The following is a 288,358-nucleotide window of genomic DNA, read 5'->3' as shown; positions in this document are numbered from 1 at the left end:
TAAGTGAATGCTTATAATGCCTGCAAAGATTCCAAAAAAATAAAAAAATAAAAATGCTAACACATTAAAAACGATTAAAAGATAACATAAGAATGATATGTTCATAAGTTTGCCCTGTAAAAGTGTATTCTCAAACATAGATGAGTTTTCAGAATTGAAGTTAATTTGAACACTGGAAATTTCTCTACTACATAAACATTTTATTAAAATTGACATCTATAAATAAATGTAAGTTTGTTTTTCCATGACTTTTACTGCTTTTCCACTCTCATTTCACTTTTTATAGATAAAAGGGGGGAATATTCACGTTATTCAATTGTGAAGCATTTTTATCCTTTTTCTAAAAAAAAAAAAAAACTAATCCTTAGGCTGGACTACCAGTTGAAAAAAAAAAAAAAAAACTTCAAGTAGAAAGCTTCATTTTTCTACTAACAGGACCCCCTACTGATGGCATAAATTAAATCATCTGGTATCCTGGCCTTATACCAGGATAGGCATTAAATTACATCAGGGTTTCTCAATCCCGGCACTACTGACACTTACGGTCAGATAATTCTTTGCTGTGAGGTATTGTCCTGTGCATTGCAGGTTATTTGGCAACATTCTCGCTTCTATCCACAAGAGACAGACCAGCCCTGCCACCACTCTGAGCTCTGATCACCAGCGTCTCTAGACAGTAACAAATTATATCCTCCGGGGAACAAAATCTCTCCAGGTTTGAGAACCCCATTTTCATGATCTTTATAACCCCTGAAGTAGGTGCCATTATTAGCTTCATTTGCATATAAGACTAAGAGATGCAAACTTTACTGATTCCACAGCGTTTGATTCAAGTAAAGTGAGTGATTTCCAAACAAAGGTCTCAAGTCTAATTCGGTATTTCTAGATCTTTTGGTTGTATCTTTTCACTAACAGCGTTTTTCAAGCTCTTAATTCAACTTTGAGGTTTGAGAACACTTTCCCAAAAAAAGTTAAGAATTTGCTAGGACAGAACAAAACAGTTTAAAAGTCTGAACTTCAGAAACATTGTAAATTTAATTTCTTTTGTGGTTTATAAGTTGTTCAATAAACCATGCAGGTCTATGTAATACTTTACAACTACATACAACCCCTTTGTTACCCTATAGCTTATATAAGAGTGTCTGTCTGCCTTTTATTTATTTATTTATTTATTTATTTATCTTTGAGACAGAGTTTCACTCTTGTTACCCAGGCTGGAGTGCAATGGCGTGATCTCAGCTCACCGCAAACTTCACCTCCCAGGTTCAAGTGATTCTCCTGCCTCAGCCTCCCAAGTAGCTAGAATTACAGGCATGCGCCACCACACCCGACTAATTTTTTTGTACTTTTAGTAGAGATGGGCTTTCTCCATGTTGGTCAGGCTGATCTCGAACTCCTGACCTCAGGTGATCTGCCTGCCTCAGCCTCCCAAAGTCCTGGGATTACAAGTGTGAGCCACTGCGCCTGGCCTCTGTCTGCCTTTTAAACCCACTGCAATAAATTTGCAGAAATATTAACACATTAGTAAATACGTTTTTTAATTACACTTTAAGTTCTAGGGTACATGTGCACAACATGCAGGTTTGTGTAAATACCTTTTTTTAAGTTAAAAAAAAGTTGAACAAAATCAAATCAAATAATTCACTATTACACTGCAATGCACAAAATTCACCAGGAACTACTCTTAGGGTTAATAGTGCAAACATTTCTTTTTTCTTTTGAGACAGGGCCTCATTCTGTCACTCACACTGTAGTACAACAGGGCAAACACAACTCACTGCAGCCTCCTCATCCTGGTCTCAAACCATCCTCTTGTCTCAGCCTCCCGTGTAGCTACAACTACAGGTGCATGCCATGTGATTAGATTACCCCAACCCAGAGAAAAAACCACAGAAAAGGATAGGGTAAAACAATTCTCAAAGCCTTTAAGGGTTGTTTGTATTCTCATCAGCCACAGTTGAAAGACACCATAATAGAGGAAATAAAGTACTCAGAAAGGCACTGCCTCAATAATGGGAAGAAATTATCCTTAATCTAAAGGCTATTTTGGTTCTGCCTTTAAAAACTTCAAAAAGGGCCAGGCGCAGTGGCTCACCCTGTAATCCCAACACTTTGGGAGGCCAGGTGGGCAGATCACGAGGTCAGGAGATCGAGAACATCCTGGCCAAGGAAACCCCATCTCTACTAAAAATATAAACATCAGCTAGGCGTGGTGGTGTGCACCTGTAGTCCCAGCTACTCAGGAGGCTGAGACAGGAGAATTGCTTGAACCCAGGAGGCGGAGGTTGCAGTGAGCCGAGATCACGCCACTGCAATCCAGACTGGGGACAGAGCAAGACTATCTCAAAAAAAAAAAAAAAAAAAAAAGAAAAGAAAAAAAGAAAAAAAAGTTCAAAAAGAAGTCTTAAAAGGATCAAACTGTTCTGAAGGAACTGTGTTCAGAACAAAGCTTAAGGACATTTAAAGGAATGAAAAAATTCAGTACCCAACAAGGTGAAAATCACAATGACTGGCATCCAATAAAAAATGACAGGCTATCTAAGAAGGAAAATCTGACCCACAGTGAAGAGAAAAAGAAGAAACCAAGAAATAGGACCGATGACAGAACAAAGATAGAATAAATCTTAATCTTAAAAATTAAATCAGAACATCAGTGATATGGGGGAAAATGTTCAAATTTGATGAAAACTAGAGCCCTATAGATCCACAAGCAATTTAAACTCAGCACAAAACACACAAACTACACCATGCACATCAAAAACGAATTGCTTAAAACTAGTAATAAAAAGAAAATCTTGGCCAGGCGCGGTGGCTCAAGCCTGTAATCCCAGCACTTTGGGAGGCCGAGACGGGCGGATCACGAGGTCAGGAGATCGAGACCATCCTGGCTAACCCGGTGAAACCTCGTCTCCACTAAAAAAATACAAAAAACTAGCTGGGCGAGATGGCGGGCGCCTGTAGTCCCAGCTACTGGGGAGGCTGAGGCAGGAGAATGGCGTAAACCCGGGAGGCGGAGCTTGCAGTGAGCTGAGATCCGGCCACTGCACTCCAGCCTGGGCCACAGAGCCAGACTCCGTCTCAAAAAAAAAAAAGAAAATCTTAAAAAGTAGCCAACAGGCTAGGTACAGTAGCTAATGCCTATAATCCCACCACTTAGGGAGGCCAAGGTAGGAGGATTCCTTGAGCTCAAGAGTTAGAGACCAGCCTGGGCAACATAGTGAGACCTCGTCTCTACTAAAAATTTAAAAAAATCATCCAGGCATGGCGGCACGTGCCTATAGTCCCAGCTACCCATGAGGCTGAGGTGGGAGGATCACCTGAGCCCAGGAGATGGTGGCTACAGTGAGCTGTGATCACACCACCGCATTTCAGCCCAAGTGACACAGCAAGACCCTGTGTCAAAAACAAAAACAAATTTGGAATAAGTGCGATGTGGTGCTGTAAAGAATGTATATTCTGTTGATTTGGGGTGGAAAGTTCTGTAGATGTCTATTAGGTCCACTTGGTGCAGAGCTGAGTTCAAGTCCTGGATATCCTTGTAAACTTTCCGCTCGTTGATCTGTCTAATGTTGACAGTGGGGTGTTAAAGTCTCCAATTATTAGTGTGTGGGAGTCTAACTCTCTTTGGAGGTCTCTAAGGACTTGCTTTATGAATGTGGATGCTCCTGTATTGGCTGCACATATATATAGGATAGTTAGCTCTTCTTGTTGAATTGATCCCTTCAACATTATGTAATGACCATCTTTGTCCCTTTTGATCTTTGTTGGTTTAAAGTCTGTTTTATCAGAGACTAGGATTGCAACCCCTGCTTTTTCTTTTGTTTTCCGTTTGCTTGGTAGATATTCCTCCATCCCTTTATTTTGAGCCTATGTGTGTGTCTGCACATGAGATGGGACTCCTGAATACAGCACACTGATGGGTCTTAACTTCTTATCCAATTTGCCAGTCTTTTAACTGGGGCATTTAGCCCATTTATACTTAAGGTTAATATTATTATGTGTGAATCTGATCCTGTCATTATGCTGTTAGCTGGTTATTTTGTTCATTAGTTGATGCAGTTTCTTCCTAGCATCGATGGTTTTCACATTTTGGCATGTTACTGCAGTGGCTGGTACCAGTTGTTCCTTTCCATGTTTAGTGCTTCCTTCAGGAGCTCTTGTAAGCAAAATTGACCACATAGTTGGAAGTAAAGCACTCCTCAGCAAATGTAAAGGACAGAAATTATAACAAACTGTCTCTTAGACCACAGTGCAATCAAATTAGAACTCAGGATGAAGAAACTCACTCAAAACCACACAACTACATGGAAATTGAACGACTTGCTCCTGAATGACTACTGGGTAAATAACGAAATGAAGGCACAAATAAAGATGTTCTTTGAAACCAATGAGAACAAAGACATAACATACCAGAATCTCCGGGACACATTTAAGCAGTGTGCAGAGGGAAATTTATAGCACTAAATGTCCACAAGAGAAAGCAGAAAAGATCTAAAATTGACACCCTAACACCACAATTTAAAGAACAAGAGAAGAAACAGCAAACACAGTCAAAAGCTAGCAGAAGGCAAGAAATAACTAAGATCAGAGCAGAACTAAAGGAAATAGACACACAAAAAACCCTTCAAAAAATCAATGAATCCAGGAGCTGTTTTTTTGAAAAGATCAACAAAATTGATAGACTGCTAGCAAGACTAATAAACAAGAAAAGAGAGAAGAATCAAACAGACGCAATAAAAAACGATAAAGGGGATATTGCCACCGATCCACAGAAATACAAACTACCAGCAGAGAATACTATAAACACCTCTATGCAAATAAACTAGAAAATCTAGAAGAAATGGATAAACTCCTGGACACACACACTCTCCCAAGACTAAACCAGGAAGAAGTTGAATCCCTGATTAGACCAATAACAGGCTCTGAAATTGAGGCAATAATTAATAGCCTACCAACCAAAAATTGTCCAGGACCAGACAGATTCACAGCCGAATTCTACCAGAGGTACAAAGAGGAGCTGGTACCATTCCTTCTGAAATTATTCCAATTAATAGAAAAAGAGGGAACCCTCCCTAACTCACTTTATGAGGCCAACATCATTCTGATACCAAAGCCTGGTAGAAACACAACAAAAAAAGAGAATTTTAGACCCATATCCCTGATGAACATCAATGCAAAAAACCTCAATAAAATACTGGCAAACCGAATCCAGCAGCACATCAAAAAGCTTATCCACCATGATCAAGTGGGCTTCATCCCTGGGATGCAAGGCTGGTTCAACACATGCAAATCAATAAACATAATCTGTCACATAAACAGAACTAAAGACAAAAACCACGATTATCGCAATAGATGCAGAAAAGACCTTCGACAAAATTCCGCAGCCCTTCATGCTAAAAACGCTCAATAAATTCGGTATTGATGGGACATATCTCAAAATAATAAGAGCCATTTATGACAAACCCACAGTCAATATTATACTGAATGGGCAAAAACTGGAAGCATTCCTTTTGAAAACTGGCACAAGACAGGGATGCCCTCTCTCACCACTCCTATTCAACTCAGTATTGGAAGTTCTGGCCAGTGCAATCAGGCAGGAGAAAGAAATAAAGGGTATTCAATTATGAATTGAGGAAGCCAAATCGTCCCTGTTTACAGATGACATGACTGTATATTTAGAAAACCCCATCGTCTCAGCCCAAAATCTCCTTAAGCTGATAAGCAACTTCAGCAAAGTCTCAGGATACAAAATCAATGTGCAAAAATCACAAGCATAGGCCGGGCGCGGTGGCTCACGCCTGTAATCCCAGCACTTTGGGAGGCCGAGGCGGGCGGATCACAAGGTCAGGAGATCGAGACCACGGTGAAACCCCGTCTCTACTAAAAATACAAAAAATTAGCCGGGCGCGGTTGTGGGCGCCTGTAGTCCCAGCTACCCGGGAGGCTGAGGCAGGAGAATGGCGTGAACCCGGGAGGCGGAGCTTGCAGTGAGCCGAGATCGCACCACTGCACTCCAGCCTGGGCAACAGAGTGAGACTCCGTCTCAAAAAAAAAAAAAAAAAAAAAAAATCACAAGCATTCCTATACACCAATAACAGACAGAGAGCCAAATCATGAGTGAACTCCCATTCACAATTGCTTCAAAGAGAATAAAATGCCTAGGAATCCAACTTACAAGGGATGTGAAGGACCTCTTCATCAAGGAGAACTACAAACCACTGCTCAATGAAGTAAAAGAGGACACAAACAAATGGAAGAACATTCCATGCTCATGGATAGGAAGAATCAATATTGTGAAAATGGCCATACTACCCAAGGTGATTTATAGATTCAATGCCATCCCCATCAAGCTACCAATGACTTTCTTCACAGAATTGGAAAAAACTAAAGTTCATATGGAACCAAAAAAGAGCCTGCATTGCCAAGACAATCCTAAGAAAAAAGAGCAAAGCTAGAGGCATCATGCTGACTTCAAATTACACTACAAGGCTACAGTAACCAAAACAGAGATATAGACCAATGGAACAGAACAGAGTCCTCAGAAATAATACCACACATCTACAACCATCTGATCTTTGACAAACCTGACAAAAACAAGAAATGGGGAAAGGATTCCCTATTTAAAAAATGGTACTAGGAAAACTGGCTAGCCATATGTAGAAAGCTAAAACTGGATCCCTTCCTTACACCTTACACAAAAATTAATTCGGCCGGGTGCAGTGGCTCACGCCTGTAATCCCAGCACTTTGGGAGGCTGAGGCAGGGGGATGATGAGGTCAGGAGAACGAGATCATCCTGGCTAACACGGTGAAACCCCGTCTCTACTAAAAATACAAAAAATTAGCCGGGCACGGTGGCGGGTGCCTGTAGTCCCAGTTACTCAGGAGGCTGAGGCAGGAGAATGGCATGAACCCGGGAGGCGGAGTTTGCAGTGAGCCAAGATCACACCACTGCACTTCAGCCTGGGCGACTGGGCAACAGAGCGAGACTCCATCTCAAAAAAAAAAACAAAAAACAAAAAACAAAAAAAACAAAAAAAAAACAACAAAAAATTAATTCAAGATGGATTAAAGACTTAAATGTTAGATATAAAACCATAAAAACCATGGAAGAAAACCTAGGCAATACCATTCAGAACATAGGCATGGGCAAGGACTTCATGACTAAAACACCAAAAGTAACGGCAACAAAAGCCAAAATAGACAAATGGGATCTAATTAAAGAGCTTCTGCACAGCAAAAGAAACTACCATCAGAGTGAACAGGCAACCTACAGAATGGGAGAAAATTTTTGCAATCTACCTATCTGACAAAGGACTAATATCCAGAATCTACAAAGAACTTAAACAAATTTATAAGAAAAAAATCAAACAACCCCATCAAAAAGTGGACAAAGGATATGAACAGACACTTCTCAAAAGAAGACATTTATGGGCCAGGCGTGGTGGCTCACGCCTGTAATCCCAGCACTCTGGGAGGTCGAGGCGGGCGAATCACAAGGTCAGGAGATCGAGACCACCCTGGCTAACACGGTGAAATCCTGTCTCTACTAAAAATACAAAAAATTAGCCAGGCGTGGTGGCAGGCGCCTGTAGTCCCAGCTACTCGGGAGGCTGAGGCAGGAGAACGGTGTGAACCCGGGAGGCGGAGCTTGCAGTGAGCCGAGATCGCGCCACTGCACTCCAGTCTGAGAGACACAGCGAGACTCTGTCTCAAAAAAAAAAAAGAAGAAGACATTAATACAGCTAACAGACACATGAAAAAATGCTCATCATCATTAGTCGTCAGAGAAATGCAAATCATAACCACAATGAGATACCATCTCATACCAGTTAGAATAGTGATCATTAAAAAGTCAGGAAACAACAGGTGCTAGAGAAGATGTGGAGAAATAGGAATGTTTTTACACTGTTGGTGGGACTGTAAACTAGTTCAACCATTGTGGAAGACAGTGTGGTGATTCCTCACGAATATAGAACTAGAAATACCATTTGACCCAGCAATCCCATTACTGGATATATACCCAAAGGATTATACATCATGCTAAAGACACATGCACATATATGTTTATTGAAGCACTATTCACAATAGCAAAGACTTGGAATCAACCCAAATGTCCATCAATGATAGACTGTATTAAGAAAATGTAGCACATATACACCATGGAATACTATGCAGCCATAAAAAGGGATGAGTTCATGTCCTTCATAGGGACATGAATGAAGCTGGAAACCATCATTCTGAGCAAACTATCACAAGGACAGAAAAGAGAACACCGCATGTTCTCACTCACAGGTGCGAACTGAACAATGAGAACACTCGGGCACAGGGCAGGGAACATCACACACTGAGACCTGTCGTGGGGTTGGGGGGCAGGGGGAGGGATGGCATTAAGAGAAATACCTACTGTAAATGACAAGCTAATAGGTGCAGCACATCAACATGGCACAAACCTGCACGTTGTACACATGTACCCTAGAACTTAAAGTATAATTAAAAAATAATAATATAAAAAAAAACACAGCCAACAAAGACCCACAATATTCAGAGGAACAAAGAAGCACAGAGGGCTTCTCACTGGAGATAACACAAGCCAGAAAACACTAGGGCAACATCTTTAAAGTACCAAAAAAACCCCGTTAACGTAGAATACCATACGTGACAAACATCTTACAAAAAAGAAAAGAAAGACCTCTTTAGATATACAAAAGCGGAAAAAATTTATCACTAGCATACCTGCACTATAAAATCTGTACCTTTCAATATTTTTCTATGCTCACATAATCATACAAAAGCACAGACACAAGAAAAAAAAAAAAAGCACAGCCTTCTTCAGTCATCATTTCTTCAACAAGCATGTAATCATTTACTTTTCTGAATCCTTCTCTTACTCAGGGTGAGGGAGGATTTAATGAACAGCCCTCTATGTCATTTTCATGGATACACAGTACTTCATGACGCACGCACTGTGTAGATTATTCAATCAATTCTCCCCTTGATGGACATTCACTTTGTTTCCACATTCTGCCAATAAAAACATCCTTATAAGTCAGGCGTGGTGGCTCACACCAGTAATCCCAGCACTTTGGGAGGCCGAAGTGAGTGGATCACTTGAAGTCAGGAGTTCAAGACCAGCCTGGCCAACACGGTGAAACCTCGTCCCTAGTAAAAACACAAAAATTAGCCAGGCATGATGACACACTTGGAGGCTGAGGCAGAAGAATCACTTGAATCTGGGAGGCGGAGGTTGCAGTGAGTCGAAATGGCAACAGAGCAAGACACTTTCTCAAAACAAACAAACATCCTTATAGGGCAGGTACAGTGGCTCACACCTGTAATCCCAACACTTTGGGAGGCTGAGACGGGGATTATTTAAGCCCAACAGTTCGAGAACAACCGTGGTTAACAAAGAAGAACTCATCTCCACAAAAAAATTAAAAAATTAGCTAGGCATTGTGTGCATGCCTGTAGTGCTGGCTACGCGGGAGGCTGAGGCAGGATAATCCCTTTAGCCCAGGAGGTCAACGCTGCAGTTCATGCTACTGCATTTCAGCCTGGGTGACAGAGCAAGACCCTGTCTTCAAAAAAAAAAAAAAAAAAAAATCCTTATAAATATTATGAATATTACCTTACATGGGCTGGTTTTGAAAAATAGGTTTTGTAAGATTACTTTCCAAAGGGGCTATACCTGGTCAGGCACAGTGGCTCACACCTGTAATCCCAGCTTTAGGAGGCTGAGGCAGGCAGATCACTGGAGGTCAGGAGTTCGAGACCAGCCTGGCCAACACAGTGAAACACCGTTTTTACTACAAACACAGTGAAACCCCGTCTCTACTAAAAATACAAAAATTAGCCGGGCATAGTGGTACGCACCTGTAATCCCAGCTACTAGGCAAGCTGAGGCACAAGAATCGCTTAAACCTGGGAAGCACAAGTTGCAATGAGCCAAGATTGTGCCACTGCACTCCAGCCTGGGCAAAAGAGTAAGACTGTCTAAAAACAACAACAACAACAACAACAACAACAAAACAAAGGGCCTATACCAACTTGTATTTCATTAACAATGTAACGGAATACCATTTTCTGCACAGCAACACTATTCTTTATAAGTAAAAGGTATTGTTTTTTAATTCTGTCATTTGAAGGGCATGTTATAATATTTCACTAGTACTTTAATTTACGTTACCCTGACAACCATTAAGTTTGAATGTCTTTTCATAAATGTTACAGCCTTCTGGATTTGTTCTTTTATTAATTTTCTTTAAATCTTTTGCCCTTTTTACTATTGGGTCCATAACCTCTTCTTTTAAAATTAATTCTCTATCCTCTATATTGCAAAATATTTTTTCAAACTTACCTACCTACCTTTTTAATTGTGGTAAACACCATGCTGAAAAGATTGCCCTGTCCCCACTGAATGGTCTTGGCATCTCTGTCAAAAATCATTTGATTATATACAGTACATAAGGATTTATTTCTGGGCTTGCCTTTTTTTTTTTTTTTTTTTTTTTAAGAGAGAGTGTCTTGCTCTGTTACTCAGGCTGGAGTCCAGTGGCATGATCACAGCTCACTGCAACCTCCAACTCCCAGACTCAAACAATTCCGCTGCCGCAGCCTTCCAAGCAGCTAGAACTACAGGTGTGAGCCACGCCACCTGGCTAATTTTTTACTTTTTTTGTGGAGACAAAGTCTTGCTATGTTGACCAGGCTGGTCTCAAACTCCTAGCCTCAAGCAATCTTCCTAACCTTGGACTTCCAAAGCGCTGGGATTAGAGGCATGAGCCACTGCACCAAGCCTATTTCTAATCTATTCCATTGGCCAATATGTCTGTCTTAATGTCAATACTGTTACTAAATTTCTTATGGTATCCTTTACCATTAAAACGTTTTAATTTTTACAAAATTAAATATGCCTCTTATAATAGCTTCTGAGTTTCTTATCTTCACGTTTCCTTTATCCTAGTTTGTATAACTAAATCTGTAGAATATCCAAGATGTTTATCCTTGTATTTCTACAAGGCTTTGATCCATCTGGAATTTATCTTAAGACAGGAACTCAATTTTATTTTCTTCCAGATGGGCAGACAGTTGTACCAGCACCACTTATTAAGTAATCTCCCCATTTCCCACTGAACTGTAATACTACCTTTATCTTTTATTAAATCTGCACACATACTGGATTATTCACTTTTACTGTTTCAATGCATTTACCAGAACCTCTTAGGACAATACTGAATACAAATGTGATCATGGGCATCCCCACGTCCCCATCAAATTTCTAATTTTAATGCTCTTGACATTTAGGATATTTGCTGTAATTTCCCTCTATTTTTAATTTACTTATTTTATTAGAAATGGTCTTGATGGGCTGGGCATGGTGGCTCACATCTGTAAACCCAGCAATTTGGGAGGCTGAGGTGGGCGGATCACAAGATCAGGAGTTCGAGACCAGCCTGACCAATATGGTGGAACCCCATCTGTACTAAAAATACAAAAATTGGCCAGGCATGGTGATAGGTGCCTGTAGTCTCAGCTACTCAGGAGGCTGAGGCAGGAGAATCACTTGAACCCAGGAGGAAGAGGCTGCAGTGAGCCAAGACTGCGCTACTGCACTCCAGCCCGGGTGACAGAGTGAGACTCCATCTCAAAAAAAAAAAAAGAAAAAAAGAAAAAGAAATGGTCTTGATGAACTCTGGCTAATATTGTATTTAGAAATTTTGCATTTCTAGACGTAAGTGAGACTGTTCTTTTTGGCAGCATTCCTTTTTTTTTCCCCTCTGGTACTTGAATCAGGATTGGCAGCATTTTTATCAGAGATAAAATGTGTGCTTCACAGAATGCATTGACTAGTTTTGCATTCTTGATCGTGGAAAAGAGAGTTCCTTTTTATTATGATGATTTGTTGTTCTTCATAAATGAAACTCAGCTGTGAAACCATATGCTATGCTGTCTCTGTCAAGGACCAGTCTTCCATCATTTTTCCAAACCTTTCATGGGGATTGGGCAATTAACATTTTTACTTCTTGGGTCAATTTTACTCATTTACATTTTGCTATAACAACATCCATTTTCTCTTGAAATAACTTTACATTATAGCATTACATGTATATTCTCAAGAAAATTTGCAAAAGATTCCATTAATGTCTCCTGTATTTGAGGTCTATGGTGTTTACTCATTCCTAATCTTGTGTATTTTTATTCCATATTTTTTTCTTCTACAAGATGTTTATCTAGATCACTTGTATTTGCAAAGAACCAGTTTTGGGATTTATTTATCTTCTCCACTATTTTTGTTCTGATCTGTTTTCAATTCCATTAATATCCATATCCTACTTGTCTTTGGTTTTATTTACTTATTTATTGGACACGGAGTCTCGCTCTGCTGCCCAGGCTGGAGTGCAGTGGTGCAATCTTGGCTCACTGCAACCTCCACCTCCCAGGTTCATACGATTCTCGTCTCAGCCTCCCAAATAGCTGGGACTACAGGCATGTACCACCACGCCTGACTAATTTTTGTATTTTTAGTAGAGACAAGGTTTCACCATGTTGGACAGGCTAGTCTCAAACTCGTGACCTCAGGTGATCCACTCTCCTCAGCCTCCCAAAGTGCTGGAATTACAGGCATGAGCCACCACACCCAGCCTGGTTTTATTTTCTTAATCCCTAAAGATAAGTATTGAGTGCTTTAAGTATTTAAGTTATGTATTTTCCTCTAAAGTAAAAATTCTGCTGTTTGCCAATGAAATTGAGATGTTCTTTTTACTGCTTTTTAGGCAATACTATGTTGCCTCAGAGGAAAGAAATAGGATCAGAGGATTGAAAAGAAACTTCCAAGAAAAATATTTTTTCCTAAAATCTCAAGCAAAAAACAAGATTAAAATAAATTCTCTCTGCTGATAGCTCAGATGAAAAACAGAATAAAACATAAATTATCTCCATTCTGTTATTAATTTTGTACTATCTAAATAATTTAATAAGAATTGGCTGGGCAGGGCTGGGTGTGATGGCTCACGCCTGTAATTCCAGAATTTTGGGAGGCTGAAGTAGGTGGATCACCTGAGGTCAGGAGTCTGAGACCAGCCTGGCCAACATGGTGAAACCCCTTCTTCACTAAAAATACAAAAATTAGCTGTGCATAGTGGTAGGTGCCTGTAATCCCAGCTACTCTGGAGGCTGAAGCAGGAGAATCACTTGAATCCGGGAGGCAGAGGTTGCAGTAAGCTGTGATCACGCCATTGCACTCCAGCCTGGGCAACAGGGCAAGGCTCCATCTCAATTTAAAAAAAAAAAAAAAAAAAAAGAATTGGCTGGGCAGCCGGGCATGGTGGCTCAGGTCTGTAATGCCAGCACTTTGGGAGGCCAAGGTGGGAAGATCATTTGAGCTGATGAGTTCAAAACCAGCCTGGGCAACATGGTGAAACCCCATCTCTCTACAGAAAATACAAAAATCAGTCCAGCATGGTGGTGCACACCTGTAGTTCCGCTAAGGCAGGAGAATCCCTTGCGCCCAGGAGGCAAAGGTTGCAGTGAGCCACGATTGCGCCACTGCAGCCTGTGCAACACAGCAAGACTCTGATTTTAAAAAAAGAAAGAAAGAAAGAAAGAAAGAAAGAAAGAAAGAAAGAAAGAAAGAAAGAAAGAAAGAAAGAAAGAAAGAAAGAAAGAGAGAAAGAAAGAAAAAGGATTGGGAGGCCGAGATGGGCGGATCACGAGGTCAGGAGATCGAGACCAACCTGGCTAACACGGTGAAACCCTGTCTCTACTAAAAAAAAATACAAAAAATTAGCCGGGCGTGGTGGCGGGCGCCTGTAGTCCCAGTCACTTAGGAGGCTGAGGCAGGAGAATGGCGTAAACCCGGGAGGCGGAGCTTGCAGTGAGCTGAGATCCGGCCATTGCACTCCAGCCCGGGCAACAGAGCAAGACTCCGTCTCAAAAAAAAGAAAGAAAAAGGAAAAGAATTAGTGCATGTAAACAAAGGCTAACAATTTATCCCAAGGATATTTAGTATCTCATACAATTAAGTATAATGTTATCAAAATAGAAAACCCTTAGTATTCTTGTTACCTAGTTTTTACTCAGTTTATTTACTAGGGTAATAAAATTATTCTTTTATTCCTTTATTTGACAAAGATTTATTGAGCATAGGGTATTCAGATACAGCAGGGTAAGACAAGGGGAGTTCTTAGCTACTTCAATTTCTTCTCAAATCGTACACCAAAAGAAAGAAGGCATGTATGCTTCCATTCTTGTCTGATAATTTAGTCACAGGAGATGAGTATTAGACATTAGAAAAACCGGAAAATGGTTGCATATAGAAATGCTATTGTCCCATCCACAGAAGTAGATTTTGTAAAACAGACTCCTGTAGAAGCTTGTGACATACAAGTTGGAACTCACAAAAAGTGCACAAGATTTTATCAGTTTGTCCTTATCTTTGTAATCTTGTGTCTGGCAGCTTTTTCCTCTATCTGCCACACTAACTGGACTACTGTTAGTTTTCTCACCAATAATGATGGCAGTAACACCACTGAAAATTTTTCCAGATGAAAACGACTGCACTCATGCTCTATGATGTACAGCTGCAGTGGCTCAATTGCTGGTCTGCATTAAAGTAAATTCAGAACTGCTTCCGGGCTGGGCATGGTGGCTCACAACTGCAATCCCAGCACTTTAGGAGACTGAGGCGGGAGGACTGCTTGAGTCCACGAGTTCAAGACCAGCCTGGGCAACATGGCAAAACCCTGTCTCTACCCCCCAAAAAATACAAAAATTAGCCCGGCCTGGTGGCATGCGCCTGTAGTCCCAGCTACTCAGGAGGCTGAGGTGGGTGGGAGGATTACCTGAGCCCAGGAGGCAGAAGTTGCATGCAGTGAGCTGTGATCACACCACTGCGCTCCAGCCTGAGTGACAGAGCTAGGCCCTGTCTCAAAAACAAAACAGAACTGCTTCTGAATATATTACTTTTTTTTTTTTTTTTGGAGACAGAGTCTTGCTCTGTCACCCAGGCTTGAGTGCAGCGGTGTGATCTCGACTCACTGCAAGCTCCGCCTCCCGGGTTCACGCCATTCTCCTGCCTCAGCCTCCCGAGTAGCTGGGACTATAGGCGCCTGCCACCACACCCGGCTAATTTTTTTGTGTTTTTAGTAGAGACGGGGTTTCACCATGTTAGCCAGGATGGTCTCAATCTCCTGACCTCAAGATCCGCCCGTCTCGGCCTCCCAAAGTGCTGGGATTACAGGCTTGAGCCACCGCGCCGGGCCCAAAGATATTACTTTTAAGGGGGGAATATTTTAGTAGTACAATCTCCAAATTTCAGCTTGAAATTCTGACCCCTTATCCTAAGAGAAGATAATCAGCTATTCAAATTTTAATATTAGGAAAAGCACAGGGAACCACGTTATTAATATAATTTTTTTTTTAGACTCTGTCGCCCAGGCTGGAGTGCAGTGGCACAATCTCAGCTCACTTGCAACTTCTCCCTCCCAGGTTCAAGCAATTGTCATGCCTCAGCCACCTGAGTAGGTGGGATTACAGGCATGTGTCACCACATCCAGTTAAATTTTTGTATTTTCAGCAGAGATGGAGTTTCACCATGTTACCCATACTGGTCTCAAACTTCCGGCCTCAAGTGATCCACCCACCTTGGCCTCCCAAAGTGCTGGGATTACAGGAGTGAGCTACTGCGCCTGGCCTTAATATAATAATTACACATTAGGACATAGTTGGTAACCTGAGGAGGAGCTTTTAATATTGAGAAACTGCCTGAATTCCATTGCCTAGTCGATTCCAAAAAGTAAAGCTCTTCATAAAAAGTCAGATTCGCATTACAGAGAAAAAAATTTATGTCAGAAGGATTGGTAGCTATTTAATAGTTACATATAAGATTAATTTGAATGCAGGAGGTCTTCACTAGCAGGTGTCAGAACGGTTCAATATTTTTAACAATAACCTGGATAAAGCTACAGAAGGCAGGCTAGTAAAATATAAACTTAAAATTATAAAAATAAGCTTTTAAAGAAAAATTAAGCTATTTTTTAAAAATAAGCTAAAATTGGCCGGGTGCGGTGGCTCACACCTGTAATCCCAGCACTTTGCGAGGCCGGTGGATCACCTGAGGTGAAGAGTTCGAGATCAGCCTGGCCAACATGATGAAACCTCGTCTCTACTAAAAACACAAAAAATTAGCAGGGCGTGGTGGTACGCGTCTGTAGTCCCAGCTACCTGGGAAGCTGAGGCAGGGAAATCGCTTGAACCTGGGAGGAGGAGGTCACAGTGAGCCAAGATCATGCCACTGCACTCCAGTCTGGGTGACAAGAGCAAAATTCCGTCTCAAAAAATAAAAAAATAAGCTAAAATTAACAGGACGAAATTTAATAATGATGGATGTGATATTCGACATTAGGGTTCAAAGAATCTACCATATAAACTGAGAACAAAAAAAGGGGCAGGTATTTGGATTATAGACCCTTGAAGAAGTAGCAATTCCTACTCAATTAATCAACAGAACAATAGGTTTCATGGTTTCAGAATAAAAAGAGTAACCAGTCTTGCTGAGTACAGTGGCTCACACCTGTAATCCCAGGACTTTGGGAGGCAGGGGCATGAGGATCGCTTGAGGCCAAGAGTTCAAGACCAGCCTAGGCAACGGAGTGATACCCACTCCCCATCTTTACAAAAAATTCTAATTTTTTAATTGAATAGTGAAAAGGGAAAAGAAAAATAATTTTCTAAAAAAGAAGAGTAGCCACTCTTAATGTACTCATAAACTAAGCAGATTATATCTGGAATACAGTATTTTATTTAAGAAGAATACTAAAAGCTACAGAATAAAAGTGCCTCTCATAGAAAATCTTAAAAGAAATAAATTGAAAATTGTATCTTGTAAGATAGCACTGTGCTGAGAGTAAAGTTTCTGGAGCAAGACTCTCCTAGATTTGGGACCGGTGGTAAGTTTCTTCTCTTTGCCTTAGTTCCCTCATCTAAAAAACTGATCTAATTACAAATATCTACTTCATAGAGTTTTGGGGAAGATTAATATATAATACTTTAACCAATTATATAATTACACATGTTAATATATAATTACATATTATATATTAGTATACATAAAGTACTTAGAAGAGGGTGATATAGTTAAGTACTCAGTAAATGTCAATCATTATGAACTGAAAGCATGGATGTCTAAACAGCAGAAGGCAAAAGATTCCAGGACTTGACACACATGTTCCAATTGAACATGATGACCAAAGGGATCCTTTCCTTTCTATGCAACTTGAGAAAGTCAGAACAGCATATCCAATCGATGGTGAAGACTTTGGTTCAAATATAGATGAACTTTCATGGAAGGAGCATGTTCCCCATAACTGTTACGCAGAGGTCGGATAACTGTCAGAGGTGTTTCAAAGGACAGCAAGCACTTTGCACTAAAAACTCAGAATTAAGATTCTATGATTATTAAAAAAATTGATTTGTCTTTCAACAGTTTCAATCTAGACTATGGTTCCACCAGTACTAGTCCAGCAGTACCATATTAAATATTATACTTTAAAATTATTTAATAGCAAAAATACAATGAAGTAATACGCTTATGGCTTATCTTTCCATATTTATCATTGCTACCAACAAAAGCAAGCCAAAAAAGTTGATGAATGGAAGGAAGTTATCACTGAAGAGTGCAGCAACAAGCAGAAAAGTTTATTTTATTCTCAATCCATAGTAAGTGTTCAGGGAGACTTTTCACGAATGAAATCAGCTGACAAGCATTTTAAATAACTGTTTCTTGCCCTTTAAACAAATACTCTGAGAATAAAATCATTCAAACCTCTGTGAGGATTTGAAGATCTCACAAAGTCCTATAATACTTACCTAATTATTCTTCATTTTCATTCAAAACCACAACACAGAAAAAGAAATGTAGTGCTAATCTTTTTATTTCTCTTTTACTAGAAAATCTGTCTCATTGATCCTTAAGAGTCTAATTAATGAGAGCCTTAAGTCTATTAAGAGAAATATGCAGTCTCCTGATTTCTCTAGCTACAACCTATGTGTTCTAGAATCTATTAACATTACCACAATTAATAATACTAAAGTATAGCTTCAATCTGGCAATCTTCATTCCAAATAACATCCTCTAAATGAGATTTGTAAATATTAATTAGCATTTCCTACAAAGATTTTTTAAAATCTGTACAATAATGAATGGCAAAATATGGTCAATTCTAGCCTTATCTCACTGAAATAATTTTGAGAAATACTGGAACGAGAGAGGAAATAGAAATGAATTAATGAATATGACAGAGTTCTAATAGAGTCTCAAGCTGATGATAATTTTCACTCTAAGTCTCACTTTTGAGCAAGATGAAGAGTTAAATAACAATATACTGGCATTATGGAATAGTCATTAAAAATATTCATGTAGCCGGGCGCGGTGGCTCACGCCTGTAATCACAGCACTTTGGTAGGCCAAGGCAGGCGGATCACGAGGTCAGGAGATCGAGACCATCGTGGCTAACATGGTGAAACCCCGTCTCCACTAAAAATACAAAAAATTAGCCGGGCGTGGTGACAGGCACCTGTAGTCCCAGGTACTCGGGATGCTGAGGCAGGAGAATTGCTTAAACCTCGGAGGTGGAGATTGCAGTGAGCAATCTCCTCTGAGTTTATACAAAACTCTGAAGCAGTTACACAAAAATCTCCAAAGGCTTAAGCAGCCTCCAGTTGGCCTTCCATTATTGACCTTTTTTCCTCCTTCTCTGATTCTACCTGCTTCCTCACTTGTGCTTTATAGCATCTCACCTGCACCCATGTCATCTCAGGTCCGAGTTCAAGACGCACTTCAGAGAAACCATAAGGGCTACAAAAATAATGGTCACAATCTAGCTTAACATAAAGCCACCTCAGCAGTCTTCCAGTTTCAATCTTCTAACAATTACAGCTCATTCTCCTTTCATGTGGATCACACACCTCTTCTGATCAAACACCTTCAGTGAAGTCTTTCATAATTTGCCTTCTTTATCTCTTATTATTAACTTAGATAAACTATGAATATCAGCCAAATTGTTCTACTGATGTTTTCTCAAATATAAGTTGTACCCTTCAAGGAGCTCATTAATCTGTTCACATTATAAATATCCTCCAATATTTATCTTTCAAAGCTCACTCATCTCAACTACTATCTTCACCAAGCTCCAATCACAAGTTATGTCTACCTCATCTAAATTTCTAAAGAACTTTTAAAAAAACTCATAAGGCATTTGCTATTGTTGTGTAAAAAACTGCCTCACTTGACAACAAGCTCTTTGAAGGCAGAAACCACGTTCCTTTCTTTTTGTTTTCCAAAGGGCCTTGCCCTGGTAGACTCAAAATATTGACCGTTTAACTTAGCCTTCTGAACATTTGAGAGCACCATTTATTTTGATACACCTATTGCTTCTTAAAGCCTAGTTCTCAGTATACAATACAGCACAAAATTCATGTGCATTTTTATAGATAGTTAAAAGCAACTGTACTCATCTCACAGTCTTTAGAGTTTTCCCACTTACCAAAATGCTCCCGCAGACACATGTACACTTTTAAAGTTTAAAAACTACACTAAATAGAGCTGTTACTTATTCCCTTCCTTTTTAGAAATGGTTACATTTCACATTTCTCACCAAAAGTCTTTCAGCATTTTATGTACTTCATTTTCTTGTGAAGAGTCCTCAGTCTGTCATATGTTATAGTTCACAGTGCTCCCATCTTAATCTATCTGAATTCCCAATCTGTATCAAAAGCTGCTTTGGCAACATTATTTCAGGCTTTACGAAATTCTGATCCTTACACAATCTTGAAATGTTTCTGTCATGGGGAAAGACTTTATTTCTTGGCATTCCGGACTCAGAGGACTGGCATGAGGATCAAGTAAGACTGTGTAAGTGAAAGGTCACTGAAAATTCTAATAGTACTACATAAATGTAAGAATCATCATCTCCTTAATTCTGAATTTCAAATATTTAAAATCACCTATTTACTACAATCTAACGTCATTAAACTGCAGTTGTATAAAAAGATTTGCTTATTGTTAAGTTACAACAAGTTCAGAAAAGACAGAAAAAAAGTGAAAGCTGGCCATAAACCAGATCATAAATATGAAGCAATCTTAAGTAGACTATCCCTCTTGCACATATTAGGTCAAATATTTTATTCCAATCATATTATTCGTACTGTACTTTCTTTTTTTTCTTTCTTTTTTTTTTTTCTTGAGACGGAGTCTCGCTCTGTCGCCCAGGCTGGAGTGCAATGGCACGATCTCCGCTCACTGCAAGTTCCGCCTCCCAGGTTCACACCATTCTCCTGTCTCAGCCTCCCGAGTAGCTGGGACTACAGGCGCCCACCGCCACGCCCGACTAATTGTTTGTATTTTTAGTAGAGACAGGGTTTCACCATGTTAGCCAGGATGGTCTCGATCTCCTGACCTCGTGACCAGCCCGCCTCGGCCTCCCAGAGTGCTGGGATTACAGGCGTGAGTCCAGCCCTGACCTTTCTTTCAACCCTGCCAAAATAATGAAATAATACAAAGCTCCTAGCATTGTGTAACTATTTCTATTATTTTTTCTTAAAACTAGCATTCTTTCATTAAGATTCCTATTTTCTCCCTTATTTATAATAGCATGAATTCACCAACAATATTTGTATTATCTTCAAATCAAATAGCCTATGAAGATAACGTGACTTCGTCAGACCTTTCCAGATGAGACAGTAAGAGAAAGGGAACTAGGACGGCCTCGTACTTTTTGTAACGTTTTTCTTAAAGGAAAATAATCTGATTAAACTTAAAGATTCTCGAAATCCACATATTTGGTAAGCAAAAGGCCTAGAGATCGTTACAGTAAAATTCGCCCTCAATTTAAGTCTATGCTCCTGCCAATATTTCACCCTCTGGCTCAATTTTCCAGGCCTAATATTGATTCTATGAGAATGTAAACTCCAACTGTACTTGAGTGCAAAACACCCAGGAAAATCTCATCGTCCAACAGCTCCACGTAAAACCCTGTAAATACTCAAATGAAGAGCGTTTTGTATACGAGAAATGTAAGTAAAGATCTGGGAAACCACACACTATGGATCTTTCAACCAAACAAAGGCTGCAGATGGACAGAAGGTAAGGGGTAACCTCTCAATCAGGATCAAACATTGGTCGAAGAAAAATTCCAGGGACGATGACACCTCGGTTTTTCCGTTCACAACAACAAAAAACGGGGCCAGCCCCCTCAACAGCGCCGCAAAGCGAAACCAGAACCCAGGAGCCGGCGTGCTGCAGGGCTCTCAGTCGCCCACCGAGAGGGACTGGCAAGCCTGAGTGGGGAGACCGAGGAACGGAGCAGAGCCCCCCTCTCTCGGGCTCACCTGCCCCTCCCGCTTCCAGGAAAGAATCCCTGAGGACCCTTCCTCAAATCAACGACCGGTTCCCAGCCTCCACCGACCCCTGACAGGGCGACCACTAGATTATCTCCGCAACGCAGAGCACCGAGGGGCCGAGGCCTTCTTCCCGCCCGCGCACCCACTACCACCCAGGCCCAAGAAAAAGAGTCTGCTGCAGCGGCCGCAGCCCTGGCGCGCGGAACCGAGAACGGAGACCGGCCCCCGCAGGCGAGCGAAACGCCCTTCGGCCCCGCGCCCCTCCCAGCAGCGCCGCGCTCACCTCCACGGCCTGGCCTGTGGGACCCGCCAGCGCGACCAGCAGCGGCCTGCAGCCGCACCTCCGCAAGCTCCTCTTTTCCTTCTCAGCCCTCGTAGAGGGGGCAGTGTCGCCTCAGGAGGGCCGGAAAACGGCCCCGCAGCGCTGCCCTCGGGGTGTCCGCCTCCCGAACCGGCGACTTCCCGCAGCAGCCACGGCTCCTTCCGGTGTCTCCGGGGTCGCCGCAGGCGTCTCGGGCGTCAGGGGAGGTGGGGGCGGAGCCTCGAAAGGAGCCCGTCCCAGGGGCGGGGCCACGGGGCCAGGCCCAGGTGCGGGGACCCAGGGCGGCTCCCTGTTCTGACTGCAAACTCACTGTACAGGGTACTCACAGTATGTGCAGCAGTTTGAGGCTGTGAGCTTTTTTTTTTCGTTTTTTACATGTTTTCTCCTCCTCTTTCACAGTCACACACTACGACCATTATAAGGTCTTGTCTCGATGCATTACAAAAACTGCATTAAGACTGGCCACTGAAGGGCCTCAGGTTTCCAACCTTGTGCAAAGAAATACTAGACTTAACTTATCCCAATTCAACATTGTATTTCCTCCTCTCATCTGTCTTCCCCCAACTTCTTAGGACCTAGATTCTCTGAAAGCAATTATGTTTCCCTTTTCCATCTATGCAAAGAAGAAATTTATCTCACTATTTTCCCCTTAGGTCAAAATCAAGAGGATCAAAGCAAATATTTATTGAAACCTTAGTATCTGCTTAGTGCCTGGAGCATTGAAGGAGTCTTGCCTTCTCCTTCTCCTATGTAACTGTTAAAATGTACTCGATTGAAGTTTAAATCTATGAATAAAAAAGGTTAAATTAATTTTTAAAATTGTTAAAATTGCCAGTTTCAATCTGTCTCATGACATCTGACTTTTTGGTCTCCAAAATGGGAGCATGTACCCAAGTATCATGCAAGATGCTCAATCTCCATTGGAATAGGTAGAAAATATAAAAGCTTCTACTTATTTTTATGGTAAAAATGAAATAAATTAGCCATGATACAAAATTCTATGTAGGCATTGACACTCAGGCCTCAGTTTGCACCACAAATGATCGCCTATGCTGGGTTCACTGAGGAAAATAGAAATTTCACAGAATAGAAGTTTCACGGGCAGGCGCCATGGTTCATGCCTATAATCCCAGCACTTTGGGAGGCCCAGCCAAGCAGATCACCTGAGATCGGGAATTCGAGACTAGTGCCTAGATAATAGTAGGCAGGTACTTCTCAGGTGGACACCAAGTGAAGTCCTTGCAGTGGACAAGTTCTCACGAAACAAATGCACTCTGATAGAATACAATGTAATACCTCTCCCACTTTTAACTTCGGTGAATTCCTGCCTCTCACCCTTGGGTATTTATATTTATCCTTTTATCCCACAGTCCAGATTGCTTATCTTTTACTTTTCTTCAAACAGTATTTCCTGATGGCTTATAACAGCTTCTAAGGAAGAACACTATCATTAGGAAATAAATCAATCAACATCCCCTTGAGAGAATAGATTATACATTCCAAAGTGTGGACACCCTGCTGAGTCACTGATTCTGGAGTAGAATTCTAAAGGGTATGTGGACACCCAGCTGAGTCACACTGATTCTGGAACAGAATTCTAGAGGTGCCATTCATGGAGAATATAATGTAAATAGTACAACTTAGAGTTGTGCATCAGACCGGGTACTGAAGTCTCTTCTAATGAAAGGGAGAAAAAAGAAGAAATGAAGAGTAAGAAGAAAAAGAAGAAAAGAAAAGGAGAGATAGAAACAGGGAGGGAGGAAGACAATTGAATGGTCATATCAAAAACAAATACTTTCTCATTTTTGTAACTGAGTAATGGCAAATAAAAAATAGCATTGTAGAAAATATACATTTTGGTGCTTATGTACCTGATACTAAATAAAACTTTGTGAATGCTGTTTCCGTAGAGACAATTTTACAGATGCTCCCAACCTCTATCCTTCATTCACCTGGCTAACTCCTACCTAGATATTCTCTGTTTAACACAGCACTCTTCACCCCATTATTTCCCATTTCAGCATCCTGCTTGTTTCCTTTAGAGAATGTATTATAATTTGTAATTATCTTAAATTTTTTGGTGTACTTAATTTTTTGCCTGTCTCTCCTGAACTCCTCAATGGGAGCAGTGACTATTTATCTTATTCATAATATTCCCAGAGCCTAACATTGAAGGACTCAAAAACTTGTTGGCACTCAACTGGGGGTGGTTTTGTCCCCTGAGTGGATAGTTGGCAATATTTCTGAGGAAGATTGGTGGGAGAAAGAATTAGTCACATTCCTTTGCATTGATGTTACAAGAGAGTCCCAGGCATCATTTGTGCCACTATTGAGAAACCCTAATTTAAGCTGGGGCTTTCAAATATGTTTTTGGGCCAGGCACAGTGGCTCATGACTGTAATCCTAGCACTTTGGAAGGCCAAGGTGGGCGGATCACCTGAGGTCAGGAGTTCGAGACCAGCCTGGCCAACATGGTGAAACTCCATCTCTACCAAAAATACAAAAATTAGCTGAGTGTGGTGGCGGGCACCTATAATCCCAGCTACTCGGCAGGCTGAGGCAGGAAAATCACTTGAACCTGGGAGGCTGAGGTTGCAGTGAGCTGAGATGGCACCACTGCACTCCAGCCTGGGCAACAAGAGCAAAACTCCATCTCAAAATAAAATAAAATAAAATATGTTTTTGGGCTAGGCGCAGTAGCTCATGCCTGTAATCCCAACACTTTGGGAGGCTACGGCTGCTTGAGCCCAGAGTTCAAGACCAGCCTGGGCAACATGGCAAAACCCTGTCGCTACAAAAAAATGCAACAATTAGCTGGGCATGGTGGATCATGCCTATAGTCCCAGCTACTATGGAGGGTGAGGTGGGAGAATCTCTTGAGCCCAGGAAATTAGGACTACCATGAGCCATGATTGTGCCACCTCACCCCAGCCTGGAGAGTAGAGAAAAACCCTGTCTCTCAAAAAACAAAAACAAAAACAAAAAAGAAAGAAAAGAAAAAGAAAAAATTATATTTTAAAAGAAATCTTAGGCAATGCATTTTTGCTTTTCCACTCACTGTCACGTAATTAAAAAGTCCACCAGGCCAGGTGTGTTGGCTCATCTAAAAAAAAAAAAGAATAATGATGCTAGGTCAGGCACAGTGTCTCATGCCTGTAATCCCAGCACTTTGGGAAGCCTAGGCTGGAGGATCACTTGAGTCCAGGAGTTCAAGACCAGCCTGGCCAACATGGTGAAACCCACACTCTACTAAAAATACAAAAATTAGCTGGCATGATGGGGGGTGCCTCTAATCCCAGCTACTCGTGAGGTTGAGACGGGAGAATCACTTGGGCCTGGGAAACAGAGATTGCAGTGAGCCGAGATCGTGCCACCGCACTCCAGCCTGGGTGACAGAGTAAGACTATGTCTCAAAAAATAATAATAATAATAATAATGCTGCTATGCATATTCATGTACAAGTTTTGGTATGAATGTATGTTTCATTTCTCTTGGGCATTACCTAGGAGTAGAATTGCTGGACCATATGATAACTCTACACTTAACATTTTTGAGGAACTGAATCTGTAGTATTTGGATATGTACAGACCACTATACTCTGAATAGATGTTCTAAATTAGCATCTAAAACCATACTTTGAGTTCTAGATACCTTGGTTAGCTCAGTCATAGAAGGGTCCTGTAAAATAACTTGCAGTGGGTAATGAGACTAAAGCTATAATGACCAATATGTGACCTATAGCATTGTATACATTTGAAAGGAGGACCTGAGGTATTTCTGGGGACTGCCAAATTTTTGCAGTTAATAGAAAAATTAATTGGAGCTACAAATTGCCTAAAAGTGTTCATCTACTTAGGTGATATAATTGCTTTTACATCCTCAATGTGCTAGACGTCTTTCTTCAGGCTTAATGTCGTCGCTTGATAAATGTAGTTTCCACTAATCAATCATTCATGAAGTACATTGGTCACATATTGTTTCAGCTGGAATGAGCAGTGACCCTGACTATTCTAAATAAAATATCAGATATACCCAAACAGTGCAATTAAATCTGACTTTGGTGCTGGGCATAGTGGCTCACACCTGTAATCCCAACACTTTGGGAGACCGAGGTGGGCGGATCACTTGAGGTCAGGAGTTTGAGATCAGCCTGGCCAACACAGTGAAACCCTGTCTCTACTAAAAATGCAAAAATTAGGACCAGGCGCGGTGGCTCATGCCTGTAATCCCAGCACTTTGGGAGGCTAAGGCAGGCAGATCATGAGGTCAGGAGATCGAGACCATCCTGGCTAACATGGTGAAAACCTGTCTCTACTAAAAATACAAAAAATTAGCCAGGTATGGTGGCAGACGCCTGTAGTCCCAGCTACCTGGGAGGCCGAGGCAGGAGAATGGTGTGAACCCGGGAGGAGGTGTGTGCAGTGAGCCCGAGATCGTGCCACTGCACCCCAGCCTGGGTGACAGAGCGAGACTCCATCTCAAAAAAAAAAAAAGTAAAAAAAGAAAAATTAGCTGGACGTGGTGGCACAAGCCTGTAATCCCAGCTACTTGGAAGGCTGAGGCAGGAGAATCACTCAGACCCAGGGGGTAGAGGTTGCAGTGAGCCAAGATTGTGCCATTACACGCCAGCCTGGGTGACAGAGCGAGACTCTATCTAAAAAAATAGATAAAAATGGCCGGGCGCGGTGGCTCAAGCCTGTAATCCCAGCACTTTGGGAGGCCGAGATGGGCGGATCACGAGGTCAGGAGATCGAGACCATGCTGGCTAACACGGTGAAACCCCGTCTCTACTAAAAAATACAAAAAATTAGCCGGGCGAGGTGGCGGGCGCCTGTGGTCCCAGCTACTCGGGAGGCTGAGGCGGGAGAATGGCCTGAACCCAGGAGGCGGAGCTTGCAGTGAGCTGAGATCTGGCCACTGCACTCCAGCCCGGGCGACAGAGCGAGACTCCGTCTCAAAAAAAAAAAAAAAAAAAAAGATAAAAATAAGTCTGACTTTGGTACCTTCTGCATGTGGCTCACTCCTAAATGCTGGCTCTTTTCTTGTCCCTTTCGTGTGTTCCTCAATGACTGCATCCTTTGCTGGGGACCTCTTATTGTTTCATTCTCCAACCCTGGACAAAAAAAAAACCTGTGGCTGACCATTTAGATGGTCAATTTAGATGGTTTGAAGATACAACCTTCTAAGATAATTCAAGCCTGGCTACATTCTGTGACACTCATATGGTCCACAGGAAAATTTTTCTTGCAAAGTTGCAAGTACAGGCCCCTTCTGTTGTAGGCCCCTCTCTCTGTTCTGCCATCAAAGGCTTCTCTAGATAGTCTATTGCTTTTAGACTTTTCCAGGCGACATAAATTCCAGGGCACAGAGTCAACTCATCTGAATTTCTTAAAGTTCCTTTACTTGGCTTGCAGTGGAGAAAGTGTGGGATAAGCAGTCTCTTCTTCCCACTCTTGGGGGATGGGGAACAAAAATGCACAGCACTCCAGCACTCCAGAAAACTGTCTCCTAGGCTTTTTTTTTTTTTTGAGACAGGGTCTGGCTCTGTCACCCAGGCTGGAGTACAGTAGTATGATCTTGTATCACTGCAACCTCCATCTCCTGGGCTCAAGCCATCAGCCTCCCATGTCATCCTACCACCACAACCTCCCGAGTAGCTGACACTACAGGTGTGCCCCACCACACCCAGCTAGTTTTTGCATTTTTATAGAGACTGGTTTTCATCATGTTGCCCAAGCTGGTCTTGAACTCCTGGGCTCAAAGTGATCCACCCGCCTCAGCCTCCCAAAGTGATGGGATTACAGGCATGAGCCACCAAGCCTGGTCCTTCTAGGCATGTTTATTCTCCAATCTTCTTTCTTTTTTTTTTTTTTCTTTTTTCTTTTTATTTCCCCAATCTTCTTTCATCAATCCTGACATATCATTCCTGGGAGGTGTGTGAGAACTGAGGATTGCTAAATGAGCTTCACATTCTTCCAGCATGTCCTGTGGGGATGGTCTGGCATCCTCGTTTTTAGAATGTTCAGGGTACTTCACATTTATTTTTCTCAGCTTTGGAGCCTCTGTTAAAAGACCCACTGAGGAGTCTCATTTAATATGCCATATATCTTAGAAATATGTGCCATGATTATTCTATGTTCTTTTTTTTTTTTAAGGTGTGCACTTTTATTCAACTGGTCTCAGGTCAGTATACAGGTAAGCCCTGGCTGCCTCCACCCACTCCCAGGGAGACCAAAAGCCTTCAAACATCTCAAGTTGGGGGACAAAAAAGGGGGGCCAAGAAGACTGATCATTCAAAACAAAACAAAATAGAAAAGTATTAAGGCAAAGATTAAAAAAAATTTGCGGCGGGGCATGGTGGCTCACGCCTGTAATCCAAGCAGTTTGGGAGGCAGACGCGGGCAGATCACGAGGTCAGGAGATAAGAGATCATCCTGGCTAACATGGCATGGTGAAACGCCGTCTCTACGAAAAACACAAAAACAAAATTAGCCAGGCGTGGTGGCGGGCGTCTGCAGTCCCAGCCACTTGGGAGGCTGAGGCAGGAGAATGGCGTGAACCCAGGAGGTGGAGCTTGAACCCGGGAGGCGGAGCTTGAGTCCGGCAGGCGGAGCTTGTAGTGAGCCGAGATCGCGCCACTGCGCTCCAGTCTGTGCGACAGAGCGAGGCTCCGTCTCAAAAAAAGAAAAGAAAAGAAAAGAAAAAAACTTTTGCATTACGTAATTTACACAATAACAATGCTATTACCTCCCCTGTGTGGACTCAGGAGAGGACTGGGACATTCTCCTTAGAAAGAAGAGGGGTGGCTTTTAGGAGGGCAAGGGACTTCCTTGCATCTCACGATATTTGGAATGACTATTAACAATGCATCTCATGATATTTGGAATGACTATTAAAAAAAAGAACAATGTACAATCAAAGTCCTCAGCCACATTGTAGAACTTTGGGGGATGCTCGCTCCAACCAACTGCTCTCACCTTCACTGTTAGAGTTTTGAAATCCTGAATCAAGCCACCCCCCCGCCCCCCCCAAAACAAAGCCATGCCAATCTCTTCTTGTTTTCTGTGCAAGTTAGGTTTTGTCAAGAAAGGGTGTAACGCAACTAAGTAAAATTCCGCCTAGAAGCATTTGTGGTGGACAATGGAGGGGCCGGAGGGACTGGACAAATTGTATTCCTGCTTGCTGATCCACATCTGCTGGAAGGTGGACAGCGAGGCCAAGATGGAGCCACTCATCCACATGGAGTAATTTGCACTCGGGAGGAGCAATGATCTTGATCTCCATCGTGCTGGGCAACAGGGTGGTGATCTCCTTCTGCATCCTGTCAGCCATGCCAGGGTGCATGGTGGTGCCACCAGACAGCACTGTGTTGGCGTAGAGGTCTTTGAGGATGTCCACGTCACACTTCATGATGGAGTTGAAGGTAGTTTTGTGGATGCCACAGGATTCCATGCCCAGGAAGGAAGACTGGAAGAGCACCTTAGGGCAGTGGAACCGCTCCTTGCCAATGGTGATGACTTGGCTGTTGGGCAGCTTGTAGCTCTTCTCCAGGGAGGAGCTGGAGGCCGCTGTGTCCATCTCCTGATCCAAGTCCAGGGTGACATAGCCCAGCTTCTCTTTGATGCCATGCACAATTTCCCGCTCGGTGGTGGTGGTGAACCTGCAGTGGTGCTCCATGAGGATTTTCATGAGGTAATCAGTCAGGTCCCGTTTGGCCAGGTCCAGAAACAGGGTGGCCTGGAGGAGGGCCTACCCCTCATAGATGGGCACAGTGTGGGTGACTCCCTCGTTGGAGTCCATCACGATGTGCCAGAGGGGTACAAAGACAGCATGGCCTGGATGGCCATGTACATGGCTGGGATGTTGAAGGTCTCAAACATGATCTGGGTCATCTTCTCGTGATTGGCCTTGGAGTTCAGGGGGACCTTGGTCAGCACTAAAGGTGCTCCTTGGAGCCACACACAGCTCGTTGTAGAAGTTGTGGTGCCAGATCTTCTCCATGTCATCTCAGTTGGTGACGATGCTGTGCTCGATGCGATACTTCAGGGTCAGGATAACGCTCTTGCTCTGGGCCTCGTCACCCTCATAGGAGTCCTTTTGACCCATGCCCACCATCACACAGATGTGGACGGGCAGTGGAGCTCTGTGCTCGTGGGGTGGATGTGGTCTTAGCGGTTTGTTCGACTTTCTTAACCTTTTTTTAAAAATTTTTTTATGGACCTCTTGGCTTTCTGGTAGAGTCTGGGACCGCCTTTTCAAAGTAATGCTTCTATGTGCATAAAACAAATACATGGGATTACAAAGCAAACCAACTATATTGAAATAGATTTGCCTCTTTGGGTCCTGTGGAAGTCCAAGTACTGAAGTTAAAAATTTCCTTAAGAGCTGGGTGTGGTGGCTCACACCTGTAATCCTAGCACTTTGGGAGGCCAAGGCAGGCGGATTGCCTGAGTTCAGGAGTTCAAGAACAGCCTGGGCAACACAGTGAAACCCCATCTCTACTAAAATACAAAAAATTGGCTGGGCATGGCGATGTGCGCCTGTTGTCCCAGCTACTCGGGAGGCTGAGGCAGGAGAATTGCTTGAACTGAACCTGGGAGGCGGAGGTTGCAGTGAGCCAAGATTGCACCACTGCACTCCACCCTGGGTGACAGAACGAGGCTCCGTCTCCAAAAAAAAAAAAAAAAAAAAAAAATTTCCATAAGATTCTTAGTTCTTTATAAGCATTACTCTATTTGTCTTTCTTTTTCTTTTTATTTTTTGAGACAGAGTCTTGCTCTGTCGCCTAGGCTGGAGTGCAGTGGTGTGATCTCGGTTCACTGCAACTTCTGCCTCCTGGATTCAAGCGATTCTCCTACCTTAGCCTCCCAACTAGCTGGGATTACAGGCACACACCACAGCATTTGGCTAATTTTGTATTTTTAGTAGAGATGGGGTTTTACCATGTTGACCAGACTGGTCTCGAGCTCCTAACCTCAAATGATCTGCCCATCTCGGCCTCCAGGTGTGAGCCACAGTGCCAGGCCTATATTTGTCTTTCTAACACATCAGGAGGAAATTGAGACATGAAAAGGGTAAGTACCTTGCCTAAGACCACTGTGACATAAAAAATATATATTTGGGCCAGGCATGGTGTCTCATACCTATAATCCCACCATTTTGGGAGGCTGAGGTGGGAGGATCCCTTGAGCCCAGAAGTTTGAGAACAGGCCCCGGCAACATAGCGAGACATTGTTTCTACTAAAATTTAAAAAATTAACTGGGCATGGTGGCAAGTGCCTGTAGTGCTGGCTACTCAGAAGACTGACTGAAGTGGGAAGATCACTTGAGCCCAGGAGTTCTAGGCTGCAGTGAGCTATGATTGCACCACTGCAGTGCAGCCTGGGCAATAGGGTGAGATCCTGTATCAAAACAAAATAAAACAAAACAAAAAACAAGCAAAAGAAAGAAAGGAAGAAAGAAAGAAAGAAAAGAAAAGAAAAGAGAAGAGAAGAGAAGAGAAGAGGAGAGAAAGAGAAAGAAAGAAAGAGTATGTATTTGGTTTCTGTCACCAGTTCCTGATACAGAGCTCCTAAATCTCTTGGAATTTCCTAGTTGATAGGAGTGTCTTTTTTTCTGATATTCTTGTTGGGCTCCTGGATAGCTTCAGGATAGAGGCTGGTCACCAGCAAATTCAAGCTATGATTAGAAGCTTAAAAATTTTGGCCCAATACCCAGCCCATCCTCTTTGGAGGAGAGAGGAGTTGAAGATTGAGTTAATAATCAATTATGGTTACATTGTCAGAGGGTTTGAACCAGAGCGACTCCATTTTGAGTGAGGGCTAGGAAAATGAGATTGGGACTTGCTGGGCTACATTTCCAGAAAGTTAGGCATTTCCAGCTTCTAAACGTTTACAGTTAATGGAACAGATTGATAATGTTTACTAAACAGATCCAGACTTGGGAGTGTCCTGATGTCCCTGATACCTTGAGAGCAAAAGCATTCCTAATTTTGCTTTAAAGATAATAATATTAATTCTTGCAAAATATAATAATTAAGAAAATTAATCCTTTATCACAAACCCTTGGAGCAGAGCACATCTCCCCATGATCTGTTTTTAATCCTCGACAAATGAATATTGTACCTAGAGTGGATGCGTTCCTCTTCTTCCTTTCGGGAACGCCCTACTCAGTCTATACAGTAGGTGTACATTCACCGCTTTACTGTCTTAAATTTACTTTTGCTTTGGACTGTGGACTTGCTCTGAATTATTTCTTGCACGAAATCCAAGCACCCTCTCTTGGGGTCTGGATTGGGACCCCTTTCTGGTAACAACATTATGAAGCCTCCATAGAAATCCCTGAAGTACGGGGTTCTAAGAGCTTCTGAGTTGGTGAACACATTCATATCCCAAAACGGGATTCCGTGTGGACAGAAGTTCCTGCACTCAGGATCCTTCCAGATCTTGTTTTATGTACCTCTTCATCTGGTTGTTCATATGTATCCTTTGTAATATCTTCTGTTATAAATCAATAAACTGGTTTGGGATGGGAGGGGAAGGTTGTGGGAATCCCTGATTCATAGCTGGTTGGTCAGATGCACAGGTGACAACCTGGGATTTGCAATTGGCATCTGAAGTGGGGGCAGTCTTGTAGGACTGAGCCCTTAAGGGTTTGGTGCATAGTATTGAATTGAATTTAACTGTACAACACCCAGTTGGTAGATACTAAATTAAAGAGTGGAGTTTATAATAAGACATAATTGGAGACTTGTTTGGTGGGGAAAAGCCTCCACACATTTGGTGTCAGAAGTGTCGAAAGTACAGAAAAATAGCTTTGTGTTTCTTTTCCTTTAACAATGGCTCTAGTAAGTGGTCAAGAAAGGATTCAAACTCAGGCAGTTTAACTTGACAGTTTTGTTTTGATATTATGCAGATAGGATCCCCTAAATTCATTAATGGTTGCTGTAGCATGTATTGCAGTGCTCGTACAGAAGAAACAACTGGTCGTATTCCATGAACTCCATTCTCTGGTTCACTGAGCATTACACGATGGCTTGGTTATCTGGGGGAGGTACGGGCCTTCAGAATTAATCCAGGCTCCAATTTTTTTTCCTTGTCCCCAATATCAGAAGACATTGAGTCCCCTGTCCTTCTGGTTTAAGCCACTACTTGTTTGGTTTTCTTTTACTTGTAGCTAATATGTTAACTAATATATCCAATAATAGCTAAGATTGAGTGCAGTACTCTGCCAAACCAGAAGAAGGGAGGCTTAGAGCAAATTGCATTTGGTTTATATACATAAATTAAATGTGATATTTCTTTCTGTTTTATTTATTTTATTTTTTATTATTTTGTAGAAATGGGGGTCTTGCTATTGCCCAGGCTAATCTCGAACTTCTTACCTCAAGGGATCCTCCCTCATCGGCCCCCGAAAGTGTTGGGATTACAGATGCGAGCCACCTCATTTGGCCTAAATGTGACATATCTTATTCTCATGCTAAAGAATAAAATCTGTGCCGGGCGCGGTGGCTCAAGCCTGTAATCCCAGCACTTTGGGAGGCCGAGGCGGGTGGATCACAAGGTCAGGAGATCGAGACTATCCTGGCTAACATGGTGAAACCCCGTCTCTACTAAAAATACAAAAAACTAGCCGGGCGTGGTGGCGGGCGCCTGTAGTCTCAGCTACTTGGGAGGCTGAGGCAGGAGAATGGCGTGAACCCGGGAGGCGGAGCTTGCAGTGAGCCGAGATCACGCCACTGCACTCCAGCCTGGGAGACACAGCGAGACTCCGTCTCAAAAAAAAAAAAAAAAAAAAAAAGAATAAAATCTGTACCCACCACGTAATAATATTTCTCTCATAATGTTTATCGTGGAATTAAGGAGATAATGTGGCCTCAGGAAAATTGTGTTGAGTGGTAGTCATCATCAGTACTGCTCTTTCCATTAGGCTGAATGTTTGGAAGTTGTGGGAAATGGGAAAGAGGAAGAAATTGGGAAAATAAATGAAAATAGCCTTACAAATTTCAGGTTTTTCAAATCTGAAGAGCTCCATTTACCTTATGAGTGCCAAATATTTTCACATAAAACCCAGCCTGTGGATAGTTATTATTAATCTAATAATATGATAAATTGGTACTACTATTCTATTTTCCATTTGATTAAATGGGAATTTTGAAAACAATTATTTTGGCTTTTTACCACAAACAAGCTCAGTAACTAGAATTCTTAAATCTGCAGGGTTTTTTTGTTTTGTTTTTTTGCTTTGTTTTGAGACAGAGTCTCACTCTAGTCACCCAGGCTGGAGTGCAGTAGCACTCTCTGGGCTCACGCAACCTCCGCCTCCCGGGTTCAAGCGATTTTCCTGCCTCAGCCTCCTGAGTAGCTGGGATTACAGGCGGGCGCCTGGCTAATTTTTGTAGTTTTAGTAGGGATGGGGTTTCCCCATGTTGGCCAGGCTGGTCTTGAACTCCTGACCTCAAGTGATCCGCCTGCCTTGGCCTGCCAAAGTGCTGGGATTACAGGCGTGAGCCACCGTGCCCCGCCAAAATCTGCAGTTTTTTTTTTTTTTTTTTTTTTTTTTTTTTTTTTTTGAGACACAGTCTCACTCTGTCTCCCAGACTGGAGTGCAGTGGTATGATCTCGGCACACTGCAAGCTCCGCCTCCCGGGTTCACGCCATTCTCTCGCCTCAGCCTCCCGAGTAGCTGGGACTACAGGCGCCTGCCACCACGCCTGGCTAATTTTGTTTTTATATTTTTAGTAGAGACGGGGTTTCACCATGTTAGCCAGGATGGTCTCGATCTCCTGACCTCGTGATCCACCCACCTCGGCCTCCCAAAGTGCTGGGTTTACAGGCTTGAGTCACCGTGCCCCGCCTAAATCTGCAGTTCTGATGGAATGTTTTGACTGAAGACTGAACATAGAAACCGTACCTTGGGTTTTGTTGTTGTTACTTTTTCCTAACCTGGCCCCCTATTAGTTTACTATGTATTAGACAGAACCTGAGAGCGGTGACTACTCTGCCAATAAATTGCTACATTCAATATTCTTCGGTTGCCTAATTCAGTGGGAAACAGAAAAAAGGTAAAGAGGACATGAAATAAAAAATAAATGCATCTTCTATACAGGATTAGAATGCCTCTTAACACTCATTCGAGGGCTGAGGGCCTGTGGTAGAAGTTCTTAATCTTAGATCCATGGATTGTTTTCAGGGTTTTGAAAATGTGTAATTTTTTTTTTCCTTTAAAGTAATGAGCATGTGTATAGGAATTTTTTTTTCCAGGGGAAAAGCTCCATAGTTTTCACCAGATTGACAACTGTTTTAAATCCCCCGACAGGTTTCAAACTACAATACTAGTTTTTGACCGGTTTGTAAAAGGATGCAATTCTTCGAATCTAGTTTTTACATCCTTCTGACGAGGCAGGAGCCTCTACCCTAAACAAAAATGGCGGAAGCTGCTTCACACGTAGCCCCTCACGCAGAAAGCCCAGAAGGCCCCCTCCACTTTCTCTCCACCTTCCTACTCCTGACCCCGGAAGGACTCCGCCTTCCCTCCGTCTGGCTGCTGCTCAGCCCCAGGCTGCAGCTGGGAAGCAGGCGTGGGCAGGCCGGCTGTACCTGGCCTGGAGCTCCAGGTACAGGGCCAGGGGCGGGGTGGGGTAGATAGGCGGGTGGGAGGAAGCGGAGAGTTGGGCGGCCACGCAATTGGGGCAGAGGCCTCGGGGCACGGGTGGCACGGACTCCATCGCCGGCGTTAGCTCTCCGAGTGCCAGGTGGAGCGGCGGAAAGCCAGAGGGTCTACGGCCGTGCCACCCTGAACACCCCCGACCTCGTCTCATTTCAGAAGCTAAGCAGGGTCGGGCCTGGCTAGTATTTGCGTAAGAAAGTAGGAGGGTCCCCACGCCAGAGGGAGGCCTGCAAAGGAAGCGCGGAATTGGCATGGGCTCGCCATCGGTGTGAGCCCGAGGAAGGGTCTGGACGGCCGAGCTGAAGGTATCCCCTTTTCTGGTCCTCTTGGTAAAGAAAAAGGAAGACAGCAGAGGAGAGCTCCGCGAGGGGCTGCTGTGGGGTCGGGAGAGAGCGCGCTGGAGATGGGGCAGCTGGTGAGGTCTCAGGTTCGGCTTGGATGCGGGTGGTTTTGAGCAGGGAGTGGCTTTTGGTTGTGAAAGATTACCCCGCTTTACAGGTGCTTTCAGAGAAAAATTTAGATGGGAGTATTGTGGTGTCTGTTCCTTCTGTAAAGTTGTTAAATATCTGTTTTCCGGAGGAAAGACTCAGCTTGTTTTTGCACAGGACTTTGAGACTTTTATTATTGTTGTTGTTATTGCAGCTAAACATTTTTCTCTGTTCAGAGTGTCTTCTCAGAGTTAGGTTATATAGATTTGTGCTTCACATCAATTTTCTTTTTGGTATTTCAGACTTTCCTTCCTGTTGTATTATAAAGTCAAAGTTGTAGGATAGAATTTTAAGATGTGTAAGAAACAAATTGTTTATGACATTTATTTTTAATTACCCAGTAGTTGGAATGTAGAGGAACAAGTAATATCACAGAGGACAGTATTTTTGGTTATGTTTTATAGATTCCTTCTATAAATTTGAATAATCATGAAACTACCTTCATATTTATTTTTATTATACTTCTGGAAGCAACTGAAATGACTGGTTTTTTTGTTTGTTTGTTTGTTTTTAGTTTTTCAATGAATAATGATTAGGTTTGGAATCAAATTCCTCAGTAATTTTAAATGAAAAAGAATGAGGTAGTTAGAATGCAAAAATAGAGGTTTGTTGTAATCTTTTTTTTTTTTTGATATGCTATCTTGCTCTGTCACCCAGGCTGGAGTGCAATGGTGCAATCTCTGCTCATTGCAACCTTCGCCCTCACGGTTCTAGCAATTCTCCTACCTCAGCCTACCGAGTAGCTGGGATTACAGGCGCGGCACCATGCCTGGCTAATTTTTTTGTATTTGTGGTTGAGACGGGGTTTCGATATATTGGCCAGGCTGGTCTCGAACTCCTGGACCTCAACTGATGCGCCTCGGCCTCCCGAAATGCTGGGATTACAGGCGTGAGCCACCACGCCCGGCCTAGGTTTGTCACAATCTTTTAAGAATATCTCTGCAACCAATTAAAGTGTTTGCTTTATTATCTTTCTATTCTGCTTAAAAATTTGGAATGCTCTATTATAGGGAAAATTACTTTGGGTGAGTTACTCAATATATTTTTTTAATGCAGTAGCATAGATTGCTTAATGATCCAGACTCTAATTAGTAAAAATGTTTCTCAAAATAAAATGTATTAATATTTAGGGAGGGAGAAGAATAAATGAGCTTCCCCCCACTTCCTTTTTACTGTAGTAATATTTAAAAAGTAATACGTGTAGGCAGATTTTAAAAAATCAAGTATTACAGACAGACTTATAAGGAAAAGCAGCCATTCTTTGCCCGGCTTCTCTATACCCTTGTTTTATTCTCCAGAGGACCATTTTTCACTTTCTTAGCTGTTCGTGGTTTCCTCTGTACTTTTTAATCATATGTCTCTATCACAAGTTGTTGACTGAAATAAATGTATGTCAATTAAACTATACTGAGTCTAAAAGTTGTACTTAGAACACTGGTAGGGGGAATTAAATTTATACTGCTGTATCTCTAGTAAGGATTAAGGGACGCATCAGTAGTAGTAACCCACCCAAGAGGTATCGCTGTGTTTGATTTTAAAGGAAGCCACTACTTAATCAGTGGTTTTGACACTTGTCTGAAAACAGGTGGGTATTAACAGAAGGGGATAGTCTATTGGAGTACAGAAAAAGAGAACATAGAGATATATGCAGAAATGAAGGGCCTAAAAAAAGTATAGCAAATAATTTTTTTTTTTTTTGGTGTAGACAGGGTTTCACCATGTTTCCCAGGCTGGTCTTGAACTCCTGGGTTCATGAGCTCAAGCGATCCACCCACCTTGGCCTCCCAAATCACTCCTAAAGTAGCTCAGGCGTGAGCCACTCACTGTGCTCCGCCGCAAATTAACTTTTATAGAGGGATTGTTGGTAATTTTTATATTCTGTTATGTAATATACAACACTACCCAAATAAAATAAATAATGAATTTGGTAGACATCAACATTGTGGTTATTAGAGAAGCGCATTCTCTTGTGCATTGGAGATAGTGCTTAGGTGTTTTCTTGGCCTGAATGGAATATTCCTCAGGACTCTTGATTTTTGCACTCATCAGGCAACATTTTTGACTTATTAGTTCAGCTTCCTATAGTCTTTTATTTCAGGGATGGTATGTTTTGATAGAATATGTAAGTATTCAGGTCACTAGATAGTGTATTTCTTTATTATAAATAGATAAACTTGTAAACTGGTTTATACATCAATACCGTGTAAATTTGTTTAGTGTGTGTTCAACTGGGTACAGTGATAATAAAATTATTTCTGGCTCTGAAACCCAGATCCTGAACCACTTAATGTAATGTTAAAGTTAATGACTTCTCTTTGTGCGACAACTACTTCTCTGTACTCATCTGACTTTTCTTTTTTTGTTCAAGAGGAATAATATGCACTAAAACTATACCAAAATCATATAGCATGCATGTGGCATTTCTTTGAAGATCTTTAAAGACAACAGGAGAATAAATGCGTGAGTTCTGATGTTCAGTCAGTGAACTCGGAGGTTCACAGAACCCCAGGATTCTGTTCCGGATTCCATTCAGCAACCTGCCTGCCACCCGCTCTCACCCCCGCAGTTATACGAAGGAAACCAAATGAATGGGAAGCAGTATATTTTCAGTTACTCTCTAAAAGATGTTAAATTTTTATGTAACCAGAAAAGAGAGAATCTAGAACTTGCAGTTTCCTAAGGAAAATTTGCTACCTGGACTCAAAGTTTAAATCTAGGTTTTTGTTTTTTAACTTATTATTATTTTTTATGCTATCTCCTACAGGAAGGATAGCTTATTTTTTCTTTTACGCGTTTGGTGATTAATAAATATAATTTTACCTCAAGTGTAATGTCATCAATAATTGACTGCAAAAATAAGCTGATAGAATTAAAATTTCAGTTTGTACCTTTCATTGGTAAAGTAACCAGAAATCTTTGTGGCTAATATGTTTTTATGTTTCATTTAATGAAGATTAGAAGAGGAGCCATGTCAGAAGAAACAGTAAGTGAATCACAGTTTTCATTGAGGACAGCCGCCCTAAGAGTGTTTGATCTTCCTCTGACTTGGTACTATTCTCTCTCCCAGGTAAATAAAAGAAGCAAACATGAAGTTGAATATTAAGCTTATTGCTCAGAGCGTATTTTGTTTATATTATTTCAGTTTTATTTGAGGTTTCTATATAGTACAGTCAAAATATTTATTACAGTAATTATTTTACAGTATGAATTTACAGTATACATTTATTAAAACCTATTTGGTTATTTCATGGTTTTTTTTTATTTTTGGTTATCGTAACTCTTAAAAAGGGCTTAAAAATTTTTTTCTGTCTTAAGCAAACTTACATAGTCCATTATTATTACTTTCAGTGAATTATGTTATTCCAGTAGGCCTGTTCTCACTATTAACAATCCTTTTAATTTTATTGTGGTAAGGTAGAAATAACATAAAATTGACCATTTTGATCATTTTTAAGTGTATAGTTCATTAGCCTTAAGTACATTCACATTGTTGTACAAGCAATATCCAGAATTCTTTTCATCTTGCAAACTCAGACTCTACAACTGTTTATCAACATCTTACTATACCTCCTTCCCGTCGTTCCCCACCACCATTCTATTTTCTGTCTGTATGAATTTGACTAGGTAACTCACAAGTAGAATCCTACAGAATCTTCTTGTGACTAGCTTATTTTACTTAGCATAACGTCCTCAAGGTTCATCCATGTTGCAGCATGTCAGCATTGCCTTTCTTTTTAAGGTAGAATAATATTTCATTGTGTGGATATACCACATTTTACTTATGTGTGTGTTTGTTGATGGACATTGGATTACTTCCATGTTTTTGCTATTGTGAATAATGCTGCTATAAAGATGGATATACAAATATCTCTTTGAGATCCTGCTTTTTTTTTTTTTTTTTTTTTTGAGACAGAGTCTCGCTCTGTCGCTCTGTCGCTCAGGCTGGAGTGCAGTGGCACGATCTCGGCTCACTGCAAGCTCCGCCTCCCGGGTTCACGCCATTCTCCTGCCTCAGCCTCCCGAGTAGCTGGGACTACAGGCGCCCGCCACCTCGCCCGGCTAATTTTTTTTTGTATTTTTTTTTAGTAGAAACGTGGTTTCACTGTGTTAGCCAGGATGGTCTCCATCTCCTGACCTTGTGATCCGCCCGTCTCGGCCTCCCAAAGTGCTGGGATCACAGGCTTGAGCCACCACGCCCAGCCTGAGATTCTGCTTTTAATTCTTTTGAGTGAAGTGAAATTGCTGGATCATACAGTAATTCTACTTTTAATTACATTTTTTTTTCTTTTTTTTTTTTTTTGAGGCAGGGTCTTGCTTTAGAGTACAGTGGCAAGATCATAGTTCACTGCAGTCTCAAACTCCTGGGGTCAAGCAATCCTCCCACCTCAGCCTCTCAAGTAGCTGCGACTTCAGGCATGTGCCACCGTCTCTCCACCAATTTTTTAATTTTTTGAAGAGACAGAGCCTCAGCATGTTGACCAGGCTGGTCTTGAACTCCTGGCCTCAAATCATCCTCCCACTTTGACCTCCTAAAGTGCTGGGATTATAGGTGTGAGCTGGTTCCTCCAGCCCTATTTTTAATTTTTTGAGGAACTGCCATACTGTTTTTCACAGTGGCTATACCACTTTACGTTTCTACCAGTAGTGCACAGTTTTTCTACATCCTCATCAATGCTTGTTATTTTCTGTTTCATTGATAGTAGCCATCCTAATGGGTATGAGGTTATATTAGTCCATTTTCATGCTGCTGATAAAGACATACCTGAGACAATTTACAAAAGAAAGAAGTTTATTGGACTCACAGTTCCACATGGCTGGAGAGGTCTCACAATCATGGTGGAAGGTGAAAGTCACATCTCACATGGCAGCAGACAAGAGCTTGTGCAGAAAAACTCCTATTTTTTTTTTTTTTAATTATTAAAAACTCCCATTTTTAAAACTGTCAGATATTGTGACCCTTACTCATTATCATGAGAACAGCAAGGGAAGGACTTGTCCCCATGATTCAATTACCTCCCGCTGGGTCCCTCCCACAACATGTGGGAATTCAAGATGAGATTTGGGTGGGGACACAACCAAACCGTATCATTCTGCTCCTGGCCCCTCCCAAATCTCATGTCCTCACATTTCATCATCCCTTCCCAACAGTCCCTCAAAGTCTTGACTCATTTCAGCATTAACTCAAAAGTCCACAGTCCAAAGTCTCATCTGACACAAGGCAAGTCCCTTCCATTTTACAAGCCTGTAAAATCAAAAGCAGATTAGTTACTTCCTAATTTCGGGGTATGGGCATTGGGTAAATATGGCCATTCCGAATAGGAGAAATTGGCCAAAACAAGGAGCTACAGGCCCCATGCAAGTTTGAAATCCAGCAGGGCAGTCAAATATATATATATGTATTTGAGATGGAGTTTGGCTCTTGTTGCCCAGGCTGGAGTGCAATGGCATGATCTTGGCTCACCGCAACCTCCACCTCACAGGTTCAAGCGATTCTCCTCCCTCAGCCTCCTGAGTAGCTGGGATTACAGGCATGCGCCACAACGCCTGGCTGGTTTTGTATTTTTAGTAGAGATGGGGTTTCTCCATGTTGGTCAGTCTGGTCTCAAACTCCTGACCTCAGGTGATCCACCTGCCTCGGCCTCCCAAAGTGCTGGGATTACAGGCATGAGCTACCATGCCTGGCCAGGGCAGTCAAATATTAAAGCTCCAAAATGATCTCTTTTGACTCCATGTCTCACATTCAGGTCATGCTGATGCAAGAGGTGGGTTCCCATGGTCGTGGGCAGCTCTGCCCTTGTGACTTTGCAGGGTACAGCCTCCCTCCTGGCTGCTTTCATAGGCTGGCATTGAATGTCTGTGGCTTTTCCAGGTGCACGGTGCAAGCTGTTGGTGGATCTATCATTCTGGGGTCTGGAGGACGGTGGCCCTCTTCTCACAGCTCCACTAGGCAGTACCCCAGTAGGGACTCTGTGTGGGGGCTCCAACCCCATGTTTCCCTTCTGTACTGCCCTAGCAGAGGTTCTCCATGAGGGCCCACCCCTGCAGCAAACTTCTGCCTGGGCATCCAGGCATTTCCATACATCTTCTGAAATGTAGGCGGAGGTTCCCAAACTCCAGTTCTTGATTTCTGTGCACTGGCAGCCTCAAAACCATGTGGAAGCAGTTAAGGCTTGCGGCTTGCACCCTCTGAAGCCACAGCCCAAGCTCTATGTTGGCCCCTTTCAACCATGGCTAAAGTGGCTGGGATGCAGGGCACCAAGCCCCTAGGCTACACACAGCACAGGGACACTGGGCCTGGACCCTGAAATTACTTTTTCCTCCTAGGCCTTAGAAATGGAGCTTCACCATGTTGCCCAGGCTGGTCTCAAACTCCGGCTCAAGTTTGAGTGATCTCTCCACCTTGGCCTCCCAGAGGTGTGAGCCACCATGCCGGGCCTGGTATATTACTTTCTTTCTTTTTTTTTTTTTTTGAGACAGAATCTCACTCTGTCGCCCAGACTGGAGTGCAGTGGCACGATCTCCGCTTACTGCAACCTCTGCCTCCTGGGTTCAAGCGATTCTCCTGCCTCAGCCTCCTGAGTAGCTGGGATCACAGGTGTGCACCATCATGCCTGGCTAATTTTTTTTTGTATTTTTAGTAGAGACGGGGTTTCACCATGTTGGCCAGGCTGGTCTGGAACTCCTGACCTCAAGCTATCCACCCACCTCGGCCTCCCAAAGTGCTGGTCATATTGATACTTCTGACTTCAGTCCAACAACAGAGGTTTCATTTTAGCATTCCTAGTTGGATCAGTTATGACTTGAATTGGCACCCCAATACTCCTCTTTTTTTTTTTTTTTTTTGAGATCGAGTCTCACTCTGTCGCCCAGGCTGGAGTGTAGTGGCGCGATCTCGGCTCACTGCAAGCTCCGTCTTCTGCGTTCACGCCATTCTCCTGCCTCAGCCTCCTGAGTAGCTGGAACTACAGGTGGCTGCCACCATGCCCGGCTAATTTTTTTGTATTTTTAGTAAAGATGGGGTTTCACCGTGTTAGCCAGGATGGTCTCGATCTCCTGACCTAGTGATCCACCCGCCTCGGCCTCCCAAAGTGCTGGGATTACAGGCGTGAGCCACCGCGCCTGGCCTTAATTTTTTTTTTTTTTTTTTGAGACAGAGTCTCGCTCTGTCGCCTGGGATTGAGTGCTGTGGCCGGATCTCAGCTCACTGCAAGCTCCGCCTCCCGGGTTTATGCCATTCTCCTGCCTCAGCCTCCCGAGTAGCTGGGACTACAGACGCCCGCCACCTCGCCCGGCTAGTTTTTTGTATTTTTTAGTAGAAACGAGGTTTCACCGTGTTAGCCAGGATGGTCTTGATCTCCTGACCTCGTGATCCGCCCATCTCGGCCTCCCAAAGTGCTGGGATTACAGGCTAGAGCCACGGCGCCCGGCCTTTTTTTTTTTTTTTTAAGAGATGGAGTCTCGCTTTGTCACCCAGGCTGGAGTGCAGTGGTGAGACAGTAGCTCACTGCAACCTCCAACCCCTGGGCTCAAGTTATTCTCTTGCCTCAGCCTCCCAAATAGCTGAGACTACAGGTGAGTACCACTGCACTTGGCCCCAGTACTCTTTTGAGAAACAAATTTACCAATAGGTTACAATGTTTATGTCTAACTCTTTTTTTTTTTTTTTTGAGATGGAGTCTTGCTCATCGCCCAGGCTGAAGTGCAGTGGCACGATCTCGGCTCACTGCAAGCTCTGCCTCCTGGGTTCATGCCATTCTCCTGTCTCAGCCTCCCAAGTAGCTGGGACTACAGGCGCCCGCCACCACGCCCAGCTAATTTTTGTATTTTTAGCAGAGACGGGGTTTCACCGTGTTAACCAGGATGGTCTCGATCTCCTGACCTCGTGATCCGCCTGCCTCGGCCTCCCAAAGTGCTGGGATTATAGGCGTGAGCCACTGCGCCCGGCCAAACGAACCCCACGTTTAACTCTTTTTGTCAGTAGCCTTACAATATCCAGGCAAAACACTGTCACTTAGGTCAGCACCTTTCTTCCTCACGCCCTTCAATGTGCTTCATTTGGAACAAAGTTTGTTTTACTTTTCACAGCCTGCAGTTTATCTTGGGATCCATCTGTGATCCCATATCCTGGTTGATTTTTTTTTCAATTGACATGGAGCACAATTTATTCTTTGTTGTGTCCAGTTCTGTGTGTTTTTACAGCTGTGCAGTCATGTGTCCATCACCACAGCACCAAATAGAACAGTTCTTCATCCCCAGTTCCCCTGTGCTGCCCCTTTGTAGTCACCTCTGACCCCTAGCTGCCTTTGATGTTTTCTGTCCCTATAGTTTTATCTTTATCCACAGATGTCATATAAATGGAATTATACAATATATAATCTTTTGAAATTGGCTTTTTCCTTTTAGCGTAATGCATTTGAAATTCATCCACATTGTTGTTTGTCTGAATAGTTTGTTCTTTTTTGTTGATGAGTTACATTCCATTGTATGAGTGTACCACAGTTTATCTGTTCACCTATTGAAAGGCATCCAGGTTGTTTCTGATTTTAGGTGATTATGAGGTCAGACATATTTTCTCCTGTGTTTTCTTCTAGAAATTTCTTCTTTGAATGTTCTTTCTACCTTTGACAAAAATGGATTGACTATATGTTTGTGTGTGTTTCTTGCAGGCTGTCTATTCTATTGTATTAATCTATACATCCACACTGTATTGCCTGTTGCTTTATAGTTAAGTCTTGAATTCAGCTAGTGTGAGTACTACAACTTTGTTCTTTTTAAACTTGTTTTGGTTCTTTTAGTTCCTTTGCCTTTTCCTAATTTTTTAAAAATAGGCTTATCAGTATCTACAAAAAATTTTTCTGTGTTTTTTGTTTGGATTATGTTGTTTATATAGATCAAATTGGAGAGAAAAATTCCTATAATCCATGAATATGATGTCTCTCTCCTTTTATCTTCTTTGATATCTTCTGTGTTTCATTGTTATCTGGCACAGATTTTATTAGATTTAGCTCTAATATTTTCCTTTTCTTTTTCTTGATGCTATTATAAACAGCATTACTTTTTAAAATTCAAATTCCAGTTGCTTATTGCTGTTATGTAGGAATACAGTTGATAGTGTATATTGACTTTATATTCTGTTATCTTGTGAAACTTACCTACTAGTTATAGGAGCTTTTTTGTAGATTCTTTGGAACTTTCTATATAGACAGCTGTATCATCTGTGAATAGTTTTACTTCTTCCTTTCTAATATGTATTCCATTTATTCCTGTTTCTTAACTTTTTGTACTGGCTGGTACTTCTAATATGACATTGGTAAAATGACATCCTTGCCTTGTTCATGATCTTATGAAGAAAGCATTTAGTCTTTCACCATTAAGCATGATCTTAGCTAAAAGTTTTAAAAATAAATACCCTTTATCAGATGGAGGAATTTCCCTTTTGTGTTAGTACCCTAGAGTTACCATAACAAATTACTACAAACTTGGTGACTTAAAACAATAGAAATTTAATTTTTTAGTTATGGAGGATGAAATCACAGTGTAGCAGAGCCACACTTCCTCTGAAGGTTCTAGGGGAGAATCCTTCCTTGCCTTTTCCAGCTTCTGGTGACTCCAGACATTGTTGACTGTAGCAGCATGGATTAGTCTGTTCTCACTCTGCTGATAAACACATACCTGAGACTGGGTAATTCATAAAGAAAAAGAGGTTTAATGGACTCACAGTTCCACGTGGCTGGTTGAGGCCTCACAATTATGGTGGAAGGCAAAAGTCGAGTCTTACATGGTGTCAGACGAGAGAAGTGAGAGCCAAGTGAAAGGGTTTCCCTTATAAAAGGATCAGATCTTGTGAGACTTATTCTCTACCATGAGAACAGTATGGGGGAAACTGCCCCCATGATTCAGTTATCTCCCACTGGGGCCAACCCACAACATGTGGGAATTATGGGAGCTACAATTGAAGATGAGATTTGGGTGGGGACACAGCCAAACCATATCACAGCATAACTTCAGTCTCTTTACATGGCCTTTCCCTTTGTGTATTTATGGTTTACAAAGATACTGTCATTGGATTGAGGGCAATATGGTCTCATCTGAATTGTTACCTTAATTATATCAGCAAAGACCCTATTTTCAAATATGATCACATTCTGACATTCCAGGTGGACATGAATCATTCTGGGACACTATTCAACCTACTACACCTTCTATTCCTAATTTGCTGGGAGTTTTTAAGTAATCATAAATGGATGTTGAATATTTTAAAGTGTTCTTTTCATGTCTGTTGAGATAATATTATGACTTTTCTTTAGTTGATATTATGGTAAGTTACATTGATTTTTAAATGTTGAACCAGATTTGCATTCCTAGGATGAATACCACTTGGTTATTTATATACTTTTTAATATATTGATGAATTTTATTTGTTAATATTTTGTGAAAGTTTTTTGCATCTATCAGTGAGGGATTTTAACCTATAGTTTTATTTTTTGTGATGTCTTTGTCTGGCTTTGATATTAACTGTCCCCAACTTAACAATTTTTTGACTTTATGATGATGCACAACCATTGCAAATTTGACGTAATGTATGGTATTCAATAAATTACATGAGATATTTAAGACTTTATTATAAAAGAGGCTTTGTGTTACATGATTTTGCCCAACTGTAGCTGATGTGTTAATAAGTGTTCTGAGCATGTTTAAGATAGGCTAAGCCATGATGTTTGGTAGGTTGGGTTTATTAAATCCATTTTTGACTTACGTTTTCAACTTAGGATGGATTTATTGGGATATAACTCCATCAAAAGTCAAACAGCATCTGGACTAGATTGATAATATGATTGGGAAGTATCCTCATTGTGTGAAATTGATACTGTTTCTTCTTTAACTACTTGATATAATTTGGCCTTCAGTTTTCTTTGTTGGAAGATTTTTCACTACCTATTCAATTTCTTTAATAGATATTTAACTGCTCATGTTACCTTTTTTTTTTTTTCCCAAGTGAGTTTTCATTTTGTCTTTCAAAGAATTTGAATTTATGGACATAGAATTGTTTATAGAATCCTTTTTACAGACCTTTGTGAGGTCTGCAGTGATGACTCCTCCAATTTTTTTTCTGATTTTGGTAATTTGTGTCATTCTTGCTTTTTTTTCTTAATGAGACTGGCTAGAGGTTTTATTAGTTTTCCTTCCAAAAAAACCAGCTGTTGGTCTTATTGGTTTCTGCTTTAATCTTTATAATGCTTCCTATCTCCTGCTTGTTTTAGGTTGAATTTGTACTTCTTTTTTTCTTAAGTCGAAAGCTTAGATTACTGATTTTATATCTTTCCCTTTTTAATATAAGCATTTAATGGCATAAATTTCTCTCTAAAGTTAAAGATGCATCCACAGTTTAAGGCTTTTGTTCTTTAATGGGGATAGAGGAGAAAGGTTCTGGTGCTGGTTCATGCTCTCCACAGAAGCTACTGTTTCCCTCCCTCTGTACCATTAGGGAGACTTTCGTAGGACTCTTTCAGTATTTTCTATGAGTGCCTGGTGATTTTTGTTGATAAGATATGCAGAAAAGGTGTGGATTTCACCTATATTTGCAGCACCTCTCTCCCACCTCTCGACAGTATGTTCTTTCTCTACCAGTTTTGAAACCATGCTTGCTGACCTCTTCTTGCTAATGTTCTGCTGTGTTTTGTCCATGTAAGCCAATGCTAATGTCTTATCTCTCTGCAAATGCCTGTCTCATTAGTTTAGGGGGCAATTGGTTGCCCTCTGATCTCCGTATTCTGATGGAGTCAGAATACTTTATTTTGGTGTTAGAAGGTTGGAAGTGACATTCTTTCCAGCTCTCTACATTCCAAGCCTTAGCTTTATTTTAGAATTCCTTTGCTTTTAGTTATTTAATAGTATTTGTCTCCCAAGAGAAAGTTAATCACTTCTTGCTCTGATGTTGTACTTATATAACTTAGTACTTGTATAACTGTATTTATCACATTGTGCTGTAATTATTTGCCAACGTATCTGTCTCCACTATTAGCACACTGCTTGAGGGAAATAGACAAGCATATGCAGAATGCAAAATCTGTGACCTCCATATATCTAGTGCTTCCTGATTGGTTGTAGGCACTTATTATGTGCTCATAGAATAGAATTACAGTAAGATTTTAATTCATAACACAGTCCTGGTACTTTGAGATTCTGAAGAAATATTTGTTAAATAATTCGTGAATAAAATGGCTTATTTAGAAAGTATTTAGAAATTGATTTAGCTTCTATTTCCTCAGATTTCCAGATAGTTTTTTTAAAAGCTCAGTTTAATTTAATCATCCATGTAATTAAAAATCTTGCTGTGATTCAGACAGAAGATTCAGTTGTGTGAATTAATCCTTAATTGCTCAAAAATATTAATGGGGTTGAATTATTTTCTGCTCCAATTGACTTTGGAGTAATATTGTTTACCTGAAATCTTCAGAGTAGTGAGTAATAAATTACAACATTTTAAAATATTTTTAAAAAGTAAAATTGGGCTAGCTTGTCATTGAAAGAGTAAAATGATATTCTCTTGTTAGTAGTTAGAAATAGGTTGGATTAAGAGTGAGTTTAGTTATTATAATGGTCCTTCTTTTAACTGAACAAATTAAAGAGATGTTTTTCAATTTTAACTGCATCTTTTCCAGATCAAATTTTCTCCAGTGGCTAAAAAGTTGTTTGTGGTAACTGCAGTGAGTGCTATATCTGTAATTTTTCTGGCCCATCACTTTAAAAGAAAACGTGGAAAGAAGAAAGGAAAAATATTACCATGGGAACCAGAGCACCTCATACTTGAGTACACTAAAAGAGCAGCATCAGACAAAGGTATGTGGAAATAGTTGAATTAAGTGTACAAAAGGAATTTTATGTGTAAATCATAACTGCAATACAGTGATTTTGGTCTTTAAGTCTCCAGAATTTTCTTCCTAATATATTATTTAACTCAAAAGTAATACAGATTTATTTTAGAAAGATTAGAAAATGTAGATAAGCAAACAGAAAAAAATTAAAATTACTTAACATTCTGGTACCCAGAAATAACTACTGATAATACTTTCACGTATATCAGTCCACTTATATTTGCATTTAAATGTCATATTGAGACATAAAATGTTATATACAAGTAAATTATTTATGTATTTTAAGTAAAATTGTGATCAGACATTTTATAACCTGCTTTTAAGATATTTGACAGTGTGTAAGAATGTCTTTCCAGATCAATAAATATCCCTCTGTGCTATCATTTTTAATATATAACTAGTGTTAATTTGTACGAATGTACTCCAATTTAATCATTTCCCCATTGTTCCCTTTAGGATGTTTGTGTTTTTCTTATTTTGCATATCGTTGTCTATTTCCTTAGCGTGTAGAATTCAAGAAGTAAATTGCTGTCTTTTAAAGGATCTTTAAGTTTTGTTAAAGATATCGTATGAGGCCGGGCGCGGTGGCTCACGCCTGTAATCCCAGGACTCTGGGAGGCTGAGGCGGGTGGATCACGAGGTCAGGAGATCGAGACCATCCTGGCTAACACAGTGAAACCCCGTCTCTGCTAAAAAATACAAAAAATTAGCCAGGCATAGTGGCAGGCGCCTGTGGTCCCAGCTACTGGGGAGGCTGGGGCAGAAGAATGGCGTGAACCAGGGAGGCGGAGCTTGCAGTGAGCTGAGATCATGCCACTGCACTCCAGCACTCCAGCCTGGGCCACAGAGCAACACTCTGTCTCAAAAAAAAAAAAAAAAAAGATATCGTATGAATAAAAATAATTTCTTAAGCATGCTGAGTTTCTTAGTTTTTTATTATTTAGTGAGTGTGTGGTATGCTTTTGTGATTCAACTGTCCAGCATACAATTAATGAGTGACATTTTGTACCAAGTGCAGTGAACATTGCAACAGTAATGATTGCTGTCACTTGCTAAGATTTTATTAGGTCTCAGGTAAGTGCCGTATATTCAGTGCTTTATTTAACTTTACAGCAATCCTATGAATTAGGACTGTAGTCTTGTTATTGTTTCTATTTTCTACATAAAGAAAACTGAGATATGCAAAAGCTAAGTGACTTGCCCAAGGTCATATAATTTATAAGTGCCCGGGTTTAAATCCAGGAACGTCTTAACTGCTGCATTAAGAAAAACTAAGGGCCGGGTGCGGTAGCTCAAGCCTGTAATCCCAGCACTTTGGGAGGCCGAGACGGGCGGATCACGAGGTCAGGAGATTAAGACCATCCTGGCTAACACGGTGAAACCCCGTCTCTACTAAAAAATACAAAAAAACTAGCCGGGCGAGGTGGCGGGCGTCTGTAGTCCCAGCTAGCTACTCGGGAGGCTGAGGCAGGAGAGTGGCGTAAACCCGGGAGGCGGAGCTTGCAGTGAGCTGCGATCCGGCCACTGCAGTCCAGCCTGGGAGACAGAGCGAGACTCCGTCTCAAAAAAAAAAAAAAAAAAAAAGAAAGAAAGAAAAACTAAGGCCGGGCATGGTGGTTCATTACTGTAATCCCGGCACTTTGGGAGGCCAAAGCAGGAGGATGGCTTGAGCCCAGGAGTTTAAACCAGCCTGGGCAACATAGTGGGATTACATCTCTACAAAAGTAACAGTAAAAAAATTAGCTAGGTGTGGTGGCACATGTCTGTTGTAGTCCTAGCTACTCAGGAGGCTGAAGTGGATCACCTGACCCCGGAGGTCAGTGCTGCAGTGAGACGTGATTGCACCACTGCACTCCAGCCGGGGTGACAGAGTGAGATATTTTCTCAAAAAAAGAAAAAACAAAAGACTAAGATATAATGTCTGCCTTAGAAGAATTGATAGATGAGTAGAAAAGACAGAAGTATAACTAATCACAATGCAATGAGATACGGGTAAGGTTTTGATGTAATTCAGAAAAGGAAATGCCTGTATTTTGTTAAATTTACAGTTTAATAAAATTGTAAGTTTAACATAGTCACCAGTATTTTTATACTGATTACAATAGACCATTCAAATACCATCCTAATTTATTAGGTAAACATTCTATTCTTCATTTCAGAAGCGATTTTAGCAGTGTTAAAAAAAGATTATATAAAGATTTAGATTTTAATAATGGTGTACATTTAATAATTTACACAATTGAGTGATGTGTGTTTTAAAATTAGGAGCTTTCTGGATGAATATATTATAAACTCTGAAATTTTTACCTGAAATTTATCATTGGCATTATTGATACTTTTAATATCCGTATGTTTATGTGATAGGTTCAAGTTGTTCCAGTAGCAGACAGAATTTGACATTATCTTTAAGTTCTACCAAAGACAAAGGATCTCAAGCTTGTAACTATGCTAATGGAGGACTTTTCAGTAAATATTCGGGTTCTGCACAGAGTTTGGCCTCCGTAAGTACAGAAAAAATATTAATTTAAAAAATTTTTGTTTATATATCTTGGGATCTATTAGTTTAAGTGTCATATACTTATAGTTCTTAGTATGGAAATAATCTTAAGAAATCATCTGATTAAATCTGCTTTGTTTAGGCAAATAAAGTACCTTTTTGCTGACTATTCAGTCAATTTGGTTCTAGGTTTATTTGAATAAGTGATGTGGTCTCATGGGGTCCTGTGAAAATGGTGTTGATGTGGAAGTATTGCTTCAAAATTAGATGTTCTTGTTTTCACTTATTTGTGGGAGCTAAAAATTAAAACAATTGAACTCATGGAGATAGAGAGTAGAGTGATGGTTACCAGAGGCTGGGAAAGGTAATGGGGGGTGGAGGGGAAGTGGAATGGTTAATGGGTACAAAAATATAGGCAGATAGAATAAATAAGATCTAGTATTTGATAACACAACAGGGTGACTGCAGTCGACATAATTTATTATACATTAAAAAATAACGAAAAGAGTATAATTAGATTGTTTATAACACGAATAAGGGATAAATGCTTAAAGGTGATGGATACCCCATTTACCCTGATGTGATCACTACACGTTGTATATATCAAAATGTGTTATGTACCCCGTAAATATATACACCTACCATAGATCCACAAATATCAAAAATTAAAATTAAAAAGAGTCATTTAAAAAAATTAGCTGTTCTGCAAGAAGCTGGACAATGCAGCCAGACTTTGTGCTGGACCACAGTAATCACTTGATGAGCCTACTTAGATGAAAGTATTTGGTTTGCTGAAGCCAAGTGTGAGGTTCTTCACCTCTTTTTTTGGATCATTAATACGGTATTGAATGACAAGCAGGAGGCTGCCCATCTTTATTTGGAGCATTAATATTAATGCTGATTGACAAGTGACGAATGAAGTTAGTATTTGTTTAAATTGAATGTGATTTAAACATTAATTTAAAAAATGGGTAGAATATGTACCTGCTATTAAATATAGAACAGGCAAAAGAATATACAGTGAGAGCTGGGTGCTATGGTGGTACCTATAGTCTCAGCTATTCAGAAGATTGAGGCAACATCAGTTCAGTCCAGGAGTTCGAAGACAGCCTGGGCAATGTAGCGAAACCTTGTCTCAAATAAAATAAAGTAAAATAAAATAAAATAAAATAAAATAAAATAAAATAAAATAAAATAAAATAAAAATTAAATAAAATAAATAAAATAAAATAGTGTTCCTGATCCATTCACTTCCCCTCCATGGAGATAAACAACATTAACAATTTCTTTTTGTTTCTTTTGAGATGAAGTCTCGCTCTGTCGCCCAGGCTGGAGCTCAGTGGCATGATCTCAGCTCATTGCAACCTCCACCTCCTGGGTTCAAGCGATTCTCCTGCCTCAGCCTCCCAAGTAGCTGGGATTACAGGCATGTGCCACCACACCCCGGTAATTTTTGTATTTTTAATAGAGATGGGGTTTTACCATGTTGGCTAGGCTGGTCTTGGAACTCCTGACCTGGTGATCCACCCACCTCAGCCTCCCAAATTGCGAGGATTACAGGCATGAACCACCGTGCCTGGCCTGTATTCATTTTTTCTTCATAGTTTATAGAACACCATATTCTATTCTGTACCTTGCTTCCATATTTCATTGGAATCTATAGCTGTACTATTCTGTAATGCCTAAAAATGTACTAAAGTTTTAAAGGTTCTTCTAGGATAGGAACAGCTAGATCAAAGGCCTGCAGACTTTCAGTTCTTCTGTGAAACCAAGCAGCATAATGGAGAATATGCCTATTGTTTTTTCTTTTTCTTTTTGGCAGTGTATTGATGGAATATACCTATTCTTTTTTCTTTTTTTTTTTTCTTTTCTTTTCTTTTTTTTTGTTTCTTTTTTTTTGAGATGGAGTCTCACCCTATTGCCCAGGCTGGAGGGCAGTGGCGTGATCTTGGCTCACTGCAACCTCCACCTCCCAGGTTCAAGTGCTTCTCCTGCCTCAGCCTCCCGAGTAGCTGGGATTATAGGCATGCGCCACCACATCTGGCTAGTTTTTGTATTTACATGGTTTCACCATGTTGGCTAGGCTGGTCTCGAACTCCTGACCTCAAATGATCTGTCTGTTTCAGCCTCCAAAGTGCTGGGATTACAGGCGTGAGCCACTGCGCCTGGCCAGAATATGCCTGTTCTGTAATGTGGATTTCCTCAGTGTCTGCGAAGTGCCTCATCTGAATTTCCTCAATTGAAAGTTGAAGCCCTTGTTGACTAGAAGTAGATAAGGCGAATTTCAGGATAATAGTATAACAAGTCTTTAGAATCACTGTACTGTACTTGCCTAACTGAACACGTCATTCCTCTTTTGTTAAATCTTACAATTTAACAAAAACATAAATTTAGCATAGTTGCCAGTATTTTTATACTGGTTACAGTAGACCATTCAAATACCACTCTAATTAATTAGATGAATATTTTACTCTTCATTTCAGAAGCAGCATAATCTGTAGGCTGTATGTTGTAACTTGTTGCTCCTAGGCTGCAAATCTGTATCACATGCTACTGTACTGAATAATGTAGGCAGTTGGAACACAATGGTATTTGTGTATCTAAACATCTCTGAACATAGGAAAAGTACAGTAAAAATACAATTTTGTAATCTTACAATAGGGTTGACTGTTGTATATGCAGTCCATCATTGACCCAGATGTTGTTATGTCAAAAGTGTCAGATGCCAGCAGAAAAGCCAAATGGAGTCACCTAAAAGGCAAATGATAATGTGGGCTTAGATTTCTCAAAACTGAACTGGAATTAGGACAGAACTGGGATTAGGGATTTGAGAATCACCTGCATAGAGGTGATTGAAATGATTTGTTCAGTGGACCTTGCTAGTAAAGGGCATTTACAAAGATGATAGTGGCTTTTTTATTTTAGGTCTCATTTAGCAGAGAGTCAGCATTGTAAAACATTCTAAAAGAAAAATAAGCTAGCTAGCTTAAATCAAAGTATGTATAGATAAAATTTATAAGCGAATGCTTAAAACAATACATGATATAAACATAACTGCCTGATTTCTGATGGAAATAAGTGATTTACATTCAAAATATTATTCTACTTGTGTATTTTTGAGCAAACAGGCTTATAATAGAGTCGTGATTTCTAAGAGTCGTGATTTCTAAGTCTGATTGAATATCATCAGAATTATTTCTTCATGTGGAAATTACCTGGATTGTCTTACCACTAATAGGATTTATAAAAGTAATTTGTAAATATGAAAGATCACAACATATTATCATGAGAGAGATTTGAAGTAACTTCTGTCCATCTTAATTTCAGGTCCAGAGTGTCAATTCTTGTCATAGCTGTGCCTGTGGCAATTCTAATTCCTGGGACAAAGCAGATGAAGATGATATTAAACTTGTTAATATTCCTGTGACTACTCCAGAGAACTTATACTTAATGGGTAGGAATGAGATGATAACATTTTAAGATATTGTGCTCACATTTAATTTGTTTTGTTTTTGTTTTTTATTTATCGAGACAGACAGGGTCTTGCTCTGTCTCCCAGGCTGAAGTACAGTGGCCCAATTACTGCTCATTGCAGCCTCAACCTCCTGGGCTCAAGTGATCCTCCCACCTCAGCCTCCTGAGTAGCTGGGACCACAGGTGCATGCCACCATGCCCAGCTAAATTTTTAAAACATTTTTGTAGAGATGAGGTTTTGTCATGTTGCTGGGTTGGTCTTGAACTCCTGAGCTCAAGCAATCTGCCTGCCTCAGCCTCCCAAAGTACTGGGATTACAGGCATGAGCCACCGTCGTCAATGGTAAGTTGAAATTAAAGAGCAGTGAATTGTTCTAAGAGAAGCAACTATAATTTTAAATGTTCTTATATCCATTGTATCTGGTCTTCATAACATTATACATTGTATTAAACTAATACAACAAAATTAAAACAACAGAAATTTATTCACTCAGAGTTTTGGACGCTAGAAGTTCATTATCACTGGGCTGAAATCAAGAAGTCAGTAGAGCCATGCTCTCTCTGGAGGCAGGGGAGAATCTTTTCCTGACCTCTTCCAGCTTTTGGTGGCTTCCAACTTTGTTTGGCTCGTGGCCACATCATTCCAGTCTCTACCTTTGTCTCCGTGTCACATTCTCTTCTGTGTGTATCAAATCTCCCTATCTCTCTCTGTCTCTCCCTTTTTTTTTTTTAAGACAGAGTCTCACTCTGTTGCCCAGGCTGGAGTGCAGTGGTGCAACATTGGCTCGCTGCAACCTCCATCTCCCAGGTTCAAGTGATTCTCATGCCTCAGCCTCCCAAGTAGTTGGGCTTATAGGTGTGCACCACTACCCCTGGCTAATTTTTTGTATTTTTAGTAGAGACGGGGTTTCACCATGTTAGCCAGGCTGGTCTTGAACTCCTGAGCTCAGGTGATTTACCCGCCTCAGCCTCCTAAAGTGCTGGGATTTCAGGCATGAGCCACCTCACCCAGCCACCCTTCTCTTGTAAGGACACTTTTGATTAGATTTAGGGTCCACCAGATAAACTAGGATAATCTCCCTGTGTTGGGATTCTTAATTACATCTACAAAGATGTAAGATGTTACCTTTATTTATAAGGTAACATTTACTTATTCTAGGAATTAGGACCTGATCTTTGGGTGACCATTATTCAGCCTACTACACTATCTTCACCTAATCTGTTGACTGTTATGTAATGAATCTATCAGAATTCACTTTACTAAATATGTTTTACCTAGCTATCATTTGTATTGTTATATCCAGAAAACAATTTTAAATAGAAAGAGGCCTTCTGTGTTTCACATCTCAGTATTTCTTGACTTGACCATGAACATGTCTATGGAGCCTCACTGGAGCCTTGGAGAAGAACCAAATGAACTTGTTGTTGAATCAGAAGATTCAGATGCTTTTCCCTATTCTCTATTCTTTTTCAGGCTATCTTCCTTTTAATGGAAATGCATACTAAACAGAAAACAAAACCAGTAAACTTGATGTGGCCCTGGCCATTGAGCAGTAAAGGGTTGATGGCTCTGTGTAGAAGGACTGAGTGCCTCAGAATGCATTCCTGCTCTCTAGAATAGTTAGACTATATCATCTCCAGTGCCATCACTGCAGGTACTCCTGTGGGGAAAGAAGGTCTCCAGAGAGTTAAATTCACTATGTTTCTAGATTACCCTATGTCTAGAAAACTTACACTCACAGCTTCTGTTAATATTACAAGTTTATGGCTGGATATGGTGGCATGTACCTGTAGTCTTACCTACTTGGGAGGCTGAGGCAGGAGGACCACTTGAGCCTAGGAGTTCAAGGTTACAGTGAGCTAATTGTGCCACTGCACTATAGCCTGGGTGACAGAGAGAGCCCTTTTTCTTAAAACAACAACAATAACCCAGAATATTAAAAATTCAAATGGAAGAAATACAGAGTAAAACTAGAGACGCCACAGGGGGTCTTTGTGTTATAGGATTAAGATTGCTAGGACCCCTGTGGATCACCTGGTATCATCACCCATCTGTTTCAATTCTCTTTATAAAATTGATGACATTAAAAAAGATTGGTGACCTATATTTGACTTGCTGTTACAAAACTGATGATATTTGGTAGTCTGAGCTATGTTCTATAGTGAGGTATACATAGTACTTCTTGAGGAGACAAGTTTTATCTTTGTATTATACAACTCTGCTGTAAAATAATTCTTCCTGAAGCCAAGTGTGGTGGCACATGCTTGTAGTCCTAGCTACTTGAGAGGCTGAAGTAGGAGGATCACTTGAGCTCACAAGTACAAGACTAACCTGGGGGAACATTGTAAGACCCCATCTCTAAAAGAAGAGACCAAAAAAACTAAAAAAAAAAAAAAAAAAAAAAAAAAAATTCTTCCTGTGTTCGTATGTTCAACCCAAATAATAAATGTATAGAAGGGATAGTGTGAGAAAAGGATGAAGGAATTAGAGTTGCGTAACTTGGAGAAAGGAGACTAGATGGTGATATAATTGGTTTTTGTGTGCTTAAATGTTTTAGGAGGAAGATTCAAAAGCTATTTTTTGCTACAGAAAATCAAACAAGAAGGAAAGGCCTACATTTCATTTTAAGAAATTTTAGGCCAGGTGCGGTAGCTCACACCTGTAATCCCAGAACTTAGGGAGGCTGTGGTGGGAGGATTGCTTGAGCCCAGGAGTTTGAGATCAGCCTGGGTAACATAGTGAAACCTCATCTCTACAAATAAATAAATAAATACTTTAAAAAAATAAAAGAATCTGGGCGTGGTGGCTCACGCCTGTAATCCCAGCACTTTGGAAGGCTGAGGTGGGTGGATCACCTGAGGTCAGGAGTTTGAGACCAGTGTGGCCAACATGGTGAAACCCCATCTCTACTAAAAATACAAAAATTAGCTGGGCGTGGTGGTACATGCCTATAATCCCAGCTACTCGGGAGGCTGAGGCAGGAGGTTGCAGTGAGCCGATATGGCACCACGGCACTCCAGCCTGGGCAACAGAGTGAGACTCTGTCTCAAAATAATAAATAAATAAATATGAAATTTTATTCATTTAGGATTGTAGGTTCTATAGGTAATTGAAGAAATTACTTGAGAGGAGAGGTATTTTTTAGCTACCGTATCTTAAAAACATCGAGAGAATGACTTGCCCAGACTCTTAAACAGCTTTTAAAGATCTTTTTCTTTAATATTTAACATTTTAAAAATACTTTAAAAGTTGAAGTCTTAAACTATTTTTGTTTTGTTTGAAGTACATAATTATTTTTGTAAGCCTTGTTTTTTAATTTTGAGAAAATCACATGTTCCTCTTTTTTCCCACAAAGCTTTCTGTCAGCAAAGAAATGAAATTCCTGCTTGGACTATAACTAACTTTTGATGGGTTCATCCAGTATTTTGCAATTTTTAACTCTGGCCCACCAATTTATCCAAATCAGCCTGTTGGGATCATAGTGGTTCAAGACACCCTTTAGGGGACAAAAGGTGGAAAAGACTTATTTTAGATTTCTGTATTATTATCTTTTCTTCAGCTTTACTTTCTTTTTTTTTTTGAGATGGAGTGTTGCTCTGTAGCCTAGGCTGGAGTGCAGTGGCGCAATCTCGGCTCACTGCAACTTCTGCCTCCCAGGTTCAAGCCGATTCTCCTGCCTCAGCCTCCTGAGTAGCCATGATTACAGACACGTTTCACCACACCTGGCTGCTTTTTGTATTTTTAGTAGAGATGGGGTTTTACCATGTTGGCCAGACTGGTCTTGAACTCCTGACCTCAGGTGATCCACCCACCTTGGGCTTCCAAAGTGCTGGGATTACAGTCATAAGCCACCGTGCCCAGACATCTTCAGCTTTACTTTCTTCTGAGAACTTATAAACCAGGTAGCTTTTTGTAAACTGGTTTCTTCCCATTAGTTTTCCTTTTAATTTGCAGGAATATTTTGAAACATAGTTATGTGACTATAAAAAATAGCTATTACTGTGTAACTTTTGATGAACTCATGATATTCCTTTAGAAAAATTCTGAGCACCATATACATTTGTATTATAAAGAAATGAAAACATATTGGCCATTTTGTCTCTCTGATTTTTGGTTAACCAGAACCATAGGCTGAGAATATATTGGGAAATTAAGATTCTACCATGAAATGATGTATGATTCTTTAGTGTCAAAATTTGACTGTGCCATTGGTGATAATGTACGAAAACACTTCAGGCCCCAAATAATTTTATTTTGGCATTGGTTTTGTTCACTTAAAATTGTTCTGTTCTTAATTTTTAGGTATGGAATTGTTTGAAGAGGCATTGCGTCGATGGGAACAAGCTCTAACCTTTCGCAATAGACAGGCTGAAGATGAAGCCTGTGGTTCCATTAAACTGGGTGCAGGAGATGCCATTGCTGAAGAAAATGTAGATGTAAGGGTGATTTATTTGAGTGGTCTTCATAATATTAGAAAAATCAAACAAATCTTTTTTTTTTTTTTTTGGTAGAGGTAGGGTCTAACTATTGTTGCCCAGGCTGAGTCTTGAACTCCTGGGCTCAAGCGATCCTCCCACCTTGTCCTCTGAGTAGTTAGGACTATAGGGATGCACCACCATGCCTAGCTAATTTTACATTTTTTGTAAAGATGGTGTCCCACTATGTTGCTCAGGCTGGTCTTGAACTCCTGGCCTCAAGTGACCCTTTCACTTTGGCCTCCCAGAGTGCTGGGATTATAGGCATGAGCCAAGGTGCTGGCCCAAAATATTTTTTAATGTTGATTCAGTGTATTTGCTTTATGTTGTTGTATTTAATAGAACTGTTTTTTTCTTCTTCCTTGGGACTATGTGGGGTATTTCTTACTGGTCTTTTTCTATTCAGGTAGTTGTTACATGCCAGATTTACCGTTCATCAAGTTTATTGACTTTCCCAGGATATGCAAAATAAGCAGATTGATTTCTAAAGGATTTTTTTTTTTTTTTTTTTTTTTTAAGAAATGGGGTCTTGCTTTGCTGCCCAGGTTGGAGTACAGTGGTTGTTCATAGGAACAATCATAGTACACTATACCCCAGAACTCCTGGGCTCAATCAGTTTTTCTGCCTCAGTCTTCCAAGCAGTTGGGACTGCAGGCACGTTCTACCTTGTCTGGCTTGGAATTTTTTAAAGTTTGATTTGTACTTTGGGATTAATTAAGTGCCATTATGTTCATAAAAATCACATAAAGGTGTAGAGCTAGACTAGTCCTTATTGATTATTTAGTTAAGCTAGTGGTTCTCAAACTTGCTAATGCATAAGACTCACCTAGAGGACTTGTTAAAACCCAGATTTGGAGGCCCCACCCCATGAATTTCTCATTGACTAGGACTGGGGTGGATCCTAAGAATTTGTATTTCTACCAAGTTCTTGGGTGATAATGAAGCTGCTGGCTCAGAGACCTTACTTTGAGAACTCCCAATCTAGTCTAACTCCTTAATTTTATAGGTAAAGAAACGAAATCACTAAGAACTAAGGTAATTTTGCCACAGACACAGCTATAACCCAGGCCTCTTGACTTCTGCTGCTTACTCTTTCCACTGTCAGTAGTTTTTTATATTACTCATTTTCTTTGCCTTTTATTTAAAAGTGGGAAAAATATTTAGAATTTTAACATTAGAATTTAATTTGTTATGTGTACTTTTTCTCTCCTTGTAGGATATTATTAGTACTGAATTTATCCATAAACTCGAAGCTCTACTGCAAAGAGCCTATCGTCTCCAAGAGGAGTTCGAAGCTACCCTTGGGGCATCTGATCCTAATTCCCTTGCTGATGACATTGGTAAGATGGATATTTCATATGGCATTTATGAAATGTTTGCTTTTCTTTTATATCCTTGGAATCATTTGCGTGTCTGTCTTATGTATTAATAAGTTACTTACTTAAATAGCCAAGAGAAAAAAATTTTATCATATTTCTTTTTTCTTTCAGTTTTAATTTTCAAATGAACTAATGCCCTTAAGATATAAATTCAAGAATTTATCATAGGCAGGACTGTGACATTATTTTAAAATGTATTGTGGGGGAAAAAAATCTAGTTAAGAGTGTTGGAGGGAGAAAAGAATAAACAAAAATATACAGAGACTCACCACTTCGGAAATATGCATGTAATATTACCTAAAATACTTGAAAGAATTATATATGTTGAGGCCCACTTAATCGCAGGATAGCTGTTGATGTAAGTAGTCAATACTTCATTATGGGTCATTACCTTTGTTACTTTAAAGAGAACAGAGTTTTAAAGATACTTTTTTAAAAGTTTTTTATTTTTTATTTTTTTGAGACAGGATCTCTGTTGCCCAGGTGGGAGTGCAATGACACAATCACAGCTCACTGCGGCCTTAACCTATTGGGCTCAACTGATCCACCTGCCTCAGCCTCCCAAGTAGCTGGGACTAGAGGCACATGCCACCGTGTCTTGCTAATTGAAACTTTTTTGTGTGTGTGGAGACAAGGTTCTTTTTTTTTTTCTTTTTTTCTTTTTGAGACGGAGTGTCATTCACTCTGTCACCCAGGCTGTGGTGCAGTGGCATGATCTCGGCTTACTGCAACCTCTGCCTTCCAAGTTCATGCAATTCTCTTGCCTAAGCCTCCTGAGTAGCTGGGATTACAGGCATGTGCCACCATACCCAGCTAATATTTGTATTTTTAGTAGAGACGGGGTTTCACCATGTTGGCCAGGCTGGTCTCCACCTCCTGACCTCAAGTGATCCACCCACCTCAGCCTCCCAAAGGTGAGGTTCTTGAATGAAGTCTTGGAAGAAAGGAATGATTAAAGTTGCTTCTTCAACTTCTATAAATGCCCCCAAAGAAAGAAAGAAGACAAAATTATATGGTTTTTTTGGTCAAAAATTTCAGTCTTTTTAGTATGAAGAGGATTATTATTTTCCAATTAAAATAAACGCTAAGAAGTTTTAACGTTTTCCGCATTAGCGCTGAAAGCAGCTGAACTTTGAGATATTTACATCTATGCATTTTGAGTTCAGGTGAAAGATTTTGTTTCTATTAGAATTATGAATTACTGTGTGTATGGTCATAAGGTTATATGAAATCTCTTTGGTCTCTGCTTTGTTGTACTATTATTGTCACCAAACATTATTTATTAGACTTGAGTGTTTTTTAATAGCTTCTCTGCTATTAGCATAGGCATACTGTTTTGACATACCTAGGAGATTACAGTCTAGAAAAAAAGTAGGCAGTATTCATATCAACAAATACAATTTGTCAAAGCCTTATATTAATTTTTTCTACAGTTTCTTTTGTAACTTTAATTAGAATGTTATTTATGACAGTAAGTAGGAGAAAGAACAGAGAAAAGGAATTTTTTAAAACCTCAAATGTAGAATGAGAATGGAACAACCAGAAAAGTTAGAAAAGTGGTGAAATGGCAAGGAATGCCACAGAGAAAAGTAAGTAGGAAAAAATTATAAGGAGGAAAGAGGAAGAGGATCCTGGTACTTTTAATGTCTTACTCTAGGAATGGAAGCTTTGTCTATACTGTCTAATCTTTGGCAGTTTCTTTTAGTCTCATTATAAGGATCTTGTGGATGTGTAGTTCTTGTTCTTTTAGTCTTGTAATATGTATCGCAGATTTGGTTCTGTTTGGCATGCCTGGGCACATTTTTTCTATATCCTTCTGTAGCGGTTGGCTGAGTCTGTTATTTCTTATTTCTTCAGGTTGAAAAGATTCCTTGGGTGCAGTCTCAGAGGTCTGCTTTAGATTCTTGTTGCTTTTAGAGAAGAAGACCTCTGGGCATGTGGCTTAGTTTCTGGGGTCTTCAAGTTGTTTCCGAGGCAACTATTTTAATCCAGAACCCTAAATGGATAGGGTGGGACCCACAGTCAGTCTGCATTTAGTTAGCTTAGGTTTGGAATAAGTTTCTGACCCCGTGCATGTTTTAACCTGAGCTGTCACTGCCTACTAGACTGATGTGCTTTTCCCTGTAGCCTTCCAGTTCATTGGCCTCCTGCTGCCCTGGAGATTCCAGTTAACGTGAAGCTGTTATATTTTGTGCGTTTTGGGGAATTGTTTGGATATTGCAAGTTTGCATTTTTGAGCTTCTGGATCAAAAGAACTGAATTTATGGCCAAGACTCAGGGAGCAGCTTTGTTATAACTGTTACTTGACATTGATCAAAATTGCCTAGAAGTCAGTTAACTCTCCTCATTCTTTAAATCCAAAGTCATTGGATACATTTAACTTGAATTATTGAGAGGCAACTTAAAGTTAATAGTTATAAATTAAGATAGTCTAACAAATGCCTTCAGAGGCTTGGGGCGAATTTAAAGCAAGTATTGATCTGATGTCAGTGAATACTTCATTGTTTTGGAATCTGCTTTGTCTAATTTGATGAACTTCATTTTTTTTTTTTTTCTTGAGAATCTGGTAGGATTTCAAGGTTGGAAGAATTTTTTTTTTTTTTTTTTTTTTTTTTTTAGCAGTCTTGCTCTGTCACCCAGGCCGGAGTGCAGTGGTGTGATCTCAGCTCACTACAACCTCTGCCTCCTGGACTCAAGCCATCCTGTCACCTCACTCTCCTGAGTAGCTAGGACTACAGGTGCGTGCCACCACGCACTGCTAATTTTTTTTTTTTTTTTTTCTGAGATGGAGTTTTGCTCTTGTTGCCCAGGCTGGAGTGCAATGGCATGATCTCGGCTCACTGCAGCCTCTGCCTCCTGGGTTCGAGCGATTCTCCTGCCTCAGCCTCCTGAGTAGCTGAGATTACAGGCATGCACCACCACGCCTGGCTAATTTTGTATTTTTAGTAGAAATGGGGTTTCTCCATGTTGGTCAGGCTGATCTCGAACTCCCGAACTTAGGTGATCCACCCACCTCAGCCTCCCAAAGTGCTGGGATTACAGGCATGAGCCACCATGCCCAACCGACACCCTGCTAATTTTTAAAAAAGTTTTCTCTAGAGATGAGGTCTTGCTATACAAGGCTGGTCTCGAACTATCCAGGCTGGTCTTGAACTCTTGGGCTCAAGCAATCCTCCCACGTCAGTCTCCCAAAATGCTGGGTTTGCAGTCGTGAGCCACCATGTCGAGCCAGGAAAGACTTCTTAGCCATCATCTAATTTCATCTTTCTCCCTGTGTGTAATAGCTAAGGGGAGCTAGTTAATAGTAGCTATTAGTTATTAGTACATCCGTGTGTCTTCTCTGGGTCAGGTACTGTTATATTCTGAATGAAAATTATCTCAGCGGGACATGGTGGCTTACACCTGTAATCCCAGCACTTTGAGAGGCTGAGGCAGGTGGATCGCCTGAGGTCAGGAGTTCGAGACCAGCCTGACCAACATGGTGAAACCCTGTCTCTTCAAAAAATACAAAAATTAGCTGGGCGTGGTGGTGGGTGCCTGTAATCCCAGCTACTCGGGAGGATGAGGAAAGAGAGTCGCTTGAACCCAGGAGGCAGAGGTTGCAGCGAGCCGAGATGGTGCCACTGCACTCCAGCCTGGGCAACAAGAGCAAAACTCTGTCTGAAAAAAAAAAAAGAAAAAGAAAATTATCTCAATCCGTACAACAATTTTTAGGATATAAATATACCTATCATCCCTATTTTTCAGAAGGGGAAAGTGAGGTACAGAGGCATTAATAACTTCCCCAGGGTTACACAGCTGTTAAGTGGAGGAACCTGAATTTGGACCCAGTCAGGCTAGCTTTAGAGTCCTTCCTTTCCTTTTCTCTTCCCTTTTCCCTTCCCTTTTCATTTTTTCGTTTTCACTCTTGTCACCCAGGCTGGAGTGCAATGAAGTGATCTTGGCTCACTGCAGCCTCCACCTCCTAGGTTCAAGCAGTTCTCCTGCCTCAGCCTCCTGAGTAGCTGGTATTACAGGCATGTGCCACCATGCCCAGCTAGTTTTTGTATTTTTAGTAGAGATGGGGTTTCACCATGTTGGCCAGGCTGGTCATGAACGCCTGACCTCAGGTGATCCACCCGCCTTGGCCTCCCAAAGTGCTGGGATTACAGGCAGGAACCACTGCGCCTGGCCCATTCTTTATTTTTTTGAGAGAGAGGGTCTGACTGTGTTGCCCAGGCTGGAGTGCAGTGGCTCGATCTTGACTCTCACTACAACCTCCACCTCCCAGTCTCAAGCGATCCTTTCACCTTAGCCTCCCAAGTAGCTGGGACCACAGGCACTTGCCACCATACCTGGATAATTTTTATTTTGGGTTGAGATGAAGTTTTGCCGTATTGCCCAGGCTGGTCTCAAGCTCCTGGGCTCAAGTGATCTACCCAACTTGGCCTTCCATACTGCTAGGATTACAGGTAATGAGCCACTGTGCCCAGTCACAGAGTCCATTCTCTTAACCACCATGCTGTATTGTCTTACCACTTATAGGACAAACATCTTCTTTGAATGGGAGGATTAACTGTGAACTTTTTGTGGACAGAGTATGCCTATACCCAAAATTCCCTGTAGGAAAGGTCAGCTTAGAGCAGGCAGCCTGGAAATTCCACAGTTGACAGAGTAAGGAGACTTTTATTTCTGGTGGTAATATGCTTTTGTATAGGTCTTTTATTATTATTATTATTTTTCTTCCTCTATACTCATGTGGTGATCTGTAGTTAACTCATATGTCTTTCTTCCTTTCTCAGGCTTTCTAGGCAGATTTCATGCATTTTGTAGAAAGAAATTGTCAAGGTTTAATCCAAGAACAAAAGAGGCAAGCTATGTGAGATATAGGGCCTAACTGTGACCCTGAACTTAGTGTAGTGCTAATAAGTTACTCTGATGGTTTATCCTACATCTGTATAATAACTGAAAGTACGGACTGTGGATGCAGACTAACTGGGTTCAACTCCTGGCATTTCCATTTATCTGTGTGATTATAAAACCTAAGCCTTGACTTCCTCTTTTGAAAAATTAACATGTAGAGTACCAATTTTATAAACTGATTTTGAGGATTAAGTGAAAGTTCTAGGAACAGGGTAACAATGTTTATTGGCTCGGAATTTGGAACTTCTCTAGGACACTCTCAGGAAGACCATCATTTTACCTCTAGAATCTTAGGCTGTCGTTTTTGTTATTGTTGTTGTTCTTGTTCTACCTTTCTGATACAATATTTGCCAGTTTCAAGACGTTCTTTAAAATTTCTGGTCCACTGATGTCCTATTAATGTTTTCAGTGATGCTATACTTTACTCCATTGAACAAAATTTCTTCTGTCCTTTTTAATGGGCCTTTGGGAAGAAGGAGAAGTACCTTCTTGAACTAGAAGGTACTTTGCCTACCATGTTCAACTATAAATTCTGGACATTAGGACAGGCATGGTGGCTCATGCCTGTAATCCCAGCACTCTGGGAGGCCGAGGCGGGTAGATCATGTGAGGTCAGGATGGAGACCAGCCTGGCCAACCTGGTGAAACCTCGTCTCTACTAAAAATACAAAAATTAGCTGGGTGCGGTGGCGGGCGCCTGTAATCTCGGCTACTTGGGAGGCTGAGGCAGGAGAATCACTTGAAGCTGGGAGGTGGAGGTTGCAGTGAGCCAAGATTGCACCATTGCACTCTAGCCTGGGCAACAGAGTGAGACTCCGTCTAAAAAAAAAATAATAAAATAAAATAAATAAATTCTGGACATTATAATAATAGAGTCTAAGGTTTACATTAGCTTTTGTTGAACTTATGGTTAACAAAAGAACTTATGGTTAACTTTTGTTAACTTATGGTTAACTTAGGAAATTTCTAAGTTCTTTGTTATTATTAGTTTCTTACCATTAAGCCACACCTTCCCTCGTTTATTCCTGCACAGTTGTTCTTTTGGACCAAGGATATAGGTACTGTATTTCTTATTCTTACTAAATTGTTAATTCTGAGTCATCATTCTGAATTGTTAAATAGTTTTAGATTTTTTTTTTTTTTTTTTTTTTTGAGACGGAATTTTGCTCTTGTTGCCCAGGCTGGAGAACAATGGTACGATCTTGGCTCACCGCAGCCTCTGCCTTCTGGGTTCAAGCGATTCTCCTGCCTCAGCCTCCTGAGTAGTCGGGTTTATAGGCATGCACCACCATGCCTGGCTAATTTTATATTTTTAGTAGAAATGGGGTTTCTCCATGTTGGTCAGGTTGGTCTTGAGCTCCTACCTCAGGTCATCCGCCCACCTCGACCTCCCAAAGTGCTGGGATTACAGTTGTGAGCCACCGTGCCCAGCCAAATAGTTTTAGATTTTGATTTGACATCCAATGTGTTAATTATTCTTCTCAACTTTGTATCATTCTCTAGTTTGGTTAGTTTTGTATAGTTGGTAATCAGTGCTGTCATTGAAATCATTAGTAAAATTTGTTAAAATGGGTAGTGTCAGAGTCAGAGACCTGAGGCATGACACTGTCAAATTTCCTTAGGTCACAAATAATTATTAAGATACTTTGTAAGCTTCAGTTATTCAAGGTGAATAAATTCTGGAGATCTAATGTATAGCATGGTGACAGTAGTTAATAATACTGTGTTGCATATTTGAAGTTTGCTGAAAGGCTAGATCTTAAATCTTACGTTACACACCACACACACACACAAACACACAGTCACTATGTAGAGGTGGTAGATATGTTAATTAGCTTGATTATGGTGTCATTTCACGTTGTATACATATAACAAAACAATCATACACCTTATACATACACAGTTTTGTATGTCAGTGATATCTCATAAAGCTGTTAAAAAAAAACAAAACAAAACACTTCATTCAACCAGCTATGAATTCAGCTTATTCTGTTTTACACAGTTTTCATCTTGATTATAAAGAGACCATGGAGCCGGGCACAGTAGCTCACACCTGTAGTCCTAGTTCCTCAGAAGGCTGAGACAGGAGGTTCACTTGAGCTCAGAAGTTGGAGGCTAGAGTGAGCTATGATGGTGCCTCTGCACTCCAGCCTGGGTGACAGAGTGAGATCCTGTCTCTAGAGAAAAAAAGCGTGAGAGAGATCATGGGATACTTTTTTGTATATCATAACAAAATGTTAACTGGGAATTTAGGAAAATATAGAATTTTTTTGAAAAAGAGCCTAATATTAACATTATTTGGAAATATTGCTGAGGCTGAGTTTTTTGCAGCTAGGGATTTGCCATCAAATGTTCACAGCTGGTTTTATACTCACTTGCAAATCATTTTAGTATTGGAAAGCCGATGTGTCAGATTTTATTTACTTTAGAAGAACCTTAGCAAAATTTATTTTACTAATTTGGAATTCAAAATTTAAATAAGGACTCTACTTATTATACATTTGTACTATTTATAGAAGAGTAGTTTGCCAACTTAACATTATGGATGAGATTATAGGGGGACTGTTTAAATCCTTTCAGCATGTTTTTTTTTTTTTTTTTTTTTTTTTTTCTGAGACAGAGTCTTGATCTGTCACCCAGGCTGGAGTGCAGTGGCATAGTATCAGCTCACTGCAGCCTCCACCTCTTGGGTTCAAGCACTTCTCCTGCCTCAACCTCCCGAGTAGCTGGTATTACAGGCGCGTGCCACCAAGCCAGGCTAATTTTTGTGTTTTTAGTAGTGATGGGGTTTCACCATGTTGACCAGGCTGGTCTCGAACTTCTGAACTCGTGATCCTCTCGCCTCGGCCTCCCAAGCGTGAGCCACCATGCCCAGCCCAGCATGATTCTTCCAGCATTTTTCTTTTTTTTTTTTTTTTTTTTTTTTTTTTTTTTTTTGAGACGGAGTCTCACGCTGTTGCCCAGGCTGGAGTGCAGTGGCGCGATCTCGGCTCACTGCAAGCTCCGCCTCCCGGGTTCCCGCCATTCTCCTGCCTCAGCCTCCTGAGTAGCTGGGACTACAGGCGCCCGCCACCGCGCCCGGCTAATTTTTTGTATTTTTTAGTAGAGACGGGGTTTCACTGTGGTCTCGATCTCCTGACCTTGTGATCCGCCCGCCTCGGCCTCCCAAAGTGCTGGGATTACAGGCTTGAGCCACCGCGCCCGGCCCAGCATTTTTCTTTGTAGATAACAATGTATTTATTGAAAATAAATGTCTATTCTCCTTTTTTTTTTTTTTTTAATAGCAGATCCAAAAAACTTCTGAGTTATCAGTATTGTGAATTATTTGGGGTTACTTTTGGTAGATGAAGTTAATAACATATATTTTGAAAAACATATACTATGATTCTAACACTGGAATATGGTGACTGTTACACAGCTCTATACATTTAAAACTAAAACACACTGCACACTTAAAGGGGGATAATTTTGTGGTATGTAAATATACTTCAATAAAGATGTTAAAAATACACTATGGATGGTGTTAAGCTAAGCTTAAGTACATTTTTGTGAATTTGAAATAGTGCAAAATAGCATTTCATACTAAATTGAATGCAAATCCCAAATTTTCGTTTTGGGTTTTTTGGTTTTTAGAGACAGGGTCTTGCCTTGTCTCCTAGGCTTCAATGTATTGCCACGGTCATAGCTCACTGCAGCCTCAAACTCCTGGGCTCAAGCAATCCCTCTGCTTCAGCCTCCTGAGTAGCTAGAACTGCAAGTGCATGCCACTGTGCCTGGCTAATTTTTTAATTCTTTTGTAGAGACAGTGTCTCACTTTGTTGTCTAGACTGGGCACAATTTTTAAAAAGTTCTTTAAAAAATCACTTAGTTTCAAAGCTGGTGGGCCTGTTTAATTATAGACTCTGTTTCTCTGTTGCCACGTTGGTCGTGACACCTCAGCTGGTAACCAGAAATATTAACTGTCCTTGTGAATAGCCTGTGAACCATACTGTTGTTTATATGCATGGGAACTTCTGCAAGTGATTTGGATGTGGTGTTGTTTTTACTTTGGTTAAATTTTAAATCTATTTTCTATTCTGTAACATTGCCATCCAAGAAGCCATTAAATATGATAAATACTGAAAAGAAGATCTGCTGACATTTCTGTTAATTTGGCGGCAAGCATGCTGGAAATATTAGAACTAATGCTAAGAAAATAAAAGAACAGTATTAAAGTAGGAGTACTTTTATTTTTAAAATGAAAAACTTCTCACAATCTGGCTCTAAAATTGCAAACTTTCAAATGCATTCCTAAGTTGTGCTGTCATCTGTGTTAAAACAGAAAACAGGCTGGGTGTGGTAGCTCATGCCTGCCTGTAATCCCAGCACTTGGGAGGCTGAGGTAGGAGGGTTGCTTGAGGCCAGGAGTTCACGACCAGTCTGGACAACATAGCGAGATCCCCATCTCTATAAAAAAATTTAAGAATTAGCCAAGAGTAGTGGTGTGTGCATGTAGTTCTAGCTAGTCAGGAGGCTGAAGCAGGAGAATCCCTTGAACTTAGGCATTCAAGGCTGCAGTGAGTTACGATTGGGCCATTGTACTTCAGCCTGAGAAACAGTGAGACACTCTCTAAAAAAAAATTAAAATAAAATAGGAAATATTTTTGATATTTGGGAAGGAAGTGATACTGATACAAAATGGTTTACTAGTAATATTTTGTGTTTTAAAAGCATACTTAAACACAGATTTTATTATAATGTTGTTTAAAAGTATGCCTGCAAAAAGAAATATAGCACAGTAGATGTATTTCAAGCCATCTTTACAGTTTTTCCTATGATAAGAAAATAGCTTTGCATTAGGCAGGGTTTGAATTATGTTTTAAGGAATGAATTCCTCATGTAAAATATAACCCACTCCATATCTGTAATTTATTGTTTGCCATGTTCCATGCTGCATTTCCTTAACCATCCTGGATTAATGAATAATTATTGCATGTATTTCTGAGCACTAGTGCACCAAGAGTTTAATACAGGCTTAAACAATAGTTATTTGTTCTATTCCTTTTTTTTTTTGACACAGGGTGTTGCTCCGATGCCCAGGCTGGAGTGCAGTGGCACAATTGATCTTGGCTCACTGCAACCTGTGCCACCAGGGTTCAAGTGATTCTCTTGCTTCAGCCTCCCAAGTAGCTGAGACTACAGGTGCGCTGGGGACTAGAGTCGTGCACCACCACACCCAGCTAATTTCTGTATTTTTAGTTGAGGCGGGGTTTCACCATGTTGGCCAGGCTGGTCTCGAACTTCTGGCCTCAAGTGATCTGCCCGCCTCAGCCTCCCAAAGTGCTGGGATTACAGGCATGAGCCACCATGCCCGGCACTGTTCTGTTTCTCTTATAGGAATATAGAAGTTGTGCAATCACAAACAAATGAAATGAAAATTTGAGTTAGTTCTCTAAAACTGAAAAAAATGTTTTCCTTATTCACTTATAAGAACGTTTAGTGTTGAATGTGAGATGTTGAAATCAGTAGAGGGCAGCACGTTTTGTCTACATGTTGGATGCCTGGGACTCAGATGCCATTCTGTGTTGCTACTTGTAGCACTGGAGTTAAATATAAGTCAGCACTTGCTGGCAGGCTTTGTATACACCTGCTACTGTAACTCAGAATGAGAAAGAACATGGAAGTTATGCAGAGAAGACATGAAATAACATTAGTGTAAATTTCCATTAGTGTGCAAGTTCTAGCTAAAAGCATCTGGAAGTGTTATGTTTATGTTTATTTGTAGCTTCTATTTTCAGAGATCATTAAATTATAATTTTTAAACTGTATTTTTTTTGTAACTTTTGAAGGCTTAACCAAAACCTCCAATATGATTTCAATTATACATAGTATAACTTAGTAATTAAGAACATGGGCTTTGGAGTCAAGCAAGCATGGGTTCAAATCCTGGCTCTACCAAGACATTAAGCAAGACTTGACTGCTTAGACTTAGCTTCTTCATCTGTAATGTGTAGCACTATATTAGGATCAACTTTGAACTGTGAGGATTAAGTGAGATAACATAAATATTTAGCATAGGCACATGGTAAACACTTACCTATTCATTATTATAATTATAGTCTAGCAGTTTAAAGAGGCCTGTTCTAAGCTGGTTTAAAAATTTCATAGTTAGGAGGATGTCATATGTTCATAAGTTGTTTTACAATGATATTGTTAGTCAATTCTGCAGACAACATTCATTTTTTTCTGGGAATTAATTTGATTTTTCTCATAGTAATGTAAATTTGTATTTAATGAAACAAGGTAAGCCATGTTTAAAGTTATTTTTTGGGAAAGTATAAAAAGATGCTCTTTATAAATCTACCTTTTTTCTGGGTTAGAAATCGTCTGAAGGGTTTGCAAAAAATAATTATTCTAGATGTAGCTGAGATTACTGACTTTCCCTCATCTCTGACCTTGTCAAAAAATGATGATGGATATACTGCCTCTTGCTGGTATATCCTATTATTATTAATTATTATTATTATTTGAGACAGGGTCTTGCTCTGTTGCTTGGGCTAGAATTCAGTGGTGCGATCACGGCTCACCACAGCTTCAACTTCCTGGGTCCAAGTGATCCTCCCGTTTCGGCTTCCTGAGTACCTGGGACTATAGGCGTGCACTACCATGCCTAGCTAATTTTTAAATTTTTTATAGAGACAGGATCTCACTGTGTTGCAAGGCTGGTCTCGAACTCGTGGGCTCAGGCAATCCTTCTTCCTCGGCATCCCAAAGTGCTGGGATTATAGGCATGCGCCACCATGCCAGGTCAGGATTCTGGATAAATTGAGAACACAAAAAAGAGCCTTTTTTTTTGGAGGTGGAGTCTTGTTCTGTTGCCCAGCCTGGAGTGCAGTGGCGCCTTCTTGGCTCACTGCAACCTTTGCCTCCTGGGTTCAAGCAGTTCTCCTTCCTCAGCCTCCTGAGTAGCTGGGATTACAGGCACCTGCCACCACGCCCGGCTAATTTTTGTATTTTTAGTAGAGACAGGGTTTCACCATGTTGCTCAGGCTGGTCTTGAACTTCTGACCTCATGATCCTCCACCTCAGCTTCCCAAAGTGCTGGGATTACAGGTGTGTGCCACCGCACTCGGCCTTTTTTTTTTTTTTTCGAGATGGAGTTTTGCTCTTGTCACCCAGGCTGGAGTGCAGTGGCATGATCTCAGCGCACTGCAACCTCTGCCTCCTGGTTCAAGTGATTCTCTTGCCTCAGCCTCCCGAGTAACTGTGATTACAGGTGTGTGCCACCACACCCGACCTAAACTTTTTTTCTTAGTAGCTGGATTGGACACTGTGTTAAGGCTTCTTACAACTTCTTCCTTTCCCCTCAAAAAAGTTCTCTGGAAGCTGAGTGTGTTGGCTCACGCCTGTAGTCCCAGCTACTTGGGAGGCTGAGTGGGGAGGGTTGCTTGAGTCTTGGAGATCAAGGCTGCAGTGAGCTATGATCACACCACCACACTCCAGCTTGGGTGACAGAGTGAGACCCTGTCTCAAAAAAATAAAAATAAATAAATAAATAAATAAATAAAAAATAATAAAATAAAATGTCTGGAGAAGAGAATATAGAGCAAATTAACAACATACTTACCTAGCCAGCTGCTTAGAGATTCCCTGCCTGCCTTACAGTTTCTGCCAACACTTTGTCCAGCTCAGAAGGAGTGAGTTCTACAGCAAAAGTGATGGTGGGTTTGCAGACCCTGACCTTTCTCTAGAAAGTCTGAGGAGAGTGAACTAGTGTACACCAAGAACTAGTGAACATTAATTTTATCTTATTTTCCTCTCCCTGGTTAATTATATGCAGGTTCTCAGCATTAGCCAAGTTACTCTTCCCATGGGGAGGAGCAAATGAAGAGGTGAAGGGAGCAACTTAAAATGTAAAACCAGAATAGCTGTTTCATGGAGATTGGAGTGGAAGTCCTATATGAAGTATGAAGATGGGATACAAAAATTAGCTGGGCGTGGTGGTGTGCACCTGTGGTCCGAGCTACTTGGGAGGCTGAGATAGGAGTATAGCTTGAACCCAGGAGGAGGAAGCTGCAGTGAACCAAGATTGGGCCATTGCACTCCAGCCTGGGCAACTGAGCGAGACTCTGTCTCATAAATAAATTAATTAATTAATTAAAGGTGGGTGGGGAGGTTTAATGGTTTCCTTTGTGACATTGATTACTTTTCACAGTATATTATGATTATTTATGTACATATCCATTCTGTTTTGCTAAACCTTAAATTCCTTATGGACAGAAGACATACTTAATTCTATTCAGTGTCTGAAACTGGTTTGAATGTAGTATAGGTAGTAATAGGTCTGTGGGTCTTCTGTGATGTTTATCAGAGGTTTCATAGGTTTTGCTCTAGACCTACTGAAGTTGAAACTTTGGGGTTGGGACATGAAGCTGTGGGTTTGTAGTTCCTAGTTCAGCAGGTGATTCTCATGTGCATTTTCTGCTTACGAGGCTCTGCAGGTAGTAGTTGAATGATAGATATTTGGATGGATAGGCAAGATGGATAACGTTAAGGTTTTTTGCAATAAATTTAAGTAAATTAATGTAATAATTTCAGCTTATTAAATATAGAACTTTATTTTTAGTGAAGTAGAAATTTAAAACTAATTTTTAAAGTACATGAGGAAAATGTAATGTATGGTTCATGTGTATTTTATTTTAAGCCTCAAATATATAAAGTACTACTGCCAGTAAGTCTGCTTCTCTTTTTGTGTTTTCTTTTTAAAAATTTGAGACAGGGTCTCACTCTTGTCACCCAAGCTGGAGTGCAGTGGCGTGACCATAGCCTTGAACTACTGGGCTCAAGGGATCCTCCCACCTCAGCCTCCCAAGTAGTTGGGACTACAGACATGTGCCACTCCACCCAGCTAATTTTTTTGTATTTTTTGTAGACATGGGAGTCTCCCTGTATTTCACAGGCTGGACTCAAGTGATCTTCCTGTCTCACCCTCCCAAAGTGCTAGGATTATGGGCATGAGCCATTGCACCTGGTCCAAGATATTTAATTTTAATGTCACCACATTTTTCAGTCTTTCCTATATGGTTTGTGCTTTCTATGTATTGTTTAGAGGGGTAAAGATAGTTCTTTTATATTTTCCTTGGAAAGTGTTAAAGCTTTGTTTTCAAAGTTTTGTTTTTCATATTTAGGTCTTTATTCTTCTAGAAGTTGGTTAGGTGTAGTGGCTCATGCATGTAATCCCAGCACTTTGGGAGGCCAAGGTGGAAGGATTGCTTGAGGCCAAGAGTTTGAGACCAGCCTCGGCAACATAGACACTGTCTCTACAAAAAAATAAGTAGAAGAATTAATTTTATAAAAGTAATTAGCTGGGCGTGGTGGCATGCCTGTGGTCTCAGCTACTTGGGAGGCTGAGGTAGGAGGATCTTTTGAGCCTGGGAGTTCGAAGCTGTAGTGAGCTAGGATGGCACCACTACACTTCAGCCTGGGTGACAGAGTGAGACCCTGTCCCTTAAAAAATGTTCTAGAAGTTTTGTTTGTTTTGACAGAGTCTCGTTCTGTCACCTAGGCTGGAGTGCCGTGGCACGATCTCAGTTAACTGCAACCTTCACCTCCTAGGTTCAAGTGATTCTTGTGCCTCAGCCTTCCTAGTAGCTGGGAGTACAGGCACCTGCCACCATGCCCAGCTAATTTTTTTGTATTTTTAGTAGAGACAGGGTTTCACCATGTTGGCCAGGCTGGTCTTGAACTCCTGATCTCAAGTGATCCTCCTGTCTCAACCTCCCAAAGTGCTGAGATTATAGGCATGACCCACTGTGCCCAGCCATGGAAGTTTTTTTAAATTTATTTTGTTGTTTTGTTTTTAACGTTTGGATAGGTAGTTGCCTCAGCACCTCTCTTGGAATAATACATTCTTTTGTGACTGATTTGCAAAGCACCCCCCCACCCCCGGTCATATGTTAGGTCTTTTTGTGTGTCTTTTCTGGGCTCTCTATTTTATTCTGTTAGTCTGTTTGTTTCCTGCATTGGTTTCACAGTGTCTTAATTACTGTAGCTTTACATAGCTTTATAATAAATCTTGACACTTGGCAGGGTGAGTCCATTCACTATGGGGCTTTTTGAGACTTGTCATGACTATTCTTAGCCCTTTGCTTTTCCATGTGAAGTTTAGAACAGCTTGTCAAGTTTCATGAAAAACTCTCTTGGGATTTTGATTATTATATTGTATTTATCGGTCAGCTGTAGGCGAATTTACATTTTCATAATAATAACTTTTATATCTGTGAACATGGTATGGTTGTTTACTTAGGTCTTCATTTATATCTTTCATAATGTTTTATAATCTTCTTCATAAATGTCTTATATGTCTTTTTTCCTAAGTCCCTTATAGTTTCGTTGTCATTATAAGTGGTTATCTTTTTTAAATTTACATTTTCTAATTTGTCATTGCTGGGATCTTAAATGTTGGTTTCTGCATTTGAATATTAACAATTCTTGTGAACTCTTATTAGTTGTAATACCAGTAATTTGACATAGGTTCTTTTGGAGTTTTTATTTAAACCACCTATTATCTGGGAATGATAACATGTTTATTTTTATTTCATCTTTTCACCACTTATTCTTTCATCCCGATTCCCCACCCCCCTCCCCCCACCCCTGCCCTATCTCACCACTTTGGGTAGAGTGTTATAATCTTTTTATGTCTGAAGAGAGCTGTGTCAGAAAAAGGACCATAAGTCAGCTGGCCCACCATACAGAATCAAAGACTATATTTCCCTGTGGCTGTAGCCTCTCATTAAGGTAAAGGAGCATTAATGGCAGAGATACACGTGGAGACTTTAAGGCAGATATAGCTTAAAAATCAGTTTTTAAGTATTTATTTATTTTCTTTGTACCTTACACAGCAAACAAATACTTAAACACAACTCTGAAGCATGTGATGAAATTCAGATGAAATAAGGGTTAATGTGCCTATTTTCAGGTTGCTTGTAGTCTGATGGGGTAACTAACACACTTAATGGAGCAGTTAAAAAGCAATATAAGTTAGTATATTCTTCAATACTGAGCAGTTAGACTCAGAGCCTGACCTCCATCCACAAAGCAGAAGATCCTTCTGTAACTTTTCCTCTCCACTTCCATTTCTTCCCATACCTCACAATTGAAGTGCCCTCAGCCTGTTTAAGAGCCTAAGATAAGAACGTAAAAGTAAACAGATCTTGTTTGGGACATGTGGGTTAATTCTTTAGTTATCTGCAGCTGTTTTTTGCTGCAATATCTGAGTATCTATGAAATTCATAAGAAGATATGTGCAGTGTATTTCTGTGTGATGGTGTTATCTTTCCTTAATAAACAAGTAATTTTGTAAGCTTTGAAAAGTGGCTATAAATGGGTGGCAAATGCAAACATGTTTGTTTTAGTATTTTGAGTCCAGAAGCATGTCTATGCTATGTAGATAATTTTTATATATTTCAAATATCACACAATAAAGTGTATATTTATGTATTTTATAAGAAACAGAAATTTGTATTATCTGAATTATTATGGTAAAAATTAGGCTTTAGTTGGCCACAACAACTTGGGGATATTCTACCAATCTCTCATGAGGAAATTCTCATCTTCCACCAAAATGTGGGATTCTACCAATCTCTAACACCAGGAATAACTTATACTTTAGGAGACCTTCTGTTACTGTCATATCATGAAGAATGTGTGTCATTACATACTTTGGAAGTTTATTTTTGTAACAGTACATTCAGGAATTAACATTATTCTTCACCCACTTTAGTTAGGCTCTTTGGCCAGGAATAAATTGCTGGATTTGATGCCAGTTTAAAAGTAAACTGGGTGTGAGGTGGGAGGATTGCTTAAGCCCAGGAAGTTGAGGCTGCAAGACCTTGTCTCAAAACAAAACACCACAAAAAAGTGAACCCGATTAACAACAGATGTATCTTGCCCACAGTTTCTTGGGGACATTATATAGTTGGTATGGTTTAAATGAATAAAGTTCCAACTTACTAATCTCTAATTTCATTTCCTTCTAAAATTAATTGGGCTTAATATTTTGGGTAGTTACACTTCATGTGAAGAGTAGTATATATTTGCAGTAGTAGTATTAGCAGGCAACTCTGAAGCCTGTATGATAAATGTTATTTTTATGGCAGAAACAGAGGACTTTGAGATTCTTTTATATTGATGTGTAGGAACAGATTTAGTTCTTAAAAACAAACCAGGAATTTTTGTGGCTTTATTGAAAGCATTGCTTCACATATTTCAGATATGTGTTTAGGCATCTTCCTAATCTATGTTTTTGCAGAATGAGCTCACAGAATCTTGGGTCTGGAATATTTATTTAGCAAACATTTAATTTCCTAGTATATGTCAAACATGGTGTAAGACACTGGAAAAATAAAGATGAAGATTTCATCTCTGCTTTTAGGCAATGCTCAGTCTAGTTTTGGAAACAGGCATTAAAAAATAGACAGTGGAGTAAGTACATAATAACATGTTATAAAGTGCTATGGGAACACCAAAGAAAAGCTTGTGATTATTCATGGAGCGGGGCTCATGGAAATGTTTCACAGAAGGAGTGACACTTAAAGAAAAGTGGTCCGCTAGGGAGACAGTTGAGAAAAGAGCATTCCAAGTAGAGGGAAGAACATGGATCAAGGTGCAGAGTGGAGCCTGTTAGGGACAAGTTATTTGATATGTTTTGGGAACACAATATATGTGGGGAGTGGTGGGAGATGAACCTAGAAAGCTGGGCAGGACATAAATTATGAAGGTCCTTGCTTTGTACCTTTAGGCAAAAGGGAGCCATTGAGGATTATAAGAAGTCATAATCAAATTTATGAGTTTGAAGAAGTCTGGAAGTGTGGCTGGCACAGTTTAAATATTTCATCCATTTTTGTTGCTGCTGCTTTATAAGATTTTATTGAGTTAGTGAGACATCCTTTAAGGGAAAATTAGAGATTTTGCCAGCTTAGTACTGACTGCACAAATTCTCTGGCACAGCATAGGAAAAGCTGTCAAGTAGAACCTCTTGACCACTAGAGAGATGTTATTCTTCTTTTTTGGTAAGCAGCCAGATAGAACATTTAGAAATACTGAATGAACTTGGCAACAAGAGGAAATACCTCGGCCTGACATCTTACATCAAATGTCAGCCCCAAGTTGAAGCTCTAAGACCTTGTCGTCTCCCTTTCCTGCAGAATCATTGTGGTTGGAGGATAAACTCCCTGAGGGTTTATTTTTAGGGAATGATATGAATTGTCAGCTTAAGTTGTATACTCAGACATCTAAATATACAGAGTACACATTGTGCAACATATGAGAAATTTGGCTTAGTAATTTCCTCCCATGTGTTAAGGCTCATAATCTTATTTTTAAAGGGTTTAGTGATAACACAATATGAAACTTAGCTGGTATTATACAAGTTAAAGTAGGTTCAGAGAAGAAAACAATATAATGAAAATTGTTGGGGTCCCAGAAACATGAGAAATTTCTGCTGCTTTCCTTTGCCTGTTTTGTATTGAAGTTATGTCTTTAACAGCTTGGATTTCTATGTCCAGGACCATCACTGCCCATATAAGGCCTGTATGTGATTTAGACAAAGGGCCATCCATGTAAGCCCCTTGGGATGGGACCTTTGTGCCAAGAAGGTCTACTTTACTTCAGGAAGATGCAGGTCTAGTATTTGGGCTGGATTTCTGCCCCGACTTATTCCCTTGGCAGGGGTCCTTTGTGTAACATACAGAATGACCAGTTGTACCTCGTGGCCCTGCTCAAGTCTCTGTAACTGCAGACCTAATCTTAATGACTTTTTGCTCCACTTTGGGTTAATCTAGTCACTTCTTTCTTCTTTAAATAAAAGGGGGGAGGGTGTAGAAAGTGCTGTTACTCTTCTAAAGTGTTTGAATGATTCCCATTCCCTTTCCTTCTAATACTCAGTTTGCATTGGCAGCTGTACTTCCCAGTTAGGAATCACAGTTGTTGTGTTGGTCAGTCATAGCATATAAAAATTTTGATAAATAGGGAATGCCAGAGACAACTATTGTGGAAATCTTTTCAGTAGTATCAGGCTGTTTTGTACATACATAATTTCCCATAGGTGAAACTTTGTAAGTCATCACAAATCAAGAACTTTGACAAGTTCTCCTTCTTTCTTTCTCTTTTTTTATTATTCCCACCACCACCATATGTAACTTTTTCTTTTTTCTTTTTTAGAGGAACAGAGTCTCACTCTGTTGCCCAGGCTGGAGTGTAGTGGCATGATCCTAACTCACTGCAGCCTCAAACTCTTAGGCTCAAGTGACCCTCCTACCTCAGTCTCCTGAATAGCTGGGACTACATTGTGTGCACAACCACGCCTGGCTAATGTTTTTGTTTTATGTAGAGATGGGAATCTCAGTATGTTGCCTGGGCTGGTCTTGAACTCTTGGGGTCAAGTGGTCCTCCCGCCTCAGCCTCCCAAAGCACCAGAATTGCAGGCATGAGCCACTGCACCTGCCCCAAGTTCTCTTTTCTTTTGTTTCAGTGGATTTTATTGTATCTCTTTTCAATATTGAGGCACACTGAGGTTAAAAATCAAGAAAATATCATAACTCTGTTAGTTTTTCACTTTCTGAAATTATGTTTTTTCTGATTTTTATATTCAGCTTTGTTCTTTCTGTCAAATTATACTGTAGCATTTTTTAAAAAATCAGAAAATATTATCTATAGTATGTATGGGCAGATAGTCATACAGAATAAACAAAGAGCAGCAGTGGTTTCCTAGACTTGATTATTTAAACAAATTATAACAGACTGTGTTTGGAAAATAGCTTGTCTTGTCAACAGCAGAAGCTTTTCCATTTTTAATAAAAGCATAGAAAGGACAAGGTTCCAAGTCATGTTTAAATTGCTGAATATCACCTGCAGAAAAGTTGTTGACATAGAAGTCAAATGACATTGAGACAATTGGCAGGCTTCGTTGTCTTGCTTGCGTTATAAAATCTACAGTGGACAGCCTGGATTTTAAAAGAAGAGTGGCATCTTTGGAATCTCTACTAGAATCTGCTGAGGTTAAAATAGACCCAGTGTTTTCTGAGTGATAGAAAATAGAATGTGCCTAGTGATGGCAAAAGTGAAATGTAGAAAACCCACTTGGATGGGTCTAAGGAAATAGATCCAGACCTGAAATTCCAAGTTCCAGGACTTCTAGTTTTCTTTAAAACTTGTAAAGCAAATCCTGCTTTGGAAAAAACTCAAGTAATACGTGAATTATGGGATTGTGAAAGAAGGGGTAAGGCTTGAATCCAGTCAGATTTTTGGCCTAGAATATGTGACAGTTGAGTTAAGAGTAAACATTATGGTTTTAATGTACTTCCAAAGAATATCATTGCTTATATCTGTGTACAGTGAATGTTTGAAAAGTTCTGGGTGATTGAGACAATTTAAAATTTTTTTAAATTTTGGATTTACTTATTTTAAAATGTTACCAAAAATAAAAAAGAGCTACTTCACTGAGAGCCGGTGTGATAATTTACAGAGTATTTCAAATTTAATGTACAATCAACCAGTTTGTGGAAACTTTTTTTTTTTTTTTTTTTTTTTGAGATGGAGTCTCTCTGTGTCGCCCAGGCTGGAGTGCAGTGGCGTGATCTCGGCTCACTGCAAGCTCCACCTCCCGGGTTCACGCCATTCTCCCGCCTCAGCCTCCGAGTAGCTGGGACTACAGGCGCCCGCCACCATGCCCGGCTAGTTTTTTGTATTTTTAGTAGAGACGGGGTTTCACCATGTTAGCCAGGATGGTCTCGATCTCCTGACCTCATGATCCACCCGCCTTGGCCTCCCAAAGTGCTGGGATTACAGGCTTGAGCCACCGCGCCCGGCCCGTGGAAACTTTTTAAAATGCACTTCTGATGTTCATTATCATTCATTAAGGAGTGTAAGCTGCATACTTCAGGTTTACAAGATAGTATGGTAAGTTTAGTTAAGTTAGGGCTGGCTATTAGAAACATAAAAAGTAAGCCAGGTGCGGTGGCTCACACCTATAAACCCAGCACTTTGGGAGTTCAAGCTGGGTGGATCACTTGAGGTCAGGAGATCGAGACTAGCCTGGTCAATATGGTGAAACCCCATCTCTACTAAAAATATAGAAATTATCCAGGCGTGGTGACACACCTCTTAATTCCAGCTACTTGGGAGGCTTAGGCACAGGAATTGCTTCAACCTGGGAGGTGGAGGTTGCAGTGAACCAAGATCGCCCCACTGCACTCCAGCCTAGGCAAGAGAGCGAGAGTCTGTTTCAAAAAAAGAAAAAAAGAGAGCGAGAAAGAAAGGTAAAAAAATTAACAGGATTCTGAAAACAAGTTAAAGTCATAGGCAAAATGACCCAGAGTAAGTATACGATAGGCTCTCTAGAGATTTTCGTGTCCTGGGGACGGTCCATTTATTATAATAAATTTTAGTTTACATGAACAAATATTTTAGTGTTTATTGTGTGTTCATTAATCTCCTGAGGACTGTAGGAACCACCAGGAAAAACAAAAGGGAAAGGAAAGAAAGTAAAGTCCATCCACTCAAGTTATGTTACAGATGGGAATATTGAGGAACAGAGAAGATAAGAAACTTGCTCAAGGTTACGCAGCTAATAAGTAACAGAGTCAGTATCGGAATTCAAGCTCTAGAACCCATGGTGTTTAACACTTTTGCTATACTGCCTTACATAGGAGCAAAAAATTTGATAAATTTTGGAGGATGTTTACAGGGGATAATACTTGAGCTGAGTATTAAAAAAAATGTGCTTTTGGGTAGCACGGGGCAAGGGAGCAGGAGAGTAGGTTGTATGTAGAGAAGAAACAGGAGGAATCACAGGCTTGAATAAAGAATGTATTTGGCAATGATAGTAATAGCAAAAATTATTTTATACTCATGATGGACCAAGTACTGTGCCTCCACAAATCTCATATAACTTTTGCAACAACTCTAGGAAATTAGTATTGCTATCCTCAGTTTACCTAGGTGGGTAAGTAGCAAATCAGGATCAGGATCCAGATGCTGACTGGCTGAATCCAGAAACCACGCTTTTACCCACTGCACTACTGTATGGCAAGTGGGGATATGGTGAACATACCCTCAGATAAAGCAGAGAGTTGTGTTTTTTTAAGTAATTGATGGAAAAGAACATTGGATAGGTAGGGTAATCAGAGATAATGGAAAGCTTTGAAAACCAATAGAGGAGCCATCTGATTAGAAAATGGCTTTTTTTTCCCCAAGTTACAATGAAAAACTCAATATACATAATTAGGCTATTCTTCTCTAATAATTACATATGTCAAGTAAAATAGTCTGTGAAAGCACTTAGGAGAATACTTGGACACTTAATAGTCACTCAAAAAATATAAGCTGAATCTGAGTCTTCTAAAGAACTTGGAAGCTCTTTGCACTGTAGTTAAAATATGAACAACGAATGCTCTAACAGCACTGTCCAATAGAAATATAATGTGAGCCACAAATGTAATTTTAAAATTTCTAGTACCCACATTAAAGGCCCAAAAGAAACAGATAAAATTAATTTTAATATATTTTCTTAAGCCCAGTATGTATTAATGTTTTCTGGTTTTTGGTACTAAGTCTTCAGAATCTATTATGTATTTTACACTTGCAGCACATCTCATTTCATGTGTTTAATAGACACATTTAACTAGGAGCTACTGTATTGGACACCAGGGCTCCATAGTTTTATAGCATAGCATCTGGTATCAGATCACCTGAGTTTGAATCCTACTGTTCTCTTTCTTAGATATGTATATATGTAGCAGCTACTTAGCCTCTCTGTGCCTTAGATTCCTGGTACATAAAATGAGAAAACTAATAGTATCTACCTCATCAAAGGGTTATTGTGGGGATTAAAAATAAGATAATACATATAAAGCATATAACTTGGTATCTGGCAAGTATTGAGTGAAAAATAAATATGTATTTTGATTAATCGCATCACGCTTCTATTGTTATGATTAAATAGCAGACATTCCTTAGTTTCCATGTCTTCTCCTTCTTGAAAGTATTTGGTTATCCCCACTTAAACATTCCCACTTAAAATCCTAAACCAATCACTAAATAGCAAAGAAAGGTTGCAGAGCTAGAGAAAAACGGTTATGAGTGGTATATGCTTGGCATTATACATTACTACTGTTGTTGGTATTCACTACAGGGTACAAATAAATTATTTTCGATTTGTTGTTATATTTAACACTCATCAGGTCTTTTGACTTTTGAATCTAGCATCATTATAGATGCTTTCTCAATCAGGATATAAAATTCATGTCTGGTAATAATTTACAGCATCATTGGCAACACTGAAATATAGAAAGCATTCATTTTCTTACCCTGCTTCCTCCTGCCTTTGAAGCTCTGATTGAGCCTTTTCTGCTCTCAGCTATTTGGGACCAAGATATATAGTTGATACTGCTTTCTTTTCTTTCCTTCTATTTAAATCCTTAGAGGAAAGTACACAAAACAAAAAAGTACAATGATTTATCACACATTCTTATGTAATTATCATGTACAGCAAAACGTAAAACATTGACAGCTTTCCAGATGGATCTTCTTGTAATCCCTTCCAGTCACCTGCAGAATGAACCAGTGTCCTGATGCTCAGGCTAATTACCTTCTAGCTTGCTTGCTTATTTATTTATTTATTTATTTATTTATTTATTTATTTATTTATTTTGAGACAGAGTCTCATTCTGTCACCCAGGCTGGAGTGCAGCTGTCCTGATGCTCAGGCTAATTACCTTCCAGCTTATTTATTTATTTAGAGACAGAGTCTCACTCTGTCACCCAGACTGGAGTGCAGTGGTACGATCTTGGCTCACTGCAGCCTCCACCTCCTGGGTTCAGGCAATTCTCGTGCTTCAGAATTCTGAGTAGCTGGGATTACAGGTGCCTGCCAACATACCAGGCTAATTTTTGTATTTTTTGTAGAGGCATGGTTTCGCCATGTTGGCTGGGCTGGTCTCAAACTCCTGACCTCAGGTGATCCACCCACCTCAGCCTCCCAAAGTGCTGGGATTACAGGCATGAGCCACTGTGCCCAGTCACCTTCTAGCTTTTAAAAATAATTTTATCACTAAGCGTGTTTAGTTTTGTCTGTTTTTGAATTTTGCTTGAGTGAATTTAATAATAATTTTTCATTGTGAATGAATTCTGCATATAATCCTTCACTCAACATATTGTTAGATTTATCCATATTACTGCATGTAGCAGCAATTCATTTATTTTCATTGTTGTATAGTATTTCATTGTATGAATATACTATGGTTTGTTTGTTCTGTATTTGGACATTTGTTTTTTTTCCAGTTTGGGGCTATTATAAACAGTATTATTATGAACACTCATGCATATAAGCATGCATTTCTGTAAAACACACCCAAGGGTAGAATTGTTAGATCATAGAGAAAGCAATCTTGAACTTTCATAGGTAATGCCAAACTTTTCAAAGTGGTTCTACCAGTTGTTTCTACCAGTGGTGTGGGAGAGTTTCCACTGACCATACATACTCGACCAAAAAAAAAAAAAAGCCATTTTTCCCCAATTTTAGTGATTCTGGTAGGTGTGTAATGATATTTCACTGTGGTTTTAGGATTTTTTTTTTTTTTTTGGCTGAGAAAAATTCAGTAAGAAGTTTCTGAAAATATTGACTAAGATCAATGAAGCCTTAGGTTTTTTTCTTTTTTTAGAGACAGAGTGTCATTCTGTCACCCAGGCTGGAGTATAGTGGCACGATCATGGCTCACTGCAGCCTTGAACTTGTGGGCTCAAGCGATTCTCCTGCATCAGCCTCCCAAGAAGCTGGAACTTTAGGTGCGTGCCACCACACTCTGCTAACTTTTTAAATTTTTTGTAGAGCTGGAGTCTCTCTTCTGTTGCCCAGGCTGATCTCGAACTCCTCGGGCTCAAGTGATTCTCCCGCCTCAGCCTCCCAAAGTGTTGAGATTACAGACGTGAGCCATTGCACCCGGCTGCCTTTGGTTTTCAATTTTCCATGCTGTCACTGTCTTTCAATACCGCAGTCGAGTTGATAATACTTTTCATTTGTTTTGATTTGTTTTGAGACAGACCGTTGCTCTGTCATCCAGGCTGGAATACAGTGGTGCAGTCTTGGTTCACTGCAGCCTCTGCCTCCCAGGCTCAAGTGATCCTCCTGCTTAGCCTCCCAGGTAGCTGAGACTACAGGTGTGTGCCACTGCACCAGCTAATTTTTTGTAAAGACAGGGTTTTGCCATATTGCCCAGGCTGGTTTTGAACTCCTGGGCTTAAGAGATTCTCCTGCTTCAGCCTCCCAAAGTGCTGGAATTAAAGGCGTGAACCACTGTGCCTGGCCAAGAGTTGATGATACTTCTTTTTTTTTTTTTTTTTTTTTGAGATGGAGTCTTGCTCTGTCACCCAGGTTGGAGTGCAGTGGCGTGATCTTGGCTCAGTGCAACCTCCATCTCCTGGGTTCATGCAATTCTCCTGCCTCAGCCTGCTGAGTAGCTCGGATTACAGGCATGCACCACCATGCCTGGGTAATTTTTGTATTTTTAGTAGAGACAGGGTTTCACCATATTGGTCAGGCTGGTCTTGAACTCCTGACCTCAAGTGATCCACCCACCTCAGCCTCCCAGAGTGCTGGGATTACAGGCGTGAACCACCACACCCAGCCAATGATGATACTTTTAAGAAAGAGTATTTTAAGCTTTAATTGGATGCATGAAAGCAGTTGGTTTGGGATATTGGCCAAGATTCTTTCTTTATACTTTTGACTATCGTATCTAAAAAACAGATGTATTTTTTCTCTTTGTAATAATTTAGCTGCCATTCCAGGAATCATAGCAATTACTGAAATAAGAGGTATAGTCTATGGTTTATGGACTTGGATTTAATGAGTAAATCCTTCTAGTTCCTCTGGAATTGAGCCATTTTTCTTTGTTAGATGTTTTAAAAAATAAAGTACAAGTATGGTAACTGATCTGGATGACATTAAATAGCTAGTTACTGTTGACTAAAGTAAAACAGACTTTTGACATCTCATGGGTAATGTCTGAAAGGTAAAGTAACACTAGATAAATGTCTGTATTCTACTCTGAAAATAGCAAAAGCCATATGGAACCAAGAGTTAATTGACTTGTAAATTTAATCCCACTCTCAGCCGGGTGCAGTGGCTCTCACACCTGTAATCCCAGTACTTTGAGAGGCTGAGGCGGGTGAGTCACCTGAGTTTGGGAGTTCGAGACCAGCCTGGCCAACATGGTGAAACCCTGTCTCTACTAAAAATACAAAAAAATTAGCTGGGAGTGGTGGCACGTGCCTGTAGTCCCAGTTACTCGGGAGGCTGAGGCAGGATAATCACTGGAACCCGGGAGGCGGAGGTTGCGGTGAGCCAAGGTCACACCATTGCACTCCAGCCTAGGCAACAAGAGTAAAACTCTGTCTCAAAATAAATAAATAAAATAAAATAAAATTTAATCCCACTCTGATAATGCCGTGACATAATGAAAATTGTAAAACTGTGATTTCTTTTTGTGAAAGTAATACTGAGAATGGAAAATAATTAAGATAATGCTGTGAAGGTTGTACAGGAGGATTAAGTTTTGTATAAAAGCTCAGTGTGTGTGTATTTGTGTTTAAAAGGCCTTCATATGCACTGAAAAGAGAATTATGGGAGTTTTTCTGGATAATTGTGTCTCCAAAAATACCAGTTTGATAGCTATTTATAAGTGTGAAACAATTATATTGTTTTATTCTCCAGTTTAATAGAAAAATGTAAATTTCTAAAATGTTTTTATAATGGAATAATTTAACCTCAGATTTTGTCCCATTAATAGTCATTTAGTAGTAGAAAGATTTTTAAGATGAAAAGTTTTAGGTACTTTAAAAGGATTGATGTAAATGTCATCTGAAAACAATTATACTTTAAACTTGGAAGGTAAATACTTAAAACGTAAAGTCTGATTTCACCAAACATAAAGTAGGAAAAAAAATGTTACATGTATGATTATTTTTGGTACTTAATAGGAATGAACCTTGCACCACTTGTGGCTTATTCTCTCTTCTGCTTGTTGTAGAGCTTGGAATATAATTGGTTGTGTAACTTTTGATTTAAACATTTAATTGAAGCTAAATTGATGCTTTGAATTAAAAAAAAAAACATACTTCCTGGGTAGAGTCACAAGTTGTGTTTTCTGGTACTTAGGATTTTAAACAGAATTTGACAGATTTCTGGTAGAGGTAATAAATTTTAATTTTGGAAAAATTATGAAAATTTGGAGAATGAAAGCCAAGGAGACTTCTGGTTTCTCTCTCCCTCTCTCTCTCCTTTCTCTTTCTCTTTCTTTTCACAAGGTCTCACTCTGACATCCAGGCTGGAGTGCAGTGGTGCAGTCATAGCTCACTGCAGCCTCAAATTCCTGGAGTCAAGCAGTTTTCCTGCCTCAGCCTCCTGAGCATGTGCCACAACACCTGGCTTTTTTTTTTTTTTTCGAGGTCTCACTGTGTTTCCCAGGCTGGTCTCAAAACTCCTGGACTCAAGTGATCCTCCTGCGTCAGCCTCCCAAAGCACTGGGATGATTACAGGCATGAGCCACCTCAGCCAGCTGGTTTCATTTTAAAGAAGATAGTGTCTGACAAATTTAGCAGATTGAGAATCAAAATAAGAATATATATATTTTTTTCTTTGCTCTTTCATACTTGTGATACATTTTGAAGTTTATTACTTGTTTTCTCCATGTTAGTCACATACGTAAGCAGGAAAGTATTTGTTTGAAAATTTAATGTTAACAATTAAATTCCTGATAATAGTACATGAGGATATTCATACCCACATTCCGAATGACAAGTATTGCTAACAGCCTGTCTTGATAGGGTGAGATTAACCCTTTCCAAAGAATTTGAACTTTTTCAACCTTTTAAAATTTGGGAGGTATTTATATTTGACCCTCAGGTAAGCAGAGTAAACATCAAGGACCTAGGTCTGATTGTTTTTAACTGTTCAGTTTTTAAAGTAGGTCTCATTAAAGCCTGAAAAAGTCACAAATACCTTCTTGTTTTTGTTGTTGTTGTTGTTTGTTTTTTTTTTTTTTTTTGGTGGTGGTGTTTTTTTGAGATAGAGTCTTGATCTGTCCCCCTGGCTGGAGTGCAGTGGTGTGATCTTGGCTCACTGCAACCTCCACCTCCCAGGTTCAACCAATTCTTGTGCCTCAGCCTCCCAACTAGCTGGGACTACAGGCTAATATTTGTATTTTTTTAGTAGAGATGGGGTTTCGCCGTGTTGGCCAGGCTGGTCTCGAACTCCTGACCTCAGGTGATCCACCTGCCTCAGCCTCCCAGAGTGCTGGGATTACAGGTGTGAGCCACTGCACCCGGCTGTGAATTGTTTTAATTGATCAGCTTATCACAAGTGACAGGCCAGATATTTTATGTTAATAATATAGTTGATTTAAATGAACCTACAAGTTCTTGTAATTTGGGCAAGACCACTTGCAAATAAATTGCTCTGTTGCAAACTAGCTGTGATATATGCTGACTTTACCATGTATAGTAGATAATCCAACTCTGGTTATTATGCACTAAAAAGCCCTTTTAATAAAAAATTAAGCTTAATTCCTTCTTAAATTAAAAATGAATATTTGCTTTGTAACACTCTCTCCCCTACTTTGCAGAGTTTCAGATTCAGTTAAACATTGGATACTTACTGTTTTCCTTTTGACACTGGTAGTCTAAATAAAGATAGGGGAAAAAAATCAAAATCAAACTATGGAATGCAAAGTACCACAATGATGTGGAATATCACTTTCTGAACTTTTCACCTTTTACTTTTAAGATAAAGATACAGATATCACCATGAAGGGTAATGTGGATGACTTTGGCCTGCGAGACACCTTGAGCGTCGCATCCACGGATTCCTTTGCTTCAGCAGCAGAGGTAGGACATGTGTGTTCCTAATGAGGATTTCTATTTCTTTTTTAGTGGAAACAACAGTCTTGTCATTATACTGTAATTCAGTTTGGTCACTGTTTATTTAGCATCTACCATGTGGTAGGTACCAGGATACAAAAATGAATAAATCTAACATGAAAATAAGCTCCTACAGGAGCTTACACTCTCTTTAAGGAGATGGACCTGTAAACACGTGATTTGGATGGGCACTTTCATACACTGTAGATTATGGGGGAGGAATAGAAACTAGTAAGTTAATGGAAAGCAATTTTTCAGCTTATATCAAGAGTCTTAAAGATGTTCAGTTTCTTTAGTTCAGAAATCATACTTTTAGATTTTCGTTCTAAGAAGGTGATCAGATTCAAAGATTATATGTTAAAAACAATTCACTGTTGGCCAGGTGCAGTGGCTTACACCTGTAGTCCCAGTACTTCAGGAGGCTGAGGTGGAAAGATTGCTTGAGCTCTGGAGTTTGAGACCAGCCTGGGCAACATAGTGAGACCTTGTCCCTACAAAAAATTTTAAAAATTAACCAGATGTGATAGTGAGTAGCCTATAGTTCTGGTTACTCAGGAGGCTGAGGTGGGAGGATCCCTTAAGCCCAAGAGGTCAAGACTGCAGTGGGCCATGATTGTGGCACTACATTCCAGCCTGGGTTACAGAGCAAGACCCTGTTTCAAAAAAATAAAATAAAAAAAATATATATAGATAGATAAGATAGATAGATATGTATATACACACACACACACACACATTCACTGTGGCATTTTAATAACAATGAAAAATGGAAAACAATCTAATGCCAGATTATGGCACATCTGTAATTAAAAATGTTATAGAGCTATAAACATGTTTCCAATAATTTTAATGTCATGGGAACATATGTTAAGTGAAAAGATTAGTATGTAAAGTTTTATATAGATTGTATGATTATAATTTTGTAAAAAGGAAACAAAAACATGCATGATATATAAGTATATAGGCAGAGGAAAAAAGACTAGCTATAAACAGTAGTGATTACTGAATTATAAATCTGTGGGTAATTTATTTTTCACTGAGATTTAAATTTTTTACCAAAAGAGACTGCTTGCAAAGAGGTCATCTTTTTGTTTTTATTTTTGTACTTAAATCAGCTTTAAAAATTATATGTGACCAATTTTATATCAGAATATTTGCATTTTTACAGTAGATTTTGGATATTATAATTTTAGGTGATCTTTTTTCATAGAAATAGTATTATGCATCTGGCCAGGCACAGTGGCTTATTCCTCTTATCCCAGAACTTTGGGAGGCCAACGTGTGCAGATCACCTGAGGTCAGGAGGTTGAGACCAGCCTGGTCAACATGGTGAAACCCCATCCCTACTAAAAATTTAAAAATTAGCCGGGAATGATGGTGCATGTCTGTAATCATAGCTACTCAGGAGGCTGAGGCACAAGAATCGCTTGTACCTGGGAGGTGGAGGTTGCCGTGTGCCAAGATCGTACCACTGCATTCCAACCTGGGCAACAGAGTGAGACTGTCTCACACACACATGCACAAAAATAGTATTACACATCTATAACTGATATGTGAATTTTATCTCTAGTTTGGAAGCTTTAGATATTCCAATACCTGTACCTTTAACTTTGGATCTGCCTTTTTAAAAGCAGTACTGATTCATAATTTCTTTTGTCCTCTCAAGGTTTTTCTGTATGTGTATATTTCAGCCATCACTTACAGTATCATCTCCTAATTGTTTACATTAAAAAAAATTTTCCGCCGGGCGCGATGGCTCAAGCCTGTAATCCCAGCACTTTGGGAGGCCAAGATGGGCAGATCACAAGGTCAGGAGATCGAGACCATCCTGGCTAACACGGTGAAACCCCATCTCTACTAAAAAAATACAAAAAAAAAAACTAGGCAGGCGCTTGTAGTCCCAGCTACTTGGGAGGCTGAGGCAGCGTAAACCCGGGAGGCAGAGCTTGCAGTGAGCTGAGATCCGGCCACTGCACTCCAGCCCGGGTGACAGAGCGAGTCTCTGTCTCAAAAAAAAAAAAAAAAAAAAATTTTCCACTTATAAGTTTGCAATAGACAGAATATATTTACTTGTTCTATGGGAAAGCTGTTTCCTCTTCCTTTTACTGTTCATTACATACATGTTTATCTTTCTATTCTGTAGATGCTATGTCCTAGATGGTTTGTAAGGAGAAAAATTGCTCTTCACTTTGCACTTTTTTTCCATTGTGAGGAACAATATACCTAATTGCTCTAAAGTTTTTTTTTCTAATATGCAACTTTAAGAAATATTTTGCTAAGTGTTCATTGTACTTACTTTAAATTTATTGTTTAATAAGATTTAATAAAAATTATTAAATACTTGTGGAAAACGAAATGCATGAATATACACAAAAAGGACTTACTATTCAAGAAATATCCTAAGACTGCTTCCATGGTGTAAATGTATGGTCTCAGAATGTGAATGTTCCAAGATAAATTCTTTTATAAGAAATGTTTGTTAAATTATTTTTAACTATATGCCAAGCACTTAAGGTTAAATTAGGGAAAATTGTTTTAATGAAGAAAGTTAATAAGTTAATAGATTCAGAACCTTTTGGGAAGTTAAACAGTTTTTCATCATTCGAAAACGTTTTCAGGATTACCAGAAAGATTTCTTGCCTAGTTAGATTAAAACAATTTCTGGTATAGGTTTTTCTATAAACTAGATCAATCATTTGTGAAAGTGATTAAGAAGATTTTCCTCTATAAGCGTTGCCAAACATTGGTTTGGAACCATGGATGAAGAGTTTTTTGTTTTTTGTTTTTTTTAAATATAGTTTTCTTGATAGTAATTCATATGCCATAAAATTCAGCCTTTTAAACTATAGAGTTCAGTGGTTTTTAGTATGTTTATGTAGTTGTGCAGCCAGCAGTACTTTCTAATTTCAGAACATTTTTATTACCCTAAAACCCCTACCCAATAGCAGTCACTCTCCATCTCCCTTTACCCCCCAGCCCTTGGCACCCAATACCTTCTGACTCTATGAATTTGCCTTATTCTGAACATTTCTTGTAAGTGGAATCATACCATGTGATATGTTGTATTTGACTTTCTTTCACTTAGCATAATATGTTTTCTTTCAAGTTCTGAAAAGTCTTTTTGATATTAGGATACCTTCACATTTTACTCCTAATCCTTCCATCTGTTAAAGAGATTCTTATTTAATAGGTAGAAACTAATATTGCAGAGAGCAGTTTTTAGTTGTAGATTCCTTTTTTTTTTTTTTTTTTTTTTTGAGACGGAGTCTCGTTCTGTCACCCAGGCTGGATGGAGTGCAGTGGTGCGATCTCGGCTCACTGCATGCTCCGCCGCCTCCCGGGTTCACGCCAGTCTCCTACCTCAGCCTCCCGAGTACCTGGGACTACAGGCGCCCGCCACCACGCCTGGCTAATTTTTTTGTATTTTTAGTGGAGACGGGGTTTCACCGTGTTCGCCAGGATGGTCTCGATCTCCTGACCTCGTGATCCGCCCGCCTCAGCCTCCCAAAGTGCTGGGATTACAGGCGTGAGCCACCTCGCCCGGCTGATTCCATTTTTTAAAGAATTACCACTCTGCAATTGTGTATATGTGTTTAATAGAGAAATCATAGGCTTCTCTTAATTTTTTTAAATAGAGATGGGGTTTTGCCATATTGTCCAGGCTGCTCTCAAACTCCTGAGCTCAAGCAATCCTCCCACGTCGGCCTCCCAAAGTGCTGGGATTATAGGCTTGAGCCACTGTGTCTGGCTGAAAATTTTATTTTTTATAATTCAGATACCTCTGCCAGGCACGGTGGCTCACACCTGTAATCCCAGCTCTTTGGGAGGCCGAGGCAGGCAGATCACGAGGTCAGGAGATTGAGACCATCCTGGCTAACATGGTGAAACCCCGTCTCTGCTAAAAATACAAAAAATTAGCCTGGCGTGGCGGCGGTCACCTGTGGTCCCAGCTACTCAGGAGGCTGAGACAGGAGAATGGCATGAACCCGGGAGGCGGAGCTTGCAGTGAGCCGAGATCGCGCCACTGCACTCCAGCCTGGGCAACAGAGCGAGACTCTGTCTCAAAAAATAAAATTAAAGGCCGGGCGCAGTGGCTCGCGCCTGTAATCCCAGCACTTTGGGAGGCTGAGGCAGGCGGATCACGAGCTCAGGAGATCGAGACCATCCTGGCGAACACGGTGAAACCCCGTCTCTACTAAAAAAATACAAAAAGTTAGCCGGGCGCGGTGGCGGGCGCCTGTAGTCCCAGCTACTCGGGAGGCTGAGGCAGGAGAATGGCGTGAACCCGGAGGCAGAGCTTGCAGTGAGCCGAGATCGTGCCACTGCAATCCAGCCTGGGCGACAGAGCCAGACTCCGTCTCAAAAAAAAAAAAAATAAATAAAATAAAATAAAGTAAAATAAAATAAAATAAAATAAATTTTTTAGATACCTCTACTTGTACTCTAAATGGAACCTTGGAAAGCTTTTGCTATACACACCTCTCTGATTTGACAACACTTATTTATAGCAATCCAAAAACTACACCAATAATAGGGCCACTTTCAGCCATCACGGGAGCAAGATGGCGATTCTGGGCAGGCAGTATGGGCTTATTTTGCCAAAGAAAACACAGCAGTTGCATCCTATTTTGCAAAAATCATCAGTGTTTGGGAATGATTCTGATGATGATGATGAGACCTCCATGAGTGGAAGCCTTCAGAGGGAAGCTGCTGAGAATAGCAGGCTGTGAAACAGACCAAACTGGAATCCAGAAGGCCCTTGAAGAAGATGCTACTGTGTATGAATATGACAGTATTTATGATGAAATGCAGAAAAAACAGGAGGAAAACAATCCCAAATTGCTTTTGGGGAAAGACTGAAAGCCCAAGTATATTCACAACTTGCTAAAAGCAGTTGAGATCAGAAAAAAGGAACAGGAAAAAAGAATGGAAGAGAAAATACAGAGAGAACGAGAAATGGAAAAGGGAGAATTTGATGATAAAGAGGTATTTGTGACATCTGCATATAAGAAAAAACTGCGAGAGAGAGCTGAAGAAGAAGAAAGAGAAAAGGGGGCAGTTGCCCTGGAAGCATGTTTGGATGTAATCAAGCAGAAAGATCTCAGTGGATTTTATAGGCACTTATTAAATCAAGCAGTTGGTGAAGAGGAAGTACCTAAATGCAGCTTTTGTGAAGCCAGATCTGGTATAAAGGAAGAGAAATCAAGGGGCTACTCCGATGAAGTAAGTTCAAAAACCAGAGTACCACAAAAGAAATGCATTCTTCAAACTGATGTGAAAGTAGAGGAAAACTCAGATGCAGACAGTGACTTTGATGCTAAGAGCAGTGAGGATGATGAAATAGAAGAAACTAGAGTGAACTGCAGAAGGGAAAAGGTCGTAGAGACCCCTGAGAATGACCCCCAAGCACCACAGGAATCAAAACCACTCTCAGTCAGCTAGTGAAGAAAGAGGGCACAGTGCCAGACACCACATGAAAGGATCACGAACGTCGAGAGGACACGTGAAAAGGGAAGATCAGCACCAACAGAAGCAATCCAGAGACCAGGAGAACCATTACAGACTGATTACCAGAAAGGAAGGGATTCTCATAGGCACAGGAGGCCAGTCACAGAGATTCCCATTGGAAGAGGCATGAACAGGAAGATAAACCAAGGATGAGAGACCAAAGAGAAAGAAGTGACAGAGTGTGGAAAAGGGAGAAAGACAGGGAGAAATATTCCCAAAGAGAACAAGAAAGAGACAACAAAATGGTCAGAACCGACACAGTGAGAAAGGAGAGAAGGAAGAGAAAAGCAAAGCAAAGGAAGAGCATATGAAAGTAAGGAAGGAAAGATATGAAAATAATGGTAAATACAGAGATAGAGAAAAATGAGAAGTAAGTGTTCAGTCTTCGGAAAGAAATTGAGACAGAAAGGAAAGCAGCCCAAGTTCTAGGGCAAAGGATAAATTTCTTGACCAAGAAAGATCCAACAAAATGAGAAACATGGCAAAGGACAAAGAAGTAAACCAGGAGAAACCCGCTAATTCTTAATAATCACTGGGAGCAAAACAGAGACTCACAGAGGAAAGGCAAGAAGAGAAGGGTAAAGAACAAGAGAGACCACCTGAGGCAGTGAGCAAGTTTGCAAAGAGGAACAACGAAGAAACTGTAATGTCAGCTAGAGATAGGTACTTGGCCAGGCAGATGGCGCAGGTTAATGCAAAGAGCTATATTGAGAAAGAAGATGATTGATGGCTACCCCAAGAGAAAGATTTAAGGAAGCCCAGAAAACTGTAATTCCTGGAACCTGCTGTGTAAAACCATAAAGGAGTGTGTTGCCAGTAGTTTGGAGGGCATTTTAAAATTTATTTTCAAAATTTTAGGTTAAAACCAAAAGTCTTACATCTTGGATGCTTGGATGTGAATGTTTGGCTGAATTTATATATAGTGTGTACTTATCAATACCATATTCTTTGTTGTATTCAAGAACTGCAAGAGTGTACTAATTCCCTGTGGGTACATAATGAGGAAAATTGGCTTCACTACAACCATTAAAAAATAATTTTGGCCAGATGCGGTAGCTCATGCCTGTAATACAAACATTTTGGGAGGCGAGGCAGAAGGATCACTTGAGGCCAGACATACAAGACCAGCCTAGGCAGGATAATGAGACCTTGTCTCTATTTAAAAAACAAAAGGCCTGGCATGGTGGTTCATGCTTGTAGTCCCAGCTGCTTGAGAGGCTGAGGCAGGAAGATCATTTGAGCCTAGGAATTCGATGTTACAGTGAGCTATGATCATACCACTGCACTCCAACCTGGGCAACAGAGCAGGACTCTGTCTCTAAAAAAAATTGTTTTTAATAAATAATTGAACTCTTCTAATAATGTTGGTTTTGTTGCAGGAAATACTGTATTTCAGATAAAATATTATTTTATAAATATTGTATTTCAGATAAAATGGATTTGAACAATAGAAAATATACTTTATGTTCTGAAATTTGTATTAAAGTATAAAATGTGGATCATCTTGTCTAAATAGCTTACAGCATAGTTGGCTTAAATGAAAATAAAAAATAGTGATATGTTTTAAAAATACACCAATAATAATATACAAAGCAACAAAGATGAATATTTAGGATACTTATAACCTGAAAAGGCGGGGAGGGCTATATCTATCATTTAAAATTTTTCTTCTATGAAAGTATGAAGGCATGGCCGCCCATGGTGGCTCACGCCTGTAATCCCAGCACTTTGGGAGACTGAGATGGGCAGATCACCTGAGGTCAGGAGTTCTAGACCAGCCTGGCCAACATGGTGAAACCCAGTCTCTGCTAAAAATACAAAAATTAGCCAGTGTGGTGGCACGCGCCTGTAATCCCAACTACTTAGGAGGCTGAGGCAGGAGAATCGCTTGAACATGGGAGGCGGAGGTTGCAGTAAGCCGAGATTGTGCCACTGTACTCCAGCCTGGGCAACAGAGTGAGACTCTGTCTCTCTCAAAAATATATATATACACACATATATATATATATACACACACACACATATATATACATATATATATATATACGTATATATATATATATGAAGGCTTGACTGGGGCTGAAAGATCTGTTCCCAACATAGGAAAGTTGGTGCTATCCATTAACAGAAGACCTAAGTTTCTCACCACATTGACTTTTCTGTAGGACTATTTGAATATCTTTACAGCATGGCAGCTGGCTTCCCGCAGAGGGAGTAACCCAAGAGTGGGCAAGGTGGAAGTGATGACTGTTTTGACCTATCCTCAGAAATCTCATTCTGTCATATCCACAATGTGCTGTTGGTTACACAGGTTAGCCCTATTCAATGTGGGATGCGGTGTGAGTAACCAGGGTGAGAGAATCATTGAAGACCAGTTTGGAGGGCAGGTATTTTAAGTTCCTATTTTCTATTAAGGGATACAGATTGCTAACAACCTGCTTTCTTTAATTGTAAGTCTTATTTATAATTTTAAGTGATTGATTTCAAAGGAAAATGTAAACATGTATAAAATGGTCCACATTAAAATAGAACTTAGCCTATTTAATGTCCCTACTTGTAATAATCTTGAGACTTTAGACATTTTCATTCACGGTCAGAGGACCTGGTCTGGATTAAGGCTTTTAAAAAATATTACTTCAAATTTAACATAGTAATTACATGCCAAGGAGGATAAGGCTCAGTCCATCTTGTACCTCATGGGGCCCAAGAAAAGTAATTTAGGATGTTTGAAATCTGTAGCTAATCCCCAAGCACAGTTTTCACTGGTTGAGATGTAGGAGTTACCTATTTATCTGTTTTTATTGTTGGCTGTTGTTGTTGACTTGTTTGATTTCTTTTTTTCTTTCTTTCTTTTTTTTTTTTTTTTTTTGAGACGGAGTTTTGCTCTTGTCGCCCAGGCTGGAGTGCAATGGCACGGTCTTGGCTCACTGCAACCTCTACCTCCTGGGTTCAAGTGATTCTCCTGCCTCAGCCTCCCAAGTAGCTGGAATTATAGGCACCTGCCACCACACCCAGCTAATTTTTGTTATTTTTAGTAGAGACGGGGTTTTGCCATATTGGCCAGGCTGCTCTCGAACTCCTGACCCTCAGATGATCCACCCACCTCGGCCTCCCAAAGTGCTAGGATTACAGGCATGAGCCACTGTGCCCGGCCTTGTTTGATTTCTTTTATGGTCATATTTATGGTATATGACCATAATATTTGGGAAATATTGGGAAATATGGGAGATAACTAAAAAGGTAGGATGATGATTTAGTGTGAACAAATATAGTATTTTCTTTTTGAAAATATTAAAATTAGTTTTTAAAATGTAGCCTTTTGGGAGAAGAATAATTTCAAAATATATGGGAAATTTCATTTCAGCTAGTAAAAAAAAAGGACCCCCTTTTAATAGTAAATTGCATGTTCCATAGCTGCAATTAACTGCATTATTGACTGCTGCTTCTGAAATAACTTCTCAGCTCTATTTAAATGTTAATTTTTTTCTAAAACCTGTTAAAACATTTTTGGGAATTTTGTTGAAAAATTCTTCCTATATGATGTATTCTGAAATGAGAATTTCAACCAATGTTTTAATGAGTTTCTTTTTGCTTAAAAAAGTTTAATGATTTAAATAAATGTTTCTGAGCTGAAATTGTCTCTTAAGAGTTAATAATGGTATCTAGTATCAAATTTTCAACATGATATATTCTCACAGCTGCAGTCCTATTTTAGGAGGCTTCTTTAGACGATTATTTCAACCAAACCAACAAATAAGCAAGGTAGATCAATAATTCAAGACTCAACTCTGGAATCTCCCATTGTTGGATTGTCTTTTTATTATTATTAGAAATTATTTCATGTAGAGGGTTTAATTGGAGCCCAGTTTAGTTTTTTTTTTTTTTTTTTTTGAGACAGAGTCTTACTCTGTCACCCAGGTTGGAGTGTAGTGGTGTGATCTCAGCTCACTGCAACCTTGCAACCTCTACCTCCCAGGTTCAAGTGATTCTTCTGCCTCAGCCTCCCAAGTAGCTGGGATTACAGGCATGTGCCACCATACCCGGCTAATTTTTGTATTTTTAGTAGAGATAGGGTTTCGCCATGATAGCCAGACTGGTCTCGAACCTCAAGTGATCTGCCCACATCAGCCTCCGAAAGTGCTGGGATTACAGGTGTGAGCCACCTCACCTGGCCCCCAGTTTACTTCTTAGGAATTTTTTTGATTAGAGAATAGAGAATACTAATAGTAGGTATATGTGGGTCCTATTTGTTTTGACAGTGGTACAGACATTTAAAACGGTTTAATATCTAAAGAATTTTCATTCTAAGTTATTTTTAAAAAGCTGTTTAGTTTTTCTTAGCCTCAAGAAGACTTTGCCTTTTAGCATAACATATATTCCTTAAAATATGAGGGAAAATGTTACTTAGAGAATATATACCGTGAGATACTGTCATCTCTTCATACCTTTTTTTTTTGCATCTGGCCTAATGGACATATTTATACATTATAAATATTGCTGATGCTGAAACTTCTTATCTCTTGGCTCTTTGGATAAGGCTGAAAGGGTATAATTTGGTGCTTAATAATGTGCCTGGGTTTAAATTTTATCATTTAGTTGTGGGATTTGGGGTAAGTTCCTGCTAATTTAATCTCCGTTTCTTCGTCTGTAAAATGTGGATTATTTATTTCTTTGTTTGAGAGAGAGAATCTCACTGTCTCCTAAGCTGGAGTGCAGTGGTACGATCTTGACTCACTGCAATCTCCACTTCCTGGGTTAAAGTGATTCTTCTGCCTCAGCCTCCCAAGTAGCTGGGATTACAGGCATGCGTCACCACACCTGGCTGATTTTTATATTTTTAGTAGAGGTGGGGCTTCGCCACGCTGGCCAGGCTGGTCTCCAACTCCTGACCTCAAGTGATCCGCCTGCCTTGGCCTCCCAAAGTGCTGGGATGACAGGTGTGAGCCATTGCACCCGGCACAATTTGAATAATAGTACTTACTTTATGAGCTTTTGTAAGGATTAAATAAATCAAATGAAAGCATTAGCACAGCACTGGCTGCATGTGAAATACCAAAACCAAAGCCTTGAGAGTTACTTCTAGAATTATAGAGTAGACATTCAAAAGTCTCCTCCACAAAGCAAAAAATGTCAAAAACAAAATTTTCAGAATAGTGAAAATGCATGAAAGACTTGCAAAAATTCAGAGAACACTGAATCAAGTAAAATGGCTGAATCTCCATAAGAGCAGTGAGTTCTGTGGATTTTTAATTTGCTCTCTTTCTTTTTAATAAAAAAATATTTTGGGGTGTGAGAGCAGAGTACAAGCTGTAGTGTCAGGAGTCATGGCAGGACAAGCATTTGGAAGTTTCTTCCACCCTGACCAAGTATTGGTTGAAAGGTGTGCTGTAGAAACTACAACCAAAGGAGGCATTATGGTCAGGCACTGTGAAATGTAAAAATGGGCGGGAGGATCACTTGAGCCTGGGAAGTCAAGGCTGCAATGAACCATGATTGTGCCACTGCACTGCTGCCTGGGTGACCTGACAAAAACAGAAAAACCCACACACACACACACAACGACACAACGGAGGCATTATGCTTCCAGAAAAATCTCAAGGAAAAGTATTGCAAGCAGCAGTAATAGCGGTTGCTGTTGGATCAGGCTCTAAAGGAAAGACTGGAGAGATTCAACCAGTTAGTGTGAAAGTTGGGGATGAAGTTTTTTTCCTAGAATATGGAGGTGTCAGGATTATTTCTTATTTTGTTTTATTTTTCCATAAGTTATTGGGATACAGGTAGTATGTGGTTACATAAGTTCTTTAGTGGTGATTTGTGAGACTTTGGTGCACCTATCACCTGAGCAGTATATACTGCAGCACCATTACTGCACCATATTTGTAGTCTTTTATCCCTCACCCCCCTCCCACCATTCCCCAAAGTCCATTGTATCATTCTTTTGCCTTTGCGTCCTCATAGCTTAGCTCCCACGTATCAGTGAGAACATATGATGTTTGGTTTTCCATTCCTGAGTTACTTCACTTAGAATAATAGTCTCCAGTCTCATCCCGGTCACTGCAGATGCTGTTAATTCATTCCTTTTTATGGCTGCACAGTATTCCTTCATCTATACATACCACAGTTTCTTTATCCACTTGTCAATCGATGGGCATTTGGGTTGGTTCTACAATTTTGATTCACAATTTTGCAATTGTGAACTGTGTTGCTATAAACATGCATGTGCAAGTACCTTTTTTGAATAATGACTTCTTCTCCTCTAGGTAGATACCCAGTAATGGGATTGCTGGATCAAATGGTAGTTCTACTTTTAGTTCTTTAAGGAATCTCCACACTGTTTTCCATAGTGGCTGTACTAGTTTACATTCCCACCAGCAGTGTAGAAGTGTTCCCTGATCACCGCATCCACACCAACATCTACTGTTTTTTTATTTTTTGATTATGGCCATTCTTGCAGGAGTAAAGTAGGTATTGCACTGTGGTTTTGATTTGCATTTCCCTGATCATTAGTGATGTTGAGCATTTTTTTCATATGTTCATTGGCCATTTGTATATCTTCTTTTGAGAATTGTCTATTCATGTCCTTAGCCCACTTTTTGATGGAATTGTTTTTTTCTGATTTGAGTTCATTGTAGATTCTAGATATTAGTCCTTTGTCAGATGTAGAGATTGTGAAAATTTTCTCCCACTCTGTGGGTTGTCTGTTTACTTTGTCAACTGTTCCTTTTGCCATGCAAAAGCTCTTTTGTTTAATTAGGTCCTAGCTATTTCTTTGTTTTTATTGCATTTGCTTTTGGGTTCTTGGTCATGAAATCCTTGCCTAAGCCAATGTCTGGAAGGGTTTTTCCAATGTTATCTTCTAGAATTTTTGTAGTTTCAGGTCTTAGGTTTAAGTCCTTAATCCGTCTTGAGTTGATTTTTGTATAAGGTGAGAGATGAGGATCCAGTTTCATTCTCCTATATGTGGCTAGCCAATTATCCCAGCACTGTTTGTTGAAAAGGGTGTCCTTTCCCCATTTTGTGTTTTTGTTTGTTTTGTCAAAGATCAGTTGGCTGAACTGTTTGGGTTTATTTATGTGTTCTCTCTTTTCTGTTCCATTGGTCTATGTGCCTATTTTTATACCAGTACCACACTGTTTTGGTGACTGTGGCCTTATAGTATAGTTTGAAATCAGGTTGTGTGATGCCTCCAGTATTCTTTTTGCTTAGTCTTGCTTTGGCTGTGCAGGCTCTTTTTTGGTTTCATATGAATTTTAGAAGTGTTTTTTCTAATTCTGTGAAGAATGATGGTGGTATTCTGATGGGGATTGCATTGAATTTGTAGATTGCTTTTGGCAGTATGGTCATTTTCACAATATAGATTCTACCCATCCTTGAGCATGGGATGTGTTTCCATTTGTTTGGGTTGTCTGTGATTTCTTTCAGCAGTGTTTTGTAGTTTTCCTTGTAGAGGTCTTTCGACTCCTTGGTTAAGTATATTCCTAATTATTTTATTTTTGTTTTGTAGCTGTTGTAAAAGGGATTGAGTTCTTGATTTGATTCTCTGCTTGGTCACTTGTTGGTATATAGAAGAGCTACTGATTTGTGTACATTAATCTTGTATCTGGAAACTGCTGAATTCTTTTATCAGTTCTAGGAGCTTTCTAGAGTTGTCTTAGGGTTTTCAAGGTAAACAATCATATTGTCAGCAAACAGTGACAGTTTAACTTCGTCTTTACTGATTTGGATGCCCTTTATTTCTTTCTCTTGTCCGATTGCTCTGGCTAGAACTTCCAGTTCTGTGTTGAAGAGGAGTGGTGAGAGTGGGCATCCTTGTCTTGTTCCCATTCTCAGAGGGAATGCTTTCAACTTTTCCTCATTCTGTATTATGTTGGCTGTGGGTTTGTCATAGATGGCTTTCATTACATTAAGGTATGTCCCTTGTATGCCAATTTTGCTGAGAGTTCTAATCATAAAGGGATGCTGGATTTTGTCAAATGCTTTTTCTGCATCTATTGAGGTGATCATGTGATTTTTGTTTTTAATTCTGTTTATGTGGTGCATCACATTTATTGACTTCTGTATGTTAAGCCATCCCTGCATCCCTGGTATGAAACCCACTTGATCATAGTGGATTATCTTTTTGATATGTTGTTGGATTCAATTAGCTAGTATTTTGTTAAGGATTTTAGCATCTATGTTCATCAAGGATATCGGTCTGTAGTTTTGTTTTTTGGTTATGTCCTTTTCTGGTTTTGGTATTAGGGTGATGCTGAATTAGGGAGGGTTCCTTCTTTCTCTATCCTGGGGAGTAGTGTCAAAATGATTGGTACTGATTCTTCTTTGAATGTCTGGTAGAATTCTCCTGTGAATCCGTCTGGTCCTGCACTTTTTTTTATCAGTAATTTTTAAATTACCATTTCAGTCTTGCTGCTTGTTATTGGTCTGATCAAGGTATCTAATTCTTAAGATTTAAGATAGGAAGATTATATTTTTCCAGGAATTTATCATCTCTTCTGGGTTTTTTAGTTTATGTGCATAAAGGTGTTCATAGTAACCTTGAATGATCTTTTGTATTTCAGTGGTGTCAGTTGTAATATCTCCTGTTTCTTTTCTTAGTGAGGTTATTGGGGTTTTCTCTCTTCTTTTCTTGGTTAATCTTGCTAAAGGTCTATCAATTTTATTTGTGTTTTCAAAGGGCCAGCTTTTTGTTTCATTTATCTTTTGTATTGGTTTTTTGGTTTCAATTTTATTTATAAAATTGAAAATCGGTTTATTTTAATAACTGATCTTGGTTATTTCCTTTCTTCTTCTGGGTTTGGGTTTGGTTTGTTCTTGTTTCTCTAGTTGCTTGAGGTATGACCTTAGATTGTCTGTTTGTGCTTTCAGACTTTTTGATGTAGGTGTTTAGGCCTATGAACTTTCCTCTTAGCACCGCCTTAGCTGTATTCCGGAGGTTTTGATACTTTGTATCATTTTTGTCATTCAGTTTGAAGAATTTTTAAATTTCCATCATGATTTTGTTTTTGACCCAGTGCTCATTCAGAAGCAGGTTATTTGATTTCTATGTATTTGCATAGTTTTGAAGGTCCCTTTTGGAGTTGATTTCCAGTTTTATTCCACTGTGGTCTGAGAGAGTGCTTGATATAATTTCAGTTTTTAGTATTGAAATGTCAGGTACTATTACATTCATTGTGCTCTTTGTTGCCTGTGTACTTTGGTTTTTTTGTTTTTGCTTTGTAACTTGTGTTTGTTTATTTATTTATTTATTTAGTCTTGGAGTTTCACGCTTGTTGCCCAGGCTGGTCTTGAACTCCTGACCTCAGGTGATCCGCCTGCTCCAGCCTCCCAAAGTGCTGGAAAGTGCTGGGATTACGGGCATGAGTCACCGCACCTGGCCCCCTCTAATTTTTTTAATTAGAGGATGTGGTGGTGCGTACCTGTAGCCCAGCTACTTGGGAGGCAGAGGCAAGAGGATCACTTGAGCCCAGGAGTTTGAGGCTGCAGAGTTATGATAGTGCCACTGCACTACAGCTTGGGTGACAGAGCGAGATCCTGTCTCTTCCAAACAAAACGCTCTAGAAGTTTTCTGGGTTTTTTGTTTTTTTTTTTTTTTTTTTGCTTAGCTGGCTACCCTATAGTGTTTCCAATTGTTTTTTAATGAGCTTTCAGAAGATTGGAATTTCATTTGTAGAGTTCTGCTAGCCAAAAGCACGACTGTCTTTCAGTTATGCAAAAGTTAATCAAAGCTACATAAAAGGAAATATTTCTTAGAATAGCAACATTGAGCTTATTTTGTTGTTTTTGTACTAAGTTTTGCTTCATTATAATCATAGGTTATAATACTTGTAAGTACTCTGTGGATGATGAAATTCTCCTCTTTTTAAAAAATGCTTCCTCGGTTGTTCTTATTGGTGAACTATAAGATATAGTATTGCTGATCAGACACGGTGGCTCACGCCTGAATCCCAGCACTTTGGGAGGCTGAGGCAGGCGGATCGCTTGAGGCCAGTTCAAGACCAGCCTGGCCAACATGGCAAAACTCCATCTCTACTAAAATATAAAAATTAGATGGATGTGGTGGCGTGCACCTGTAATCCCAACTACTCTGGAGGCTGAGGCAGGATTGAACCTGGGAGGTGGAGGCTGCAGTGAGCCAAGATCCTGCCACTGTACTCCAGCCTGGGTGACAGAGTGAGACCCTGTCTCAAAAAAAAAAAAGAGATATAATTTTGCTTTTCTGTATGTTCTGTGGATTTAAGTAATTGGATTCAGAATGAACTAGCTTGTTAAAAGTTTTACTCTTTTTAACAACTGAATTTTGAAATAAAATGAATTCAGATTTTATTAGCTATAAAATCCTATTAAATGGTTTTTATGGTTTAATCAAATTTATTGTATTGATGTTAGCAAAATCCTATTTTCTTTCTTTTATAGTTTATCTTATATCAGTGTATTCTGCTTTTTGGTTTTCTGGGTTTTTGTTTTGTTTTGTTGTTTTTGAGACAGGGTCTGGCTTTGCCAACGGGTCTGGCTTTGCCAACGAGCCTGGAATACAGTGATACAATCACAGCTCACTGCAACTTCAACCTCCTGTACTCAAGTGATCCCCCCACCTCAACCTCCTGGATAGCTAGGACCACAGGTGCTTGTCTCCACACCTGACTACTTTTTAAAAATTTTTGTAGAGACAGGGTCTTACCATGTTACCCAGGCTGGTTTCAAACTCCTGGGTTCAAGTGATCCTCCCAAAAAGTATTGCAATTACAGGCATGAGCCACTACACCTAGCACCTGTATTCCGTTCTAACCCACTGTGCTCTTAGCTTGCAGAACACAGAGAAGTACGGCATACCTACAGCCTGGAGTCTCTTTGTCACTGCCCATTTTACGAGGAAGCCATGCATTTAGTTGAAGAAGGAAAAATTTACTCCAGAGTACTGAGGTACCATTTCAGTTTTGTTTATGTTTATGAAGGATATTAAGGTGTTTGTGTGGTACTTATTAAAAATGCTTATGAGAATAGGAGAAAATATGTTTTTAGGTCCAAGTAAAGAAAAAATTGTTTTTACATGTTCTGTCAGTATTGAAAAAACATGTTTTATATTAAGGTCCTGAGGTTAAGCCTTGTTTGAATCCAAATTTATAGTAGGCTTGATCTTGAATGTAGTTTAACAATTGTCTCCCCTGTTTATTACATAGAACTGAAATGTTGGAGTGCCTAGGAGACAGTGATTTTCTTGCCAAACTTCACTGTATTCGACAGGCTTTTCAGGTATTTTTTTAACATTAAGTGACTTCACCCAGCCACTCATCCCTACCCTCATGCTGTAGAGTCCAGTGCAAATAAACAGGACAGCTCTTTGCTCTTGATTATCCCTGTTCCTAATGACAAACATAAAGTCCACTAAACTTATTTTTCCTCCCCACTACTTGCCTTCATTTGTTTCCATATTTCATTATCCTCTCCCACGACTTCCCAGGCCCACCACACTTTGTCAAAACAGGATATTTTGATACTTCAGGAGTGTAAAAATAGCTGCTTAAAATAAAAACCCTCTTTCTTATTATTAATTAGTATGTATTTGAGATTTGAGTCCGTTATAAAATTGATTTTCTAAAAAGAAAGTAAAAATATATTTGTTTTCTTATGTTTTGGGGCTATAGGAAATTTATTTGAGACTTTGTAATATTATGTTGAACAGAATTTAAATTCAAATTTAACTCCCTTTAATCTTTTGGCTATAGATAGTTTCAATAGTTTTTTATTTTAGGAAATGAGGACTTTCTCTGTGAGCTGCCTGTTGAAATAGTACCACATGCGGTGCACTGTTTTAGGATGATTTGTGCTATTAAGTTGAATGTCCATTCACATTCATTATAGGTCTCTTTTTTCTTTGGGGATGAATATTTTTTCAGGTAATTCTTTCAGAGTCAGCCAACAGGATATTCCTCGCTGAGAGTGGAAGGAAAATTTTATCAGCTTTAATTGTGAAAGCACGAAAGGTAAACTTGTTCTTTTGGCAAGTTTTTACCATTTACAAAAGTTGTTTTTACCCTTTGAACTGAATGTTAAGATGTTACATTTTTGATAGAAGAAAAAGTTTTTGTGGATAGTTGCAAAGTTTCCCATTTTAGAAATAAATAACCCAAAGGGCATTAAGTTATGCTCGGGTTGAACTATCTATAAAGTCCACACTATTTCAACCAAGTTGTTTCTCATAAATTATTTCCAATTTGCCATAAAGTCTGTAAATGTCATGGTGAGAATTATCATTAGAGGTGCTGCGATAGCCATCACTATTGTTATTACTAATGCCTCCTCTTTTATTCCCTCAATCCTGTTCAGGAAGAGGGTTACAGGAAATAGTGTAGGTCTCAGTACAATATAAATTGAACTGCCTCATCTTCATGTAGTAGAATGAGGCAGAAGCAATGACAAGAACTTCATTCAGACTGTAAGGAACCACCTTACTTTATGCAAGGTTTGTCCAGATGATGAGAAAACAAAACAGGCCTTCCTTGAGCCATTTGCACACCTAGCTTTCAGACTCAATCCCTTTGAACTTGAATTCTTTCATTTATATAATAGAATTGCATTTATATTACTTCATTTCAGAGGGTTTTTAGGATGATTAAATAAATTATAAATGGGAAAGCAACTTAAAGAATAAAGTGTTAAGAAGCATAAAATGCTAAGTATATGTAAGATGATACTATTAATACGTGCGATTCCCAATGTAAGTCTTGTGTTGCTTTCTTGGCCTTCTCATGACAGATAAACTCAGTGATTTGAACTAGGGTTCCTCCAAAAGAAGCAGAACTGCAACAAAAGCCTCACATAATGTCTGCTATAACCAGATTTTCATTTTAAGGACAGACCAAAATAGGCATACATATTTGAGTAATAAATAGTTTGCTTGTGACATTTTACTGACATTCTTTATCTTGGCTTCTGCAAAATGTTGCAACAGCAAAGTAGTAAACCAGATAAATGTGGCATACCTTTAAAATGTATTTTAGTTCAGTTACCTAGTAGAATTAAGATCCATCAGACTTTCTTGAAGAGTAACTTTCTTTGTAGCTTGTTATAAAGTTGAGTTTAGGGTTAAAATGTGTTTTCTTCTTCAGAATCCAAAGAAGTTTGAAGATGTTTTTGATGAAATGATCTATTTTTTAGAGCAGACCGATCACTGGGGTAGTACTGAAATGGAACTTGCTGCTAGAGGGGTAAGTTCAAGTTTTTTGTGATATTTATTTTTCTTAGTTATTTGCATGTAATTTTACATGAGTTGAGACTACTGTTTCATTGTCCTTGTTAAATACAGTAAAGCCACTTGTATAGTTGTGGGACATCTTTTTTTCTGACAAAGTCATAAACCACACTCCTTATACATTGGGGCAGTAGTTGTAAATTGTTTTCTAACAAGCCGTTTTTTGCTGTTGTTGGCTCCTTGCTTCCTTCCCTCCTGTCCTCCTTCCCTTGTTCCCTCTCTCCCTTCTCTCCAAAAGTCACTGGCAGACCCCTAGCAGGGCAGGAATGGTGGCCTATGCAAGGACAGCTTTGGGTGGTACAACAGCAGCAGCTCAGTAGGGCTGGGGAATTGACTGTATACACAGGACTGAACAAATAAGTATACTGAGAAAAATCAGAGCCAGCTTTTCCCTGTGAGAGAAGGGAGGTATAAAAAGCTGGGATTGGAATTGGAGCTGTCAGTGTGAGTTCACAGTTTAGAATATATATGTAGATACAGATATAGAAATAAATATAGGTCCGGATGTGGTGGCTCATCCCTGTAATCCCAGCACTTTGGGAGGCTGAGGCGGGCGGATCACCTGAGGTCAGGAGTTCGAGACCAACCTAGCCAACATGGCAAAACCTCGTCTCTACTGAAAATACAAAAATTAACTGGGCGTAGTGGCTCACGCCTGTAATCCCAACTACTCGGGAGGCTAAGGAATGAGAATTGCTTGAACCTGGGAGGTGGAGGTGGCAGTGAGCCGAGATCATGCCTCTGTACTCCAGCCTGGGTGACAGAAGGAGACTCTGTCTCAAAAAAATATATAGATATAGATATCGGCCAGGCATGGTGGCTCACTCCTGTAATCCCAGCACTTTGGGAAGCTGAGGCGGGCGGATTGTGAAGTCAGGAGTTTAAGACTAGCCTGACCAACATGGTGAAACCTGTCTCTACTAAAAATACAAAAATTAGCCAGGCATTGGGTGCATGCCTATAATCCCAGCACTTTAGGAAGCCGAGGCAGGTAGATCACTTGAGGCCAGGAGTTTGAGATCAGCCAGGCCGACGTGGTGAAACCATGTCTCCACTAAAAATACAAAAATTAGCCAGGCATGGTGGTGCATACCTGTAATCCCAGCTACTCAGGAGGCTGAGGCAAGAGAATCACTTGAACCCAGGAGGTGGGAGCTGCAGTAAGCCAAGATCGTGCCAGTGCACTCCAGCCTGGGCGACGGAGCAAGACTCTGTCTCAGAAGCTAAAGAAAAAAAAAATGAGTTTACAAGGAGCTGAAAGGCCTTCTAGGCAGAGAAAACAGTGAGTACAGCAAATACATGAAGACTTAATCTTTCCTTTTCTAGTGTTCCTTTATTCAGGAAATGGAATCAGCATCCATTTACTTCTGCAGGCCAGCAACCTGAGACTCACCCTTCACCTCTCCCTGATCCTCACCCACTTTATCATATTCATCTCTAAGTTTGTCAGTTTTAACTCATAAATGTCTTTCAGTTTCTTCAACTTTCCTCTCTTCCTGTCACCCCTCTTGGCCTAAGTACCTGTTGTCTTTTCTCTAGGCTACGTCAGTAGTCTTTATATTTCCTGATTCCCTGCTCACTCTTTTCCTCCCTGCATTTATTCTTTCCCCTCTCTGTTTCATTCCCCACATTTCTGCCAGAATGATACAGCACAATATACTTTTTCCTTTATTGTGCTTCACACAGTTCATAATTGGATATTTGCAGGATTATTTTGTTGCTGTTTTCCCCATTATACTCTAGGCATCTAATTTGCTTACTCTAGAAGTCTGAGCACCTGGTACAGTATGCAGTATGCAGAGTGTGTATGAATGAATGAAAGAGCAAGATGTTCATGATCTGGTGGGGAAGACAGGCACATATACCAGTAACTAAATAACAAGGTAGAATGAGCATCCTGGATGTTATAATAGAAGCATGAACAAAGGACTCCTAGAATAGAGGGGAGGAGAGATTATTTTCACCTCAGATGTAGGAAGGAGCAGCGATAATGTGAATCGTAATTTTTAGTGGTGAGCTTTCATATTTGTCTCTCCTTATATTTTTTATTTTTGAATAAGCTGATTAAAAAAAACCCCTGCTGTTATAAAACCATAAAGCCCTGGCTCAGATTTTATTTCAGCTCTATGTAATAATAATTTTTGTTTCAACTCATAATTTAATACAGGTGAAAAATCTAAATTTTTATGATGTTGTTCTGGATTTTATATTAATGGATTCCTTTGAAGATTTGGAAAACCCACCCACATCCATACAGAATGTAGTAAATAATCGATGGCTAAACTCATCCTTCAAAGAAACAGTAAGTGGTGGTTTACTTTTCTCAGCCTTTTAAGTTTGATTAAAAAGTGTGGCACATATACACCTTGGAATACTATGCAGCCATAAAAAAGGATGTGTTCATGTCCTTTGTAGGGACATGGATGCAGCTGGAAACCATCATTCTCAGCAAATTATCTCAAGAACAGAAAACCAAACACCGCATGTTCTCACTCATAGATGGACATTGAACAATGAGATCACTTGGACACAGGAAGGGGAACATCACACACCAGGGCCTGTTGAGCGGTGGGGGAAGTGGGGAGGGATAGCATTAGGAGATATACCTAATGTAAATGATGAGTTAATGGGTGCAGCACACCAACATGGCACATATATACATATGTAACAAAGTTGCACGTTGTACACATGTGCCCTAGAACATAAAGTATAAAAAAAAAAAGGAAAAAAAAGTGGTCAGCCAGGCGTGGTGGCTCACGCCTATAATCTCAGCACTTTGGGAGGCTGAGGCAGGTGGATCATTTGAGCTCAGGAGTTTGAGACCAGCCTGGGCAACATGGTGACACCTCGTCTCTACAAAAAAAAATACAAAAATTTGCCAGGTGCAGTGGTGCATGCCTCTAGTTTCAGTTACTCAGGAGGCTGAGGTGGGAGGTTCACTTGAGCCTTGGAGGCAGAGGTTGCAGTGAACCAAGATCACTCCTTTGCACTTCAGCCTAGGTGATGGGAGTGAAACCCTGTCTCAAAAAAAAAAAAAAAGAAGAATACTTTATTATTACACACAGAATATTTATTTGTGCATGTGAATTCTATATACACATATTTTCACTTTTTTCCTTTAAGGAACAGAACTTTAAAACTCTGAAAATGGAATCTTCTTTGTTCCAGAGTACAGTCTTTTTCCTTTAGTGGCTTTGTGTTTAATTTTTTTAATATTATTTTACTTTTTTTTTTGCCCTTACAACATACAACTTTGCTAATGTTTTAAAATTTAAATAATGAAATACCTTTGCATTAATATTTTCAAACAATGTGAGGACCCTGACTAGTTTTTTGTGTTTGTTTGTTTGTTTGTTTTGAGACAGAAGTCTCGCTCTGTCGCCAGGCTAGAGTGCAGTGGCGTGATCTCTGCTTACTTCAACCTCCGTCTCCCGGGTTCAAGCAATTCTCCTGCCTCAGCCTCCCGAGTGTCTGGGTCTACAGGCGTGCGCTACCATGCCCAGCTAATTTTGTTTTGCATTTTTAGTAGAGATGGGGTTTCACCATCTTGGCCAGGATGGTCTCCATCTCTTGACCTCGTGATCCACCCGCCTCAGCCTCCCGAAGTGCTGGGATTACAGGTGTGAGCCACCGCGCCCGGCCGACTAGTTCTTATTAGTAATGAATGTATTGAACGTTTTAGACCCATAAACTTGGAACTTTTTTTTTTTTTTTGAGACGTAGTCTTGCTCTGTCGCCCAGGCTGGTGTGCAGTGGCGTGATCTTGGCTCACTGCAAGCCCCGCTTCCCGGGTTCATGCCATTCTTCTGCCTCAGCTTCCCGAGTAGCTGAGACTACAGGCGCCCTCCACCATGCCTGGCTAATTTTTTGTATTTTTAGTAGAGACGGGGTCTCACCATGCTAGCCAGGATGGTCTCCATCTCCTGACCTCGTGATCCACCTGCCTCAGCCTCCCAAAGTGCTGGGATTACAAGCGTGAGCCACCACACTAGGCTGAACTTCTAATAAAAATGGAAATGTTTATATTGCTGTATATGAATCTTTCTTTTCTCTGCATGTATTTAGGCTGTGGCTTCAAGTTGTTGGTCGGTGCTGAAACAGAAAAGACAACAGATGAAGGTAAAATTCATTAAGACCTGAATTCCTTTGTTAAATCATTTAAGGATTCTGTCAAAGAAGCTTCTGAGTCACTTCTCTGGTGGGAATTGGCAGCTGTAGGAGGGGTAGGAGGGACTGTCCCTCAGGCTAGATGAGTGACTTACTGGTGGTGGGTTGGCTTCTTTTTTGAAGGCCTTCTTTCTCATCCTTAATATTTGATGTAGTTTCATATAGCAGTTATTGAGGCGTGCGTGGTATTTCAGCTAACTGGGAGAGGGGTTTAAAGTTGGAAACAGCTCTGATAAGTTTTAGGTTTTTGTTTTTTCTCTTAATGATATTATTATTATTATTATTTATTTATTTTTTTTTTTAAGACAGTCTGTTTCTGTCACCCTGGCTGGAGTGCAGTGGTGTGATCCTGGCTTACTGCAACCTTCGCCTTTCAAGTGATTCTCCTGCCTCAGCCTCCCGAGTAGCTGGGACTATAGGCGCCCGCCACCCCACCCAGCTAATTTTTGTATTTTTAGTAGAGACCGGGTTTCACCATGTTGGCTAGGCTGGTCTCAAACTTCTGACCTCAAGTGATCTGCCTGCCTCAGCCTCCCAAAGTGCTGGGATTACAGGCGTGAGCCACTGCACCTGGCCAGTATTTTTTACAGTTCTTTAATATAGTGGATTCCACTTAATTTAATCCAATTAAGAAATAAAGATTTGGCCGGGCGCGGTGGCTCAAGCCTGTAATCCCAGCACTTTGGGAGGCCGAGACGGGCGGATCACGAGGTCAGGAGATCGAGACCATCCTGGCTAACACGGTGAAACCCCATCTCTACTAAAAAATATAAAAAACTAGCCGGGCGAGGTGGCGGGCGCCTGTAGTCCCAGCTACTCGGGAGACTGAGGCAGGAGAATGGCGTGAACCCGGGAGGCGGAGCTTACAGTGAGCTGAGATCCGGCCACTGCACTCCAGCCTGGGCGACAGAGCGAGACTCCGTCTCAAAAAAAAAAAAAAAAAAAAAAAAAAAAAAAGAAATAAAGATTTGATTCTAATAGCTGCTTTATTCAATTTGGAGCCCCTACAAATAAAAAGTCTTAGAGTTTATATCCTGCCTCCATGCCTCACACCCTGTAACCTGTCTTACCTGCTAAGCATTGTTTTTCTCATACACTCCTAGTAGTAAAGGGCAGGGACTCTCAAGTGAGACTGTTGGGTTCAAATGCCACATACTAGCTATGTGACCTTAGGCAAGTTGCTTACCCTCTCTATGCCTCAGTTTCCTCATCTCTAAGAATAGTAATAGTATCTACCTCATAGTGTTTTGTTTTGTTTTGTTTTAGAGATAGGGTCTTGCTCTGTCATTCAGGCTGGAGTGCAGTGGCATGATCATAGCTCACTGCAGCCTCTAACTCCTGGGCTTAAGCAATCTTCCTGCCTCATCCTCCCTGAGTTGCTACGACTACAGGTGCACAGCACCATGCCTGGCTGATTTTTTATTTTTTTTTTTACAGATGGGGTCTTGCTATGTTGCCCAGGCTGGCCTCTAACTCCTGGCCTCAAGTGATCTTCCAGTCTCGGCCTCCCAAAGTGTTGGGATTACAGGCGTGAGCCACTGTGCCTAGCCCTCATAGGGTTTTTGAAGATTCAATATGAAGTGCTTAGAACAGTGCTTGGCATAGTGCAGTAAACAAGTATTGACAATTACAACATTATTATTTGCCCAAGGATATACAGTATTTTATCACATCCATATTTTCCAATCTTATAACTTTGAGACAGTATTGCCAGTTGCAGTGATTTTAAAGTATGGTCCTCACAGCATCTTCAGAATGTGCTGTTAGAAATGATTCTGGAGCCCCTATATTTGGATAATTCTTATTTAAAATGATTCCAGAGACCCATATTTTAAGCAAGTTTCCTTAATGATGATGATGAACTCTAACGTTAGGACTAGGAACAGACTTGTAGATGTGGGTTTGATTCTCACACTAACTAGCATGATTACAGTAAGTTACTGACCATCAGCTGACCCTCAGTTTTCCCATGTGCAAAACGGTGTTAATGCCTACTTAATAGGACTGTGGTAAGGATGAAAGCAATATCAACCAGCTTAATTTAAACATTAAACATTTAAAGAGTTTAGTAAGTGGTAGTTATAATAATAATGATATTATTAACATGTCTAACTTTATTTTTCTACTTCTTAGAATAAATATTGTACTTTTTTTTCTTTTTGAGACAGAGTCACTCTGTCGCCCAGGCTGGAGTGCAATGGCACGATCTCAGCTCGCTACAACCTCCACCTTCCAGGTTCAAGCGATTCTTCTGCCTCAGCCTCTCAAGTAGCTGGGATTACAGGCGCCCGCCACCATGCCTGGTTAATTTGTATATTTTTGATAGAGACGGGGTTTCATCATGTTGGCCAGGCAAGTCTCAAACTCCCGACCTCAAGTCATCCACCTGCCTTGGCCTCCCAAAGTGCTGGGATTTCAGGCCTGAGCCAGTGTGCCCGACCTAAGTCTACTTTCTATATCCATAGATACCTATATGTCTCACCTCTTGGGAACTATCTTCTATACCTGAAATGCCAAATTCCCTCTGTACTAAAATAAATCTTACCCATCATTGAGCTCAGCTCACATAATTCCTTGCTAAAGTTTATCTAGTCTGCTTCAGCCCACACTAAGTTCCCACTTCTCTGACCTCATAATACACTTCAAGTCTGTATGGTATTTAGAACTTTACTATATGTAGAACATAACTTTTTGGCCCTCACTAACTAGCTGTGTGTGAATTAGGGCAGTTTATTTAACCCCTCTCCAATATCACTTTTCACATGTTTAAAATGATGTTAACATGACATACTTTTGAAGGAATGTTTTAGTAAATTAAATAGAAACTAGCACATTTTCTAGAATATAATGGGTACTCATTAAATGGTAACTGCTGCTATCTTATATTTTAAAAATGAGGTTTAGGCCCAGCACAGTGGCTCTTGCATGTAATCCTAGCACTTTGGGAGGCCAGAGTGGGTGGATCACCTGAAGTCAGAGTTCGAGACCAGCCTGGCCAACATGGCGAAACCCCGTCTCTACTAAAAATACAAAAATTAGCTGGGCATGGTGGTGCACGCTTGCAATCCCAGCTACTCAGGAGGCTGAGGCAGGAGAATTGCTTGAACCTAGGAGGCAGAGGTTGCAGTGAGCCAAGATGGTGCCACTGCACTCCAGCCTGGGTGACAGAGTGAGACTCCATCTCAGAAAAAAAAAAGAAAAGAAAATGAGGTTTAGAAGATTGTCTTGGAGACTGTAAAATAGAAAATAACCCCCCCAGGAGACAGAATCTTAAGGCGTAGTTTTCTCTCGTCAGTGCTGTATAACAAATCCCACAGTGTGTTACTTAACAAGGGAAATTCAAAAAGTTATAAATATAAACTTAGAGTTTCCTAAAACACAGCTATATGAAGTGATACTTCACAGGAAGAGGCAATTACACAATTAAATACTTAAATGATATAGGGTTCCTTAATTAAAAGTTAGGATTCTAGTAAGAGTAGCTTAATCATTTTACTAGTTGTTGTTGTTGTTGTTTTTTGTCAGTTAATATAATTAAGTGATTGAGTTGGGCTTTTAATAGCTAAAACTATGATAGTCTTATCATAAAACTTATACAACTAAGGAACACTGTAGCATTCTTGTTGTTGCCTGGTTGCAAAGCTGATATGATTGCCTTTTTTTTTTTTGAGACAGAGTCTTATTTTGTCACCCAGGCTGGAGTACAGTGGTATTATCTTGGCTCACTGCACCCTCCAACTCCTGGGCTCAAATGATCCTCCCACCTCAGCCTCCTAAGTAGCTGGGACTGTAGGTACACACCACCACGCACGCCTGGCTAACTTTTGTATTTTTTGCAAAGACGATTTCACCATGTTGTCCAGGCTGGTCTCGAACTCCTAGGGTCAAGTGATCCACTTGCCTTGGCCTCCCAAAAGTGTTGGGATTATAGGCATAAGCCACCATGCCTGGCTGGATAGCTTTTTTATGAAGCATTTTTATGAGGTAAAAACAACTTTTAAGGGCGGGATATGGCAGCTCATGCCTGTAATCCCAGCACTTTGGGAGGCCACGTAGGGAGGATTGCTTGAGCCCAGGAGTTCAAGACCAGCCTGAGCAACATAGTGAGACCTGTTTCTACTAAAAACAGAAAAAATTAGCCAGGAGGGGTGGCATGCATGTGTGGTTCCAGCTACCTGGGATTTTGAGGTGGGAGGATCGCTCAAGCTTGGGAAGGTGAGGCTGCAGTGAGCCATGACTGCACCAGTGCTCTTCACCCTGGGCTACAGAGTGAGACCCTGTCTCAAAAAAACAAACAACAAATAAAGAAATGTGTGTCAGCACATATTAAACTATTGACTAGGATATGAAAACTATAAACTAGTTTATATAAAACACTCTATGACTCTAAAGGTTTCTTGTAACCTTATTAACTTTCTTAATAGCATGGCTGATGATTGACTCTTGGTTTGCCCTCAAAAACAGTAGTCATGAGCCTTGCACTGTAGTGTGCACCTGTAGTCCCCACTGCTCAGGAAGCTAAAGCAGGGGGATTGCGTGAGGCCAGGAGTTTGGTGTTGCTAGACTCTGGTCTAAAAAGCAAATTTTCTTAAACTCCCACTGGTCATATAATGAATAGCAACTTCAGTTTCTGTACTAGAGAAAGCAAATAACAAGAAGGTAGAAATAACTTGATTCTCCTTTACTTCCCAACAGATCCCAGATGGATTTTTTGCCCATTTTTATGCCATTTGTGAACACATCAGTCCTGTCCTAGCCTGGGGCTTTTTGGGTCCTAGAAATTCTCTCTATGATTTATGTTGCTTTTTTAAGGTATGTTCAGTCATTGAGTAATTTCTCTTTTTTTTCTAAATCAAAGAGGAGATACGGTTTTATTCTGTTTTGTTTTGCTTTTGTAGAAGAACAGCTGTTATTTAAGAGTAAATTTATAAAAGTCACCTAAATTCAGCATTTAAATGCCAGTATTAACTATTTTTGGCATTTTATAATACCACTATTATTATAATGGACCAGTATTTTATAGATTTGTGCTTTATTGTGGAGTAGGCTCAGCATATCCATTCACCTTATCAATTCCCTAATGCAAGGGATACCCAAGCTTGAGCAACACAGTGAGACCTGTTTCTACTAAAAATAGAAAAAATTAGCCAGGAGGGGTGGCATGCATGTGTGGTTCCAGCTACCTGGGATTTTGAGGTGGGAGGATCGCTCAAGCTTGGGAAGGTGAGGCTGCAGTGAGCCATGACTGTATGAATTTGAAAGTCTGGATGTTTTATTGTACCATTCTTTTTTTTAAATTATGTTTATGTGCTATCAAGGTAATATTTTTATAAATGGTTTAGAAAATGTTTATTTTACTCTCATTCAGAACACATTGGTTTTTGTAGTTTACTTGACCACCCAAATGTAAGGTATGTGTTTTAGGGATTGGGAATTAAGTCTGTCATCAGTGAGCATTCTGACTTGGGGCAAATCATTCTTTGATGTTCCTTTTCTTTATCTATAAAATGAGGGGACCTAACAGGTTGATTGCTAATGACCCTTTCAGATATAAAATCTAGTGAATCAGCCGGGCGCGGTGGCTCACACCTGTAATCCCAGCACTTTGGGAGGCCGAGGCGGGCGGATCCCAAGGTCAGGAGATGGAGACCATCCTGGCTAACACAGTGAAACCCCGTCTCTACTAAAAATACAAAAAATTAGCGGGGCGTGGTGGCGGGCACCTGTAGTCCCAGCTACTCGGGAAGCTGAAGCAGGAGAATGGCGTGAACCCGGGAGGCGGAGCTTGCAGTGAGCCGAGATCGCTCCACCGCACTCCAGCCTGGGCGACAGAGCGAGACTCCGTCTCAAACAAACAAACAAACAAAAATCTAGTGAATCAGTGAAGTGTGTCTTCTTAGTACTTCTTAATAACGTTTGGAAGATACGTTATTAAGAAAGAAGACAAATTAAATATTCCTGGTTTTCACTCTTTGAAATTACTTTTTTTTCTATTATGGTGACATAACAGCTGAGACTTAATACTTAGTAGCAGGCAGTTTGCTTACAGTGAGTTTCAGTGTATATAATAACTTACTGAAATGAAATATCCTTCAGGATCTACCACTGATTTGAGACCTGAAATGTTCTTTGTTTTTCATGTGCCTTAAGGGTTTTTCTTGTACAAAAAAAGCACATTTAAAATTATAATGTATTATTTTATTATTATTTATTTAAAACTATTACTAGAATAGTTTATTTTTCTGTCTTAGAGTAGAGGCAATGCTCAAAGGTCACATTGAAGGAAAAGGACTATAACCCCTTACATTTAAACAGTGCTTTAGAGTTTACAGGCACTTCTTATAGATTATCTTTTTAAAATGTTTCCCCACCTCTTCATGGTATCACATAGGTTATCTTTTTTGATCATCATGTCATCCCTGAGTAGTAAGTAGGATGGGTGGTATTAGCCCTATTTCACAGAAAAAGACAATGAGCCCCAAAAAAGGAAAGGTTAAATCACTTGTGCAAGGCCCCTTTTCTAATGAGATATGAAACTAGCACTGGAAGTCAGGTCTTCTGATTCCTGATTCAATGCTCATTATAATATTAGAAGCTTTTTCAATGTAACATACCTTTGGTCTAATAAATGCCAATTTGTTTTGTGTTCATTTTCCAGAATCAAGTTCTTTTATTTCTCAAAGACATTTTTGACTTTGAGAAGGTGCGCTATTCAAGCACAGAGACGCTAGCTGAAGACCTCATGCAGTTACTCATTCGCCGCACTGAGCTTCTAATGGCCTATCTTGAAGCAGATGCCCTGAGGCATACGAGTAGTTGTCTAAGTAGTCATGGTCATGTTATGTCCACTGGGCTACTGGAAGCCAAAGTACAATAAGTACCGTAAGAATCCTGCAATTTGAGTGTGCTATGAAATATTTTAAGGTAACTATTGATTTTGTAACATATATTACAGAACCAACAGAATTGGTGCATGTGGATTCAGGAGGAAAAAAAAATCTAGTAAAAAATGAGCAACTGTACTGTATTTATACAGAAGTTCTGTCGTTGAATTCCTGTGTAGTGTAGTCATAGTGGCTTTTTGCACTTATTAGGTAATAATCAAAATTGTGAAATGTATCTTTTACAAAAATATTGCTTGAATTGAAGCCAATATTTGGGAGTTAATTGGTTTGTCTTCTTGAAGCTGTCATTCTCAAAAGCTCTGTTTTTATGTTTTGCACCTTTAAAATGTACACTTTAGCCAAGATCTTTGTGGCCCACACATGAAAGAATATATTACTCCTAGTGTCAGTATATTTAACTTTGCCTAGAAACATATTTTTAATTATAAAGTTATTTGTTTAATCAAGTTTAGGCAGTAACGATGTTTAACATGTACTGCATACATTATTACTTGTGCATTTGCTTATGTATTTGAATCAAAGAAATTGTAATCACTGAATATTGTTATAGACTATTTAAATGGGCCACTTGTAGTGGCTCATGCCTGTAATACTTCGGGGGGCTGAGGCAGGAGGGTAGTTTGAAGCTAGGAGGTTGAGACTAGCCTGGACAACATGAGGAGACACCTGTCTCTACAAAAAAATAAAAATAAATTAGCTGGTATCAAGCAGAGTTCCATGGAAATATTAAAATTTAAAAGTAAAAATAAAAATAGGCCGGGCTTGGTGGTTCATGCCTGTAATCCTAGCACTTTGGGAGGCCAAGGTGGGCGGATCACCTGAGGTCAGATGTTCGAGACCAGCCTCACCAATATGGTGAAACCCCGTCTCTACTAAAAATACAAAAATTAGCCAGGTGTGGTAGCGGGCGCCTGTAGTCCCAGCTACTAGGGAGGCTGAGACAGGAGTATTGCTTGAACCCAGGAAGTGGAGGTTGCAGTGAGCCGAGATCGCACTACTGCACTCCAGCCTGGGCAACAAAGTAAGACTCCATCTCAAAAAATAAATAATTTAATTAAATTAGTTGGGTGTAGTGGCATGTGTCTGTGGTCCCAGCTACTTGGGAGGCTGAGGTGGGAGGATCACTTGAGTCCAGAAGGTCAAGGCTGTCATGAGCCATGATTGCACCACTGCACTCCATCCTGGGTGACAGCAGTACCCTATCTCAAAAGTGAATAAATAAAACAAATAAAACATTTAAATGAATTGACACTGAGAAATTTACAATTTATAAATTTATATTAACTGTAGTTTCCAAAATATGTTACTGTTGGTCCTGTAAGTTACAAAGAGACTGAAGAACTTTCTTTTTATACATTAGAGCATTTTTCCCTGGAATGAATATTAATTAAAAAGATAGCATTTATTAATTAATAAAGGCAATTTAAAATTTAGTGTTATTTGAAGACTGTCAACATCTGAAGGTATGAAACTTGGTACAGTAAAATAATTTCTCCTTTCTCCTACAAAACTTCCTTTTAGTTATTCCCACAGAAAACTCAGCCCAGTGGGAATTTGTCATATTATGCCCATGTTTTTAAAATATTCATATTTTGAATCTTACTGACGTTTTAAAGAAGGGTTTTTTCCTCCCTTGAATGTAAAGCAAAACTATTTTTAATCATGTGGAAGTATATATTTCATGTTCATTATGATAAATCTACAAACGAATTGTTTTTATGGGTGGGGTTCTTCTATAAGAGTATATTAAATGCTTTCAGAGTTGTATTAATTTTGTTTCTAAATAATATACCACTTATTTGGAGTGGCTAACTCAGTATGTAAGTAGATTAGATTTATTGATTTTGCCCCTAAAACGGGCTTTATTCATTTTAGGAGTGAGTTGCACAAAAGGACCTAAAATGCTCTGGTTTTTTTCTTCTTTTAAGAGACGGGGTCTTGCCCTATTGCCCAGGCTGGAGTGCAGTGTGCTATCATACATAGCTCACTGCAGTCTCCAACTCCTCATACTAGATGCATGTGCCACCATGTCTTACTCCTAAAACGCATTTTTAAAAAGCGAATTTTTAGATGAAAGTGCCTAGTTTCTGATTAATAAATAGAAGATGAAAAGTCGGGGGGAAAAGCCTAATCTTTTAAGATTTGTAAATTTGTGTATGTGCCACATTTATGTAAATTAACTACAAAATATGGAATTCAGGATCATGCTGTTTTGCATGTACTTTCTAGGTTATATAGCATGAAACATACAAATTACCACCGTTCTTTAGTATATAGCTCCTTGACTTTTCTTACATAGATGCTTAATTTAACAATTACCTATTTATAATTCTTATTATTGATGGGAATATGATTAGAAGTACCAAAACTAAAAATTCCATTATATACTGTTTATTTTTTATTTCATATTACATGTTTTTACCTTGTTGTGGTATCTTTGGTCTTGAATGATACACACACATATGTGTGCATGCACATGCATTTCATTACCATGTAGACAAGACAGTTATTGCTTATATTAACTTACCCATTTGAGGGATAAGTGTTTTAAGTTGTGGTTTTATAAGCAAAGCTATAAGTAAATGTAATTTATTTTAGAAAGATATTATTTGACAGCAGTTTTGAAGAATTGCACTATTTGATAATGCTGCTACTACATGAGATAACTCTGGGGAATTAATTTTATGAGATAAGACGAATGGCTTTCTAGAAGGTGTTGCTTTTTATTTTGTTTTTTTTTCTTTTTTACATTTCATCTAAGAAAAAGTTGCTTATATTCAGCAGGATGGTTTGTCAAATTCAGTGTTTGAGTTTGTTTCTGGTCAGTTCAGTAGCTGCTACTTTAGCAAGATGTGGCCTTTCACAAAAGAGGTAAGAGTGACCAAATAGAATTTTAGGACAATAAGTATAGGAAAAACCTCTCTATTATAAGAGAAGAAACTTGAACTTTTTTTTTTTTTTTTTGAGACAGAGTTTCGCTCTGTCGCCCAGGCTGGAGTGCAGTGGCGCGATCTCGGCTCACTGCAAGCTCTGCCTCCCGAGTTCACGCCATTCTCCTGCCTCAGCCTCCTGAGAAGCTGGGACTACAGGCACCCACCACCACACCCGGCTAATTTTTTTGTATTTTTAGTAGAAACGGGGTTTCACCATGTTTGCCAGGGTGGTCTCGATCTCCTGACCTTGTGATCCGCCCACCTTGGCCTCCCAAAGTGCTGGGATTACAGGCGTGAGCCACCGCGCCCAGCGAAACTTGAACTTTTTAAAGGAAATGTCCTCTTGAACATTCTGACTGCATGGAGAAGGGTACTTAAGACATATATAACAGGCCGGACGCAGTGGCTCATGCCTGTAATCCCAGCACTTTGGGAGGCCCAGGTGGGCAGATCACCTGAGGTCGGGAGTTTGAGACCAGCCTGACCAACATGGTGAAACCCTGTCTCTACTAAAAATACAAAATTAACTGGGCATAGTGGCGCATGCCTGTAATCCCAGCTACTCGAGAGGCTGAGGCAGGAGAATCGCTTGAACCTGGGAGGCAGAGCTTGCAGAGAGCCGAGATCGTGCCATTGCACTCCAGCCTGGGCAACAAGAGCGAAACTCTGTCCCAAAAAAAAACAAAAGACATATATAACAGTTTCCATTTGCCTTAAAATTGGGTTAAATAGCAAAAGCAATGTTTTTAAAAATGATTAGTTCAGAGCCTTTTAGGGTAAACCCTGTTTAAACACTCATGGAATTGCCCTTGCCACCATGAGTTCTACCATCCACTTCCATATGTAAATTGTAAGAGGGACTTCAGTTAAGTCAGTCCTGAGAAAATAGCCTTTTTTCTGGAAGAAAGAAGATAAATTTTCAGGCAATTTACATTTGCTATTTCTTTTAATTTCCTTTTTTCTATTTTGATTTCTCTACATTTTTGTTCAACTAAAAGAGTACTTATTTCTCCTTGAAGGTTAACATTATGTTTATTAAGTATCAAAATGGACTTATCTTTTAAAAAAGAAGACAAGTTTTCCATACTGTCACAGCTCCAAAGAACTTTCTATCTTTCTCATACAGTAATATTCTTTATTTGCATCCATTTACTATGATTCCATTAATTTGTTAAATTAACTGCCTTTATAAAAATATTTACAAATGTTTTGTTGCCTTAAAATGTAACATTTTCTACTTTAATTTCCAAGAGAGTGATTATTTGCATTACAAAGGAATTCTTAATAATTCCTGTTAGCCTAGGAAATAGGAATGCCAAAGTAACATTTAATGTACTTCTCTGTAACTTTTCATAATCAGAAATTTTTAATTATGTTTATATAACCCATTTTCATTTTAATGTGAATATTCAGAAATTATTTGATGTAAATTTCAAAATGATTATAGAAATTAAGCTGAATTCTAATTTTTGCTTAGATTAAGAAATATGTATGTGAAATTTAAGAATTTATGTAATCTGTGATTAATGGAAATAACATCCCTACTTTGTTCCTAATGAATATATTATGTTATTGTTTTGTTTAGTTTGAGAACAACCATGTATTAGCTTTACTTGGCTGATATCAGTAAATGTTTCTATTTCCTAAATGTAAGGCCTGTACTCATTAATTTGTGTAAAAGTAAAACACTACAGTAGCAGAAAAAATTGCACTGGCTCTTTAGCCAAAATAAGCACTGTAATGTGGATGTATTACTATTACTGCCAAATAAAAAAGTGATGGTACGTCTTGTTGATGTATTGAATATTTTAAACAATGTTAATATATAATTATGAAGTCACATTTGTCTCATTAGATCCTATATGAGAACATTCAGTCTCCATAAGACCCATATATATGGCATAGAGAACAGGACAACTGCAGAAGCATTATAACCAAATACAAAACTTTATCATTAAAATAAAAAATAAAAGGCCAGGCGCGGTGGCTCACGTCTGTAATCCTAGCACTTTAGAAGGCCAAGGCGGGTGGATCACCTGAGGTCAGGAGTTCGAGACCAGCCTGGCCAACATGGTGAAACCCTGTCTCTACTAAAAATACAAAAATTATCTGGGCATGGTGGCAGGCACCTGTAATCCCAGCTACTCAGGAGGCTGAGGTAGGAGAATCGCTTGAACCTGGGAGGCAGAGGTTGCAGTGAGTCGAGGTCGTACCATTGCACTCCAGCCTGGGCAACAAGAGCAAAACTCCATCTCAAAAAAATAAACAAAATAAAAAATAAAGATTAAAAAATTTATTGTTTCTCCATCTACCGATGTGGGGAAAAAGACAGTTTTGTGATGAATAAAGTGAAAGTACTTGTGTTTTAATTAAAGTGTTTGGATGATAATGCCATCAAGCATAATATAAACTTATCATATTGATATATATGCATCATTACTATTCATATATGATCTGAACCTCCTGTCTCATCAGTTCTTCAAAAAGCTTCAGATATATGGCCAGGTGCAGTGGCTCATGCCTGTAATCCCCGCACTTTGGGAGGCTGAGCAAAGCAGATCACCTGAGGTCAGGAGTTTGAGACCAGCCTGGCCAACATGGCAAAACCCTGTCCCTACTAAAAATACAAAACTTAGGCCAGGTGTGGTGGCGCACACCTGTAATCCCAGGTTCTTGGAAGGCTGAGGCAAGAGAATTGCTTGAACCCAGGAAGTGGAGGGTGTAGTGAGCTGAGATCACGCCACTGCACTCTAGCTTGGGCAACAGAGTGAGACTCAGCCTCCAAACCAAAAAACAAAAGGGTTCAGATATATTTAGTCAAGGAGAGGGATGCCGCCTGGATACCACCATAGTAACCAGATGGAAGTCACCTGAATATGAAAACAGATTCTTAGTTTGGGACTTTTAACAAATAGGCTAATTTTAGGATAATTATATATGCTGTAGATATGTATGCTGTAGATAAATGTACATAGTTATATTTTTAGAATTATTAAACATATAAAGTGAAATATATTGATAAGAAAACCATATAAACATGAGTAGAATCTTTCCTTAGCTAGGATACAGGGTTGGAGTGCAGTGGGAAACTAGAGCAGCATCTCATTCTCATTTTCTGTTTTGTCATTATCTGCCATACTTTGTTGTCTAATGCATCTTCTTTGATCCCACTATCTGAACTTAATGTAATCTCTCTCTGAATTCTTGTGTATGTTTAAAATGCTTCTCTGCAAACATCTTAGTGCCCTATTGTTAGACTTTATAGGGCTTTGCTGGAAATCTTTATAAATAGCTTTGTTAATCTTTCCAAACTAACTGTTCTTATGCTGCTTCTGACTGCTGTTTTTTTCTGCAGTGTTTCTTCTTATGCCCTGTATTCTCTGATACTTTATCCTGCCACTTCTTCCCCCGATCTCTTTCTCTTCTTACGCTACTGACATCTTTGATGAGGCTACACAAGCTCTTCTGTCTGCTAAGCTTCTTTCTTTGGCTTTTTCTCTCTGAACAGTGAAAACCCTACGGTAACCTCAATCATCTGGGCAGGGAAGGACTGTATTCTACTACAGAGAAGAAAAGCAGCCTTCCTTCTATGACACTTTTTATTCTTTACTTAAAAGCCACAGCAAAGCAACTGGTACATCAAACATGTCTTTTATGTGTGTCACAGAAGCCTTTCACAAGGTACATTTATATTTAGGAAATTACAGAACTTTTATAATTTGCTATGATTGAAACGATACCATAGTACTTGAATATAGAGAAGCGCTTTGAATTAGAAAACACTTGAAATATATGACTTCCAGAACTTTGCTAATTCTTATTTAATAATAACTCTGTGTGATAATGGTCCCAGGGGCTGGGCACGGTGGCTCACACCTGTAATCCCAGCACTTTGTGAGGCCAAGGCAGGTGGACTGCCTGAGCTCAGGAGCTTGCGACCAGTCTGGGCAACATGGTGAAACCCCATCTCCACTAAAATAAAAAAAATGAGCTGGGTGTGGCAGCGTGCACCTGTAGTCCCAGTTACTCAGGAGGCTGAGGCAGGAGAACTGCTTGAACCTGGGAGGCGGAGGTTGCAGTGAGCTGAGATCACATCATTGCACTCCAGCCTGGGCAACAGAGCGAGAATCCATCTCAAAAAAAAAAAAGAAAGAAAGAAAGAAAGAAAGAACGAAAAAAGAGAATGGTCCCAGGAATTTTACAAAGGACCAGTAAAATAATGTGGTAGAAGATGAAGATGGATAATAAATATTAAAACAATTATATTCACAATCTGTTACAATACAACAAATCCCAAAATTTTAGCAGCTCAAAACAACAAACATGATCTTACACAGTTTCTGAAGGCTGGGAATTCAGGAATGGCTTAGTCTGGTGGTTCTCTCCTGAAGTTGCAGTCATCTGAAGGCCTGATTGGGGCTGGAAGACTCACTTCTAAGGTTTTCTCATTCACGTGTCTGTTGTCAGGAGTCCTCAGTCCCTTGCTAGCCATTGGCAAGAGACCTTAGTTCCTACCAACTAGACCTCTCAGCTGCCTGAGTGTCTTTTAAGACATGGCAGCTGGCCAGGCATGGTGGCTCATGCCTGTAATCCCGGCGCTTTGGGAGGCTGAGGCAGGAGGAATGTTTGAGCCCAGAGTGTGAGACCAGCCTGGGCAACATAATGAGACCCTATCTCTACAAAAAAAAAAAAAAAAGACATGGCAGCTGGCTTCCTCCCAGATGAATAATCCAAGAAATCGCAGCAAGGTAAAAGACACAATGTCTTTTATAACCTAGATGTTGAAGTGTTACCACTTCTGCCATTGGTAACACAGACCAGTGCTGACACAATGTGGGAGGGGATTACCCAGGATGTGAGTACCAATAGGTGGAACATGTGGGGTTGTGTTGGTGGCTGGATACTATGGCAGGGAATCATAATAAATTATACATAATGATATAGACAATTTTTTTTTTTTTTTTTTTAAGAGCGAGACAAGGTTTTTCTCTCTCTAACCCAGGCTGGAGTGCAGTGGTTCTCACTGCAACTTCTAACTCCTCGGCTCAAGTGATTCTCCTGCCTCAGCCTCCTGAGTAGCTGGGGCTACAGCCACATGCCACCACACCTGGCTTATTTTTACTGGTTAGTAGAGATGAGGTCTTGGTATGTTTCCCAGGCTGGTCTTGAATTCCTGTCCTCAAGTGATCCTCCCACCTCAGCCTCCCAAAGTTCTGGGATTACAGGCTTGAGCCACCGTGTCTCGTTGACATTTTAATTTTAATGAGTGAATGAATGTACATTCTTTGGTCAATCTTTTGATATACAAAGGCCTTTAGTTGGGAGTATGGATTCACTCTATATTTCAAGATATCTTTGTTACATAAACTAAACCGCTAAATCAGTGGTCCCCAAACTTTTTGGCACCAGGGGCCAGTTTTGGGGAAGACAATTTTTCCATGGACAGTGCGGGGGTGGGTGTGGTGGATAGTTTTGGGATGAAATTGGTCCACCACAGATCATCAGGGATTATATTCTCATAAAGAATGCACAACCTAGATTCCTTACATGCAAGTTCATAACAGGGTTTGCGCTCCTATGAGAATCTAATGCCATCGCTGATCTGACAGGCAGCAGAGCTCAGGTGGTAATGCTCACTCGCCGGCCCTCACCTCCTGCTGTGCAGCCTGGGGTTTGGGGACCCCTGCCCTAAATCATCATCTGGAATTTCGAGTTTTCCTTACTTTTTTTTTTTTTTTTGAGACGGAGTCTGGCTCTGTTGCCCAAGCTGGAGTGCAGTGGCCGGCTCCGCCTCCTGGGTTTACGCCATTCTCCTGCCTCAGCCTCCCGAGTAGCTGGGACTACAGGCGCCCGCCACCTTGCCCGGCTAGTTTTTTTGTATTTTTTAGTAGAGATGGGGTTTCACCATGTTACCCAGGATGGTCTCGATCTCCTGACCTCGTGATCCGCCCGTCTCGGCCTCCCAAAGTGCTGGGATTACAGGCTTGAGCCACCGTGCCCAGCCGAGTTTTCCTTACTTTTAAAGGAGAGAAAAGGTACATGAAAAGCATTGACTGCAGAATCTCCCTAGATTTGCACAATTTTGTACCCAATCTTTTACATTTATCTTCTCCACACCTAGCTTGGTGGTAATTTTTGTAAGCTATTTGCCTTTATCAAGTTTTTTCAAAGCATTCAGCTCAGCTTTTATAAAAAACTATAACTTTATTTTTGCTTTTATAATTTCTTTTCTTTTCTTTTTTTTTTTTTGGCACTATCTCGGCTCACTGCAGCTTCTGCCTCCTGGGTTCAAGTGATTCTCCTGCCTCAGCCTCCCAGGTAGCTGGGATTACAGGCATGCACCAGCACGCCCAGCTAATTTTTGTGTTTTTAGTAGAGACAGGGTTTTGCCATCATGGCCAGGCTGGTCTCGAACTCCTGACCTCAGGTGATCCGCCCACCTTGGCCTCCCACAGTGCTGGGCTTACAGGTGTGAGCCACCGTGCCTGGCCTATAATTTCATTTTTTAAATGTTTACTTTGTATAATTTCAAAGCCATGCAACTGACAGAACAAACTCAATCATTCGTGGTAAGTATACAAGTAATGCTTATACAAATTGGCAAATCTTGGATTTTTAGTAATCTCAAACTTAGCATGTCAAAACTGAGCTCCTTACCACCCCTGCCTAAACCTACTCTTCCCACAGTCTTCCCTATCTGAGTAAATTACAATTCCATTCTTCCAGATCAAAGGCCAAAAACCTCCTTTCCTCACACCTCACATTCAGTAACCAAAATCCTACCAGTTCTACCTAAAAAGGCAACAAGGAAAAAATATATATTACCAGGTGTTTCTCACTACCTTCACAACTATCACTTTGGCCCAATCCCCATGCCTCATTCTGATTATTGTGGAAGCCTCCTAATTAATTGATCTCCCTGCTTCTTCTCTTGCCTTATTTAGTGTATGTGCAGCACATAAGCTAGAGAGAGTAAACATGTCAGATCATGTCACTATGTTGTTCAAAACCTACCAAAGGCCACCCATGTTAGAGTAAAAACCAAAATCTTTACAATGCTGTACAAAAAGAGGCTGGGCACAGTGGCTCATGCCTATAATCCCTACTCTTTGGGAGGCCGAAGTGGGAGGATGCTTGAGCCCAGGAGTTTGAGACCAATCCAGGCAACATAATAAGACCCTATTTCTACAAAAACTAAAAAATCAGCCAGGTGTGTTGTTGCATGCCTGTAGTCCCAGCTACTCAGAGAAGCAGAGGCAGGAGGATTGCTTGAGCCCAGAAGTTAGAGGCTATGGTGAGCTGTGATTCCACCACTGCACTCCAGCCTGGGTCTCTTAAAAAAAAAAAAAAAAAAAAAAAGGCCAGGGGCGGTGGCTCACGCCTGTGATCCCAGCACTTTAGGAGGCTGAGGTGGGTGGATCACCTGAGGTCAGGAGTTTGAGACCAGCCTGGTCAATATGGTGAAACCCCATCTCTATTAAAAATACAAAAATTAGCCGGGTATGGTGGCAGGCACCTGTAATCCCAGCTATTCAGGAGTGTGAGGAAAGAGAATCGCTTGAACCCAGGAGGCGGAGGTTGCAGTGAGCAGAGATCATGCTACTGCACTCCAGCCTGGACGACAGAGTGAGACTTCTCAAACAAACAAACAAATCCTACATAGTCTGTCTTCTGCTGCTCCCCCACTGCACCTCCTATTACTTCACCCTTCACCTACTTAGCTTCACTCACACAAGCCTCCTGGTTCTTCCTAGAACATGTCAGATAGAATCCTTCTCTGGGCCTTTGTATCTATCCCTGAACCACTCTTCCTCCAAATATTTGCATCTCCAGATATTTACATAGCCTACTGCCTCATTCTCCTCAAGGCTTTTACTCATATGAGGCTTTCCTTAGCCACTCTATCTAAAATTACAACATCTACTCAGCCTGCTTCCAGCATTCTCTACTTCCCTGCTCTGGTTTTATCCATATTACCATATTATATGTCACTAAATACTACATAGTTCATTTATTTGCTTATTGTCTGCCTTCTTTCACTAGAATGTATGTTCCATAATGTCAGGGATTTTTCTTTTATCACTGTTGTATTCTTAGCATCTAGAACTGAATATGTGTTGAATGAATGAATGATGAATTGGTGGGAAAATAAGCAGGCCTTGCATGCTGAGTAGCTATCAGCGTTCGACAGAGAGAACGGAGAGCTTTGTTTAATCTGGTGAATCTGTTGGGTGGAATAAAAAAATAAAAAATTGGAAAGTTTCTACTTATTTATTTATTTATTATGTTTCGAGATAGAGTCTCACTCTGTCGCCCAGGCTGGAGTCCAGTGGCGTGATCTCTGCTCACTGCAACCTCTTCCTCCTGGGTTCAAGCAATTCTCCTGCCTCGGCTTCCCGAGTAGCTGGGACTACAGACGCCCGCTACCACACTCAGCTAATTTTTATATTTTTAGTAGAGACGGGGTTTCACCATGTTGGCCAGGCTGGTCTCAAACTCCTGACCTCAGTTGATCCACCTACTTCAGCCTCCCAAAGTGCTGGGATTACAGGTGTGAGCTGCCATGCCCAGCCAACTCACTTCTTTAAATCACAGAAATAAAAATGTAATTATAAATTGATATGTATGGGGCAGGGATAGGTATGTATAGGGAAGAGAAAGGTGAGATGAAAGGTGAGGTGCAAGGTGGGGAGAAAGGTGGGGTGCAAGGAAACCTTCTTCAAGGAAGCAGCATTTAAGAAGAGACCTGGAGGTTATGTTGAAGTTAGGTGAAGGGGAAAGTGGGAGAAAGGATTTCATGCAGGGAACAACTTATGCAAAGGCCCTGCAGCCAGAATGCCCACAGAAAGTTGCATGAACTGAAGGCCAATGTGATGGCATCAGAGAGAGCAAGAGCACAAGCAAGACTACCGAGACCACCTATCACCATCTGTAGTTTGGTACATTTAAATAATTGTAATTACCAATTTTGAACTTTTCTATCATTGAGGAATGAATGGCTGGCTTACCCTCCTTAAAAGAGTTTCCATCCTGAGTAAATAGTGTGGGGATGGGACTGGGGAACAGAGTTATGTTTAAGAGTAGAAGACCTCTTGTGTGTGTGTGTGTGTGAGAGAGAGAGACACATACACAGAGAGAGAGAGAGAGACAAAGAGAGAGAGAGAGGGAGTTTCACTCCTGTTGCTCAGGCTGGAGTGCAATGGCCGGATCTTGGCTCACTGCAACCTCAGCCTCCCAGGTTCAAGTGAAGTGGGTTCTTCTACTTCAGCCTCCCAGGTAGCTGGGATCACAGGCGCATGCCACACGCCCGGCTAATTTTTTGTATTTTTAGTAGAGACAGAGTTTCACCATGTTGGCCAGGTTGGTCACAAACTCCTGACCTCAGGTGATCCACCCACCTCGGCCTCCCAAAGTGCTGGGATTACAGGCATGAGCCACGGTGCCTGGCCTTTTGTTTTTTTTTTTTTTGGAGACGGAGTCTCACTTTGTCACCCAGACTGGAGTGCAGTGGCACGATCTCGGCTCACTGCAACCTTTGCCTCCTGGCTTCAAGTGATTCTCCTGCCTCAGCCTCCTGAGTAACTGAGATTACAGGCGTGTGCCACCACACTCGGCTAATTTTTTGTATTTTTAGTAAAGATGGTCTTTTGCCATGTTGGGCAGGCTGGTGTTGGATTCCCGACCTCAAGTGATCCACCCGCCTCCGTCTCCCAAAGTGCTGCCATTACAGGCATGAGCCACCGCGCCCAGCCCAGAAGGCCTTTTCAACATCCCTGAAATATAACCTGAGCACCGCTGTCTTGGGGCCTGAAGTTGGAAGTGGTTACTTTTATTCTTTGTTTATCTGGATGTCATTTCGATTTTGTTTTCAAGTGCAGTAAAGAATTAAAGATCTCGTCCACCAAAAATGCTCCCTCTGAGTGTGCACTTCGGGTTTTAATATGGGATTGTCTAATGGATTTGACAGGCTGGCGGTCCAAGTTGAAAAAGGTCTGTGGGTGCCTAATAGTCAAAGATGCCTTTATGAAGCTTTAGGAAGACCAGACATGGTTTGCCTTCAATTAACAAAAAGGTGGAATATAAATATATTTGTACTTATATAAATATATTCCTTTTTTTTCTTCTCCTCCTCCTCTGCCTTCAATTGACCTCCTCCTTCTCTTCTTTCTTCTTCCTTTTAACTCTCCTTTCAGAGTTAAAGACTGGAGCTAAGAAAAGGGGAGCAATAGACAGATGAAGTGTTTCCGGATCGCTGCCCCACGCTCTTTGTAATAAAGGAAAACGTGGCCAAAGGTCAATGCTTAGGGTAGTAGAAGATAATGTAGTGGCTTGGCTTCTTGACTGGAAACTAGGACGGGTAGAGTAGCTGAGAGAAGTGGGCCCCACAGCAAACGGGTTGCGGGTAGGGGGAGCCAGCTCCAGACCGGTAATGAAGCCCATTTCAGCCTCATTCCTTTCCCGTGGCGGAGGCAGCCTTCCTTCCCCAGGCCTGGCTGGAGGTGGAGGCAAGCCCAAGGTTAGGGGGTCAGCCCGCGCACCTAGGGCCGGGAGACAGACAAATTCTGGCGGAAAGTTGCAGCCACGCTCCCCGTCCCCTGCTTTTCTCCTCGACTCTCCACCCCCCTCCGGGTGATCCGGCGGAGGTGGGGGTTGGGGGAACTGGCCTTGTGTTTTGGAACAGCTGCAGCCGGCGCTGGGCCCGCCTGGAATGCGGGAACAGGCTGCGCACCAGGACTTTTATGGAAACTTGCTGCTGGAGACGGCGGCGGCGGCGGCGGCAGCGGCAGCCAGAGGACTCCCAGCGGCTGGAGCAGAAGTGTAACGGCCAGAGCTCCCAGACCCTTACCCACAGCTAGGCAGGACGCGCACAGTCCCTCCGCGCGAAAAGAAGGACCTTCGCGGGTCACCGGCTCCTGGAGGGTGAGAAGAGTTGGGGAACGTGGGCTAGGGGGAGTGGAGACTGAGGTGTAGGGTCCCCTGGCGGGGGCGGGGGCGGGGGCGGGGGCGGGAGCGGCGGCTGCAGCGGCTGCAGAGAGGCGCTCGGGGTCCGCGGCTTCTGGCGATGCTCCGCTGCAGCACCGGAGTGCGCCGGGCGCCATACAGCTGTGGCTCCGCACTGGCCCCGGCCCGGGCGAACCCGGCCTCCGAGCCGCGTCCTGCGGGCTAGGCGGGGTGCCGAACAGGGGCTGCCCCAGTGTCTGAAAGCCTCAGCCGACCTCGGGCTTCTAGTTGCGATGTCTTTGCCCTGCTCCCCTGCGCCTTGTCGGCTGAGTTTCAGGTGCGTTCCGTACTGTAGGGAGGGAGCCCTCTGTGAGCCGAGTGGGTGCCGGTCCCTCGGCTGAACTCTTGGGGTCCTTAGGGAAGTTCGGTGCCGTCCACCACGTGCCCCCGCCGCGGTCTCCGTCTCTGCCAGCAGTGCCAGTTAAGAAATTCTTTCTGATCGGTCCCTGTGGAAGATGGGAAGAAATACGATTTAACAGCCTATTACTCCCCCAACACCCCCGCATATCCCCCCACTCCTGTCTCCAACGCGTTGTTTTTTTTTTTCGTGATTCTCCCCGCGGTGGGATGCTGGGGGTTGGGCAACTAGGGCTGGAAGTTTACGAAGTTTACGTAGTTTACGTGAGTGAAGAGTGTAGTCACCTCTTGAGAATTCCCCTTGCTTATATGCTTTTGAAAAAGCCAAACCATTCCAGCTGTTTGTAAACTGTGAAACGTTCTACAAATGCATTAGCATTGGCATTTATAAAGAAAATGACGAAGTTGAGAGGTTATAGTTGGTTACTGCAATGACTTAGAGATACTCATTTTATAGTTATTAAAGCACAACGTGAACAAAGTTGGCAGAGAGATAACAAGGTAAAAATAGCATAAGGATAAGTCCTAACAAAATGTCCTTGGTAAAGACACAGGTAGAGAAAAGAAGCCATAATAAAGAAATCAGTTCCCTGACCAAAGCAACAGGAACATCATTCATCGTTAAATTTTATTAATGAATTCATGTAGCAGCGGCCCATTGGCCTGCGAGTCACAACATAACTATGTCTTAGGTAATGTGATTAAATAAACTTAAGTATTTATACCATCTTAGTCACATGTTATTGAGTGGACCACATAATTTCCCCTTCTAATATTATCCTTTTACAGGTTAAATTGATGCAGTAAGAAAACTGTCTCGAATTCTTTTGAGTTTGGGGTATTGTTAAGAAAAACTGCATAATTAATCAAATGAGAGAAAGGTTTTTTTGGGGGGAGGTATAATTTGTATAAGTAAACTTTGACTAACCAATGTAGCTGTTTAAATTTCTTCTTCCTTCCAGCAATTAACACCGTATTTTTGCAGATATTTTATATTTTGACTAATACTTCTGAGGGACAATTTAAAGAAAAATGCATGCAATTATGTAGTTTATCTGCAACAATTCCCTCAAAGAATTCTAAGCTAAAACCACAACAAAATTATTTTAAATCCAGTTTTCCTCATTATAGTTATAATGTAATCCAGTTTTAATAGAAGATTTATACTTTAAAATCCATTTTCGATTGAAATGTAATGAATAGCAATTTTTCCTGCTCATCTTAAAATGGAATTTGTGCTATTTTTGAAAATTTGACATGTAAGGCTGATCATTGTCAAAATGTATGTCATCTTGAGATGACTATATTTAGCATCAACAAAGGAATGCATTATCTAGGTTTTTGAACAGTATTTTTCCCCTGAAATTTCACTTGGAGTATTTAGGTTAGGGTTTCATTTTTGAGAAGAATGAAAACTAAATATGCATATTTGGAAGAGATTAATTGGGGATTCAGACTGCTTAGAATACGAGCGGCCTATAATGACATATTTCATTTATTAAAAAAAATACCTATTATCTTTGAAATGCCCTAAAAGACCAAAAAAAAAAGGGGGGGATTATTTAAATATGAGAGTTGTACACACCTAAAAGAAAGAAAATAATGCAGTGAATGTGGAAAAGTATGTAACAGGTAAAAGTCTAAATGTTTTTATAGAAGAGAGGACTTTTAGTATATTTTATAGTTTTATAGGCCACACACACACAGAACATCTTGGTAGTTTATAATATGGAGAGAAAATGATTTATAACATTCCTAACAATTTCACATATTTCTGTTCTTAATCAATCTGTGGTCCATATCACCTGTGTAGTTTCTTTCATGTTCTCTTTCTGGGTTTATAATTGCATAGTTACATATTATATACATTTGAAATGGCTACATTTTCCTTTTCTGTTTAAATATTCAGTGTATAGTTTGGCTTAATTTATAGTAGTTTACTTTCTATATTCTAGGGTGGGTGGATTTGTACCCATAAATCCACCTTAAATTTTAGTTTAATTTGTATTATAATGTTAATACACCATATTATATTTATGGTTAAAAATTATGGAGAATGGAAAAAGGGGCTCTTGTAATCTGACACCCTTACTGTTAGGATTTTGATGTATTTCCTTTTAGTCTTTTCCCCATGCATAGAATTCTTTCTTTTTGCATTGGCATATCTCAATAAAACAACATGTGAAAGCATCCCATGCAGTGTCTGCCATCCAGTAACTGCTCAACAGGTGATTCTTTTTCTTCCTCCTTTATTTCCTTCTTGACATCTCCTCCTTTTTACTCTTAGATTAGAAGACAAGCAGATTGGGGCTCCCTATGCGAGGTTTCGAGGTTGGTGAAATTCACTTCTCACCATCCATCCTGGGCCTCTTCCCTGTCTTTTCTTCCCCTTTGACTCTGCTTCACTCTTTCTGGCCAAAATAGGCCTCCCCTTTGACCCTTTCCATTTCTCAGTGTTGTCTGTTCATTTAGACTAAGGCTATGGCAGTCAAAAAGTCGACAGTCAAAAAGACACCTTTTACTTCCTGATTACCAAGTGTAGGAAAAAAGGTAAAAAAAAAAAAAATCAAAAACCAAAAAGACACTTTTGGGGCTGGGCATGGTGGCTCATGCCTGAATTCCCAGCACTTTGGGAGGCTGAGGCGAGAAGATCCCTTGAGCCCAGGAGTTCGGGGCCAGTCCTGGCAACATAGTGAGACCCACCCCCATCTCTACAAAAAATTTAAAAATTAGCCAGATGTGGTGGTGCATGCCTGTAGTCCCAGCTACCTGGGAGGCTGGGGCGGGAGGATCGCTTGAGCTCAGGAGGCTGAGGCTGCAGTGCACCATGCTTGTACCACTGCACTCCAGCCTAAGTGACAGAGTGAGGCTCTGTGTCAAAAAAAAAAAAAAAAAAAAGACACTTTTAGCCACAGGCATACTTAAAAATTGGTACAGTTTACATTAAAATATCGATTTACATCCTCTCTTGAAAAATTGGAAAATCTGGGCAAAATCTGGGTTCACTTTTTTAAAGAAATTATTTTTATTTCAATAGCTTTAGGGGTACCAAGTAGTTTTTGGTTACATGGATGAATTGTAAAATAGTGAAGTCTGTCTGGGTTTTTAGTGTACCTGTCAACCAAATAGTGTGTATTGTACCTAAAGGTTCACATTTTTGCATTGGAACAATACACTGGAACTTAATAGTGGCTGCCCCACAGACAGGCAGGTCACATGCTCTCCATTTGACATAGTCTCTGAGATTCCCTGTTGTTTTAAACAAGTCATACACTCATTTACATTACCTGCCAATTATATTACATAACATTACCTTACATTACATTTACATTACCTGACCCTAAATGCTTGAGTATGCAGTCCCCGATCTAAGTATTAGGGCAAGTATATCTAATGCATCATATGATGGAAAATCTGCTGCACTTAGCAATAGTAACTGGGACTTTAAACATTGTAGATATATTTTGGTTAGCAAGCCTCTTAAATAATGTGATCATAGGGGTGGGAGAAGCGGTTAGCATTCATTGACACTAATTATTAGTGTCAATTAGAGCTGGAAGGGACCATATATTGCTAATCAAAACAAATAAAATACTTTCCCTGGCGGGATTTTAGAAAGCATAGGGGATATATTTCTGCTAAAGAAATATTTCCTAGGATCTCATAAATAATTTTTTTTTTTTTTTTTTGAGACAGCGACTTGCTCTGTCACCCAGGTTGGAGTGCAGTGGCATGATCATGGCTCACTGCAACCTCTATCTCCTGGGCTCAAGTGATCCTCCTACCTCCGCCTCCTGGGTAGCTAGGACTACAGACATGCATCACCCTGCCTGGCTAATTTTTTTATTTTTTGTAGAGACAGAGCCTCACTATGTTGCCTAGGCTTGTCTCAAACTCATGGTCTCAAGCAATCCTCTTACCTTGGCCTCCCAAAGTGCTTGAATTACAGGTGTGAGCCACCATGCTAGACCTTCTTAAAATTCTACTCCCAGTCCATTTGAGAAGTGTTTAGGAGAGTTTTTGTGACTCCTACAACTTGGCTATAAAGAGGAGTTTACTATTTTTCTTTTGCCTCCCCATCCCACTGACATGTTTGGAGCCAGAAATCCAGGTCTTCCTGTTCCCAACTGTGTCCTTCAATGAAAGACCATCTTCCACTTGCAGAGATAGTGAGGAGGCCCAGACTCCAGTGATTACCACATCAATTTGCTTGGGAACAGAATTCCTGAAGCCTCAGGTTTCTGGTTGTTCATGGTATTTAGTTTAGCATAAACCCACCCCATTTTATTTTTTATTACTTTAGTTAGTGCATCTAGATCATCAGTCTTCCTTTTGTACATAAGAATCATGTATCTTATTTGGGATGATTTTGGATCAGACAGTTTTCCTGTTATCTCTTTGTCATTCATTCGCTACCTCAAATATGAATAGAGCTTGTACTATGTCCTAGGTGATGTGTGAGACACTAAAACTATAGAGAGGAATAGAGCAGTTCTTACCTTTCAGGGGCTCATAGTTTGGTGGATGTACTTCGAAAAGTATCACAACTATCATATAAGGGCAGAGTGTTATTTATACTTACTGCGGAAGGATATCAAGGCAGGTTGAAAGATTCAAAAGATTCTTAATTTTCTTTCTTTTTTTTTTTTTTTTAGACGGAATTTTGCTCTTGCCCAGGCTAGAGTGAAGTGGCACCATCTTGTCTCAGTGCCATCTCCGCCCCCGGGTTCAAGTGATTCTCTTGCCTCTCCCTCCTGAGTAGCTTGGATTATAGGCACTTGCCACCACGCCTGGCTAATTTTTATATTTTTAGTAGAGACAGGGTTTCACTATGCTGGCCAGACTGGTCTTGAACTCCTGACCTCGTGATCTGCCCACCTTGGCCTCCCAAAGTGCTAGGATTACAAGCATGTGCCACCACACCCAGCGTTTTTGTGCTTTTAGTACAGATGAGGTTTCACTATGTTGGCCAGGCTGGTCTCGAACTCCTGAACTCAGCTGATCCACCTGCCTTGGCCTCCCAAAGTGCTAGGATTACAGGTGTGAGCCACCGCACCTGGCGTAAGATGCTTGGTTTTCAGTGAGGAATTGTGTATTGGTAAGAGGGAAATAGATCACTACTTCATCTAGGTGAAATAGGATCTAATTTCTTTTTTTTTCCATAGGATCTAATTTCATATTTTTGAATTTCGATGAGGTTTATGACAGGTTTTATAGTATCATTTTTATTTCATTATTATTATTTTTTGGACGTTTTATAGTATCATTTTAATTTCATTATTATTATTTTTTGGACGTTTTATAGTATCATTTTTATTTCATTATTATTATTTTTTGGACGTTTTATAGTATCATTTTTATTTCATTATTATTATTTTTTGGAGACAGGGTCTCCATCTTTCACCCAGGCTGGAGTGGCATGATCAGGGTTCACTGCAGTCTCTACATCCCAGCTTCAAGCAGTCCTCCCACCTTAGCCTCCCGAGTAGCTGGGACTACATGTGTGCACCACCACACCGGCTAAGTTTTCTATTTTTTGTAGAGATGGGGTTTCGCCATGTTGCCCAGGCCTCACCCTCCTAAAGTGCTGGGATTACAGGCATGAGCCACTGCACCCAGCCTATAGTATAATTTTTTTTCTTTTTTTTAAGAGATGGAGTCTTGCTCCGTAACCCAGGCTGGAGTGCAGTGGCATGATCTCAGCTAACTGCAGCCTCCGCCTCCTGGGTTCTAGGAATTCTCCTGCCTCAGCCTCCCGAGTAGCTGGGACTACAGGCCCACACCACCACACCTGGCTAATTTTTTGTATTTTAGTAGAGATGGGGTTTCACCATGTTGCCCAGGCTGGTCTCGAACTCCTTAGCTCAGGCAGTCCACCCGCCTCGGCCTCCCAAAGTGCTAGAATTACAGGCGTGAGCCACCGCCTGTGGCCAGCCTATTGTGTGTGTGTGTGTGTGTGTGTGTGTGTGTGTATATATATATATATATTTTTTTTTGAGATGGAGTCTTGCTCTGTCGCCCAGGCTGGAGTGTGCAGTGGTGCGATCTTGGCTCACTGCAAGCTCCGCCTCCTGGGTTCATGCCATTCTCCTGTCTCAGCCTCCTGAGTAGCTGGGACTACAGGTGCCCACCACCACCCCTGGCTAATTGTTTTTGTATTTTTAGTAGAGATGGGGTTGCACCGTGTTAGCTAGGATGATCTTGATCTCCTGATCTCTTGATCCGCCTGCCCTGGCCTCACAAAGTGCTGGGATTACAGGCGTGAGCCACCGTGCCCAGCTGTCTATAGTATAATTTTTAAAGTATAAGGTTGCAACCTTCATTAATTAAATGTAACAAAGTTACATTATACCTAAGTTTATGTTTCCTGTACAAGTGAAAAATGATAAAAATTTAGGCTCATATTTTATGAAGCTCAAAACAATTTTGTTGCTTATTCCAAAGACTGTAAGAATTAGGTTTTAATGTTTACTTATAGCATATAGTTAAGTATTACATTTAAAATCTTCTTAAAAGTCGGCTGGGCACCATGGCTCATGCCTGTAATCCCAGCACTTTGGGGGTCCAAGGCAGGCAGATCTCTTGAGGCCAGGATTTCGAGATCAGCCTGGTCAACATGGCAAAACCCCATCTCTACTAAAAAATACAAAAATTAGCCGGGTGTGGTGGTGCACACCTGTAATCCCAGCTACTTAGGAGGCTGAGGCATGAGAATAACTTGAACCTGGGAAGTGGAGGTTGCAGTGAGCTGAGATAGTGCCATTGCACTCCAGCCTGGGTGACAGAGCAAGACTCCATCTCAAAAAAGAAATCTTAAAAGTTGACAGCCTGGTCGGGCACAGTGGCTCACATCTGTAATCCTAGCACTTTGGAAGGCTGAGGTAGGCAGATCACTTGAGGTCAGGAGCTCGAGACCAGCTTGGCCAACATGGTGAAACCCTGTCTGTACTAAAAAAAATTAGCCGGGTGTGGTGGCATGTGCCTGTAATCCCAGCTATTTGGGAGGCTGAGGCAGGAGAATTGCTTGAAACCAGGAGGCAGAGGTTGCAGTGAGCAGAAATCACGCCACTGCTCTCCAGCCTGGGTGACACAGTGAGACTTTGTCTCAATAAATAAATAAATAAATAAATAAATAAATAAATAAATAAGTTGTCGGCCAAGCACAGTGACTCAGAAACTGAGTTCATTTTCTGACTTAAACATGCCTTTTAATTTAATCTCCAGTTAATGGTAACCCTGTTGACCCATTTGAAACCTTGGGTTCATCCTTTTTTATTTATTTGTTTATTTCTCATCCTCTGACTCTTGCTTGGGTTCATTCTTGACAATATTCCTCTCCTCACCTCTACCCTTCCAAATCAAATTGGCCAAAGCTCTTGCAATAGTGCCCCACTACAGTGTAAGTTTCGTCAAGAAGGCCGGGCACGGTGGCTCACGCCTATAATCCCAGCACTTTGGGAGACAGAGGCAGGTGGAGCTCAAGAGTTCAAGACCAGCCTGGCAAAGATGGTGAAACCCCGTCCCTACTAAAAATACAAAAATTAGCTGGGCGTGGTGGCAGACACCTGTAATCCCAGCTACTCAGAAGGCTGAGGCACAGAATTGCTTGAACCTGGGAGGCAGAGGTTGCAGTGAGCTGAGATCGCATCGCTGCACTCCAGCCTAGGTGACAGAGCGAGACTCTAATTAAAAAAAAAAAAAGTTTAATCAAGACAGGGACTTTGACTTTTTGTTTACTTTCATCTTCCCAAGCTTAGGATAGCACCTGGCACAAAGTAGGAGCGTAATAATTATTTGTTAAATAAATAATGAGTCACCATGTCCTGTCAATTCCACTTCCAAAATGTCTCTTCCAGCTTTTCATTCCTAATGCCAATATCCTAATTCAGGCCTTTATCTTCTCTTACCAAGATCATTGTACTTGTCCTTTCCCCATTAAACTCCATTCTCTACATTGCTGTAAGAGTTTCTTTTTCTTTTCTTTCTAGAATATATCTTTAAGTCATGATCCTTTGCTGGCTCTCTGTTGCCTATGATATTATTAGACAGTATCTAAACTTTTTATTAATATGGTGCACAGTATTCATTCTAGTCTGTGCCCAGCCTGTCTTTCTAGTTTTGCCATAGATTGACTGGACAATTTTATAGCTCCCCAAATTTGCAATGGGTCATCAGGCATTGGTATTTTTATTCATTCTGGTTCTTTCTCCTGGATGCCTTTACTATCTTTTCCACTTGGTGAAATTCTACTTCTCTGTCAAGGTCTAACTCAAATGTCATCGTCTCCGTGAAACCTTCTTTAACCCAGCCTCTTCCTTAACCATACCGTAGTCTTTTCCATGTTTCTATAGCCTGGTTATAGTACTGCTATTATAGCATTTACTACATCATATAATAGTTAGGATATCTATTTCTTTCACCAAAGCTATTTGATTTACAAGGGCTAGCTCTTATTTGTTTCGTATCCCATTGCCAGGCATACCTTTTGGCATACAGATTCTCCTTCTCACAAAAATGTAAATACGGAACTAATCTGTCAAATTTGAAAAAAAAATGCAGCTTTTTGGATAAATTGCGTATAGGTTATAGTAATATTGCAATATTCCCTCTGAAACCTGTGATGGATACATAGTCGTCTTCATTTAACATGAATGCCTAATGTGTTAGAATGCCATTACTAAATCTCTTTATCATCTCAGCCTTCTCTATTATGACCAAACTCTTAGAACCACCTGTTCAATCTTATCTTTTGATCACTGTTTTCTTTCTAATAGTATTTTTGATAACGATTCAATTGACTTGCCTGGGATTTTAGATACATAGAAGGTGTAATGGGGCTGAATTGTTATGTTGCTGCTGCCCCTTTAAGGTGGCCAAGGACATTGCATCTGCCTACTCAAACAAGAAAAATCATTTAACACTAGAAGAAGAAAAGCCTGTTCAGATTCCAGATATAAAGTCTTTTGGCATTCAGGTCACTGAGTATAGGAATTAAGTTGTTAAGCCAATCTCCATTTAGCATTCTAAAATACAGTGGCATTCTAAAATACAGTAGCATTCTAAAATACATTTCTAGAATGAGAACTTGACATGACTCAATTAGGATGTTTTCCGTGTAACTCAGCAAATCTCAAAATGTGGTCTTAGAACCCCTGGGAGCCCTTAGTACCATTTAGGGGTCCATAAAGTCCTCCTTTTTCCAACTAGGTATTAATATAAGGACATGTTTTCTTAGAGACTTCAATCAAAACAACATCACCATAGTTTGAATGCAGAAGCAAATATGAGAATGTATTTTTCCTCTATTATGCCAGATACCAGATATTAGCAAAAATGTAAAATGATTGTCCTCTTCTTACTAATTATTTTTGTGTTTTTAAATAATGGTTTGTTATTGTTACTTTAAACGACTTTATAAGTATATATTAGAATATTTTAATTTCTAATATATTAAAGACCTATTGTTGTAATCCATATAAACAAAACCTCTATTATAACCAAACTCTTAGAACCACATGTTCAGCCTTATCTTTTGGTCACTGTTTTCTCTCTAATCTTACTCTTCATAGAATTCAATGGACCTGCCTGGGATCTTAGATACTTAGAAGGTGCAATGGAGCTGAATTGTTGTGCTGTGGCTGCCCCTTTTAGGTGGCCAAGAACCATCTTAGGATCCTTAATAATGGGCCCAGACTTTTAGGTCCTGAGCCCCAAAAGTTTGAGACCCACTTTTGTAATACATAGCCTTTGTTTTAGTGGGGGGATTTCCTTTAACATCACAGAGCTTATTTTTATTTTATTTAGAGATGGTGTCTCACTAATTTGCCCAAACTAGATTCAAACTCCTGGGATCAAACGATCTTTCTACCTCAGTCTTCCCTACCTAAGCTGGGACTACAGGAGTGTGCCCAGTTAAAGCTAATTTTTATGTGTGTTTACACATTTTCAGATGTTACCTAAACAAAGCCTTTTCTAATCTGAAAATGTAAGCCTTATTATATTTTTGATAGTTGTATTTGATCTCATCTAGACCATAAACTCCATAACAGATATTTTATCCTGTTTGCTATTATTTATGTAGTAGCCTATACTGTACCTAGCACATTATAGAAAAATGTTCAATAAATGTTTCTTGAACAAATATCAGTTTTCACTAATTTATCTTTTTCTGTTTATTCTTAGTTCTATCATACTCATCACTCTAAATTTATAAAGTATATGAAAACCACTTAGTTTATGGTACACAATAGGTATTCAGTTGTTAGTTTTCTCCTCCTTTGTTTAGAGGTTTCAGAACTTTCCTTTAATGTATTGTAGTTTTTAAAAAATCATTAAATTTTATTTGTACATGTAACTTTTCATTACTTTATTAATGACTTCATCAAATGAGAGTTTGCCAGTTTTCTTTGAGTGGTTACTTTAAAGTCTTCTCAAAAGAGAATAAGGCAAGAATTGTAGGTTTTGATTCTGTTCATAATTCTGAGAGGATAGGAGGACGTACTACATAGAGCCTAGGATATGGTGAGTACAGGTAGAATAGTATTTAAAACATCTATAAAAATGTGTTATGCTGAAATAGGTGTTGCACAAAATAAATGAAACAGACTTTGTATTGCCTAATACAGTGGAAAAAGCTGATAATTGTTGAAGCTTGGTATGGGTATATGGGGATTCATTATATTAGTCTCTTTCATTTTCTGTGCCTGAAATTTTCCATAATAAAAAAGTAAACAAAAAAGATAGGTTAGACTGATATGTCTGAGACGTTTACCAATATAAAAATGTTTAAACTTTATGCCAGATACACCTAGAAATCTAAGCATATTTAGAGGTCTTAGAGACTGAAGGAGGAAAAACAACATGTTTAAGGTGAAGTGGAGAAAAATCACCATTTCCATTATAATTAGTTTGGGAAAATACCTCCTTGGTAGAGAAGTGACTTAAGAAAGGTCTTGGAGGTAGAAAAAGGCTATTAAATAGATTTGTCTAGGTGGAAGGTTGAAAAAATGGGGAGAAGACAAAGGAAACTGAAGAGTCTGAGGGTCTGCAGAAGGCCTGTCAAGCCCAGGTGAGAATTATAGCTCTGATTCATGATGCACTGCACAGTCAGTATCCTCAGAGTTAGAAGATACACTAGAGCACAGAGAGGAGCACAGAGAGGTAGAGATTGCAGTAGTTGAGTAGAGAACCTAGTGGGCCTGGTTGAGGGCAGAAAGAATGGTGGGCTGTTATCCTATCACAAGAAATGAAAAAAAAAAAAGAGAAATCAAAACAATCATGGCTAGAAGTTATTCTGGAACTTTTAAAACCTATTTTTTTTTATTTTACCAATAATGTATACTTAAATTATTATTCTATTCTAATATAATATGTATCAGTTAAGAGTTTTGAAGAAACTACATTAAAGTAGCTGCCCTATAGCAATTGAAGTTAACTATGTCATTACACTTGGATTCCAGCACCTATTGAAAAGATTGAATAATTTGAAAATGTTTATCAGGATTCTGAAAAAAGAAAACCAGTAAAGTGAATACTTTGAATTTTACAGCTTCTCATTTTGTAAGTTTATCAGTGAAAATTATAGTGATACATATGAATACTAAATAGAAATAATTTCTGGCAAGCATAATTATTTGAAATCGAAGGAGCAGCTGGGGCCTTTTGCTAAATAAAGCAGCAAAATTAAGTTTAGAGACTGGTAACTGAAATGTTGGCTGTTAATATATATAAACACGAAACTGGGAAGACTGACAAGCCATGTGCAATATGATGAATCCCCGTCTCTACAAAAAATACAGAAATTAGCTGTGTGTGATGGTGTGTGCCTGTAGTGTCAGCTACTCAGGAGGCTGAAGTGGGAAGATTGCTTGAGCCCAGGAGGTCAAAGCTGCTATGAGCTCTGATTGCACCACTGCTCTTCAGCCTGGGCGACAGAGTGAGATCCTATCAAGAAAGAAAAGAAGTGGGAGGAGATGATAAAATAAGTCAAAGATTAAATTGATATTTGAAATTTTAATTTTTTATTTTTTTTGTGACAGAGTCTTGCTCTGTCACCCAAGCTGGAGTGCAGTGGTGCAATCCTGGCTCACTGCAACCTCTGCCTCCCAGGTTCAAGCGATTCTCCTGCCTCAGCCTTCCCAGTAGCTGACATAACAGGTATCTGGCATCACACCCAGCTAATTTTTGTATTTTTAGTAGGGATGGGGTTTCACCATGTTGGCCAGGCTGGTCTCCAACTCCTGACCTCAAGTGATCCACCTGCCTCAGCCTCCCAAAATGCTGGGATTACAGGCATGAGCTACCGTCCCTGGTGATATTTGGAATTTTTTAAAAAACCACCTTATTAAGGTATGATTGACATACCAAAAGCTGTATATATTTAATGTATGATATTTGGCATTTGAGAATATGTTTCTAAAAGGCTAATAATCTGCTATAAATGTTCAACAGAAGACTTCTTTAAAATATAGTATAGACAGTTTGTTAAGAGAATAAAAAGTTGAATCAGAGGAACAGAGAATCTTTCAGACTTGCTAGTTTTTGCGTGAATATTGAAAAGCTTTATGTGATAGCTTTGGGGGGTTATTTTAAATTACAATTTAATTGAACAAGGCACTGGAAAGCAACTGATTCCCTGCAATCTGGGAAGGGAGCATAGAGTCTACCATGTGTACAGAGGAAAATCAGTGAGTAAGAGAAGTGCAAAATGTGGACTGAGAATGGAAGTCATGGATCTTAGTCATCTAACTGGAAGTTGGGGTATAGTGTATACTGCCTTTCAATTCTGTAGTAGGTATGGTTGATGTTAGAACCTTACCTGTGTTTGCAGATAGCAAGTCAGACTAGACCACTTAAAAATTCGGTTCCAAGGCTTTTGTTGAGAGTTGTTGCAAAGAGACTGTTAATAGCATGAGAATAGAGACTGTGTCTGTATGTTCAGCATTATATTTCTCAGTGCCTAGTAGAGTGCCTGGCATAGTAGATGCTTAATAAATACTTATGGGGCAGGTGTGGTGGCTCACGCCTTTAATCCTAGCACTTTGGGAGGCTGAGGCGGGTGGAACACGAGGTCGAGAAATAGAGACCATCCTTGCCAACATGGTGAAACTCCGTCTCTACTAAAAATACAAAAATTAGCTGGGTGTGGTGGCACCTGCCTGTAGTCCCAGCTACTCAGGAGGCTGAGGCAGGAGAATCGCTTGAACCCGGGAGGCAGAGGTTGCAGTGAGCAGAGATCATACCATTGCCCAGCCTGGGCAATGGAGTGAGACTCAGTCTCAAAAAAAAAAAAAAAATTTTATGTAATAACTGACATGTAGTATTTATGCCATATCCCTGCATAATGATAATCACAATGATAGTCATACCTTATATCCAGATAAGCTTTATCTGTTCATAAAGTGATTCATGTTGAAGCTAGCAAGATTTACTTATTCAGGTTGGGCATGGTGGCTCATGCTTATAATCCCAGCACTTTGGGAGGCCAAAGTGGGAGGATCACTTGAGCCCAGAAGTTAAAGACCAGCCTGGGCAACATAGTGAGACCCTGTCTCAACAAGAAAATTCAAAACTTAGCTGGGTATGGTGGTGCAAGCCTGTAGTACCACTCAGGAGGCTGAGGCAGGAGGTGCTATGGATATAGTGGTGTACAAAACATAGTCACTACTCTCAAAGACCTCACCTTCTGGTAGAGGAGGTTTTCAGGAAGGTGGGTCATTACTGTACATTGTGCTAAGTGCTACAATTAGGGTAATCATGGGATGCTGTGTAAGCACACAGGAGAAGCACTTAACCTAGTCTTGTGGAATCAAGGAAGGCTTCCTGGAGAAAGTGACAATCCAAGAATTAAAGGATGAGTAGGAGTTAGCTGAGTGATAAGGGAATGAGAATAGCATAAAGCTGAGAGAGGCTGCTCTGCAAATGCTTGAGTTGTGCCAGTATTACAGTATGGGTGATAGAGTGGGAGGGAGGGGTAAAAAGAGATGAGGCTACAGAAGTAATTTAATCTACTGAAGTGTACTAAATCACAGAAGAAAAATTGGAGAGTGAGAAGAAAAGGGCAAAGATTGAAACCTGGAGGCAAACAACATCTAAGAGGTAGAGAGAGAGGTAGAAGCCCTCAAAGGACATAGAGAAAGAATGCTTAGAGACATGGAAAAACAGAGGGAGAATAGTGCTATGAAACCAAGCAAGGAGGATTTCAGGAAGAAAGGAGTGACTGAGAATATCAAATGTAGCAGTGAAGTTCAGAAAAAGGGAATTGTTCATTTTATTTGGCAATGTAATGAGAAAAGCATTATTAGGCCCATTCTACATATAAAACTGAAATTCACAGAAGTTAACTGGCTCATCCAAAATCATGTATCTACTAATTAACCTAAACAGAAACTCTAATCTAAGTTTTCTGGCTCTAACTCCAGTGCTTCTTCCACCATCAGTGTCTTCTTAATATGCATGAAAAAATCAACAGTTAACTAGATAATTATCATGAGGATATAACTGAATATTTTCTACAAAGGTTATTAAGCACCAAAAGTTCTAGTAGAATATTTTGGGAGATTTCAAATTATTTTTGTATTAATATCAAAATTTAAAATATATATAGGTTTGGAATTTTTATGAGGGGGTTTATGAAAAGTTGTAATAATGTTGAACCTGTAAATGTCATTTGTTCTAAAATTGTTTTTTGTTTGTTTGGTTTCTGTTTTGAGATAGGGTCTTACTCTGTTGCACAAGGTGTAATGCAGTGGTTCAATCATAGCTCACTGCCATCTTGAACTCATGGGCTCAAGTGATCCTCTTGCCTCAGCCTCCCAAGTAGCTGGGACTACAGGGACATGCCACCACACCCAGATTATTATTATTATTTTTAATTGTAGAGATGGGGTCTTGCTCTGTTGCCCAGGCTGATCTCCAACTCCTGGCCTCGAGTGATTCTTCTGCCTCAACTCAGCCTGGATTACAAGTTTGAGCCATAACACCTGGCCTGGAAATGATTTTGAGAGAAGATTTGATAATAGTATTTACCTTGAAGCCCTGTTGTAGGAAATAAATGACAATGCTTGTTAACTACTTGGCACATTACCAGGCAAACAGTAAAGACTCAGCAAATGTTAACTTGGATTATCTTCATCATTAATTTTATTCATGTTTTGTGACTAAAGGATGTATTAGTGAAATAATGGGTTTAGATAGGACAATACAATTAATGACTAGGGAACAGAGTTTTCCTGTGAAGTTAATAGGCCAGAGTCCAATTCATACCTTTGTCCTTGTGTTAACACAGATAGGCAAATGAGTTAGCAACTGAAATGCATAGTTGTTTCTACCAAGGCAGTGTCATACTTCCTTTTTAATTAACAATAAAGGAGTCTTATATGTATTTACAGTGTCTATGTAATTATGAAGTTTTTTTCTCTAGTATAAAAACATTTAAGAAATGTGAGTCCTATTGGTTTGTAATCTGTACCTTAAGTGCAATTCCATAACACAAAAAGGTCATGAACTTATTTTGCTACAACTTTTTATCCTCAAAAGGCAGAACAGAGCAAACTTTGAGTACAGGATCACTTGCTTATATTTTAACCAAAAAAGTTAAGGATAGTGCTGTTCCAATTTTCACTGAGTTTAAAAATGAGAGCTCAGAATACTGAGCTGACATTTTAAAAAACTATTTTAAGTGGTTTTATTCATAGTAAATTTTTAAAATCAATTTTATTTTATTCTAAATCTGTAAGTCAAGATATAATTTGAGGATTTTAAAAAAATCAAATGAAAAGGGCTAGCGGATTCATTTATTTTCTAGGACTATTCTTGACTAATTCTTCACTGTTAGCAAGCCACCCAATTTTCTTTCATTTCACCAAAATAAATAAATAAATAAGGCTTTTGAAGTCCTCTCTGGCCAATTAATTGACCTAAAATTATCAGTTCTTATGATCCCATGATTCCAAGTTTTCCTCATACCCTTTAGTATTACTCTAAAAAACTGCACAAGAGGCTCGGGTATGGTTGCTCATGCCTGTAATCCCAGAACTTTGGGAAGCTGAGGTGGGAGGATCACTTGAGGTCAGGAGTTCGAGACCAGCCTGGGCAACAGAGTGAGACCCCCCCGTCTCTATTTTTTTTTAAGATGGTCTCATGCTTTGTGGCCCAGGCTGAAGTGCAGTAGCATGATCATAGCTCACTGCAACTTTGAACTCCTGGGCTCAAGCGATCTTCCTGCTTCAGTGTCCCAAATAGCTGGGACTATAAGCATGTGCCACGACACTTGCAAATTTTTAAATTTTCAGTAGAGATGGGTCTCGCTATGTTGCCCAAGCTGGTCTGTAACTCTGGGCTCAAGCGATTCTCCCACCTCAGCCTCCCAAAGTGTGGGGATTACAGGTGTGAGCCACTGCACCCACCTCCACCCCTCCCCTGCCTCAATTTTTTTTTTTTTTGAGACAGAGTTTCACTCTTGTTGCCCAGGCTGGAGTGCAATGGTGCGATCTCAGCTTACAGCAACCTCTGCCTCCTGGGTTCAAGCAATTCTCCTGCCTCAGCCTCCTGAGTAGCTGGGATTACAGGCATGTGCCACCACTCCTGGCTAATTTTGTATTTTTAGTAGAGATGGGGTTTCTCCATGTTGGTCAGGCTGGTCTTGAACACCCAAACTCTGGTGATCTGCCCGCCTCGGCCTCCCAAAGTGCTGGGATTACAGGCATGAGCCACCACACCTGGCATCTATTTTTAAAAATAAAAAATTGTGTAAGTAATACATTATATATACTCACTGGCAGGGAAAGATAGGATTTTTCCTAAATAGAGTAAATTCTAGTAGGGGAGATGAATAGTAATAAAATTAATCAAAGTTATTGCTATCTACTAATGTTAGTTATTATTCCAGGGTTCTTCATATAATGCTATCTTATCTAATCCTGACTAAGCAGTTAACAGATCTGAAATTTGGATTTAGGTCTGATTACCAAATTTTGGTAATCCAAATGTGAGGTGATGAAGGTCTGTATTAGTATGGAGGCCATGGAAATATGAAGTGATATGTAAGAGAAGTTTGAAAGCAACATTCATAGATCTTGACAATCTATTAAAATCTAGAAGATATAGAAGAATGAATCAAAAATAACCACAAGGTTTGAGAAGCCATGAGAATGAAGGGTAGGTTTTGTTGGTTATATAAGAAGAAATATCAGGCCAGGCATGGTGGCTCATGCCTGTAATCCCAAAACTTTGGGAGGCAAAGGCGGGTGGATCACTTGAAGTTAGGAGTTCAAGACCAGCCTGGCCAACATGGTGAAACCCTGTCTCTACTAAAAATACAAAATTCGCCGGGCATGGTAGTGCATGCCTGTAATCCCAGCTACTTGGGAGGCTGAGGCAGAAGAATCGCTTGAACCCAGGAGACAGAAGTTGCAATGAGCCAAGATCACACCATTGCACTCCAGCCTGGGCAACAAGGTCAAAACTACATCTCAATAAATAAAATATTTAATAGGTAACTCTAGATATGATATAATGGCTCAAGTAAGACAACAGGACTAGTGCTATTTATTATTTTTATCTGAGGCACATAAAATTAGGTTACTCATAAACCTTAGTTCATGACCCACTCATGTATGTACAGATTCCTTTAATTTACTCCTTTATTTTTAATAATGTCATAAGCACTGACAGACCCACTAAAGAAGAAAAGTTAGGATCTTATTAATAATTATAGGGAATCATGTCCCATCCTCTCCCCCATTATATTGTCTCCTTCCCACCAAGAAAACTTCAGTCCCACATGGCTTCACTGGGGAGTTCTTGCAAATATTTAGGGAAAAAAATAATACTAAATCCTACATGAACTAAAGTTTTCCAGAAAACTAAAGAAATAATTCCCAACTCATTCTATGAAGGCAATATTACTCTGTTAGCAAAAGCAGACATCACAAGAAAAGATAACTTATACAACCAATAATTTCTCATAAACACAGATGCAAAACGTAACAAAATTTTATCAAATTGATTCCAGCAATATATTAAGAGGATAATGCATTATAACCGATTGAGAATTATCCTAGGAATGTAAGGTTGATTTAACACTTGAAAATCAGTTAATGTAACTCACCATATTAATAAATTAAAAATAAAAACCATATGATTAACTCAATAGACACAGAAAAAACATTAGATAAAATCCAACATCTGTTACTGATAATTACTCCAGCAAACTTAGTCTGATAAAGGGCATGTAAGAAAAGCCTACAGCTAACATCTCACTTAACAGTGAAAGACTGGACATATTTCTCCTAAGATCAGGAACAAGACAAAGATATCTGCTCTTACCACTTCTATTTAACATTGTACTGGAGGTTCTAGCTAGGACAGTCAAGCCAGAAAAAGAAATAAAAGGCATCCAGACTGGAAAGGAAAAAGTAGAACTGTGCTCACAGATGATGTGATCGTCTACGTATGTAGAAAATCTGATGGAATCTATGAAAAAGCCAATAGAACTAGTAAGTTATTAGGCTGGGCTCAGTGGCTCACGTCTGTAATCCCAGCACTTTGGGAGGCCAAGGCAGGCACATCACAAGGTCAGGAGTCCGAGACCAGCCTGGCCAACGTAGTGAAACCCCGTCTCTACTAAAAATGTAAAAATTAGCTGGGTGTTGTGAGTCACGCCTGTAGTCCCAGCTACTTGGGAGGCTGAGGCAGGTGAATTACTTGAACCTGAGAAGTGGAGGTTGCAGTGAGCTGAAACTGTGCCATTGCACTCCAGCCTGGGTGACAGAGTGAGACTGTTTCAAAAAAAAAAAAAAAAAGAAAAAAAAAAAACAACTAATAAGTTATTTTAGCAGGGTTGCAGGATATAAAACCAGAATGCAAAAATTGTATTTTTTAATTTTAATTTTTTTCTTTTAGAAATAAGGACTTGCTCTGTCACCTACCCTGGAGTACGGTGGTATGATCACAGCTTACTGTAACTTTGAGTTCCTGGGCTCAAGAGATCCTCCTGCCTGTTTCCCAAGTGGCCAAAACTATAGACACACACCACCAAGCCTGGCTAGTTTTTTAATTTTTTGTAGAGATGGGGTCTATTATGTTGCCCAGGTTGTTCTTGAATTCCTGGCCTCAAGCAACCCCCCTGCCTCAGCCTCCCAAATTGTTGGTTGGGATTAAAGGCACAAGCTACAGCACCTGGCCCCCAAATTATACTTCTATATACAGGTTGAACATCTGTAATCTGAGAATCTGAAATCCAAATGCTCCAAAATCTGAAACCTTTGGAGTACTGACATGACGCCACAAGTGGAAAATTCCACACTTGACCTCATGTGACAGATCACAGTCAAAACTTTGCTTTGGCTGGGCAAAATGGCTCACGCCTGTAATCCCAACACTTTCAGAGGCCAAGGCAGGTGGATCACCTGAGGTCAGGAGTTCAATACCAGCCTGGCCAACTCGTATTGGTAGTGAAACCCTGTCTCTACTAAAAATACAAAAGTTAGCCAAGCATGGTGAAGGACAACTGTAATCCCAGCTACTTGGGAGGCTGAGGTGGGAGAATTGCTTGAACCCGGGAGGCGGAGGTTGCAGTGAGCTGAGATCATGCCATTGCACTCCAGCCTGGGCGACAAGAGCAAGACTCCATCTCAAAAACAAAACAAAACAAAACAACAACAACAACAACAAAAACTTATGCAAAAGTTATTTAAAATATTCTATAAAACTACCTTCAGGCTATATGTATAAGGTGTATATGGAACATAAGTGAATTTCATTGTTAGACGTGGGTCCTATCCCCAAGATAACCTGATATATATATATATTCCAAAATCCAAAAAAAAATCTGATATCTGAGGCCAGGCACAGTGGCTCACGCCTGTAATCCCAGCACTTTGGGAGGCCAAGGCGGGCAGATCAGGAGGTCAGGAGTTCGAGACCAGCCTGACCAACATGGTGAAACCCCGTGTCTACTAAAAATACAAAAATTAGCTGGACGTGGTGGCACACACCTGTAGTCCCAGCTACTCAGGAGGCTGAGGCAGGAGAATTCCTTGAACCCGGGAGGCAGAGGTTCCCGTGAGCGGAGATCACACCATTGCACTCCAGCCTGGGCGACAGAGTGAGACTCTGTCTCAAAAAAGAAAAAAAAAAAAAAAAAAGGGAAATCTGAAACATTTGTAGTCCCAAGCATTTCAGATAAGGGATACTCAACATGTACTACCAACAATCATTAATTTAAATATTAAAAAACACCATTTACAAACATATAAACAAATATGAAATTATTTAGGGATAACTGACAAAAGATGTGGAAGATCTGCACATTGAAAACTACAAAACATTTCTGAGAAATTATAGAATATGTATATAATGGGAGGGACATACTGTGTTCATGGATCAGAAGACTTAACATTATTAAGATATTAATTCTCCCTAGATCCATCTACAGATTCAATGCAATCCCAATCAAAATCCCAGCACATTATTTTGTGGATATTGACAAACGGATTCTAAAGTTTTTTTTTTTTTTTTTTTGAGACGGAGTCTCGCTCTGCCGCCCAGGCTGGAGTGCAGTGGCCGGATCTCAGCTCACTGCAAGCTCCGCCTCCTGGGTTCACGCCATTCTCCTGCCTCAGCCTCCCGAGTAGCTGGGACTACAGGCGCCCGCCACCTCACCTGGCTAGTTTTTTTGTATTTTTTAGTAGAGACGGGGTTTCACCGTGTTAGCCAGGATGGTCTCGATCTCCTGACCTCATGATCCGCCCGTCTCGGCCTCCCAAAGTGCTGGGATTACAGGCTTGAGCCACCGCGCCCGGCCCTAAAGTTTATATGAAAGGGAAAAGACTTGGAATAGCCAACACAGTGTTGAAGGAGAAGAACAAAGCTGGAGGAGTAACACTACTCAACTTTAAGACATCCTATAAACCTACAGTAATTGATATAGTGCAGTGTTGGTGAAATAATAAAGAAAAAGATCAATGGAACCGAATAGAGAGCCCAGAAATAAACCCATATAAGTATAATCAACTGATCTTTGACAAAGGAGCAAAGGCAATAAAGTAAACATTATTTTCAACAAATGGTTCTGGAACAACTGGACATCTACTTGCAAAAAACCGAATCTAGAAACAGACCTTACATTCTTCACAAAAATTAACTCAAAGTGAATCACAGACTTACAGCATAGAACTATTAAAGTCCTAGAAGAAAACATAGGCAGAAATCTAGATGACCTCACATTTGGAATTGATTTTTTAGCTATGATACCAAAGTCACAATTCGTGAAAGAAAGAATTGATAAGATGGACTTCATTAAAATTAAAAATTCTGTTCTGCAAAAGACACCATGAAAAGAATTAAAAGATAAGCCATAGACTTGGAGAAAATATTTGCAAGAGACATAATCAGATAAAGGACTGTTATCCAAAATATACAAAGAACTCTTACAACTCTGTAATAATAATACAAACCACCCAATTAAAAAATGGACCAAAGGGCTGGGCACAGTGGCTCACGCCTGTAATCCCAGCACTTTGGGAGGCCGAGGTGGGCGGATCACGTGAGGTCAGGAGTTTGAGACCAGCCTGACCAATACAGTGAAACCCCATCTCTACTAAAAATACAAAAATTAGCCGGGCATGGTGGCAGGCGCCTGTAGTCCCAGCTATTAGGGAGGCTGAGACAGGAGAATTGCTTGAACCCAGGAGGTGGAGGTTGCAGTGAGCCAAGATCATATCACTGCACTCTAGCCTGGGCAACAGCACAAGATTCCATCTCAAAAAAAAAAATAATGAAAAAAAATGGACCAAAGATCTTAGGAGTCATCTCACTGAAGAAGATATACAGATGGCAAATAAGCATATGAAAAGGTGCTTTAATATATTATTTAATATAATTCTAATTTAATATTTATTCATTTAATATATATTCAAGGAAATGTAAATAAAAATGACAGGCCGGGCGCGGTGGTTCAAGCCTGTAATCCCAGCACTTTGGGAGGCCGAGACGGGCGGATCACGAGGTCAGGAGATCAAGACCATCCTGGCTAACCCGGTGAAACCCCGTCTCTACTAAAAAATACAAAAAAAAAAAACTAGCCGGGCAAGGTGGCGGGCGCCTGTAGTCCCAGCTACTCGGGAGGCTGAGGCAGGAGAATGGCGTGAACCCGGGAGGCGGAGCTTGCAGTGAGCTGAGATCCGGCCACTGCACTCCAGCCTGGGCGACAGAGCGAGACTCTGTCTCAAAAAAAATAAATAAATAAATAAAATAAAATAAAATAAAAATAAAAATGACAATGAAATACCACTCCACATCTATTAGAATGGCCAAACAAATTCAGAACACTGACAACATCAAATGCTGGTGAGGATGTGGAACAATATGAACTCTCATTCATTGCTGGTGGGAATGCAAAATGGTAAGCTACATGATGGTTTCTTGTAATACTAAACATTCTCTTACCATATACTCCAGTAATCATGGTCCACAAGAACCTGCATACAGATATTTATGTCAACTTTATTCATAAACACCAAAACTTGGAAACAACCAAGATGGCATTTGGTAGGTGAATGGATAAACTGTGGTACATGCAGGTAATAGAGTATTATTCAGTGCTAACAAGAAATGAGCTATCAAGCCCTGAAAAACAGAGGAAACTGAAATGCGCATAACTATGTGAAAAAAGTCAATATGAAAAGGTTACATACTGTGTGGTTCCAACTGTATGACATTCTGGAAAAGGCAAAACTATGGAGACAGTAAAAAGATCATGGTTACCAGGAATGATGGGGGAGAAAAGCATAAGCAAGTGGAGTAAAGAGGACTTTTAGGTCAGGGAAACTGCTCTGTACAATACTATAATGATGGACACATGTCATTGTACAGTTGCTCAAAACCCACAGAATGTACATTAAAAGTAAACTCTAATGTAAACTATGGACTCTGGGTGATAATGATGTGTCAGTATAGGTTCATCATTTATAACAAATGTACCACTCCAATGGGTGGTAATAATGGGGTTATCCAGTGTTGATAATGGGGGTGACTAAGCATGTGCAGGGACAGAAAATATACAGGAAATCTCTATCTTCTACTCAATTTTGCTGTGAACCTAAAATAAACTCTATTTAAAAAAAAAAGTTGGCTAGAAAATTCCAAAAGAAAAAAACAAAACAAGATAAAACAAACCTAAAATAAACATTTAAATGATAGGCCTAAACTCATTTATGTTAATAATTACATTAAATGTTAATGAACTAAATGCTGCAATTAAAAAAGCAGATTATAGGCCAGGCACAGTGGCTCACGCTTGTAATCCCAGCACTTTGGGAGGCCTAGGTGGGTGGATCACAAGGTCAGGAGTTTGAGACCAGCCTAGCCAACATGGTGAAACCCCATCTCTACTAAAAACACAAAAGTTAGCTGGGTGTGGTGGCGGGAGCCTGTAATCCCAGCTACTCAGGAGGCTGAGGCAGGAGAATTGCTTGAAACTGGAAAGCAGAGGTTGCAGTGAGCCGAGATCGTGCAACTGCACTCCAGCCTGGGCAACAAGAGCTAAACTACGTCTCAAAAAAAAAAAAAAAAAAAAAAAAAAAAAAAAAAGAAAGTGAAAAAGAAAACCCAGATTTTATCAGAATTGATTTTTGTAAAAAGCAAGGTCCAATCATATGCTGTGTCCAAGACATATACTTTACATATAAAAACATAGATAGAATCAAAGTAAATAGCTAGAAAATTATATACCATGCAAACTGTAAACCTAAGAAAATTGGGGGCCAGGTGCAGTGGCTCACGGATGCAATCCTAGCAATTTTGGAGGCCAAGGTGGGAGAGTCGCTTGAGCCCAGGGTTTCAAAACCAGTCTAAGCAACACAGTGAGACCCCATCTCTATAGGAGAAAAAAAAAAAAGAGCTGGGCATGGTGGTACATGCCTGTAGTCCCAGCTACTTGGGAGGCCGAGGAAGGAGGATCACTTGAGCCCAGGAGTTCAAGGGTGCAGTGAACTGTCATTGTGCCACGGTACTTCAGCCTGGGTGACACAGTGAGATGCTGTCTCTAAAAAATAAATGAATAAATAAGAAGAAAGTTGGTGGCCAGGCATGGTGGCTCACGCTTGTAATCCCAGAACTTTGGGAGGCTGAGGCGGGCGGATCATGAGGTCAGGAGATCAAGACCATCCTGGCTAACACGGTGAAACTCCATCTCTACTAAAAATACAAAAAATTAGCCGGGCATGGCGGCGTGCGCCTGTAGTCCTAACTACTCGGGAGGCTGAGGTGGGAGAATGGCGTGAACCCAGGTGGCAGAGCTTGCAGTGAGCCGAGATGGCACCACTGCACTCCAGCCTGGGCAACAGAGCGAGACTTCATCCCCCACCACCAAAAAAAAAAAAGTAAAGAAAAGAAAATAAAGTTGGTGTGACTATTTTAATATAAGTTTAAGACAATGAGGTAAGAAGAAAGAAATTTCTTACTAGTTGGCTGGGCACAGTGGTTCACACCTGTAATCCCAGCATTTTGGGAGGCCAAGGCAGGCGAATCACTTGAGGTCAGGAGTTCAAGACCAGCCTGGCCAACATGGGGAAACCCTGTCTCTACTAAAAACACACAAAAAATTAGCTGGGCGTGAGGATGTGCTGCTTGTAATCCCAACTATTTAGGAGGCTGAGGCAGGAGAATCGCTTAAACCTGGGAGGCGGAGATTGCAGTGAGCTGAGATTGTGCCACTGCACTTCACCCTGGGGCGATAGAGTGAGACTGTCTCCATAACAAAAAATATACTGCTGAAAGGGTCAATTAAAAAAGAAAATATAATCATAATGTGTGTGTGATTAAACCTGAAATTACATGAAACAAAAACAACAGAATTAAAGCGAGAAAAAAAAAATTCTGTCTGGGCGTGGTGGCTCACGCCTGTAATCCTAGCACTTTGCCGGGCGCGGTGGCTCAAGCCTGTAATCCCAGCACTTTGAGAGGCCGAGACGGGCGGATCACAAGGTCAGGAGATCGAGACCATCCTGGCTAACATGGTGAAACCCCGTCTCTACTAAAAATACAAAAATCTAGCCGGGCGAGGTGGCGGGTGCCTGTAGTCCCAGCTACTCGGGAGGCTGAGGCAGGAGAATGGCGTAAACCCGGGAGGCGGAGCTTGCAGTGAGCTGAGATCCGGCCACTGCACTCCAGCCTGGGCGACAGAGCGAGACTCCGTCTAAAAAAAAAAAAAAAAAAAAAAAAAATCCTAGCACTTTGGGAGGCCGAGTTGGGTGTATCATTTGAGGTCAGGAGTTCAAGACAAGCCTGGCCAACATGGTGAAACCCCGTCTCTACTAAAAATACAAAATTTAGCCAGGCATGGTGATGTGGACCTGTAATCCCAGCTACTTGGGAGGCTGAGGCAGGAGAATTGCTTGAACCTGGCATGCAGATGTTGCAGTGAGCTGAGAGTGCATCACTGCACTCCAGCCTGGGCAACAGAGTGAGACTCCATCTCAAAAAAAAAAAAAAAAATCTACATAGTTGAAAATTGATAGAACTAGCCAAAAATTAGTAAAAATACAGATCTAAAACATGATCTGCTACCTTCAGCTAGTTAATATTTATAGAGTAATACACTCAATAATTGCTGAATACACATTCTTTTCAAGTGAACTTAATATGTTCATCAAGCTATTCTGGATCAAAAACTTTCAGGGATCTTTTACCATCATGCACCTTATATTTTCTATACCATGAATCTTGGGAAAAAGAGCTAAAGGTTATCACAATTTATTATTACTTGCTTGGATTATGTCAGTATTTTTTGAGGGGCAATTAATTGCTATTTCTATTTATAAAAATACATAATATATTACAAATAAATTAAAATTTATTATACAACATAATATTTTTTCAGGTGCAAATATTTACAGAGCTTCATAATCAGCCCAAGACCACATAGAGCAAACATGAATGATATTTCCCAAAAGGCTGAGGTAAGTCTCAAAAGTAAAAAAATAAAAATAAAAGAGGGAAATGTAGAGTTGACTGTAGAATTGCTAAAAGGACAATCATTTGGTGGAAAGGTCATATTTAGGAGTTCATAATTAATAACATAATGGCAAGATGTAAAACAAGAAGAGATACAATTCACCAGCTGATCTTAGGCTAGTATTTTCATTTGGGTTCTAGGAAATTCTACAAAGCATGAGTACTAAATTTGTGAATGATAGTGAAGTGGATGTGATAGCTAGCGTTCTGAGTAGAATTTTAAATGTTTTGTTCTTGATAACTCTTAGAAAGTATTATTTTAGTATTAAAACAAAGTTTGACCTATACTCACAGGAGAAAGCATAATTCCCTCTTAGGTAAGGAATCTTTTTAGTGCCTTATGTATATTTTTTAATTTTTAGCTTTTTTCTGGTTCTTGACTGTAGATACTGAGAGCTGTCGTAAGAAGAGTTCAGTTGCTGACACCTCAGAATTATAAAATTAACCCTTAAATGACCAATGACACATAATAGATTACAAAATACAGGCTGGATGTGCCACAGATTAATTAAGCAATTGTCATTATCACTAGGAAAAAGGGTTTGGTGTTCTGAGGCACACATTTTATTTACTGAAATTTCATTTAGAAATCAGCTTAATTTTCAAAGTGGTGAAAATAATTTGCTTTCCTGGTTATAGAGTGGAGGAAATAATTTCTTCAGTCTTCTACCAGATTCCCGTTCTTTGTGAAGCTCTCTTGCCATATGGAATTGCTCTTACAGCCCACCCTATATAGAATGATATAGCCTTCTTACACATTTTTAATGTGGTTTAAGGAAGTTATAGATGGGAAGTAATAGTAACAATATAAATCACAGCTTGTGCCCACAGACCATGGTGTACCTCAGCCACAAATAAAGACTAAAGGACTGGCCTTCAGTTTTGCTTATATTAGATATAGAAACCAGGAAGGGTGTAAAATGTGCATTAGCCTCTAAACTTTAAAGCCTAAACTTTTGCTTTGTTTTCAACTTCACCAAATTTACTGAAATTAGTTTGGGTACCTTTTTAGCAAGTGACATCAAATCTGAATCTTTAATAATGGAGTTAGACAATAAAAGACAGTTTTTAATTAGAATTCAGAATTTGATTTTTATATTTTACTGGCTTTCAGCTTCGGTGGAATGCTACCCACAAAATGGGATTTCATTACTATATAACAGTGAAATTTCTACTCTCATATTTTCTGTAATGTCATTTTTCATAGGTTTTAGAAAGTATCTATTCAGGTTGTGATAGTCAAATAAAGCGTTCAAACACATTTCTATTTTATGTTTCAATATACATTTTTTATATTGCTTATTCTTATCTATCTTTACCTAATTTCTTCCTATCTTTTTTGTTAACTTTCTTTTCTTTATTTTCTTCTAATGAAGATTCTGCTTTCTTCATCTAAACCTGTCCCAAAAACCTATGTACCAAAACTTGGCAAGGGTGATGTAAAGGATAAGTTTGAAGCCATGCAGAGAGCCAGGGAAGAAAGAAATCAAAGGAGATCTAGAGACGAAAAGCAAAGAAGAAAAGAACAATATATTAGAGAGAGAGAATGGAACAGGAGAAAGCAGGAGGTTACTTTATTTTACTTTATTCTCGTGAAAATACTTGTTTTCATTTTTTTAATTTAAAATGTATTTATTCACATTAACCACATTTCATATTAACTATAACTAAAATACTTTTCTGTATTTGTAACCTAATTTAAACTCTGCATATAATATGATTTAGTCTAATTTTTGGACATGTGCTCACATTAATTTATTTAACCATCTAGATTAAAGAAATGCTTGCTTCTGATGATGAGGAAGACGTATCTTCTAAAGTAGAAAAGGCTTATGTTCCAAAATTAACAGGTAAGAAGCTTGAGGGGTAAATAGCAAATTAAATTGCAAAATAGAAACACAGCCAATTATTAAACATTTTTTTCATATATTCTTAGGAACTGTTAAGGGTAGATTTGCTGAAATGGAGAAACAAAGACAAGAGGAACAAAGGAAGAGAACGGAGGAGGAACGAAAACGCAGAATTGAGCAGGATATGTTAGAAAAGAGGAAAATACAGCGTGAATTAGCAAAAAGGGCTGAGCAGGTATCACTAAAGATTAAGTTCGTCTTTGTTTCTGAAACTAACTGTGCAAAGTAAAACTAATCAGTATGTTGCCTAATTAAAATATTTTAATATAACATAAACCTATTAAAAAGCATCTAACCGTCTGGGCATGGTGGCTCACATCTGTAATCTCAGCACTTTGGGAGGCCAAGGTGGGTGGATCGCTTCGGCAACATGGCAAAATCCCGTCTCTACAAAAAAATACAAAAATTAGCTGGGCATGGTGGCAAGTACCTGTAGTCCCAGCTATTCAGAAGGCTGAGGTAGGAGGTTCGCTTGAGCCTGAAAGGTGGAAGTTGCAGTGAGCCAAGATCATGCCACTGGACTCCAGCCTGGGTGACAGAGTATGATCCGTCTCAAAGAAAAAAAAAAAAGGCAGCTAACCTGAAAAGACCTGAAGGAAAAACATTTAACATCAGATGCCTAGAAGGATATGGGCAGAATATGCCTGTTTTAAGGTAGAATAGTGAGATGATATCTGTCATATACAATCTTACCATTCTATCCACATTCCTCACCCCGTCTACATTCCTTATTTTTCTTTACAGGTTAGAAGATTTTACAAAGATGTAAGGCAATGTTACATATAAACTATCCATGAGTACCTAACAAAATGCTAATCTTCTAATAACAATACTTTTAAATGCTGGTCTGTTTTCATGCTGCTGATAAAGACATACCCGAGACTGGAAAATAAAAGAGGTTTTATTGGACTTACAGTTCCACATGACTGGGGAGGCCTCAGAATCATGGAGGGAGGTGAAAGGTACTTCTTACATGGCAGTGGCAAGAGAAAATGAAGAAGATGCAAAAGCGGAAACCTCTGATAAAACCATCAGATCTCATGAGACTTATTCACTACCACAAGAACAGTATGGGGGAAACCACCCCCATCCCCATGATTCAAATTATCTCCCACCCGGTCCTGCCCACAACACGTGGGAATTATGGGAGTACAATTCAAGATGAGATTTGGATGGGGACACAGAGCCAAACCATATCAGCTGGTCTTTTAAAGCCATACATTAAGTGCTTTCAGTCTTTTTGCTATGCTCCCTTCAGTTTCCATTACCTTTCTGAAAAAGAAAAGTGACGATGAAAGCAAAGCATATGCCATACTTACTAAAGAAATGTATTTACCCTGGATTTGCAAAGGGGGTACAGGTATTGGGTAAATACAGCAGTTCCAAATGGGAGAAATTGTCCAAAACAAAGGGGTTATAGGGCCCATGCAAGTCTGAAATCCAGCAGGGTAGCCTTTTTTTTTTTTTTTTTTTTTTTTTGAGACAGTTTCGCTCTTGTCGCCCAGGCTGGAGTGCAGTGGTGTAATCTTGGCTCACTACAACCTCCACCTCCCAGCTTGAAGCAATTCTCCTGTCTCAGCCTCCTGAGTAGCAGGGGTTACAGGTGCCCACCACCACACCTGGCTAATTTTTGTATTTTTAGTGGAGACGGGGTTTCGCCATGTTGGCCAGGTTGGTCTTGAATTCCTGACCTCTGGTGATCTACCTGCCTCGGACTCCCAAAGTGCTGGGATTACAGGCGTGAGTCACTGCACTGGCCTTTTTTTTTTTTTTTTTTAAATTGAGGCAGAGTCTTGCTCTGTCACCCAGGCTGGAGTTCAGTGGCAAAATCTCGACTCACTGCAACCTCTGCCCCCCGGGTTCAAGTGATTATCCTGCCTCAGCCTCCCGAGTAGCTGGGACTACAGGCACATGCCACCACTCCCAGCTAATTTTTTTGTATTTTTAGTAGAGACAGGGTTTCACCATGTTGGCCAGGCTGGTCTTGAACTCCTGATCTCAGATGATCTGCCCACCTTAGCCTCCCAAAGTAATTATAGGCATGAGCCACTGTGCCCAGCCTAGTAATTTTATCTTGTAAATATGTAAAGTTTAATTTTCAAATCTAATTAAGTACATTTTCCACTCCACTCTAATATAATTTAATGTATCTTTGAATATAAGGAGTAGGCCGGGCGCGGTGGCTCAAGCCTGTAATCCCAGCACTTTGGGAGGCCGAGACAGGCGGATCACGAGGTCAGGAGATCGAGACCATCCTGGCTAACACGGTGAAACCCCGTCTCTACTACAAAATACAAAAAACTAGCCGGGCGAGGTGGCGGGTGCCTGTAGTCCCAGCTACTCGGGAGGCTGAGCCAGGAGAATGGCGTGAACCCGGGGGTGGAGCTTGCAGTGAGCTGAGATCTGGCCACTGCACTCCAGCCTGGGCAACAGAGCGAGACTCCGTCTCAAAAAAAAAAAAAAAAAAAAAAAAAAAGAATATAAGGAGTAAAGTATGGCATAGGTAGTCAAGAAGAGTTTGAATGTTTGTTTGTAAAATTTATTTGTATAAATCCATATGCAAGAATGCCATAAAAAGGATTCCTGAGTCAGGGGGTAGCTGAATGCCTTGGTGACCTACAAGATTTGGAGATTCTAGGATCTTACAATGAATTAAAAATGAGAGCTAGACATGGTGACTCATGCCTGTAATCCCAGCACCTTGGGAGGCTGAGGCAGGAGGACTGCTTGAGCCCAGGAGTTTGAGGATGCAGTGAGCTATGATCATTCCACTGCACTTCCACCCAGCAACAGAGAGACCTTGTCTCTTAAAAAAAAAAAAAAAAAGATGGTAGCGGGGTGGGTAGGGATTAATAGTAGATATAGTGGATGTTAGAATCAATTTGGGGAAGAAACTTGATTTGATATTATCTGTTCATCTTTGAGGATACCCTGATGAGCAAAGTTAAAGTCCATCAGCTTAGAAAAAAGAGAAGTTACTTTTGAGGGAAAAGAAGGAGATGTTGAAAAGAAGAAGAGAAGGAAGTTGATATGGGAAGAAGCAAAAGGAGTTTCATTTTTTATAAAGCAAAAGAAATAGGAAGCGGCTCTTCAATGTTGTCTTCTGAAAGTCAACACTGTGACTGAACTTCTGAATATCTTGTCTCTGTGAATATACTGACACCATGGCTACTTAGACAAATTTATCTTTTTCCTTGTTTGTTGGAAAAAAAAAAGTATGCTTCAATGTTTTCTCGTTTTGGTAATGGTTTAAAGTGAGCAAAGAAGAAAGCAAAAAAGATCTTCAAACACACTTTAACATACTTTATTATTTTACCATAAGCTAATAGAGATTGGGGAAGCAGGCTGGGTAACAATATAGTGAGACCTCAACTCTTAAAAACAGACAGACAAACAACTTAGCCAGGAGGTGGTGGTGGGTGCCTATAGTCCCAGCTACTTGGGAGGCTAAAGTGGGAGGATTGCTTGAACCCAGGAGGTTCATGATCAGGCCACTGCACCAAAAGCAAACAACAACAACAACAACAACAACACAAAAAACCTGGGTTTGGGAAGGTTGTAGCAGCAGCAGCAACAATAAAAGAAAGTTGAGTTAATAAATTTAGTATTTCTCTTTTCTATATTCTCAATGTCTGGCTTTTCACCGTATCTCCTGGATCTTTTCATTTTTATTATTTTTTTAAGACAGAGTCTTGCTCTGTTGCCCAGGCTGGAGTGCAGTGGTGCAATCACAGCTCATTGCATCCTCAACCTTCTGGGCTCAAGCAATTCTCCTACCTCAGCCTCCTAAGTAGCTGGGACTACAGATGCATGCCACCATGCTTGGCTAATTTTTAAAAAACTTCTTGGCCAGGTGTGGTGGCTCACACCTGTAATACCAGCACTTTGGGAGGCCGAAGCAGGTGGATTGCTTGAGCCCAGGAGCTCAAGGTCAGCCTGAGCAATATAGTAAAACCCTGTCACTACAAAAATTAAAAAAAAATAGTGAGCATGGTGGCGCATGTCTGCAGTCCCAGCTACTTGGGAGGCTGTGGTGGGAGGATGATCACTTCAGCTCAGGAGGCGAAGGTTGTAGTGAGCCAAGGTTGCACCACTGTACTCAAGCCTGGGCAACACAGCAAGACCCTGCTGTCTCTACAAAAAAAAAATCTACCAAAAAATTTTTTTTGTAGAGATGGGGTCTCACTTTGTTGCCCAGGCTCATCTCAAACTCCTGGGCTCAAGAGATCCTCCCACCTTGGCCTCTCAAAGTTAGGGGAATACAGGCATGAACCACCATGTCCAGCCTCCTGGAGCTTTTTATTGAGAGATTAACATGATTTATACAAGAGTTGTCAGTATTCTTTTAGGAAGAGAAGTCTTTCTTTTTTTTTTTTGAGCCATTGTGCCTGGCCGAGCTCTCACTTTTTAAATGAGGAGCTTTCCTACTTTGACCTAGTCAAAATATAGAGAAAAGATGACTATCAGAATTATTTTCCCTTCTAAACTATTCTATCCCAGCTGGGCACGCTGGCTCATGCCTGTAATCCCAGCACTTTGGGAGGCTGAGGTGGGCGGATCACTTGAGGTCAGGAGTTCGAGACCAGCCTGGCCAACATGGTGAAACCCTGTCTCTACTAAACATACAGAAATTAGCCAGGCGTCATGGTGTGCACCTGTAGTCCCAGCTACTCAGGAGGCTGAGGCCGGAGAATTGCTTGAACCCAGCATGCAGAAGTTGCAGTGACCTGAGACTATGCCACTACACTCCAGCCCGGGTGACAGCATGAGACTCTGTCTCAAAAAAAATAAACTAGCCTACATCTTTCACTGCACTGTTATTGTATCAGTTTTATTTTTGCCCTGTACTTATGTTGTAAAATATAATCATGACAAGTATTAGATTGCTAATGGATAGGTTTTCCTTTTGATGGGGCAGTGACAAAGAATGGAGAAGTGTTTCTATGTGTCTTGGTTTAAATTGCTAATTAAATTAATAATTGCTGCTTGTAAGCTCAACAGATTGGTCATAAGAGTTTGGTCTGTTATTCAGTTTCTGGGTTACAAAGGTAGGCTTTGTCTCAATTTTTTCTGTTTTTCTTTCTTTTTTCTCTTGAAACAGGGTCTCACTCTGTCACCCACACTGGAGTGCAGTGGCTTGAACATGGCTCACTGCAGCCTTAACCTCCTGGGCTCAAGTGATCCTCCTGCCTCAGCCTCCAGAGTAGCTGGGACCACAGGTGCATGCCACCATGCCCAGCTAATTTTTGTGCTTTTTGTAGAGAAGGGATCTCGCCATGTTGCCCAAGCTGGTCTTGAACTCTTGGGCTCAAGTGATCTGCCCACCTCGGCTTCCCAAAGTGCTGGGATTACAGGCATGAGCCACCTCGCCCAGCCTGATTGTTTTCTTAATATGTCGTTTTCTGGATATTGATATTGATATCAATATGCAACAACAAATATAAAGGACATATTTGGCTAATTTGAAACAACATAAACATATTTCAAAAATTATAAATTTGAAAATTTACTATAAGTCACAACTAAATTACTTTCCAGTTGTATGTTTAAAAGCAAAAAGTAGAAATCTGATGTAATGTAATGATATGAAATTCTCATTCAATAGATTGAGGACATAAACAATACGGGAACTGAATCAGCATCAGAGGTAAACAGACATTTCCTTTAATGAAACATTCACCTAAAATTATCTGATTCACAAATTATCTTTTAGTATAAGAAAAAATTAAAAGGGCTTTTATTATTTTTATTATAAATATAGAAATAACAAAAAAGTATGTTTTGCAAAGCAAGAGCATACTTTTGCACTTTCAAACACTATAGCTTAGTGTTTCAAAGAAAAGTATGTTTTGTTTTGCTTTCATAGTTAGGTTAGAAAGACAAACTTATTAGTCTCAGTTTGAGATACTCTGCCAAGACAATGTATTTTTTGAACTGTTACTAACAGCTGAGATTACTGAACGCTAACATTTATAAAAAGGCAATTTTATTTTCATCATTTGTCTTCTTTCCTTAGAGTTCCTGAGAGTTTATGTTTTGGTTTTTATATAATAGTGTAGAGTGCAGTATCTGTTACCATGAAGAAATGTTCAACAACCACAAAAATTTTAGTCATCCCTTTCATCTAACAGAATAAGTTAAAAATCTTTCAATTTGATGGTGTGCCTAAAACTACAGCCCATAAATTGGGAGCAATTTTATCTCAGGACCATGTGTTTCATTTCATAACTCTTCTTAGTTTTTAAAAAACTCAGAGGCAACAATAGATTATATGATTAAAATGAATTAAATAATAGCTTAATACAATCAAATACCAGAGAGTTTTATCTATAATATATATGTTTAATAAATCACTTGGAAAAACTGTGTTTTTTTTCTCACTAAATACTAGTTTCATTCAGTATTTAAAAGCTTAGAGATAAAAATCATATGAAGAAATTTTTTTTGTTTAAACTGAATCTGTCCACCATCAAATTGATTTACAGTACATTCACATGCACATTTTGTGGATTAGTGCACAAATAGCTTAATTCAGGCAATGCCACTGCAGTTTCGTTATCTTAACAGCTGTATTAACTCCATCTTCTAGGAAATAGAATGCTTCTTGAACCTCATCAGCAATGGATTTCACTAAGATTAACTCACAATGCACAAATAATTTAGAGTAGGAGATGTTTAATAATAATCTGTAAAAAGTAATTGTTTGTTCTTCATAATAACATTGATGACAATGTAATGGAATTCACTTTTTATGGAGGTAAAGTCCCATGAAACCCAATTTTGATTAAGAAGAAATATGCTAATTATTCATTTTATAAAATAGGAAGGAGATGATTCACTACTTATAACTGTGGTACCTGTTAAATCATATAAAACATCTGGAAAAATGAAAAAGAATTTTGAGGATCTAGAAAAAGAACGTGAAGAGAAAGAAAGGATCAAGTATGAGGAAGATAAAAGAGTAAGATATGATGAACAACGACGATCTCTCAAGGAAGCAAAGTGTCTTTCATTAGTTATGGTAAGTTTTTTTTGTTTGTTTTTTAAGAAACAAATCAAGGCAGTTTAAGTTAGCATTTTCCTTTATGAATAAAAGGTGGGTTTTCATAATGTTTTCTTAGGATGATGAACTAGAAAGTGAAGCAAAAAAAGAATCACTTTCTCCTGGAAAATTGAAACTAACTTTTGAAGAACTGGAGCGACAAAGACAAGAAAACCGAAAGAAGCAAGCTGAAGAGGAAGCAAGGAAACGTTTAGAAGAAGAGAAGCGTGCTTTTGAAGAAGCAAGGCGGCAAATGGTAAATCTACATATTTAAACCTTACAATTAATATTAATGAAGTTAGCTGGCTTTAGATAAGGTTCATTACTATAAATTCAAAGAGATTTTACATATAGAAGGGCTGATTTTCCAGTTGTATAGATATTCCATATATAAAATGTGTCTAGGCCAGGCATGGTGGCTCACGCCTGTAATTCCCAGCACTTTGGGAGGCCAAGGTGGGTAGATCACCTGAGGTTGGGGGTTTGAATCCAGCCTGGGCAACATTGTGAAATCCCATCTCTACTAAAAATACAAAAATTAGCTGACTGTGGTGGCGCACACCTGTAATCCCAGCTACTTGGGAGGCTAAGGCACAAGAATCACTTGAACCCAGGCAATGGAGGTTGCAGTGAGCCAAGATTGCACCATTGTACTCCAGCCTGGATAACAAAGTGAGACTGTCTCAAAAAAAAAATCCATACTGTTTTCCACTTTCCACTCTGGGGCATTTTACCCAATATGCTTTAAATTTTTATTTTTATAAATTGTTATTAATATATAAGTATGCAAAATAATTACTCAATGAACCTGGTTTCCTTCATCTGTTAGTTCAATCTGCAATGTACTTAGTGACATGGGTGCAGGACTGATTATAAGTGTAAACTTGTCCTCAGCAGTCCAGTTTTTCAAGTGTTTGAACATATCAGAATAATAGTTTACAGTGGAATATACAGTTTGCCCTATTAAGTGTATGTGTGTGTGTATTTGTGTGCATGCCTCTGCGTGTGTGTGTGTGTGTGTGTGTGTAGTGTGGTGGTTAAGAGCATGGATTGTAGAGCCGGATTGTCTAGATTCAGATATCAGTCATTTACTAACTGTGTAACCATGGACAACTGTTTTAATCTCTCGCTGTGTTAATTAATTAAATCTCTCTCTTAGTTTCTTGATTTTTAAAATTTTTTTATTTTTTTATTTTTATTATTATTATTATTTTTGAGACGGAGTCTCACTCTGTCGCCCAGGGTGGAGTGTAATGGCCGGATCTCAGCTCACTGCAAGCTCCGCCTCCCGGGTTTAGGCCATTCTCCTGCCTCAGCCTCCCGAGTAGCTGGGACTACAGGCGCCCACCACCTCGCCCGGCTAGTTTTTTGTATTTTTTTAGTAGAGACGGGGTTTCACCGTGTTAGCCAGGATGGTCTTGATTTCCTGACCTCGTGATCCGCCCGTCTCGGCCTCCCAAAGTGCTGGGATTACAGGCTTGAGCCACCGCGCCCGGCCAGTTTCTTGATTTTTAAAACGGTAAAAATGAAAGCGCTTTCTTCTTTTTTTTTAACTTCCACAATGACTTGGATTTTTTAAAATGCCTATTTCTTAAATGGTTAAATGAGTTAATATCTAGGAAGCACTTAAAATGGTGTTTGTTACATATACAGTAGTTCTTCGAAAATGTTAAGTATTATTATGGTATTAATAGATTTATCAATAAAAAGTAAAATTGAAATAAGAATACACTGATTCATTTTAAGATTTAAAAATGGGCCAGGCATGGTGGCTCATGCCTGTAATCTCAGCACTTTGGGAGGCCAAGGCAGGCAGATCCCTTGAGCCCAGGAGTTTGAGACCAGCCTGAGCAACATGTGGAAACCATGTTTCTACAAAAACAAATACAAAAATTAGTCAGGTGTGGTGGCACAGACCTGTAGTCCAAGCTCCCCAGGTGCTGAGGTGAGAAGATTGCTTGAGCCTGGGAAATCAAGGCTATGGTGAACTATGAATGAGCCACTGGATTCCAGCCTGGGTGACAGAGTGAGACCTTGTCTCAAAAAAAAAAAAAGGATCTAAAAATGGAATATTTGTAATTTTAAAGTTACAGAAATTTCTTGATCAGCTTGCTTGAATGATGTTCTAGTAATTATATATATAAAAATTTAATTTTCTAGACATTTATTTGAAAATGTTATTACTCTTGGGTATAGCTGCATAGTATCTACACATTTTAGATATTTCTGGTGGTCAACTTAATAAAGAAATAGTATTATTAAATAATGCATTTCAATGGATATTATAGTAAATTTAATAATAAATTAAAACTTTAATGATAAAATCATAAAGCTGGAATTTTATATAAAATAGTTCTAGATAATAATCTTTTATCTGGTTAGTATGAGGCACCATAGTTCACAGTAAAAAAAAAACTACAAAGATTACAAAATGAGAACCTTATTTTACTACCAAAGAGATACTGTGTAGATATACTTGAACCCCAATGATAGCACACACATACACATTTTATATTTGTTCTGGGAAAGTTAATACTCAACAGTAACCCCTCACTGAAGCCTCAACCTACTGGGCCCAAGGGATCCTCCCACCTCAGCTTCTCGAGTAGCTGGGACTACGGGCACACACCACCACAATGGCTATAATGTGTTTTTTGGTTTTTAGTAGAGACGAGGTCTTGCTCTGTTGCCCAGGCTGGTCTTGAACTCCTGGGCTCAAGCGATCCTCCTGCCTCCTAAAGTTCTGGAATTACAGGCGTGAGCCGCCACAACACCTGGCTAAAAATGTTTTAATATTCAAATTTATCTATAGAAATTTGACTTTCTTGAGAAGTTTTATTTAACCTGAGTACATCTTTATATGGAATTTCTCCAAACTTGAATATTTTATCATATAAGACATTAAAAAGGAAGAGGATTTTGGTCAAGTATATTAAGGGCATTCAAACAGTCCTATGTGAAGTGGCTAATTCTGTGCCTTTTGTTTGATAATTCATTCCTTTTTCTGATGAATCTCAATTCTTAGTAATGAACTGTTTATTTTGTTAGGTAAATGAAGAAGAGGAAAACCAAGACACAGCAAAAATTTTTAAAGGGTACCGCCCTGGTAAACTCAAACTCAGTTTTGAAGAAATAGAAAGGCAAAGAAGAGAAGATGAAAAAAGGAAAGCAGAAGAAGAAGCCAGAAGGAGAATAGAGGAAGAAAAGAAGGCATTTGCTGAAGCAAGGAGAAACATGGTAAGACAGAAGCTAACTGGAGAATGCTATTAGAATTCACCTTTGAGAATATATTAATAGAATCATTAGACTTTAGAGAATACCCTATTATTTCTGGAATCTGTGCCAAGAGTAGAAATGGCAAATGTATTTTGAAGTCTCCCAACTGGTGGAATAACACCAGTTGATTGAAGGTATTTGCTTCAGTTTAGTGTTCAGAAGATTCTGATTTAAATTGCCACACTTGGCACAAAGGATGGAATATTATGTCCCTTCTCTGGGAAAACATGTTTTCCAGAACTAAGTATCCAAGGAAGAAGAAGAAGTAGGGAGTTTCCTCCCCTAACTTTTCCTTTCTTCCTCTCCATTCTTTCCCCACCTCCTTCCCACACTCCCTTTTCCCCTCCTTCATTCCTTTATTTCCTTCCTTTCCTTCTTTATTTTCAGTTTTCATCCCACCCACTATATATTAAATGACCTGAGTCATTTAATCAGAATTATTTCTCTCTCCAAAATGCTCACTCATCACTCCTGGAAATTGATACCTAACTTAACTGTCACAAGGTTATGACTGTACTTCCTATACCAGTTTTATGTTTGTGCAATGTACAGTTATCTGACAAACAATTTTCAAGCAATTTGAGACTTGAGCCCTGCATCTCCTTCTTGATACATTATAATTGGCTTTGGTGATATCATAAGCTGGTTTTCTTCCTCAATATGGGTGAGCATCAGACACATATGTCCAAGTGTTTATTTGGCTTTATCGCCCACACAGATACTCAAATCAGAAACTTGGAAGCCTGAAACACTTCTATCTTCTTATTCATGCCTGACGTCCAACCAGTCACTAAGTCTCATTTATTCTGCCTCCTAAATCACTCTAAAATCTGTCAGTTTCCCCCCCATTTTCCACTGCCACTACTATAATCCAAGTTACTGTTACAATTTGCCTGGGACCAACTCCTAATTAACTTGTTATCTTACCTGTAACCTATTCTTTCCTGCAAAGCCAGGAGTGAGCTTTAAAAAGAAATTTTGATTGTGTTTTGTTACAGTTTTGCTTAATATTTTCACACTTTTCTTAAGTAAAAATCCAAAAACTTCTAAAACAAATTTCTTTATAGTCTTGCTCTTGTATATTGCTCCCGTTTCATTTCTTGATTCTTCCTTAATCTGCTCTTTGTTCCAAATATGCTAAATTTGTTTGTATTTCTTCAAAGTGAGACTCTCTCAGCCTTCACACTGTCTGAAAGATGTCCCTCACTCCTTTCCCTGTGCTCTGCTAATTCCAATTCATAACTTTCCATTTCCTCTGGAAAGCCTTTCCTGATAATAAACACCTTCTTCCATGAATTCTTACAGCATTTAGTACTCTTCTATCGTAGCGCTAATCCTGTATTGTTATCACTTATGGCTGTCTTTTCCACTCCATGAGGCCAAGACTGTTCATCAAACATGTGGCACAATGCCTAGCATAACAGACCTCCAGTAAATGTTGATGGAACAAGTGATATTGAAATCTTGCATGCAGTAGGTAATCCCTGATTCATAAATGGTTTCTACATAGAAATCCTACAGACGTTGTGAATGCACTTAATTGTTGGAGAATAAGCAGGTTTAGAAGCGGTAGAAGAGAAGTAACTGTGAAGATTACAAGACCTAGTCCTCGGGGCAGATTTGTAGGCCAAAACTGCCTTTTTATCATGATTCACTAGTGGAAAAAAATGCAGGGGAGAAAACTGCGTTAAAACAAAACCAAGTTTCCTAAACACATTTCTAAAGAGAAAGAAAAACTTCCTTTTACATTTATATTATTTTCTTATCCACAAATAAGTATTGTAATTTATCCAGGAGTAAGTATTGTGATTTCATACTATAGCTTAGTTCATGCATATATAAAATTTAAAAATTTCAGGCAGTCTTTGAATTGTAAACCACTTAAACATTGTTTCTGAGTTGAAATAGTTCTGTGGTAAAGCCTGGATTGCCTTGATAAAACTTGGAGCAAATGAATAATACCCCTTGTCTCATTCTCCTATGTCTATTTCAACCACAGGGTCACAGTTTAGGCCAGAGGGTTATGTTATACCATGCCTGGTCTATAAACTTTTTTTTTTTTTTTTTTTTTTTTGAGATGGAGTCTCGCTCTGTCACCCAGGCTGGAGTGCAATGGTGTGATCTCGGCTCACTGCACCTTCCACCTCCCAGGTTCAAGTGATTCTCCTGCCTTAGCCTCCCTAGTAGCTGGGATTACAGGCACCCACCACCACACCCGGCTAATTTTTGTATTTTTAGTAGAGACAGGGTTTCACCATGTTGGTCAGGCTGGTCTCGAACTCCTGACTTCATGATCCACCTGCCTTGGCCTTGCAAAGTGCTGGGATTACAGGCGTGAGCCACTGTGCCTGGCCTATAATCTTATTAGAAAGATTTTGAAGTTTGAATCCCAGCTTTGCCACATAGCATTTGTGTTGACTTTAGACAATTACTTTTCAGTGCCTCAGTTTCCTTGTCTGTAAAATGAGGATATTGGTAACTACTTCATAGGGTTATAGGATTAAATAAATTAATACATGTAAAGTGCTTATAACTGTACTTGGCAGCTCTCAGTATTATCTATTATTATTTCTTTAAAATTAGCCCAACAGCAAATAAACAATAAACTCATAGCACTAAGAATGATTTTTGCCTGATTATGAAGAGATCATGACTGGTTATCTAATTCATTCAGACAAAATCATGATTAACTTAAATGCTTTAATTACCAAAATGGAGAGCCATTTTAATCCAATTAAAAATGTTCTCAAATTAGGAAATCTTAATGTCTAATTCAAAGTACTCATGATATGAAAAAAGTATTTTTTGTCTTCATTGTGATAGAGAATAGATGGTTACCATTTCCTGGTAACCTGATAGTTACAAAATACCTCAGTCTTACATTTTCCAATAATTCTTCCCATTTATTTATTTATTTATTTTTGAACACTGTGTTGAGAATTCCTTGTTTGCTGTTAAGTCCCCTTGTTTTTTGTTCAGTGTGAAACCTGTTTAAGAAATCTGGCTGGGCATGGTGGCTCACGCCTGTAATCCCAGCACTTTTGGAGGCCAAGGCGGGCAGATCACCTCAGGTCAGGAGTTCAAGACCAGCCTGACCAACATGGAGAAACCCTGTCTCTACTAAAAATACAAAATTAGCCAGGCATGGTGGCGCATGCCTGTAATCCCAGCTACTCGGGAGGCTGAAGCAGGAGAACTGCTTGAATCTGGGAGGCAGAGGTTGCGGTGAGCTAAGATTGCACCATTGCACTCCAGCCTGGGCAATAAGATTGAAACTCTGTCTCAAAAAACAAAAACCAAAATTAAAATCAAACAGTAAAGAAATCCCAGTTTCTTCAAGAAATAGTCCCTTTTTAGTGTGTATAATTCTGGCCAGAGTGATAAAAGAATTATTTTAAATAGGTAGTAGATGATGACTCCCCAGAGATGTATAAGACAGTCTCTCAAGAATCTCTTACACCGGGAAAACTGGAAATTAATTTTGAAGAATTATTAAAACAAAAAATGGAAGAAGAAAAACGACGAACAGAGGAAGAACGGAAGCATAAGTTAGAAATGGAGAAACAAGAATTTGAACAACTGAGACAGGAAATGGGAGAGGTAAGATTTTAAGAAATATCTATTTATATTACCCATATTTATTAACTAAATATTTTACTTATATCACCTTATAATAACTTTGTATTATTATTCACCTTTACGATAGTCGGCATACTACTATGAGGTGCTTACATGGTATAGGTGTCTGCACAATTATGTGTACTTTCTAGTCTGCTTTAACTACTCCTTCCTTGCTAGTTTAATAAAAAAGTATCGAGGTTTGCAAGGGACTGAGCTATTACTATTTATTTATATAGTTCATAAATATGCATATTTATATTCAATACATATATGTAGACTATACAGTGCCAGCTTCATTGGCATGCACCTTGTGCACTCACAAGACTCCATGTTCAGAAGGCCCTGCATTTGGGGTTTAATGTTGAGGTTGCTGTCTTGAAATTCTTTTTTGTGGTGTGAACATGGCTCACTGCAGCATTGACCTCCCGTGCTCAAGTGATCCTCATGTCTCAGCCTTCTGTGTAGCTGGGACTTTAGGTGCACGCAGCACCATGTCTGGCTAATTTTTAATTGTTTTTTCTTTTTTTGAGATGGAGTCTTGCTCTGTCGACCAGGTTGGAGTGCAATGGCACAATCTCAGTTCATTGCAACCTCCACCTCCCAGGTTCAAGCAATTCTCCTGCCTCAGCCTCCCGAGTGGCTGGGATTACAGGCATGTGCCACGATGCCTGGCTAACTTTTGCATTTTTAGTAGAGACGGGTTTCACCATGTTGGCCAGGCTGATCTCGAACTCCTGACTTCAGGTGATCCGCCCACCTTGGCCTCCCAAAGTGCTGGGATTACAGGTGTGAGCCACTGTGCCCAGCACTTTTTTGTTTTTTTTTTTTTTTTTGAGACGGAGGCTCGCTCTGTCGCCCAGGCTGGAGTGTAGTGGCACGATCTTGGCTCACTGCAAGCTCCGCCTCCCGGGTTCACGCCATTCTCCTGCCTCAGCCTCTGGAGTAGCTGGGACTACAGGCGCCTGCCACCAGGCCCGGCTAATTTTTTGTAATTTTTGGTAGAGATGGTGTTTCACCGTGTTAGCCAGGATGGTCTCCATCTCCTGACCTCGTGATCCACCCGCCTCAGCTTCCCAAAGTGCTGGGATTACAGGCGTGAGCCACCGCGCCGGGCCTTTTTTTTTTTTTTTCTCTAAAGATGGGGTGATCGCACTTTGTTGCCCAGGCTGGTCTCCAACTCCTGGCAAGCGATCCTCCCACCTGAGCCTCCCACAGTTCTGGGATTACAGCCATTAGCCATCATGCCCAGCCACTGTCTTGAAATTCTTAATTTTACCTTTGAATTTGTGTGTTGTATATAAGTGAAAGCTGATTGGACAATGAAGCATGCCCTTTATAGCTTTTGCATACTAGGGCTTCACGCCGCCTTCCTGCCTCCCTGGAATGGGTTTTCATCAGCCCCCTTCCCAAGGCCCTGCCTAACCTTCTTCCCTCTTGGGACTCTGCTGCTATCCCTCTGGGTGGCCCGGGTTGCGTGGGCAGCAGAAGAGAAAGGTAGAATTGGGGCCTGTATTCAGCATCAGCCTTGGTCCCTGCCAGGGACCAGGACACACACATGAACAGGGTTGGGGTCTAACATGTAGCCTCATGACTTGGACTGGCAATGGTATGGCATGTTTGGCAGGCACCTTGGTGGGGTCCTCTCACCAACTTATGACCTAGGAACCGAGTGAGTTCCTACACAGAGGTTGCAATCTCTTGGAAGGTGCCCGTTTTTTATGGGTTGGGGCAGTGGGCACGTGGGAAGGGAAGTTTTACTTCTCTGCACCAGGTGTGGCTGGCAAATTATCTAGCGGACCCTGAGAATATAAATATAAATGTATAAATAAATACCAGGAATGTGCTGTAGGAAAATATTCCAAGGTCTAGGTTTCTTATGAGTCGTGTATTTTCACCCAACATAGTCTAAAAAGTGGAAATAGTATAAAGGAACGTTTTCTCTTACCCCTTGGTTAAGAAATTAAGCTTCATGTCATAACATCCCAGACTGTGACACCCTCTGCCTCTACCTTTTAAAACTCTGCCTAGAACTTTAGGTCTTCTACAGGAAAAGTATACCAGGAATACCTGTAGTATTTTACCATTCCATATGGTGGTATTAGGGTTTGATAAATATTACAAAGGACTAGTAATAATAAATTGTGAAAAGTCAGGGGAAAGAAATCTGAACAAAAGAACAAGATGGGCCGGGCATGGTGGCTCACGCCTGTAATCCCAGCACGTTGGGAGGCTGAGGTGGGTAGATCACGAGGTCAGGAGATCGAGACCATCCCGGCTAACATGGTAAAACCTCGTCTCAATTAAAAAAATACAAAAAATTAGCTGGGCCTGGTGGCAGACGCCTGTGGTCTCAGCTATTCGGGAGGCTGAGGCAGGAGAATGGTGTGAACCTGGGAGGCGGAACTTGCAGTAAGCCGAGATTGTGCCACTGCACTCCAGCCTCGGTCTCCCAAAGTGCTGGGATTACAGGCATGAGCCACTGCACCCGGCTTACTGTTCTTTCAATTATTTTTTTGGCTTCCCCTAACAAAGACCTTCCTGCAACTCCTAGGAAAAGCTAATTTTGTCATGAATATTTTAGTTTTAGCAGGTTATCAAGGGATGTCAGAGGATTTTAACCATATTCCCTGATGCGAATAGTATTTTAAGTAGAATGTTTTCAATAATGCCTTAAATTTGTAGCACCATTTTGAGTTAGTAAATTTGGACACTGCATTTAGAGAAGAGGTTAAGCTGTATTTTTGGTTTCAAATAAGAAATAGTACACATTTTTTTGGATGGTTTATTGTACAAACTAGTATGCTGATATTCAAAATTTTTTTTTTTTCTGGAGTCACGCATGGTGGCATGTGCCTGTAGTCCCAGCTCCTTGGGAAGCTGAGGCAGGAGGATTGCTTAAACACAGGAATTCAAGGCCAGCCTGGGCAACATGAGACTAAAACAGCAGCAAAAAACTTATTTTTTTTTTTTGAAGGAAGAGGAAGAAAATGAAACATTTGGATTGAGCAGAGAATATGAAGAACTGATCAAACTAAAAAGGAGTGGCTCTATTCAAGCTAAAAACCTAAAAAGCAAGTTTGAAAAAATTGGACAGTTGTCTGAAAAAGAAATACAGAAAAAAATAGAAGAAGAGCGAGCAAGAAGGAGAGCAATTGACCTTGAAATTAAAGCGCGAGAAGCAGAAAATTTTCATGAGGTATATTATCCTTATATTTAACATAGTTATGATACAGTAATAATAAATTTAACAGAAGTAACACTGGCTTTGAAATAAGTTTTAGTACTTAAAATTAATCATTGGTGTATACAGTAATCTGGGAAGTAAATAGCAAAAACACATGTAGATCTTAGACTTTGAAAGACTAGCATTGTTTCAAAATCACCTTTATCAGTGTTAAAACCTATAGTGAATGTCAAATGGTTCACGCTAGCAAAAATGTTCAGAAGTATTTTTTGGCTGGGCGTGGTGGCTCATGCCTACAATCCCAGCACTCTGGGAGGCCAAGAAGGGAGGATCACATGATCCAGGAGTTCTAGGCTAGCCTGGGCAACATAGTGAAACCCCATCTCTACAAAAAAATTATACAACTAAAAAAATGTTTTTTGGCATATGTTTTAGTTGAGTCAGTAGAACTAGTGTATATTCAAGTTAAACTCCATATTATTAATACTTTATTTTTTAGATGAAACCCATAAAGTCTAATACTTGCTCAAAGTTACAGCAGTAATTCAGTGTGGAAGAGCCTAAATGAGAATTCTGATGACATGAATTTGAATTACCTTCAAACATAAAATAAAGAGGCAATCACTGACCTGTAATAGCCCTTCTAGCTTAAGGACTATTTCTGTGATTATGAATACTGGTTTAAATGAGATCTAGAAATTTTTTTCCTGCCAGCATTCCTATAATGTTTAACAGAATTTAACCTATATTCTAGAAATATATTTTGATCATTTAGCTAGCAAAACAGATATGGGAATTTGGGAGCGCCTTCAGAGGAGACTGGATAAAAGGATAGAACGAAGAAACTGTGTGCCAATTATTGGGACTATAAGCAATTCATTATTATTGAGGCATGCACGAGTGCAAAGGACAGCAAAAGATAATGAAGATGCAAGCATAATTGAGATGATCATGGAGTCTTAGATGCCATGTGAAGGGATTCTTAAAACATGGATATTGGCAGGGCACAGTGGCTCACACTTGTAGTCCCAGCACTTTGGGAGGCCGAGGTGGGTGTGTCACTTGAGTCATTTGAAGGCCAGCCTGGGCAACATGGCAAAACCCTGTCTCTACAGAAATATAAAAATTAGCTGGGCATAATGATGGGTGCCTATCTGTACAAAAAACACAAAAAAATTATCCGAGCTTGGTGATGTATGCCTGTAGTTCCAGCTACTTGGGAGGCTGAGGTGGGAGGATTGATTGAGCCTGGGTGGTTGAGGCTGTAGTGAACTGTGATTACACCACTGCACTCCAGCCTGGGTGTCAGAGCAAGACCCTGTCTCTAAAACAACAAAGCATGGATATTGTCAGATATTGTCTATATAGCTAGATCATGCTGAAGCTATGTGGTCTTAGATACATACATTAAAAAATCATTCGAGGCCAGGCGTGGTAGCTCACGCCTGTAATTCCAAGCACTTTGGGAGGCCGAGGAGGGTGGATCACCTGAGGTCAAGAGTTCAAGACCAGCCTGGCCAACATGGTGAAACCCTGTCTCTACAGAAATACAAAAATTAGCTTGGCATAATGATGGGTGCCTATAATCCCAGCTACTAGGGAGGCTGAGGCAGGAGTATGGCTTGAACCCGGGAGGTGGAGACTGCAGTGAGCCGAGATTGCACCACTGCACACTCCAGCCTTGGCGACAGAGTGAGACTCTGTCTGAAATAAATAAATAATTTGAATGACTACTATGTTCCAGGGACTGCTTTGGACATAAGACATCAGTAACTAAACTTATAGTCCCTGTTCATATAGTGTTTAGAATCTAATACATGTGTTGGGGCTCGGGAGGGGTGGAAAACAATTATCAGGTGGTTAACAAATGAAAGCTATGAAGATTAATAAAGCAGAGTAAGAGAAATAAGAGTATGTGTTACTGTTTTGTAAAGAGTGGTCAGAGAAGGCCTGGGGATTTGAACTAGGGCTGGGATGGAAAGGACAAGTAAGTATGCAGGAGTCAAAACTGGCAGGACTTGGGGATGGTGATGGAGAGGAAGAAAGAGGAAGGAATAGTGAGAGTATATAGTAACAATATGGGAAACCAGACTAGTTTGGAAGAGGCTTCATAAGCTATTTGAGACAAATGGAGATGCTGTGAAACATCAACCAATTTGAAATGCACCTAAGTTTGTGTGACATACAAGCCTAAGGCCTAGGTTAGTTGTAGATAAACCTTTTCATCATTGCCAAAAGCAAACACCATTTCTATTTTTTAACATCTAAAAAATTTTGAACATTTTTAACATGTTGGATCTGTTGTTTTGGGGATATATACGTGGATATAACATACCTTGAAGTTGTTCAGTCTACGGCCGGGCGTGGTGGCTCACACCTGTAATCCCAGCACTTTGGGAGGCCGAGGCGGGTGGATCACCAGGTCAGGAGATTGAGACCATCCTGGCCAACATGGTGAAACCCCATCTCTATTAAAAATACAAAAATTAGCTGGGCGTGGTGGCACGGGTCTGTAGTCTCAGCTACTCAGAAGGCTGAGACTGCACTCTAGCCTGGCGATACAGCGAGACTCCGTCTCAAAAAAAAAAAAAAAAGTTCAGTCTAATGACGTATGACTGAAAAAAATTCTCATTATTGTAAGTACTATAATAGAAGTTATTACAGAATCAAACTGGGTGTAGTCAATATACCTAGGATATGTTTAACAGGGCCAAGGTGACATTTAAGGTGAGTGTGAAGGCTGAATACAAGTTACAAGTAAAGAGGAAAGGCATTCCAGATAGAGGAGAAGCCTTTCAATTAACTCAGAGGTTGTAAAAATGTATTTGGGGAATGGAAAACAGGTTCAAAGGACTACAAGGCAAGGTTCACAGAATAAGTGATAGGATACAAGGTTGTAAAAATAAGTTGTGGCTGGTTAATGAAGGTCTTTTTAAATCTTGCAGAAACTATGATCTGGGAAACAATGTTAATAATCAACTCTTTAGGTCAGAGTAATGAAATATTTAGGTTTATGCAAGAATTCTGGGACCATGGAGGATGAACTGGAAGACAGGCATGAAGTTGGGGCCAAGGGAGAAAAACAGACCTAATTAACAAAACTAGGTTAGGCTCTGGTATGGATAGAAGTTAAACAGACAAAAAAGGGTTATAGGTTGCTTTTTGGGCAGTTGGTTGCGGAGGGGGCTACCATTACTTCAGGATAACTAGATGATGCTATAGAGAAATCAGGTCTGGGGAGTTGGGGTGAATAGTTTTGGCATGTAAAGTTTGAGCGATATTTGGATAAGGTAAAGGCAGTCTAACAAAGGTCCTGAACTAAGGTGAGAGGGAAGCAGATTCTAACTTTTATGGATAGCAATGGAAAGTACGAGTAGATAAAGCTGCTTAGAAAGTTAATCGTTGAAAGTGAATTAAACCCTGGAGAACATCAACATTTAGTGGATGAATGGCCAAAGATCAGTATTTATAGGTGTAACATGGAAGGTAAAGAAAAGTACAATCAGCATGCACTTACTTCCTTTTGTTACTGGTAGTGAAACCTTAGCAGTCATACCTATACCTACAAAATATGTAGGTAAGAAAAACAAAAATAAGATAGGTGACTTCTTATTTTATTGCTGTTACTCTAGCATACATGGATATGATATTAGGACATGGCTGAACTTTTATACCCCATCAGAATATCTTGAATGGAGTTTCCTCTGGAGGACAATGAAGTCCCTCCTATCATACCTTTCTGGGTTAAAAGTGATTGAACTCGCATTTAAAAACTGGTTAACAGCTGAGCGTGGTGGCTTATGCCTGTAATTCCCAGCACTTTGGGAGGCTGAGGTGGGCGGATCACCTGAGGTCAGGAGTTCGAGACCAGCCTGGCCAACATGGCGAAACACTGTCTCTACTAAAAATACAAAAATTAGCTGGACGTGGTGGCAGACGCCTATGATCCCAGCTACACAGGAGGCTGAGACAGGAGAACAGCTTGAACCCGGGAGGCGGGGGTTGCAGTGAGCCAAGATCATGCCACTGCACTCCAGCCTGGGTGACAGAGCGAGAAATATCAATGTTCAGTGTGTCTTCAAAATGTTTATATTCTGTCAAGGCTCAACTCATTTATATAACCTTACCTAATCAGAGAATTCCATCTCAGCTCCTGTAGCACTTAAACATGCACCCCTCATTTGGTACTTAAATGCCTTATATAACGTTTGAATTTCTAGAGTTTCTAATAAAGTCTACTCCAAAATTATCTTATGCCCCATTGTATCTCAAGGAAAATACACTGCCTAACTGCTGACTTTAACATTCATGGGCTGAGAGCGCCAATGCCCTATAAAGAATGTACCTACAGAGTTCCATTTATATTACTCTCTTAGATTTCTTTCCCAGAAGTATGTTTTAACCTGGCTTTTTAGGAGCTCAAGAAAAGTTGACAATTGTACTTGATTGAAGGACTGCTCATAAATTTTCAGCTCAAGAGAAATTATTTTACTTACTCAAATTTATTTTCTAAATGCAGGTTTGAGGCAGCTAAATGAATAGTTATGAATTTGCACAAACAGGCTAAAATCTGAAAGGCAAGTTATTAACGGGGAGGGACTCAGAATAGCAATTTTTGTACCTGCTGAAATATTCCATCTTAAAGGTTCATTTGGTAAACAACAAAAAAAGTGTATACTGTGAACAAAGAGGTCCTTTTTAAATTTAAGTCTCAGAAGTCTGTTCAGATAAAACTACAGTAAGCAAATCATGGTTTAACATGTATTTTTCTTAGTCTTTCACGTATAATTTTTTTTTTAAAAGAAGCTATTCATTCATTCATTCATTAGCAACAACCAGTCAGGCATTATATTTATCAACTGAAGGTAAATGGCACAAAAAAGAATCGATGCATCAGGTAGCAGGCTGTCTGATGTCCCATGATTTCCCAACATCAAATAAAAAATATAATGCAAAGCCAGAAAAACCATCCAACTTTTTTAACCTCCTACTCCTTTCATCGGAAATGAGAGGTACGAGGTATGAGGTGTGAGGTGCAACACCTCAAACTGAAGTGAAACACCCGAACCAAGATTTTTCTTATATAGACAATTAAACTAGCACTTGTTTCAAATTTCCCTTTAGTTGGATGTGGCAACCTGGAGCAATTTCCTCATAGTACTATGAAATATAAATGGTGAGATTTCCAACTAGATCCACAAATGCCTAGTTAGAAACCAAGTCAACTACAACTGAAGTACTTTAGAAACCATTAATTAACTACCCACATTAACCCCACTCCACCAAAACTGCTCTAAAAGACCTTATCATTACCAAATTATTATTTTCCTAGACACAGTATTTGACAGTTGAGACTATGCTCTTAAATCACTCCCTTGATTATTACCATGGCTTCCAACTCACCCGTCAGATGACATAAACGTATTTTACTTAGTGATTTCCCCATGTTTCAGTCATTGCCTCTTTCAACAGTTGTCTCTGTTAGTTGTAAACACCCTTTCCCTGCCATTTCACCATTAATACATTATTTGGGTGGAATTCACAGGGACGTAGTTCTAAGAAGGGTAAAAAAGGAAAATCATTAAGTGAGAAAGAACAGATTTTCTCCTATTATGTAGTAGGGAATTATGGACTTACGGGAATCAAGGGAGTATTTTTAACAATTATTTAGAATGTATAGTATTCTGACCTTTTTCAATTAAGTGCTATCAAAACCAAGCAGAGTTGGTAGGACAGACGGGCTGGGATCCCAGTGATACTGTTGTCCCAATGTCCCAGTGACATTTGGAGAAAAAGACTATAACTAAGAGAATGCTTCATTAAATATACCTATCACTTTTCCTGAACTGGGGAGTCAGAAAAAATCTGAGTGCCTGCAGTGTAGCCAAAATATGCATTACAAACATGTTAATCATTTTGTGCTTCTAAGCAACAACTTTAGAAACTTTGTTTTTAGAAGGCAAGCAATTGTTAATCTTGGCCCACTTTCTTGCAGGAAGATGATGTTGATGTTAGGCCTGCAAGAAAAAGCGAGGCTCCATTTACTCACAAAGTGAATATGAAAGCTAGATTTGAACAAATGGCTAAGGCAAGAGAAGAAGAAGAACAAAGAAGAATTGAAGAACAAAAGTTACTACGCATGCAGTTTGAACAAAGGGAAATTGATGCAGCACTACAAAAGGTACCAGGCTTACATATCCTTTATTTTCCAAAGATGCCCTCTTAAAACCCATAGTTTTATTTATAATTAGGTGGGTTAAAAAAAATGTTTTAATAGCTTTCTTTCAAGTCACTGGAATGTACTGTTAAGTACACTTTGTAGTAGGCATACTTTTATGTTCTTTACTTAAAAAACAAATTTCACTTCAAAATTGTTACTAAATCGCTGCCCTGAAAATACTGTATTATAAATGCCAACCTGAATCCATTTATTTTAATATAGAAAAGTGAAGAGGAGGAGGAGGAAGAAGGTAGCATCATGAATGGCTCCACTACTGAAGACGAAGAGCAAACCAGATCAGGAGCTCCATGGTTCAAGAAGCCTCTTAAAAACACGTCAGTTGTAGACAGTGAGCCAGTCAGATTTACTGTTAAAGTAACAGGAGAACCCAAACCAGAAATTACATGGTGGTTTGAAGGAGAAATATTGCAGGATGGAGAAGACTATCAATATATTGAAAGGGGAGAAACTTACTGCCTTTACTTACCAGAAACTTTCCCAGAAGATGGAGGAGAGTATATGTGTAAAGCAGTCAACAATAAAGGATCTGCAGCTAGTACCTGTATTCTTACCATTGAAAGTAAGAATTAATCACTTTTTATCTTTTATTCTATTAATTTTTTTTTTCCTTAAAATCACTTTTCTTCTTCTCTTTTTTAGCTGATGACTACTAGCTCCCCTTCCCTCTCCTTGGAACTTACTTTCACTCCAGCTTTCTTACTACATCCATCTTTTCTGTGGTGGGGCCAAAAAAGGAAACCAGGAGTGCCACTATGTTGACTTCTTATTCCTTTTCGTAACAGTCTTCAAAACACAGCTCATCTAAAGAATGCCTTCTTCTTTTCCAAATAAGCATCAGATTTATCGCCTATTATGCAGTAACAGTCAATAAAATGTACTTACTGGGGGGGGGGATTAATTATTCTGTCAGAACCTATTATAAAGGCTGTGTATTTCCCATAGACGTTTACAGCAACTATGTTAAAAACACACACACACACCCCTAAGTAGAATACATTATTTTGCATGAAGGAATGGCATTTCTGAGCTTTTTACACCTAAAATTAGGCTGAAATAGCTGAGATAATTAATTTGGAACCTATCAATTTGAGTGGACTTTTTCTTTAGTAGTATACCATTTTGGTGGTTGTTTCAAAGTCTTTCTGAAGCAGATATATTGAAGCGGGGTGGGGAAAAGTGTCACTCCTTTTAGAGGAAAAGGGGAGGAGCATGGAGAAAAACAAAAATTAAGGGACTTTTAAGAAAGACTGCCTATACAGTGTTGAGTGTTGAGGATATTAAACATGTTATTTTTCGAACGTAATATATAATTAAATTTATAAAGCAAATTTATGTGATCTTGCCTGAGCAAATTATATTTTAATAAAAAAACTTTGTATTAATAGTTCACAGAAGAGAAAACACTTTCAACATAGCTGAAGGTTTCAAGATCTAAGTGTATCAGACTTAGGGAAAAAGTGGAACAACCTTCAATTTGAAATTCTAGTCTTTAAAATGAGTTTGTAAATAATTAGCTATTATGTTCTATTAAGTTGTTTTATATTTTAATTTTCTGGAAGACAATTTTATTTTACAATGTGAACCCAAATAAAGTAACTTCTGTATTTAAAAGTCTTTCTGTATTTTAATACTTGTGCAACCAGATGGTACCCCTTTATCATTAGAACTTTTAAAAAATCATCTTTTCTTACAGTAAGCATTAAAAAAAAACCCAGTCAAGTAGAAAATTTTACCAAGTAATATGTGTATAAAAAAACACAAAGCACTCCCTTATAATATTCATCAATGTACATTTATTTATTGAGGAAACCATAATGAATACAAAATTACAGCTATCATGTGACCTTTTACATACAATGTCATTAAAGCAAACTCTAAACCACAGTTTGTAAAGTATTCAATTTACCTCAAGTCCAAGCTGCATCTCCCTAAGACACTGTTCCCATCACAGTAGCCATTTTAAGCCAATCTTCTTTTTACACACGGGTAGTTTCTGTAGAGAACATTTTTCTCAGGACGAAAATGCATCGAGCATGCATAAGAAAAAATATATATATATGTGCAAATACATTTAAGAGGGGTATCACTGAAGAAAATAAAACCCTGGGATTTGCTTATTAAAAGCACCAATTTAAAAAAATCCCTCAAAAGCTTATATTGTGACAAGAAAAATGAAGTCACTAACTCAACAAAAAATAAGGTTATTTTCAGAACCAAAATTATTTTTAATTAGGTATTGTTAAAATGCATTTTAAAGTGAGGCAGAGTTTGCAGAAAATAAAAACAAGACATCCTCACTGATTAGTAAACTCTACATCATTATTCTACACAACAGATAACTTTCTAAGTAGAGCTGATTTTACTGGCAGAGTATTCAAACAAATAAAATGCTATCACTTCTGAATTACTCCCCTTTCCCTCTGAAGGTACTCTGCTATTCCTACCCAAAACCACCCTTATGAATTAACTACTAAGATAATTTGTTTAAAAGATATATTTTACAATGTTTATAAACAACTAGTATTAAATTACTAGTTTTAGTATTAAAACCATTTTTGATATTAAAAAATAAAACTATACTTCTCATTTCTAAAAGAAACATCAAACCATAGAATTCTAAGTATCACCACACTAAGCTGTCTTAAAAAAAAACCAAAAACATTGTCAAATTTTTGTTTAAGTGCTAAATAAAGTCAGTTCAATTTCAATCTAAACTATACATTGTTTCTAACACTAATATCCAATGCATTCAAATCAACTGGCTCACCTTTTCTGCTTTCCATTTATTTCAGATTTAAGACCAGCGTCATTTAAAATAATGCTTATATTATCAGTGAAGGCTTATGGTAATGAATAAAAGAATTCTCATGAGACAGAAACAGTGCCCCAATATCTATTATCATTCATCTATCTATATTTTTTTAATAAAAATGCAATCTACAACTAACCAAAACTCGACAGGCTCTCAAGTTTCAATGAGTCCCTTTATATTTACATACCTATCATTGACTATTAAAACATAACATACACATAAATGTGGTGTAATAACTATGTAACTTAAGAAATTTAACAGTTCATGGAACATTTAAGATCAAGTGAATAGCACTTTAAAATGAAAAGTGATCAAAAGCAGGTACATTACACCCTATACCATATTATGTATGGGAATACATTTCATATTTCTCAATTATGATTTGCCAATTTTACCTTCTACATTGAGCCCTTCTATGGTCCATGCTCATCGGCTCACCAATGGCATACACTCAAAGGATTCCTCTTTATGGGTAACTATCTCAGGACCTGATTTTATGAGCTATGATTTGGTGCTTGCAGCATCTTCAGCACTGTGTGTGAAAATGAAGGCAGTATTTTTGAATATTTTTCTTTGTTGCAGAGATAAGCAGGAGTTTTAAAAGGATCAGCACATTTTAGAAATTGAATAAACAAAACTGATAAGATGCTGCTTTCATACATTCATCTTAACTCAAAATATGTACCAGTTAAAATCATCTATAAAAACACACAAACATTTTAAACTGGCAAAAAAATTATATAAATGCAGCGTCAGTTATTAAAATATTATTAAATCAGAAAAATACTGATTGCTACAGATTATGAAAGGTTATTTGCTGTACAGTTAACATTTCACTGATGCACATGCCTTTTATCAAAACATACTGCCTTATAACTTTTTCCTTTTTCAGCATATAACTTTTGTCTCAGAAAAAAACATAATAAAATTGTAACCCATAATATCCTTACTGAATTATTATAGTTTAAGAAAAAAATAAAGAAATTATAGTTTTGGAGGGCAAAGAAATTTTCTGTCCATCATATAAAACAGATTGTGAAGGCTGTTGAAGTTTCTGAACAAGTGATTTCCTAAATCTTGAAAACTGTGTAATTGTCCTTTCTTAATCTTAACACTTCTATATTTGGGGAAAAAATACAAAAAGATTTGGATGTAGATCAATTACTGCAGCAATCTACTCATCATTTTCTTGTCTTAATAAAAAAAAAAAAAAGTAAAATAAAAAACATTACCCAGAAATGTAAACAGTTGCTTTAACAACTTACAGACTTTCCACTAAGATGGTAGCATAAAATAACAAAATACATTTTGGGGAAGCAGTAGCAGATTGCCTTTGAATACACAACCACAAAAACCTCACAGGGACAACATTAATGTACTGAAATATTTATTTATATATGTCCTTAGGTTGTGCTTACCTGGTGCTTTTTGCAGCAGAACCTAAGGTGGAAGGTCTGGGAAGGCACTGTGAAGTATAAATAATTGCACTGTTTGCAATTAATAAAGATTTTAAACCTTAAATGAATCAAAATCAACAGCCTCCAATTTGTGAGTTATGATACTGAATTCAACTGAACTACTTCTTCAGTTCAATTAATAAATGCACCACTTTCCTAAAAGGTCATCTATAAAACAGTATCATGCAAAATACTGCAATTGCTCACGTCAATACCCTACTCTTAAAGATAACAAATAGCTAACTCCTTAACTATTAAACTTCAAACTAGAACTATATATCCAGATCTAAATAAGGGTAAGGGAAGTCACTCTAGGTTATATAAAACAATCAAAAACATTTCAAAATATCTATAATGAACTGTACTGCTATTTCCATCCTGTAGGTAATCTCAACATTTATGTCCTTGTACCTCTTCCTTTAAAGTATATTCAAAACAACAAATGGTGCTCCCCACAAATGACAAAATATATATTTATGAAATGTGTTAAAATTGCTACATTGCTCATTATTTGCAAACTGAAATCCCCTTCTGATACATTTCAAGACTTTCATATTAAATATAGAATATATGCATATTTTACACTGAAAAACAATATTTCAGGAGCACCAGTGAATAATACTATTCAACTTTGTTAAGTATCAGTTTTCTTTAGCTATAGCTAAAGCATATAAAAAATACTTACCCATTAAGCTCACTTTAAAAAAAATACAGAACTATGTATTATTCTATGTTAAATTAAGAAGCAGTTATGGTTTTCCAAGATATCAGCACTGTATTCCAACATAATATTCACACAAAGTATGGCATTTGCATTATGTGGAACATTGACAAAAAGATACTGTTGCAGTTCATCAATTTGTCATTCTGATGTACTTACAGTGCAATGCTCCTTGAAGGAACACAATCAAGGATGATACACAGCACAGTCCTCCTCACCCCTACAGAGCTAGTTCTATACTGGCTGGATCAAACCTGCACTTCAACAGACAATGGCAAGACAGACTGTATTTGCATGTAGTCTAATATATTAATATGCAAAGAGCCAACAAATATGCAAAGAGTAAAACAATGGATTTCAACAAAATATCAGAACTTCAGCATGAGTGTTAAAGAGTAATAAAATGACTTCAAGTACATAAAAAAATTAAGTTGATTCAATGATTGGACTTGTGCATTTACAAAACAAAGCTTATCTATACTGCTTAAAGAAAAAAAAAAAGCTTGAACGTTTCCATACCCCATTTATGTTTCAATGGCAGATGCAATGTAGCTATACTTTTTGCACACTATTCACTTTTCTATCCTAAATTTAGAAAGAAACACACTATTATATACATTGAAAGAGTTGCTTTACATGGAAAAAAAACTGTTCTTATTAGACTACTCATATTCACTATCTGAAAACTGTTTAAAATTAGTTATGCCGAAACAGTCTTGGAAATCAAGTATTATCAAATTAAGAACAGAAAGGTTAACTGTTATAGCAGCAGTACAGGTCTGAAACAGTGGTCATGTATAAAAAGGAAATTTCACTGTTAATGCAATGGAAGTATGCCAGAAGATCATTGTACACACATGCAGTTTTTAATCAAACAGAAGGAAAAAAAATGAAGATACCAGGATTACTTGTGCTGAAAGAGCCAAATACAATAAATGGAAAAGATCCTCCAATCTACCACTATACTGCAAGGGGGGAAAAACATGCCAGTGTTTAAAAACTCAATATTTCATGGGGAAAGCTTATATATTTGTGTATATGTATCTTAATTTATCATTGCTAAGAAATATGAATCCTTTAAATACCCACATATCCAACTTACCGACACAGGAGGTTTCATATCATTTATTGTAAAGCACAAAACAGGCATTTTAAAAGTGAAAGTATACATTGAAAAAGTACATTTATATCACAAAGCATCAACCACATAATTGCAAATACATTTGCTGGAATGTGTACATCTACACTAAATACTAAAAACAAACCAATTTTCATTTCTACACAGAAATATTAACCTCCTATCAGTAGTGATAGATATTTTGTACATTTGCAAAAAAAAAAAAAACAAAAAAAAAAAAACAAAAAAAAACACTATTTTAAACCAAAAACAAAATTAAGATCTTCATCAAGTCGTCTGCATCCATATATTTAACAAAGGTTTTTTTCCCCCACACAATGAAGCAAATACTGTATTGTCCACTTCTTATTATTGGCCCTGTGCAGAAGAGATACATAAGAAATACACAAAAAGTTAAAGAAAATCCTTGAAATGGAGCTAATTCAGGAGTGAATCCTTTAAGAAAGAAAAACTGGTTAATATAAATGGTGGTAGCTTCTTGCATGATTTGCAAATCCCTGGGGGAAGAAAATTTATTTTTAAAATCAAAGGCATTGCAGAAATATTCAGCACTCAGATGCCGGAAAACATTATAAAAAACAAACAAAAAAACCCAAACAATACACCGTAGTACTTCATTTAAATAGTTATACTTTGCCAGATAAAAATTTAAAAGGCAAACACTCCCAAACAGACAAACAGTAAACATGCAGAAAACAGACTGGAGTAGAAATCAACAAATTAGCAATTACATTATACCTGAGGTGCTGGAGGATGCTGTGGCATTCCCTGGGGACTTGTCTGGGCATAATAGGCTGCTTGTTGTCTATAATACTCAGCCCAGGCTGCACTATAATCTGGCTGACCACCTGGAGGAGCCCCAGTCGGAGCAGGAACTGCTTGACCTTTGAAAAAAAAAAAAAAAAAAAGAATTTTGTTGCTGTAACCACAATTAAAAGTCCAACACCTCATTTCCAGTAAAAACAATACCTTGCTTCTTGTAATATTCCTCCCAAGCCTTTGAATAATCTTGTGTCTGCCCTTGTTGACCTAAAGAAAACCCCCTAAATTTTAATATTAAATTACAATCATAAGACAAAAGCACAGAGGGTCAGAATTACTCCTGTTTTATTTAAAATATTCATTAGTAGTGTCAGGAAACTACTCTAAAATAAAAAAAAAAAACGCTCTTTATTTTCTTTTTGCCTTATAATTAATCATAATGTTTAGTTCTAGAGCGTCATTATTAGTAAAAAAACAAAATCAACCCCAAATCCACACTGCTTTAGCTAAGGAAGGTAAAGATTTAGGCATAATCTTGATTGGATTCCAGAATTAAAAACAAAAAAACCCACTTAATTGCAATGATTTAAAGATTTTATTATTTTAAGACCTAGCCAAGACTTTTTCCTGATTAGTAACCTATAAAGTGTATGTACATGTACATGTACACACACACAGAGATTAGTAGTAAGATGTTAAAAGTATCAATAATTTATTCCAATTACAACACAATGGTATTAAAAGTAACGTGACAAGGAATAAAGAACAAGATCAATGAAACACATAACTCAGCTTTCACGATCAGGTCTTTTTCCAAATGAGATGACTTTGCTGAATTAAGAGACTAAAGAAATATAACAATGAAATGCAATGCACGAATCTTTGAATGCACTCTGAATTTAACAAAACACACAGACGACGAAAGACATATTCCTGACAACTATGGAAATTTAAATATAGTCTGTATTTTTGTGATACTATTGAGGGTATTTATTTTCAGACAGGGTCTCACTATGCCACCCAGGCTGGAGTGCAGCGGTGCATTCATGGCTCGCTGCAGCCTCGACCTCCCACGGCTCAGATGATCCTCCCACTTCTGCCTCTAGAGTAGCTGGGACTACAAGCCCACCATGCCTAGCTGACATTTTTCTCTTTTTTTGCAGAGATGGGGTTTTGCCGCGTTGTCCAGGCTGGTCTTTAACTCCTGGGCTAAAGTGATCCACCTGCCTTGGTCTCCCAAAAGTCCTGGGATTACAGGCGTGAATCACTGTGTCCAGACATTGAGTTTCTTTAGAGCCAACTGTCTTGTCTGCAACTTACATTGAAATGGTTCATACAGAAAAACGTACATATAAAGCACATACAGCAAACTTTAAAAAAATGATGAATGAAGCTGAGTGGTACCTAATTTCCCCAATTTCTGAAGGTATATAATTTTCTAAATAAAAAATTGAGAAGAGAGATGTGTTTTCCTATTCAGATGCTTTACTTAAGCACTATTTTATTTCGTTTGTAACTCACTTGGCTTTGTGAAACAATTACCACAGACAAAAGTACTGGAGCATGGACGTATAGGAAGCTGTTTTTATGTTTGTATGATGTTGCCAACAAGGCCAATTTCCTAGTTTCAGAAACCTGTCCATCACCATTGTAAAATAGGTGACAGAATCAAAGCAACTGAGTGAAAGAATTTAAGATTTATGATTCTTTAAAAATGCATGAAACAAACCCTCTTTTCTTGGGTAACAGAGAACTCTCATAGACTATTAAAAATTCTCATATTTTCCTGTCTTCTATAAAGAACTGTTAATCAAACAGGAACATTTGCCTCTTACAAGACACAATTCAAGCAAATCTGAAACAGGTTTCAATATTTAAAAAACTGCCAAATACTCTGGTGTAACAACAGCAATAAAACCACACGTTTTCTCTTACAAGCTGCACACTTGAAACCAAACCTGATCAAGGTAGCAATCAATATTCTTCAGGTTTTAAACCCACTGTGAGAGTTACTCATTTTAGATGTAAGATGGTAGAAACAGGCATATTCATCAAGAAAATTCCATCAATGTTCCCTTAAAAAACTACAACCTCTGCAAACTCCTATATCCCTGTGGAAAGCTAATAGTAAACACTTTAGACTTTAAAGAACTCTTTCCTTGCCCTTTCAGACATGTACTGCCTTACCTTGCTCCCCTTATTATTCTCTTTAGTTATTGGATTTTGTTTTGAGACAGGGTCTTGCTCTGTCACCTAGGCTGGAACACAGTGGTAGTGGTGTGATCATGGCTTAGTTACTGTTTGATTCAAGACAGTTGAGTTTACACTTCAGTAGAACATTATCTAATATTTATTATAGTTTTATAATTATAATCTATAAAGTTTAGCCTTACATTTCTTTCATCCAAAAGATAAAAGACTTGCTCTACAGTTAGCCTGTAAGATTTTATTATAGCCTAAGAGTCAGCCTTGCTTGAATAGATTTTCACACTCAGTTGTCTTCCTATATACTTGTACCTTTCCTACAAGTCTCACTCTACCCTCCTTTAGGCTTAAGGTACCAGATTCTTAAGGGTTCAGAGTCTACTACATCAGTCCTTATTGTAAGGGCCTTCCTTAAGTCAAACTTTTCTCAAATGTCTTCACTTCTCCAAAAAAGAATTACTCCTTTCTACTTTGAAACCCTGCTTGTTCTCTTAAGAGTCTCTTATAAAAAATCCTTCTATTCTAGCTTTAAAAATACCCATCTTTAGATTGCTGCCATTCCTTATAACTCTCTGAAATCTCATCAAGATTTTCTCTACTTGGGAGGCTGAGGCAGAAGAATTGCTTGAACCTGAGAGGTGGATGCTGCAGTGAGCCGAGATTGTGCCACTGCACTCCAGCCTGGGCGACAGGCAGAGGTTCCATGTCAAAAAAAAAAAAAAAAAAAAAAAAAAAAAAAATCTTAGTTTGGTGTTATCCTGGGGAATTTAGAATTGTTTTAAAATATAAAGCTAATTTTGGAAAACTTAACCTACATCTGTTTTCAACTAATCTATTTTGCTCATAAAATTAACAGGTGAGGCTAGGTGTGGTGGCTCACGCCTGTAATCCCAACACTTTGGCAGGCTGAGGCAGGTGGATCACCTGAAGTCAGGAGTTTGAGACCAGCCTGGCCAACATGATGAAACCCTGTATCTACTAAAAATACAAAAAAATTAGCCAGACGTGGTAGCGGGCGCCTGTAAGCCCAGCTACTCGGGAGGCTGAGGCAGGAGAATTGCTTGAACCTGGGAGGCGGAGGTTGCAGTGAGCTGAGATCATGCCACTGCACTCCAGCCTAGGCGAGAGTGAGACTCCCTCTCAAATAAATAAATAAAATTAACAGGTGATTATTGTGGTACTACAGAAAAATGATAGAAAAGGTGGGGTAAGGAGGTTCTTTAGTCATGCAGTATTATTATTTAATTATTTCTATGCCATGTTTTCCTACAGAGGATTTAAGACAGTATAGCATAGTATCTCTAACTGGCAGGGAAATGGTGAAAAAAAAAATTAAAGACAATAAAGACAATTTCTTCCCTTAACAATGAAAATTAGAATTTCTTCCCTTAACAATAAAAATCAGAATTCAACCCACCCACTCATTTTGAGTAAAACATAAAAAAGTAAAACATAAAAGACTAAACAGTAAATGTATTAACGGCCATATTACAAATAATCAATAAGGTAAAATAAAGCACAGAAGTCAAACTCATTCCTCAGTAATTAGCTAAATCCATTAACAAGCCTTTATTTTTATCTACTTAATAACTTAATAACTAGGGACCATATCTAGGGAACATTACCCATTGAGAAAATAGAAGTTGAAGATTTTTAACCCAAACATGTGATCAGGTCTCACTGTGATGCCAAGGCTGGCCTCAATCCCCTGTGTTCAAGGGATCCTTCTACCTTAGCCTCTCTAGCAGCTGGGACTACAGTGTGTGCTACTGCATGTGGCTCATGCTCAAGTCTTTTAAAATGGTGACGCTATTTCACTGAAGTTAAGTTGATTACAGGTCCTGACCACAATGTTGTCAGGACATGATTATTTTTTTTTTGAGACGGAGTCTCGCTGTGTCCCCCAGGCTGGAGTGCAATGGCGCGATCTCGGCTCACTGCAAGCTCCGCCTCCTGGGATCCCGCCATTCTCCTGCCTCAGCCTCCTGAATAGCTGGGACTACAGGCGCCCGCCATCGCGCCCGGTTAATTTTTTTGTATTTTTAGTAGAGACGGGGTTTCACCGTGTTAGCCAGGATGGTCTCCATCTCCTGACCTTGTGATCCGCCCGCCTCGGCCTCCCAAAGTGCTGGGATTACAGGCGTGAGCCACCGCGCCCGGCAGGACATGATTATTAATAGCATCCCTATTCATTCTAAAAAAGATCCCTGTTCAGAAAATATATTATGTAACCAACCTTAATCAGAGTATGCTGTTTTTAAGTTAAAAGTTTCTTTTTGCGGAATTTCAGCTACTGTAGATCTGCCTAAGCTACGTCACAAAAACATATATTAATCTGTTATAGTCTCAGAAATAGATGGAATATGACTCTCCTAGGAAGCCACTCTATGAGGAAAAACAATTTTTTTCTTTCTTTAAAAAGAAACCAGTTGTGCAGAACATCTTTATCATCAAGTATATATAATTTTACACCTAGAAGATTAAAATCATCACCCTTCTGGAAATTTTTCTTTCTGCGGAGAATGAGAAACATTCTTTGGCAAAGAAAACATTGAAACTTACACTGAGAATCCCAAGTAGACCGATCTCTTATGACAAAACTACCACCTATAGATTCTTTTTCTGCTAGTGAAAGATAACCAAGCTTACCAATTTAGTTTTCGTTTGTGACATCTAGCTGTGGTATGTAATAATTTTTAAAGAGCAAAAGCAGTTGAAACATAGTGATTTGTCCAGAAGTATAGTACCAGGTTCCAAATGGTCCCTAAAGAGACAAATTTGGGAGACAAGCTTGGGACTCAGACCCTCTTGGAAGCCAGATTCTGGTTCCATCACTTAGTTACTTTCCCTCACTACAGATTACTTCTTACCTGCTTATCTTGCAGCAAAAATAATGGTATCACACACAATCCATTTTCACCTGACACATTAAAATTTAACCTTATGTCACTCAGACTAATATATATAACTGTCATTGTCAAAAGTATAGTAATGTTAATACTGTATGTGCCAGTGAGGAAATTTCTAGTTTCAATTAATAACTGGTTGACAAATGCAATTAGAAAGAAAAATATTTCCTTGCTATATAACCACAAATTTAAAAACTATAATTTGCAACTGTCTTGGTATGTTTACGAGTCCAGTGATTTTATTCAATTATTCTCTTTCTGAAGAGAATACCTTGTGTTTCAATTTAATTAAGTATGTATTTTCAAGAAATGTATAAAACATACCCATTTTCTTGTAGTACTCTTCCCAAGCCTTGGTATAATCAACCTGTCCAGCTGGGGCTGGATTCTGCTGATCTCCTTGATCAAGCAAAACAAAACAAAACAAAACAGAAAAACAGAATTAAAGTTTTTAAAAGGCAATTTTAGCTGTTTCCTTGGGTGCAGGAGCTGGCAGGGGCCTGCAATGTGACAGTGAGGGGTAGGAGGAAGGTACTATGTGGTGGTGGCATCCCTACTGGTGCCAAAGATAGAAGGTACTGGGGGTACAGAGGTGGTGGACAGAAAAGAAAACCAACCTGTTTGGAAGACTGGTTATGTCGAACATATAAGTAAATGTATGTAAAATAAGGAGATACACTGAGGATACCAGGTTTCTCACCATTTGTAAACAAGTACAGAAAAGGAAAAGGCTTGAAAACCCCAAAATGCTGAAATGAATGTCGTAATATGAACATAGTTTTAAAAAATATATACACATATCAATGTTTATGTGTTTTTTGGCATGTGTATGTAGGTATGCATGTATGTAAATATATTTCCTAGTTCTGTCTGCTGAAAGAAGTTAGAAGCAATTACACCTCAGTAGCAACAAGCATAGTCAAGCCTCGTTTCTAACTACCATACTCTACTAAAAGGAATCAGAGCTCCTTGAAGAAATAGCTGACTTAAGGGTTGGAGCCCATAAAACACAAAATAACAATCTCACTGTGCCAGACAGTATGGAAGTGCTTAAAATAACGACAGATATTTCAAAAGGATATAGGCACCACCCTGAATATACTCCCTGACTGGCCAAATCTAGGATAATCTGATTATCAAAATTATAAAAATATTCAAAAAATATAACCCACTGCAAAAATCAGAAATCCATAATGATATAAAGAGCTTAATATATTAATGTTGACTTACTGATTTGGAGGGCTGTATGATGGTTATATATTTTTGAAGAAGTACCCAACAGGACATTGTGTCTATAGTTTAGTCTTAAATGATTTCTTTCAGAACTAATTATACTGGATATAATTAGTTTCCTTCAGAACTAATTATAATGGATATTTAAAATAAATACACACCCATACACTTGTATGATATAGACGGTATTAGAGTAAACAAGGGATAAAACATTAACAGCTGGTTATATGGGTGGCTCCTGGTATTCTTATAACTTTTATGAAAGTTTGAAACTATTTCCAGGTAACAATTTAAAAAAGGAAAAGTCTGCTCAAATTATAATTAAATAATGTTAGAAATTTTAGGTATTATACAGTGATGTACTTCATATATAATTCCAAGCACAAGTTTTGACTTTCACATACAAGTTCTTTAGTTACCTTGTCCATTAGTTTGAGTTGTAGTTGGTGCACCTGCAGGGGCTGCTGGTGGTGGCTGTGCTTGCTGTTGATAATAGTGAGCATAATAAGCAGCCCAAGCTGCTGAATTTGGATCCGTTCCTGCCTTAGCTAGAATAAATGAAAGTTCAAGGTTTGCATGTTGAAGTCTGTAATTCTCACACGAGCGCGCGCGCGCACACACACACACACCCCCAGCTCTCTGGCAAATATACAGCTCCCAAAATTAACTAGAACATTAAAAAAAAGTACATGAAAACTTTTATATTTTCTATTATTTTTGTTGTTACCATCAGCTTTTATTAAAGAAAACCAAGGCTCAGAGACCAAGTGACTTTCCCAGGTTAAAAACTACTGAGTTGCATAACTGGGATATGAATAAAGGTCTTTTGGCTCCAAATCCAATGCTCTGTCTCAAACCATCCTGTGCCCTTGTTTTTTTCTAAATTGGTTTCGCCTCAAGCACAAACAGCTCTATCTGGAAGATGACTTAAGAAAAACATTTCTAGGGGCTAACCTGCATAAGAAAGAAACAATTATTTTAGAACAATGAACTTTGTCCTTATTTTCAATGAAGAGAAAATATAAAAATCTTAAAAAAAAGATTAGCCACATTTCATCCTATTTCACATTGAATGTTATAAACTTGATGTCATCCTACTTGAAATTCTTCATTCTCTAGAATCTTCAGGATGGTCAAAGCTTAAGTACAGCCTATCATTCAACATCTTTAACAGTCTGAATCCCCTAGCTTATCCTTTCCATTTCAGCCTCACCTCTCCCTTCATTTGTATCTCTTTAACACCCAAGCTCCAGCCACAACACAGTGCTTGTACTTTTCAGAAATCACTATGCCCATGTCTCAGCTTTTAGCTATGTTATGTTTCCTCTACACTTGACTGACCCTCACTCATCTCCCACATCAACTGAAGTGCAAACAGTTTGAGACCTCTCAATCTTCTAGAAACCACAAAAAAACTTGATTCTGTCCTTTATACTAGGAATATCATACAATTAAAACTTTTAAATTTTCTATTATGCTTTCATTCTGAACAGTAGCAATTCTCAGCTGCTTAACAAAGGTTAGTCAAGTTTGAGAAAAAGGAGTGAGAATTTGTAGAAAAAGAAAACTACAAGGTAATATAATTGTAAGGTGTTATTAGGACACCCTCCAAGCTTTTCTCAATTGCCCAATGTACTGCTTTTGTATCCTGGATGTTTACATATCTCAATAGTGTCATTATCGGTATTTATTATTTTTTTTTGAGATGAAGTGTCTCACTCTGTTGCCCAGGCTGGAATGCAGTGGAGCGATTCTCAAGCAATTCTCCTGTCTTAGCCTCCCAAGTAGCTGGCATTACAGGCACCCGCCACCACACCCAGCTAATTTTTGTATTTTTAGTAGAGACAGGTTTTCGCCATGTTGGCTAGGCTGGTCTCCAACTCCTGACCTCAAGTGAACCGCCCGCCTCAGTCTCCCAAAGTACTAGGATTACAGGTGTTAGCCATGGCGCCCGGCTATTATCTGTATATTAATCAAGAAATCTAGGTATTTCACTTTACACTATGCCTGGACAGAGAATTTGAGATAAAACAGACTTTAGGAAGTGTTATTTCTACACCCAAACGTGTAAACCATACTGAAGTACCAGTCTCACAAATAACTAGTATGTACTAAGAATTTACTAAATATTCACTCAACCCAAGATTCATTCATTGATCAATTTATAGATAAGAAAACAGGCTTAGAGGAGTTCAAAAACTTGCCTGACATCTCACCATTAGTAAACTGTAGGACTAGGACTGATCTAGGTCTATTTGACTCTGAAGTCTAAATTCTTGACCACTACATAAATCCGTAACAGACCACTCTTTTTTTAAAGAAATATTTTAGTTCATACATTAAAACGTTACGTCATTCTAAGTCTAATATAAGCAATATCCACCCCAGAGACCCAGTAACCCTTTGATAAATCTGAGTGGGGCCAACCAGCTGGTTTTAAATGGGTTACTTCTTGCCCAAAGGCCATGCTGCAACCACATTCACTGACCAGCTTTTATAGTAGTGACTTCACTACTACTCCAAGTGGGAAACTCAACATGTGATACAAAGACCACTTCCACTTCTTATTCCCATCATTTTTTCTCAATCATGCTAACCACCCAGTAGTGCTCAAAAATACAATCCTGGCAGATCCAAGTTACCCAGTATGAATCTGTCTCTTAACCTACTCAAACTCTTCAATCTCATTACTTAATTATACCATCCCAATTAGCCAACAAGAGGAAAAGCAAAGCCCTTTCATTCTCCAAAAATTCGTGTTTACAGTATTACATTCTGTACCTTGTGAGCCCTTCTATCAGTGTTGGTATGCTGGGAGTGCATTCTTTTGCTATAGAATACAACCCCAACTTTGCATACCTATATCCTAGCACAACTCAAGTCATTCCTTGAATTAATGGAAGTTGTGATTATTTGGTAACTATCATGCTGTGTCATCATATTCCAAACAGCACACTTCCTATGAAATTAACCAAGTAATTTCATTTACATAAATTACTTCAAGTTTTTTTGGGATAAATATATTATGTGTAGAAAGTAATCCATAATTGAGTATATTTTCCTTGAAACTACTCTGGTGAAAGAGGCCTAAAAGGTAGGTAGCAGGTGAAAAAAAAGGATCATAAATAAATGTTAACTGGTTTCAAAGAATGACTCTTTGACCAAGATGGAAAGCAAACTACAGGGTATGGAAAGACGCCAGAATAGTACAGGATATAATAGATACATATCGAAAATCCAGATCTGAATATAGAAAATAATTAAATGTATTTGGGTTTTAGCATGCAGTTATTAAATACAGGCCTGATTTTTACTCACATGAAGTTGTCATTATGAGGAGTACTAGAACCGGTATCTTATTTGACAATTTGGGAGTTTAATGCCCAAATACTTAACACTCTGTAAGACTGTTTTATATATACATATATATATATTTTTTAAGAGATGGGGTCCCATTCTGTTACCCAGGGGAGTGCAGTGGTGCGCCCACAGCTCAATACAATCTAGAACTTCTAGCCTCAAGCAATCCCCCCGCCCCCCCTCAGCCTTCTGCGCAGCTAGAAATACAGACACATACCACCCTGGCTGGCTAATTTAAAACAAATTTTTTTAGAGATGGGTCTTGCCACGTTGCCTAGGCTGGTCTCAAGCCTCAGCCTCGACTTCTGAACAGGTGGGATTACAGACGTGAGCCTCAGTGCCCGGCCCCATCCCATAATTTTCTAAATAAGTAAAAACTATTTTTTCATAGATAATGTCACAATTAACACACTACATATTTGATAGCACTGGTCCAAAATAGTCCATAGATCCAAAATCTATGACACTGTGCTCTTTCCTGCAGCTTTTAGTTTTTATCATTCTGCTATATCGACTCATAAGAAAGCCAAATGCAAGCTGAAAGGAATTTCATAAAAGCAGAGATCATATTCATGTCAGTTCTATATACACTGGGGTAGAGGCAGTGCCTAACGCTGTTGAAAGAGTAGAGTGAGTGAAGGTGAGGCATACAAATGTAGAATCAACACTAGAAAATTTAATAATGTAACACGAGTGAAAAACAATACAGCTAACACACAAATGATAAGCATCTTTTTACCTGGATCAGGAGGAGCCTGCTGCTGCCAGTGTGGATATGCATTTCCCCATCCCTGGGGAGCGTATGGGGCTGGAGGACCACTGAGAAGAAAATTCAGTATAAAAATGTAGTCCAAAAACTAGAATCTTTGGGGGAAAGCCCAGAACTAAACCCAATACTTACTGAGGAGCTGGGCCTGGTGGTCCAGGATTATAAGGTGCAGGGTTATATGGTCCCATTGGAGTTCCAGGCCCTGGAGGCCCAGGAGGTCCATGGGGGCCTGGGACGCCATGGGGCCCATGGGGTACAGGTGGCCCTAAAGGATTTACTGGGCCCTACAAAAAAAAAAAAAGGAAGACATAGAAAAATCAGCAAACCAACTCTATGGACAAATAATCTTCCATTTCTACCCTCTTATAGTCACAAACAACAAATTTTAGGTTTTCCTTCCTTTCCTCATTCATTTTGCAAAAACGATTTTATCTGCCATAATGACGAGACATGTGAAATTTACTAAAATCAATAGCGGTAGCAATTAAATGCAATTTAAATTAAATTAAAATTAGCAATTAAATTTTCTTTAGCTTGTCTGCGACAGCAGTAGATCCCTTTCCTTTTATAATTCTTTCTTTTACTATCTTTTTTCATCTTAATCACAGAAATCAGGTCTTTATCTTCAGCTCTTCTCTCTACATCTACTTGCCTAACATAAGACAACCATCTTGACAATATATTCCCAAACTGCTTGGGTCCTATATCATCAATTGTCTTCTGAACACTTCATTGATAATGTTAACAGCTAGTTGGTTCACTATTAAACCAAACTCCACCTCGCAACCTATTTCTGTCACTGAAACCCCATTCAGATCAATAATTTATATCCTTTTTGGCCTTTCATGTATCATAATTCTAAACAGCACAAACATTCCCTTTTTAAGTCCTTCAATAAATCAGGATATTTTATATCCTTATCATGCATGCATGCCACATCATAATTAATAATGCTTAACTGATTTCTGTTTTGTTAAGCCAACAAAGACATTACACTTAACTGTCCTAAAATGCTCCTTCTGAGTAGTTAACACAACCAGGCGACATGCTGGACAAAATGGTAACACTATATTTTGTTGTAAATTTCTCACTGCAAAATAGGGAAACTAAACTTCATGACCTTTAAAGTTATTTTTATTAACTTGTCTCTTTAAGTCTCCAATTGCTGTCATCTCTCACTTATTATCCATTATCTATTCTTTCCAAATAGTAAAAATAATACTGAAAAAGTAGCAACATTTTTTAGGGCTATGTGCCAGGCATTCTTTTAAGTGACACACAGGTGAACGTTCATTTAATCCCTACAACTCTATGAAATAGATACAATTATCCTCATTTTATAGGAGGAAACCAAGGCACAGAAAAGCCTGAGCAACTTCTCCAAGGTCACAGACCCAGTAAATGATTCAGAGAAAAGAGTCCGTGCTCTTAATCACCACACCAAATTGCTTCTCTAAAACAATCTATCTTGTTTTACCATGAATCCAACAGAAATCCTGATCCATGCATGTAAGGCTAATACTGTAAAATCAAAAACCAAGATGTGCTATTCATTTTTTTTTGCTATGGCATCAACCTCCTATCATTACTCCACAAACATCTTCATTTTTTGAACAATTAAACTATCCATACAACAGAACTTACAATGTTTGTGTACATTTTATAAGATGTTCCTTAAGCATCTTTAGTACATCTATTTTTGTCTTCCCAAGTACACAGAAAACAGTGTCAACCTTGTTTTGCATGCACTCCATTCACAGCATGGCAAACACCAAAACTAATTTTTCCTAGGAAATTCTGATTAATAATTTAAGATGCTCCCTGCACACTTTGTGTTAAAAACTCCAGTAAGACACCATCTGCCTCATTTACAAAAAAGCAGTCAAAGCTTTTTATACTTTTTGTTCTAACAGAAAACTTTTCTGGAGAAAAAAACCCAAACATCTGTGTAAAATCAGATGCTGGGCCCTATCCCAGACATTTTGAGTCAGGTCTGTCTCTGTATATTATGTGTAGGAGTTGGAAGCACCCAAATAGTCTACATTTTAAAACCCCCAGATGATTTGTGAGCCAGTCCAAAAGCTAGGATTTACGAATTTCTACTGCAGAGCGGAAGATGCATCTGATTTATCTTGTTTGCCTTGCTGGGGTTCAGTATAGTAAAATCTTAATAAATAATGAATTCCCATTAACTGTGTCCTTCAAGTATGTTCCACAATCCTACAATAACACTAATATGATGCCTGCACCCTCCTATCTATCCACACTCAAACGTAAGGTTGTTCTCAAAACCTGTAACTGCACATTTAATTAGGTTATTTTCATTGCTGGAAAATCTTCACATTGTATCTATTATAGGTATCATGAAATCTATAAATACAGACTAGTAATTATATGTTTTCCTTTGATGTATTTGAATAAACGTCTTAATTTAACTACAATCTAAGGGTCTACACTATAAATTAAAAGTTTAAAGTATACTCACACCAATCTTTTCTTCTATGAGTTGCCGAGCATAATCTATCTGTTGTGGAGTGCCACGAATTGTAAATAACTTCATATTAGGATCTGCATTTGGTGGAGGATTTCTCTGAAGCTCTATTCTTGCACCAGACTGTTGGCTTATGCTTTTTATGGTTTCACCTCCTAAAATAAAAGACAGTAATTTCTCTAAAGGTTTCAAGGGTATACTAGAAGTTATTTAGAAGAAAATGGTCACAATTAAATGGGCCATTAAAAACATGGTTTGGTCAGTCAGTATTCTACTTGACAGTATTGTATTAAGATTTTTCATTTAATATTCTACACTTTAAATCAAATTTTAGGAAGCATTTCATGCTTCTCTTAAAATACATTTACATTTACTTAGTATGTTTAAACTTAACCTTAATGTGATTATAATAAAATATTTGAATAAACTGCTTTTAAAAGCAGTATAAATATAAACTAATACACTTATAAATATTCAAATTTTTAAAATATGAGTCGGGAAAAACCAAAATGCACAAACAAAAACACTCAAACAACTTTTTGGGTCAAAAGACCTTTCTTATGCTAATAATTATCTTAGTTCACTTTCTCTAGAAGCTAGTAAGATTAAAATCCTGCTCTTTTTATAAATATACATTAGATCCTTCATTTATGTTTTACTTGTTACGTATTAACATAAGAATGCTTTTCTACTAAAACACAGCCAGAGAAAAAGCATTGCCACTTGTTTACAACAGCAACAGAAATAGTGTCCAGAAAAATGAATAATGTGTTAAACATTAAGAGTTTAAAATACATTGCCTTTTCCTATTATTAATCCAGTTTTCCCAGTTGGCACAATAAAATTAAATTCCTGTAGTCCACCAGGTGGTCCCATGTTCCAGTTGCCTTGACCTCTACCTCTTCCTCGACCACCAGGTCCAGGTCCACCAGGATTACCAGCCTATAGAGAGGAATAGACAAGAAGGAAAAAAATCAGCACAGAAATACTTTTTTTCATAATAAAATTATTATGTCTATTTTTCCCAGCTCTCAAATACCTGAACCATAAATGTAGAGATGAACTGGCCCAAATAATCATAAGTAATAACATTTTTTTAAATTAAAGAGTAAATAAGGTAGCACTTAAGGTAGTAGTTCTTCCTGCTCCAAGATCTTTACCTTAAAACAATTTAAACTTTCTCCATTAATAAAGCATCATCAAGCAGACTCTGATATAGAGGAAACTTCAGATTTCATGAAGGAAAATATTTTTCCATAAAAACAAAAAATGAAAATGTTAACTTTCTATCAAACCTGAACACTTCGAAGAAGGTCTGTAATAATTTCTGCAGCATGTTGACATCGGTCTGGAGGTCCTGTTATTTGTGCTATCCTCTCAGGTGTTGTCCCATCATCTTCAAAACAAAGAAACAAAATTAATTAAACAATAAATGGGTGTGGCACCCAAGATGACCGAATAGGAACAGCTCCAGCCTCCAGCTCCCAGCATGAGCGACACAGAAGGGTGATTTCTGGATTTTCTTTTTTTTTTTTTTTTTTTTTTTTTGAGACGGAGTCTGGCTCTGTCGCCCAGGCTGGAGTACAGTGGCCGGATCTCGGCTCACTGCAAGCTCCGCCTCCCGGGTTCACGCCATTCTCCTGCCTCAGCCTCCCGCGTAGCTGGGACTACAGGCGCCCGCCACCACGCCCGGCTAATTTTTTTTTTGTATTTTTTAGTAGAGACGGGGTTTCACTGGGTTATCCAGGATGGTCTCGATCTCCTGACCTCATGATCCGCCCGTCTCGGCCTCCCAAAGTGCTGGGATTACAGGCTTGAGCCACCGCGCCCGGCGATTTCTGGATTTTCAACTGAGGTACCAAGTTCATCTCACTGGGGTGTGTTGGACAGTTGATGCTGGTCCGCGGGTGCAGCCCGACCAGCGAGAGCTGAAGCAGGGCGAGGCATCGCCTCACCTGGGAAGCAAAAGGGGGAAGGGAATTCCTTTTCCTAGCCAAGGGAAATTGAGACACACAACACCTGGAAAATCGGGTAACTCCCACCCTAATACTGCGCTTTACCAAGGGTCTTAGCAAACCGTACACCAGGAGATTATATCCCAGAGATCAAACTTCCCAGAGCTAAAGGAGGAACTACGTAACCAGCGCAAAGAAACTAAAAACTTTGAAAAAAGAATGGATGAATGGATAACTAGAATAATCAATGCAGAGAAGACCTTAAAAGAACTGATAAGAGATGAAAACCATGACACGAGAACTACGTGACAAATGCATAAGCTTCACTAACCGACTCGATTAACTGGAAGAAAGATTATCAGGGACTGAAGATCAAATGAATGAAATGAAGTGAGAAGAGAAATGTAGAGAAAAAAGAGTGAAAAGAAATGAAGAAAGCCTCCAAGAAATATGGTATTATGTGAAAAGACCAAATCTACATCTGACTGGTGTGCCTGAAAGTGAGGGGGAAAATGGAACCAAGTTGGAAAACACTCTTCAGGATATCCATCCAGGAGAACTTCCCCAACCTAGTAAGGCAGGCCAACATTCAAATTCAGGAAATACAGAGAACGCCACAAAGATACTCCTCAAGAAGAGCAACTCCAAGACACATAATTGTCAGATTCACCAAAGTTGAAATGAAGGAAAAAATGTTTAGGGTAGCCAGAGAGAAAGGTCGGGTAACCCACAAAGGGAAGCCCATCAGACTAACAGCGGATCTCTCGGCAGAAACTCTACAAGCCAGAAGAGAGTGGGGGCCAATATTCAACATTCTTTTTTTTTGAGACGGAGTCTCGCTCTGTCGCCCAGGCTGGAGTGCAGTGCCTGGATCTCAGCTCACTGCAAGCTCTGCCTCCCAGGTTTACACCATTCTCCTGCCTCAGCCTCCCGAGTAGCTGGGACTACAGGCGCCCACCACCTCGCCCGGCTAGTTTTTTGTATTTTTAGTAGAGACGAGGTTTCACCATGTTAGCCAGGATGGTCTCGATCTCTTGACCTTGTGATCCGCCCGTCTCGGCTTCCCAAAGTGCTGGGATTACAGGCTTGAGCCACCGCGCCCGGCCCCAACATTCTTAAAGAAAAGAATTTTCAACCCAGAATTTCATATCCAGCCAAACTAAGTTTCATAAGTGATGGAGAAATAAAATCCTTTACAGACAAGCAAATGCTTAGAGATTTTGTCACCACCAGACCTCCCCTACAAAAGATCCTGAAGGAAGCACTAAACATGGAAAGGAACAACCGGTACCAGCCATTGCAAATATATGCCAAAATGTAAAGACCATTGAGGCTAGGAAGAAACTGCATCAACTAACGAGCAAAATAACCAGCTAATATCATAATGACAGGATCAAGTTCACACATAACAATAGTAACCTTAAATGTAAATGGACTAAATGCTCCAATTAAAAGACACAGACTGGCAAATTGGATAAAGAGTCAAGACCCATCAGTTTGCTGTATTCAGGAGATCCATCTCACAAGCAGAGATACACATAGGCTCAAAATAAAGGGATAGAGGAAGATCTACCAAGCAAATGGAAAACGGAAAAAAGAAGTGGTTGCAATCCTAGTCTCTGATAAAACAGACTTTAAACCATCAAAGATCAAAAGAGACAAAGATGGTCATTACATAATCGTAAAGGGATCAATTCATCAGGAAGAGCTAACTATCCTAAATATATACGCACCCAATACTGGAGCACCCAGATTCATAAAGCAAGTCCTTAGAGACTATCAAAGAGACTTGGACTCCAATACAATAATAACAGGAGACTTTAACACCCCGCTGTCAACATTAGACAGATCAACGAGACAGAAAGTTAACAAGGATATCCAGGAATTGAACTCAACTCTGCACCAAGGGGACCTAATAGACATCTACAGAACTCTCCACCCCAAATCAACAGAATATACATTTTTCTCAGCACCACATTGCACTTATTCCAAAACTGACCACGTAGTTAGACGTAAAGCACTCCTCAGCAAATGTAAAATAACAGAAATTATAACAAACTGTCTCTCAGAGCACAGTGCAACCAAACTAGAACTCAGGACTAAGAAACTCAATCAAAACCGCTCAACTACATGGAAACTGAACAACCTGCTCCTGAATGACTACTGGGTACATAACAAAATGAAGGCAGAAATAAAGATGTTCTTTGAAACCAATGAGAACAAAGACACAACATACCAGAATCTCTGGGACACATTTAAAGCCGTGTGTAGAGGGAAATTTATAGCACTAAATGCCCACAAGAGAAAGCAGGAAAGATCTAAAATCGACACCCTAACATCACAATTAAAAGAACTAGAGAAGCAAGAGCAAACACATTCAAAAGCTGGCAGAATGTAACAAATAACTAAGATCAGAGCAGAACTGAAGGAGATAGAGACACAAAAAACCCTCCAAAATATCAATGAATCCAGGAGTTGGTTTTTTGGAAAAGAGCAACGAAACTGACATATCGCTAGCAAGACTAATAAAGAAGAAAAGAGAGAAGAATCAAATCGACGCAATAAAAAATGATAAAGGGGATATCACCACCGACCCCACAGAAATACAAACTACCATCAGAGAATACTATAAACACCTCTACGCAAATAAACTAGAAAACTTAGAAGAAATGGATAATTTCCTGGACACTTACACTCTCCCAAGACTAAACCAGGAAAAAGTTGAATCCCTGAATAGATCAATAGCAGGCTCTGAAATTGAGGCAATATTTAATAGCCTACCAACCAAAAAAAGTCCAAGACCAGACGGATTCACAGCCGAATTCTACCAGAGGTACAAGGAGGAGCTGGTACCATTCCTTCTGAAACTATTCCAACCAAGAGAAAAAGACAGAATCCTCCCTAACTCATTTTATGAGGACATCATCATCCTGATACCAAAGCCTGGCAGAGACACAACAAAAAAAGGGAATTTTAGACCAATATCCCTGATGAACATCGATGCAAAAATCCTCAATAAAATACTGGCAAACCGGATCCAGCAACACATCAAAAAGCTTATCCACCATGATCAAGTGGGCTTCATCCCTGGGATGCAAGGCTGGTTCAACATATGCAAATCAATGAACGTAATCCAGCATATAAACAGAACCAAAGACAAGAACCACGATTATCTCAACAGATGAAGAAAAGGCGTTTGATAAAATTCAGCAGCCCTTCATGCTAAAAACTCAATAAATTCGGCATTGATGGAATGTATCTCAAAATAGTAAGAGCTATTTATGACAAACCCAAGCCAATATCATACTGAATGTGCAAAAACTGGAAGCATTCCCTTTGAAAACTAGCACAAGACAGGGATGCCCTCTCTCATCACTCCTATTCAACATAGGGTTGGAAGTTCTGGCTAGGGCAATTAGGCAAGAGAAAGAAATCAAGGGTATTCAGTTAGGAAAAGAAGAAGTCAAATTGTCCCTGTTTGCAGATGACACGACTGTATATTTAGAAAACCCCATCGTCTCAGCCCAAAATCTCCTTAAGCTGATAAGCAACTTCAGCAAAGTCTCAGGACACAAAATCAATGTGCAAAAATCACAAGCATTCTTATACACCAGTAAAAGACAAACAGCCAGCCAAATCATGAATGAACTCCCTTTCGCAATAGCTTCAAAGAGAATAAAATACCTAGGAATCCAACTTACAAGGGATGTAAAGGACCTCTTCAAGGAGAACTACAAACCACTGCTCAGTGAAATAAAAGAGGACAGAAACAAATGGAACAACACACCGTGCTCATGGATAGGAAGAATCAATATTGTGAAAATGGCCATACTGCTAATTTATAGATTCAATGCCATCCCCATCAAGCTACCAATGACTTTCTTCACAGAATTGGAAAAAACTGCTTTAAAGTTCACATGGAACCAAAAAAGACCCTGCATTACCAAGACAATCCTAAGCCAAAAGAACAAAGCTGGAAGCATCACGCTACCTGACTTCAAACTATACTACAAGGCTACAGTAACCAAAACAGCATGGTACTGGTATCAACACAGAGATACAGACCAATGGAACAGAACAGAGCCCTCAGAAATAATACTACACATCTACAGCCATCTGATCTTTGACAAATCTGACAAAACAAGAAATGGGGAAAGGATTCCCTATTTAATAAATGGTGCTGGGAAAATTGGCTAGCCATAAGTAGAAAGCTGAAACTGGATCCTTTCCTTACTCCTTAAACGAAAATTAATTCAAGATTGATTAGAGACTTAAATGTTAAGACCTAAAACCATAAAAACTCTAGAAGAAAACCTAGGTAATACCATTCAGGACATAGGCATGGGCAAGGACTTCATGTCTAAAACACCAAAAGCAACGGCAACAAAAGCCAAAATTGACAAATGGCATCTAACTAAACTAAAGAGTTTCTGCACAGCAAAAGAAACTACCATCAGAGTGAACAGGCAACCTACAGAATGGGAGAAAATTTTTGCAATCTACTCATCTGACAAAGGGCTAATATCCGGAACCTACAAAGAACTCAAACAAATTTACAAAGAAAAAAGCAAACAATCCCATCAAAAAGTGGGCAAAGGATATGAACAGACGCTTCTCAAAAGAAGACATTCATACAGTCAACAGACACATGAAAAAATGCTCATCATCACTCGCCATCAGAGAAATGCAAATCAAAATCACAATGAGATACCATCTCTCACCAGCTAGAATGGCAATCATTAAAAAATCAGGAAACAACAGGTGCTGGAGAGGATGTGGAGAAATAGGAACACTTTTACACTGTTGGTGGGACTGTAAACTAGTTCAACCATTGTGGAAAACAGTGCGGCGATTCCTCAAGGATCTAGAACTAGAAATACCATTTGACCCAGCCATCCCATTACTGGGTATATACCCAAAGGATTATAAATCATGCTGCTATAAAGACACATGCACACGTATGTTTATTACAGCACTATTCACAATAGCAAAGACTTGGAATCAACCCAAATGTCCATCAGTGACAGACTCGATTAAGAAAATGTGGCACATATACACCATGGAATACTATGCAGCCATAAAAAAGGATGAGTTCGTGTCCTTTGCAGGGACATGGATGCAGCTGGAAACCATGATTCTCAGCAAACTATCGCAAGAACAGAAAACCAAACACCACATGTTCTCACTCATAGGTGGACACTGAACAATGAGATCACTTGGACACAGGAAGGAGAACATCACACACTGGGGCCTATTGTGAGGAGGGGACAGTGGAGAGGAATAGCATTAGGATATATATTTAATGTAAATGACGAGTTAATGGGTGCAGCACACCAACATGGCACATGTATACATATGTAACAAACCTGCACGTTGTGCACATGTACCCTAGAACTTAAATTAAAAAAAAAAAAACAATAATAAATGTATGTCAAAACTCATTGCTGCCAACACTTACAAGATTATTATATGCACTCACCTGGCTTAAACTGAATTCGAACACCAGCATCATTTTGTATTTTTTTGATCATCTCTCCGTTTCTTCCTATTACAATGCCAACAGCAAATCTTGGAATGGGGACCTTATGTAAAAAAGACTGAGTATTAAGAAAACTAGCTTCTCAGGGTTTAAAGTAAAAAAAAGTATTTAAAAAAAAGCACCATTTCCTGAAAATCTGCCTCAAATCATAATAGTACATATAATTTTATATTTATAGCAAATAGGGTGACAAGATATAAAATACTTAATTCTGTATTCTAAAGTATAAAGGTGAAATAAAAGGATAACAATGTTAGAGCTATTTAACACAAAACAGAAAACACTACTATATTTACGAATTAGCATACAACCATTTCTGAATGGGTATTTTTACTTACATCTATCCCTTCATTTCCTCCTATTCTTGACCCATACTCATTCCGAACTTCTCTGAAACCACCTTGATCACGAATTAACTCTAACACCATCTCCTTGGCTTGCTAAAGTAGAAAAAGTTAGCTAATTTAGAAAGCACGTCTCAAAACATTTTAATTATTCATGCATATTTTGCCCAACCCCATTCAGCCCAAACTCTTTCTTTATAAAGTATAAAGTTAAGTTTACTTGAACTTTATATGGGTCTCCTGTAATCCTAAGAGGTTTGTCAGCACCAGTGTTTTGCGGCCCGTCTTGAATCATAACCATTTTAACTCCCGCCCGTTCCTGTTATAATCATAGAAATAATACATATTAACAAAAGGGAGCGGACAAAAATGGGCATCAAAACAGACCAAAAGTAGCCATTTCACAAACATAACAATACCTGAAGCTGTTTAATAGTTTCTCCCCCCTTTCCAATGACTAATCCTGCCTTGCTAGCAGGAATCATGATTTCTTGAACTGCATTTCCCGGTCCATCGCCATGATGGAAGCCAGGAGCTGGTCTTCCTTTTTCAACAATCTGGTCCAGTAACCGTTTTGCTGACCTGTTAACAAATTAATATTTAAATAGTAAGTTGTAGCATACCCAAGTTTATTCAAATAGAGAAATACAAAACAATGTAACCAAGTACTCCTCCTACCCCAATTCAGGATTAGGTGCCTTAATGCTAACTTTAACAATGTTTTTACTTTTAACTGAAAGAAAATGCCATCAAGGGACAAAGATTGAGAGATTAGGCAATAAATTTTCTAGATATACAATTTTTATTTTTAAGAATAGTCCAAAATTTCCAAGAACTCTAATGCTAAAGTTATCTCAGAATTAAACTGATTCTTCCAAGAACTAAAAGATTTATTTATTTACATTTTTAAACTACCATTTTACTTACTCATATGCTACAATTATTCATTCAACAAATACTTAAATATCAACCATGTGCAAGTGCCATTTTAGGTAATGGGGTGGTAACACTCAAAGAGACAGGGTTCCTGCTGGAGTGGCTTCGTTTCATTAAAATAAGTAAAAATAACATGTCAAATGAATAACGTATTATTTGGAAAGTGCTACAAAGAAAATCAGGCTGGGGGCAGTGGCTCACGCCTATAATCCCAGGACTTGGGGAGGCCGAGGCGGGTGGATAACGAGGTCAAGACATTGACACCATCCTGGCCAACATGGTGAAACCCTGTCTCTACTAAAAAAATACAAAAATTAGCTGGGTGTGGTGGCATGCACCTGCAGTCCCAGCTACTTGGGAGGCTGAGGCAGGAGAATCCTTTGAACTCGGGAGGCGGAGGTTGCAGTGAGCCAAGATTGTGCCCCGGCACTCCAGCCTGGCAACAGAGTGAGACTTCATCTCAAAAAATAGAAAAGAAAAAATCTAGTAAAGGGGGGTAACTAATAACGCAGAAGAAAGTACAACTGCAGGCTGAACCTTCAATAGGAAGAAAGGGCTGGCTTTAGGCACATGAACACAAAGGAAAGCAATTACTTGAGTACTATGTGAACAGAGAAAAAAAATGAAGGCTGGTAGGTTTAGCGGTAGGGGAAAAGAAAAGCTTCTTATCATTCGTTTCCATTTTCTCCGTAAATAAGCTTAAGAAGGAGAGAGGTGGGGTTAGATGCTGAAGATTTGGAGATGGGGAAATATAGTATTAAAGAGCCTTGGAGAGGAATGGAAAAGTGAATGGAACTAGGGAAATGCAGACAACACAACAGTCCACTTGAGCTTAATGTCTGAGTTTTAGGTGTCACCAGTCAACATTACTGCGCATTCTCCTCCAGGCTACACTTCGCTTTGCAAGTAGAGACTGGAGTAGATATGAAGTTGTTTTAACCATTTTCTGTGTTTAATGATAAACCCTAATTGAGAAAGGCATGAGGCATAAACTTCAAAGGAGTCAGAGGACTTGGGAGGGAAGGAGGCAACGAAAGAGTAGTGTAAAATAAAGCAGTAACAAAGAGCAGAGAGAAAATTCAAAGAGTTCTCCCGTTGTTACTTTAAGTCCATTTTAAAGATTTTCAAACTTACTGGACAGATTCAGGTGTTCCAGTTAACATACAGGACCTTTCTGGAAGGCCACCACTGTCTACAATTTAAAACAAAAATAGAACTTCAGGTCAAAAGATTAAAGGCAGCATTATTAGTACTAGAAACCTAAAAGAAAAAAAAAAAAGCTACTTTTCTAGTCACTCTGAAAATACCAAGAGAATGTAACATTACCAGGAGCTATCTGTATTTTGCATCCAGATTCCTGTTGTATGCGTGAGATCTGTTCACCTCCTCTGCCAATTACTAGTTAGAAAAAAAAAAGTTTTTTTGGTTGAAAGATTCTAAAGTATGTTTTGATCATGTTTTCAAAACTTTAAAAATCAAGTTACTTACTAAATCCAACCATTCCATCTGGAACTTTGTATTCTTCTGTCATTACAGATCTGCTAAAAAGTAACAGAAAGTACCATTTTTCCTTCAGTGAAAGATACTTTGTTTACAAATAAAAGATAATCTATTAATAAAAATGGAAGTCTAATGTCTCCCAATGGCTTAAACTAAGGTTCTATGCTCAGACTCATGTCAAAAAATATGGTCTTATTACTTGAGTAGTTAAATTAAGAATTTTAAGATGATACATCAAGTGAAGAAGGGATGATCAATGGAACAGTCTGAAGGCATGAACTGTAAAGGAGTTGGAGTGGAGTTTAGAGAATGTCATCTTAACAGTTACTCTAATTCACCCCTGTTCTTCTAAACTGTGGCTAATTCCCTCTCTCTCTCCAAATCACAAATTTTTCTCACTCAAAAGAAAAATCATCACTTTATGGTACCTTCCCAAGGGGAGTGATATGAACTAGGTACACCAAAAAATACAGACACATATTCAATATATACCAATGTGGTTGTGTTTTTACATGCAGCTCAACCAAAACTTGCAGAGTACTTTTTGAAAAGTTTGTGACTATACCTTTGCTGCTGATGCATCGGTGGTAACTGTGTTCCAAAAGCTATCAAAAAATTAAATAAAAATAAAACGAAAATTCAAAATTTAAAGTTACTTATGTATTTAACAACAAAATCACATCAAACATTCAAAAATCTTTCCCTAATGCACAGACAACACCTTGAAGAGAGTCAAATTTTATACAGAATATTTATATTGGCACTGACAGGGGTAAGAGAGCCAATGAAAGGGAAGACATTATATTAGCAATGGCACAGAACAATATAATTTCCTTTTTCAAGTTGTACAAGCATAGATCAAGAATTGGAGTTGTTAAATATGTAAAATAATTCGGCAACCAATCCTTACATATACCTGGCCACAATTAATGGGACAGATTGTAAAATAGGAGAAAAAGGTACATATTTACAAAGAAGTTCAGGCTAGCTGATCCAAAATACTCATAAACCAACTAACTTCAAAGATACCCGATAATATGAACAAAATCTTAATATAGCTTTTGACCCAGTTTAAAAGGAATACTTACAGTCATTTTGAGGAGCAACTTTCTTAGCATCTGGTTGATCTGCAAAATTAAGTGTCTTTTAATTTTTTTCCAATTAAGTACAAAGCTTCTCCCCTCCCAAACAAGAATAAATATAAACATTTATTGAAATATCTGAAGGTATGGTTTATCATTTGAACCAAAACTGCCAAAATTCAACACAAACTCAGTAATCTAAAAAAGAAACTATACTTCATTCTCTTCACATTCAAAAGATGCACAGACATTAAAATAGTTATCTGATTCTTAACAAATCACTGACCTTAATGTATGTTATGCACATTAGAATGATACAAGACAAAGTACTTTAGGTCCATTACTAGCAAAATATCACATGCTAAAGGCTAATGATGCTTCCACCTCAGGAACTGAAGACTGGGGGGAAAAAAGCGTATCAAACTACAAAAATCTGACATATTAAAAGTTGAGTATATCGGACAGTGACCACAAAGCTATGCCCCAAAAAATTAAAAAAAAAAACAAACCCCACAACATTACAAGGCAATCTCAACTTAAACTGTTCTATTATTTATAAACAAACATTTCACTGTATAAAACTTTAGCAAAAAAAACACAAAAAACAAAAAAACTCAAGGCAACTACATGACTACCTTCATCTAAATCCATTACACAGATGAATACAATGCATACCTTGGAACAGACAACCTATAGCTCAAAGTACTACATTCTCCTCCCCCCTTCAAACTTAAATGATTAACCATCAGAATGTTGTGCAGCAAAAATTCAGACACACAATCCAAGAAATATTTGTGTCCATTTAAGAATCCACTGGTTTATTTCACGTTTACATACTGAACACAGGTAATAAATAAAAATTCCTGCCTTTAAAAGGAGAGGGCATTCCCTCCCAGTGTGTTGTACTGCTCGGACTTGTCCAAGAGCCATCTACACATAAAATAAAAAGAATACATTACATACAACATCTGAAGCATCATTAGCTCATTTTTTTTTTTATATTAAAAACCTCACTATAAATATGAAAGACACTTAAATAAAGGAAACAAAGTTCTCCTGGTCAAAAGCTACAAATACATTCTATAGCCTCAGTGAGAATCCTTCCTTTAAAAAAAAGGGTAAAAAGAAAATGTATCAAAACTCATACATCAAACCTAAAACAAAAAATACATGCAGACTTCTAAGTTCAGAAGCTTCAATGATTATGATTTTTAAAACTACAAAGCACTGTGAACCCACTGTTTTAATCTATAGGTTTACAGCTAAACGTGAAACACAAAAGTACTAAAAGCAAAGAACATTAAAAAAAACGGTATAACCTGCAACACACTAGAGTAGCAAACAATACGAATTTCGACCTTTAAAGTGTAATTGCAAATAGAAAAATGACGAAAACACAGCATATTAAAATCCATTCATGTATGAGTAAAACCAGTGAAGTGTCTTCTAAGCAATTTATATTTTTGTTTTTTTAATATTATTAACAAGACGTCTGTGCAAACTTTCAATCTGGCACAATTCTAAAAGAGGGAAAATAAACTGTTTTCTAGTAAGACAAAACTTTCTGGTTGACTGAAATTTTACTTACCTTCTCTAGGTCTCTTCCCCCCCTTTAGGCCAATATACACCTTACAGTTTTAACAATCTTATAATAAAAGTAATGTCTCAATAGAATAACAAAAAAATACTGAGAACCACTTCAACTAAACACTCTGAAAAACAATTTAAAATACGTATGAGTATAACTTACCTCCATCTTCTAAAGGTCTTTTTTGTCCCCCGTAACCATAGTCATTTGAATTCAGTGATGTCCCAGCATCACCTCCAATTTTTGCTGCAATCTAAAAAAAAAAAACAGAAAAATATAATCACAAACTACTATATACTATTCATTACTAAACTCCCATTTACTTCTAATACATGTATATATGAAATACTTAGTATCACATAAGAAAATTTACTTGAAAAATTAAAATTATAGTTCAATTTGTTGCTAAAATTAATACTTCAGGCAGTTAACATAATAATCATGAGTTTATTAAGCTTCTGATACATCCCTATAAGAAGCAACAAAGAAATAATCAACTAGGAATCCGTAAGACAGACCAAACAGATATAAAGAAAATCTGGACCCTATCTGGCTCTCTCTCATGACACTTCAAAAGATGTGTGTAAACAGAGAATGTGAACACTTTGTGGGACCCAAAGGCTATGCTATCTAGCAAGGTAGCCACTAGCCCATATGTGGTTACTGAGTACTCAAAATGTGACTAGTCTGAAATGACACTTGCTCTAAGTGTAAAATTACTCACTGAATATTGAAAACCTGGAATAGAAATCATCTTAATTTTTTATATTAAGCACATGCAAAAGGGGTAATATTTTGGATATGCTGGGTTAAACAAAACGTGGCTTACATTGTACTTCTACTGGACAATGTTGTTCTAAGGATATATGCAGGAGCCCCAGGAGCTCAAGTCTTAAAAAACCCCAGCTGCGAAACCATAATTCTCTTAGAATATTTTTAACTTTCAGAGTAGGGCAAATAATTTCTTGCACCTGACTGAACAAATTTAAGAAATACCCAGCTTTGCTGGCATGGTGGCTCATGCCTGTAATCTTAGTACTTTGGGAGGTGGAGGTGGGTAGACCGCTTGAGCTCAGGAGTTCGAGAGCAGCCTGGGCAACATGATGAAGCTCTATCTCTACTATATACAAAAATTAGCTAGGTATTGTAGTGCACGCCCATAGTCCCAGCTACTCGGGAGGCTGAGGCAAGAGAATCACTTGAACCCAGGAGCTGGAGGTTGCAGTGCACTGATATCATGCCATTGCACTGTAGCTTGGGTGACAGAGCAAGACTGTAAAAAAAAAAAAAAAAAAAAAAAGAAAAACAACAACAACCTGGCTTCAAGTCACAAGTAGGGCACAATCAGTAGATATTTATTGAATTTTTCTGTAAAAAGAGAACTGAAGTAGCTCCCATTTCCATGGGGAACCATGGAGTGGTTCTGCCACATTGATGAGTGGTCAGCAATAGGCCAAGCTCCACACTGCAATGCTGTACATTCATTATTGAAGATGTGTGATGGGCTCATGAGAATTTATTACATAATTCTTTCAATTTTGAGTATATTTGAAAACTTCCATGAAAAAATATTAAAGAAAACCTAACTTTTGGTGACTGGGATTCCCCAAAGAGATCCCAATATGGATAACTGCTTCAAGTTTTGATTATCATCAGACAACTGGAGAGGGTAAATTTATAGTTAAGTGCTTAAGTCACAAATTCAACATGGATTGCTTAAGTCTAATTACGTATCAGTTCCCATATACCAACTGTATTTCCTAGGACTCCTAGATTTCCCTTTCCTCATCTAAAAATGCAAACACCCACCACAAAGAATATTAGGATCAAGAACTAGATTGCTCGATTAAAAAAAGGTACACTCTCAGGTGGACACAGTGGCTCACGCCTGTAATCCCAGCATTTTGGGAGGCCAAGGCAGGCAGATCGCCTGAGGTCAAGAGTTCGAGACCAGCCTGACCAACATGGAGAAACTCAGTCTCTACTAAAAACACACAAAAAATGGCTGAGCATGGTGACACATGCCTCGCAGCTACTCAGGAGGCTCAGGTGGGAGAACTGTTTGAACCCAGGAAGTGGAGGTTGCAGCTAGCCGAGATCACGCCACTGCACTCCAGCCTCAGCAACGGCATGAGACACTGTCTCAAAAAAAAAAAAAAAAAAAAGAAAAAAGAAAACTCTAGCTTTGGTCAATCTAACCTTCTTTAACCATCTTTCACTTTACCAATTACAAACCTGTTTTTGTTTCTGGGTGTCTAATTAAAATCTTATTTTCCTAATAATGCCTGAAAACACTGCTTTTCCACCCTTAGGTCTTAAAGCACTTAGCATTTGAATTGTTCCTCAGGAAAGTAAATACACTGCTGGGCACTGACAGACACTAATAGTAGAGGGAAAGTATTTCAGGCCAGAGAAAATGGTGCTACCAAGAATAGGAAACGGTTTAGCCTATGAACACCTTCTGCAGTTAGCTTTTATAAATACTCTATGAGTTTGCAAAGTAGCACTCCTTGAACTCCAAGAAACTTCTATACAGAGAAAAGACATTTATACAACCTTACCCACTGAATAGTTCAAAAACTAACCAAATGAAAATGAAAGTTGAGGCTGGGCGCTGTTGCTCATGCCTGTAATCCCAGCACTTTGGGAGGCTGAGGTGGGTGGATCACCTGACGTCTGGAGTTCGAGACCAGCCTGACCAACATGGTGAAACCCCCATCTCTACAAAAAATACAAAAAAAAAAAAAAAAAAGTAGCTGGGCACGGTGTCACGTGCCCGTTAATTCCAGCTACTCTGGAGGCTGAGGCAGGAGAATCACTTGAACCTGGGAGGCGGAGGTCACAGTGAGCCGAGATCCCACCACTACACTCCAGCCTGGGTGACAGAGCGAGATTCCGTCTCAAAAAAGAAAGAAAAAAAAAAAAAGAAAATGAAAGTTGACAGTTTACTCTAAAGAATGAGTAACACCATTTCAAAAATTGAGAACTGTTACAAAGACATTAGAGAAAAGCTTTTAATAAAAATACCAATAAAGGAGCCTGGCTCAGTGGCACCTGCAATCCCAGTTACTTCAGAAGCTGAGGTGGGAGACCTGGTTGAGGCCAGGAGTTCAACATTAATACAGTAAGACCCCATCTCTTTAAAAAAAAATTGAAAAAACAAAATGAACTATAGATTTGATCAATTTTCTAAGATCAACAGAAAATATACAATTCCTAGGTGACTACAAGGATAATTAATTTAAGAAAAATAATTCCTAAAAACCAACCTCCAACTATATTCAACTCCTTTTTCAGAGTCCTAGAACATATTCAATTTTTATTAGACATTTATCAAGTATGGGAAACTTTTTACTTTACTTACTATTATATTTTTTGAGTCTCACAATGTTGCCCAGGCTGGAGTGCAGTGGCGTGATCTGGGCTCACTGCAATGTCCACACCCCAGGTTCAAGCGATTCTCCCACCTCAGCCTCCCAAGTAGCCGGGACTACAGGTGCCCGCCACCATGCCTGACTAATTTTTGTATTTTTAGTAGAGACAGGGTTTCACCTTGTTGGCCAGGCTGGTCTTGAATTCCTGACCTCAAGTGATCCACCCGCCTCAGCCTCCCAAAGTGCTGAGATTACAGGCGTGAGCCACGGTGCCTGGCTACTTTAGTTTAGTTTTACAAAAATAATTCAAATTTTCCATCTGGACCATAATCGACTTCTTGAATGAGTAAGTTATTTTTCCTGTTTTCACTGTTTTAGCATTTCTCACCTCTACTGAGGAAGCCAAGACGTGAGAAATCCAAGAATTTGGGAGTTGAAAAGAAACTTAAGACACAGTATCTTCAGTTTTTGCTCTCCACGGTTGCAGTCACCTACGGTATAGTACAATCAGATATTCTGGGGTAGGGGAGGATCCCCTTATTCATATAACTTATTACAGCATATTGGTTTTTTAAAAATTTGCCCTTCTTGTCAGTAATACAGTGTATTGTTGTAATTGTTCTATTTCATTTTTTAAATTAAATTAAAATTTTGAGACAGGGTCAGGCTGTTGCCCAAGGCTGTAGTGCAGTGGCATGATCAGGGCTCACTTACGCAACTACGTAAAGGACCCAACATTGTCAACATTGTAAACTTGACCTCCCAAGTTCAAGCACTCCTCCCACCTCAGCCTCCTGGGTAGCTGGTACTACAGGCATGCACCACCAGGTCTGGCTAATTTTTTGGTATTTTTTTATAGAAACAAGGTTTCACCATGTTGCCTAGGGTGGTCTCGGATTCCTGGGTTCAAACAAACTTCCTGACTGAGCTTCTCAAAACACTAGGATTACAGACATGAGCCACCTTGGCTGGCTGATTTCTTTTTCAAGACAACGTCATAGTTAAAAGTTAAGTGTTAAGATTATAGGCGTGAACCACTATGCCCAGTCTTTTTCTAATTTATTATTATTGTTAATACTATGTCTAATTTAGAATTTAAACTTTATAGATACACATGTATAGGAAAAAATATTACCGTGTATATATCGGATTCAATACTATATGTGGTTTCAGATATTCACTGAGGTTCTTGGAATGTATCCTCCGAGGTTAAGAACAGACTACTGTAGTTTACTTAATTAACTTCTGAGGATCAGAAAATCTCTAAAATCAGGTGGTATGACCAACTATAGTCCCTCAGTGTCCCTGAGGGATTGGTTCCAGGAACCATACAAATACCAAAATCCACAGATGCTCAAGTTCCTTACACAAAATGGTACAGTATCTGCATACAACCTATGCAAATCCTTTGGTATACTTAAAACATCTCTAAATTACTTATAATACCTGATACAATGTACATAGTTGTATTGTTTTCATTCGTATTACTTGTATTGTTGGACTGTCATTCCATTTTTCTAATATTTTTGATCCACAGTTGGCTGAATTTGCAGATGCAGAGCCCACAGACACAGAGGTCTGACTTGTACTTTAATTCATCAAAAATGTTTATTGATTTAATTCAGTAAATGCTGAGTACCTACTATAGGCAAAGTCCTGATGGAGTTAGAGTTCCCATATACCAGACATGTGAAGAAACGTGCACACTAGAAATATTACCATACCATAATTTGCTTATCAGTCAAGCCCTGCTAAACTGTCACAAAATGATTTTTAAAAAGAATCATGCTTAAATGTTAGTTTTCACTGAACAGACTGATGGTAATAAAAAAAAAAACAAACCAAAAACAGCTCTAGTCTGTATTTTCATTTCATTCAAACAACATTATGCAGCCTGAATCACTTTTATAATTGTCAGAGAAGAGACTGCAAGAAGGATCGAATACATACTGACTAATTTCATAGTTGTCTAGAGGGGAAGGGATGAGGGTTAACAGTTTTGCTTAGCTAATCATCTAGTCTGATTCATTTCTACCTTCATATAACCTCAAGGGAAAAAACGGTAGATAAATACATTTTAATTTTCCAATGTTCTAGAGACAGAAGTTGCTATTAGTATCACTGCTAAGGACCCAATCAAACAATCCCAATCTCTGGAGTTACAGCTTGAAATACATAAAAATAAATTTCTTAAGTGCACAGGCTGGAAACCATGAACAAAAGCAGCAACCTGGTGTCCCTGTGTTGAATTGAGCTCAGAATACTATAAAAATCTAAGACTTTCACATAAAAATAAGCTAGAAAAAAAAAAAAAAAGGATTGGCAACTAAATGACCAGATGTCAACAACCAGCTAGAGTTAACATTACTGACATTACCAAGTACGGACCAGGAATCAAAATTACTTGTCCTGCTTTTCTGAATAACAACTATCCAGCTAAATATACCAATGGCATCCCCACTGGTACAGCCTTTGAAGCTCCTTGAGAGCAGCAAACTGTTCTTATATCTCTTCCTTCCAAAAACAAAAACAGCATAGTATTCTAGACAAAGAAAATAAACTTAGAGTTAGTTGAGGATTCTAGAAACCTAACTCAATATTCTCTTAAATACACAAGGAGGAAGTAGTTCAGATGTTAACCTAACTTCTGTCTAAATACCCTTCTGTATATTCCACACATATTATCAGACTAATAGCTACAACTGACATTTAAAGACATCATCAAATGTAATGGGTAATTCTAGTTAAAAGCCAAAGTTAGGAATCTCAGATTTAAGATCATTTTCATAAAGAAATCATTACAGTAAAGACAGAACAACTGACCTATTAGCATATAAGACAATAAATTTCAGTTTGATGGCAATTTCTGTATTTTAAAAAGTAGAAAGAAATTATGGCTTAGCCTAATAATAAAACCTTTTTTTTTTTTTTTTTTTTTTTTGAGACAGGGTCTCGCTCTATGCCCAGGCTGGAGTGCAGCAGCATGATCTCCACTCACTGCTACCTCCACTTTCCAGGTTCAGGCAATTCTTGTGCCTCAGCCTCCCAAGTAGCTGGAACTACAGGCACAGGCCACCAAGCCCGGCTACCTTTTGTATTTTTTGTAGAGATGGGGTTTCACCATGTTGGCCAGGCTGGTCTTAAACCCCGACTTCAAGTGATCTGTCTGCCTCAGCCTCCCAAAGTGCTGGGATTACAGGCATGAGCCACCGAACCCGGCCCGAAATCCAATTTTTCATTAAAGCATTGCAACACAAAGTCTTCCAGTATCTGGATCCGCTTGTACCTTTCCTTGCCTTGTTTCACGTCCTCCCACCACCATCTTCTAGTGACTTCAATTCTGGGTTCTTGTCATTCCCCCACGTCCCATACCTCTGCGCATGCTGCTTCTTTTCCCTACTGGCCAAACTCTCATTTATTCTATAATGCCTTGCTCAAATATCACTCCTTTACTTAGGAAGCTGGGTATCCCCTCCCAACTTGTGTCCCGTACAAGGTGCCTGCCTCATAGTAGAAACTCTATAAACACTTATAAAATGAGCAGATGAATTAAATACCCGTATTTTGTCTGCTCTCGTTAATCAATTTATCAGATAATCCTGTTCATCTGCATTTGGTCAAGGAACTATATCATAGCTTCTTAGTAGGAAACAATTCATGCATTTAAACAACAACAAAAAAAAAGGCCGGGCTCACTGCTGTAATCGCAGCACTTTGGGAGGCCAAGGCGGGCGGATCACGAGGTCAGGAGTTCGAGACCAGCCTGGCCAGCATGGTGAAACCCTGTCTCTACTCAAAAAACAAAAACAAAAAATTAGCCGGGCACGGTGGCGGGCGCCTGTAATTCCAGCCACTCGGGAGGCTGAGGCAGGAGAATTGCTTGAAGCCGGAGGCGGAGGTTGCAGTGGGACGAGATCGCACCACGCTACTCCAATCCAGCCTGGGCGACAGAGGGAGACTCCGTCTCAAACAAAACAAAACAAAACTCCAGTATCTACCTACAGTGTTTGATACTAAGTAATCCAATGTGCTGGTTCTGGTAAAATAAAATAGTTGGTTCCAATAAATACAATAGTTAAGTTTTACAAATCAATCTAATAAAACGCGCTAACAGTGTTTGTCATAGTTATACAAATGCTTGCTGCTAAACATGTTCAGAATTTCTTAAATTATGTGAAAAAACCGCAGAACTAATATTAATGATAACCTTTTGTTGACTACCTCTAATATCTCTGGTTATAAACAAGTACAGGTACATGTTGATAATGTGTTCACATTAGGTATGTTACAACGGATTTTATGAATTCTGATTTTGACTCAATGTTCCTTTAACTGTACCGGTAAAAGTTAAGTGAACTCCTAATGCAATGAAAACACAGCACAACACTGGTTTCTAACTACCATTAGCTTAACACTAGTAAAAAATGTCCAGCACCTAGTACAATATGCATAGTGTCATAGAGAATAGAATTCTTTTGCTTACATGCAAATCCATACCAACACCATACATTTTGAAATTTTAAATATATTAGGGGACTATCTAAAAATGTAAAGTTCAAATTAAGAAATCTTCTATTTTCCTGGAATACTCGCACTATTTTAACAGCTTTCGTCTGGGAAAGTGGTGTCTTCAGGGCAAATGTACGCACTACGTAATACAAAGAGGTCTGGTCAGTTTACGACTCTTAACAGAGAGGCAGATTCAAATTGAAACCTCTGGTATAATGGGCCTGAGGCCATTTTGAGAAATAAGGGGGACTGACTGTTAGAACAGACTGACGCGTAAATCCCGCCCAGAAAAAGACGGCTTTCAAGTCCCTTCCTTGTAGAGGTGAGAAGGTGAAAGGTACCGAAAGCGGTTTTAATTGCGAGAGGGAACGGAAATGAGCTGTAAAGGCTACTTTAACGACAAATCCCTTCCCTTGCTATGGCTCCAGGAGACCGACCCTAGTTCTTTCCCAAACTGATTACCAGAACCTTCCATTAAATTGTGTGAAACTACCTGCGCTTTATCCCCTGGAAGAGGATCTTCATCTCGAGGAAAAGGGGAGGCTAAGCTAGCTCGCTGGCGACACACGAGTGCCGCAGAAGCGGGAGAAAGACTTCAGGCCTTTGCGTAGCACGCGTCGGGGTTCTAAGTGGATTACACACCAAGAACACAAAACTGAGTTCTGGTCTCTAATCTTTATTACCAACAAGGGGAAACGTGTCTCCTCACATTTCAGCCCGGAAGGACACCTCTTTCCTCTTCCTCATGCGCTAAAGGGTAGCGGCCTACTCAGTCAGCGGCCAATTACCGTGAGCTTTCGGGATTCCGCCGCGCGGTCCACACTTACCTGCCGGGCTCTCTGCAGTGCATCTTTGAAAGCGTCGTTAACTCCTCCACCACCACCGCCACCACCGCCGCCACCAGCTGAGCCAGAAGACGGTGGAGGCACTGTTGAATAGTCTGCCATGGTTACACTACGCTAGCCGCTGCCGCCCGTTCAGAGACTTCCTCTCAGCTAACAGCTAAGAAAGAAAGAAAATGGCGGCCGTCGAAGCTGTATCACATTCTTGCGCGACCATCGTGCCGTAAAGGGGTGGAGACTGAAGGAACGAAATCTCGCGATGTTTCCGGGCAACGCGCTAGTGTGGGGCTAAGGCTGAGAAAGAACGACAGAAACAGAGACGTCGCGAGAATTAGGTTTAAGATTTCGCGAGAATAGGGTTTCTTTTGGCGCCTCCTCTCCGCGCGTTCTTGCGGTGAGGCTGGGTAATTGTTCCTGCAGGGTGGTGGGTGACAGTAGCCAGTTGACAGCGAGTGGGATTGGGTGGTGGGAATCCTGAAGAAAGGGTTGTTTCTTACCGGTCGCTGCCTCAGGGAGGTAGTGCGGTAGAATTTTCCGCCATGGGTCATTCTCGGTGTCCGCGGGGAAGGGCGTGACAGCGACGGGCGTGACGGCGACGCAACAGTGTCTCGAGAGCGCTGCCGCCCGGAGGGCGCCTGGAGAGAAGCGCTTGCGAGACGCCGCGCGGTGATGCTCCCGAAAACGTCTACCCGGCCTAGCGGGAACCCAGCATGATTTTCAGGGTAGTAAAGTGTCCCTGTATTTTACTTCCAGGCTGTCAGATTTTTGAGTTTTATCACGAGGGGGGTGTTGAATTCAGGCTGGAAGCCTGTTAGTTCTCGACCATATTTTAAGTTTTTGTTTAAAATAATGTAGATGAGGCTCTAAAAATATGGCTGCCCTTTTCTTTATCCAAAAACGTGATTGTTCTTAAAGTTCAGTGTTAGCCAAATTTAGTAACCTAGTATTTGTACGTGTCCATGGCCATTTTTGTTAAGGTTGTTTGTTTGTTTGTTTGTTTGTTTTGAGACAGAGTCTCGCTCTGTTACCTCGGCTGGAGTGCAGTGGCGCGGACTCGGCTCACTGCAGCCTCTGCCTCCTGGGTTCAAGCGATTTTCCTACTTAAGCCTCCCGAGTACCTGGGACTACAGGCGCCCGCCACCACGTCCGGCTAATTTTTTGTATTTTTAGTAGAGACGGGGTTTCACCGTGTTAGTCAGGATGGTCTCGATCTCCTGACCTCGTGATCCACCCGCCTCAGCCTCCCAAAGTGCTGGGATTACAGGCGTGAGCCACTGCGCCCGGACTATTAAGGTCTTTTAAGAACAGCATTGTTTCTTGGCCAAAATAGATTTTGTAGCTTCTTAGGCGTAGTTTCTCCCACCCCAGCTTGTGGGTATTCAAATGTAAGGTAAACTTCTGAATTGTCATCACAGGACTAGGTATATGTGTGTGTGTGTGTAAATTGGTATTTTATCTTATGTACTTAAGTTACCAAGTAATTTCAGACATTTCTTCAGACTTTCTCCAACATATCGTGGCAGTTTACTGTGTTAATAGTAGTAAGTTCCAGGAATCGTTACGATACTTACTATTGAGTATATCACAGTGACTATTTTTCAAAATTATTTCTATTTAAATAACAAAGAATGAGGTAAAATGAACTTTCTCAACTTTGTGGCGTTTGTGGCATTATTTGGTTAGGTCTAAAAAAAATTCTTTTTCAGCAGCTCTTAAGAGTAATTGTGAGAAATACATGCTGCATTCTTTCTGAAAACCTAAAAGTAATGTGTTCATTTGCTCAAGCACCAAAATAGCAGTTAATATGCTTGTAGATACAGGTGAGCCATCATTTCCCTTTAATCAGCTTTTAATGCAGTCGTATTCATTTATATCTGTGATGATCTCTTTCAGTGTTCATGGCCGTTCCTATAAATTTTGGTGGGATTTCCTTCTGAAAAATCAGTGCACGTATGGGACTACAGATCTAATCATAATATATAGAAAAACAGTAAAAGCAGTGTTGGGTGTATAGCTAAGTAGAAATTTTCCAGTTGTATTTTGAGAATGTCTTGATTTTTTCATATTTTATTAATTAGGCAATACAATCAGACCTTTGGATCAATGTAATTTACCACAGTGCTGTAATTTACCCTCAAAACAAATTTATGTATATCGCAATTTATTTTAGTTATCATTGAATATTGAAAAATATGTAAGGACCTCAATTTTTTTTTTTTTTTAATGCTCCCTCCGTGGCCCAGGCTGGAGTGCAGTGGCGCGATCTTGGCTCACTGAAACCTCGGCCCCCCCAGGTTCAAGAGATTCTCGCACCTCAGCCTCTGGAGTAGCTGGGATTACAGGTGTGCACCACCATGCCCGACTTATTTTTTTATGAGACAGAGTCTCGCCCTGTTGCCCAAACTGGAGTGCAGTGGCATGATCTCGGCTCACTGTAACCTCCACCTCCTGGCTTCAAGCAGTTCTTCTGTGTCAGCCTCCCGAGTAGCTGGGATGACAGGCACCCACCACTACGCCCAGCTAATTTTTGTATTTTTAGTAGAGACAGTGTTTCACCGTGTTGGCCAGGCTGGTCTCGAACTCTTGACCTTGTGATCCATCTTCGGCCTCCCAAAGTGCTGGGATTACAGGTATGAGCCACCGCACCCGGCCAGAATGAAATTCTTGATAGGTTAATCTTTTGGAAAAATTAATGCTTGAGATAAAGGTTCTTTGTGAAAACATAAATAAATTCTGCTTTTTAGGACCTCTTCAGTGAAGCTGGGAGGAATATTTGGGGGGTTGCTAAGGTGTCATTCCAAACTTTTTCAGTGTTCTTCAAATCTAATAAAAGAACAAACATCTTTACTGTATTATACAAAAGGCCTTTTTGAATATTAATGGAGTATTTGTTTGGTTATTCCACACATTCATTGCCAGGATCTGTCCTTTGACTATGATCATGGCAGACATAACAGGGCATCATAGGATATATAGAAAATAGATTATTAATTTTTAGAGAGAAATTTAGAGCTCTTCACCTCTTCTTTTAAGACGTAACACTCCCAGCTTCCTATTACTTTAATAATGTTAGATTGAAAGTTTGGGACTCCTGAAAGCATCTAAATTAAATAACTGGCCTTATCATCCAGTTCTTAATTGAGTTTAGCTTATTCCATAGCATACATTATAATAATTTATAATAAAGCTGCCATATACAAATATGCACTAATATACTTGTAATTTCCTGTAAATTGATCCTATACTTATTTCCCAGATGTTTCCAAATCTGTGTCTGCACAACTACCTACAAAACTTTGGTTTTGCATGTTGCCTCAAAAACAAAATGTCTAAAATTCACGTAGGTACTGTTCTTATTCTCCCTTTTTTTGTGGTCAAAACATTTATTGTTTCTTTTCCTATTGGATCAGATATTTAGATAATCAGTTCTTCTATTACATTTATCTTTTTCATTAACCTTTAGCTAAATAAAAAAATCCCGATTAAAAATAGTCTTTTTTTATGAAACTTAACCTGACTAACCAATTGCAGTGACCTTTTATTTATTCAGTGGTTACCCACATCGGCTACAGGGAGCTTTTAAAAAATATGAAAGGTGGGCCGGGTGTGGTGCCTCATGCCTGTAATCCTAGCACTTTGGGAAGCCGAGGCGGGTGGATCACCTGAGGTCAGGAGTTCAAGACCAGCCTGGCCAACATGGTAAAACCCCGGCTCTACTAAAAATACATTAGTCGGGCATGGTGGCTGGTGCCTGCAATCCCAGCTACTCGGGAGGCTGAGGCAGGAGAATTGCCTGAACCCGGGAGGCCGAGCTTGTAGTGAGCGGAGATCGCACCACTGCACTCCATCCTAGGTGACAGACCAAGATTCTGTCTCAAAAAAAAGAAAGAAAGAAAGGTTAGCCCTAACTCCTGCTCCCAGAAACTGATTTAATTGGTCTATATTTGAATCCGTAAAAGCTTCCTGGGTTAATTAATCCTAAAGTGCAGACACATTTGAGAACCGCTGAAATGCACAAGTGTACAAGCTCTGGCTGACTTTTGCTTATTTTTAATGGGTTGCGGTTTGTTTCTAGTTAGGGGTATATAGTCTTGAGATGAATTCGGAGTCTAGAAACATCTTTTTTTAAGCTTTTAAAATAATTAAATGGGAAGTGATTAGACTGAGGTACCTCCAGTGCCCTGTCTTCCTACATAAGCAAACCAAAACCTAACTCAATGTAAACTGTCTTAACCAATCAGAAACTGCCCATTAATCTTTAACTAGAGACTTTTCACTGGATCAGTCCAAATCAGACTATTGCTCCACTTTAATCAAATGTTTTGCCTTGTTTCTGCATTCATCCTATGAAAGTCCTTCCTATCCCTTCAGCCCTAAGCCGTTGAACTACTTTTAATTGGGACATGTCCTATTCACGAATCAATTGAAAGTTTTTCTTTTAACTGGACTAACTCAAACTTTTTGTTAGCTAGACTAAGGCAGAGTTTCTTAACAAAAAGGTCACCAGCATCATCAAGAGTGCTTTTTAGAAATGCAGATACCTTAGCCCTACCTGGACCTACTGAATCATGTTTTGGAGAATCTATATTTCTTTCTTTTTTTTTTTTTTAGAAAGTAAGCATCATAGTCGATTCTACTCATCAAGATTTGAAAACTACCCTTTTACACAAAACATATTTAATATTTGAGGAATTAAAGTGAATTAAATTTTGTTTCCCTGGCTAGATTGTAGTAAATGTTATGAATACAGAAATTTTGTCCTCTCCCTTTTCCCCTCTGTGTAAAAGAGGGCTGGTCAAGGACCGGGTCTTATTCTTTGGTTTGCCCAGTATGCTTTTATGTTGGTAAAAGTTAAATAAATATCAAGTTGAATTACTTATTCCACTTAACATTTTCCTATAAAGCTACATATGATTATGAATGTGGAGGGCCTTTAAGGCCAGATGGCACTGAAGGGTAGCTTCACACAAATTTTCTTAGAATATCAGTCTTAGAAAGACCTTGAAGGTAATCTCGCCCATTTGTTTCATTTCATGTTAGAGGAAACTAACACAGATTGCTGAGTGCCTTCTACAAAGTGCCAAGATTAATTGCAGAGCCAAGACTAGATTCCTAATCCAGTGCTCTTTTATTTTGTGAAATATCTTCTATATGAAGCATCGGTGTTTGGGTTGGAGGTTTTCTGCTTCTTAGGTACAAGAGGAAGAAGAATCTGTACAGAACCAAAAACGTCTTAATTTTTATAATCAGGATGTCTACCTTTACTGACAGCGTTTCCTTCTGAAAATAGGTTATTGAAAGATAAGGATCTTTGCCAGTGAAATCCTTAACTGGAAGTGGGTGGGTTCGAGATACAAGACTCACTTGGTATAACAATTTTGTTGTTTTTTAGTGGAACTTTGCTTCTCTGTTCTGACATTTCCATGTCTCTATTTATAGCAGTGATCTCTTTGGAATTTGCCTTCTGATTCCATTTGTTCTTTTATGTTGCTTCATATTAACTGATATTTTCACTTCATTTAAAAAAAATTTGAAGGGACGTGTACTTAAGAAAAAGGAATTAATTTTTTTTAGAAGAAACATCTGGAGGTACTGGTTTTCTGTGATTTATCATAATCATTGTATGCCAGGTTATCTAATTGTAGCAATAATACAAATACTAATTTTTCAAGCAAGAATGGTAATTTTAAAAAATTTAAGTGCTTGTTAAGCTTTAAACTCCTTTTATCCAGGACAGATATTACCTTTAGATTCTTAGCAGCCTTGCTCCTTAACTATGCACTTTGATATAAATGAAGATTGAGAGGTTTTACTTAGAGCCTTTAAGTGGTAGTAAACTATCAAGGGCAGGAGCTATCTTATTTACCTTTGAGATGAAAATAATGCTTGGCATCTAGTAAGTCCTAATTAATCTATTCATTTATTCAATTCAACAAGAATTCTGGGCATTGTTCTAAGTGCTAGAGCTACAGTAGTAAACAAAATAGACATATATCTCACCGTCTTGTCTTGAGCATGCTAGTGAGTGAAGGTGGAATGAAACCATGGATCACTTTGCAGAGACTCCCTATTGTTTTCAGACAATTGTTTGTATCAGTCTCACCAATAATAGCCTGTAGCTTATTAAGCAATGGTTTGAAGAGTCAGAATGGGAGAAGCTGATCAGATAGATTATTCATTCATCAAATATTTAATTTCCTAGTGTGTGTTAAATTATTTGAAACAAGCTCATGAATGTGAGCCATTGTCATCCTTATTGTCAGCCTGATTCTTTTGCTCTGTTTATATCTTGGGGTAAAGACTTCAAGCCTTTGGCCAGGTTACAGCTCGGGAACTTCATCTCAGATCACATACCACTGAATCCCAAGTGCATAAAATAATGTGTGCCATGTAGTAAATATTACTGCATTAATCCTTAACTACTCAGAATGCAATTTCCTCACTACTTATGGCCACAGCCTGCATCTAGTCTTCATCCAGACAACTCAAACAATAAAAATCTTCAAGTCTGATATTCTGCTCAAGATGACCTCGTCAGTTTGTTTCCTAATGTACTTCTTCCATTCCTCTAGTCTTTTGACACTTCTCTTTTCTTTCCATCTCTTACTTGCTAGCTTTCCTTCTTTGCCAGTCACTTCAGTAATTCTCAACTCCCACTCCCCTTTGCCTTTTAGTAGTATCCATTCTTTAAATCAACAACTCTTAATCAGTTCAAATAGACTTTGGAGTCAGATGAACTTCAAATCACCATTTGCTACTTCCGTGATCTTGCTAAATTCTTTAACCTTTTTTGAGTTTGTTTACTCTTTGGCACCCTAAGCATTGTTTTGAAAATTAAATGAGATTATTGTATCCAGATACTTTTGACCACAAGTAATGAAAACCCTTTTTAAGTGGCTTAAATAATAACAAAAAATCCAGGGGTAGAGTGGCTCTAAGGCTGGTTGATTAGCAGCTTAACAATTGATGAGGTACCCATGTTTTTTTCATCTTTGCCCTCTACCATCCTCAGCTTCTTGACTTAACTTCCCTAATGATTGCATAATGGTTGCCACAGTTCCAGGTATCATGCAGTCATGATTGTTAAATGGAAGGGGAAAGTTTCTGCTACCAACCCTACCCTCCACCCCTGCCCACAACTGCCAATCTTATAGCCTTGTCTTGACCAGAGCTGAGTCACAGGCTTAGTCTATATAAAGTGTCATGCTGGCTTAGAATAATTAGGATCATCTCAGGGGTGAGGGAGAGGCCCCACTTTCCTAGTAATAGTTATTACTACTGCATTTGTGAATGCTAGGACTCAATCCTTGTGCCCTTTTACCCTATCATTGATTCTAGTAATTTCCTCTAGACTCATGGTTTTAAATATCACCTACACTCTTCCCAAATTTTTGTCTTTTGTCTGGACTGCTGTGAATGCCAGACTCACATATCCAACTGCCTACTGGAATTTCCATGCATCTTATTTGTTTATTATTTTCTTAAGAGACAGGATCTCTGTCCCTCAAACTGAAGTGCAGTGGTGCAATTATAGCTCACCGCAGCCTTGAGCTCCTGGGCTCAAGTGATCCCCCTGCCTCAGCCTCCTGAGTAGTAGGACTACAGGCATGCATCAGCATACCTGGCTAATTTTTAAATTTTTTGTAGAGATGGGGTCTCACTATGTTGCCTAGACTGGTCTCAAACTCCTGGCCTCAAGCAATCCTCCTGCCTTGGCCTCCCAAAGTGCTGAGATTACCAGATTGAGCCACTGCGCCTGGCCCCATGCATCTTTATTTTATATGTCCAATATTGAACTCCCCAGTTTCTCCCTTCTCCCCTCTCTATTTTAGTAAGTAGCAAGTCTGTTCTCTGTTTGCTGAAGTTGAAAAACCTTGGTGTCATTATTGGTTTTTCCTCACATCCCCTGTCTGATTCACCAGGAAATCTGTTGGCTTTACCTTTAAAATATATCCAGAAGTTCACCACTTCTCATCACCTCCACTGCTACATCATGGGCCAAACCACCTGAATGTGTGTGTGTGTGTGTGTGTGTGTGTGTGTGTGTATATACAAATAATTTTTTTTCCAGAGACAGTGTCTCACTTTGTCACTCAGGCTTGAGTGCAGTGGTATAATCAGAGCTCACTGTAACCTCAAACTCCTGTGCTCAAGCAATCCTGCCTTGGCCTTCTGAGTAGCTAGAGTTACAGGCACGTGCCCACCATATCTGGCTGACATTTTTTATCTTTTGTAGAGGTGGAGTATCGTTATATTGCCCAGGCTAGTCTGAAACTCCTGGCCTCAAGCTATCTTCCTGCCTCAGCATCCCAAAGTGCTGAGATTACAGGTCTGAGCCACTGTGCCCATCAGTTCTTATTGGTCTTCCACCCTTGCCCACCATCTTTCCCACGCTCTTAAGAATCAAAGTGACCTATCAGTCTGCATAAAACTCTCCAATGGCATTGTATCTTCCCTCAGAATGTAAGTCAAAGTCCTTAGTGGCCTACAAGGCTCTGTATTGCAACTGTTATTTCTTTTTTTTTTTTTTTTTTTTGAGACGGAGTCTTGCTCTGTGCCCCAGGCTGGAGTGCAGTGGCGCGATCTCGGCTCACTGCAAGCTCCGCCCCCCCGGGTTCACGCCATTCTCCTGCCTCAGCCTCCCGAGTAGCTGGGACTACAGGCGCCTGCCACCTCGCCCGGCTAATTTTCTTGTATTTTTAGTAGAGACGGGGTTTCACCGTGTTAGCCAGGATGGTCTCGATCTCCTGACCTCGTGATCCGCCCGTCTCGGCCTCCCAAAGTGCTAGAATTACAGGCTTGAGCCACCGCGCCCGGCCGCAACTGTTATTTCTCTGATCATCTTTCAACCCCTTCACCATCTCTATCATTCTGACTCAGCCACCTTGCAGTTCCTCAAAGATGCCTTGCATTCCTTCACTTCTAGGCTTTGGTGTTTGATATTTCCCTCTATCCGATAAGTTCTAGCATAACGGATGCATAGCTTTCCTCCTTTCCTTTCAGATAGTGGTGCGAATATCATTTGATCTGAAATCATTTCTGGCCCCCCATCTAAATTTTTAATACCCTTATTTACGTTTTCTGCTTTATTTTTCTTATCTTCTACCACTATCTAACACAACTCACAGTATTTAAAAATTTTTATCTCTCCCCCCACTAGAATGTACAGAGAATGAGGCAGGGATTTTTGTTCATACTGTATCCCTAGCACCTAGAAAGGTGCCTTGGCATATGAAAGGTCCGTAATAAAAATTTGTAAATAAATGAATGTTCATTCATGATGGTTTCTGGTTTCAGCTGGGTCCTTAGTGGGATTTAGTAATTGTTTCTGATCAGCTGCTTCCCTATTTTCCATAACTGACATACTGAAATACCACCATTCTTATCAAACACCCTACTTTACTCTGAATCCTTAGCAGTGGATGTCCCCTGATCCCAACAGAGTATTGATACTGTATATGAATTTCTTTGTCTTCCTAGTCCTTTTACTTTCAAATTTATAAATTGTCGTCTATTTCCTTTTGATCTCAGAGCCCACCTCTAATTTTATTCAAGTCTCATCTACTGGTACTCTTGGTATCAAATCACATCAAATCTTATCTTTGAGATGTCATTTAAGCAATTCTTTTATTAGATGTCTTATATGTTTTTAAATATCCTCCTCTATATTGTTTTCTTCTCTGGACTATCTTAAAACCTCCCTTATCCTTTCTTTGTTACACCACTATGTCCGTTACTTCAGACAGCTTTTTAGAAATATTTAAATTTACTATTTCATTTTCATTTCCCTCTTAATGGTCAATTTACTGCATTCTGGCTTCTACTTTTATTGGTCACAATTCTGTCTACCTCATAGAATTCTGAGAGACAATGAGGATACATGTGTTTTTAGAATAATGCTTGCACATTGTTAATTTTTTTTTGAGTGCTTACCAGGATTAACTATTACTACTGAAACCAAAATTGTTCTCACTCTTACAGGTACTTTTCTATCATCTTTCTTTACTTTTCTGTATCCTTCATGAAATAGTTTCTATCTTTTGGTTTTTGGACACTAGTGGTGTTAGGATGCCTTCAGCTTTAAGTAAGAGAATCGCTTAAGTCCAATGATAGGTAGTTCCAAGATTGATTTAGAGATGCAACACTATCATTGTGCTGGTTTTTGGAGAGTCAAAAATTAAATAAAATTTACCTTATATTGTCTTACATTTTAATGAGGTAGTTAGCCAGAGAAATAAGTAACTAGGAATGCAGTCTTAGGCAGCAAAACTTATCAACTATTGAAGTAGCGTAGATGAAGGGGTTATTAATAAGGTTACAGGAATGTTCACAGTAGAGCTTGTCTTTCCACTTCAAAAGTACTCTTCTTATATTCTAGACTTTCATTAGTAGCACAACTGTGCACACCTTTGTCAATCCAGAAATGAGCAGTCTGAAATCCTTCCTCTTCCCTATATCCAGCTGTTGGGCAAATTATACAGATGCTATTTCTTACTACTTAATCCTACCTGTTGGTCTGTTTATATCATAGTCATCCTACTTTAGGTTTTTGTTATTACTCATCTCTTTGTGATTCATTCATTCAGTAAAAGTTTATTGAACAGCAATGTATTGTAAACACCTTGTTCTAGAAATAAAATAAAACAAGACCCCACTGGTTACAATCCAGTGGAAGGGCATTAAACACACAGATGGTTATGTAAGGTGATGTGTAATACAGTGGAGATATGGGGGGAACTGTAGGAGCTCAAGTTCCGGGGAATCTAACCCAAATTTGGGCTTCACAGAAGCCCAACTACAGGGTGAGTCTCAAAGCAGGAGTAAGCTAGGTGAAGGGCTCCTGGAGTAGGGAAGAGGGAAATACACCTACACACATAACCTACTTGCTTTATATATAACAAATAATCACTTCAAAGGTATTAACTTTGGTGCCTGTGTACTTGTTAATGTTACTGTTCAAAAACAATTTTTTTAACTGATTATGGTTAATGCAGAAAATTCTCAGTAATGATATTATTATACAGTTGTTTCTCATTATTTGTCAATTCTGTGTTTATGAATTTGCCTGCTCACCTAAATGTATTTGTAACCCCAAAATGAATACTCAAAATGCTTTCAAGGTCATTTTTAGACATATGCATGTTCAGAGTGGCAAAAAATTTAAGAACTAGCTGAGCTTTGCACAGAGGCTCACATCTGTAATCCCACCACCTTGGGAGGCTGAGGCAGAAGGATTGCTTGAGGCCAGGAGTTCAAGACCAGCCTGGGCAACATAGTGCCACCCCTCCCACCATCTCTGCACAGAAAAAATGAACTAGCTGAGGTTGAACAAGTCAGTGCTCTGCCCTCATGTTTCAGCTCTCATACTTCTAAACCTCCTTTTCATGGTCCATTTAGTGCCACATTTTTGTATTTTTGTGCTATTTTTTTTTTATTGGTGACTTTACTATTTAAAATGGCCTCTAAGCATAGTGCTAAAGTGCTGTCTAGTGTTGCTGAGCACAAGAAGGCTGTGATGTGCCTTACAGAGAAAATTCGTGTTAGGTAAGCTTTATCAGGCATGAGTCATAGTTCTGTTGGCTATGAGTTCAGTGTCAGTGAATCAACAATATATATTATTAAGGTGTCTTTAACAGAAATACACATAGAAGAGGTTATGTATTGATCAGTGATGAAATGTGACCAGAGCCTGGCAGGAACCTAACCTGTATTTCCCTTAGGGGCGATGATTCAGTATTCTCTAATTTAGCATTTGGGATGACTTTATAGAACATAACCATGGCAAATGTTTTATAGAACATAACTATGGATTTTATAGAACATAACCATGGCAAATGTTTTATAGAACATAACTATGGGTTTTATAGAACATAACAAGAATCAACTACTTCAGGGTAAATTTTGTTTTTGGGAAATAACCAAAATCATTTATGACTAGAACCGATGAATTAGATGGGAATGGTCAAGGGGAACAATACAGAGGTATGATTATTAAAACAGTCTTTCTCTGCCTTTTAAAACATATGCCACCCTTTTTGATAAGCATTTCACCTCACACTTTAAATATTCTAATATATTCCCTTTAGCATTTATGTCCAGGTTGAGAATCAGCATGTAAGTTTCATTTTACCGTCGGACAAGCAAAAGCATGTTGACCTTTATTATTTTTTTTTGAGACAGAGTCTCTGTTGCCCAGGCTGGAGTGCAATGGTGCAATCTCAGCTCACTACAACCTCTGTCTCCCAGGTGCAGGGATTATCCTGCCTCAGCCTCCTGAGTAGCTGGAATTACAGGCATGTGCTACCACACCTGGCTAATTTTTGTATTTTTAGTAGAGACAGGGTTTCACCATGTTGGCCAGGCTGGTCTCAAACTCCTGACCTCAGGTCATCTGTCCGCCTCAGCCTCCCGAAGTGCTAGGATTGCAGGCTTGAGCCACTGCGCCTGGCGTATTTCTGAGTGTTTATTGTAAAAACTATAGTTTTTAAAGTTTGCTAGATGCAATAAAATTTTATCATGTTTAGTGCTTTATTTAGACTTTCCTCTCCCTCCAGTGAAGAATAATTTGTATAAAGCAGAAGTTGGCAAACATTTCCTGGTAAGGGCCAGACGGTAACTATTTTAGGCCTTGTGGGCCATACAGTCTCTACTGCAACTACTCAGCTCTACCACTGTCTGGCAAAAGCAACAATAGACAGTACGTATTACTTTATGTAGTTACAGTATAAACTCCTTTTTCTTTTTTTTCTCTTTTTTGAGACGGAGTCTCACTCTGTTACCCAGGCTGGAGTGCAGGGGAACAATCTTGGCTCACTGCAACCTCCATCTCCTGGGTTTAAGCAATTCTCCTGCCTCAGCCTCCCAAGTAGCTGGGACTACAAGTGTGTGCCACCACATCTGGCTAATTTTTTTGTATTTTTAGTAGAGATGGGGTTTCACCATGCTGGCCAGGCTGGTCTTGAACTCCTGACTTCAATTGATCCGCCCTCCTTGGGCTTCTAAGGTGCTGGGATACAGGCTTGAGCCACCGTGCCTGGCCTAGTTATAGTATAAACTCCTTAACGGTAGGGACTATGTATTATACTGTTGTATCCTTCATGTTACATGTAATAGTATAGCACAGCGGGGTCTCAGTAATGGTTGGCTTGGTATGCTGATTTGACCTAGATAATAAAAAGGTTATATTTTTGAAATGTTAATAACTTGAACATTAAAACCCATCCATTTACAGTTAAATTATTTTAGAGATCCTATTTTTTTTCTCTTACTATAAATATCCTTCTTTAGACAGTTACAATAGTTCAAGCTCATGCATTTGGGATTAGGTAATCAATGGCCGAATTTTATGGTAGTTGGTAAATGCTATAGGACATGTTGGCTTATTTATATAAATGTTCTAATACTTGTATTTGTTAGCCATTATTAAAGTCTTTGAATCATAGTTAAGTCTCCATGGTAGCAGTGGTTTGATGATTATGTCTTAATGGATGCAATATACTATAAAGATAATTCATAGTTAAAGTCTGGTACTGATTTAAATTAAATCATTTGAGAGGCCAGGCACAATGGCTCATACCTGTAATCCTAGCACTTTGGGAGGCTGAGGTGGGAAGATAGCTTCAGCCCAGGAGTTCAAGACTAGCCTGAGCAAAATAGGGAGACCCTGTATCTACAAAAGAAAAAAAAAAAAAAAAAAGCTAGCCATGGTGGCACATGCCTGTAGTCCCAGCTATTTGGAAGGCTGAGTTGGGAGGATTGCTTGAGCCCCAGAGGCTGAAACTCCAGTGAACCATAATCAAACCACTGCACTCTAGCCTGGGTGACAGAGCAAGACTGTCTCAAAAAAAAAAAGAAAAAAATTATTTGAGAATTGTAAACAATTAGCTGAACAAACTTGCTAAATAATCTGTTGCAGTCTTGACTAAGAGCCTAATAGTTCAGTGAAACAGCTGCATATCCTCCTGCCTTATCTCTTGGACTACAGACATTTTTTTTCTCTGTACTCCTTAAACTCTCTCTCTCTCTCTCTTTTTTTTAAACTACTCTCCTTTTTCTCATGAGCCAGTTAAGGTAACATCTCAGGCCACATATAAGAAAAGAGTATGAGAAGAGACATTTTAGAAAACATAAAAGTGAAAATCACATAGATTCCTCATTTCCGGCCGGGCGCGGTGGCTCAAGCCTGTAATCCCAGCACTTTGGGAGGCCGAGACGGGCGGATCACGAGGTCAGGAGTTCGAGACCATCCTGGCTAACACGGTGAAACCCCGTCTCTACTAAAAAATACAAAAAATTAGCCGGGCGAGGTGGCGGGCGCCTGTAGTCCCGGCTACTCAGGAGGCTGAGGCAGGAGAATGGCGTAAAAACCCGGGAGGCAGAGCTTGCAGTGAGCTGAGATCCAGCCACTGCACTCCAGCCTGGGCGACACAGCGAGACTCCGTCTCAAAAAAAAAAAAAAAAAAAAGATTCCTCATTTCCTAGTGTCGCTTTTACAGTTAAACATTGTGAAAGTATATGTCAACTAAGTATGTGTAAATCCATTCCTACTACTTTAAGTGTAAAGTATTATTTTGGAAAAAATGCTCACATCTTTTATATAGATGAACGATGTAATACTATTTTATAAGTAAAAATGAACATCTTTTTAGAGTTCACCTGTTAAGACTTTATTTACCCTAAGTGTGCATGTGAGAGGTATGTATATGTGGTATACTTGGGCTGAGGTTCACAGGCTGAGGTTTCTGAAAAACTGGATTATAACACTACTGACTAGAAGGAACCGCTAGATCTGCACTGTCCAACACAGTAGCCACTAGCCACATGAGGCTGTTAAGCTACTGAAATGTACCTATCTGAATTGAGGTCAAAGTGTAAAATATGTACTGTATTTCAAATATTTAGTACAAAAAATAAAGAATGTAAAGTATTTCATTGATAATTTGTATTTTGATTAAATGCTGCAATTATAATATTTTGGATTTACTAGGTTAAATAAAATACATTATTAAAATTAATTTCACGTTTCTTTTTACTTTTAAAATATAGTTTCTAGAAATGTGGCTTGCGTTTGTAGCTTGCTTTATATTTCTGTTGGACAGCACTGGTCTAAATAGTGTGATCTTTCAACACAGGAAAAGTGTTATAATGAAATATTAGTTTATAAAGACCCATTTGAAATGATCTAGAAACTCTGTAGCTCTTTTTTAACTTTTTGGCTAATACGGTGTTTTTGGTTTTGTTTTTTCGTTTTTTTTTTGTTTTTTTTTTTTTTTTTTTCGTTTTGAGACAGTCTTGCTCTGTTGCCCAGACTTGAAGTGCAGTGACGTCGTGATCATGGCTCATTGCAGCCTCAACTCCCTGGGCTCAAGTGATCCTCCTGCCTCAGCTGCCCAAGTAGCTAGGACTATAGGTGCATGCCACCACACCTGGCTAATTTGTTTTATTTTTTGTAGATACGAGGTCTCACTATGTCGCTCAGCTGGTCTTGAACTACTAGACTCAAGTGATCCTTTTGCCTTGGCCTCCTAAAGTACTGGGATTATAGGTGTGAGCTATCATCCTGGGCCTAACTCAGTGTTTAAAATCAGTGTAAAGAACACTTCGTTTTAAATTAGCCAGGTGTTGTGGTGCATGCCTGTAGTCCCCGCTACTTGGGAGGCTGAAATAGGAGAATCACTTGAACTCGGGAGGTGGAGGTTACAGTGAGCCCAGACTGTGCCATTGCACTCCAGCCTGGGCAACAGAGAGAGTCTGTCTCAAAAAACAAAAAAAAACTCTTTATTTTAAATTATTTCAGAATGCCAGAAAAGTATATTAGCTCACTGTACATTCACTAGTCATTAGCAAGCTTTTAAGGACTTCTTGTAAAAGAGGGTAAGAAAGAACGGCTAGTTGTTGCTTGAATATTTTATTCATCCCAGTTAGAATAAGTTAGTTCTATATGCCCCCAAAAAGGAAAGTATATGTGTATATATATATATATATATATTTTTTTTTTGGATACAGGGTCTTACTCTGTCACTCAGGTTTGAATACAGTGGCATGATCATGGCCCATATGCAGCCTTGACCTCCTGGACTCAAGCCATCCTCCTGCCTCAGCAGCCTCCTGAGTACCTGGGACTACAGGCACATGCCACCATGCCTGGCTAATTTGTAAATTTTTTTTGTAGGGATGGAGTTCTCACTTTGTTGCCCAGGCTAGTCTCAAACTCCTGGGCCCAAGTGATCCTCTCACCTCGTGCTTCTAAAATACTGGGATTACAGGTGTGAGCTACTGCACCTGGCTGGTTTATTTTTTTAAGTATAAAATATGTCTGATCCCTAGGTGTCTCCAAATCTAGTAATTTTTATACATTTAAAGCAAGTTTATTTTCTTATTTTTTCAAAGGCGTATACTTTTTAATTATTTAAACTTAGTTTAAAATATTGTTTTAAAGACCACTAGACAAAAAATTTAAATGTGTATATTATAGTGCTTCGTTCAGGGAAAGTATTATAAAACCAAGCCATGACACAGTGTCAAAATTTGAAAACCTGGGGAATTAGTAACATTACTATAGTGATAAAATGGAAATTTTGATGATACAGACAATAGTCCACAGAGAATTATGACTAAAACTTTTTTTTCCTACTAACCATTTCAAGTTAGTTTGCCATCTTATGTTGGTGCTCTTGGAGGCTTACAAATTATTATTATTTGAGCCAGAATCTCTGTCTGTCACCCGGGTGGACTGCGATCGCGGCTCACTGCAATCTTAATCTCCTGGGCTCAAGTGATCCTCCTGCCTCAGCCTCTAGAGTAGCTAGAACCACAGGTGTGAGCCACAGCACCTGGCCAGGAAGCTTACAAATTATTAATGAAACTTTGTTAAGAACCCTTTACCTTACTGACAACCAGAGAAGTAATTTCATTGGTTTGGAAATAAATGGACACTTAAGAAATGAAGCAACCTCTTCAGGTAATTTTTTTTCAAAGACCAAACTATTGAATTAGTGCTTTTTGAAGAGCATGAAAGAGCAGTCATCAAGTGTGACATTAAAAACTTTCAGCTGGGTGCAGTTGCTCATGCCTGTAATCCCAACACTGGGAGGTTGAGACAGGAGGATTGCTTAAGCCCAGGGGTTCGAGACCAGCCTGGGAAACATAGTGAGAACCTGTCTTTACAAAATATGTATGTATATATATTAGCCAGATGTAGTGGTGACGTTAGCCTGTAATCCCAGTTACTTGGGAGGCTGAGCCCAGGAGATCATGCCTGCAGTGATCTGTGACAATGCCACTGCTCTCCAGCCTGGGTGACAGTAAAACCCTGTCCCAATAAAAAATAAAAACTTCGAACAATCTGACCATAACTTATTTTCTGCCAGCTTCCTAGGGCAAGCCTTCCTAACTTGCATGCATTAATCTCAACCAGTATTTTTGCTGTATCAAATACATTTTATGCTCTTTTGCTTCTTGACTTTGTGTTCCTGATCCAAATTGCAAATTCTCCCTTTCTCTTTCAAAATCTATCAGTCTTTAATGACTTTGCTCACATTTTTCTGTTCTGAAGTCTTTCTTATCCCCACCACTCCAGCCCAAGTTGAGGATAATAATTAACTTTTTTTTTTCTTCTTTTTGAGACAGAGTCTCCCTCTGTCACCCAGTTTGGAGTATAGTGGCGTGATCTTGGCCCACTGCAACCTCCACCTCCCAGGCCCAAATGATCCTTTCACCTCAGCCTCCTGAGTAGCTGGGGATCACAGGTGCGCACCACCATGCCCAGCTAATTTTTGTATTTTCTGTAGAGATGGGGTTTTGCCATGGTGGCCAGGCTGGTCTTGAACTTCTGGCCTCAAGTGATTTGCGGTCCTTAGCTTCCCAAAGTACTGGGATTACAGGTGTGAGCCACCGCACCGGCTTCTGTTTTACTATCTTTAAAGCTCTTAAAACGATCTCATTTCATTATTAACTTTTTATTGTTTGTCTTCCCCCTCTAGAATGTGAGTTGAATGAGAGCAAGGATAATGTCTATCTAGTTAACAGCACCTAAAATAGTGTGTGACACAAAATAAGCACTCCATAAGTATTTGCTGAGTGATTGAAATACTTTATTCATAGGAAATGTGCACTATGATAACCAACTTTTAAAACAGTTTGTGTATCCATCAAAACTATAAAATGGACAGTCAGATACTATTGACAAATTCCAAATATGAATCCAAACTACTGCCATTTTCTAAGAAAGGACATTTATAGGTAAGGGGCATGGGGGAGTAGGATTTCTAGAACAATTTAAGCTTAAATGGATAGGATTTAATGTCTTAAAGACACTTGCCTTAAGTTTACATCTTTCAGCTTGTAAAATAGATAAGGTAATAAGTGAATCTCTTTAAAATTTCTCAGCTGAGCGCGGTGGCTCACGCCTGTAATCTCAGCACTTTGGGAGGCCAAGGTGGGTGGATCGCTTGAGGCCAGGAGTTCTAGACCAGCCTGGTCAACATGGTGAAACCCCATCTGTACTAAAAATAGAAAAATTAGCCAGGCACAGTGGCGCATGCCTGTGGTCCCAGCTACTCTGGGGGCTGAGGTGGGCAAATCACTTGAGCTCAGGAGGTCGAGGCTGCAGTGAGCTGAGATCGTGCCACTGCACCTCAGCCTGGGCGACAGAGTGAGACCCTGTCTCTAAATAAATAAATAAGTAGATTTTATGGGTCTGTATCTTGGCAACACACACACAATAAATAAATAAAAATTTCCCTATTTTTCCCCTAAAGACAAAGTTGCATTTGCAGCCATCACAAAATTGATAGGTATTTTAACTATTATGCTCTGGAACCTTTTCACAGGAATGAGAATTGGGGGTCTGAGTTCCAGACTTACATCAAGCATTTGCTCTACAGCAATCTATGGTAATGATGCCTCTTAGTGCTTACCGGCTTTTTAGGAAACTATAATATGTAGAGGTAAGATATAGTCCATTATTAAATGGCCAATAATTTGATTTTATATAACTATTTAGATATCTTAAAAACAGGTGAAACATTAGGATAGACAGCCTAGTACCCTCTAGTTTTATGTTAATATTGGAACAGTGTATGTTTAACTATTGTCAAGAATATCTTAGCTCATTATTAGACTGTAGTTATAGAAAAGCTCTTTGAAATCTTATCACTTGAGTATCAGATGTATGTGCAGATTACATGTGAGAAAGCATATGCAAGTATATTATAAACTGTAAAGTGTTATATAAATGTTATTATGGGGAAGGCATAGAACAGGTTTTTTTTTTTTTTTTTTAAACACTGTGTGAGAAGATAGTAAAATTCAGAGATAATGGTCTGATAAGGGAACTTGGCAAGAGGCATGATCTTGGGTGATGCCAGACTCCTTTGGGGGTGAATCTGGTAGTTATTGTAATGCTTTATGCCAAGTAAAACTTCCTGAGTCAAAGGAGACTATTTGTCAATAAACATCCAAGTGGTAGCAAAATAGTTTGTGTAGCTTAAAATACTGAAAATAATTTATATGTAGATGTCATATAAATTGTAGTGCTGTCACATGTATTATCTGACTCTTACAATAATCTTTGTGAGTTAGGTATTCAGATAATTTAAATGATTTATCTAAGTTACTCACCTGTTAAGTGGGATAACTGAGATTGGAAACCAAGTATTCAGATACTTAAGTCTTTATTCTTTTATGCTAGCCCTTTAAGAGGAATTGATAAATAATGGTTTCCCCTAGGTAATTTTCAAGTAATTTAGTACAAGTGAGATATGTGAGGCATCAACAGATATTAAGACTGGACAGATCTTCTGACTCCAAAATCAAAGATATATACTTTAAGAATATAAACACTGGAATTGAAATATAATGAATGCTACCTATGGGAAGTTTTAATGATTTTAAATTTTAACAAAATCAACATGAATGAGTAGCAAATATTAACTGGAATATTTAGAAATACCAGTTGGACAGCTGTGTATGTGTGAGTGTGTGTGCATGTATGCTTGTAAATAAGAACATTTTGTTATACATATGGTGTAGTAATTTTTCTGGAAAAAAAATTCAAGTTCATATGAGATTATCATCATCATAAGAGCAGCTAACACTTTGGTAGTCCTCACTATGTGCCAATCACATTTAAGTATATCACACATTGATCCCATTTAATCCTCACAACAGTCCTAAATTGGTATTAATGTTACCAGCTTAACAGTTAACAGAGTTAACTCTGTTTGACAGATGAGGAAGGTGAGGTCAGAGAGATTTAAGTTCAAGGTCTTACAGCTGTAAGTAGTGTTACCAGGATTCTAACCCAGGCACTCCGGCTCCAAAATCTGTGCTTTAACCACTATATTAATATTCCCTGGGTTTCACCTTGGCAAATATTATAATCACTTTTATATACTCTGAGGTGATATATTCAAATATCTAAAAGCACTATTAACAGAGTATAAAAGAGCCTCAGTTTATTTGCTTATTCTTGGACAGGAAGTATTGGGAAATGGAGGTCATAATTTTCTAATATGAATCACTGTATAAGAAATGTCATGGCCGGGCGTGGTGGCTCATGCCTGTAATCCCAGCACTTTGGGAGGCTGAGGTGGGTGGATCGAGGTCAGGAGTTCAAGACCAGCCTGGCCAAGACGGCGAAACCTCGTCTCTACTAAATATACAAAAAAATTAGCTGGGCGTAGTGGCACGCACCTGTAATCCCAGCTATTTGGGAGGCCGAGGCAGAGATTTCTTAAAACCCAGGAGGCAGAGGTTGCAGTAAACCAAGATTGTGCCACTACACTCCAGTCTGGTCCAGCCTGGGCAACAGAGCGAGACCCTGTCTCAAAAAAAAAAAAAAAAAAAAAGAAAATAAAAGAAAAGTAAAGAACGAAATTTCATGGGCCAAGCACCCTGGTTTATGCCTGTAATCCCAGGATCTTGGGAGGTCAAGGGAGGAAGATTGTTTGAGCTCAGGAGTTGGAGACTAGCCTGGGCAACATAGTGAGACCTGGTCTCTATAAAAAATTAAAATAAGCCAGATGTTGTCACATTGGCCTGTAGTCCCAGCTATTTGAGAGGCTGAGGCAGCAGGATCACTTGAGCCCAGGAGTTCAAGGGTTCAGTGAGCTGTGATTGTGCCACTGCACTGCAGCCTGGGTGACAGAGCAAGCCCCATCTCAAGAAAAAAAGAAAAGAAAAGAAATTAAAAGAATTTTTAGGACTAAATGTGATCCATTTAAGAATTAAATATTGCCAAGAAAAGTTTTTCACAGGTGCGTTGGTAAAATATGAGAAGTCATTTGTCCTCAAGCGTTTAAGTGATGATCTGAATTTTGATGTAATTTCTTCTGAGACTCATGGCATTTTATCTTTTTCTGTACTATTTTATTTTAAACTGAGAAATGATTTGTGAGTTGGAAAAAGAAAACTTGTTTTCTATTATATATGAATAAAGTCAAAGTAGAAGATGAGGATGACATCAATTGAATGACAAATTATACTTTTAGTTTTTTGTGGTTAAATACTATATTAATTTCCATTTTTTAAAAAAATTAGTTTTTAGTAGAGATAAGGTCTCAATATGTTGCCCAGGCTGGTCTTGAACTCCTGAGCTCAAGTGATCCTTCTGCCTTGGCCTCCCAAAGTGCTGTGATTACAGGCATGAGCCACCTCACCTGACTGTAGTTTTCTTTTAATAAAGGGAAGAGAATTATGTCTTCATGGAATAATCTTACCAATGTTTGAGTAGTAAAGTAAAAATTTTAAAATGCAAGTGCTAATTTTTATATCCCTGTTAAAAACACAGCATTCTTTAGTTTTAAGGGAAAAAATGTATGTCAATTACTAACTCAAGCTGGTTTTTGTTCTCTTCAAACTTAACGTCACACGTTCATATAACCTATAACATCAAATAAGCAGGCATTTATGTGATTTCTAAATATTTCAGATAGACTATTTCTATGTATTTTTTTGGTTTTATTTTACCTTTAAAACAAATAATTTTAAAAAAAAAATTTATTAAATAAGCTTTGATCACAGCTCTTCTCTGTTCCATTTCCCCTACAGGCTACCACTACTCTCCCTCTTACATACTCTTCCTGTTTTTGTCATAATGATTTGCAGGAATGACAGTCCCACCCCATGCCCCCCCAAAAAAATTGCTGCACTCATATCATACAAACTTGGATGACCAAGATTTAATGTAAAGTGATCGTATTGTATAATGGATTTCAACTCCTAAGTAGTAGAGAAGACATCTCAGTCTGAAAAAGTGAATATAAGAGTAAAAGATCTCCAAAGTACTATATACTTTTAATGATGATCATCTTGATGCTTTACCCTATTTCATCTATTTGCAATCGGTATATTTGTAAATATAATTATTGTCTTTAAATTATTTTCTAAGGATAAATTTCCAGGTGTGGTATTTATAGAGCTATTAAAATAATATTTAGTGGCTTTTACAATTGCCAGATGTTTGAATTATTTACAAAGCTACAAGTGTGCAAGTATCTGCTCATTTTACCAAAAGCTAGCCAGATTGTTGTATTAATAGCCATAAATCACAGTTGTATTTGCTTTCTTACTAACTTGAAATGTCAATGTTGAGGTGAATTCTTGCTTTTCAACTTTACTACTACTATGATTCTTGTGTGTGTGTGTGATATTTGAAGACGTGAAAATCCCTTTTCACCCTTTTCGGTATCTAGGGAGCCAGATTTCTTTCTGTCTGTTAAGATATAATATAATTTCTCACAAATGTGAAAGACCCAGTCTTCAGGTTCTCTAAAATAATTTACTGTGTCAAGTTTTGATAATATTTCTAGCTCTCTGAAAATGATTGAATCAAATAAGTATTTTTTTTTCTACAAACACTACCCACCAGAACAATTTCCGGTTGTTAAATAGTAAAGTCACCATTCCTTTGGTAATGAATATTTAAAGGAACTCCCTTGGAAATGAATTTTGTAATAGGTGATTTTTTATTATGTTTTTACTCTGTGCAATACTGATCCTTGCACTGGATTTCAGTTTGGCAATATGCTTTTTAAAACTGGGAGTCTTAAGGTGACTTTGGGTATTAGCATTTTTCACTAAGTGTTTTGGATTTGAAAGTACCTTTTGACATTGAGTATTTCTTGGTGATGCTAAAAAAATTGATAAATAGCTGACAAACCTCTGTAACCTACAGGTAGGCTAGATCAATGTTATACATTTCTAATGTCAAGATGTCTTTAAAGTAGAGAATTTTAAAGAGTAGAAAATCATAGCTGTCAAAATGCATAAAGATGAACATTCAGAAAGAATTGCTGAATCATCATTGCTTGGCATATAGAGTAGGCGTTCTCATTTCTTTAAAGGTTAACACATTATTACCCTTTATTATATTCTAAACATATATGTACGTTTTCTTTTCCTCATAAAGGTTTTTTTAATGTTTACAGACTCAAGGTATTTGGACTGTGTGCAATTCTTTTGACATTTTCTTATTAATCTATCTCTCTAATAGAAATGAGAACATTTTTGAAAAGATGAGAAAACCATACAGCAGATAAAAGATGAGTTATATACATTGAAAATGTCTCATAAATACCCAAAATATGTTATATTTTCAAAAGCAGGCATCAAAAGGGTATATAAATGCTATGTTCTAACTTTGTTAACAAAAAATTATAGAACTACAGCAAATAATCATGAATATTCATAGAAAACAGGATTAGAAGTAAATGCAGCAATATTTAACAGGGATTACTTAAAATGGTATTGTAGGGAGAGTTTTAAAAACTTTTTTTCTGTGTTTTCCAAAATCTCCAACAATGCATATATATTTATAATTAGGGAAATGTGTTTTTGAAAGAAAAAAATATTTCTCATACTACTGCCCCTTAAGTGGCATATCCAAATTTTACATTGATCCAGTTGCAGTTAAGCCTTGTAAGGAACATGAGTATGTACTGTCTGTAACCTGATACTTTGTTCTAGCTTTCCTGCAGCACCAAAATTCTTTAAATAGGGACCCTGTGGGGTGGCTGCAGGGGACAGGGGTTAAGGGGTAGCAGGGACCTCATTCAGTTTTAGTTTAGTTGAAGTAACTAAATCCAGATACTAAAATTTCAAAAATAAATATTTATTTGCCAGAACTATGAACTCATGTATACTAGAAATAGTTAGCTAAAATCGTGTTTAAGTCCTTTACTTATTTTAAAATAATGCATTTGAATTTTATTATAGATAATATTTTAACAATGTGAAACTAGTACACAAAGTTTCTGGCATTTCTGATTGATACACGTCAGGAATTTTGAAGATGATGTAAATTATTTAAAAATCCTAATTTAAATAACCCATATTTTAATATTATATACTTAAAAAATAGCTTAAAATTAAATAATGCCTAAAGCAGGTTTGTCTTTCCTTTTATCTGTATATTAACTTTAACTTCTTTTAACATATGGTGTTTAATGACTGTAATGATTTTTCACCTAGTATGGAATACATAAATACATAGTTGTGACATTCTGTGTTGAAATATTGGCATGTTGACCCATTTGGCCTGTTTAATTAGGAAATAAAGATGGTAGAGCCAGTCGGAAAATGAATAGTTAATCGTGGAGGAGGAGAAAACATAGCTCAGTACTTTGACTAGAGGCAGCTGGGAAAGTGACGTCCTGTAGCATTTGCTGTTCTAGAAAGTACAGAGACACGTAGTGAAAATGGGAGGATCTAGAAGGAGGCTGTCTCCCGTGTAGTGTATATTTATCTGTAAGTGAGCCGTTGGGGAAGGATTGAATACAGAGACGCTGTCTGCTTGCTGCCTTAAGACAGCTAGCTGAATTGCTGATTAACTTTTAAAATACCCAGCTTGGTTTATTTTTCTTAGAATCTGTCTATTGCTAAGACTGGGGACACTGTTTTCTTTTACAAAGGGAAATCTAAGTTAATTTCAAGGCATTCGAAATGGGGAAAGACTATTATTGCATTTTGGGAATTGAGAAAGGAGCTTCAGATGAAGATATTAAAAAGGCTTACCGAAAACAAGCCCTCAAATTTCATCCGGACAAGAACAAATCTCCTCAGGCAGAGGAAAAATTTAAAGAGGTCGCAGAAGCTTATGAAGTATTGAGTGATCCTAAAAAGAGAGAAATATATGATCAGTTTGGGGAGGAAGGTAAGTATTCTCTGCATATCTTTCTGTCTCTTCGACTCTGTCTCTTTTTCTCTCTCTCTCCCAGCCTTTTTTCCCCTCTCTCTCAGCTTGTGGTTATCCTTAAATTTGATTCTCAGTCATATCAAAAGTAGAAGGACAAATAATGGATAATAACAAGATTTCATCTCTGGTCATATGAATGAGTATTGCAGAGCTATGAATGAAATGTCCTTGTTTGCCTTTTTTATTTTAGCATTTTGTATTATACATATTTTTCATTAGACTTACAATGTTAACATTGTATATTTTAAAAGAAACCTTGAATTCCCATACCTATTAGTAAATTGTGTCAAAAGTCTTATGCAACCTGTTTCGTTTTCTAATGAATTTTCTGCCAGAACCAATAGAGTCTTTAGTCATTTAAAACCTTAAGATTGGCGTTTCAGGTTCTGAGTAGTTTATACTGTATTCACAAAAACAAAAAGTAGTTTTTTGCCTTTCTTATAGCAAGGCTAGTTTAGACTGAACAAGACAGAGTTGTGACTCTCAGAAGCAGAAGGCGCAGGCATTTAGCTTCTAGTTGTTTTTGGCATTCTGCCTGGAGAGGAAAGAATTTTCCTGATGTCATAAAATACCAGAACAAGTTTTTAGCTTAATTGTAAACAATAATTGTGTGCCAAGAAAATGAGATCTCAGAAATACAATTTTTGACCTAAAATGGCCACCTAGTTAGAATAATTATTGATTTACTTTTAGGTGACATTATTTCTTTTGAAATTTTACTATCTAGGTATAGAGAAAAACAAGACAACTTCCCTTTCCTCTCCCTGCCATACCTTTGTTTTTTGCATTGTGAGATCAAAAACTAGTGAGCACAGTAAAAGAGAATAATTTCAGATTATCCTTTTTTCATTCTTCATTTTAAATCAGGTTTGTCCATCACTTCCATATAAATGGGGCTATGAAGTAAGACTATTTCAAATTGCTAATTGATAACACAAAAAACTTTGACTTGTACTGGTTTGGGGATTTTCAACTTTTAACATCAGGACTAAGTTATTAGTTTTTCCCCCAAAATACTGGCTTTCAAATCATTGTAGCTATGAAAACTTTTTTGTTATCCCTTTGATTCCTTTATTATATTTAACATCCAATTTTCCTAGAAATATATTCTTAAAATTATAGTGAAGCAGTGACTGCTTATTTTGAATGAAACAAATCAAATGTAGATAAGCAGGGTGATTGTATATAGAGGGTTTTTTTCCTTCTTGTTTTGTTTAACTTTTCTGATCTATGAGTTGCCCAAAATTGAAGTTTATGTTGCTGGTTTTGGTGTGGTGAGGACCTACAGTGTCAGGTTCTTACAAAGTAAATATTGAAAAAGGCAAATACTGGGCAGTTCAATCCTGCATGATACCCATGGCCATACATATTACCCAATATATCATGACTTGGTTTATCTCAAAAGCTAAGCAGGATTCTGAGATACTACCAATAATGTACTACTATTTCTGAAGGAGTTATTTTGTAATTTTGTAAAGAAATTCACAAACATGGAATAACACTGTGAATTCCTATGAAAAAGCAGATATCCACTGCTTTATATTTAAAATATTTTGCAGCAATTCACTGATAGCTCAAGTTTGTGGCTAAGCCATTAGATTCAGGGTTTAGTAAGGATATTTGTCTTCAGAATTTTCAAGTCACCAAATGATACATTTTTCTTGATTTAACATTACCTCTTAATAGTGCTTTCCTAGAGTGATTTTTCTTATTTAATTTTTATTGGGCATTACACAGTGAGTGAATTTTTTTAAAAATTAAATCACCCTGAATCTGTATACCCTGGATTTTTTTTTTTAACTTACATAATTGATATTAGTGATAGGAGGAGTGAGGAGAGAATACATTTTTTAAAACATAGAAATATATTATGCAGAAATACCATTCTCTAGTTATAGGTTACTTGAAAATACAATTGAATGGGCCAGGCGCGGTGGCTCACGCCTGTAATTCCAGCACTTTGGGAGGCTGAGACAGGTGATCACCTGAGGTTAGGAGTTCAAGACCAGCCTGGCCAACATGGTGAAACCCTGTCTCCACTAAAAATACAAAAATTAGCTGGGTGTGGTGGCGGGCGCCTGTAATCCCAGCTCCTTGGGAGGGTGAGGCAGGAGAATCGCCTGAACCCAAGAGGCGGAGGTTGCAGTGAGCCGAGATCGAGCCACTGAACTTAAGCCTAGGCGACAGAGCGAGACCCCGTCTCAAAAAAAAAAAAAAAGAAAAAAAAGGAAATACAATTGAATGAAAGTTATTTGAATTATTTTTTAGAATTATTCTTTCTTCACAGGAAAGTATTATATTTATTTGCCGTTTATTCAGAATGTCTCATTTATTCTATTAAAAATTCCATTTAGATACACTGTGAAAGTAGGGGAAAACATTTTTTCTCTTTGCCTTTTATTTATATCCAGACGTGGTTCCGTAGGTTTCTCCAGTAGTAACAAAACACTGAACTTTAGGGCTATGGAAACACTATTAATTTACCTGGTATCCTTCTTCCCGCTCCCCCTCAGTTATTACAGTCTTGGGACTTAGAGCTGGGATGGTGGGAATGAGGAACCATGAACTGAAAAGTATATGTTGCTATGCTAAATTTATATATTTAGGCATGAAAGAACCAGTAATCCACTTTGTGTTCTGAATATTCACAATTCAAAACGTTTTGTTTTAAAAACGGTTGGCTACTGGGTGAGGTGGCATATGCCTGTAGTCTCAGCTAATAGGGAGGCTGAGGCTGAAGGACTGCTTGAGCCCAAGAGTTTGAGTCCAGCCTTTGCAACATAGCAAGCAAGACCCTATCTCTAAGAAAAACAAAGGAAAGAAAAAAAAATACAGATACCTCAAATTTACTTTTAGGAATCTATAAAAGGGAAACAAAAACATGTCCACACAAAGACATGTATCTGAATGCCTATAGCAGCATTATTTATAATAGCCTCAAACTGGAAACAATATGAAAGCACCATAAATTGGTGAATTAAACAAAATATGCTATATTCATTCTATGAGGAACTATTTAGCAATAAAAGGACCAATTTCTGAAACATGCTACACCATGGGTGAACCTCAGAAACTATGCTAAATGAAAGAAGCCAGATGTAAAAGACTACATATTGTATGATTTTATTTATGTGAAATGTCTGGAAAAGGCCAGTACGTAGAAAAAGAAAGTAGATCTTTCTTGCCTAGGACTTGAGGTGGGAGCAGGGATTAGCTACAAATAACAACTAGAGAATTCTTTGGAATGATGGAAATGTTCTATAACTGGATTCTGATGATGTTTATACAACTCTATCAATTTACTATAATCAATTGAATTGTATTTGTACAAGAGGTTAATTTTATGTATGTAATAAATCTCTTTTTAAAAATAAATTTTCTCTATAGTTGAATCATTTGGAAATAAAAACCACAGAACTACAGAAATTTAAAATTGGATTCTGAACCACTCTCTCCCAAAGTTTTAGGTTTAGTCTTGAAGAGTTTAGTGGATGTCAGCAGAAATTTGTATTAAGAGATTTAAAAGAAAAGAGTTTCAATAACACATCCTCATTTATTCCAGTTCTCTAACTTTTCTTTTTTTATACTTTCTGTATTTTGTTATTGCTTATGATTTATTCAGTAACTTCAAATATTAAAAGGTAGTGTTTAAATGATAAAACTTATATTTATTAATCTTTATACTAGTTCTCTTCTGTTCTTTAACATATATTTAGCTAGCTGGATTTTTAAAAATTTACTGTTTGTTCTGAAAACATGTAAGTAAATTTGATGTGAATTAAAACTGTTTAAAAGATCTCAGAATCTCATTATTTTTTAACTGAAGTCTTGCTATAAATCTGGATTTTTACATATTAGATCTCCTTGGAGTAAGAGTTATTAAAGTACTATGTTTTTTTCTTTGCAATCTGAATTTTTCTCCAGTGTTTCTTCTTTTGGAAACTTTTAGTCAACCTTAACTAATTAGTGGGAATCATTGTTATAGATAGTATTGCAAACACGTATTTGGTTTGGGACTGCAAACTGGTTGACTGGTTAGTTGTAAAATAATAGCAGTCCTGCTAAATCATAGGCAAATGTTGATTCTCTAGTGCATTTTTTGATCACACAAAATGATAATAGTGTCTAGAAAACATTTGAATAGCAGAGGGAATCCAATTGAATATTAAACATTTCCATTAGTGTTCAAAATGCACATGATTAAGAACTGACCATAAAGTTAATGTGACGTTACTTAAAATTTTATATGCTACACAATGCAAGTGATACTTGCATAATAATGTATGTTATAGTGGCATGAATTTTGGTAGGATTTTTTTCTTTTTTTGTTGTTGTTTTTGAGACAGAATCTTGCTCTGTCACCCAGGCTGGAGTGCAGTGGTGCGATCTTGGCTCACTGCAACTTCCGCCTCCCCAGTCCAAGTGATTCTCCTGCCTCAGCCTCCTGTGTAGCTGGGATTATAGGTGCGCCACCACGCCTGGCTAATTTTTGTTTTTGTTTTTGTTTTTGTTTTGTTTTGTTTTTGAGACAGAGTCTTGCTCTGTCGCCCAGGCTGGAGTGCGGTGGCCGGATCTCAGCTCACTGCAAGCTCCGCCTCCCGGGTTTACGCCATTCTCCTGCCTCAGCCTCACGAGTAGCTGGGACTACAGGCGCCCGCCACCTCGCCCGGCTAGTTTTTTGTATTTTTACTAGCGACGGGGTTTCACCGTGTTGGTCAGGCAGATCTCAAACTCCTGACCTCATGCTTCACTCGCCTTGGCCTCCCAAAGTGCTGGGATTACAGGTGTGAGCCACTGCACCGGTCTAGGATTTTTTTCATTCATTCGAGTAGCTTCATTCTTTGTCTGAGCTGCGTAGTTGACTGTTTAATAGTGTCTAGGAAAACCTCAAAGCTGCATTGGAGTCTTTTTATCAGCTTTGATAAGTTACTTCAGACTTTGTATGAATCTTCTCAGGGACTTTGTAATTCTGACCGAATTACCATTTTTGGCAGAGGAGGAAGAGGTTTTCGAGAAAGCCAAACCCATGACGTAATAAATTAAAACGTTATTATTTCTTTTCATGAATTCATTATGGGTGCAAGTATTAAATTTTGTCTCATAAGAGGCTAGATTGGGCAGGCTGATTTACCCAGTTTGCTTAACTCAGTTAAGTAATTATATTCCCTTAAGTCTATGGGATGAAGGATAAAATGATTCGAATAATTTAAGCATTGGTTGAGTCACTTTGGTCATGACCTTGAGCTACATATTATTCTATCATTAAAAAAAATCTGCCATTAGCTTTTTAACATTTGGAGTTATAATTATACTACTAAAATTTGTAAAAGGGAAATTTGGATGAGCTGCTTATGAAAAGATCTTGTCCTGCTTATACTTGTCATTCAGTTTCTACAAGGAATTTCCCTAACTGCTATTTGGATATATTGTTCAATACATATTTTGACAATTTTCAGATTATTAGGTCTCTCTTGGTCTCTCCAGATTCTATTCAGGGATGAAGGTAAAAATTTAGATATCACTTGAGACTCTGTTAGATGAAATAGAGTGTATATATATACCTTTTAATGGAAGAAGCCAAATGTAGAATAAGACATAAGCAAAACTAAGTTTCTTTAAAGTATGCTGGTGTTAGTGGCATTTTAAATTGTTAAATCTCTTATATATGTATATGTGTGATTATATTTTACATTGTTTTTGCTTCTGCCTTTTTCTCTGTACTGATATGCAAGATACTTTTTTTAGTTTTGATTTAGAAGGACTTTAGGAATTAGTTCATTCCCTTCATTCACTAAGCGTGGATGCCTACCATTTTCAGCCCTGTATGCTTGAGCAATGCAAAATGAATATATTTCCTGCCTTCAAATCACTCACTGTTTGGAGATATTAGAATCTCCTAGCTTAACCTGTTGAATTTTTCATAGTTTTATGATCTTTAGATTCTTTTCCTGCTTGTTTCTTGGTCAGTATTGACCTCTAAAAGATCACCATACTGTTGTTTTTTGGGTTTTAGTAGAACATTTCTTTCACACATAGTGGAAAATGTTGTTTCAAATATAATCTTTTCTGGGTTAAATATTACTTAGTGGAACCTTTAAGCAAAGGGTCAAAAAGTCACTATATTGTTGCCTGAGGTGGATTGTTCACAAGAGACAGAAATAACCCATATAGAGGCCTTACATGTCAAAGTTTACAGCTCTTGATTTCAGTCTTCTTCTCATAAGCATTGAAATTAATGCTAAGATGTGGTATGCCTAGATAAACAAATTTGGCATCTAGAGAAGGAATGACAATTTTCGTGTCTAAAAAACTATTTTTCATTATTAGAATTTTTTTACTCTCTGCCACAGAGTTCTATTTTAATTTTTTTTTTTTTTTTTTTTTTTGAGATGGAGTTTTGCTCCTTTTGCCCAGACTGGAGTGCAATGGCTCAGTCTTGGCTCACTGTAACCTCCGCCTCCCAGGTTCAAGCGATTCTCCTGCCTTAGCCTCCCAAGTAGCTGGGATTATAGGCATGTGCCACCATGCCCAGCTAATTTTGTATTTGTACTAGAGATGGGGTTTCACCATGTAGACCAGGCTGGTCTCGAACTCCTGACCTCAAGTGATGCACCCGACTCGCTCTCCCAAAGTGCTGAGATTACAGGTTTGAGCCACTGCACCTGGCCCTATTTTAATTCTTAAACAGTAAAAGATGATCTGAAATAAAACTAGTTAGAATGAATATGGTATTTTTTATTACATTATATTTTTACGTATTTCTATTTTATTTATATATAAACAGTATGAATGTGGTATCTTGTATTTTACAATATATTTTATTAATATATTTATATTTTTAAATGTTATATATATTGTTTGATTATAATATAAATTAAATATTTAAGTTCTATACTTTGTATCAATTACTGAAGACCTTCCAACTGACATCTTTTAAAAACTTACATATTTATAAGTAGATACTTATATAATTTATATATTTCAGCATGCCAGATCAGTAGTTTATAAGATAAGAAGTTCCTAATTTTCTTTGCTTTTTCTTTTTTTTTCTTTTCTTTTTTTTTTTTTTTTTGAGACGGAGTCTCACACTGTTGCCTGGGCTGGTGTGCAGTGGCGCGACCTTGGCTTACTGCAACCTCCGCCTCCTGGGTTCAAGTGATTCTCCTGCCTCAGCCTCCCAAGTAGCTAGTATTACGGGCGCCCACCACCACACCTGGCTAATTTTTTGTAATTTTAGTAGAGACGGGGTTTCACTATGTTGGCCAGGCTGGTCTCAAACTCCTGACCTCATGATCTGCCTGCCTCGGCCTCCCAGAGTGTTGGGATTACAGGTGTGAGCCTCTGCGCCTGACCTTATTTTATTTTTCTTACTTACCTGAGGAACAAAGAATCAGGAATAAATTATTAAAGATGCTGATTTGGCCAGGAGCAGTGGCTCATGCCTGTAATCCCAGCACTTTGGGAGGCCGAGGCAGGCAGATCATCTGAGGTCGGGAGTTCAAGACCAGCCTGACCAACATGGAGAAACCTTGCCTCTACTAAAAATACAAAGTTAGCCGGGCGTGGTGGCGCATGCCTGTAATCCCAGCTACTCGGGAGGCTGAGGCAGGAGAATCGTTTGAACCCGGGAGGCGGAGGTTGCGGTGAGCCGAGATTGCACCATTGCACTCCAGCCTGGGCAAACAAGAACGAAACTCTGTCTCAAAAACAAAACAAAACAACAACAACAACAACAAAGAGTGCTAATTTGGAGGAAGAATTTGAAAACTAACAATTTAACTTAGGATGTAATCATTAAGAGTTTTATAGCTGTTCTGTATTTAAAGTGGCATTTCTGGCCAATATTAATACATTTTAATGTAAGTTAGCCAAAGTTTATTAGCAATACAGTTTTTGAAAGTTTAACTTGAGTTGCAAGCTTTTTTCTAATAATGCTTATCTCTTCAATTAGGGTTGAAAGGAGGAGCAGGAGGCACTGATGGACAAGGAGGTACCTTCCGGTACACCTTTCATGGCGATCCTCATGCTACATTTGCTGCATTTTTCGGAGGGTCCAACCCCTTTGAAATTTTCTTTGGAAGACGAATGGGTGGTGGTAGAGATTCTGAAGAAATGGAAATAGATGGTGATCCTTTTAGTGCCTTTGGTTTCAGCATGAATGGATATCCAAGAGACAGGAATTCTGTGGGGCCATCCCGCCTCAAACAAGATCCTCCAGTTATTCATGAACTTAGAGTATCACTTGAAGAGATATATAGTGGTTGTACCAAACGGATGAAGATTTCTCGAAAAAGGCTAAATGCTGATGGAAGGAGTTACAGATCCGAGGACAAAATTCTTACCATTGAAATTAAAAAAGGGTGGAAAGAAGGCACCAAAATTACTTTTCCAAGAGAAGGAGATGAAACACCAAATAGTATTCCAGCAGACATTGTTTTTATCATTAAAGACAAAGATCATCCAAAATTTAAAAGAGATGGATCAAATATAATTTATACTGCTAAAATTAGTTTACGAGAGGTAAGTTGGTAGGACCTAAAATCCTGAGACCAAATAATTATGTGGTTGATCATAGGGAGTATATCTAGATAATAGCTAACATTTGTTTAATGCCTATTATACGTTAAAAATAATTATTATAACAATCCTCTAAGATAGTACTGGTATTATACCTCTTATATGGATGTGATTATATTTTCTAACTTTAGTTACTTAGAATTAAAGTGTCAATTTTAAGTGCTAACTGGATTATGTACTATGAGGCTGCTTTTACAAATGTGCTTTATAAGATCTGCATTGGTAATCTCAACACATTAGGCCCTATATATAGGGTTTGTTCTAAAATTGTTAATATGGAGTAATAATTGCATAACAAAAAGGTATTAGAAGAAAATAATTTATAATTCACTATAAATAATAAATTTGTATACCTTTATGTTAATAAAAATACACATTTATAAGTTCATATAAATATATACATTTATAAATTATAATGGTACTGCATTAATACAGTTATTACTTGAGTTCTTATTTGCACTTTTTTTTTTTTTTTGAGACAGAGTCTTGCTCTGTCACCCAGATTGGCGTGATCTCGGCTCACTGTAACCTCCGCCTCTGGGTTCAAGTGATTCTCCTGCCTCCGCCTCCTGAGTAGTTGGGATTACAGGCGCCTGCCACCACACCCAGCTAATTTTTGTAGTTTTAGTAGAGACAGGGTTTTACCATGTTGGCCAGGCTGGTCTTGAATTCCTGACCTCAGGTGATCCACCCACCTCGGCCTCCCAAAGTCCTGGGATTACAGGTGTGAGCCACCACGCCCAGCCTATTTGCACTATTTCTCAAATTGGATTGTAACTCTGCAAATATGGTCATAGCAGTTCCCTGCTTCAAATTCTTAAATTGCTGTACATAACCTGTACCATAAAGTCCAAACTCTTTAGCTTAAAATAAGTAATTTTAAATCTGATGTCTACCCCTAAAATGTATATGCACTTCTCCAAGTTGGCTCTATTATTGTTATTTATTATTATTATCTTTTTGTGATGGAGTCTTGCTCTGTCACCCATGCTGGAGTGCAGTGGCACAAATTCTTGGCTTACTGCAGCCTCCACCTCCCAGGTTCAAGTGATTCTGCTGCCTCGGGCTCCCGAGTAGCTGGGATTACAGGTGCCCGCCACCATGCCCAGCTGATTTTTGTATTTTTAGTAGAGATGGGTTTTTACCATGTTGGCCAGGCTCATCTTGAACTCTTTTTTTTTTATTTTTTTTATTTTATTTTTGAGACGGAGTCTCGCTCTGTCGCTCAGGCTGGAGTGCAATGGCCGGATCTCAGCTCACTGAAAGCTCCGCCTCCCGGGTTCCTGCCATTCTCCTGCCTCAGCCTCCCGAGTAGCTGGGACTACAGGCGCCCGCCACCTCGCCCGGCTAGTTTTTTTTTTTGTATTTTTTTTTAGTAGAGATGGGGTTTCACCGTGTTAGCCAGGATAGTCTCGATCCTCCCGTCTCGGCCTCCCAAAGTGCTGGGATTACAGGCTTGAGCCACCGCGCCCGGCCTCATCTTGAACTCTTGACCTCAAGTGAACCGCCCACCTCGGCCTCCCAAAGTACTGGGATTATAGGTGTGAGCCACCCCACCCAGCCCAGTTTGCTCTATTATTATCTTGTATACTTGAGCTCTACTCTGTGGAACACTATTGTTTCTCACCCTGCTCTAATACCTACCTGCTGCTGGTCCAATGCTCAGTTCAAGCATCCTCTGCTCCCAGAATCTAAGGGGTTAAGTTGGGTGCTCTTTCTCTCACAAAAGACTTCCATGCTTACCTTTGTTCCTACACTATACAGTACTATAATGGCTAGTTTGCTTCTATGTTTCTTTGAGTTCCTTGTGCATTCCTTGAGCTGAGGTCTGTGTTCATGGTCCCTATAAGGCTCACCATCTAGCCGGAATGTGTGGCATATAGTAAATGTTCAGTAAACATTTGTTAGATGAAACAAATATATTTCTTGTCCTAATAGTTTCCAGAAAAATAGTTGCTCCTATCCTGTTCTTTCTAGTCCTGAATTTCTCCCTCTTCTCCCATTCCAATCCCTGCATCTTGAATGTATTAATAGCAACTTCAAAATAACCATGTCATTCCAGGGCAGTGTGGAACATATCCTTTACTTTTCTTTTCTTTTTTTTTTTTTTTGGTGACATATCTAATAATGCATGTCCTGAAGGAATTTTCCTTTTTTTTTTTTTTTTTGAGACGGAGTCTTGCTCTGTCGCCCAGGCTGGGGTGCAGTGGCCGGATCTCAGCTCACTGCAAGCTCCACCTCCCGGGTTTACGCCATTCTCCTGCCTCAGCCTCCTGAGTAGCTGGGACTACAGGCGCCCGCCACCTCGCCTGGCTAGTTTTTTGTATTTTTTAGTAGAGATGGGGTTTCACCGTGTTAGCCAGGATGGTCTCGATCTCCTGACCTCGTGATCCACCCATCTCGGCCTCCCAAAGTGCTGGGATTACAGGCTTGAGCCACTGCGCCTGGCCTTTTTTTTTTTTTTTTTTTTTTGAGACAGAGTTTTGATCTTGTTGCCCAGGCTGGAGTGCAATGGTGCAATCTCGGCTCACTGCAATCTCCGCCTCTCGGGTTCAAGTGATTCTCCTGCCTCAGCCTCCCAAGTAGCTGGGATTACAGGCATGCGCCACTGTGTTTGCCTAATTTTGTATTTTTAGTAAAGACAAGGTTTCTCCATGTTGGTCAGGGTGGTCTCGAACTCCTGACCTCAGGTGATCTGCCTGCCTCAGCCTCCCAAAGCGTTGGGATTATAGGCATGAGCCACCGTGCCTGACTTCTGAAGGAATTTTCTAATGAGGAAAAAAAATCTATAACTATTGTTATTCTTTTGGAGGTTAAAGTTTTACCTTAGTGGTATTATCCTTTACCATCTGGTAATATTTGTGCTTAGATTTTTGAGTTTTGAAGTGTGTTCATTTTATTTTATTTGGTCCATTTTAGGCATTGTGTGGCTGCTCAATTAATGTACCAACACTGGATGGAAGAAACATACCTATGTCAGTAAATGATATTGTGAAACCTGGAATGAGAAGAAGAATTATTGGATATGGGCTGCCATTTCCAAAAAATCCTGACCAACGTGGTGACCTTCTAATAGAATTTGAGGTGTCCTTCCCAGATACTATATCATCTTCATCCAAAGAAGTACTTAGGAAACATCTTCCTGCCTCATAGAATGAAGAACTTTGTTACCCATATTTTGATAAGGCACTGAAAATATAAAAGGACTGGCAGTTTACTGATGTAGATGTGAATTCTGTATAAAGATGTGTAAATTCTTTTGAGGGTTCGTTAAATTGCATGAATAGAGACGGGTCAAATAAATAGGCAAAAGGGATTTTTACAGTTAGAGATAAAGAGAAAACCATTAACTATATTTTATTTCATTTCTCCCGATTCAGATATTTTTAGTAATTTGCTTATATGTAAAAGTTGTTTTTGTGGAGTCAGTAGGTATATTTCTAATAAAGTGCTAGACTATCCAATTACTTAATTTCTTATACCTTTAGATAATCAGTATGAAAAGTTCCCATTTATAATGGAAATGAAAATTCTTAACTATACATGTGATATGTATTTCTAGAAAAGAATAAAAACCCAAGTCAGTTATTAGATTTAAATCACCTTCTGAAATGCTGCTATAGGGCTGGTATCAGTAAAAGAATATCCTGATACATATGTTTCACCATTTTGATTTTTAAAGTATGCTGTAGCATTTCTTAATAACATCGTTGTGATGTTCTTAAGGCAGACCTTTCTTCATAACAAGGAAATTAATGGCAATTTCTCTCCTGTGGAAATCCCAATTGCCTGAATTACTGATATTTTAGAAATAGACTTTTTAAAATGCCATATGTAATTTTATGCAAGTTGACTATATATCTTGTTCTTAATAAATTATAGGCTCATTTTGTTCTCTGCTAGTTTAAAGTAATTTGTTTAATAATAGATGTGTTTTTAGAGGAAATGCTGTTACTTGGAATTTTCCAGTTATACAGTCTTCTATAACTTACTAATAATATGCTATATATACTTTATGTAATTTCCCTAAAAAGAATGAACTACCACTACACTATGGTGTTAAACCAAAATATGGGGAAAATAAACACTAACTGCTGCTTATGGATAATGTTGCAACTACTTGTTATGCATATAAATATTTTACTTTTTCATATGTATAGATTGCATTTCTTAGGTGTTTTAATTTTTTAAATATATTTACGTTTAAAAAATTTAGTTTTGTTTTCTGTTTTATAACTATAGTGAGAATGATGTGTTGAAACAAAGTTTTTGGTTATAAAATAGTTTTCAGGAATATATATATATATATATATATATATATATATATATATATATAGGGTCCTGTCACCTTTTAGTAGAATATGAAATATTCTTTTAGAAATCCAATATAAATAGGTTATAATAGCCATATTCTTTATTACTTATCGAGATATAATTTACATGCCATAAAGTTTACCTTTAAAATACACAATTCAGTGGTTTTAGTAATATTCACAAAGTGGTACAATCATCATCACTTTCTAATTCCAGAATATTTTCATCACCCCAAAAAGAAGTCCTAAATCCATTAGCAGTTACTTCCCATTCTTCCCTTCCTCCAGCCCCTGAAAACACTACCATCTACTTTTTGTCTGTATGGATTTGTCCATTCTGGACATTTCATATAAATAGACTCAAACAATATATGGCTTTTTTTTTTTTTTGGTCTGGCCTCTTTCATTTAGCTTAATGTTTTCAAGGTTCACCTATGTTGTATCATGTATCAGTACTTTATTTTTTTGTGGCACATTATATGGATATACCACATTTTGTTTATCTTTTCATTAATTATGGGGATTTGGCTTATTTCTACTTTTTCCACTATTATAAATAATGCTGCTATGAACATTTGTGTGCAAGTTTTTGTGTTTCAATTCTCATGGGTATATACCTAAAAGTGGAATTTCTGGGAGTAACCATATATTTGAGATGCAAATGGAAAATGCTTGAAAAAAATGCCAGAAAATTCAGCTAATTGTATTTATTACTCTAATTCAAAAATGATTCTTCTGTAACTGTCTCTCTGAATGACAGTTAAAACTCCCTACGGAAGTGTGAACATCACAGAAATTTTCTCACCAGTCTAAAGATCTAGATCTGAAAAGCATCAACGTGGTGACTGATAGTGGTTTCTGTTTTAAACCCATCATTATTTATCGCAATTTTCTTGATTAAGCATTTTCTCCCAGGTAAAATAAATATTTACAGATAGATATATAATAATATTTGGATTAAAAGGTTTTTTTAAGCAGAGAATTATTATTCTAGTAGTAAATAAATTTACATAACTACACAAAACCAGTACACCAGTATCTCTCTTATCTTAAAGGATATTGACAATGCTTTAGCATGTAGTAAGTGCCCAGTTTTTATGTGTTGAATGTTGAATTAAAAGTAGTAATAAGAGTAGAATTTTAAAGTTTTTTAATTTATTTTTTCAAATTATGAAAGTACTTTTTATTTAAAAATGTTTTCTTTAAATTCAACCAGGTTCTTGGATAGCCGGAATAGTTTTGAAGTACTATATATCGCATAAAGAAAGATGTTTATCTTTCCTAAAAGAAAAACCACAAATTGCTTATGTTAAAAAAGAAAAAAAAGAAGGCGGCCAGGCACTGTCGCTTACACCTGTAATCTCAGTACTTAGGGAGGCTGAGGCAGGGGAAAATCACTTGAGTCCAGGAGTTTGAAACCAGCCTGGACAACATAGTAAGACTCCATCTCTACAAGTAAACATTTAAAAATTAGCTGAGCCTGGTAGCATGTGCTGTAATTCCAACTACTTGGGAGACTGAGGTGGGAGGATTGCTTGAGCCCAGGAGGTAGAGGCTGTAGTGAGTCCGGTTGCACGACTGCACTCAGCCTGGGTGACAGAGTGAGACCCTGTCTCAAAAACAAAAACAAGTATAAACCAAGGTGATTAATGGTCTGCTAATAGATGTGCCAGCTCAGTGGTTTGGCCAGCTCAGTGGTTTAAAAACTATTTTTTAATTAGAATGCTTTTAGGCAAGACATGGCATCTTCTGTTGCCACTGACCTACCATTATCTATTGCATTACATAAAGCTGCTTCACATGTTTAGTTATATTGCCTGGGCCTCTGAAAGCATCTGAGTTAGTTACATCTACTGTAGCTCATCACTCTTGTCTATTGTTAGCCTTCCTTGGAGACAAGGAGACTTGTCTTGCTTGTTTATTTTTGGGAAACTCATTCAAATAGTTATGATGGGTAAAGGAAACTAATATATGTGATTAGACTCAGTAAATGGCTCAGAAGGGACTATCTTCATATGCCAAGGATTATTTACATAACCTCAAAGAGTTAAGACTAAACATCATTCTTTATCCAAAAATAATTTTTATCTACTAATGTGTAGTGTAGTATACTGCCTATCTATATACCTGACTTCATGTATACATGGTTTATTTTTTACCCCTTATGGAGAAGTATAGAAAAAAATGTGGCTTGTTACTTTTAGATAATAGCTTAATCAAAATGTGAGTCAGAAGTTTTATAGAGTAAATATTTCAACTTTTTAAACTTTTTTTCTGTGATACTTTTAGTTCATAAAATTCATAAAACATTTGGAGCTGGAAATAATTTTTAAAATCCCATTTTCTAGATAAAGAAGTAAACCCAGAAAGGCTAAGTGACTTGTCTGTGGTTAAAGAGCAGGTTTGATGTATTCAAGACTCTTCTGGTCATTAAAAAATAGAATAAAAGAAAGAAAGAAAAAAAAAGAGAGCAGGCCAGGTGCGGTGGTTCATGCCTGTAATCCCAGCACTTTGGGAGGCCGAGGCAGGTGGATCACTCAAGGCCAGGAGTTCGAGACCAGCCTGGTCTACACGGTGAAACCCCATCTCTACTAAAAATACAAAAATTAGCTGGGCATGGTGGCATGCGCCTGTAATCCCCGCTATTCGGGAGGCTAAGGCAAGAGAATCACTTGAACCCAGCAGGTGGAGGTTGTGGTGAGCCAAGGTCATGCCATTGCATTCCAGCCTGGGCAACAAGAGTGAAACTCCGTCTCAAAATAAATAAATAAATAAAACTAAAAATAAAAATCCTGCCTGCTTTTGATTTTAGTTTATGAAACACTAACTTTATAAGAGCATAGAGTGCTAACACATAGTTCATAATAAACATTTTCAAATATGTGGCCCAATATTTTTTTATAGTAATTGATAATTTTGTGAGATAGTTATTACTACTTCATGTGGCAGATGAGGAAACAGAGATTCAGGCATTGTTAAGTACTTTATCCCAGATCACGCAGCTAGAGATGCAACTGAGATTCAAGCCCAGATTGTGATTTTCGACCTGCTATTTCTACTGTTCATGGCTACATGGTTGTGAAGATGATAGTTGTCTTTATTTGTTCTACCTGAAAAACCTGAAGCAATCCCTCATATCCACTGAATTATTTAAGATAATAATTTTAGGAGATTGACAGAAGCCACCAATTTCTCTTAATGAATAGTGACAAATTCATTATGATGCCTTGCTGTTGTCAGTGTCAGAAATTTTTTTGTACAGGGCACTAGGCTATGCTGGGGTCACAGATAAGAATGATCTTTATAAAGGCCTTCATAAACTTGAGCATTGAGGTCATAATACATAAAATGCATGACAGTGGAAATGCACCATATGCCCTCCTCCTATGAGAAACGTGTTTTCTACCACTAGTAGTTGTTTCTGCCTAGGTATCATTTAGGGGCAGAACCAAGAATATGAGGTAATTTTTTCCTTGTGTCTAAATTGTATTAGTTTTATGATAACCAAATACACCTCTTTTCTCCTGCTTTGCACAAATTCAGGAACGACAGGGGAAATGTATTGTTTTGTATTAATTTTGATAGACACAGAATAAAAATTCATTTCTCCTCTGTGCCAAGATCTGTGTTAGTTGTAATGGTGAATTTAACTAACCTGTTCCTTACCCTCATAGAACTTATTATTTTTTTTATTTTCTTGAGATGGAGTTTCACTCTGCCCCCATGCTGGAGTACAGTGGTGCAATCTTGGCTCACTGTAACCTCCACCTCCCGGGTCCAAGCAATTCTCCTGTGTCAGCCTCCCAAGTAGCTGGGATTACAGGCACCTGCCACCATGCCTGGCTAATTTTTGTATTTCTAGTAGAAACAGGGTTTCACCATGTTGGCCAGGCTGATCTCGAACTCCCGACTTCAGGTGATCCACCCACCTAGGCCTCCCAAAGTACTGGGATTACAGGCATGAGCCACCGTGCCCAGTCAAACTTATTATTTTTATTCTTTAAGATTTATGCAGTAGGGCACAGTGGCTCACGCCTGTAATCTCAGCACTTTGGGAGGCCGAGGCGGGTGGATCACGAGGTCAGGAATTCGAGACTAGCCTGGCCAAGATGATGAAACCCTGTCTCTACTAAAAATATAAAAATTAGCTGGGCGTTGTGGTATGTGCCTGTAATCCCTGCTATTTGGGAGGCTGAGGCAGGAGAATCACTTGAACCCGGGAGGCGGAGGTTGCAGTGAGCTGAGATTGTGCCACTGTATTCCATCCTGGGTGACAGAGCGAGACTCCATCTCAAAAAAACAAAAAAGATTTATTAGTTAGAAGTAACAAGATTACATGAAAATTTTTGTTTATTGGGGTTTGTTTTATCATCAGCGTATGGTCTATGCTGGAGAATGTTCCATGTGTACTTAAGAATGTCTATTATTATTATTGGGTGGCATATTCCATAGATGTCAGTTAGGTCTAGTTTGTTTATAGTATCAAGTCTTCCATTTCATTGTTGATTTCTACCTACATATTCTATCCATTATTGAAAGTGGGGTATTGAAGTCTCCAACTATTGTTAAATTGTCTTTATCTCCCTTCATTTCTATCATTTTTTTGCTTTATGTATTTTGGTGTTCTGTTTTTAGGTATATATACATTTACAATTTTTTATACCTTCCTAATGGATTAATCTGTTTATGATTATAAAATATCATTCACCCTTTTAACATTATAAAATGCCCCTCTTTACCTTTACCTAGTGACATTTTTTGTTTCAAAGTCTATTTGGTCTGATATTAGTATAGCCACTTCAGTTTTCTTCTGGTTGCTGTTTGTATGATATATCTTTTTCCTTCTATTTTTGATCTATTTGTATCTTTGAATCCAAATTTTGTCCCATATGGACAGCATAGAGTTGGAATTCATTTTTGTTATACTCTCTGACATTTTCTGCCTTTTGATTGGCTTAATCCATTCACATTTAATGTTACTATTGACACAGTTGAAATTTACATCTGCTTTTTTACTTTTTGTTTTCTATATGCTCACTTTTTTGTTTTCTATTCCTCCTTCACCGCTTTCTTTTGCATGAAGTGAGTATTTTCTAATGTAGCATTTCAATTTCTTTAATGATTTTTCCCATTATCTTTTTTGGTATTATTTCCTTAATGGTTGCTCAAGGACTTAAGATGTACATCTTAGGAGGCTTAGCTTCTGGTTTCTAATAAGTTTGTTTCAGTGAGATACAGACATTACTCCTGTACAGCTCTATTTTTCCTTTTGTCCTTTTTGTGGTATTATTATACATATTACATCTATAATTGTTATAAACCCATGGTTATAATGATTAATTTTATAATTTTATGTCTTTTAAAGAAGACAAGAGGGAAGATTAGAAGACAGGAGAGCAAATATTTATTTATAGCTTTTTGTTATATTAGCCTTCTTGATAGCTCTGGTTCTCTTCATTTATTCTTGTGGATTCAATTTACCACACAGAGTAATGTCTCCAATACAGCCTTGTTCCCACTCACCTCCTTTGTGCTGTTATTGGTAAACATATTGCATTTCTACATGTTTTAGTCCCAACAATACATTATATACATATTGTTTTATAAAATTGCTTTTTTAAAAAATGGAGATGGGGTCTTGCTATGTTGTCCAGACTGGTCTTGAACTCCTGGGCTCAAGTGATCCACCCACCTCAGCCTCCCAAAGTGCAAGGATTACAGGCATAAGCCACCATGCTCAGCCGACTATTGCTTTTAAAATCAGCTAAGAGAAGAAAGAAGAAGAAATGTGCATTTCTACTGTCTTTTTTAATTACACAATTACCTTTACCAGTGTCCTTTGTGTGTTCATGTGGATTTGAATTACTGTCTGGGCTAACTTACTTTCAGCCTGCAGAACTTCTGTAAATATTTCTTGTAAGGTGGGTCCACTATGAACAAATTCTCCATTTTTGTTTATCTGGGAATGTCTTTATTTTGCCTTCATTTCTGAAAGATTATTTTGCTGGATGTGGAATTCTTGGTTAACAGATTATTATTATTATTATTATTTTAAACCGCTTTGACTATGCTGTCCCACTTCCTCTGGTTAGAAGTTAGCTGATACTATTGGGGTTCCTTTATTAGTAAAAAAAATTAGCTGGGCACAGTAACTCATGCCTGTAATCCCAGCACTTTGCGAGGCTGAGGCGGGTGAATCACCTGAGGTCAGGAGTTTGAGATGAGCTTGACCAATATGGTGAAACCCCGTCTCTACTAAAAATACAAAAATTAGTCAGGTGTGGCGGTGTGTGCCTGTAATCCCAGCTACTCCAGAGGCTGAGACAGGAGAATTGCTTGAACCCAGGAGACGGGGGCTTGCAGTGAACCCAGATCGTGTCATTGCACTCCAGCCTGGACAACAGAGCGAGATTCCATGTCAAAAAAACAACAAAAACAAAAAAACCGAACAAACAAAAAAACCAACAAACATGTATCTCTTGCTGTTTTCAAATTTTTCTCACGTTTTGCTTTTAAAATGCTTTTAGCATTTTGTTCATATTCATGCACTTATTCAGTTGCCCTAACTGGTAATAATGTGTCTTAACAAATGTCTTTAGAGAAAGAGAATATCTCTCTCTCTGTCTCTATTTTTTTTTTTTTTTTTTTGAGACAGAGTCTCTCACTCTTGTTGCCCAGGCTGGAGTGCAATGGTGCGTCCTCAGCTCGCTGCAACTTCCGCCTCCCAGGTTCAAGCGATTTGCCTGCTTCAGCCTCTCGAGTAGCTGGGATTACAGGCACCCACCACCATGACTGGCAATTTTTTTTTTTTGTATCTTTAGTAGAGATGGGGTTTCATCATACTGGCCAGGCTGGTCTCGAACTCCAGACGTCAGGTGATCCACCCACCTCAGCCTCCCAAACTGCTGGGATTACGGGTATGAGCCACCATGCCCAGCTATCTCTCTATTTTAATGAATAATATTTTGCTTGCTTCCGAAGTATAAGCCGGAATAATTAAAATGCATAATAATATAGTACTAGAGAGTGTTCTATGTAAAATATAGCCCACTTAAGAAGGAAGGAAGGCTAGGTGCAGTGGCTCATGCCTGTAATCCCAGCACTTTGGGATGCCGAGGCAGGGAGATCACCCGAGGTCAGGCGTTTGAGACTAGCCTGGATAACATGGTGAAACCCCGTCTCTACTAAAAATCAAAAAATTAACTGGGCCTAGTGGTGCACACCTATAATCCCAGCTACTCTAGAGGCTAAGGCAGGAGAATTGCTTGAACCCGGGAAGCAGAGGTTGCAGTGAACCAAGAACATGCCACTGCACTCTCATCTGGGTGATAGAGCAAAACTCAGTCTCAAAATAATAATAATAATAATAAGAATAAGAATAAGAATAAGAAGAAGAAGAAGAAGAAGAAGAAGGAAGGAAAAGCGATGTGGTGGAAATAATACTACTAGGAGTCAGGTTTTGCCAATAGCTAACATTTGTGACCTTGGGCAGGTTGCTTAATCTTACTGCCTTAGCTTTCACTCATTGATTAAAAAAAATTAATAAGATGATCTCTAAGTCCTAGGTAGCTTTAAAATATTGTATTACTAACAAGGAATATTGTAGAATAGTGATTTTTTAAAAAATTAAAAATTGGAGGTCACGGTATCTGATAAAGAATTTTATTTTTTATTTAAAAAAGGTTCTAAGCCTGGGCAACATAGTGAGACCATGTCTCAACTAAAACAAAACAAAACAAAACAAAAAACAGCCAGGTGTGGTTGCTGTGGTCCCACCCTGTAGTCCCAGCTACTCAGGAGGTTAAGCTAGGAGGACTGCTTGAGCCCAGGAGGTTGAGGCTGCAGTAAACTGTGATTGCACCATTGCACTCCAGCCTGGGTGACAGAATGAGACACTGTCACAAACAAACAAACAAAGGTTCCACTGTTGTTGTGAATGTAAATTAGTACAACCTTTATGGAAAACAGTGTGAAGATTTCTCAGTGAGCTAAAAATAGAACTACCATTCAACCTAGCACACTACTGGGTATCTACCCAGAGGAAAATAAATCATTATATTAAAAAAGGCACTGGTGCTTGTATGTTTATCACAGTACTATTCACATAGCAAAGTCATGGAATCAACCTAAGTATGTCCATCAGTGGTTGATTGGACAAAGAAAATGTGGTATATATAAATCGTGGAATACTATGCAGCCATAAAAGAATGAAATCATGTCCTTTACAGCCACATGGATGAAGCTGAAAGCCATTATTCAAAGTGAAATAATTCAGAAACAGAAAATAAAATACTTGAGATCTAAATAATGGGTATATGTGGACCTGCAGATGGAAATAATAGACACTGGGGACTCTAAATGGAGGAAAGGTGGGAATGGGGTAAGAGTTGAAAAATTACCTATTGGATACGATGTTCACTCTTTGGGTGATGGGTACACTAGAAGCCCAAACTTCACCATTATACAAAATATCCATGTAGCAAACCCACATATGTATCCCCTGAATCTCAAAAGAAAAAAATTTAGAACATATTATATTGAAAGGAGAAAAAAGTTCTAGGAATAAAAATAAAATCAAATTTACTTATCAGTTTACCAAATCCCTTTTATTAAGTTGTTAAACAAGTATTTAAAACAGATAGAGATGGTTTCTAGGCCGGGTGCGGTGTCTCGTGCCAGCTCTTTGGGAAGCCAAGATGGTTGGATCACTTGAGGTCAGGAGTTTGAGAACAGCCTGGCCAACATGGTGAAACCCCCAACTCTACTAAAAATACAAAATTAGCTGGGCATGGTGGTGGGTGCTTGTAATCCCAGCTACTTGGGAAACTGAGGCAGGAGAATCACTTGAACGTGGTAGGGGAGGTTGTAGTGAGCTGAGATCTCACCACTGCACTTTAGCCTGGGCGACAGAGTGAGATTCTGTTTCAAAACAGAAACAAAAACGAAACCAACCAATCAAGCAAACAAAAACAACAACAACAACAACAACAAAAACTGATGGTTTCTAACAAATTTTATTTTTTACATGTGAATGCTTTTATGAAAAAACAATTCAGGCTGTGTGCGGTGGCTCACGCCTGTAATCCCAGCACTTTGCGGGGCCGAGACAGGTGGATCACCTAACGTCAGGAGCCTGACCAACATGGGAAAATCCTATCTCTACTAAAAAATACAAAAATTAGCCAGGCGTGGTGGCGGGTGCCTGTAATCCCAGCTACTCGGGAGGCTGAGGCAGGAGAATCGCTTGAACCCAGAAGGTGGGGGTTGCAGTGAGCAGAGATCGCGCCGTTGCACTCCAGCTGGGGCGACAGAGCAAGACTCCATCTCAAACAAGCAAACAAACCAAAAATAGTTCAAGGTATCAAAATTTATCAGTTATCAAATCACCTTTAGTTAGTTATTAAACAAGTATTTACTGAGAACGCCAAGGCTATAACATTGTAGGTGCTAGAGATACAGTCCTACCGCTAAAGCCCTTACATTCTAATCATAGAAGACAAACACTAAAAAACATTACTTGCATTGAAAAATAAGTCGGTCATTTTTTTGAATAATGATAAGCATTAAGAAAAGAATGATAACGGCATGGAAACTGACTGGAGGGGGAAGAAGTGTGCTACTTTTTAGCTAGAGTCATCAAAGAAAGCCTCTCTGGGAAGACAGACATTTGTATTCAGCCCTTAATGATTCAAAGCGGGCAATTGTTGGAAGAAAATTTAAGGAAAAAGGAACAGCAATGACAAAAGTCCTGAAATGGGAACCTTTATTGAAAAGCAGAAAAATATATAATTTACTTCCTAATTTTCAAATCCTGTTGATGTTGTTTCCTAATACATATCAAAAAGGCAGAAGTAGATGTAGATGTCGGATAAAGAAAATGGGATGAGAAAATGTCTTTTTTTTTTTGAGATGGAGTCTCACTCTGTCACCCAGGTTGGAGTGCAGTGGTGTGATCTCAACTCACTGCAACCTCCGCCTCCCGGGTTCGAGAGATTCTCGTGCGTCACCATGCTGGCTAATTTTTTGTATTTTTAGTAGATACAGGGTTTCACCAGGTGGCTCAGGCTGGTCTTGAACTTCTAATCTCAAGTGATCCACCTGCCTTGGCCTCCCAAAGTGCTGGGATTACAGGTGTGAGCCACCGCACCCAGCCAAAAATATGACGAGAAAATGTCAAGTGTTGGCCCCTCATCCTTGCTCTTGCTGTCTATAGAGACCATTTCTTTTCAGGCTTGTATTTCCTATTTGCAAATGGAGAATACTTATCATATGTACCTCCTAATAGAATATAGTTCTCTATAAACAATACTAGGTATGGACGAGATAATGTTGAAAGAGAAGTTTACTCAGACATTTTAAATTATGTTAAATTAAAATGTTATTTTTGTTCAAATTTTTTCAAATGAAGATTTTTTTTTTTTTTTTTTTTTTTTTTTTTTTTTTTTGAGACCGAGTCTTGCTCTGTCGCCCAGGCTGGAGTGCAGTGGCCGGATCTCAGCTCACTGCAAGCTCTGCCTTCCAGGTTTACGCCATTCTCCTGCCTCAGCCTCCCGAGTAGCTGGGACTACAGGCACCTGCCACCTGGCCCGGCTAGTGTTTGTATTTTTTAGTAGAAACGGGGTTTCACCACTTTAGCCAGGATGGTCTCGATCTGCTGACCTCGTGATCCACCCGTCTCAGCCTCCCAAAGTGCTGGGATTACAGGCTTGAGCCACCGCGCCCGGCCTAAATGAAGATGTTAAAAGACATATGGTTCTATATTTCTCAGGCTGCTGATTCATATATTGATAGTTTCCCTCATACTCTTAAATTTTGAAATGCTTTACCTCTTGAAAATGAAAATAAAAATTAAATTACAGATAAGATTCATAATAAAAATTTTAAAGATCATGGGTATACTACATTAAAAATGTATTTCATAGCATTTGGTTCTAACCTTTTTACCCCAAATAGGCCTTTTATTATGTTCTTACCCCCACCCCTATGAAACATTTTTTTGTGTGCTGAACAGGCTGTATTTATTAAGAATTATTATATTTATATTTGGTGACAGCTGTTAGAATTATTATATTTAGGCCGGGCACAGTGGCTCATGCCTGTAATCCCAACGCTTTGGGAGGCTGAGGCAGGAAGATTGCTTGAAGTCAGGAGTTCAAGACCAGCCTGGCAAACCCATTGCTACAAAAACTTTAAAAAATTATCCAGGCATGGTGGCATATGGCTAGGGTCCCAGCGACTTCAGAGGCTGAGACAGGAGGATCACCTGAGCCCTAGGATTCGAGGATGCCATGAGCTATGATCATGCCACTGTACTGCAACCTAGGTGACAGAGTGAGGCCCTGCCTCTGAGCAAAACAGAACTATTATTTTAATATATCCAACATAATACAACGGCTAGTCAACTACTGATAAACAGGAAGTAAACAGCTAGAAACACAAAAATGTGATTTTTTGTTTGTTTGTTTGTTTGTACAGATAGGGCCCTTGCTGTGTTGCCCAGGCTGATCTTGAATTCCTGGCCTCAAGCAATCCTCCTGCCTCAGCTTCTCAAAGCTCTGGCATTACAGTCATAAACTATAGCACCTGGCTAAGATTTCGATTTAAAAAAATTCACCTCTATAATCTGTTAGGTGTGTGATTTCCATTAGGTGATTTCCAATACTGAAAGTAACATCACTTATCCATATTACCTAACTCCTCTGTAGTCTCCTTGGGATGTGGAGACATCAGATTAGGAGCTACTAGCCTTGGCTTTGATTATAATTTTGACGACGGCTATTAGAAGAAGATGACATTAGATGAGGTCTATCCTTCTGTAGACGAAACTACCTTTAGCGATCATACCAGAGTTCACCCTGGGAAAATAGACTAGAGTAAAATTTAATTTGTTAGTGTGTATTTTTTAAAAAATCATGGACCAGAAGTTTGTGTTGTTAAGAACTTTGGAAGTGTCGGCAAATATCCTAACAAAAATAAAAAATGAATAATGTTAGGGTAGAAAAAAACCTTCATGTTCTTTTTAATGTTAAGAAATCACAGTAAATGATGCATGGCATTAAAGTTAGGTAGTGTGACTATATTACAATGCTTTGTTTTAAAAAGCTTGTTACAAAGCTTGTTTACAATACATTTTCAAATATCCACCCACTTTATAACATAGTAAAACATTTAATGAACCACAAAAATTTAATAAATAAGTAAAACTACTCTGAAATTCAGAAATAAAAACTCTTTAGGCTATTTTCTAGAACCATGTAATATAGAGAGCATTCTTGGGTGTGGGGGGTTGTTTTTGTTGTTACTCTTTGCCAGTAAGGATACATTTTACAGGCAACCCGCTCGGGTCCGCTTCCACACCGTGGAAGCTTTGTTCTTTTGCTCCTCACAATAAATCTTGGTGCTGCTCACTCTTTGGATCTGCACTATCTTTAAAAAAAAAAAAAAAACATTTTACAATATTATCTACTAGTTTACATTTTGTGTGAATGTAAGTGTATATTTAAGCCATATTAAATCATACTCAACTTTTTTGATCTATAAAAATGACAATATGAAATTCTCTTTTTTTACCTATGGAAATAATAATTTCATTTACATATATGTATATAAAATAGAAGTTTAATAAACCATTACTTACTATTCCTAGATAGAATGACTCTAACATTTTAGAATTTTACTCGTTTATTAATTTTTTTCTAATTGCATCCCACTGCATTTATTTCATGATCTACATTTGTGAAACAGCTCGCAGTTTGAAAAACACTCCTAGAATTCTCATAAGGATATAAATGTAGTAATTGTTAAATTTTAAAACTTAAATGTCAATTTGTTTAAATTCATTTAAAAACTACTGACTGGAAAATTTTTACTCATTATTTGATTGTTGGAACAGCAATAGATATAGCTATTTTTTGGTCATAAGACAAATTCTAATAAACGACCATTATTTTGATTAATTTATAGATGAGTTTATTTCCCCCTTCAACTTAAGATAATTATAGATAGGAAAAGTAAATTTGTATTGAATTTGCCCTATTAAATTCTTGTGTCAATGGTGACAATAACATTCAGATTTCCTTCAAATTCTGTCTATATAGTATTTTAGCAAACCTATGCTAGTAACATTAGAAAAAATAAATTTATAAACCAAAGATTTTATGAAGGTCATATATAAAGAGATGGGTGTTTTAGTAAGAAACAAATTTCTTAAGCTTCTCATTAGATTTCTTTAGATTTTAGCTCAAAATAGATTTGAGTGAGTTCATTTCTGATGGGTTGCTTTACCCTGATTACAGAAAAGAGAACTTCCAAATAAATCACATTTAAAATTTTTTTAAAGTATACTGGGGCTGGGTGTGGTGGTTCATGCCTGTAATCCCAGCACTTTGGGAGGCTGAGGTAGGAGGATTGCTTGAACCCAGGAGTTCAAGACCAGCCTGGGCAATTTGATGAAACCCTATCTCTTCAAAACACAAAAATTGGTTGGACATGGTGGTGCACACCTGTGGTCCCAGCTACTGGGAGGCTGAGGTGGGAGGATTACTTGAGCCCTGGAGGTTAAGGTTGCAGCCAGCCATAACCATACCACTGCACTCCAGCCTGGGTGACAGAGCGAGACTCTGTCTCAAAAGAAAAAAAAAAAAAAAACAGAGAAAAAATTTACTTTAAATTTTAAAATAAACTTAAAATTGACTTTAAAAAATTTCTACTCAGTTTGCCAGTATCACAACTAGACCTCTAAGGATTATAGATGAGAAAACAAAATACCATTAAAAGTATCTGACTAGGCTGGGTGTGGTGGCTCACACCTGTAATCCCAGCCCTTTGGGAGACTGAGGCGGGCAGATCACCTGAGGTCAGGAGTTCGAGACCAGCCTGGCCAATGTATAGTGAAACCTCGTCTCTACTAAGAAAATACAAAAATTAGCTGGGCGGGGTGGTGCATGCCTGTAGTCCCAGCTACTTGGGAAGCTGAGGCAAGAGAATAGCTTGAACCTGGGAGGCGGAGGTTGCAGTGAGCTGAGATTGTGCCTCTGCACTCCAGCCTAAGCGACAGAGCAAGACTCTGTCTCTCAAAAAAAAAAAAAAAAGTATCTGACTAAATTTTATTTTCATATTGTTTCTTAATTTTATGGTTATCATCAGTGACTACAAATATAATACAGAGGAAAGTGTTTCCCAAGTTGTTATATTCAATGGTTTTCATTTGTAAATATTCAGTATAATCTTAATGTTTTAGGAGACTGCAGATAGTATTTATGTGTAGCCTGTTAGAATCCATAGACCTTTAGGTAAGTATCCTCTTTATTATTGCTATGTCAGTCCACAGTGTGCTTCTGGGATAGAAATAAATGGGCCACTTAAATACATCTCTGAGGCAACAGCCAAGAACTGTCTAATAATTGTTTTTATAAGTAAGTTAGAAATTAGAAAATTAATTTGCATTAAGTGGTGTATGTGCATACATGTATATTTTTCAAAGTCATCAAAATATATTTTCTTTTCTTTTTTAAAAAATATATTTTTAGGGGCCGGGCATGGTGGCTCACGCCTGTAATCCCAACACTTTGGGAGGTTGCGGCAGGTGCATCACCTGAGGTTGGGAGTTTGAGACCAGCCTGATCAACATGGAGAAACCCTGTCTCTACTAAAAATACAAAATTAGCCAGGCGTGGAGGCACATGCCTGTAATACCGGCTACTCGGGAGGCTGAGGCAGGAGAATCGCTTGAAGCCGGGAGGCGGAGGTTGTGGTGAGCCGAGATCACACCATTGCACTCCAGCCCGGGCAATAAGAGCAAAACTCCATCTCAAAAAAAAAAAAAAAATGTATCTATCTATCTATCTATCTATCTATCTATCTATCTATCTATCTATGGACAGGGTCTCACTATATTGCACAGGCTGCTCCCAAACTCCTGGCCTCAAGCAATCCTCCTGCCTTGGGCCTACCAAAGTTCTCAGATTATAGGCATGAGCCACCATACCCGGCCATGAAAATGTATTTTCAGAAACACTAAAAGCTTCTTTTTAAATGAAAAATATCAGAGTATTAGTTGACTGAATATATTTGGAAGATATTAGACCTATTAGGTGAATCATTATACATATTAAGCACTTCAACTGTATGTAGTTATTATGAAGAAGTATGTTTCTTTTTCTTATTTCTTGCAGAACACAGAAGGAAGTCATAGTTGTTTCATTTATTACATGTATTACCTCTTTTAAAGAAATAAGCACCTATAATAGTGCTTGGCTCAATAATAAATATTAGCTACTATTAGTCATAGCATCTCTTCATTTGAAAGTGGACTTTTAGAATTCTGGTTTCAGAATTCAGTTGCCAGAATTTATTCATTCAATATTAATTAAAAATTTAAGAACAAACTGTATGTTAAGTGTGTTTCATGAGAATTTGAGGCTTTCTGGTTCTTGGCCAAGATAGGAAAGCAGCGGGAGTGGCAAGCTCCCTGTCGCATAATCAGCCCTGTAGAAACTATAGAGCTAGATGGAAGCTAGGAATCCCTGTGGAGATTTAAGACTGTTTTGAACCAGTTTGAGTGTTAGGGTAGGCTGGTTAGTCAGAGGAAAGCTTTTTAAGTCTGCTCTTGACTTTTTCCAGAATCACCTTGTAACAGATATTGCCTGCAACTTCACTGCCAAAATTGGAGACAAAAGCTCAGGGTGTGCATGCTGAGACTGCAGAGTATTATCAGGGCAGTGCAAAAGCCTTGGTGGCAGGAAGTGTTGATGGAAACAAATGTAGACTGACTTGTGGTCCTTGGATATTCATTCCTCCTCCTCTTTCCTTTCCAAAACTGTTGGACTGGTGTATTCCTCTCCCAAGGAGGCTTCTCATTAAGGATTTAAAGTAAAAACTCTGACACAAGAGTTGCCTAATGTATAAGCTGCAAACCAGAATGATCAGTAGTATTTACGTGGTGCCTGGGATTCTGTGCCTTTGGGCTCATCTTCCACGCCCTTCAACTCACTGATTCGGCTAGGGTCCTTGTTGCAGCCCTTTCCTCAATTCACCTTATCAGCTAGAGGATCAAGGGCCAAGGTAAATAGATATCAGACCTTTTTTTTTTTTTTTCATTCGCTGTGGACAAGTGAACTGCCATAAGTTCTATAGCCTAGGGGGAATTTCCTGTTACCGTGTCTTTCAGGGCCACCCATGAGTGTAGTAGCTGTCTACTTCTGGCTGTGCCAGCGTAATATGCAGAGCAGGCCTGTACTTTTTCCTCTTTTATTAACTAGTCATTATCTAGATCCAGTCTTGCATATATCACTCATATTAAATAATGGAATGCAGGTTTCAACTTGAAGATTTGGTTGAGGAGTAGCTCCAGTCACATAATCACTTGGTAGTCGATCATGAAGTTGTCAGTCCCTTCCAGAACTCACCGGCAAGTCAGGAGCTGCTTTTCAATGGGAAAAAGCCTGTTGGCAGCAGAGGACACGGCTTACTCCAAAATCCTAGGACTCTGCACCCAGATTCTCCTATTGGGATTTGTCAGAAACTCTGTATAGCTATATCTGCCACAACACTTCAGATACCTGAGTGAATTTTGAAAGATGAGCAGGGAACTCTCAGGCTGCCATGTTGGGAAAGTGCTTTCTAGGAGTTCCATGAGCAAAGGCCACAGTGGTGTTTAGGAACTTTTAGGACTGTAACATAGCTAAAGTATATCATTTGATTTGGGAGAGAGGTAGAGAAATAGGTGGGGAACCAGTGCTGAATGTAAGCTATCCTAGGTATTTATATTTTATCCTATAAGCCAGTAGTTCCCAAACTGTAGTGTGCATCAGAGTGCTGGGAGACTTGGTAAAACATGGATTGTGGGTTTGGGGTGGGATCAGAAATTTTGTATTTACAAAAGTTCCTGGGTGATGCTGATAGTGCTGATTTGGGAACTACACTTTGAGCACTACAGAAAACAAGTAGTTTTAAACAGGAGACTAACAGAATCAGATTTAAGTTAACCAAGATCACTCACAGGTAGACGTATGGCAGATGGGTAGGAAAGATACAGCACAGGAGAAATAAGGCTAGTTGGAAGACAATCAAAATGATTGTGTTAAGAAAGTAAAGGGCTTGTGTTAAAGTTAGCAATAGAAGTGAGAAATAGGGAAAAAACCTCATTTCAATGAGTATTTAGCACTTATTAAATGCCAGGTACTCTGCTTTGAACTTTGATGTCTCTCTGGATTTTTTCAAAGCATCTGAAGTCTTGGCAGAGAATGGGATAAACTTTCTTTGGGGGAACATAAATGTGATTTAATCCCTAGAAAGAAAATGTTTGTAACAAACTTAGAACCAGGTATCAGCAAAACTAAATCATATTTTAACAACCACAGGATAGAAAAATTCTAGGTTTTCTATTTAAGAAGGAAGAATCTATTTTCACCTTCTAAATGACCCTGAATGATAAAAAGTTATGATTCTATAGCTTTATATTGAATCACAGAATTATATTACTCTTGTATATAAAAGAATCATGTCATTCAGTCAAACACTTAGCTTTTGGTAATATATTTTTTTAAACAAGTGAGGAAAATGTTGCCTAATGCTGGTAAACGACTTGCCACAAACTAATGGGTAGTAGAGCTTGAACTGGGTTTACTCAATGCTGGTCTGGTGTTCTGCAGTAACCATATAATTGGTTATTGTCAATGGCTAAAAATAAAATTCAAACTTATTCCTAGTATTTATGACTGTTTGTAATCTGATATCAACTTACCTTTTCCGTTTTACATATTGAAACTCCAACTCTACGCTTGTTTGTAAGATAAGCCATACATAAACCATCTACTTATGTTTCACCTCTGCAAGAAAGAATGCCCAACAATTTTTCTCTTCATGTGGTTCCCATTCTACTCCCATCTTCTATTTGTCAAAATCAAGGTCCAGCTCATATGTGAGACATGTCTGATGTTTTTGAGAACCAGTCATTTTCTTATTCTGCTCATCTCCTTGTAGAGCTTATTACAATCTGCCTTGTATAATTAATAATGATGTTAATCTTCTTCATTAGATTGAGCTTCCTTGAAAATGGACTTTTCTTCCCCAAGATTTAGGTCAGTCCTTACAGAAAACAATTTCTTAGCAAATGTTTGTCTAATTTATGCTGAATAATTGAAATAGTAGACATCTTGTGAAATTAATTTACTGATATTTTTATTTAAGAAAGACATCCAAGGAGGCAGATTATATAAAATGTTTTTGAAACATAATGAATTGAAATAATTTTAGAAAACTAGACTATTCTGAATTAAATATTAAATACAGTTTATCACAGAGTGATAGTTTAGTTGATAACTTGAAATATTCATTTGTCAAGTACATGTACTTCAGGACTCGATTTAATGAACAGATTAAACATGTGATTAGCATGCCAATTATTGAAATTTCTGACTATACTTCAAAATGATTGCAAGTGTTTTTAACGTTTCTCTTATAACTTATATTCACGATTTAAATAAACTTTTCTTAGTCCAAAATGCTTGAATTAGAATATTGTCATTCATTATTTTTGAACAACTTAAATATATTCCATGTTCTGATAGCCTACTTTCAATGCTTAAGAGTACAATGAAATATGCCATATGAAAATTATGATAAAAAACAGAACATGTACTTGATTCAGAAGATAGTACATCCAGCCTGGGCAATAGAGTAAGACCCCCATCTCTACACAAAATTAAATATAAAAAATTGGCCAGGCATGGTGGCACATACCTGTGGTCCTAGGTACTCAGGAGGCTGGGGCGGGAGGATCACTTGAGCCCAGAAGCTCACGGCTGCAGTGAGCCATGTTTGTGCTACTGTACTCCAGCCTGGATGACATAAAGCAAGACCCTGCCTCAAAAAAAAAAAAGAAGATACTACAGGATCTTAGAGTATGTCATTCATTTTCATTATGAATGTCTACTGTGCAATTATAACTAATATTTTAAAACATGTATTATGTGGTAGGTACTATGCCACCTGATATACAATTATATTTACAATATGTTTTATGTAATATTTATTTTAGCTATAAGAACTAAATATCTTTAAGTATGAAAAATTAACCAAGGGAGATGAAAAGATTTGCCCAATATTGTAATCAATTACCATTGTACAAACAGCACAATGACTTGAACCAGGTCTCTCGGTTCAATCTAAAACTCATGCTCTTAATTGGTATAATGAACAGCTTCCTTCAATTATAATAGTTGTGGAAACTATAGAAAAGTGACACATCTCATCATTTCAATTTGTTTACTTGAATTTTGAAGGAAAAGTAGAATGCAGAATGCCCATCAAAAAATTTTACTTGGATTTTCATGTTATCTCTAGTCCATATAAATCAACATTCTCTGCATTTTTGGTTGGCAGATATAAACTTCAGACCTGCTTCTGCTAAAATTACAACAACACCTTAATTATGTTATATTGAATTATTAGGGTTATATTTTAATGATGGTTTTCAGGTCAAATTCTTAATCTAAAAAAAATGTACTGGGTAAGTTCAGTGTTCTAAAATTAATTACCAAATGTGGCAAAATATTTTTGGATAACATTTACTAGCATACTTTTTCCAGTATAACTGAGGAACAAATGAATATTTGGCGGTGTTTGGGAACCTATAATTTGCATTTATTTCAAGTTAAAAATGGAACAATTGGAGAAAATTATCTCCTTACCAGCTAATGACTTTCAGGTGTTGACAGTCTTTTACCTCCCCCCTACCCCAGCAAATGGAAGGAAGATTGACTCCAGGTTTCATGTTTTTGGTCTATAATATAATTAATTTCTACTCTTATATGAAATGTTTTTCTTAAAGACACTATATTTCTTTTTGTCATTGCTATATCTTGGCCTTAAAATTACTGTAATGATTATCTTCAATAGCTTTAAGTTACTCTTTTCATTGAAAATACTTGGGCTGGGTGCGGTGGCTCACACCTGTATTCCTAGCACTTTGGGAGGCCTAGGCAGATGAATCAAGAGGTCAGGAGTTCAAGACCAGCCTGGCCAAGATGGTGAAACCCCGTCTCTACTAAAAATAAAAAAACTAGCCGGGCGCGGTGGCAGGCGCCTGTTATCCCAGCTACTTGGGAGGCTGAGGCAGGAGAATCAGTTGAACCTGGGCGGCAGAGGTTGCAGTGAGCCAAGATCGCGCCACTGCACTCTGGGTGACAGAGTGAGACTCTGTCTCATAAAAAAAAAAAAAAAGTTTAATTCTATCCAGTATTTTGGGTCTGTATAAAAGAAATTATTTGTTCAACTCTGAGTCATCAAAGGCTTGTATGTCAACCAATTACTATTATTATGTTTTAGTTTTGCATACAGTGCTTAAATGATTAAAATGTGTGACCTTTGAATGTGACTGTGCTTTAAATCTCATGCAGTTTTTCCATATTTATGTTATTGTAGAACTAGTGTTAAATTAGCTTACTGCTCACATTTGTTCTTGTCTCTTCAATGTTTATTCACCATAACCTTGGAGATGTGGAGTAATCTGCAGTCCATGCCAGAGGGTTTCCTCTAAGTATACATAGATGAGATCATGCATGTAAAATATTGAGGACTAAGCCAGACACACAGTAGGTGCTCAAGGAGCAACTACGTATTCTTATTATTAAATATATTCTTCCCCCTTTATCACTCCACCTCCTTTTCCTCTTTCCATTTTCCATTTCTGTATTTCCAATTACTCATAATAAAATTTACTTGAATTTCAGCTAAGAGTTATTTCCTCCCCCATTTGCCACCTTCAGTTGTTCATTGTTGCCATGCAACTATAAAACATTCTATCTTTAGTCCCTGGGAAAACTGCATATGGTTTAACAAATCCCGTGTTTATTTTCTCCCAAGTATTTGCTTACTGGATACATACATAATGGAGAGTGGGGCATAGAGGGAGGTGATCAGTGTGTGTTCCTTCAGAACTCCTAATGTTACATGTTGTAATTAGAGGCTACATTTGCTGGGAAAAACAAGTTAGTAAATTTATCTTATGATTCATTTATAGCTTCTTATAAATAAGACAATTGCTTATAAACAAGACAATGTCTTATAAATAATATTGCTTTTGGCAGACATTAATCATAGAATTTTTAATGACTCATGCTTGATTTTATAGTTGATACTTTAAGGTTGTTAGGAACACCAAATACTGGGTGGAAATATTATAGATTGATAACATGGGTTGAATTCTAAGCCTAGATGTAAAATGAAGACCTAACACTTTTAATTGTTTTTAATTTATTTATCTTAAGTAGTAACAAAGGTTAATCAATGTTATCCAATTATATTTACTGATATCTGTTATACATATAATACTATCGGAGAATCTGGACAGCATACCAAAGAGGAATATGAAATATGGTTTCTATCATCAAGGACTTATCTCGCTGTATTTCATAATTTACCATATGTGAAAAAAGTCAGCATATATACAAACAAAACTTTGTTGTAAATAACTGTTTTTTGTACAATAGATGTGTATTAGGAACGGCTGGTATGCCAGCCGTTTCTGTTTACATCTCTAGATCCAACCTCCAACCCTCTCCTCTCTCCTAGAGGCATCTGCAGCCTGGGCCATATCAGCAGAGACTCCATTCCCTCTGGCCTTGGGTTTAATTCAATGTTGAGTCTAGGTAAATAATGTGAGGGTGGGACTGGAATGAGGTCGGTAGGCACATTTGTGGAACCTGGGACAAGAGTACAAATAGAGACCCAGATACCGTATGCTTAACTATTTAAAACTGCTTGGTAATCAACTGTCAAATAATATATGTTTTATATTTCTATTTTGGCCAATATAGCTTCATAGTGATCTGAATGGATAAGTCCAAATTCAGAGTTCTCCAATTCAATAGTTCCACACTGGAATATAGCGACATGGGAGAAACAGGTCTCTGCCTGAAGCCTACCCCATTCTTTTTCTATCCAGCTCTGTTCTGTTCTTCTCTAATCCCCACTTTACCCTGGCCAAAAGCTGCTCCTCAGCCATCTCTCAGACACAGGGATGCTGGCTGCCTGGACCCTGGTGAAGTCTATGCACATTCTGGAGGCAGGTTGGGGGCCACTTGCACAGGAAAATCAGGGATCCTGGGTGTGTAGAACGTGGTCTAGAAAGGAGGGCATGAATTCTGGGTGGCCATTCCCCCTTACCCCTGTGGGCTCCCTACCTTGCGTGGTATGCAGCTAAAGGAATGCCAGAGCAGAACTTCTGCCCAGCTTTCAGGGTAATATTGGGTCAAGGTATTAATTTCCCCAAGTGCTTTCCTTCTAGATTGCCTTGGCAATGTTTCCTTCAAGCAAATGTCATAGCTCCTCTTAAAATGAATTCTCTCTACAGAACTTTTTAATTCCTCATCTCTTTGGATTTGGGGATAAAAACAATCCCGGGGGCCTGGCGTGGTGGCTCATGCCTGTAATCCCAGCACTTTGGGAGTACAAGGAGGGTTGATCACGAGGTCAGGAGCTCAAGACCAGTCTGACCAACATAGTGAAGCCCTGTCTCTACTTAAAATACAAGAGTAAGCCAGGCGTGGTGGCACATGCCTATAATCCCAGCTACTTGGGAGGCTGAGGCAGGAGAATCGCTTGAACCTGGGAGACAGAGGTTGCAGTGAGCTGAGATTACGCCACTGCACTCCAGCCTGGGCAACAAGAGTGAAACTGTCTCAAAAAAAAAAAAAAAAAAAGAAACAGCCCTGGGGTACTAATATTATGCTTACTCTCTGACCACCACCTGCCCAGTCTCTTTATTAAACCATCACCAAATACCTTAACTTGAATATACCATTTGTTTCCTGTGTGAGCATGCCCAATACACCTGGTTCCTTAAGTGAGATTTTACAGCAAAGGTGAACTCGACATAGCCCTTGAGGGGAACTTTCACTTTCTAAGTAAGAAAAAATAGAATTCAGAAATTGAAAGGGCACAAAAGATTACAGAATCCCACCTTTCCACCCTGTCAATACACTGGCCTCTTCATTTGATATTTTGACATGGCTGAAAGATACTCTTCTCTTTGAAGTTTTTCTTAGTTTCACACCTTCTGGTGTCCTGTCATATGCTCCCAGATATTGATAATGTACCTGCCATGTACCTTATGATGATTCACTTCTCTTCCTACTTTTCTTTAGTCAAATTTCTGTGAGCTTTTTATTCATACAATGCATTGTGAAGTCATTGGGCTTTCACTTGATAGGAATGCATCATTTGCTTAGTATTACAGGTTTTCTCTACTCTTGTCTCATTAGCCCAAGACAAAGTAATACTATTTAGTGCTATAGCAATCATAACCATGAATGCAAATTTGAGCCCTAAAACTCTGTGGTAGTATCCTGTTTTCAAAGAGTTATTCAGATGAACCAGAACATATTACATTACTTTTTTTGGGAGGATGTGGTAAAATATGTACATTATCTTCATCAAAGTGATTTATCACTCTCTCTCTCCATATATATATATATGTCAGACTTTACCAAATTGTACACCTAATTAAAAAAAAAAGTCAGTACAGGCCAGGTGCAGTGGCTCACATCTGTAATCCCAGTACTATGGGAGGCTGAAATGGGAGGACTGCTTGAACCCAGGAGTTTGAGACCAGTCTGGGCAACATAGGGAAATCCTATCTCTATAAAAAATCAACAGAAAAAGAAAAGTCCATACAATTATGTGTCAATTACAAATTTAAAATATTTAAAGTCATTTGTCTTTTTCGCTCTTGTTCTGGGTACCCAGTGCTCTTTTCCAATGGTTAAATGACACAATGTCTTTATTACACCAGCTCCTGAGAGCTGATTGTGTACATATATTCCCAACTCTGTTTAGAGGTGTCATGTAGTTAGCTTGAACTCAGCCATGGTGAAGTATCTACACAGTGAAAATTAGCAAAATTGGGGT

General features: G+C 39.0%; 5 protein-coding genes and 3 pseudogenes across 42 annotated transcripts in view; 4 read left to right on the top strand and 4 right to left on the bottom strand.

Annotated features, from left to right (window-relative positions):
* USP33 (ubiquitin specific peptidase 33) overlaps nt 1-21,889 on the bottom strand; it is a 69,556-nt gene extending 47,667 nt beyond the window's left edge. For both annotated transcript variants that reach the window (XM_015143009.3, XM_015143013.3), the window contains exon 1: nt 21,679-21,889. The gene's annotated coding sequence lies outside the window, so the exon portion shown is untranslated. The remainder of the gene's footprint in view (nt 1-21,678) is intronic.
* Nucleotides 21,890-28,835: 6,946 nt separating this feature from the next.
* Nucleotides 28,836-29,835, bottom strand: LOC710789 (actin, cytoplasmic 1 pseudogene; annotated as a pseudogene).
* Nucleotides 29,836-35,253: 5,418 nt separating this feature from the next.
* On the top strand, nt 35,254-119,949 carry MIGA1 (mitoguardin 1). 11 transcript variants are annotated; one of them, XM_028832301.2, is made up of 16 exons: nt 35,254-35,332; nt 38,827-38,940; nt 48,536-48,713; nt 51,113-51,249; nt 54,573-54,699; nt 59,022-59,155; nt 60,411-60,534; nt 89,294-89,394; nt 105,737-105,855; nt 106,113-106,185; nt 106,830-106,916; nt 108,042-108,140; nt 110,352-110,486; nt 112,250-112,303; nt 117,047-117,163; nt 119,010-119,949. In XM_028832301.2, the coding sequence occupies exons 2-16, from the start codon at nt 38,842-38,844 to the stop codon at nt 119,226-119,228; spliced, it is 1,803 nt and encodes a 600-aa protein (XP_028688134.1). In that variant the 5' UTR covers nt 35,254-35,332; nt 38,827-38,841; the 3' UTR covers nt 119,229-119,949. The 11 variants fall into 11 exon arrangements, with proteins under 11 accessions (XP_028688134.1, XP_077809802.1, XP_028688143.1 ...); XM_028832310.2 differs by lacking the exon at nt 35,254-35,332 and adding an exon at nt 35,542-35,690; XM_077953663.1 differs by lacking the exon at nt 35,254-35,332 and adding an exon at nt 36,670-36,785.
* LOC106999291 (nuclear speckle splicing regulatory protein 1 pseudogene) lies at nt 93,978-95,793 on the top strand (annotated as a pseudogene).
* Nucleotides 119,950-132,002: 12,053 nt separating the features above from the next.
* LOC106999320 (putative uncharacterized protein NEXN-AS1) lies at nt 132,003-133,836 on the bottom strand (annotated as a pseudogene). Its single transcript, XR_013400910.1, has one exon. The product of XR_013400910.1 is annotated as a putative uncharacterized protein NEXN-AS1 (transcript).
* NEXN (nexilin F-actin binding protein) lies at nt 132,533-186,448 on the top strand. Of its 6 annotated transcripts, XM_002801590.4 has the most exons (14): nt 132,610-133,109; nt 159,430-159,508; nt 160,940-161,131; nt 161,335-161,413; nt 161,500-161,648; nt 167,079-167,120; nt 168,297-168,494; nt 168,595-168,771; nt 171,564-171,752; nt 175,194-175,391; nt 178,387-178,608; nt 184,592-184,777; nt 185,039-185,396; nt 185,477-186,448. In XM_002801590.4, the coding sequence occupies exons 2-14, from the start codon at nt 159,482-159,484 to the stop codon at nt 185,488-185,490; spliced, it is 2,031 nt and encodes a 676-aa protein (XP_002801636.2). In that variant the 5' UTR covers nt 132,610-133,109; nt 159,430-159,481; the 3' UTR covers nt 185,491-186,448. The 6 variants fall into 6 exon arrangements, with proteins under 6 accessions (XP_014998631.2, XP_002801636.2, XP_014998628.2 ...); XM_015143145.3 differs by lacking the exon at nt 167,079-167,120 and having other exon boundaries at nt 132,533-133,109; XM_015143142.3 differs by having other exon boundaries at nt 185,039-185,643.
* A 165-nt stretch (nt 186,449-186,613) lies between these two features.
* On the bottom strand, nt 186,614-226,536 carry FUBP1 (far upstream element binding protein 1). 10 transcript variants are annotated; one of them, XM_077953632.1, is made up of 22 exons: nt 226,349-226,536; nt 217,801-217,891; nt 216,918-216,980; nt 216,057-216,095; nt 215,534-215,573; nt 214,957-215,006; nt 214,795-214,866; nt 214,603-214,660; nt 212,952-213,114; nt 212,753-212,851; nt 212,527-212,628; nt 212,129-212,231; nt 205,990-206,090; nt 205,495-205,636; nt 204,689-204,849; nt 202,336-202,487; nt 202,174-202,253; nt 198,494-198,622; nt 197,166-197,240; nt 191,704-191,849; nt 189,068-189,114; nt 186,614-188,181 (listed from the first exon to the last, which is right to left on the bottom strand). In XM_077953632.1, exons 1-22 carry the CDS (start codon nt 226,466-226,468, stop codon nt 188,151-188,153), a joined length of 2,064 nt encoding a protein of 687 aa, XP_077809758.1. In that variant the 5' UTR covers nt 226,469-226,536; the 3' UTR covers nt 186,614-188,150. The 10 variants fall into 10 exon arrangements, 6 of the variants coding, with proteins under 6 accessions (XP_077809758.1, XP_077809769.1, XP_028688098.1 ...); XR_003722041.2 differs by lacking the exon at nt 216,918-216,980 and adding an exon at nt 189,987-190,086 and having other exon boundaries at nt 188,090-188,181; nt 214,957-215,009; XR_003722046.2 differs by lacking the exon at nt 216,918-216,980 and adding an exon at nt 189,987-190,086 and having other exon boundaries at nt 188,090-188,181.
* Nucleotides 226,537-226,730: 194 nt separating this feature from the next.
* Nucleotides 226,731-264,344, top strand: DNAJB4 (DnaJ heat shock protein family (Hsp40) member B4). Of its 12 annotated transcripts, none has more exons than XM_077979941.1 (6): nt 226,734-227,085; nt 228,607-228,705; nt 228,903-228,993; nt 251,275-251,516; nt 259,510-260,078; nt 263,055-264,240. In XM_077979941.1, exons 4-6 carry the CDS (start codon nt 251,306-251,308, stop codon nt 263,286-263,288), a joined length of 1,014 nt encoding a protein of 337 aa, XP_077836067.1. In that variant the 5' UTR covers nt 226,734-227,085; nt 228,607-228,705; nt 228,903-228,993; nt 251,275-251,305; the 3' UTR covers nt 263,289-264,240. The 12 variants fall into 12 exon arrangements, with proteins under 12 accessions (XP_014998275.1, XP_014998295.1, XP_077836067.1 ...); XM_077980056.1 differs by having other exon boundaries at nt 226,734-228,183; nt 228,906-228,993; XM_077979907.1 differs by having other exon boundaries at nt 226,734-228,183.
* Nucleotides 264,345-288,358: the final 24,014 nt, after the last annotated feature.

This window comes from Macaca mulatta, chromosome 1 (genome assembly GCF_049350105.2).
Source record: "Macaca mulatta isolate MMU2019108-1 chromosome 1, T2T-MMU8v2.0, whole genome shotgun sequence".
Taxonomy (NCBI): Eukaryota; Metazoa; Chordata; class Mammalia; order Primates; family Cercopithecidae; genus Macaca; species Macaca mulatta.
This window is presented reverse-complemented; position numbering and strand designations above follow the sequence as displayed.

What these genes read in the sequence shown, in the direction of transcription:
- FUBP1 (XM_077953632.1), bottom strand. Translation starts at nt 226,468, where the DNA reads ATGGCAGACTATTCAACAGTGCCTCCACCGTCTTCTGGCTCAGCTGGT. An exon ending in AATGCCCTCTCCTTTTAAAG is followed by an intron (nt 216,096 to 216,917) that starts GCAGGAATTTTT and finishes TTAATTTTGCAG; the next exon opens with ATCAACCAGATGCTAAGAAA. An exon ending in AGCATCCTCCAGCACCTCAG is followed by an intron (nt 189,115 to 191,703) that starts GTATAATGTAAT and finishes TATACTTCACAG; the next exon opens with TGCCTTCCCAGACCTTCCAC.
- MIGA1 (XM_077953654.1), top strand. Translation starts at nt 38,809, where the DNA reads ATGTTTCATTTAATGAAGATTAGAAGAGGAGCCATGTCAGAAGAAACA. An exon ending in TGGAACTTGCTGCTAGAGGG is followed by an intron (nt 108,141 to 110,351) that starts GTAAGTTCAAGT and finishes AATTTAATACAG; the next exon opens with GTGAAAAATCTAAATTTTTA. An exon ending in ACTCATCCTTCAAAGAAACA is followed by an intron (nt 110,487 to 112,249) that starts GTAAGTGGTGGT and finishes GCATGTATTTAG; the next exon opens with GCTGTGGCTTCAAGTTGTTG.
- NEXN (XM_002801590.4), top strand. Translation starts at nt 159,482, where the DNA reads ATGAATGATATTTCCCAAAAGGCTGAG. An exon ending in TTATGTTCCAAAATTAACAG is followed by an intron (nt 161,414 to 161,499) that starts GTAAGAAGCTTG and finishes ATATATTCTTAG; the next exon opens with GAACTGTTAAGGGTAGATTT. An exon ending in AAGCAGAAAATTTTCATGAG is followed by an intron (nt 178,609 to 184,591) that starts GTATATTATCCT and finishes ACTTTCTTGCAG; the next exon opens with GAAGATGATGTTGATGTTAG.
- DNAJB4 (NM_001277937.1), top strand. Translation starts at nt 251,306, where the DNA reads ATGGGGAAAGACTATTATTGCATTTTGGGAATTGAGAAAGGAGCTTCA. An exon ending in TGATCAGTTTGGGGAGGAAG is followed by an intron (nt 251,517 to 259,509) that starts GTAAGTATTCTC and finishes CTCTTCAATTAG; the next exon opens with GGTTGAAAGGAGGAGCAGGA. An exon ending in CTAAAATTAGTTTACGAGAG is followed by an intron (nt 260,079 to 263,054) that starts GTAAGTTGGTAG and finishes GGTCCATTTTAG; the next exon opens with GCATTGTGTGGCTGCTCAAT.